Here is a 288,358-nt window from a genome sequence, read left to right on the forward strand (position 1 = left end):
CGAGAATCCATTCTCTGGACTTGTGACTTAATGATGTTACATTCGTGAACGAATCATTCTTTTTGAACGAATCTTTTAGGTGAACGAATCGTTCTCATTCACGCCATCCATTGACTCATATTTCTCGTTCACTGAAATTTCCCTCCCTTCTTGAGGAGCACGGACAAATGAAGCGCGGCTTTCTTTCTGCCTTCAAAGAGTAACAAAAGTACGAGCCAATGGCAATCGAAAATGAACTGTGGCCGAGCATATGATTTGCTAAACGTACTGAATGAATACGCCCTTCACTGACCGAGCCGCTGTTTTGAGTCTGAACGAACGAGAGAGAGATCGCGTTCTTAAACAAACTGAATGACTGGTACAAGTTACAACCTAATGAATGAGAGGGATCGTACAAAAAAGCGAGAGCAATGTAAACAATCTTGTGAAAGAATCATGTGGTTTGTTTTAGTAAAGTTATAGTAACTATGTTTAGGCGGACTATTTACCTTAATACAAATGATTATCAAGGTAATTACTGTAGAAAAAGTTGCTATTTCTGTTTAATATAGTTTTACTACAACTATCTTGGTCACTCTGGTTACTGTAGCAAAAATAAATTAAATGTGTTGCAGTTGTTCTGTTACCATGAGCCAATCGTCTATATAAGTTTGAGCTGCTGAACGAATCCACCCTTTCAGTGAACTTTAACGTTAAAGTCAGTCATCTGCGTCTGAACGAAGTCTTGAACGACATGACCGAAACTATATGATTCATGAACGAGGATCTGACTGAACCAGAGGAGGCATGCCAATCACTCACAGCACGGGAGTCTTTATTTACAACAAATCCAGATTAGATGTACTATAAATGTACGTGTGTCTTAATATATTCTGTAGCTTGATAAAATTATGCTTAGTATTTCACAATTTGAGCTTTATTAAAAACGAATGAGTTTTTGCAAATGAACGAACGAATCTGAACGAATCATTTTGGTGAACGAACTGAAAATGAACGAGTCACCTAAATGAACGAAAATTTCCATCACTATTGTGACTCGACTTGGACTCGCGGATTGATGACTCGTACTTGGACTCGGACTCGAGGATATATACAATCGGACTTGAGCATTCATCACTTTGTTTTTGACTAAATATGTTATAAAAAATTATATAAGGTGTTACACGTTTCCTGTTTCGTGCCCAAGACTGGTCGCGATCTCCCTTCACAGACACTGCAACCTCTCGCTCTCTTTGCTTGACAACACACTCACTGACGTCACTCACTTTTACGCTCGTGCAATGCATGATGCATGATTCGCGGGCTAAATGTTAACATTTGTAAAATGCAGAAAGACGTGCCCCGGATCGTGAAGTTCGCCTACGCGAATTTTGCTTCTAATGCTGGAAAGAGCAGCGCTAAATGTTATGTGTGTATAATCGCACAATTGAGGAAAAGACTGGGACAACCTCAAACTTTAACAGACACGGATGCACCCAGAAAAGTAAGTAAAATGCTTTCCATTGCCTAACGTTAGCTTTTTTCAAAAAAATATTACTGACTAATGCATAAATAGCAAACAGAAGAAGCTAAGGTTAATGTATGTCTGGTTCAGATTACAGCATTTTTTGTCTGTTGATAAGAGTTACTAAACCCTAATCCAAGTTTTTTTTAGTTGATCTGTAAGAATGATGGTTTATTAGTGCTGTTCATTGATTTTGATGTATGTTTTTTGACATTTGGATATAAAGTTTTTCAATACTACAATATATGGTTTAAAAACGTCTGAGTGCTGCCCTCTTCAGGTTGAACGGTGGATACTGCAGTTGAATTTTCCAACATCTAATAGGAAAATGCAACTGCAGTATCCACCGTTCAACCTGAAGAGGGCAGCAATCAGACGTTTTTACACCATATATTGCAGTATTGAAAAACTTTATATCCAAATGTCAAAAAACTTACTAAAATCAATGAACTGCACTAATAAAGCCCCATTCTTACAGATCATTAACTAAAAAAAGTTGGTATAGGGTTTAGTTAAGCTTTAAGTTATCAACAGACGTTACTAGTCACCGTGCCAAGGTCACCCACACAATCTCTCTCTCTCTCTCTCTCTCTCGTAATGAAAATCGTAATGATTTTTACGTTTTAAGTATCTATAAAATACAGTGTCCTGTAAAATGCAGGTTTCTTTTTTTCGCTGAGTGTATTTCTATAATACAGTGTTAAAGGATTAGTTCATGTACTCCTCACACTGCCATCCAGGATCTTTTTTTCTTCAGTGGAAATAAATAGTTTTTTTAAAGAAAATCATTTCAGGATGTTTTCTTAATGGACTTCAATGCCAACTCAGTTGTTTGTTCTTGTTTCCTCAAAAAAACAAAATGCAGCATGATTAAACATGCAATTTGTAAATGTTCTACTCTAGTTCTCAATTACAAGTTCACAACAATGGAAGTAAACACATGCTTTTGATGGCGTCGTAAAGTTGCAAAGTGTGTTGCAAAGTGTATATTTCAAATCAGTAAATAAACTCCCTTTGCAATCGTGACAGTGGTGACATTTTTGTTTAACGTAGAACCTCTTTAATACATTTTATCAGTTTTTTTGAAGGTCCCAGAGTGGAGACATGTAGGCACTCTCAGACTCAATACGGGACTCGAGACTCGACTCGGACTCGAACACTGGGGACTTGAGACTCGACTCGAACTCTGGTAATGGTGACTTGACTCGGACTCTTCTTTGGTGACTCGGACTTGGACTCGGACTCGAACACTGGGACTCGAGATTCGACTCGGACTCGACAGTTGGTGACTCGACTACAACACTGCCCTTACTGATAATTAAATCTAGAGTGTGTCCACGATTGTGTGTGGGTCCATGTACATGTTAAGTCAGATCAAAAGTATTTAAAACAGCTGTGACATCTTTTGCCATAATGCTTTCAGGCTTATCCCTGTGAATGTTAAAATCTCCAGCAATAGCAAAACAGTCAAACTCTGAGGAAATCGTTGATAACAGTTCTGTAAAGTCCTATTTAAGATTTAAAGACTTTACCGCATGTTTGGGAGATAAACTTTACGCACACGTGAGGAATATCTTCATTTATGTCTGGAAGACAGAAATTTCTGGATGCACACCCTGTTTATTTTCTTTATTTGACAAAAACACAAAGATCTGTTGTTATTGTGAATGAACACATATTAAAGAAGACCCTTTACCGTTTCAAATGATGTCAAACACGTAAGTGTATGATTATTAATGATGGAGTATTTTAAGTTGATTCTGCCATGATAAGGAAAAAACACGTCAAAACGCGGCCCCGCGTTTTTGGACCCCAGGGGGTTAAGCAACTTTAGCAGACTGCATGCTTCGGATTGAAAAACTTTCGCATTGTTTACAAACGGACGCGATCTCACGTAATGGCGGATTTCACTGTTGCATGCTGTAACAGTGTTAAACACAGTTATTCACTTATATCCTTCATGGAAACTTTCAGTAAGCCTGAACTGCTGTATCTTTTAAGTGTGTGCTGTAATATGATTCCATGTTTAGATGCTTAATTACAAACAAATCCGCGTGACCTCCCGTAATGGCGGATATCTGTTACATGCTGTACAGTGTTAGACACAGTTATTATTCACTTTCGTATCCTTCATGGCAACTTTGAGTAATGCTGCACTGCGGGATTTGCTGTAAAATGATTCCATATTGTTTACATGCAAGGGAATGTGTTTTTAAAGTTCATACGTGCTTACAGAAACATGTTTAAAACAGAAGCTAGACGATAAGGGGATGGGCATCTGAAAACAGTCATCTGAAAACAGCTTTTTATATTAATTGCAGCAGATGTTTATCTGAGATTAAGTTTATGTACAAGATAGTATAATGTAACTTAGTATCAGTGACATTTACCCATCAGTTATATAAGTAAGGGTATTTCTGTGGACAATTTATGCTAACAGCTGTTTATAACCCTCTTAGAGGTCTGCATCTCTCTCATCAGTACAAAACTATGAAGTGGAAAAACACTTTTTGGACATAAAGTTATATGGTAACATGAGCCACATGAAGTTTACAGCTCTGTTGTGTATCAGTTTCTTAGTTTATACAAAGTTTTTGAATAAGGTTTGTTTCCAAATAAACTTAAAATGTCCTACTAACCATCATTTCTATCTTGATTATATTGTTAACTTAATAAACCTCAAACAAACATGTATACATTTGTCCTCACATTCTTTACTGTAGTTCATTCTCACATTCCTGCCTCATTATGCAGCTCATTATGCGAGCCTTTGTTTGCTAGCTGTCAATCAATCCTTCTCGCATACGGCCCCTCTAAACAAAAAGTGTCTTACAATTTCTAAATCAATACATTGTTTTATTTGAATAAGTAGGCATGGTGATTGTCACATCATTTTAAAGAAAAAACTCTAGACTACTAGATTCTGTTTAGGAAAGTCTTGTTTAAACATGTTTAGTATGGGTTTTGTGGACTTATATCAGTGACTTAAAAATTGTGCTTTTTTTAAAAACAACGCATAAACATTTTTCTCTCAAAAATACAAACATGTACATACATGTAGCTCATATAATATTTTAGCCCAGTTTGTGCTGAACGCAGTGGTATGAGACACTTGCCATTATTATGTTTTAAAGCAACTGAAAAAAGACCAAATGTAAGAGCATGTCAGAACCTCTGAGAGTGTCCCAAAATGGTCGGACCCCAGAGGGTTAAATTTTAGAAGTCCAGATTTTATATATAAACTATTAGTGTGTTCTCTATATTGAAAGTAGAAGCCCAGGCAAATAATAGAGTACAACTATCCTACAAATTGTGGTGACAAAAAACATGTTGTATGTCTGTACACTCAAAATGTTCTGTTATCCTTCATTGTGCAGGTAAGAAAATGAGAGGCATTTTAAAATACTAATAAAAAGTTTTACAATCTCCACCACAATATGCATTTATTAGAAACATATACTCTCGCTTGTCATTTCTTGCCCTCTTTGCAAAAAAGCTGTGATTTTTTTACCCGGCTTTGAGTGTCTGATTGACTGACGTCTCATGTGTTCAGTGTTGTAGGCTACAGATCAATAGTTTCAAAAGTTTATTAAAAGTAATCGGCTCAGATGAGTCATTAGTTCTCGTATTTAACGGAAATAGATGCGTTGTAAAATAATCCCAGCTGGACATCATGAAACATTTCTGTAAACAAGACAGAAAACATTTGCTCGCTGGATGCGCGTGAGCGTGTGCGAGAGAGGGAGAGAAAGAACGAGCAGATACTGTCCGTTTCTAAATCCAAAGGCTGCAGCCTGCGGGGTCGCATATGAAGCGTCATCAAGTCTGGTTTATTTAAGTTAACTGACCATTACATTCGCAAGTAATACACATATTACAACTATTTACTATAAAATAAGAATAATATTCAACTTTATAATTGTTAATATTCTGAAACAACAGAAAACGGAGTAGACTACGTGGAGTGTTTTGTCGGACAGACACAGAGCGAGTGGATTGTTTTGTCAGACGGACACAGAGCGAGTGGATTGTTTGTTAAGATACGGAGAGACTGAAACTAAAACTAAAAGTGAGCTCACACATACTATGGAGTTTTAACACGGGTGTACAGCGCAGTGTGAATATTTTAGTGGAAATAACAATCGCGGATCATTCTCTTCCATGAAGCCGATGTAAACATCTAAGAATATATGAACATTTCTTAGATTTATTACCTTTGTGGACTACAAATGCAAGTTGATGTCATACTGCGATTGCTTGGTGAAGATAATTTACAAACATGAGACCGGATGGATTATGACTTGCGCACAATTTTTAAACACAGGTATGTTGTCCCGTTTAGATTTTTCATGTTCATTCTATATGCACAGTCAGCTATGATGAAGTGTAATGAATCATTGTGCCACCAACTACGGTCCTGCGACGTCAGATGTGTCTTGTCTATTTTTTACAAAATAGAGTAACGCGAGTAACGAACTCATTTAAATTTCAGTAATTGTAATTGCGTTACTTGATTTAAAAAAATACTTCGTTACATGCTCGTTACTGCTAAAATTAGTGGAGTTACAGTTACTTTGTAATGCGTTACTCCTATCACTGCCTATATCCATCCCCGATGCGCTCGAGGGCTCATCTGTGTTCACACTATTGTGGTATCTGTATAATCCCACGCCACGAACCGTTCTGCCGCATATTGTAGTCAGATCGGCCATTCGTGAGCTGCGCAGATAACTAACTAAATATACCAGTTCCTAACAGTGGCTATTTAGATGGGTCGTTGAAGCCATCGCACTTGGCTCACGCCTCCCTCAATGAGCTATATCCTATGATGTTAAAAGCCCACTTTGCGCGAGGTTGGCTTCATCATGGGCTTGGTCTACAGTGGTATCTATTCTTGATATCTGCAACGCAGGCGGCTGGTCTTTGCTGTCTACGTTTATCAGATTTTACAGCTTAGACGTCCCTGCCCTACGAGCGCAGGTTCTCTCGGCTTAATCATGCACGCTCATGCGTTTTGTGTGTACACCGCGTTGCGCTCAGCGAGCTCACCAACGTGACTCTGAATTTACTTTAATCTCGCACACCCGCGGCACGCTCGGTGATCTCGCCGTCTTGTGCTATGTTATGTGCTTCCCGGTGCGTTTAAAACCCCACCGTATCCGCGTTAACATTTTATATGGTGCTTATACTTTTGCTTTAAAGCTGTGATTATGTCGGATATAGGGCCACACGCAGTGTCTCTCCCCGGTAAGGCACTTCAGTCTGTTGTGTGTGCATGGCGTGATGGGATTACGTTCCCCCATAGCGTCAGCAAGGGAACGCTTAGGTTACTCACCTAACCCCGGTTCCCTGAAATAACGGGAACAAGCATTGCGTAGCTGGCCGTGCTACAAACGCCTACGCAGCGAGCTTCATTCGGCTACGCGCTTCAGTCCAATCCAAGTGAGTTCATGGCGCTCTTTTTCGGACTATTATAGGGCATAGTCCCGCCCTTTTCGCGGGCTCGAACGCCATAAGTCTGTAAATTTTACAGACGTTAACCAATAGGCTCACGCAATGCTCGTTCCTGTTATTTCAGGGAACCGGGGTTACGTGAGTAACCTAAGAGTTTGTCACGTGCACTGGGGCTTTTGGAGTGGTGTGAGTTTGCAGTGTACGTAGAGTAAAGGCCTGTACGCCGGTCATTTAGCCCAGGCTGCAGCTCCTCGTGTTGTCTTTCTGGACCATTTGTGTGATTTGTGGTCCCATTTTTATAGTGAATGCATCTTAAATTTCTATTATTGAATATTTATTATTTTTATACCAGTACAGTTGTCTCTATTGTCTATTTTGTCACAAAGTGGGGAACCTGTACATAGTATTTTCAATAAATTCCTTGGGTGATATTCCCAGGGTGGTGTAGTCAGCCATTGTTAACCCTTTGGATTGTTAATTAATTGGAGTTCACTTAATTCATACCTTCCCTCTGCCATCTGGCCACATGACTATACATACATCCAAAAAAATCAAGCACACTTTGAAATAGTTTGCATCAGGCAGTAATATGGCTAGTCGGTCTATGCAGATCGACTGCTTGTTATTAGCTGTGTCCCAATTCAAGGGCTGCGACCTTCTAAGACTGCGACCTTAAAAGTTGAGCACTCTGTCTTTCAAGGTAGCAGCCTCAGAAGTTCTCTCACTTCTCTCTCTCCAGTTGCAGGTACAGAGCACCACCAACGCCACCCTTGGACAATGTTGTTTTTGTTTTTTAGTGGGCTCCGTGAGTTGCCCATTGGAGGAGGTTTATGTAAGGGTTTTGTCTTGTCTGGTTCATTTTTATTTTATTTTGAAATTGCATTTGTCATGTCTCAAGCTTTCCTATTTCCCTGATGTGTCATGTCCTGATTGGTTCCCTTCCTGTATTTAAGCCCTCTTGTGTAGTTTTGTCTTGGTCTAGCTTTGTTAACTGTGGGGTTGGCGTGGATCAAAAAAGTGATTTTTAGTAATTATTTGAGATTACATTTTTGCCATATTGCCCAGCCCTACTTGAGAAAAAGTAATTATTGGCATTTTTTTATTATTCTGTCATGTATTGATTTAACATTATAATGTACAGTAGTCGTGTATGCACTGGTTAAAAAACCATGCTGTAATTAAATTCCAAATAAGTAAAATTATTACAGCCACTGAGGGTTACCATCACCATCAGAACGTGTTTTCAGTGCGGCTGGAAAATATAACCCCCAAAAAGTTTCCCATTTGAACCGTGTGTTGTTTCACAGATGGAAGTGAATGATTTCCTCTGGGGTAAAGAGGTGATAGCATGGCTGCCTATCATTATACTGACAACTACAGCTAAAAACACATTGTTGAACTGACTACGGACATAAACAGCTTGTGAACACAACTTTTGGTAGCATTTAAAAATCTTGGTCACTGAGACTCACCTGAACCTTATCCCACTTAAACTGGATGAATTCCAGGTCCATACCTGCATTTTCCATAATGGAGTCGAAGTGGTCCAAACATTGATAAAATTCGTTATTTTAGAGGGCTTTCTCCTTTACCAAGCCGATGCCTGGACACTTAAATTATATACTATGTTCAATTTAAACACTATTGACAGAAATAAAATCTCAGAATCATGATTTGAACCATAATGATAGCGGATAGATAAAACAATTTCTGTTTAAATTCAATGTTGGTTTATATTTCAGTTCAGTTTTTTTTTGACTGAGGTGCCATGTCGGATGATAAAGCAACATGGGCAAATGGATTAAAGTGTTGTTATGGAAACATCAGATGATAAATGAAAGACCTTAGCTAACTTGGGTCAAGACGAAAATGTAACTTGTAGCGAATGTTGGGAATGTCTGCCAGCGAACTTTATGCAGTGGACAAAATGCGGATGCTCAAAAGGTCTGCCATTCAGCGTTACAAAGCAGACCAAATGTGGACATCTTCAGAAGGCCTGCCAGTGAAGTTGCAAAGTGGACCATTGCAATGTCTGGAGGACGTACCCTGTTTGCTGTGCACTGTCTATGTACTTTTTTCTAACTTTTATTTTAAATTTATTGTAATTTTAAATTTATTTAATTTTTTTCAGATTTTGTCTGCAATAAAAGTGCATTTAACACAGTTACATCCAACAATGCTTCTAGTGCTACTTTTGACTCACTGTTTGTCAAGTGTTGAAATGTCACAGCATAAATTATAATAATTATATAATTGTGGCACATACTTGTCTTTGAAATGTTAAGAACTCAAAATATCTGATGTGCATGTTTGAATAATTTCTTGGGCAACCTGAAATTATCTTGGTACTCGTTCCATTTTGCAGTTCCTAGGGAAGAAACAACAAGCTCAAATGTCTAAAATCTAACTGCTGGGGATCCTCTAGGCAGAGTTGCGAAGAACCCAAGTATTTACTTGATTCAGTTTTTTTTTCAAGAATTAGTTTTTTGTACTTTACTACATTCTAAAGCATTTTGTATCCACTACATTTGATATAAAATGTAATTTAATACTTAATTACATAAAAAATACTTTTACTCAAGAAAAAGTTATAACAATACAATAAAGTTCTAAATGTTTAATGTTCCTAGGTATTAAGAATAAAAAACAACTTGTATTAATTAAATGTAGTGGAGTGTAAATCAGAAACTAGTAATGTAAATGTTTGCCAAAGCAAAACCCAGATAAAGTACAGACACAATACAGGTTAAAATCAGTACATGATGTGTTGGGGGGGGTGAAGAGGTCTGCATAGTGTTGCATGAAGTCAAGCAGACAAAGAATTCAGAATATCAACATTGTACTGCAACAATGACTGCCCCAAACAGAGATTAAACAACCAACATTTATTGAATTCCAATCATATAGTACCTCTAAACCCATAGGCAGTTTCAGGCCAAAAATATTCAAGGCTAGATTAAATTTTTTTTTTGGCTTGAGCCCTGATATCAAACAGCCCCTGCACAATGCTACTGGTGAGATAAGTCGATGTGAATCTTGACACAGGCTGCACCTTTATTGATCCAGTTCATCCAAGTTTAACATGGTTAAAGGTGGACAGACAGCAAATACTTTAAAGGTTTATAGTTTATATTAAGTATCAAATCGTTATAAATGTACTTTATATCAACTGTGTGTGTGTGTGTGCGTGTGCGCATGCAGACATGAATTAAAATGTGATGTTAATTTGTTAAATGTCAAATTTACTTTGCAAAGTAAAAGTGCTTAGTCCACAACTTACATTGGTGTTCATAAAAACATCTAGTTGTCTGCTGTAGCATCCTGCAAGATTTTCCTGTTTGACTCCTACAGGACTAGTGCCTAAGAACATGAACAAGTTTATCAGAAAAAAATAATAAACTTAAAACCAACTACAATTTAAATTCTGCAAAAAATGTTTAGTTTTGTAGGTGTTAAACAATCTTATAAAACATCTCAGTGGACAAACTCTGAACAAATGTGTGTAAACGAACCAACTGGACTATATACTGGAAATATACCCTTTCCTGTAGGATTTTCATCATTTTATAAAGTCCTTCAGGATTCCTGCAGGGTTTTTGTAAGGTAAACATTTTACTGTTTAAGTTTTACTTTTTAAAGGAAGTTAATTGTGTAACAACATGCCCTTATGTACGTAAAACACGTTTATAGAGAAAGCAATAAAACTATCCCTAGAAATAATCACTCAAATAGCTTCAAAGCCTATTTAACAGGATGTGCAACACATTAATATAGAAATGGATAAACCTGTCCTAAAAAATTATCACTAGACTAAAACAAGCAGTGCCGCTGCTGGCCATTTTGTGTGCCCTAAGCATAATTCCTTTATAATGCCCCCCACCCCGACCCTGAGAAAAAAAGTCTGTTTTTGCCAGTTTAATTTTTTATTACCAAACATAAATCTTTAAAGCAGAAAGTAAAATCTTTAAAGCAGAAAGTAAAATCTTCATACTTTAGCCAACACACACTACACATTTGAAAGTGCAAACTTTTATAGAATAGCAAAATAGAAAAAAATTACTAAACTTAAATTATCAAAATAATCCAGACATGTTTATCCCAAGTACAATGTCACTTTAAATAAATTACATTAAATAAACATCAACAAGTAAACAAGAATACTCCGTATTCTTAAATAAAACAAAGATTCAGAGAACTAAGTGCCACAGTAATGTTTGCTTCAAATCATATATAATGACGTTTTATAATTTATATATATTTAAGAGGAATTGTTAGCCTACCATGTGCACTGACTTCTAACGTTAACTTTTACTGAGAAAGTATTAACCACCGCCACGTCAAAATAAACCACAAAATAAACTAACGTTACTGCTCAATATCTAAAGAAACGTAGTAAAGAAAGTAACAGCAGCGTCAGTTATTTGTAAACTGCATATGCATAGGTAATGTTTTACAGTAAAATCTAAATTTAGCTTGCACTGAAGTTATAAATTATAACAACATAGTTTGCTAACATTAATGTCAGCACTGCAAGTTCGAGGCGCATTACGATTAGCAGCAGCTGCAGCCCATGCACATTTCCCTTATTTAGGATTGATTAAACATGATGGACTTACCTGCAAGTGATGCACGGGCATCATCCCGCAGTTTCTTCTTTTTTTTCGATACTGACTCCGTCTTTTCGGGGCCATTTCCAAAAGTTGCCTACTGACTGGCCGTTTCTCAATCTGAACGAGGTCGCATGCAGGCTGCATACATCATCAAGCCTGGTTTATTTCAGTTAACTGAACATTACATTAGCAAAGTCATGAGCATATTACAACAGTTTACGATTAACTAAGAATAATAGTCAACTTTATAATCATTAATTTTACGAAATAAGAACGTTTTGATGACGTATGCAGCCTAGAAATGCAACCTCTGGAGGCTGCAGCCTTCGGATTGAGAAACGGCCTCTGTCAAACTTCGTCATGCGCCCGCGCGATCAACCGGCACGGACCATCAAAGGCTGGGGGGCATACTTTCTATACCAGAGTAATAAAATTATCTCGTTCCCCCTTTTTTGTAACATACACATGGATAAAAAGTGCCTAATATTACTTATATAGGCTAATAAAATAATTTCAGCATTATAATTTTTTTCATTAGGCTATTATTTTTGGTGCCCCCTCAGCACGTGGTGCCCTACGCAAAGCGCGTGATGCGCGTTATGGGAGCGGCGGGGCTGAAAACAAGTTACATCTTTAAAAATGTATTTTAATGACCATGACAGCATTTAATTTATTTATTTGATTAAGTGTCAAACAAATAACAATGTGTTCTTGCAATTGGACCATTAGGCAGTGAACACTTTATAATAAGTTACAATTAATATGTCAGTAAACCATGTACGTTTACATGAACTAACAATTTACAATATGTCTACACAGCATTAATTAATCTTAGTATATATTTTTTTAAATCCAAAGTTCAGGCAGGATGAAATGACTGAGGGGGCATGTGAAATTGTTGAGGGGGCTTAACTTTATACCATCAATGATACACTGAGATCTCGCTTTGGAAAGACATATTTTTAAATTTTTTAAACTACATTAGGCCTATTTCTCAAAACTTTGACAACAATAATTTTAAAAGGAACTATATTCTTACAGTTATCCAAAGATACACACATCATTCCACATATGATTTGAATATTAGACGAGAGTATTTATATAACGGCAATGAACGTGGCAGTTCGTGACTGCTCTTCCGAAGGGGGGCAAATTCAAAATATGTGTTCAGAGTGTTCACAAAATACATGCAAAACACTCCCTTAACAGTAAACTCTGATTACGCATGAGATTATGCGATTATCGGGCAAAAGCAAGCGTCTCTCATAAACCCTTTAGACGCATCTGCAGCAGGCACTTATTTTGACAAGACATGTGATGTACACAGGATCTCTCGATGCGCAGAACACATATTTTGAAATTAAGAACTACACATATGACGGCCTACATACATGTTGTGACGAACTTTGCATTGAGCGCCCTCGAAAAAAGAGTCACCAGCCGCCACTGCGTCTCATATGGCAATAAATATCCATATAACTTAACATAACAGCATAATGAAATTAATAAACAGAGAAGGAAGCAGAATTGACATGTAAATTGTATTATTATTACAGTATAAACAGCAATATTACTGAAATAAACTCTTAGGTAGGCTAAATGCACCAAACACGCTGCGCAAAACCGCAAGTTTAAATAAGCAATGAAAGTGGATAAAACATTTCAACTTTATATGACAAAAATGATATTTAAAGGAAATGTATTCTTACAGTTATTCAAAGATGCACAAATTATTCCATATATTAATTCCTGTTTAAGAGCACGTTCGTCTGGCCTCGCTCTGTTATGCAATAGCTGATTACAGGTCCGCATCCTCGGCTTTCAAACAGGTTTCATTATAACCTTTATAACAATAAAGTAAACTTTATACTTCCACTGTGTTTGTCTGATATAAATAACACACGTCGGCAAATTATTATTATTTGAAAATAATATTTATTTATTATTTGCAAATTTTTATCTTATTTGAATAGATTTTTATTGCTACTTCCACAGACATCAGGGTGTATTTTACAAACTAAATATAGGCTGTTGTTTTACCAGTGCTTATGTGTATTTAAATGTCTGAAATCTAAAATAAACATTATGAGGTTGAAAACATTGCATAGTGTTGATATACAGTATGACAGCGCTGAGCTCGTCCGTCTGGCTCAGCACCAACCAACATGAAAGACGTTTGAATCTGGCAGTAATGTCACGTCACTGAACATTATAAATGGGGATAAGGTTAAATTATTATTTAACTCAAAAGGTTGAACATTTTATTTGTAACCATAAATACAAAGATGAAACAGAGGGGGCACAAATCAGATGTGAGGGGGCAATGCCCCCTTTTGCCCTCTTGTGGCGCCGGGCCTGCCAAAGTTGTATGTTAACAATAAACACTTGCAGCTGGTTGCCAATAACTTACTGTAGATTTAAATTTATGTTATTTACAGGCAACATTTAAATTAACATTAAACATTAACAAGTCGTTGTCTTTACAGAGTAAAATTTAAATAGCAGCATCAAGCAAAGCATTCTGGGAAACAAAATCTGAAGCAAAAAAACTGAAAAAGGTTGATGATGATTTCTGATTCCCAGAATGCTTTGCATGAGACTGTTATTGTATGGTTTTATTCTGTAAAGATAGAGACTTGTTAATATTTAATATTTATTTAACTTTGAAAAAAACTTGCCAGTAAATAACATAAATTTAAATCTACAGTAAGTTACTGGCAAGCAGCTGCAAGTAACACTGTAATTTCTACAGAATTTTATTACAGTGTAACCTTGATTGAACCTTAGTCAGTTAATAATAATAAGATTTTATGAAAACTTGCAAAGCTTGGTTAACTCTAGTTTAAAGGTGTGTAAAGCTGTATTGTGGTTTTATAACCATGCAAGGAGCAAGACATCCTATCATCTTGTTCCTTTAAAGGTTTTCTTGAAACCCGCCAGTCATAAAATTTATTTTTTAAAAGATCATAAAAACTTGGTTAAGGACCCTGGCCTCTATGTGGAAAGTTTTATTATAATACTTGCAACAGATTATTTTTCCAAAGGTTTTGGGACTTGTGTGTGTTTTTCATCAAACTCTTACATTTACTTAGTCATTTACTGTGATACTTATTTCTAAGACAATGTATGAACCTGCCTGTGAAAACAAAGCTAGTCATTTTTTGTGATTTATGGTGATTTCACAGTAAATGATTGACTAGAACCAATTGACACATACCTATATCAAGAAGATCAAGGGGGGTTGGCACACATAACATCTTCTATGTCATCTTTTCGCAGAAATCTTCTTCCTAGAGGTACAAAAAAGTACCTCAGTCCTTTGTGTATGGGAGGAGTTGACGTGTAGTTTGTAGTATAAATAAATGCAAAGAGAAAAACAAGCATCCAGATTGGGAATAAATATATTTTCAAATCTTTCTTTTGTTCAAGTTTAGTTTTTCTCAATTTTTTAAAATTCCGTTAAGTTTCAGATGTCAAGAAGACCATCTAATTTTTATTCCAAGTGCATAAATTAAGTAAGTATTTTTATCTAAACATTAAAGGGTTTATGACACAGTTGTGACCAAATGTCTGACAATAGTAAGGATGCTTTCATTTAACAGAAAAAATACTGTTATCAGATTTAAATTGATCTATAGCAATTGCATGACTTATTGTTAGTAGCAGATATATGTTGTATTGCTTTAAGCCGGTATGGACTTTTGTTTTTAAACCGAATCCATGTTATTACTTGATTTTTATAAAAATGTAACCCAGTATGTGAAAACCCAACTAAAGTAATTTTTAATAATTTAGTAAACATGCTACATAATGTTAAGATCATTCTGCGACAATATAATATAATTTTAATATTGACTGAGTAAGGCCATGTCAAAATCCTAATCTCGTAATTAAATTGTGAGATATTAGTCTTGATTTCACAGACAGGGTCACAAATATTCTTTGTTTGACGCTTTTTCTTTTTTCTTTGTTTTAATAAAATAAACATGACAACATGAAATTGCTGATAAACAGGCCCGCACAGAATCCGCTTAGTGCTCAACATGGATAAGCAGTAGTAGTCTGTGCTGTTTGTTGTGAAAGTTTTTAATGCAAGAAGAGCACAAACCATTTTGTATTTGAGATGAAATTATATTTACCTTGGAGATATGTAACTTGTCTTTACTACGTGACACGACAGTCAGCATATGATCATTTTAAATTCATTTACAAGACGAATGCTTGAATAATTTCAGGTTTTATTTACAATGTGTTGTAAAATTATGAAGTTATCTTGATACATTCTGAATTAATCATGAGAACATATGAATACAGAATTTTATATTTTGCTTAAATATATAACGCTATAAACAATAATGTAATTTTATATACAAAATATATTTTATGGTCTTGACATGCACATTATCTTATTATATGTTGGTTCATTTTAATTTAATTAATGAGTACTTATTTGGTTTGGTATATTCAAAGACTAACCGGATTTTGTATAAAAAAGCTTATTTAAAAGTTATAAATATAAAATATTAGATTTAGTTTTGTATTTTTGTTTAAACATTTAAAATCTGCAGAATTCCAAAATTTTTCCGAACTTTCAGTGGAAAAATAAAAAAATGCAGATTCCGTCTGGCCCTGCTGTGTTTATTTTTTCATTTTTTTTTCTTTAAGATTATGGTAAGATAGTGTTGATGGTGTTTGAGTAGGGATGGACTAACCATAAGGTGCACGGTTTGAAACTTTTGTTAAAGAATTATCTTTCTTCACAGGGAAAGTTGTTATCAAGACCTTTACAACGTGCAAATGGGTCAACGCTTCTCCAAACACAGACTGACAGCTGTAGACAGCCCTCCATCACGTTGCTTTTCAGTAAGTGAAGGAGTGCCACCCTACTTCTCCTCTTACAGCTCCACCACTGAATCAGGTATCATCATGGAATCACCAGGTGATATGACGCGAAGGACATCGGAAGTTAAGGACTCAAGCCCAGACAGCAGGCGACCTTCAGAAGTTAAGAACTCAAGGCAAGACAGTAGACGACCTTCCATATACAGCACTATGGATGCTATGCCACACTTTGAATTTTATGCCAATGCCACTGCCACAGGCCGCATCAGGCGCAGTAGGCCATCACTGGAAACCCTTCGTAAGGCTTTGGATGTAAGCTATTTTTGAGAACATTATTTTAGACTTAATATGTACTTACATTGTGTAATTTAATATGTACCTATTAATTACTTGGTGTAGAATGAAGAATCGGCCAGTAACATTAGTGACTCAGGTACAGGCAGTCTTTCAGTGATGAAAAAAATGGAAAATGGGTCAGAGGAAAATGGGCCAGTAGAAAAGACTCATGAACCTGTGCGCTTTGGATGGGTCACTGGGGTTATGGTAAGACACACGGTCAAACAAGTATACTACGACACCTAAAGAAAAACATGCAAATATGATAACATATATTGTTTCTGTGTTTCAGATTCGCTGTATGTTGAATATTTGGGGAGTCATTTTGTTCCTACGCTTGTCCTGGATCACATCTCAAGCAGGAATAAGTACGAAAAACTTTTAAAAAACATATACAACTGTCTTATAAAGTGGTTAGTTTATTGTACCCACTATAGTGAGAAAAGATAGTCTTTGCCAAGCCAATATTATGTGCTAAGTTAATATCAATGAAGAAAATATATTTAACCCTTCTAAGCTGCAAACTGCTCTAACGAGGGGCCCTATCTTGGATGTTAAAAATCAATAGTTCTTCATCACTGTGTTCATGCATCTCGTGGCATATATTTCGCAGTACATATGCTAACATTATGTTCTATTCTTTTAATTTCCTTTTAGTTCTTACATGGGTAATCATTCTCATGTCAGTCATTGTAACCTCAATAACTGCATTGTCCATATCTGCCATTTCTACCAATGGGAGAGTCTCCTCTGGTGAGTCACTTGGCAAAAGAATGTCATTGAGCCAACCATTTCTCTTGATTATGATTACTAGTCTCATTCACTATGATATTACTATTACAACTGCTTACTATGGGAAGTGGTTTTATTCAACACTCAACCTCAAGATTTCCGATTCAAGTATTTAACTCTCGGGGATCGATCGTGGCGGGGGCGCCGCAAACTCTTTATTTTCAATCAGAGACCTAGATAACTCTGCTGATTTTTGACATACAGATATGATTTATACATCATTTAAAACGTTAAAGTGTCTAGTTATTTTCTGTCCACTCCCAATAAAAACAGAATGTTGTGCTTTTCGCTAAATTAAGAAAATAAACATGATGCGCGTTCTGTTCGCTCTCCCTCAGTGAAGTCCTTTCAGAAACGCGTCAGAAAAATTAACTGTAACTTAACGAATACATGTCATAGAAACAAAAGATAAATGTCTACATAATGCTTGGAATGTCAGCTTTTAAATGATGTAAGTGAGATCGAAAACATATATTGTCATTCAGTGTAAACTGTATGAGAAGGAGCAGAGGTACCGTATTTTTCCTGTTACCTGTTTAACTGTAATGAGATGAGATCGCCACATCCCCGTGCCATTGAAGTGAACGAGCAGAAAAATCCATATGCATAACTCGTGCCTCCTGCAGTCAATGGATACGCAATCCACAATCCAGTCTCTCCATTCCTTGTTGTTTCATCCGAGTGCACCAAACATGACATCTAAATCCTTTTTTACTTGCGTATGTGTGTCAGTATCTCCAGACGCGACTGTTTTCTTTGTTCTTCCGTCAAACAGTTCACGCGGCGCGCACATACACAAACACACGAGTCAGGAAACTCAACGCGCTTTTTGGTATTCTTATAAAATACGCAATTGCAAACAGTACAATCCTTATTTAATTGCGTCTAGGCGCATATCTCCGCACAGCAAGTTTATTAAACACAGAATCCCTCGCATGTGCACACATACTGCTTTCATGATCAACACGTGAGGGAGTAATGGCGGTGACGGCTGTAAACAAACATTGATAAGTTTATCACGCTTGTCCCTTGTTGTGTTTCTACTATAATGATTACAAAAACACAAACAAGAGTCCAGACAATGATAGGCAGTTCTTCCGAGTTTTTTACTGCACAAAAGTAAACCTCTCGCTGGCCAACCAAAAACTAACCCTGTGTTAATTTTTACGATGGCCAAACAGTACCTTTACTATGATTACTATGGTTTTTAAAGGTATACTTGTGAAATTCATAGAAAATATTTATATTTATTTCTATATATACACACACATTATATATATAATTTTTTGTTATAAATTCCCAAGTAAACCTTATCATGGTTTTACTACAGAGAAAGTTACATTCCTGTTGAACATCCCCACAAGGCTCATTATTCAACTCTTTTGTTCCTTAGCTGTCAATCACTGATTATTCAGGAGCTTTCCCACCTCCACGCATATGGCCTTTCCCAAGCAAAAGTGTCTTAGAAATTGTAAATCAATATATTGCTTTATGTGAATGAGCAAGCCGGATGATTTTCACATCATTTTGAAGAAAAAACTCTAGACTACTAGATCATATTTTGAAAAGTCTTGGAAAAACATGTTTAGAATGAGTTTTGTGGACTTATATCAGTGACTTAAAAATGTAGCTTTTTCAAAAACCATGCATAAACATTTTTCTCTCAAAAAAACAAACATGTGCATACATGTTGATCATATAATATTGTAGCCTAGTTTGTGCTGAACGCAGTGTTATGACACTTTTGCCATTTATATTTTTTTAAGCAACTGAAAAAATCACAAATGTCAGTGCATGTCAAAACTTCCCCAGGGCCCTAAAAACCCCTTAGACCCTAGAGGGTTAACCACCCAGAGTAACACACTAGCAACTGCAGAGCAATACAACACAAACACTTAAACAACTTCTGATCAACAACCTAATTTAACTAAAATTTTTTTTTTTAGAAAAAATATAAAACTGAATTCTCTTTCTTTTACAATTTTTCCCCTTTATCCATTAGGGGGTGCATACTTCATGATCTCTCGTACCCTGGGTCCAGAGTTGGGAGGTCCAATTGGTGTTGTTTTTTCTTTCGCCAATGCACTTGGGTGTGCACTTAACACAGTTGGCTTTTCAGAGACTGTCAGAGATCTTCTAATTGTAAGAATGATAAAAATGAACAGTATTTTTTTTTGCTTTGTTGAATTGCATTATTTCATTATTTTGTCTTTGCATCTCTTTGTAAAATGTGATGATACAGGAGTATAATGCCCAAATTGTGGATCCAGTCAACGATGTCAGAATCATAGGTTCCATTACCGTCACAGTGCTTCTTTTCATCTCAATGGCTGGGATGGAATGGGAGTCTAAGGTATTTTTAAAAACATACATTCTACAAATACAGTGACTAGGAAATACTTTATTTCACAGTGCCTGTTAGACATGTTATATGAAAATGTTGGTTAATAACTTAAAGCAACACTATGTAGTTTCCATGTAAAAATGATTACAGCTCCCTCATGTGGTTGAAAAGCGCAACAGTGCCTGGTATCAGACACTCATCTGCAGGCAGGGGGAGGGGCGTGGCTGTGTGCTCTACCCTCCACCGCCACTTTCAGAGTGTGTTTGTAGCAGCTAGGAGGCTGCTCAGGTTGCAGCAACAGTACAATTTGTCCAGTTAAAAGTTGTTCTATCACTGAAATAATTTTAGAGACATTATTTAAAGGTAAAAAAACTACATAGTGTTGCTTTAAAGTCCCTATTAAATCTAAACTGGCCACATTCAACAGGCCACAATCAACAACCTGATCAACTCGCAAAGGAGATATACAATACAATATTTGAGTGAAGTAACATCATCACTCCCCCTCTTGCTAAAGCTTCAGCCAGGAGTAATGATGTTACTGTGCCGAGATGAAAGTGCTGCGAACTAAATGCTCTTCCTCCATACAATATACTGTAGTAATCAATTTTTATAAATCACCACTTTTTATTTTGTGCCACCATACTTACTCGTGTAACTACTCATATCTTTAAAATGGGAAAACATGGAAGTGTTTGGTGGCTTCTAAATTCTAAATTCACTCTTCAGAATGACCGAATCAAGCCCAGTTTTTTATATTAATATTGACAGATAGTCTAGAAAAGTCACAAAATCTTATTCCACTGGGATGAAGGGAACCATGTTTTTAACTAAAGAAAGTGGCTTGGGGTCAGATTGACACCAAGGGAATCACTAGGGTTAAATAGTTTTGGACTTGGATTTGTTGCATATTCCTTATTAACCTTGCTTATTCCATCTGAGATTATGTTGAGCTTTAAAATGTCCTGCTTTTTGGCATAAGAAGAGTAGGAAATCATTTTCCTTGTAAAAACAGCTTTAAAGGGATACTCCAACGTTTTGTCATATTAAACTATGTTATTACCTTAACTAAGAAGAGTTGATACATACCTCTTTCATATTAGTAGTGTTGCACAATGCATCGATACTTCAAAAGTACCGCAATTCTCGGAAATAAAAACCGTCACGGTTCCTAAACGTATTAGTATCGATACTTCTAAGAATAAACGTGTCCCAGATTTGTAAGAGACAAATTTCATGTTGGTGTGTGCAACGCACGTTTCCATTGCCTCCCTGTGGACGTGTTTTCTCCTCACACGCGCAGCCAAAACTGCAGCTGTCATGTGACAAACACAACAGCGAGATGGCTGCACAAGTGATACTGTGGTCGCCGTTCCAGTTGATCTCTAAGGCAAAGCCGGTAGATTGCACGCAAGTTAACTTTATGCTGCTCTACGAGCTCCTGCGCCTTTCTTCTCAAATGTGTTTTATACATCTTATGCATGCCCACTGCAGGTCAGTCGTCTAACTTCTGAAATTCATCAGGATGCGCTCTCTTGCCTTCAAGCTTTGTGTATTCTTGCTCTTTGGTCCGCAACGCGAGCTTCCGCTGATGTTTGAAATGCAAAAGAACTATATGATAGTCTTTTTTTCACTCATCAAACACTAAAGGCTAATGTTTCATGTATTTGAGGAATGATAATAAGTTTGTTAGTCTTTATCATCTAATCATAGACAAAACTGTAAAAAAATAAGTTTTAATTTTATTAGGCCAAATGACAGAAACAAACCAGAGTGCCTACATTGCTACAATAAACTTTATAACCTGTAAGATGATGAAAAATAATGTGATGTACTAGGACATTTAATAACGTAGCGCATTTAAACTTTAGTATAAAATAAAGAGACATCCTTACAATGCGGGTTTATATAAGAAAAACACTAACAAGTATTTAAACTCCCTTACAAAAATTAACCATGGTTTTGACAATCATGGTTTTCAAAAACCATAGTTAAACCATAGTTAGTGTAGTAAAACCATGGTTTTGCTGATAGTAATCAATACACCAAAGAACCATGGTTAATTTTCGTAAGGGCTCATTGGTTTTTATATTCTGGTTTCATCTGCTTGCCATATACACAACCTCAAATTGAAAAAGTTGGGACATTTGCTTATTGGTTTTGTTAATAACTCAATTAATACCTAGCTTTGAAAGTAGAAGCCCAGGCAAATAATGACAACGTGTATAGAGTACAACTATTCTACAGATTATTAAAAAAAATATTGTGGTGACAAAAACATGTTGTATGTGATTACACTCAAAATGTTCTGTTATCCTTCATTGTGCAGATCAGAAAATGAGAGGCATTTTAAGATACTAATAAAGAGTTTTACAATCTCCACCACAATATGCATTTATTAGATACAGATATACTCTCGCTTGTCATTTCTTGCCCTCTTTACAAAAAAGTTGTAATTTTTTTACCTGGCTTTGAGTGTCTGATTGACTGACGTCTCATGAGATCAGTGTTGTAGGCTACAGATCAATAGTTTCAATCGTTTATTAAAAGTAATCGGCTCAGATAAGTCATTAGTTCACGTATTTAGCGGGAACAGACGCGTTGTAAACTAATCTCAGCTGGACATCGCGAAACATTTTTGTACACGAGACGGAAAACATGTTCTCGCTGGATTCGCGTGAGCGTGCGCGAGAGAGGGAGAGAAAGCACGAGCAGATACTGTTCGTTTCCATATGCGGAGGTCGCATAGGCAGCGTCATCAAGCCTGATATATTTAAGTTAACTGACCATTACATTCGCAAGTCATACGCATATTGCAACTATTTACTATAAACAAAGAATAATATTTATCTTTATAATTGTTAATATTCTGAAACAAGACAGTCTTGATGACGTATGCAGCCTGGAAATGCGATCGGAGGCTGCAGCGTTCGCATTCAGACACGCCCACTCCAGTAGTGCGCGCGTGCAGGGCACTGCTCATTCTTTCTCATGCAATCATCAACATTATCACTATAATTATATTACAAAAATACTTTGGCGGCACAAAAAATTAGATTTGGTGGCTGCTAAAAAAATCAATGTAGGAAATAACCTGCAAAAAAAACGTATAACAATAAAATAATCTGTAAAAACTCTCGCGGGCAACATAATTAACATAATTTGTAAACTCTCGCGGGCCAGATGATATGAGGGGGTGGGCCGGATTTGGCCCGCGGGCCTTGAGTTTGACACCCCTGTTCTAGAACTTGGATAAACCTTTCAGCATTGATGCTGCCTTTCCAGCTGCCCATGTCACACGCACTCATGCAACCCAATACCATCAGAGATGCAGGCTTCTGAACTGAGCCACTTTGCCACAGTCCATTTTAAATGTGCCTTGGCCCAGTTCTGGATCATGTTTAGAAATGGCTTCTTTTTGACCTATAGAGTTTTAGCCAGCAAAGGTGAACGGATTGTGTTCACCGACAATGTTTTTGGAAGTATTCCTGAGCCCATGTTGTGATTTCCATTACAGTAGCATTACAGTATGTGATGATGTGCCGTCTAAGTGCCCGAAGATCATGGGCATCCAGTATGGTTTTCCGGCCTTGACCCTTACGCACAGAGATTGTTCCAGATTGTTCCTCTAAACCTTTGTATGATATTATGCACTGTAAATGATAATAACTACAATCTCTTTGCAATTTTTCTCTGAGAAACTCAGAAAACTATTTTCCGCTGCAGCATTGGGGGAATTGGTGATTCTCTGCCCATCTTGACCTCTGAGAGACACTGCCACTCTGAGAAGCTCTTTTTATACCCAATCATGTTGTCAATTGACCTAATAAGTTGCAAATTGGTCCTTTAGTTGTTCCTTATCTGTACATTTAACTTTTCCGGCCTCTTATTGCTACCTATCCCAGCTTTTTTGGAATGTGTAGCTCTCATGAAATAAAAAATGAGCCAATGTTTGGCATGATACTTTCAACATTTGATATATCTATAATCTATTGTTAATACAATGTAAGTAGGAGTTTGTAAATTATTCCATTCATTTTTTACTCACAATTTCTACAGTGTCCCAACTTGTTCTGATTTATTATATATATATATATATGTTAGGGCTGTCAATCGATTAAAAATTTTAATCTAATTAATGACATACTCTGTGATTAACTAATCTAAATTAATCGCATACATAATTTTTGCTGTTATATTTCCATTTAAATGAATCAATTAATAACCAGCATAAGTGACAAGTTCAAAAACTCTTTTATTATTACAGTATTTTCACTGTTCAAATAATGGCCATAACAAATCAAAAAAATGACCTAGAGTAATATGCTAAGGAAATAAATTCAATGGTGCTTTAGGAAGATTATTTACCAAAAGTTAAACAGTGCAATATCAATTGCAGAGCTTTTTGTGCAATTGAACATAAACCTTAAATTAAAAAAACGCCCCTTTACCTTTGGTATTACAGGACGTTCTTGGATGCTTTGCATTGATGTGGTACTTTAGAGTGGAAGAACTCCGGTGATATGCAAATTCCTTGCTGCAGACATTGCAGACAACTTTATTTTTATCATCACATCCATCAGGCCGTTTTTATAAGCTTATGTCAATGAGCGTGTGAAGGTTGCGCGATCCTATTTCATCAATTGCGCTGAAAATTCAGAGAAAGCTCTCTAACATATTCAAGTACAAAACACTGTGCAGCATGTTTACTTAAACACAAGCAGACGACTCCCACATAATATTAGTTTGCGTCCATATAAACTCATCCTTACTCCCGCTCGCCTTTAAATGACAGCGGAGAGCCCACCGTCTCGACAGACCACCCCCTCACAGTATTCAGGACAGAAGCGGTCGAAAGTGGACAAAAGAGATGGTTTTTAATACCAGGTGTAAACGTAATGTGTCTCTCTCGTCCACCCAACAGCCCCAATGATCCAGTCACAGCCAGCGCGTTCTCGTCTCCCTCCTTCATTTTACAGTGGAATTGTGGCTAGAACGTTTCCAGGTCAATACGGAATGGATTAATCTGCGTTAATTTTTTTAACTTTAAAAAAAAAAATTCTCAGATTATTTAATAGAAATTAACGAGTTATTTTGACAGCCCTAATATATATACATTTTTAAATGTAATATTTTTGTTTAATTAGCTCGCTGATAGCGTACGAAAGATTTAGCTTCAAACTAAAAGTACAATTAAAAGGTATATGTCAAGTATAAAAATATATGTACACAGGAACATTGTATTGTACTTTAAGTGCAATATATAGTATGATGTTAAGTTCACTTAAAGTAAAGTTGAGTAGTAAACTGGCAAGTATACCTGCAGCACACAATTAGTAACTTACACACTTTCGGTATGACTAGTAAACTAGTTAAGTAAAAGTATAGTAAAAGAATACTTGCAAGTGTGCCTGGAGCACATTTAGTAACCTACTAGTTTACTAAGAGTACACTAACAGAACACCTGCATGTATACTTTCGGTATGACTAGTAAACTACTAGTTAACTAAAAGTATAGTAAAAGAATACTTGCAAGTATACTGCCGTCCAAAGCCAAAGCGCAGTAACTACACACTTGGTCAAAATTGAGTTAAGGCTTGAAATGAGCTTCATGACATCTGTTCTGTCTTGTGACAAAGTCTCCTGGTTCAATTTTGTTCCGTTTCATAGAAACGAGGGTGTCAAAATTGCAGTAACTACAAAATCCATGCTAATACCAAGGCAAACCGCAGTAAGTGATTTTACTGTGTTCTGGCTTTGTTTCCCAGGCTTTGATACCGCGGATACTGCGGTTTGCCCTGATCATAACACACAGAAACAACAAACCAATCATGGCACAATCTGCGGCCAAATGATGGTTGAACTCGCACTAAAACGCAAATAAACAAATACGGGTAAGAAAGATAGCAAAATAATAACTTATACTAAGGCAAATGACAGCTTTATAAGTAGTTAACATTGACTAGCCAGCTGCTAGCAAGTTTTGACCTACCTGTGCTCGTCCATTGAAGGCAATATACTCATATATTACAATATACTCAATATAATAATGATATAATCCAAATCAGTCGCATTGATGTTTGTTGATTCGAACATCTCTCCACTTTTTAGTGACAGGGGTTACTCCTTCAAAAGTTTGATAAGAGTCTGGTAAAGTTATATTGTTAGGCAAAGTAAGCGGCGCCCAGTCAACCTGATGAGCGCAGCCGTGCGGCAGAAAGCACAATAAGTGAAAAAGTACACTTCCATAATGTAGCCACTGAAAGTGCTCTTTTTTCACGCACTAATTTTGTAGGTTACTTAATATTAAAACATTTTGTTTAGTACTTCCTAAGCTAATCTTAAGAATATCTAAGTTTACATAACTGTGCTACTTTGAGACAAAATGATAATTAACTAAAACGTGCATACAGAGCCGGATTAACCCAAAGGCAAACTAGGCACGTGCCTGGGGCCCAGACAGAGGGGGAATTTTTTTTTTTTGCAAATGTCCCATCTACAATTTCGCAAGTATTATATTAGATACATTTTAAAACTTCAATGCATGTATGATAAGCCTAGTAATACGTAAATATTTAAAATACATCAATAACTGATATCATAGGTTAACACAGATAAAATCATAGTTAAGTCTTTCTTTATTAAGCCCATTACTGAGTGTATTTGTGTTTGTGAGTTTATGACTGTTGTTGTCTGAGGTGGTGACTCGGATGGGGACGCTTGTCAATCAGAATGGTTGATTTTCAAGTTCATCGTTCCACTCTGTACCTGACAGAGTTCCTTTAAAGACACAGACATGGTTGCTGCAAAAAATAAATAAATAAAGGACAAACTATCATTTCCCTACGTTATATAAGGCATGTTTGCGTAATAACGAGGCAAAAAAAAAACAGTTCCTTGCATAATAATTCATGACTGCAATGGCAGAACTAGCGGGGTCAAGATTTTTTTTCTTTAAGCCCCACAAAAATCACGTTAGATACCAAACATGATAACAAAACCAATGGATAGTGGCTAACTAAGTCAACTGCAAGCAATCTGTGTTTTAAATTCACTTCACAAACGTGAATTGCGTAAAGAAAAATCTAGCAGCCTCAGAAACGATACATTAGACTTTAGCACTACCATTACTTTGAGATAAAACTGTTATACATAATATAAAAACTGTTATTATATAATTCATATAACTGAAACATAAATAACCAGTGTTTTGAGGATATTTACCTCAGTGGACGTGTTGCTCGACGAGGATTTCGTTGCGATTCTCAATCTTGAAGAGAAATATGCAGCGAAGCTCTCACGCGGATTACTGACACCTATTGGTTATTTATTGGTACTACTGCCTTAACAATGACACTCCCAATGGATAAGGTGAGGATAATTTAATAGCATTTAATAGAGCCGTGTAATGACGTATAAATAATAAATTTAGCAAAAAATTGTCTGATAGACTGGTTAATATACAACACATGACTTAATTTGGTATACAAACAACCAATTTGTAACCAAAGACTAGGCTATGTAAAATGTGAATTAACTTTTATTAGTAACTTTGGTAAGCTTCAGATTTCAATTCATAAATAACCTCGATGGGGGGGGGGCAAAAATGCAGCCTGCCTAGTGTAGCCCATTTATTTAATCCGGCTCTGCTTATAGACCCCTTCAAGGTTTGTAAACATTTAATGACTATCGGGTGCGCAGGCAGCATGGGGTCAAACTGTTTATACCAGGGGTGTCAAACTCATTTTAGGCTGAGGGCCGGATGGTAAATAACGCCATGATGTGAGGGCCGGATATTTTTTTTAAACTTTAGTGTGCTGATAATTGTGTTAATATTAACTAAACAAACCAATTAATTCGTTTGTTCAGCAAGAAAACTAGAGAAAAACACAGCTCTGTGAAAACTACATTTCACAAGGTCACACTCATACTGTACATATTATACACACAAATTTACATCTGTACAAAATCCACAGGCCTTAGGTTGAAAAGCCTTAAATTAACTACTTTTGCATTATTCCTTAATGCCAAAATTATTTATAAATCATTAAATTTTCTTTGGAATATATTTGTATTGAGAACAGTCATTTAGAAAATGAAAATGCTAGATGGGTCAGTGGCCCAAACCAAAAAGGACACTAGGGGGGTTGGTACTATTATTATGGTTTTAATAAAATATTATGATGTGTTATATTACTAGCATGTGATTATAATGGGAAATATAATAACAAGAATTAAAGTGTGACAATCTGCTAAATATTCAATATGATTTACCTGCTGGCCTGATGGAGCTTTGAATCCATGTTTGCAATGTTGAACTGCCTTTAGCAGCATCTCTTTCCATTCTCTGTCGTTATATTGTGAAGGCATTGTTTTTTTTGTATTTTTTGTCTACAAAGTGTGCCAACAACAGCAAATTTAGTGTTTATTTTAACTTAGATCTGATCGGGAACATTAAATCGATTAGACATGTATTGTAACGTTAATAAGAATGTGGATATTTTGTTGTTGTTTGCTTGCTAGCACTTGTTAGCACTTTTAAAACACCGACAGCAAATCATTACCGGAAGAAATACATAAACAAACTTCCAAATTACTAATTCTGTTGTTAAACAATTGATTTAATGTAATTAATCTACCTGTTAATGCAACGAACTTCGGAAACTGTCGTCTTCGCTCTCCAGGCAGAGAGTGGACACAGAGATGCTGCGGAGCGGTCGGGAAAACACGAAGTGGATCACCGGAATAAGTGGATCTTTAGCGGAGCAGTAACAATACAACAGCAAGATTTTTGGGCACCGTGTTTATAGTCTATGTTCCGCGTTTTGCTGCTTTCCGCAAGTCTCTCATATTAAAAAACGAACTAGACACCCGCCTGAAAGGGTTTTTAAAATATGTATTTCATATTTAATAAATCATCATGCGGGCCGGATTGGACACCTTTGTGGGCCGTATGTGGTCCGCGGGCCGTATGTTTGACACCCCTGGTTTATACCATTTAGGCTTTCTAGTTTAATCTAACAGGGCTAAAAAAAATTATGACTTACCTGAAATGAAGTGAGCACTACAAACACAAGCCTCTTTGATCGTTGCATTGTCCCAGTCTGCACGTTTAATTGCTTGCAGCCACAGATGTTTTTTTTTTTTTTTTTGAGATTCTGCAGGAATCCCTAAATCTGCTGTAATCACTTTTCTGACCCCGACATGCGCAGTGGGAACCGCCTGTGAAGGGGTCTATAGTACATTTGAAACAATATTGTCTTTGGGACAAACATGTTCTTCTGTATATAAAACTATTACAGTTATTAAAAACTATCAACATAAGAAGCACGAAAAAAGTTGAATGAACACATTTAGTTCGTAGATACTGCACTTTGCTTTTGCAATAGTGTTTTAGTTGTTTAAGGTCATCCAAAGGCCAGAGTCCAGTATCTGCATTTTGGGAGTCAAAGGTCACATCGGTGGTCATGGTTTTTCTCTATAAAAAATTTCTTCCTAACAAGGCATTACATGAATGCATTACCACTAATCTACAAACAACTTGCTAGTGTAAAAACTTTAAAGCCATTTTTCTCAGTTTCAGTGTTTGCGTAGATACTGCACTTAGCCTTTGGAGGGCAGTATACCTGGAGCACAAAATTAATAACCTACTAGTTTACTAACACTAAAGATTCTCCATAAAGACAATATACATTTGTACACTACATATACTTTCAAAATTTATTTAAATATACTGTTTCTAAAGGATGCTAAATAATGTATTATATAAATATGCAGTCAGTGCATACTTTAAAAATTGCACAGAACTTTAACTTCAAGTATATATTTTTTAAAGTATACATTTAGAAAATACACTAAATTATAATTATTTTGAAGTATGTTAAAAGTTTAATTGTAAGCAAATATTATGTTGTAAGCATACTTTCAATATATTTTAAGATGGTAGATTTCTTTCTAAGTATATTTCTAATGTATTATTGCAAAGTTAAATATACTTGAATTACAATAAAAGTATATTTACTTTTCACCAGGGCTATTAATATGGCTTTTTGCAGCTTTCTTGATTTAGCTTTTGTTGTTGTTTTTACTTTATACTTTTAAGTATGTCAGTAAACAAGTATAGGCCAAATATACTGTCAGTATAGGTCAAGTATACTTTAGCACAATTTAAAGCTCCACTGTGTAGGATCTACTCCCATCTAGCGGTGAAATTCTATATGACAACCAACTGAATGGCTGAATCCGAAATCGCATACTTACTGTGTAGGTACTGAATTTCATTGGGTACCTACTTAACGTGCGCTAAGGCAGTATGTACGTTCGCGTTAAGTATTTACAGCATTCGCCATGTTGACGTTATCATGTGACATATGACGTAGTAGACTTGTTCGAGTTCATGCGGAACCACAAGAACCGACAGGAGGTTGACATCACAATACCGCGAGAGCAACTCGAAATCAGAGGTCTCCGTGTGATTTCTGGAATCGCTCTCACGGTACTTTGATGTCATCCAGCTTTTGGTTCTTACAGCGGTGCATAAACTCGAACAAACCTAATAACAGACATGAGAACGTATGCGTGTGTATGAGGGACAGGTGCACTAACACCTGATTGCATCAGTAACTTGATCTGTAACAGTGTTACAGATATATTACACATTATTTTGTAGGGGACAAAATAAGTAAAACAAGCAGATTGTAATTTAATATCTATTGTCAGATGACAGCTGTGCTTGAATACAAACAATGCAGGCAATGTGATTATATACATTTTAGTTAAGGCCTAAAAAAATTTTTTGTTTGGTTCCGGTTTCCGACCGACCCTGCCAATTTATGTGCGACCCAAATTTATTTTATGAGCTTGGGGAAGAAATAATACACATTAAATAAATACACAAATAAAAAAAATTTTGAGGCGAACTATAATTTACCTTTTAGTACAGCACCGTTTTTGTAAAGCACGCGTCCTCCAGCAACAAACAAAGCAGCTACACAGTCGTTAACACAATAGTTCACAGATCGTTGTCGCCACTTACAAAAGCACTGGTAAAGTGGTAATTTTTGGTGTGCATTCGAGCTGTTTCGTGCACAGCAACGTGATCTTTTGCCCCGCCGAAAGTTGTAAATTACAGACAAAAAAAGACGAGCTGAACAACGATATGCAAGTGGGCTTTTCTCTTCCAGAGAGCACAAACCAAGGCTCATTTTTACTGGCAGTAAGTGAATTATAATATTTGAATTTATGGTATTATGACCAGGGCTTGACATTAACACCGCCAAACGCGGGTAAGATTTCGGCCGTAAGGCGGGTCTGTTTTCTTAAAAGTTATGCGAAATGATAAACAATACGCAATGCGACACTGGGAAACTACAACTTCCATTCTGCACTCAGAGCAACGCACAGAGATCTGTTGAGAGACGCGCACGCGATCAGCGGGGCGTTGCGGACCAAAGCGTCACCTTCCAGAGAGCGCGCGAGAGCTGATGGATTTGCGAATGCACAAGAGGACGCAGTCTGAGCGCATACACACTTCGGGAAAGATAAAACAATTGCATGGAAGTGATTGATTAGATATAAATTGCGTGCAAACTCTCAGGGCAAGAGCGAAGAGAAATTCAGCGCATCTGAATGCACACGAAATTAAAAGAAACCCGCCATCGAGAGGTTCGCGCATCATTTTAATGTAACAATAATGCCCTCCCGACATTTGTCATTAAAAGTCTTAAATCACTTTTATCAGAAACCATTTAGCTTATAAAATACATCTGCATGACAGTAAAATTAATGTACATATCTTGACAGTATTTACTGCTGTTGTTAATAAATATTTAAAGTGGTTATCGATGGGTTTTGTGTTTATCTTTTCAGTTTAGAATTAGTGTTTCTTCTACACCCCTGTTCTACTTTTAATATATTCATTCAAAGTTAATCTATTTATGCCTTACTTACTAGCATGTTTTTCATGCATCTTATATAATCTATACTGATATACCAGCTATATACCAGCTAAATGTTGTCTTAATTCGGGTAGTCAGACTGCATTTAAAATTCAGTCTGCATCTAATTTAGCAAGTAAATTTGCTCGAATTAAAGTAATTTTAGGATGCCAAAGTCAAATTTAATCATATACAATTTAACTTTGGCTAGTACCTTTGAAAAACAACTAGCCACTTTGGCTGGTGAGCAAAAAAGTTAATGTCAAGCCCTGATTATGCTACAAAGAGTTCCACTTTTATACTTTAGCCACGTAAGATATTTTTCATATCATACAGACAGATTCCGCGGCCTCCACATATTGCGTTTCGTTATTTATTTATTTTTTTACTTTAAAACACGCAGTGTATTCGTTCAGCTGCATTTACTGTTCTCTCTCTCTCTCTCTCTCTCTCTCTCTCTCTCTCACACACACACACACACACACACACACACACACACACACACACACAATTAAAAAGAGATAATCCGTGGAAATCCGTGGTTCTGCGCTGCGTGAGACAAACACGCAATATGGCCAAAGTCACCTCAAATATATCCGCTATTCAATTTAAATATGTAACAATTTTCTACCTATCCCTTGCTGCCACTGTAAAAAAAATAAAAAATAAAATAAAATAAATTCCCTACCGACCCATGACCTAAACTGACAACCAACCGGAACCAAACTTTTTTTTTATGCCTAAGCAATCTCTTGTATTTACTTAAAACGACAGGAAACATGAATAAAAAATGAATGAATGAAACCATCACAATAAATGAAAACGTATTGAAGTGAATCCCATATGAAACAAAACTTTATTCAAATGTATTTTTCTAACAAACCATCACATATTTACTGTCAGCTCAACATAGCTGTGACAATTCTACAGCTTTATTTTCATGAATCAGCTGAGAACTTTGTGGTATATCCTGGGTCTGTGCGTGAAGTCAGGGTGCTGAGGAACAGTCCTGTGTAACGTATCAAAATCACCCGATTGGTTATCCTCCGGTCGATTGCTTTGCTTTCCCGTGGCATCATGGGAAAGCTGGGATAGAAGTGTCCATCCGATGCACGCTTCAGAATCGGGGCGGACTCAGTAGGGCATCCGGGGATTTCTCGCCTACTGATTTTATGGATACTGAGGATTCGGACGTACTACTCTGTTCACGTGCTGTTTCCCCTACTACATTTTCAGTAAGTAGGCGGTTTCGGACAATACTCAAGTACACGTGCCTCTGAATCTCGCGAGAAATAGTCCAAAATCCCGCTAATTCTCGCCTACCCTTTTACGTATACTGAGGTTTCGGACATACTATTCGTTCGCCTTCTGCTTTTTGCCTACTATATAGTATGGCAGTATGCGGTTTCGATTCGGCCAATATTACTTTCTAGCCCCCCCATTCGGAGCGCGTTTTAACTCGTACGGTGGCCCGGCCGTGTCATGCCAAGGTTAACATGGCTTCCAGTAGCTACAAAGCAAAAGTAATGAAAAAATGAACAATTTGCAATGTCCTTTGCCTGTGATCCGTCAAAGCACACAGATTTATGTTAAACATGGACAAATTCTGATTGTCATGATATGTCCGCTTTAAATCACATACAAAAAGCAACCATAAACGTAGCTTAGACACTCCTTTTTCATCGACGCGAGGGAAAATATCACAGGGGCTGTTACACTTGGTATTAAAATGTGTTTTTGTTGATCGGATCACAAGTGGACAAGAGAGACACATCACGTTTACACTTGGTGTTTAAATCCGTCTCTTTTTGCCCATTTTCGAGCGCTTCTCTCCAGATTACTGAGGGGATGGTCTGTGGACGAGTCCCTCTCCTGTCATTTAATCATGAGCGGGAGTAAAAACGGGTTTAAATGGACACTAACTAATATTATGTCAGAGTCCAATGCTTATGCTTTAAGTAAACATGTTACATGTCCGCGTATATGTAGGAGCTTTCTCTGATATTGGTGAAATGGGATCGCTCAACTTTCACACGCTTGTAAAATGAAACAAAAGACGCGCAAATCAGTGGCGTTAGTTTTATCAATGAAAGGCTAAAAATAGGGCTGTCACCGTGTGTTTGTGCTAGAGGTCAGAAAAGATGAAAAACATTTATCTCAGTACCTCAGATTACATAAATGGGCGGAGAGACGGCGTGTGGCTGTTCGAACACATTAAACCACATGTGTGTTTACACTAACAAGTGTTATGCATAACCATGCTATAGTTAGCCAGGGAACTATAAAACTTCAAGTTTACAACATAGACTGTATAGATGTAAACGAATATGCTGAATTACCTGTGGAGAAGGAAGTAGGCAACTTCGGTGTCCCTTGAGCCCCATCTTGGAAAACGAACATTACTCCAATATTGACTTTGGTCTTGTTGTTTTTCCTGTCGCGTTGTCGTTTTAAATCCCCGTTTCGCTTCCGCTGCAATGTTTTTTAATATCCTCGAAAATAGGTCTTCAACAGGCTTTAAATCTGCCTCAAATCAAAGCATTAGATCATCACTGTACGTGCAGCTGTTGTTGAATCCGAAGGATTCAGTCTACACAGGTTGCATATGCGGGCTGCATACGTCATCAAGACTGGTTTATTTAAATTAACTGAGCATTACATTTGCAAGTCATAAGCATATTAAAGCAATTTACAATTAACTAAGAACAATTGTCAGCTTTATAAATGTTAATATTCTGAAATAAGACTGTCTTGATGACGTACACCGCCTACACATGCAACCTCGGGAGGCTTCAGCTAGCGGCCAGCGTGAGTGTAGTCTAGCACGAAAGGCGGAGCTTCAATTTCAGGAATGTCCCTCATCGGCGAATGTATTTCAAAGGTAGAGGCACAACATGGATTCAGCCAGTCGAGCGACTCGACCGTATGTATTTTAAATAGCAGATTCTACACTTACGAGAATACTTTGATTAGTGGGTGGAAGTAATTACACATGAATGAGCACATACTTTTGAAAGAAAACATGGGTTTTTGCTAAGAATTAACTCAAAAAAGTACACAGTGGAGCTTTAAGTATATTTCTGGGAACTACCTAAAGTACATTTTAGAGAAGTACATTTAAAAAGTAAACTAAAAGTATACTTTCTTATTTTTAGTTTAAATGAAGGATACTCATGGCACACTTGAATAAACTTATTTTTCATAAGGGTTATTTACTTTCATTTATTTCATTTCATTTATTAATTTATAGAGCACATTTCCAACAACAGGAAGTTGTAACAAAGTGCTGTACACCCATACAACAATAAAAAATTAAAGAGTACAAAAACACATCATAAAACAGCACATCATAATAAAATATCACAAAACAATAAACCAGAAAAACACACATATAGAAGTCAACGATCTCAACTCACAGATTTTACACATAAGAGGTGAATTTTTAGGTCGTTTTTAAAAGAACCTACAGTATTGTGGGAGCAGATCTAATATGGAGTGGAAGACTATTCCAGAGCAGCCACTGAAAAAGCCTGATCACCCCTTCGCTTTAATTTGGTCCTTGGAACCAGGGACGTGCACAGGAATTTTGAGGGGCAGTTGTTCTGACCTACAAAAAGGCACCCCCCCTCCCAAAAAAAACCCCTACCTATCTCTATCAATACTATCAAGTCACTGATAGGTTTCTCCAAATTGAATAACTGAAAATGTGTTTGTTTGAAAAATATGCATCTCGGATGGCTTAGGATGAGTAAATCATGGGTTTAATATAATTTTTGGCTGAACTATCCCTTTAACCCTTTTGAAAAAAATAATTAATTTGATGCATTACTTCAATCATTCATTCTTCTTGCTAAAACGAAATGTTAGAAACTAACTATCAGCAGACATGTTTGCCTAATGCCTACCAAAAAAATAGTAGCCTAGGCTGCTTGATAGCTAGCTGCTATCTGTCTGATTATTTAGGCTAAAGCAGGGGTCTTCAACGTTTTTTTGGGTCGGGGACCCCTTAGATGAGAGAGGCATGGAGCAAGGACCCCCTGATACTAAATGTGTAAAACTGATATTTAAGTAAACAGTAAGGTACGAGAGGCTGCCTTTTCGAATTAGGCACAACGCAAAGTGGAGTAAAGTACAACTATTGACCAATCAGAATCAAGGACTGGAACTGTTTTATAAATAGAAACAAACCATATTGTCACACAGCCATATATTAAGACAGTACATTGGCACTATTATGCTGTTGTTGTACATGCATAATTTTTTTGTTAAAGTAGATTTAGTTTTTATATGAATATAATAATAATGATAATAATAATAATAATATGAATATAATAATAATAATATAATATTATTTTAAGGTATTTGCAGTGTAATAGATTTTCATTTTATTGTGAATTTACCTGAACCTGGGCTCTCAGTTTATAAAGATGACTGACCATGGTGAATGGCACAAAGACTCTCTATTCTGGTCAGGATAGAGGTTGTGCTACTATAATTCAGAGGTTTGTTGCCTTTCTCGTATATCGTCATTGTCACGAGTTTGAGTAACGCAGGTTTATTTTCTGCATAGCTTCATATCAGACTCAGGAGAAAACATGCATTGAGTCCGCGCGCATCTCTTTGGGGTAACATTTTGTGAGGCAGATTTCAACCTGACTATGAATCTTGCACAAAGCACCATCCCGGTGCGCGTTTCCTACATTTTTAAATGCGAGCGATAGTTTTGTCACAGTTTAAAATGCAGACGCAGTGTGGCGTCATTTGCCTGTTGAGTTAGCGCTTTAAATCTGAACCGCGTGAAACAGCCGTCCAAGTTCAGAAATATAACTTAGATGAGACAATGTCGCACTGATTCTAAATTAACATTCTGAAAGAAAGACACACATGCCTATAAGATTTACCTGTTTTATGATGCCTTTTCTGCCGCTTCTGCTGCTTCCTGAGTGTACATTTATAATCTTCAGATATTTTATTTTGGTCCGCTTGCTAAACTAAACGCACGCCTTTGCGGTCACACACGTGCACAATTTAAAGGGGACATGTAACGTTTCTTGTACATATATTTTACGTTTTTAGCAAAAAATAGCTTGTAGTCAAACATCATTTGGCGGACGGGCCGTGGACCCCCGGTTGAAGACCCATGGGCTAAAGTATCAGAACAGTAAAGAAAAGATTTTTCTGTTTACTGTGGAGACCAGAAATTGTTAAGATGAATATCAGTAGCCTATGTCAGAAGTACAGAATGTCACAATTTATTAACCTTTGTTTATGTGTCAACACATACATGCTTTACCAACAAAGAACAACAGCATTAAAGGCTGAATTATGTGTGTAGTACCCAAATGCACATAAATGAATCAAACTGATCCTACACATTTTACACTTTTCATGTGTGAACAATTAATGCATCAGGACACAGCTCATCACTTCAACACTTGTGAGCCAATGGTCTCAATATGCCCACATTATATAGGAGTATTAAAATACAAATGTCTTGTTCCATTGAGTTGGAATATTGTCTGTTACAACAGTTAAAACATTAAATGTGACAGATTCTGTACTTTTGTCTCATGTTCAGTGGCGGCTGGTGCTAAAAAAATTTGTTGGGGGCCGCAAACACTCAAAATCAAACTTTTACTGTAGTAATGCAGTACTGTTAATAGCCATTTATCAGGTGATGAGTATTATTAGGCTACTACTTAGCTAAAATGCTGAAAATGTTACCGTTGAAATCAAACGCATGAAATAAATGTACTATGAATCTGTAATGAACTAATACGACACACACACATACACACACACAGAGGTTGCGATAGACTTTTTCAATCTCCGTCATTTTTTTTATAAAGAGCGTTTAAAGAGTCCTTCACAGTCAGTTATTATCCGTCATTTCATGTTTTAATTATTTTCATTTTCGTTCACATGTCGATTTCTAATCATAAACTTACACAAGCATACAAGTCAAATGTGTTTATTCATTTGTTTAGAGAACAGATAAAAAAAGACTGTGCATCACTTTACCATCACATGAAGCAGATGAATTTATGTTTTTTTCTCACAGTGACAGCGAAGGCAATAAAACACGGAGCTTTATGCTGAACAGGCAAATATGAACAAATCAAATAACAAAATACTACTGCGATTAAAATAATTAGTTCCAGGTGTGGTTTCCTTACACTGTAAAAAATCAAATTAATGAAATGTTGGATAGGCAAAAAATATAACAGTTAAACCAATTTTCATAAAAAAAAAATACTTAGTATTTTTATAGTGTAGAGAAAAAAAAATAGTTCATGGTTAAATGATTTACCATTGAATAATACCTTTGGAGGATAGGGTAATTGTCTCAGAATATAAATCGAGGTATCAAGATTTTACCTGGTGACTTTGTAAAAACGGTTTTGTATGATGACTTACTAGGAATGGACCTGCATCCAGTTCTGATGCCGGCAGGCTAACTACCGGTGATGGAAAAAAATGTATATGATTTGCTCACTGGCACATGCGTGGCAGTTAAATTTGATTCCGAAGACCATCGTAAAAAGCATAGCAAGGGGGCACAGTGTTTCGTTGACAAGTTTAGAAAATTTGAGCGTTTTCAATTTGATTTAAAATACCAGAGCAGCATGTAGGACATAAAATTTTAGATGAGAGGAGTTTACATTTAAAACAAAACTGGCTAAGGAGATTAAATACGACAATACTATATGACTGAAATATAGCTTAAAACCAAGAAACCCGAAGGAGGTGGATGTGTCCCATGATTTGCACTCAGTGATGCCAAAATGCCAGGATCTTTAAAACTTTTTGAACTGTGAGGGAGATCTGCTGGAATAGCATCGGGTGGTTAGATTAAGATTTTTTCAGCGAATAGGGGAATTGCATAGTTACATAAATAAAACCGAAAACCCAACTTTTTTGGGACTGATTTCCCCACAAGTTAAATAAACCGCGATGCGGAAATTGAATGCGGTATAGCCTACAGTATATTACGCCAGCGAGCGTGAATGCTGCGAATCAGGGTATTAGACGTCAACTTTCCCATGGTCTATACATAGCAGGTTTTTAATTTTACGGGCTGGTTAAAAAAAAAAAAGAAAAAACGCTTAAAGGGAGATTAAGAGATTACCTGGTGCGGCATATGATTTAAACAGCTCGGGATCTGCAGAGGCAGATTGGAATAAAATATTTAGAGTATGCAGGGATCCTGGGACAGAATTAAGCAATGATTAATGTCAGACGTCATTTAAATGGTAAAATCAGCGTCATAACTCCACCATCGACTACAAAAGAACGAATGGACTGGGAGGTGACGAATATAGCATTAGATTTTGAAATAAATAAATAACCCCCTAACGTGAAGGAAACATGCGGAGCGCGTTGCTGCGGGTGCTGAAAAACCCTGGTAAGGCTGTATATCCATCAGGGTATGACGCGAACAAGGAACAGCTTTTAACGTCGGCGGCAAGGATGGAGCTAGTTAGTGCACTTCTTATGGAACAAACACCGTCCTAGAAGGACATACGAGCCGACACTTTAAAGCCGGGCATGATAGAGGCACGGTGTCGGCAGTAAATGATCGTCTTAATAGCGGGAAAAACATTAAAGTATGTTCGTATTGGGTGTCTGTGACGAGAAAACGCAATATATTCTAAAATAGTGTGTAATAAGCGAGTTAGGTCCGCCTAGTAGTGTATCACCAGCAGCTGGAGACGCTGCTTCTAGATAACTTACATAATGACAAATGTGAGATCGCACGACTCGAGTAACTACAGAACTGACTGACAAATTTGATTTAAAAGTATGATTCGGGCCGGTGGTGATAGCGCAACAGACTGCCGTTGTGATGAAAGCGTGAGCGGTTGCTTATTAGGTTTGCAACTAGAGGGAAAAGCAGAGCAAATTATTTCTGTACAGTAGCTAAATCAATACAAAAACGAAGGATGTAAGTACAATACTTTTTAAGAGTAACGTGGAAAGAAAAATCAACACAGTCTACATTGAGATCGAGAAGTCCGAGTTGCGGAGGAAAATATCAATAGCGCAGACAATTTGTTGCAAATTCAGAAATATGAGAGAAAACACGGTTGCTGTTACTACAGAACACGTGCACGGGGATACTGCATCATAAGTAGGGAAAGAGCTCGGACACAGACTCACATCAGAATGGGTATATGTGGGAAACACTACTGCTAACCTTTTGTTAAGTCACTCATGATGAACTCGATTAGCCATCTTCTTTGTCAGTAACATCTGTGACTGTTGACGTTTACGCAAAAAAGAAAGTACACGGAGGAACGCGGAGTTAAAATACTTTTCACTGTTATGTGAGAGAGGCGCGCTGCATGCAACATGAGAGAGAGGGGAGGGGGCGCGCGCTGTTGAGGTGCTGGACGCAACGAGAGAGGGAGGAGGGAGGCGCGCTGAGCGCTAGCTACAATGAAAAACTAGTAAAATTAAAATGTAAATGGGAATCATGAAAAATTTATTTGTGGCGGCCAGTGTTGATTCTGTGGCGGCCCAGGTTCCAGTTCTGGGCCCACCCTACACCCTGGGCCCGGGACAACAGACCCGTTTGTCCCCGGCGGGCGTGTATGCGCGAGAGGGGCACGAAAAATCTCAACCCATAGGCTACTGTAAGCCTGCCTATGTTGCGCTGGATGCAGAGAGTGCTCATAGGAGTTGTAGTTCTCCTCATCGACTTCAAATGGTACAAAACTCTGCTGCACGAGCACTCACATATAATAAAAAATCTGCCCACATCACTCCTATCCTTCACCAACTTCATTGGCTTCCTGTCGTATATCGCATCCAGTTCAAAGCACTAGTCCTGGTATATAAAGCCTGTCATGGCCCGGCACCCAAATACCTCATTGATTTAGTGCAACCATACGTTCCGACTAGGGCCCTTAGATCTAGCACTGACAATCTGCTCGTCGTCGTACCCAGGTTCAAACTCTCGACTCAGGGTGGTAGGGCTTTTAGTGTTGCAGGCCCTACGGCATGGAATAAGCTGCCACCTAATCTTCGTGCGTCCGACAACCTCCAGACCTTTAAAAAACAACTTAAAACTCATCTATTCACAATGCTCAATAAATAACTCAGTTTTCTCTGTTTAACACTTTTCATCTTTACTTTATTTCCAGACTTCATCAAAATGAAGTTTTGACAAATAGGTTATTTGTTATTTGTTTTCTTTGATGTTGATCAGTGTTTGCTTGTCTCCATCTGCCTGCTGCTTCTTTGTCTGTCATAATAAGCAGTTGGCCTGTGTATTTGTCTTATTATTTGTATTAGGCCCACATTGTGAAGCGACCTTGGGTTCTTGAAAGGCGCTATAAAAATAAACATATCATTATTATTATTATTATTATTAGTTTCCCAGTGTCGTATTACACATTGTTTGGCATTTCGCATAACTTCTAAGAAAACTACAATAAAAAAATCAACCTGCCAAAGTGGCTAGTGGGATTAGCTGTTTTACCCGCCACAGCCGAAATCTACCCGCTTTTGGCGGGTGTTAATGTCAAGCCAGTGGACATAAAGTCTAATGAATGCTCTTTAGAGTTTTATTTGTTGACTGGTTGTGTGTATGTTCCGATAGCATTATTTCATTTTAAGAACAGATAAAATGATGTTGAGGAATATGTTTGATTTTGCCATCAGACTCAGAAGTTCTATAAATGTACTGTAGTTTGAAGATTTGATTTTGTGTTAAGGGCTTTGAGAAAGCAGGCAATGTTTCAAGATGTTTTAGCAATTGTAAAAAAAAAAAACTGTAACTTCCTATTTTTCTTTATAAAGTTTGTCATTTCCTTCTCTCTGATAGACTCAGCTCCTGTTTTTCTTCGTGATTATGGTGTCCTTTACCAACTATTTTGTTGGCACTGTTATTCCAGCAACTCCAAAGAAACAGTCGATGGGTTTCTTCGGTTATCAGAGTGAGTGTAAACACTCAGATGTTTCACATAACTGTTGGCATGTGTATGTACTGTAGCATTCCAGTAATATTCTATAATGAGTTGATTAATGAGCTGAATTGATAAAAATATTAATGCATAGTGTAACGACTGCTCAGAAACTTGTGAGTTTTAAGATCCATATGTGATTTATTAGTAGTACAATCCAAAAACATACATCCAACAAGACAGGCATGAGGCAATACACAGTAAATCCATCCAAAACATAGGCGGACAAGGAAAATACCAGTACAAGGGCTGTTTCTCAATGTCAAGAAAGGATCTTTGGAAGTCAGAATTTCGAGGATGCTACATCATCGACGTCCGTCGAAGGACTGTTCCAATGTCGAGGATCCTCAAAATTTCAGCCAATGACTGATTCCTTTGTTTCTAGAAATATCCCATTTACAGGAAATGATGCATATGTGTATCCTTTGCGCTCTTCGCGTGCTGAAATCACCCACAATCCTGTGCGTGCAGCGCCGAAAGCACTCCTTTCATTGATGCTAGCCTGTTCCATTTACGTGTTCTCCGAATGCTTAAGAGGAGCCTCGCCTAGCCTCTGAAGGAAGTGACTTGTAAGGACTAATCCTGCCAAGGAAGTATCCTTGACATTGAGAAACGCCCAAGGTATTACTAAAACCAGAACCCATAAAAAATATTTAAAAAAGTCCTGAGGGCAACGGCAGCAGATACACTGAAGACTATAAGAGGGAAACACAACGGATATCATAACACATAGGTTTTTAAAATCCATAAGTTTGTTTAATTGGTTTTAAAAATGTTTTACCTTACATAGCTTGATCAATTAGAATCATGCAAATTTGAGTGTTAAGAGATAATAGCAGAATTTTTTGTATAAGTTTTAATTTACCCCACCCACAAACAGTGATACGTTTCACTCTGATAACAACTTTGTTTATGCCAGGTGAGATTTTCTTGGAGAACCTGTTTCCAGACTGGAGAGGACCAGGCAGCGGCTTCTTCCAAATGTTTGCTATCTTCTTTCCATCTGCCATTGGAATTCTTGCTGGAGCCAACATTTCAGGAGATCTAAAGGTAATACATGTATGCATTAAGTGCAAGATGAATAACTTTATTGTTAACCTCAGTGTTGAATGTCACTGTGGATAAAATCATCTTCTTATAGCCTTAAAGTAAATTTAATGTAGTGACTTTAATGTAGTGTCCTTAATTAAGTTGTAGTAAATATATGGCTTTATATCTACAGTAAAAAACAACAACAATAGGTTAATACTTTTTTATTGAATTTTTAGGAGCCAGAGACTGCGATACCAAGAGGAACATTAATGGCTATATTCAGTACCACCATAAGCTATTTACTCATATCCTCAACTGTGGGTGTGTATTTAAAACAACCATTTGATTGATAAGATTGATTTTTTTCCATTTATTCACTAAAGCAGTAAAACATGGTACTGATGAAATTGGCAGGTCAACCCCACAGACAATTATTTGCAGATTGCAAAGAAAATTGCAATTGTTACACATCGAGGAGAACTTTATGTTGGGGTGCTGTTCATCATGCACAACATAGCATAATTTGGTTATATATTCATAAGTAATATGAATGTTTCCTGCAGTATAAATCATTAAACTTAGCAGTATAATATTACACAGATATAATATGTGTTTGATTATTTTATAAACAACATCATAAACAGAGCTCTTTTAAAGTAAATATATACTGACCAAAATTATAAGCGCAACACTTTTGTTTTTGCCCCCATTTTTCATGAGCTAAAATCAAAAGATCTTAGGGCGCCCTCATATTATCCAAACCAAGCCCCAGCGCGATTGTCATCCCTCCCTACTCCCCCAGGTGCACGCACTCCCACTGTACTTTTTATCGATCCGAGTCCGGGCGCGCTTTCGTCATTAAGATGCGATTGTTTTGAAAAAAGCAGGAAGTAAAGCTCTCTCTTAACACAGGAACCCACCGTAATGATAAGTCGTTTGGTGCATGATAACAGACAGCCCTCTCACATGTCATCATATTGCTTAGTTGATCTGTCACGTGTGCAGCTCGGACATTCACGTAACCCCGCTGCTCGCATCAAAAGGTTTTTACGGAGGCAGATGAAGGTGAGTGGTCGCGCAACTGACGTCTTCACATTTTGAATCGCGCTCAGGCGCGATTGCGCTCACACCATAGCCTTCTGCGCCTGGGCCCAAGTGAACCGCGCTCCGGCCCACCTCTGCAACCCAGCCGCGGTGCGATTAACCAATCCACGCCCGGGCGCGGAACAGAGCGATCACACTAGTCAAAGAAACCAGGCTTTGGGGGTCAAACGCGCGGTTGGGAGCGCGGTTTGGTTTGGATAGTGTGAGTGCACCCTTAGACTTTTTCTATGTACACAAAAGGCCTATTTCTCTCAAATATTGTCCACAAATTTGTTTAAATCTGTGTTAATGAGCACTTCTCATTTGCTGAGATAATCGGATGCGTAACCTGTATATTGAGATAAGGACAGGCCCTTGAACTGATCCCTGTGGTACGCCAGAGCGCTAACAAAGTGATAGCGCTCTGGTAAATATGATCTAAACGCCTGACCACTGATGCCAACATAGTTTTCTAGTCTATTGGATAATATTGATCTACTGTGTCAAAGGCTGCACTAAGGTCCAGTAATATAAGAATTGAGATTTCACCACGATCGAATGTTGAAAGGAGGTCATTTGTAACTTTGAGCAGTGCTGACTCCCCTACTTTTAATACTTCTAATATTTTAGAAAAAAAGGAAGATTTGAAATTAGTCTAAAATTGTCGAGATATAATAATTACTTAGGAATTTTTTTGTGTATTTAAAGTAGATACATTTAGACTAAAATTTTAGTTACAAAATAAAGATATATCTATATTTTAGCATTTTTTTCAGTGTGACTAGCAGGACGATTATATATTTTTTTAATTGTGTAAATTTGTGTTGTTCACTCACTTTCATAAATAAATAAATGTTTTTTTGTATATGCATAAAATATGTTTTACTTAAATAATTAACAAATTAAAGGCAGGATAGGCAGGAATTATCTAAAAAAACTTTTTTACAAATTTGTTTAAACTGTCTTTATATATCAATACATAAGTAAAATGTAAGTACTCTGAAAAAGAGAGTATAAAAATCGAGTGTCTGTAGACCTCTCACCACTGTTTTAAACACAGCTCATTTTTTCCATTCACGCCACCCCCTCCCTTCTGGGTTCCTTCTTAAGCCACGCCCCCAAAACACATGAATGCGAGACACCGACAGCTTTGCTGGGAGAAGGATTTACCTCAGACAAGCGGAGAGGAAGGAGCGCGGTGCATGTAATAACATCATGTCACAATCACATGTCATAATACACCTAACTTTATCAGTAGGAATATAAACAGATATGATGCCTTCTAGTACTCACTATTAAGCCAGTGTTTTGCATGGAAGAGTTTCCGTGATGAAAGCATTGTTGACTCTGATGAGGACTACACTCCGCAGACAATACCACTACGTCGCATCGTCGACTCGAGGAAAAGCCACGTGATATTTACTCTCGTTTGATTGCTTCGTTTATTCCCTTTTTGCCTTGTTTGCCTTCGCTGACTGGATATGCAGGTACTGTGACTTCTGAATTCACTTTCTTGGAGTTCTGAATGCAATTTCTCTGCCATGCTTGTGCTCTTTCTAGAGTGCCTCGTGCACGTTCAAATCAATCGGGTGTGCGCATGTCTGGGCAGATCCCATAGCAACGGGTGGTGCCATGGTAGCGAGAGAGAGTGATATTTGCGCAAGCTAATCATTTGTTTCGTCCCGAATGGAAATAATTAGCTGTGTTTAAAACAGTCGTGAGAGGTCTACAGACACTCAGGTTTTGTACTCTCTTTTTCAGAGTACTTGCATTTTGATTATGTATTTGTATATAGGGACGGTTTGAGCAAATTTGTAGAGGGGTTTTTTGGATAATTCCTGCCTACCCTGCCTTTAATATGAATTCAATGGTAAAAAGCTAATGGTTCCTTTAACCTAATTGAATCTTCTCATTATTTCACAGGAGCGTGTGTGGTGCGTGACGCCTCTGGTAACCTGAATGACAGTTTGGCACTGAACTTTACTGAAGTATGTGATGGTCTGGGGTGCAGCTTGGGCTGGAACTTTACAGAATGTGAGCAAAATCGTGACTGCTCCTATGGCCTGGCCAACAACTTCCAGGTGGGGATCTTTAGTTTTAGTCCTAGTTACAAATGTGCCCTTTAAAAATGCATGTTACTGGAAGAAGAATCACGCAAACACTTCTGGCATTTTTTGGGATTCTGCAGAATGAGGATTAACTCTCTTGGTGCAGGAAATACAAAACCTGTAGATGGCAGTCGTGTTTCGTGTAAGCTATACTGACGACAATATGTGTGATCAACTTCATGCTGCGCATACTGTAATAATACTGAAGTAACATGACACCACAGGGAGTGTCAGTGCTCTCGCAGTACTTTGATGTCATACACTTGCATTATTTTTTGGCAAACGTTTGGTTGGCAATGTTTTTTTTTGCTAGTGACATAAACAGTCACATATTCTTCATTGACATATGAAATCAGACTCAAACGTCCATTATTTGTCTTATTTATTTATATGCACTTAGATTTTACTGACGAAGAGACATGATGTATAACTGAGTCTTATAACAAACCGGTAATTCTTAATGGTCTAATGCTGGGATTAAGCGGATTTAAAGGGGGTGGGTTCAATGCATGCTGATTTACACCACGTTCCAATTATTCACATGCCATTTTTGTTTATTTTTCCAATACAGTCACCCTGCTGAAAAATCCAGCTAAAACCAGCATAAGCTGGTAGCTGGTTTAAGGTGTTTTTCGCTGGTCCTCCCAGCCTGACAAAGCTCGTCATGCTGGTGGGCCAGCTGGTATTCCAGCATGACCAGCTAAGTCCAGCTAGACCAGCTTAAAATGTGACCAAAACACAAATAGACCAGCTTGCTACACCAGCAAAACCAGCTCCCTACACCAGCAAAACCAGCCAAAACCAAGCCGGGGACCAGCTAAAACCAGCTCACCAGCTTATGCTGGTCTTAGCTGGATTTTTCAGTAGGGCAGTAAGTTTACAAATTTTATTTTACCCTCAACACTTATATGAAAGTGTGGATGTTATTCTATTTAAATAAAATAAATAAATATGTCAAAATATACTTTAATACTTTGAAAAATATGCAAAATATATCTGTCACCATGGTTCCCTGATGGAGGGAACAAGACAGTGTGCTGTTGGGAGCCAATCTGGTCTGACTTGTGTGTAAAACGCCAATGAAATATTAATGAATTTGCATACCAGTCTCCTCCCACGCTTGCATATAGATGTCCTTTTGACACCTCAGGGACCCTAAAGGAATCTACCATCTTACTTACCAATATTCCAGCCCAAATCATTACACACTTAGAAAGGATTTACACATCTTTGTGCATTAAGCTTTTAACGCATTGTGTCATTTTAACATATTATGTGTCATTTTGTGTTCAAATATAACACAAGTTGTGTTAAAAGTAACACAAAATGTGTTGTTTCAATAATAACACAGATATGGGTGGATTGTGGGACAACGCATTTAGTGTGTTGTCCCAGAATCAACACAAATTTCGTTCTAAGAGTGTACTCTGCCAAATGTCCCTAATGTTACAGTCTTGTTTGAATATGGTGGCTATTTACCAACAATCCAGAAAGGCATTCATCTACATTATTAAAGGTGCATTTTTTTGTAAGATACTTGCAGTAAAATGTCCAAAAACCACTAGGCCAGTGTTATATATTTTATTCAGTTGATTACTATCAATATCTGTAATGTTTTAAACTACTTGTAAATCGTGAGAAAATTTCCATTCAAAACATTGTTACGGGGCAGTGCAGTCTCCTGTCAATGACGTTAATATCAATGTGACACTTTGTTACCGCCTTTACTGACGTAAAAACCACATGACAACAGTGGTCGAGTTTGAAAGAATAAAATGGCGGCCAAGGAAGCGACTGGAGCACAAATTTAGTGTAAATAAACGTATATTTTCCTTTTAATTGCATTTCTAGCGAGAAATTTGTATTGTAGTTTTCAAATATGTGATTAGTTATCACAAAGGCGCTCTCTGTTTATATTTCAAACACGCTGCCTTTGAAGTGCGTCCAAAAGCCTTTCTCTGAGCTGCCTTCATTTCATCCCTCCGAAGTCATTTCCTCATGATGCAGCGAGGCAACAAGTCCCCACTGCCTTGAGTTTTCAGACGCAGCCAGTGTCGTGGACTAATGCGGAACTATGCAATAGCGCCTAGGAGGAGGAAAAAACTCTTACCATTAACACCAGCGGGGTGTTTTAAAGCAGATAATATCGGCTTAGCCGCAGGGTACTGAAGCATACTGTGAAGTGCCAGAAGAATATATAAAACTTAAAGAAAAAAGCACTATGGATACCACACTTCACCCACTGGGGAAGATCGTATGACGATAGACAATGGTCTCAACATCTGGGGAGAGCACATGTCAAAAAATGTGTTTGAGTCTCACAGCTGGGAGAAAAACACTGTAGCGGGCATACCGCTGGTGATCACTGTCCTAACTGAGAGAGTGGAGAAAAAGACTGGACATATCTTGCTGTGTCCCAGTAGCCTCGAAAGCAAAAGCTAAAGTGTGGGAGGAGGTTGCATCTTCACAGCCACTGGATTTTAAAAATCTATCCAGCGATCCTCTTTTTTTCCTGAAAATTTTCCTTCTTTTTAGTTTTTTTCATTACCTGACTGGTGTCCATGGAATCAATCACGCGCAAATTATGTAAGGGGAAAACACCAAATGAATAAAAAATTCTTGAGTGAAAAAAACCCTAAATAATAGACAAGGTCGGTTGCACACTTGGCATTTTATTTTACATTTTATTTTAAATGTATATGTATTTTATATTTTAAATTGAGCAATGCTAATTTGAGTATTATAAATACTGTACTGGATAATAATTCCCTGGGTTTTACAAACAAATCTTTATTGGTTTTCTATTAAACTTCCAGGTACTGATCCAAGTCTCTGGGTTTGGACCACTGATCTATGCTGGTATATTCGCAGCCACTTTGTCATCTGCCCTTGCATTCCTAGTCTCCGCTCCCAAAATTTTCCAGGTAAAATGCTACACCCTAATATTGGCTAACATGTAACTGACTATGTCCAATTAAAATAACTCATAATACTTTTTATTTCTATTTGGTCCAGTGTCTCTGTAAGGACAATATCTATCCGTACATTGGCTTCTTTGCAAAGGGATATGGAAAAAACAATGAGCCATTACGTGCCTATGTTCTGTGTTACTTCATTGCTCTCTGCTTCATTTTGATTGGTAAGTCAAAGAAGTTGATACTGTTGTTACTCAACCATACATATTTACAGTATATCTATAAAAACTTTCTTTTTGTAGTTGTCAAACTTTAACTACATTAACTTTAATTTTAAGTTGATTTTTGCGTAGGGACAAAATTCGATGTACAATCATTTTTAAATTGCCCGTGTGTAATTCAAACCCCTAATGCTTTGTTTGAAGCAAAAAAAACATAATGGTCTATTTGGGTTTTCTGGTTTAAATTTGAGCGCCCTTTTTAGGCTCCAAATGATGCAAAAGTATTGTAACTCTGGCTGTCCTGAAGGCATCCCAGATATAGGGTAAATAGGGGAAATCATGAAGTTACACTATTCCAAAACAGTAAACCCCAACGTTTGTGCAGCGCATTTTAAAAAGGAAAGTTGCCTGAACCTGGGAGAGTAGGGTTTTTCTAAAAGTGGGGCAATTCCAACTTGCACGTACAATCTGATGCTTACATTTACATTTAGGCAGTTAGCAAATGCTTTTGTCTAAAGCTACTTACAAATATTAGGTTACAATAAAAGCGATGTGTCATAGGGAGGCAATAGTATTACAAGATACAAGTTATATATTTCTAAACAATTCCTGTTTGAGAGAAAAGAAAGAGTTAGTTTAGGTATTGAAAATACAACGTCTCCCTCTGTGATAGACTCTTCACAGTTTGGTTTAGGGGGAACTAGGATAAGTCACTGGCCAGCACACTGAATCCCTTGCAAGAACCCCAGTGGGCTTAACACTACAAATTGATACCCAGCGAGCGTCATCAAAAACAAGTTGAGTAAGGGAAATGGAGATGAGACTGCGTCAGCCATCTCCCTGATCCCTGGCTTCATACTACTTCCTTACTCGACCCCCTCAGAAGGAAGGCAGAGCAAGTATAACATTATGCAATACTTATCTTTAATCTGTGTTTGGGAATGAATAGCCTGATTTGGTTTAGTCTTGTTTTAGAGTTAGACTTTTTTTTTTTGGAGAAGAGAAGAGATGGAAATGTGGTCAATATTTATTTGCTTTTGACTTACAGCCTGTAAGTAGCCTATATTTTCATATTTAAAGAATTTGCTACTGTCTAATAAGTGAGTTTTGATGCAGTGTAGAGTAGTGCTTCTTGTTTTCGCTTTTATGATCAAAATGCACACATGGTTTAATGTTTTATTATCTTAGATTGTAAGTTAGCATTGTATAATATAGTTAGTATTGTCATTCGTAGTTAACTGTATAAGAAGGAGACGTACCGTCTTTCTCCTGTTACCTCATTATCTTAAATGAGCTGAGATCACCCCTCCCCATTGAGGTAAAAGAGCATAGACGATTCATATGCATTACTCACCCCCACAGTCAATGTATGCTCAATCCCTGATCTCTGCAGTCAGTGCTGTGTTGAGTTGTTTTATCCGAGTGCAGCAACCATGACATTTAAATCCTTATGTACTCGCGCCTGTCTCCTCACTGAAAGTTCTCTCCAGACTAGGGCTGTAACGATTAATCGTGTGTCCCATTAAAAATGCCTGTCTGAAATCGATTCTGGATTGCAAGGCTGCGATTCTGTGTTTCATGCACAGCTTGTGTTTGTACAACGGCATTTGGTCATTAGGAAGTCCTTATCAATTTAAAATCATTATGAGTCGGACAGAGGTGAGTAGAGTACCCAAAGTCTGTACTCAAGTAAAGTACAAGTACTTATACAAAAATGTACTCAAGTAAAAGTAAAAGTATCAAATCTAATTATTTACTTGAGTAAGAGTAAAAAAGTATTAGATGAAAAACTACTCAAGTAGTTAGTTACTCGTTACTTCCGATCTGATAGAGAAGTAGCGCAAAAGCACTGAATTTCAGACTACTTGGGAGGGTTGTCACAACCCTCTCCTTGAAAGTCTCATTGTTCTGCTTATTTACAAGTAAAGCAGCCTATCAAAGTCCTGCAATGGGTACATTAACATCACATAATGTGTCATTTGAGGAAAAATGTCAAACACACACAGATGTTTTCTGACGGTTAACTCTGTGTTGTGAACATGAAAATAAATACAAACTTGTCAGCATCTGCCTTTAAACATGCAAACAGTAAACAAAAAAGAATGTGTGTGTCTGTTTGTTATCATGTTTTTATATGGTTATTTTTATTGCCATTAAAGTGCAATTACTGAACATAAACAGGAGCTTAATAAAAATGATAATTTTAGAATTTCATATGGAACTTATCTGTTTGTGCAAATGAACTCTACATTTACTATAATATATAATAATATATGGGCCATTCTACCGAATTCGTGCAAATTGCTGTCCCGGAACCAAAAAACTAATTTAAAAAGCATTAATGTAGGAAAATGTTTGATAATAAAAAAAATATAAGCAAATACCAATCAACACCCAAAGTAATATTTGAGGTAGCGGCAGGCTTTATATATAAAATATCATTATTTATATGGTGCTTTCAATTGAGAGGTGGTTGTCCCAAACCCCAAGGTCTGAATTTCACCATAGGAAAAAAATATGAAATAAATTTTTTTATCATTGTTTTAAGAAGTATCATTTTGAATACTTTTGTTAATTAAAACCAAAAATATATTTATTGGATATTTTCAGTAAAAATCATGTAAAATCATGTAAAAAAAAAACACTGTACCGCATTTTCACGTCACTACCGAAACATTGCATAGTTTGGTCAATAATATAATAATGCTTTAAGCCACTCCCCTCCATTTTGAACCAGAAACTTTGTCTGTGTCTCTCTCCCTTGTGGTGACATGGTGATTAGATTAGTCCCATGTTTGAAGTAAATGTGATCGAAAGTTCTGAAATCAGTGTGTGACATTTATGAATGTCACTACCGATCACACGTTTTCAATGATTTATAAAGTTTTTTTGATTTTTTTCTAATGGTCATTTAGGTTTTACTCATGTTTCAATGTTGAGAACTGTGCTAGTTAACTACGTACTGATTAGCATGTTAGCAGTAGGATCAAAGTTAGCTTAAATCGTCACTACCAAAACAGTCACAACCGAAACATTTGTTGACATTTCGGTTGTGATGTGATTGTTTCGGTAGTGACAAAATGACACTTATTTCTTTATTTTAATAAATAAATAGAAACTTTCAAGTGCACATATATTCTTTTTCAGTACAAATAATTTGTTAGTCATATTTCTGTAATGTTCTACGTGATTTGACTAGGACTTCAAACTAAGATAAAATGAACTAGGCCAGATTAATTTAATTAATTCATACAGTAGTAGCTTGACTCATTATTGATATAAATGAAGGCTATATGATTCTACCTCTGGTCTCTAGGAAAACTTTCTGCGCTAATTTAGCGGGACTTTGACTGATTGCTTTATATAAATGACATAACAGATAGCACTTATCAGTATCATTGTAAATTGACATGTTATTGTTAAGTGTAGACAGGGCAGGCTCACACTAATAATGTAAATATCTTTGGTTAATTTGTAGAGATAGCTACAGAGAGAGAGGAATCACCAACATGCATAGACGGAAAGATGAAAGTAAAGCGGACAGACTGAGAGAGACTATTTACTTGAGCCGATACTTCTTTTGCTCACTCAGTTACTTGTAACATTTGGCATCATCGTGTCATTTTTATAAGTCTCAATTTAAAGAAGTAATATTTATTGAACTTAAAACACTATATTTCTGTCTGTAAATAATGCCGGAAAAACTCGAACACAGCAGCCACAAATCGACCAATGCCAATACACATAAAACTCGCAAAAATCGGCCGATATATCGGTCTATCACTAGTTCTTTTATATGAAAATGTATTCAACCTACCTCAAATCAAATAAAAAATTAAGTTTACTTCAAACTCAAAAAAGTCAAACTCAGCAACAAGAGAATCAGTTAAGGAGGTTTGGAGAAGTTAGAATGTGTAATGGAAAAACAGGCACACATGTGTACACCAACATTACAGATGGACATGGGTGCACACACACCAAATTCTGTAGTTTATACTGTGGGCTTGAAGTTTTATATGGACATTCAAAATGCATTTAATTTGATGAACCACTCTTAAAGTTTTGTTAAAATAATATTTCTAATCAATATAACCATGACACTGTCTTTAAAAAAATGTAAAAAATATATTTAGAAGGTTAATGTAAAGAAAATCAGAATAGGCTATTAAAAACCTAATTTTTATATCAAATGTTGTTGTGTTTCGGTAGTGACAAATTCTGGGAGAGAGAAAACATTTCTAAACTGTATAAAAACATGCTAGGAAACTAAAGTGTCCAATCAGTAAATGAATGTTCCTTAGATGTTCTACTATGTTTGTGACTACAAAGCTTGCAGGAAAAAACACACTTTTTTCAAGAAGTTTTGAAGTGTCAATTTGCACCAATTCGGTAGAATGGCCCATATATCTACATTATTATAATATATAATACATGTTTCTTTAAAAACATACTTTATTCTTTTATTTTTATTCATTCATTGTTTAGGAAGGATTTAAATAAAATACAATCCCGTTTTATTAGGGGCCAAGCCCGCAGGGCGGCAGGCCACTATTGCGTTTGATGGTTTTCTTATTAGGGGTCAAGCACCGAAGGTGCTGAGACACCTATTGCAATTGTTAGTATTATTATTATTAGGGGTCAAGCACCGAAGGTGCTGAGACACCTATTGCTATTGTTAGTATTATTATTATTATTATTCTTACTCTTGTCCAATGGGAGTCTATGGCAGCCCTATGAACCATAAGTAGTAGAATGATGAAATTTGGCACAATTGTAGTGGTGGTCCTAAATAGTCATGTGACCAATAATGGGGTCTCTAGCAGTAACTCTATAGCGCCACCAGCAGATCAAAAATTCAATGTTCAAACTGTTATAACTAATGATACATTTGAACTATGAAAATTCTACTTAGTACACGTGATTGCCCTTCTCACATTAATTGATTTTAATACCTTACAGTAAGACTCCTCCCATTACAGTGGTGGCCATTTTGAAATGTACAGTTGTTTGTTTTTTTCGGTACTCCTCATTCAAATTTGGTTCAATTATTATGAAGTTTGTCACAGATGATCTTTGGAGTGAGCTGCATAGAAATGACCGAACAGATTTTTGATATTTATCTTTATGCAAAAGTAATAAATGCGTGAACTTAATGAGGTTGATGCAATAATGGTTCTGAAGCTGTACCTCGGTCATTCTTTGATCAATTGAAATGAAATTTGGTACACTTCATGTTGACCATGAACTGGGGGTCCATATCAAATTTGGTGACAGCGCCACCTATGGGTCATGATATATGAAAATAGGCTATTTTTGCCCATAACTTCTGAACTGTTTGTCAGAAAATTATGATCTTGATGTCTATGGATTGCTTACATCATGCCGCATCTGTCAATGTGTATTATGCCGGGTTTGACCAAACCGCCTGTCTGCCATTTTGAAATTTCAAATAAATTGTTATATTTTTTGAACTATTGCACATATCCGCGCAAAAAGTGGTAAGGCGCTTTGACATGATGTCCTGAAGGTATCTGGGAAGTCAGAGTACAGCGCCACCTAGGGGTAATAAACTATAACAGTTCTTATGGAACTGCTTATAACTTCGGAATACTTTGTCTGATATGAATTTCTTTCTGAAATTGTATTCACTGGTTTATGCCGGTTGCAACGATACCTTATTTGTCATTTTCCAAAATTCTGTTCATGTATTATTGTAAAGCATTTGGTAGATGATTTTTCCGCTACTCCTTTTACAAATTTTGTTTATTTTTTGCCAGGTTCTGCTCGTATAATGTTTGGAGCAATCCGCACAGAAATGACTGAACAGATTTTTCATATTCTGTTCTCTTTCTTAGAAATACCACTCCAAAGTTGACCGTGCCTGTGACGTTGTCTATTTGCCATAGTAAATTAATATGACTGTATATTACATTGTATAGCATTACTATACATAATGATCTGCTTGTCTTCAATTTCACTTGAACTCATGTACATTGTATTTATGTTATTTCTACTTCTGCTGTGTCAATTCTGCATCTTTGGTGATTGACATATGTCAATCCTTGCAGATATCTAATCTTTTTCTGCTGCCTCATGAACTGTGTCAACTGAGTGGCGCATCTAGTTAAACCACATGCATTGAGATTCTGAGTTCCTGGGTTCGAATCCCACCTGAGTCATGACGTTTTGTTCTTCCTCATTAATTCTCAACCTGTCTGTAGTTCACATGTGTTCTATTTTTCCATGTTTGCTGTTGTTGCTCTGCATTGTGGTGCTTCTGCTGTGTCTTTTCTGCATCTTTGGTGATTGACATATGTTAATCCTTTCAGCTCTCTAATCTCTTGTCTGCTGCCTCATGAACTGTATCAACTGAGTGGCGCATCTTGTTAAACCACATGCATTGAGATTCTGAGTTCCTGGGTTCGAATCCCACCTGAGTCAAGACGTTTTGTTCTTCCTCATCAATTCTTCTCAACCTGTCTGTAGTTCACATGTGTTCTTTTTTTCCATGTTTGCTGTTGTTGCTCTGCATTGTGCTGGTTCGTGCTGTGCTTTGTGTGCTTGCTGTGCTTTGTGTGCTTGCTGTGTTTTGTGTGCTTGCTGTGCTTTGTGTGCTTGCTGTGCTTTGTGTGCTTGCTGTGCTTTGTGAGCTTGCTGTGCTTTGTGTGCCTGCTGTGATTTGTGTATATGCTGTGCTTTGTGTTCTTGCTGTGCTTTGTGTGCTTGCTGTGCTTTGTGTGCTTGCTGTGCTTTGTGTGCTTGCTGTGCTTTGTGAGCTTGCTGTGATTTGTGTGCTTGCTCTGCTTTGTGTGCTGGTTGTGCTTTGTGAGCTTGCTGTGCTTTGTGAGCTTGCTGTGCTTTGTGTGCCTGCAGTGCTTTGTGTGCTTGCTGTGCTTTGTGTGCTTGCTGTGCTTTGTGAGCTTGCTGTGATTTGTGAGCTTGCTGTGATTTGTGTGCTTGCTTTGGGTGCTTATTATTGCGCTGAAGGTGCTTGGCCCCGAGTTGCTGCTTGCAGCTATATTTATTATTATTATTCTTACTCTTGTCCAATGGGAGTCTATGGCAGCCCTATGAACCATAAGTAGTAGAATGATGAAATTTGGCACAATTGTAGTGGTGGTCCTAAATAGTCATGTGACCAATAATGGGGTCTCTAGCAGTAACTCTATAGCGCCACCAGCAGATCAAAAATTCAATGTTCGAACTGTTATAACTAATGATACATTTGAACTATGAAAATTCTACTTAGTACACGTGATTGCCCTTCTCACATTAATTGATTTTAATACCTTACAGTAAGACTCCTCCCATTACAGTAGTGGCCATTTTGAAATGTACAGTTGTTTGTTTTTTCGCTACTCCTCATTCAAATTTGGTTCAATTGTTATGAAGTTTGTCACAGATGATCTTTGTAGTGAGCTGCATAGAAATGACCAAACAGATTTTTGATATTTATCTTTATGCAAAAGTAATAAATGCGTGAACTTAACGAGGTTGATGCAATAATGGTTCTGAAGCTGTACTTCGGTCATTCTTTGATCAATTGAAATGAAATTTGGTACACTTCATGTTGACCATGAACTGGGGGTCCATATCAAATTTGGTGACAGCGCCACCTATGGGTCATGAGATATGAAAATAGGCTATTTTTGCCCATAACTTCTGAACTGTTTGTCAGAAAATTATGATCTTGATGTCTATTGATTGCTTACCTCATGCCGCATCTGTCGATGTGCATTATGCCGGGTTTGACCAAACCGCTTGTCCGCCATTTTGAAATTTCAGATAAATTGTTATATTTTTTGAACTATTGGACATATCCGTGCTAAAAGTGGTAAGGAGCTTTGACATGATGTCCTGAAGGTACCTGGGAAGTCAGAGTACAGCGCCACCTGGGGGTAATAAGCTATAACAGTTCTTATGGAACCCTTTATAACTTTGGAATACTTTGTCTGATATCAATTTCTTTCTGAAATTGTATTCACTGGTTTATGCCAGTTGCAACGATACCTCATTTGTCATTTTCCAACATTCTGTTCATGTATTATTGTAAAGCATTTGGTAGATGATTTTTCCGCTACTCCTTTTACAAATTTTGTTTATTTTTTGCCAGGTTCTGCTCGTATAATGTTTGGAGCAATCCGCACAGAAATGACTGAACAGATTTTTGATATTCTGTTCTCTTTCTTAGAAATACCACTCCAAAGTTGACCGTGCCTGTGACGTTGTCTATTTGTCATAGTAAATTAATGTGACTGTATATTACATTGTATAGCATTACTATACATAATGATCTGCTTGTCTTCAATTTCACTTGAACTCATGTACATTGTATTTATGTTATTTCTACTTCTGCTGTGTCAATTCTGCATCTTTGGTGATTGACATATGTCAATCCTTGCAGATATCTAATCTTTTTCTGCTGCCCCATGAACTGTGTCATCTGAGTGGCGCATCCAGGAAAGCACATGCATTGAGATTCTGAGATCTTGGGTTCGAATCCCACCTGAGTCGTATATTAGGTTTTTCTATTTATGTTTCGTTCTTTCTCATCAATTCTTCTCAACCTGTCTGTAGTTCACATATGTTATATTTTTCCATGTTTGCTGTTGTTGCTCTGCATTGTGGTGGTTCTGCTCTATGATTCCTGAGCCTTGCGTGTTTGATGCGCTTTATGGTGCTTGCTGTGCTTTGTGAGCTTGCTGTGCTTTGTGTGCTTGCTGTGCTTTGTGTACTTGCTGTGCTTTGTGAGTTTGCTGTCTTTGTGTGCTTGCTGTGCTTTGTGTACTTGCTGTGCTTTGTGTGCCTGCTGTGCTTTGTGAGGTTGCTGTGCTTTGTGTGCTTGCTGTGCTTTGTGTGCTTGCTGTGCTTTGTGAGCTTGCTGTGCTTTGTGAGCTTGCTGTGCTTTGTGAGCATGCTGTGCTTTGTGAGCTTAATGTGCTTTGTGTGCTTGCTGTGCTTTTTGTGCTTGCTGTGCTTGGGTGAGCTTGCTGTGCATTTTGAGCTTGCTGTGCTTTGTCAGCTTGCTGTGCTTGGTGTGCTTGCTATGCTTGGTGTGCTTGCTGTGATTTTTGAGCTTGCTGTGGTTTGTGAGCTTGTTGTGCTTTTTGAGCTTGCTGTGCTTTGTGTATTTGATGTGCTTTGTGTGCTTGCTGTGTTTTGTGAGCTTACTGTGCTTTGTGTGTTTGCTGTGCTTTGTGAGCTTGCTGTGCTTTCTGAGCTTGCTGTGCTCCCTTGTGAAAAATTTGCGTACTTAAGTGTATTGAAAGTATACTTTTTGTGTGCTTAAAATAATAAAAGTATACTTTTTGAGAAGTGCACTTGCTGATAATATAATATAATATAAATTAAAGACCACTTAAGCATACTTAAATGGAATACACTTTAATGACACTATTTATTAACACACTTAAGTGCACTTTTTACAACTGCACTTTGTAATAATATGTATTTAATTTTAACTTATAGTAAGTACACTTTCATCATAATATTTATAAACACACTTAAGTGCACATTTAAAAATGCACTTTTTAATAATGTCTAATTAAGCTTAACTTAAAGAAAGTACACTTTCATCATAATATTTATAAACACACTTAAGTGCACTTTTAAAAATGCACTTTGTAATAATATCTAATTAATTTGAACTTATAGAAAGTACATTTTTATTATAATATTTATAAACACACTTAAGTGCACTTTTAAAAATGCACTTTGTAATAATATCTAATTAATTTGAACTTATAGTAAGTACACTTTCATCATAATATTTCACTAACACACATAAGGACACTTTTTAAAAATGCACTTTGTATAAATATCTAATTAATTTTAACTTATAGTAAGTACACCTTCATCATAATATTTATAAACACACTTAAGTGCACTTTTAAAAATGCACTTTGTAATAATATCTTATTAAGCTTAACTTATAGTAAGTACACTTTCATCACAATATTTCTTAACATACTTAAGTACACTTTTTAAAAATGCACTTTGTCTAATTTAGTTTTACTTAAATGTAACCCTGGTTAAATAATTAAATATTATTATTTTAAAAGTGTGCTTAAATATAATAGAGACTATTCATACATCTACCTTTATTTTATAAATGAGGAAATACATGTGAATAATTCAATCTGAATTATAAATCTGAAATGAGTAAACCAGTGAGTGTTTAATTGTAAGCTCCGCCCCTTTTTTGCTTTCGGATCGCTTTCACATAGGATGCGGTGTGCGCTGCGCTCGCCGCTGGGTTCGGCGCAGCCAAGCGATTTGTGCTCTGATGGCCAGACCAAAGTAGGCGGGGTTTTCAATAAATTACTACAGTATATTTGTGTTAAATAGTCGACGAGGAATACAGAGACTGATGTTGCTCGTCTCCATTTCACGTAACTTTAAGCATACCTACAACAAGCTGCTTGACTTAAAACGCACCTGACATGCCAAATTGAATTGCTACGTGTTTCCATGAGACGGCTTTCCTTCCGATGTCTCTGTAGGAGCATAAACTTGTATTATAAAGCCCTTAGAATCCCGAGTATAAGCTTTCGTCCATTTTGCTTGTTTGGATGCCCCGTTTCTATTGGCCGCGCGGGTAATTGTCACAGAGCGCAGCGCAAAAGTTAAACTATGTTGAACTTTGACCGCGGCGTGAGCGCAAGGTCAACGCTGCGCTCCGCTGCGCTCGCGCTTTGCTCGGCGCAACAAAAAACCGCCCTCGCGCGGCGCAAGCCATTGAAATGAATGGGTTTCATAGCGCAGCGCAGCGCACACCGCATCCTATGTGAAAGCCGCATCAGTTCAGAGGAGAGATGCAGAGCGACAGAGACACTCGATCTAACGCGAGAGGGTTTAATTTGATTAAATATGACTCCTAAGTTCATGTAAACTGAAGAAATCAGAATTTAACTTGCATATATTCAATGATACAGTGTGGTTGTGTGGATTGAGCACTTTTTGAGCTTTCATTTTGACCTGGTGAGTTTGTTAATTACCAATGTTATAATTACCCATAAAAACGAATGTCAACACTTTAAATTTCATATCATTTTATTTGTTTAATCCATACTAGACAAAATGTTGTTATATTGTGATGTTATAGGGGTTGGATTGTTCATTGCAGTGTGATTATGTAAAACCACATGGTGTGTTGTGTTCGCTGACGCCATTTTGGTTGCACGTGCCTGTGAAAGACAAAAAGAGAGAGAAACACGTGAATGGACAGGTATTTGTCTAAATTGTCATTTATTATGACAACTGTATGTATTTTATTTGTTTCCTGTATTATGTACAATTGTTAATCGTCATTGATACACAATATTGAATGTTTTTTCCTTTCGTATGAACATTCCTTGAGCTGGATTTTCCTAATTGATGGCGAGCCTCCCATTTCGACCTGATTGGATCACGAATCTAGAGGAAAGGACAATTTTCTATTTTAAATATTTTTCTTCAGACAAGTAAGAGGATACATTTCAGAAACTGTTTCCTTATTTTGTTTGTTTACTTTATTGAACTGAAACATTTCAGAAGCACAATTCTGATAATACTGATCAATACTCCAATTGATAAGAACTTTGAACTTGAATACTGATTTCAGTGTGTTACATACACTGTTAAACCTTACCAGACTTTTTAGGAGTAGATTACTGGCAACACTGTTGCCAGCTAGTTACTGTACAGCATCTGTAACGGTGACTTACTGGCAACAGTGTTGCCAGTATAGTACTGTGTCTATGACAATACAGTGAATAACTGGCAACAGTGTTGCCAGTAATTTACTGTCTCTGTATCATTACGGTGTCTTACTGGCAACAATGTTGCCAGTTTTATACTGTAGGTTAGGAATTACAGTTAATAACTGACAGCAGTGATTTCAGTTAATTACTGTACGGTACCACATGCTTCAGGTATAATACTGTATATACAGTATATAAAATGCCACACTCATTGTGGTACTCTAACTTTTGAAAGATTCTTTTTTATGTTACTTTATTAAAAAGGGAGAAAGAATCCCAAAATATTTAGACAAATACACTTTATTACTGTGGCAATAGATATCAGGATCAGAGGACAAATGAACCCAATCACAGACGAAGTCGGGGAAAACAGAAAACACTTCATTTACTAACATATAACAAAACCCACGAGGGGGTACACAACATGAAACACCATAAGCAGACAGATAACACTAAACTTGACAAGGTAACTCGGCTAGATAACCACACAAACATGAGAACAAAACAAAATGAACCTGCACAGAACTAAGGACACAATGACATTATATAGAAAAGAACAAACAAGATAATGAGGGGAAACAGGTGATGGGAGAAAACCAATGATTACTAATAAGCATGAGAACGAGGGGGCGGGGACACCCAATAAACAAGGCCATGAACCTCCACATAGAGCATGGGACTGCAAGAACCCTGCAATCATGACTAGATTTAAATACAAAACAAGTAGACAATTTTTTTTAAGACACTTAACAAAATCATGTCAAATCCCACCCTAAAAAAAAGATCTGATATTAATTTCTTTGTGAAATTGTATTCACTGGTTTATGCCGATTGCAACAATATCTCGTTTGTCATTTTCCAACATTCTGTTCATGTGTTATTGTAAAGCATATGGTAGATGATTTTATCGCTACTCCATTTACAAATTTTGTTTATTTTATGCCAGGTACTGCTCGTATAATGTTTGGAGCAATCCGCACAGAAATGACCGAACAGATTTTTGATATTCTGTTCTCTTTCTTAGAAATACCACTCCAAAGTTGACCGTGCCTGTGACATTGTCTATTTGTCATAGTAAATTAATGTGACTGTATATTACATTGTATAGCATTACTATACAGAATGATCTTCTTGTCTTCAATCTCACTTGAGCTTTTTGATTCTCATATACATTGTATTTCTGTTAGTTCTGCTCTGCACTGTCAGTTTTGCATCTGTGTTGATTGGCACATGTCAATCCTTGCAGCACCTAAGCTGTTTTTTTGCTGCCCCTTGAGCTGTGTTAACTGAGTTGTGCATCAAGTTAATCACATGCCATGAGATTCTGAGGTCATGGGTTCGAATCCCATGAGTGTGGGTTTTGTCTTGACTAATTTGTTGTTTGAGTTCTCTGATTCTGTTATTCATTGTATGTTTTATTTCTGATCAGTGATGTCATATTGGCACCTTCAGTGATTGCCACATGTCAATGCGTGTATCTGTAATCTCTTTTCTACTGCCACTTGAACCATGTCAACTGAGTGGCGCATCTAGTTAATCACATGCCTTGAGAATCTGAGTTCTTGGGTTTAAATCCCGCAAGGGACATGTAATAAGTTCTTCTATTAAAGTTTTGTTCTCTCTCACCAATTCTTCTCAACCTGTCTGTAGTTCACATATGTTCTATTTTTGCCGTGTTTGGCGTTGTTGCTCTGCACTGCGGTGGTTCTGCTCTGTGATTGCTGTGCCTTGTGTTCTTGATGCACCCTGGGTGCTCAATGCGCCTTGGGTGATTGCTGCGTTGTATGTTGCTTGCTGTGCTTTGGGTGCGCATTGCGCTGAAGGTGCTTGACCCCGCAATTGCTGCTTGCAGCTATATTTATTATTATTATTATTATTATTATTTTTCCCCAATGGGAGTCTATGGCAGCCCTATGAACCGTACATAGGAAAATGATGAAATTTGGCACAGATGTAGAGGTGGTCATAAATAGTCATGTGACCAAAAATGGGGTCTTTAGCAGTAACTCTATAGCGCCACCAGTAGTCCAAAAAATCAATGTTCAAACTGTTATAATTGGTGAACCATTTGATCTATGAAAATTCTACTTAGTACACGTGATTGCTCTCATCGTGCTTATTGAATTTGATACTTTACAGTAAGACTCCACCCATTACAGTAGCGGCCATTTTGAAATGTACAGTATTTCGTTTTTTCGCTACTCCTCCTTCAAATGCGGTTCAATTCTTATGAGATTTGGCACAGATGATCTTTGGAGTGAGCTGCATAGAAATGACCGAACAGAATTTTGATATTGATCTTTGTTCAAAAGTAATAAATGCGCAAACTTAACGAGGTTGACGCAAAAATGGTTCTGAAGCTGTAGCTCGGTCATTCTTTGATCAATTGAAATGAAATTTGGTACACTTCATGTGGACCATGAACTTGGGGTCCATGCCAAATGTGGTGACAGCGCCACCTATGGGTCATGAGATAGAAAAATAGGTTATTATTGCCCATAACTTCTGAATTGTTTGTCAGAAAATTATGATCTTACCTCATGCCGCATCTGTCGATGTGAATTATGCCGGGTTTGACCAAACCGCCTGTCCGCCATTTTGAAATTTCAAATAAATTGTTATATTTTTTGAACTATTGGACATATCCGCGCAAAAAATGGTAAGGAGCTTCGACATGATGTCCTGAAGGTACATGGGAAGTCAGAGTACAGCGCCACCTAGGGGTTATAAACTATAACAGTTCTTATTGAACTGCTTATAACTTCTGAATACATTGTCTGATATACATTTTCTTTGTGAAATTGTATTCACTGTTTTATGCCGATCACAACGATACCTTGTTTGTCATTTTCCAACATTATGTTCAGGTGTTATTGTAAGGCATATGGTAAATGATTTTTTCGCTACTCCTTTTACAAATTTTGTGTATTTTATGTCAGGTTCTGCTCGTATAATGTTTGGAGCAATCCGCACAGATGTGACCGAACAGATTTTTGATATTCTGTTCTCTTTCTTAGAAATACCACTCTAAAGTTCAACGTGCCTGTGACGTTGTGTATTTGTCATAGTAATAAATTAATGTGACTGTATATTACATTGTATAGCATCACTATACATAATGATCTGCTTGTCTTCAATTTCACTTGAGCTCATGTACATTGTATTTCTGTTATTTCTACTTCTGCTGTGTCAATTCTGCATCTTTGGTGATTGACATGTTAATCCTTTCAGCTCTCTAATCTCTTTTCTGCTGCCTCATGAACTCTGTAAACTGAGTGGCGCATCTAGTTAACCAATTGCATTTAGATTCTAAGTTCCTGGGTTCGAATCCCACCTGAGTCATGATGTTTTGTTCTTCCTCATCAATTCTTCTCAACCTGTCTGTAGTTCACATGTGTTCTATTTTTCCATGTTTGCTGTTGTTGCTCTGCATTGTGGTGCTTCTGCTGTGTCTTTCCTGCATCTTTGGTGATTGACATATGTTAATCCTTTCAGCTCTCTAATCTCTTGTCTGCTGCTTCATGAACTGTGTCAACTGAGTGGCGCATCTAGTTAATCATATGCATTGAGATTCTGAGTTCCTGGGTTCAAATCCCACCTGAGTCATGACGTTTTGTTCTTCCTCATCAATTCTTCTCAACCTGTCTGTAGTTCACATGTGTTCTATTTTTCCATGTTTGCTGTTGTTGCTCTGCATTATGGTGGTTCTTGCTGTGCTTTGTGAGCTTACTGTGCTTTTTGTGCTTGCTGTGCTTTGTGAGCTTGCTATGCTTTGTGTGCTTCGGTGCTTTGTGAGCTTGCTGTGCTTTGTGTGCCTGCTGTGATTTGTGTAATTGCTGTGCTTGCTGTGCTTTGTGTGCTTGCTGTGCTTTGTGTGCTTGCTGTGCTTTGTGAGCTTGCTGTGCTTTGTGTGTCGGCTGTGATTTGTGTAATTGCTGTGCTTTGTGTTCTTGCTATGCTTTGTGTGCTTGTTGTGCTTTGTGTGCTTGCTGTGCTTTGTGAGCTTGCTGTGCTTTGTGAGCTTGCTGTGCTTTGTGTGCTTGCTGTGCTGTGTGTGCATTGCGCCGAAGGTGCTTGACCCCGTGTTGCTGCTTGCAGCTATATTTATTATTATATTTCTTCTTCCCCAATGGGAGTCTATGGCAGCCCTATGAACCGTACATAGGAAAATGAAACAAATTTGGCACACTAGTAGTGGTGGTCCTAAATAGTCATGTGACCAACTATGGGGTCTCTAGCATTAACTCTATAGCGCCACCAACACTTCAAAAATTCAATATTCAAATGGTTATAACTGTAGAATCATTTGATCAACAAAAACTCTACCTAGTACATCTGATTCCTCTCCTCACGCTCATTACAATGACCACCTTACATTAAGACTCCACCCATTACAGTAGCGGCCATTTTGAAAAGTACAGTATTTTATTTTTTCGCTACTACTTTTGCAGCGTTCATTGCATTGTTACGCAATTTGGCACAGATAATCTTTGAACTGAGCCGCAGAGAAATGACCGAACAGAATTTTTATTTTTGTCTTTGTTCAAAAGTAATAAATGTGTACTTTTATCGATGTCGACCCAAAATTCGTTCTGAGTCATTATCTCGGTCATTCTTTGATCAATTGAAATGAAACTTGGTACCCTTCATAAGGACCATGAACTGGGGTACCATGCCAAATTTGAGGACAGCGCCACCTATGGGTCATGAGATATGAAAAATGGCTATTTTTGCCCATAACTATTGAAATGTTTGATAGAAAATTATGATCTTGGTGTCTATGGATTCCTTGGCTCATGACCAATCTGTCGATATATATTATGCCGGAAATGACCAAACCGCCTGTCCACTATTTTGAATTTTGTTTTAAATTGTGATAACTATTATTCTATATAATGTATCGGCACAAAAATCGGTAGGATGCATCGGTATGATGTCCTGAAGGTACCTGGGAAATCTGAAGACAGCGCCACCTAGGGTTCATAAACTATATAAAACAGCCCATAACTTCTGAAAACTTTGTCTGATATTCATTTTCTTTGTGAATTTTTATTCACTGGTTTATGTCGATTGCAACGATATCTCATTTGTCAGTTATCAACATTCTGTTCATATCTTATTTCATAGCATATGTGAAGTAGTTTTTTCGCTACTACTTTTGCAAATTAAGTCTATTTTATGCCAGGCTCTGCTCACATAAACTTTGGAGCAATCCGCACAGAAATGACCAAACACATTTTTGATATTCTGTGCCATTCCTGAGAAATACCTGTCCAAAGTTGACTGTCCCTGTGACATTGTCTCTTCGTCATATTAAATTATTATGACTGCATTATAACATGTTGTGCATTCCTATACAACATGTTTTTCTTGACTTAAACTTTAACTCTTCTCACTTAAACTATCTGATTCTCATATAAATTGTAATTTTGTTATTTCTGCTCTGCAATGTCATGTCTGCACCTTCCTTCCTCCATTTGAATGCTTGCAGCTCTGAAAACCTTGGCTAGCTGCACTGCCTGTGTAGCTCAGTCTATTAAATCGCATGCATCAAAACTCAGAGGTTAAGGGTTCGAATCCTGTCTGATGCATGTGTTATGTTTTTCTATTAATATTTGTTTTGAGTTTATTCTCACCTATTATTCTCTATTAGTCTGTTTTCCATGTTCTGCACGGCTTGCAGTAATTTGGTGGCCAAGCATCATCGCCAGTTCAAAAATGCAGTAGCGGCCATTTTGAAAAGTACAGTTTTCAGTTTTTTTGCTACTACTTTTGCAGTGTTTGTTGAATTGTTACACAATTTGGCTCAGATAATCTTTGGACCGAGCCACATAGAAATGACCAAACAGAATTTTGATATTTATCTTTGTTCAAAAGTAATACATTTGTCAACAGGAATAACTTTTAAACCATTTAATCAACTAAACTTCTACAGAGTATATTTGATGGGGTAATCTATGCCTTCCTAGTAGCTCAACCAAATGCGTGATGGGCATGAAATCCAGAGGTTGCATGTTCAAATCCAGCGTAGGGCAGCAATTAAAATGGTTGACACAATTTGTGTCATGTAGAGTCACCTGTTCGAACAGGTTTGACTACCCATAGGAGATTTAAAAAAATATTCTATTCTTGAGAAAAATCTATCCAAACTTGAACATACACATTGTCACTTCAGCAATCTAGCTTAAGCAGCTGTATGTACGTATGTCTCCCCTGTAGCTCAACCAGATGAGTGACAGGCATGACACCTGGAGATCCTGGGTTCAAATCCTGGCTAGGGCAGCAATTGAAGTCTCTCACTTTAGAGTCAAAAACTTCAATTCATTCTTTTGGTTTAAGTCTCATGTGTAACATGTATGATGCTTTGGTGGTTCAATTGTTTTCTAGGTCAGCATGCAAATAAATATTATACTTCAAAATTTTTGTTTTTTCATTATGTTCATTCTCATCTCTGAGTCCTGTGTGCTGATAGTTCCCATACATATCTGCTACATTGCATTCTTCAATTGCATGTCCTTTCAGCTTCGTTGCGTGTTGCAGGACCATTGTTGCTTGGCCCCGTATCGCTGTCTACAGCTATATTTTGAATGTATTTTCTACACATTAGTGAGGTGTCCGGATTTGTGTATAAATGCAAGATGTCCTTACATTATGCTGTTCAGTTTGTTTAGTTGTGGGGAAATGATATGAAAATGTGCAGATGTGAACGTGCTGTATATGGTTAAACTTACACTAGGTTTTGTCATCGCTTCCACAAGAGTGCACTTGGCAAAAAACTCGGACAGTGTGTGAAATGACCATTAATAGTGTTCATAGACATTACTGTGACCACTTCAGGTTGGATCTTAAATTCCTGTACGCTGAGATGTCAGCTCGTTTAGTGAACAAAGCATGCATCGCATTATGAAACTATTCTTTTTGACCCTTTTGGAGTGAAAACATAGACCGAACTTGAAGCCACGCATGATGATATGCCTCTGATATCTCACACACACGCCCTCATCTGCTTCTCCTATCATCTACGTGCAGATCGCATGCGCTAAAGCAGGAGTGGGGAACCCTGGGTCCTGGAGGGCCACTGTCCTGCAGAGTTTACTTCCAACCCTAATCAAACACACCTGCATTTCATTTCCAAGTGATCCTGAAGACTTTTCAGGTGTGTTTAATTAGGGTTGGAAGTAAACTCTGCAGGACAGTGGCCCTCCAGGACCAGGGTTCCCCACCCCTGCGCTAAAGGGTGACCGCGCGGTCGCGCGCTAAAGGGTGACGCTGCCTGTCTAGCGAAACTTTCTAACACGCCCTATAAACTTTTTTTAAAATATATGTATTAATTATTACCATTTTACAGTAGCGCAGAAACGCCCCCAAATGTAGCGAAGTCAAAGTACAGTTTTTTCTCTAGAAATGTACTTGAGCAAGAGTAAAAAGTACCCATCCTTAAATTTACTCCAAAAGTACTATTTACCTATTTACCTGTCTATTTAGAGTTGTTTATAACATGCATTTAAAAAAGCAACACTCGTTAAACAAAATCATTCAAAATATTCTTTATTATCATTAAAATACCTGTAACAATTTGAAGAACAGAGATATAAATATTCTTGTAGACATTTCCTGGAATAGAGGGTATGTATATGACGTCGGCGAGAGGGACTGCGGTTACGCTCACTGAGTGGCAAAAGACAGAGCGGCAGCATTTGAGTACAGCGTGACATCAGCGAAAACACGGTGAAAACGCGTTTAAATGGAAAAAGCTGTTGTGCGATAGACTGTCCTAACAGATTAACAAGAATTCGGAGCTATCGTTTTACAGACTGCCAAAAAACACAGAAAGGAGAAATAAATAGATTGTTCATGCCAACGTCCACAGTGGGTTGATAAGTTGCTAGGGTCACTATCAAGCAGAGGTTTTACTTTCTACTTTAACCTGTTAGCCCTCATTCCATTTTCCGAACCCCCCCACAAAAACTGTCATAGCCAAACTAAAATAGATACAGTTTATAAAGTCTTTGCACTAAAAGCATAAGTTTGGTCTCATTTGAAAGCAGACACTTGGAAGTTTATTAAGAGGTGAACATTAGTTACTTTCATAATGAAAAAAGTTGTTATAGAGAGCTTAAATTATTCTTTTTTATAAACTCCACCAAACATGTATGAAATATTGTTATGAAAATCTAAATGAAATTGGCCTTGGAGCAATCTAAAAATGCTCTGCAGTTAAAGCCACAGGTCTGACCATGTTCTGTTTTAAATCTGAAGATGATACCTCTAAAACTCTGTATTTTATGAAATGTTTTTTAGACCCATGTCATGTAAATTTATTTAGAGAAAACAGCAAAAATGCTAAGCTAATGTTTGTTTATTTATATCTCACAACATCCTTTAAGTTTATTGTCCTATTGCTCCGTGTTTTAAACAGACTCATTAAATAAGCATCCGAATGAGTCATTAACAACTTTTAATCCGGGATATGGCTGTCTAAATGTTTATTTTATTATTATAAACAATATAATTATTGCTCATAATTTCTATTTAGTGTTTTATTTCCTCCTTTTGTCTCAATTCACTTTCTTTTTATTAAAGTCCTTTCTTACAAAAAGAAACTTACCTTAAAGAAGCTTTACCAGTCAAAATTATTCCTAGAAACATATATCTCATATCTCCAGACAGCAGATGTTTACAGAACAGCTATACGTTAGCTTAGCATACCATCAAAACACTACAAATAAAAGCATTTGTAATAAAACTCACATTATAACATCAAAAGTCGAGTGCTTAAACAATCATGCGTGATCTGATGTGGCTTTGGATCATAAAATAAGACCGAAAATAAACAATTTTATGTTATTTATGCTGTTAGCTTAGCATAGCATTATAATATACAGTACTGTTATAAAAATAATAGACATGGCGTTAAAAATACAGACAAACCATATATAATCTTAATCGTGTTTATTGTCTCCATGGTTTTAAAACATCAAAACATCTTTATTTGCATGTTATTATAAAAACAGCGATCGCTCGTTGCAGGTCACTGTTCAAGTTCACGTCTGACTGACAGCTGCTGCTGCTGAGCTGACTGACGTCTTATTCTTCCTATGAAAGTTTATGAAAGAGTTTCAGACTTTAGCGCCCTCCGGCTTCACGTATGAATGAAACAAACTGAGTGTGAATGACTGCAGACTCCGAGAGACTCAAACTTGCTCATATCGCCATATTTAGAATAAAAATGGGTGAAATATTACCCCCACTGCAGAAATTTGAAGTAAACATATAAAATTTAAGTAATATTTCTCCAAATATGCATACTTTGAATTAAAAGCCCCGATAGATGTTGTTTTATCGAGTGCTTTCATGACGATCACGGAGGAGTATTTTTATCAATGAGTGCGGCTGAGGGTTATATTTCAAATTAAAGGTATGTACCGTTTTTCATTTTCATAACGCCTGACAAAAATGAAGAAATTACTGTTACTAGGATTCTCAGATTAAAATAAAGGTCAAAAACTAAATCTTAAATCAAAACACTTTTTAATGATGTATAGTTGTTTAATGTAAGTACATTTAAACTAACAGTAATTTAAATTATGTAAATAAATAGCTCTTCAGTACATCCACGTCCTCGCGCAGGTTATCAAGTTAAAGTATTTTTCAAGTATTTATATTTTATCCCTGTTTTTTTGGGGGGGGGAAACATACATTCCAAAGCATATTATCATAATTTTTATTCTATTACATTTCATAAATATTAAATGTAAAAGAAACATGGGTATTTAAGTACATTAACGTACTTTTACTCAAGTAAATGTACACAATTTAAATATAATTAGGTATTAAATAAATTTTAATATGCAATATTAAAGAATACACAGTAGGATTTTATGCTTTAGAACAGTGGTTCTCAACTCCAGTCCTCGGGACCCACTGCTCTGCACATTTTGGATGTCTCTCATATCTGACACACTCAGTTCAGTTCATGGAATCTATCCTAACGAGCTGATGATCTGAATCAGGTGTGTTAAATAAGGGAGACACAGTGGGTCCCGAGGACTGGAGTTGAGAAACACTGCTTTACAATGTTGTGAAGTAAAATTTTTCCCCATACAAACATCCTAATAAAGCACAGATGCTTTGAAAATATAACGAAGTATTGTCCACCTCTGCTATCAAGTCCAACTAAATCCAATTTAAGCCGATAATAGTCAGTTTTACTAGCATTTGCGCCGCAGCCGCTATGAAAGCCAGCCATTTTGTTGAAGGTTTGCCACTTGACGGGGGCGAGTTCCGGCATGGTCACGTGGAAAAGTGACGTCAATACATACCCTCTATAGCGTTTGTAATGCTACTTCTTCTGTGGCACAAAGGGTGTTTCTGCACGAGAGCGCCCCCTGGCTTTTTTGGATGTGCCGGGATTTCACCGTAATTAATTAAAATTAATTTATTGGGAAAACGCGCATTTGCACTCCCCTACGCATTTGCACGCCCCTACTCCAGACGTGACTGATTTCTTTGTGTTGTTTACACAAACAACAAGCAACAGAGTAATGGCGTCTGTAAACAAACACAAAGTATTGATAAGTTGACCGCGCTCATCCCTTGTTGTGTTTATAATATAATGACAGATAAGAGTTGGGACAACGATGGGCAGTTCTTCTTTTGTCCTTTTTACTGTGCAAAAGTAAAACTGTAAGACGTTTACTTGTTTCTCTTAGATAATGAGTGGGCCAACCAGACTCCAACACTGTAATCATTTTATAATGGCCAAACAGTACTTTTACCAGCGTTTAATAACAACTCAATACACTACATCCCTTACTCAATTTACCATGATTGCTATAGTATTTGTAGCCAAAAACATGGTTGCACTTTTTCTGTAGTAAAACCATGGTTTTTATAAGGTATACTTGTGAAATTATAACAAAATATTTCTATAGAATATTTATATAATGTGTGTGTGTGTGTGTGTGTGTGTTTACATTATATTTGAATGTTTTTGTTATAAATTCACAAGTAGGGCTGAACGATATATCGAATTTTCATCGTCATCGCGATATGAACTCACGCGATGAACACATCGCAACAGACAGCCTTGACACGATGAAAGAAGGGAAAACGGTAAGCGCATGTAATAAACATTTGACCTATCACGTTTAGTCCCGAAGACATGGTTTGCGCGTTCATGCTATTAGGCCAATCAGGAGAACCCCCAAGTCAGCTACGCTCAGATTGATTTGTGAGGTGTCAGTTGCGACGCTGTGCCTGTTAGCAAAAATTATGGCGGAGGAAGGAGAGAAGAGTGAGGAAAATGTGTTGTCAGACGAAGACGTTGTGGTGAAAAGGAACCGCACTTCAGCTATATCATGGAATTATTTTGGATTTAGGAGATATGACGCCCCAAACACAGGTACTGTGGAAGCGGTGATTCACATATTGCATCTATTGCGCGCTCAAGTTCATTATTTCAAATGTAGGCGCCAGTAAGTGTGCTCTGGAAGCGCCGCGGTCGCGACTCGCACGCGGTGTGACGCGCTCGTTTTTTCCAGGCTGTTCAAAAACATTTTAAAGGGGTCATATCCGTTTTGGGTGTGTCTTTTAAAATGCAAATGAGCTGATGAAGTGCAAACACTGATCACAATGATGGTGGTTTGTTGTAATTCAAACTCAATTGTGCTGTCAAGTCCTTCTTTTCTCTCTCTTTCTCGCTGCACTAAATGGCAGTGCAGTGGTTGGATAGTGCAGATTAAGGAGGCGGTATTATTATTCTAATAAGATATCCTTATGACATCATAATGAAAGCCAAATTTCAATGACCTATTTTTGCTTACACCTACAAAGTGGCAATGGTAACATTTTCATGCAATTGCCCCTTTAACTTTTCAGAATGACACAAGCGCAGCATGCAGCTCATGTGACAATAACCTACATGTCTAGCGTTTTCCATGCGTTTTAGGCGCGACATGTGAATGGCCCCTAAAACATGAAAAAAATTTAAAATATTTATCGCAACCCACATTGTCATCGCAACATTAAACAATGTCACCGCACATCGAAGCTTTTCCTCACATCTTGCAGCCCTATTCACAAGCATACCTTATCATGGTTTTACTACAGAGAAAGTAGTTTTCTCTCACATTCCTGCCTACTAGGCTCATTATACGACCCATTATGTGAGTCTTTGTTTCATCAGGTGTCAACAACAACAAATAAAAAAAATTTTTTAGGGCCATATTAAGATTAACTTAATTTATTGAATGTGTATGTCTGCCTTCTTTCCCTAGGAAATGACCCATAGTTTTATATTTGCATTTACATATTCATATTTAGCTATTTAACAGTTGCCTATATCCAAAGGTACTTAAAAAGATTCGGAAACAATAAAGCAATTTGTCATATTGAGGCAGTAATGCAAGAAGTGCTTATAACTAGTTTTCACGATTCCAAAACAATACAATACTAACTAAAGTTAGTTTGTTATTTAATAGAAGATAGAATAGCAGTCAACATTTTCAACTATTTACAGAAAATATATGCTTTTATTTGTTTGAATAGTGTATGAAAGTGTTGCAACCATGTTTGTTTTAGTATAGTAAAAGTGAAGTAACTCTAGGAAATGAATCATGGTTTTAGTATAGTAAAATAACCATGTTTTATCTTTATTACCATTTGAATGACATTGTTTTAATACAAATGTCATGGTTAAACTAGTTACTGTGGTGACCATATTAAGTTTTTGGTTACCTTGTTAATTTTAATACACATAAATATCGTCTCGGTTACGTATGTAACCCTCGTTCCCTGAAGGAGGGAACGGAGACGTCACGTCGTGACCGACGAATTGGGAACTCGCTTAGAGAGACCAATCTGCTTCGAATACTACTAAAACGCCAATGAACTTGGCATTGAGATATTTGCATAATGCTGGCGCCGCCCCGCCAGGTGCGTATATAAGCCCCAGGTGCAAATGTAGAAATCAGCTTCTTTTTCGCTGAGAAAGCCGGAAAGTGTGACCGGCCGATAAACAGCAGGGAGCAGCCCTGTGGCGACGGGACGTGACGTCTCCGTTCCCTCCTTCAGGGAACGAGGGTTACATACGTAACCGAGACGTTCCCTTTCAGTCGGTCACTACGACGTCACGTCGTGACCGACGAATTGGGAATCCCTACCAAAACGCCACTGAGGGCTGACCTCTTCCAGTGTCTGCGTAAAGCCCTCCGGTTCCACTTAAGGATAAGGAGAATTAGGTTTTAAGGCAGAAGGCCGGGCACTAGATGTTCCTTTAACCCCACAGTAGTGCCAGCGACTGGGAAGCGCCCTATCTGAGCGGTATAGGGACGCTGCGGAAGCCACCGCCCCGTTAAGGGCTATTGGTGGGCGAAAGTCAACCGTAGTTGAGGTATAAATGACAGCCGTGGCTGTGTAAGCAAAGCAGTGCTCTGCTGAGGGAAACGTGGGCTAGTAGGATTAACCCCACGGAAAATACTCACAAAAGAACCCGGTGGGACGCAATGTGGATGCCCGAGCCAAACACAGGTTCGCGAGGATACAGCTAGTGAGAGGCTGGCAGCGGATGCTCCGCAACATCAGGCTGCCAAGGCAGCGGAGGAAGGCAAAACAAATTATTACGCGTTTTTGCCTCGATGGCCTTCCATACTGAGCTCAGTTTGGAGCAGCAGTCGGAGGCTGCAAGCCGACCTGCGAGCCTGTTCTCTGTGCTTCCCCTAACGAGGAAAGAACACGAGAGGAGACAGGCTCGACACGAACACTGTAAAATCTAATGAACGTATTAGGTGTCGCCCAACCAGCAGCTCTGCAGATGTCTGTTAGCGAGGAACCACGAGCGAATGCCCAAAATGAGGCAACACTTCTAGTAGAGTGAGCTCTCAAATTAAATGGACAAGGAATGCCCTGCAGATTATAAGCAAGGGCGATAGTATCAACTATCCAAAGAGACATCCTCTGCTTAGTGACAGCTTTCCCTCTCTGCTGACCACCATAACAAACAAAGAGCTGATCTGAGGTCCTAAGGCTTTGTGTGCGATCCACGTAGATGCGTAACGCTCGTACGGGGCATAATAAAGCCATGGTTGGGTCTGCCCTCCTCCGGGGGGCAGCGCTTGCAAGCTCACCACCTTATCTCTGAAGGGAGTGGTGGGAACTTTGGGCACGTAGCCTGGTCTGGGTCTCAGTGAGACAGCAGGACCAAACTGAAGGCACGAATTGTCAACAGAGAATGCATGTAAATTCCTTACTCTCTTCACGGAGACCAATGCTAGCAGGGTCAGAGTTTTCATTGACAAAAACTTCAGACTCGCAGACTGCAAAGGCTCGAACGCGGAACCTGTAGTAGGGCTTCAGCACCATGGACAGGTCTCAGGAGGAATAGAGGGAGGGCGCGAGGGGTTTAGCCTGCGAGCGCCTCTTAAAATCTAATAACCAAATCATGCTGGCCAACTGATCTGCCGTTAATAAGTGAGTGATGAGCAGAAATAGCGGCGATATCAACTTTAATGGTGGAGGGTGACAGCCTACCATCTAACCTATGTTGAAGATATATAAAAGCACAATGTTAAGCATTCTCTGGGGTCCTCGCATTGCGAAGAGCACCAGGTGACGAAAAGGGTTTCATTTAAGCGCGTAAGCCCGTCTTGTGGACGGTGCTCGTACCGCGTTGATGGTGTTAGATACCGCTTGCGATAAATCACCTAAACCTTGCGCGCACTCAACGACCATACATGGAAATCCCACAGGTCGGGGTGCGGGTGCCAAATGTGCCCCTTCCTTGAGAAAGAAAGTCCTTCCTCCGGGGAATTCGCCAGGGAGGGGCTGTCGCGAGGAGCATTAACTCTGAAAACCAATTCCTGGTCGTCCAGTACGGGGCGACTAATAAAAGGCTCTACTCGTCCTGCCTGACTTTGCACAGTGTCTGTGCGATTAAGCTCACTGGAGTGAATGCGTATTTGCGCGTCCCCCGCGGCCAGCTGTGTGCCAACGCATCCACGCCGAGGCTGCCCTCGGTTAGTGAATAAAACAGGCGACAGTGGGTATCGTCCGGTGACGCAAATAGATATATCTGCGCACGACCGAACTTCTTCCAAATTAGCTGAACCGTCTGGCGGTGGAGTCGCCATTCGCCGGTGCGCGCAGCTCGGGAAAGCGCGTAGCCGCTGTATTGAGCGTACCCGGGATGTGAATGGCACGAAGGGACCTCAGATGCTTCTGACTCCAAAGGAGGAGATGACGAGCGAGATGCGACAGGTGACGAGAGCGCAAAAACCGCCTTAACGGTAAATAACGCAACAGTCGCAATGTTGTCGGTGTCGGCTAATACATCCTTCCCTCGCATCTCCATAGCGGAGCGTACAAGTCCCAGATATACAGCGCACCGCTCGCGGCAGTTGGGGTGCTATGCACACCCCTGAGACTGCAAGCCCGTCATACGTGGCTGCTCATCCCGTGCTGGGGGCATCGTATGTGCTACAGAATGCCAGGAGACCCGACTCAGGGGCATATCTTGCTATAAGAAATGCTGGGTCTGCCACGGGGTAAAATTGAAATGACACGCAGGTGTAATGGTTACACAGTGTATGCCGTTGCGCCACGCTCTCCTCGAGACTCGATCGTAAAACCAATGCTGAAGCGGTCTCATATGACGCAGCTCGAGCAGTGTCACAGCTGCAGCATGCTGTCATATGTCCAGGAGCTTCTGAAATTGTTTCAGAGAGACCGCGTACTTCCCTCGAATTAAACCGAGGCAAGTCAGAACTGACTGATTGCGCGCTCTTGTAAAACACGCCAATAAATCGACCGAGTCTATTTCCATACTGAGAAAAAGATCCTCTGCACGGGGCAAAGTTGCTCCTTTCCCAGCTGACCTGATGACTTAAACGAGCGAGATGCTGAAGCATTAAATCTCTGTGTTCGCGCACGTCTGCCAAGAACGAGCCATTATAGTTGACGTAAATATAAGCAGAATGCGAACAACGCTCTCTCTCGGAGATTTTAATGCCGTGACTAGCACTTTCATGGAGACACGGGGAGAGAGAGACAGCTCGAATGGTGTACTTGGTATTAATATGCCCACCCCATGACGCAGAGCGAATAAACGGTCTAAGGCGAGGGGAGATGGACACATGAAGTACACGTCTACAGGTTTAAGGCTGCAAACCGATCTGAATATTGAAATACGAGCCTCGGCGTATCATCCTAAAGGATCACATTTGTAGAGCCGGTGCGTAAATAAATCGGTCGTAACCCACCGCGTATTTTGGGTAATATGAGATAAAGGCTGGAAAAAACCTTATCATCATTCTCGGTAAGAGGGACCGGCTCGAATGTCCTTCGCCAGCAGGACATTGACTTTTGCACGCAGTACATGTGCATCGGACGCTTTCACTATAGTGAAACGAAGGCCCGTATAATTTGGGGGAGTGCCGTTATTTTTTTTTCGTAACCGAGGCGGACAGTGCGTAAAACTCACCGAGACGGGCTGGGAACTGAAGCGAAGCATCCAGGGACCGTACGAGGAGAATTAACGACACTACCGAAGTACCCGCGGTGGGGCAGCGAAGCGAGACAGGTGAAGCTGCCGGTGCGTCTGCTGTGACAGCATAAACATCTACAGTATGTGTGTGTGTGACACTGACCTGAGCCCGCTGTGAGGGTGACGGTCGTCTGGTCTCCTGCGCGGAGAGCGCAGACTCCGGAAAAACACCCGCTGGCGATAGAGGAGAGATAAGGTGAGCTGGTGTGCCCGCTCACGGCTCTTTCGATCCTCTGGAGACCTGGAGAGGGAAGAGGAATGCACTCTTATGTGTGGTTAAGTGGGTACCGGCTGGACAGCCGGTGGAACAGATGCAAACCAAGAATTTTCCACCCGACCCTCTACCGGGGGAAGGAGCGAATCACCGTCTCCTGAAGAGTGATCCTCTGCCAATCCGGGTCGCCCGTTACTGGCCACTTAAACTCCCGATTTTCACGGGAAGCGGCTAAGCGGGCGGGGCGAGCTGCTGACGACCGGTTCCCATGCGCTGCCGAGATGGGGTCCGAGGAGGGGAACAGAGGTGGCCGCCGCAGGACGCCGACGGCGAGAGGCAGACTGAGGAGCCGGCGTGGTGGACCAAGGGCAGCTCTCTTTTGCCGGGGCATGACCTAGGAGATCGCCTCAGTCTGCGCAGCGGAGCTGTACGACTCCACGGGCTCGCCGAAGAGGCCGGTCTGTGATACAGGAGCATTCAAGAAGTTGTTCTCGTCTGCGTCCGTCATGTAAGCCAGACATAGCCAAAGGTGGCGATCTTGAACACTGTGGTGGACATCGCACGACTGAAGGTCGCGGCTTCCCTCGTAAACCTCTAAAGCCTTCGCTTGGTGAACCTGCAGTGACGTTATTACGTGCAGGGCTGAAGCCGCGTCTCCGCATGCCTGATGGGCAGCACCCGTAACCGGACGACTGTCTATACAAACACGGGAGGGAAGGGTTGGGTGGTCCCTCCAGGAATGCAGCTGCATCGCAACCCCCCGCTCTACTGAAGGGATCCCCGTCTTTAGCGGCTCCGTTGGTGAGGGAGGTGAGGGGTGAAAGCTGAACGGCCGAGACGGCCGCAAATCACGTCAGCTCTTCGTGCCGTCGGGAAAGGCAGGAGGTGAGGACCGTAGAGGCCCGGGCAGCTCCGAACTACCACTCATATGGGCGGGACGGTTCGGGCGGAGAGGGATTAACCCCTCCAACTCTACCGTTTCCGCCGCTCGAGCGGGCACGGCCGCCATCTCCGGGACGACTCCGCCTCGGAGGGAAAAGATGGGCACCCCTCTGATGCTGCAGAAGTGACGGGACCAGAAGGAGGTCCAATGGATTCGGCAGAAATCGCAGAACACGACTCTGCAGTCTCCACCGGAGCCTCAACCGGCTGAGGATGAGAAGGCCGGTAGGTGAAGGACGCATCCTCCGTCCTACTCAGCGTAGTGATGCGAAGAGCGTCCTGCGAGCGCTTGACAGCCGCACCATGGCGGCGTTCAGCACTGCAAAGGCGCGGACGTCGTTCCCATAGAAACGACAGTCGGCTCCGCAATCCAAGAGATTTATGCTCTCACAGAGAGAACAAAAGCTCCCCACGAACGCAGCCTCGGAGTGCTCGATGCGCAAGCACGAAGACAGCGCTCGTGACCGTCACTGGAATCCTGTACATCTCGCACCCAAGATCGCACGGAGGAAAAGCTATCCTGAAAAGGACGCTGATCTCCGAATATACGAGAGAGTGGCTGTCTTTAAAAAGACACAGAGCTCTCACGTATCACTCTTTAGGGAAATCACTCTTTTGGTGCTCAGCTGATGATGCGCACAGGGAGAGGCAACGCACACACTAAACTCAAAACAAAAAATATGCAGAGCAGTGGAATACTGCGAGCGTCCGCTGTGTCAGTACTGCTTGTCAATCAACTTCAGCAACCGTTCCCAGAAGAGCAGAAAGTAGCTTCTCAGTAGCAGATACTGCCGGCTTTCGAAGCGATAAAAAGCTGATTTCTACATTTGCACCTGGGGCTTATATACGCACCTGGCGGGGCGGCGCCAGCATTATGCAAATATCTCAATGCCAAGTTCATTGGCGTTTTAGTAGTATTCGAAGCAGATTGGTCTCTCTAAGCGAGTTCCCAATTCGTCGGTCACGACGTGACGTCGTAGTGACCGACTGAAAGGGAACAAAGTATATATATATATAAGCCTAATTAATAAGAATTATGTATTTTGATTGCATGTAAAATTTTAATCCATTAAGATTACATACTTTTTACCTAAAAAAACGAATACACTTAAGATAATTAATATAGGTCAGTTATAGATGGTTTCATCGGACGCACGTGATACACGTTGGATCCGAACCTTACTTCCAGTTTCGTTTTTTTAATGGTCTGACTAGTTGCTAAACTGATCTCTTGCACAAACGCCTCATCGAAAATAACAAAAGTTTTGGTTTCCTAGGTAATCTATGTGTTGTTGTTTTGCTTGTTAAATAAATAAACAACGTTTAAAGTAAGAGTTTACCGGAAGTTACGTGCGTACCGCGACAGCCGCTTGTTTATGTTGTTACTGCTGAAACCGTCTATATGAAACCAGTATGAATAAAATTTCTGTAATAATATTACTAAATCCAATGTGTTTTAAATTATTAAGAAACTTTAATTCTGTCAGATGTTGTTATTTTGTTGAAAATGTTTCATTTTGGTAACCATTATGGTGAACAGTGTTTCCTTCAGTTGGGCTACTGAACTTGAATTTTATACTGATCCTTACTTTTTATGGGATTTATTATATTAGATTATGTATTTTATTTTTAATGTTGTTTTTCTTCTCTGCAGCTGAACTGAACACCATTGCTCCTCTTATCTCCAACTTTTTCCTTTGTTCTTATGCTCTTATCAACTTCAGCTGTTTCCACGCATCTATTACCAACTCCCCTGGTGAGTATAAAAGTAAATTAATAAGATAATCTGATCCAGTGGTGTCAACAATTCCTAGAGGGCCAAAGACCTGCATACAGTACTTTAGTTACAATCCTCACTGTAAAAAAATTTGATCAATATGTCATATCAACATGTTTTTATGTTTGTTACATTACAAGTATATACTGAATAAATGTATTGATTTCTAACTATTAGGACACTATTATATTTTAAAAGCACCTTTACTTATAACTCAATTGTATTTATTGGTAAATGTTGTACATTTTAGGATGGAGGCCATTGTTTCGGTATTACAGTCCCTGGATAGCTTTGTTTGGGGCTGTTATTTCTGTCATACTAATGTTCTTGCTTACCTGGTGGGCAGCTCTCCTCACATTTGGTATAATCATCTTTTTGTTTGGCTATGTGGCCTACAAGAAACCAGGTAATCAACATTGTGTTGATCTGTTAAGCCTTAAAATTACAGAATGAGGATTGCTCTGAAACACTGGATGTTCTTGTAATGATCACTGTATTTTGTTTATCAAGAGGTAAACTGGGGTTCGTCTATCCAGGCAAGTACCTACAACATGGCGCTATCTTACACATTATCTCTCGCAGGAGTGGAAGACCATGTCAAAAATTATAGGTAATTTAGGAAATGGTTTAAAAGTTTTTCTAGACATTCACAATATGCTAATCTAATCTGCTTGTATTCTTTCATTAGGCCTCAGTGTCTGGTTCTGACTGGTGCTCCAATTATGCGTCCTGCATTGGTCGACTTTGTTGGATCTTTCACTAAGAATGTCAGTCTGATGATCTGTGGAGACATTCTATTGGTGAGGACAAGCTGTTGTAACCCTTTCACCACCATTGACAAGTTATCGTATCAAATAAGAGAAAATGCTTCCCTGCCAATGATTAGTTTTTATGACAATCCATATTTCCGCTATTATCCACTAGGTGGGCGACGTCTTATAAAACAGTAAAACACTCTTTTTATGTTTTTTATTATCGCTCTGAATCTGATCTCTAATAAAAGTCCTTAACAAAAAGCAATCATCTCAGCTTTTTGTTCAAAATGTGGTGTTTTTAAAGTTCATTTGTTCTCCTCTTCAGGGTGAGTATGATAAGTCTTTTTAAAAATCTAACAGAATATCTATCTTTTTGTATCTTCTTCAGGGGGATGAAAAATCTGTTATGTCCCAACATAATACAACAAATATGGTAAAATGGCTCAATCAGAGGAAAGTTCGTTCCTTCTACACAGCCCTCAAGGCATCCAGTCTGAGAGAAGGAACACAGCATCTTTTGAAGGTTTTAATTTAAGTCTGGATTATATGGTAGATGTCTAGTTGTTTCCCTTTCGAGGGAATTTCAATGGTGCGTCATGAAATTACACTTTTGGAACATGCCAGCAGCGTGTACTTATGTGAAATCTTTGTACAACTATACAAAGCCCTTATAAAGGCGCGGAGTGATGACGTCACTAGTGACGGCAGAACCGGAAGGTATAAAAGGGAACAGCATATTAGCTTCTGCCATTTCAGCGAAAGTGCTCTATGTAAAAATTTTTGTTAAAACAAAAAGTATGCTCCTTCTTGAATGAGCAGCCTGCAAGAATTATGATAATATGTCTTTAAAAGCACACCGCGGAACTTTTTGGCCACTAGGGGACGCTAGACATGTATTTTTCACACCTAGCGCCCCTAGAGGCCACAAGCACCGCAGCACTGTTGCAAAGGAAAAGAACTGGCCAACCTTAAAACTAAACTAAAAACTAAACCTTTAAAACGCTAAACGATCAACATTTTGAGACATCAGGGAGAAATGCAGTCATGTTACAACTTTCTGATGAGGAACTCGTGGCAGAAGCCATTTCTCAGTCTGAAGGTTGCAGCCTCCGGATGTCATATTTCTAAGCTGCATACGTCTTATTTCAGAATATTAACAATTATAAAGTTGACTATTATACTTAGTTAATCGTAAATTGTTGCAGTATGCTTATGACTTGCGAATGTAATGCTCAGTTTACCTTACTAAACCAGGCTTGATAACGTATTCAGCCTGCATATTTGACCTCCAGAGCCTTCCAATTGAGAAACGACCAAAGTATTTCCTTGCCTTTTTCGAAAAAATATTGTTGCATTGTCTCTCTCTCTCTCCCTCGCCACCAGGATTTTCTGCAATGGCGCTCGTTTTTCCTCTCTTTTGTGTGAAAATTGTCGCTCCAAATCCAAGTAAACCTATGTGTTTAGGTCTGCCGCTTTGTAATACGTCACGCAAGTGACAGCGGAACGCAGCAAATGAGGAAGAGAGAAGAGAGAAACGCTCGGATCTGATTGGTGAATGAATAGGGATTGGTGAATGAATGGGGTTTGGTTTACACTGTGTGAGTTTGAGCAAGGTTGACTGCTATAGCATCCTGGATAATGTAAATACATAGACAGTAAAAGAAAGGTAAATACGTGAACTCGTGAATGCAGCATCTGATTACAGGGAACTATATGCAAGATAATCGCATAATAAGTCATTTATAAAGAAGATCGCATGTATGTATGAATCAAGATCGTGAGTTTATATAAAAAATTGCCTTAAAGGGGAATGGAACCCGTGTCGCCCGTGTCATAGGTCCGTGACACTAACACATTGCCACAGTTACATAATAGAAGCAGCTCTCTACACTCATTAAGTAGCCTCCAGCAAAATTCACGTTAAAAACAAATTGTGTGGAGGAAGTGACGTGTGCCGTAAAGCAGTCGAATTTTGTAGTTTTTTTTGTACTCTGGTTACTACCCGAAACCCTAAGTTTTAAAGTACAAATAAAAGCGATACAGACCTCGTCAGGCTATGGTAGACATGTCATTCAACCTATTTAAAGTCGATGTACTATCACAAGGGTCTTGAAAATTTATTATGAAGGTTGAAAAATTACATGGTGTTGCTTTAACCCTCTGGGGTCCGACCATTTTCGGACACTGTCAGAGGTTCTGACATACTCTTACATTTGGTCATTTTTCAGTTGCTTTTAAAACATAATAATGGCAAGTGTCTCATACCACTGTGTTCAGCACAAACTGGGCTAAAATATTCTATGAGCTACATGTATGTACATGTTAGTATTTTTGAGAGAAAAAGGTTTATGCGTGGTTTTTAAAAAACCTAAAATTTTAAGTCACTGATATAAGTTCACAAAACCCATACTAAACATGTTTTAACAAGACTTTCCTAAACAGAATCTAGTAGTCTAGAGTTTTTTCTTTAAAATGATGTGAAAATCATCCTGCCTACTGATTCACATAAACCAATATATTGATTTAGAAATTGTAAGACACTTTTTGTTTAGAGTGGCCGTATGCGAGAATGATTGATTGACAGCTAGCAAACAAAGGCTCGCATAATGAGCTGCATAATGAGGCAGAAGGGAACTACAGTAAAGAATGTGAGGACAAATGTACATGTTTGTTTGAGGTTTATTAAGAAGTTAACAATATAATCAAAATAGAAATGAAGGTCAGTAGGACATTATCAGTTTATTTGGAAACAAACCCTATTCAAAAAACTTAACTTGTATAAGAAACTGATAAACAACAGAGCTGTAAACTTCATGTGGCTCATGTTACCATATAACTTTATGTCCAAAGAGTGTGAATATGTTTTTCCACTTCATAGTTTTGTACTGATGAGAGGGATGCAGACCTGTAAGAGAGTTATGAACAGCTGTCTGCATAAATTGTCCACAGAAATACCCTTACATACATACAGGGCCGGATTAACCATACGGGCAACTAGGCAATTGCCCAGGGGCCCAAGACCTCCAAAGGGCCCAGGGCAGCAAGGGCACGAGCAAAATACTGTATCTGGTAATCTCCCGCTGGCCGCTTTATATTAAACAAACTGTCAACACGGGCTTTTGCGCTCAATGCGCTGCAAAGAGAGACGCTGCGCTGCCTATGACTTTGAACGTGAGTTGAGAGCGGTTGAGTCTCATGCGGACTGACCAATGAAGAGAGGGCCTCAGGTTAAGACCCTCTCCTCATTGGTCAGTCCGCATGAGTTGGGTTAAAGGTTCGCCGAGCATTACGTGACGCAAGGCGTTGGTACAACAGAAAAAAAACGAGACACAGAGAAGCTAAGTGGGAGCGCTAAGCGGAAATTAAAAAAGGAAAATGACAAAAGAAACACAGAAAATGTAAAGTATAAACAGTGGTGTAGTCTACGTGATACGCAGGTATCTGCGCGATCCGATCGGCATATGAAATCAAATTACTATAGCGGCGCGAAAGTGACTGGGGAGCAGAGAACCCAAAAGCGAGTGACAGCTAAGTAGCGCGAGAGCGATTCTAGTTATCACATGGAGAAATCTGCTTTGAATCGCTCTCGCGGTACTTTGACATCACCAAGAGGTCTGCTTAGCGCCAAATGAAGTCGAACCTGCAGACAGTGTAGCTGCTCACATGACACTGTAAATTAACAGACACAGACCATGTGGAGAAATGAACGAGAAGTGCACAACATAAAATCCGGAGAGTACAGCGCACATGTGAGTAAACAACATTTAAATAATCAATAAATTATCTGGAGGTAAGGCTCCAATAAAATAAAATAAGCCGGTGTTTATGTCCTGATGGTTTTTAGCTGCCTTCCAGCATGTTTGCTTGTGCTTCACAGTGTTAAACTTCCTTTCCCTGTGTTCATTTATATATCTACGTTCAAGATGTAGCCTATATGATCTTAAACTTCTGTGAGGAAATTCATGTCTGCGTTGATGTTTAGTTCAGACTTGCAAATTAAAGATAATTTTCTTCACTTTGGTTTGGGTGTCTAGTATTAGGCTATATGATGGTTTTGTAATAATAATTAAGTAAAAGCCTATTTTCATTTTTAGACAATGCTTGTATATGCAAAAAATAAGCTTTTTATATCAATGACTATGCAAATTAGAGTTTACCCATTGTCATCTTAAATGTGTATTAATTAAAAAGTTCTGTTAAGTGAGCTTCCGTCAATGACGAGGACAACTCAGCTAAGTTAGCCAGGACTTTTCTACACCGCCAGCTTATGTTTACAGCCCGGAGATTATACAGATGCTGATGTGTTTAGTTTTCATAGCATCATATGTGAGTGAATGTCTTTGATAGGGGACATAGTAGTGCATTTGTATGAGCATTTAAATATTTGTAAATCAAAATACAACCGATGACAGTTAGAATTTGAAGTATTGAGTATATGTACTGTATAATACAGTAATATATTCTGTATATGACCTTATTATGGTGATCCTGGGGTCGTGATGATGAGGCCCTTGAATATTGTTGCCCAGGGTATAACAAAGTGTTAATCTGGCCCTGGCGTGACCGCATTAGAGATAATGAGCTCAGCCAGGAAAAACGGTACTCTCTTTACTTCAATGCAGATTATATAAACAGGAAATATTTGTTTTTGATTATAATTAGCTTGTTTAAAAGTAGACATTTCAGGCTTTCTTTGGATATGTGTATCATGTTTGTGTGACGAGTATTTGGAGAGTTTCAACTAATTTTTGTAACGTGATTTGAGAGACAGCTGGCGGAGACAGAAATGTCTGAATGCGCACCCTGTTTATTTTTTTTATTTGACAAAAACACAAAGATCTCTTGTTATTGTGAATGTACACTAATTAAAGAGGACCCTTCAGAGTTTCAAATGATGTCAAACACGTAAGTGTTTGATTATTAATGATGGAGTATTTTAAGTTGATTCTGCTATGATAAGGAGAAAACACGTCAAAACGCGTCCCCGCGTTTTTGGACCCCTGGGGGTTAAAGACCATTCGCTCCTGTGTTTCTGTGTTTGATGAGGAGGGTAATGTTTGCGTTCCTCACGGCTCTGCACTCAGTGTTTGCTGAGGCAGCGCAACACCTGTCGTCATGGGGTTTGCAGATGGAGTTAGCAGAAGGCTTCAAGACGGCTTTGGCCCTTTCTCTACCCTCTGTCTCCATCGCTTCTGGGAAGAGTATGGGAGCCTGCAAGTTGGCTTCTCCCACTCCAACCAGCAGCATACAATATGATAGACTACTTGAGCTCAGACACGATAGACGATATGGGCAATGAGAAAATTGATTGGCCAGTCGAAAATCAAGAGAGTAAGAAGACAAGAAAAGCTGTACGAGAGATTTCTAAAGAAAAAAAATGCAACCACCACGCAGAGGCCTTCCCTCTTTTCCTGATCTGCACACAGGTGGCTAGATCATGAAAGAAACCGTTTTCTGCCAAAGTTAATTCACAACCACATACAAGTTTTTCACACATACAGTGGTGCAAATAACATGGATATGGCACGATACCCAAATTTGCAGAAACATATCTTTCCCCCGAGTCAGTATCTTCTTTTGTTTGCACTCCATGGCAATTTTGCAAACGTTTCAGGATGATTTATTGAGTGAAATAGCCGAAAAGGGCCATTAGACCAGGAGCTGCTCTCTGAGCTGAAGCGGACAGCAGATTTAACCCTTCAAACTACGAAAGAGACGGCACAGACGATCACTATGGCGTCTTTGGTCACATCAGAGAGGCGTTTGTGGCTAAACTTGTCTGGTACAGGAATCTCCAAAGGCGGGCTGTCGAGAAGAAACACCAGGTCCCTGAACCATATCCGTAATGGACCCTTTTCAGCTTGGTCAAACCTCCTCCAAATGAGCATCTCTACTCCCTAGGCCTCATCCCACACTACTCCTAGAAAATATGTCCTCTGTGGAGAAAGAGTGAAAATGCACTTTTCTTGCCTTTTTTGACCCCAGCTCTTCCATGTGAAATAGAACAGTGTCTTGATGGTGTGCTGCCATCTGTTCTGATAGTACTCGATATTGGTACGCTAAACGATCTCAAGGCCCTGATAAATCAGTTTGCTGAGGGTGGCAGTGTGTGTCACTCCAGACAGATGAAGGCATCCCCACGAGCTTATGAGCGAGACATCTGTCGTCAAAACTGTTCTCAGAGGATGACAGATGTAAAGCACCGCTCTAGGTGATCAAAACCACATCGCAGGCTTCTGAATCCGCTGGTGAGGGTAGAAACAGCGAGATCCATCTATGATCCCCACAATCTCTAGCCTGGCTAACACCAGACCAGTCTCATAGAGAATGATGTGGTCTGGGAACCACATGCTCATTTTCTCGTATTTGAGGCATGATTTACGAATGTCTAGAGCCATTTATTGGGCGCAACCAATGTCTATCAAATGCGTCTGTACGTAGCTCATAGTCAATCGTTTCAATTATACCAGATGGCGTATGTAGAGCAACATAAATTCAAGCGTCAACAACTTTTATCGGGTACAGGTGCACACAGCTGAAAGCTTTGGAACTAAACTGGTAGCTGTAAATTGATATTGAAAAGCAACACAACTTAGTGGCACGGAGTGTGTAAATCGGCAACTTCCCGCTGTGCACAGAAGCTAATGTTGTACAAACTGGATACCATTTTATGCTTTCTGGTGGCCACGCAGACATGCTTCCAAAGCATCACTATTACGATGCAGTGTGAGGTCCCTCGAAAGGAAATAAGTATATAATAAGGGATAGTATACTTTTTTATTCTGCTACATTTAATTAAATTAAATGTGCTTTCTTACTTAAAAGACTTTCAAGTAAAAGTAAGTAGACATTTTACTTAAAGGTATTGCAGAGGATTTTCTTTTTCCGGGTGGATCATCAAGACTATTGGTCCTCCTAGTTGTCAATCAGGAGTGTTGCGCAATTGCATTTTTTTAAAAAGTGGAGAAGGCGGTTCTTTTCTAAAATTCGAGAAAATCCTCCGCTATACCTTTAAGTAAAAGTAAGAAAGAACTAGATTTCTTATTTAATTAATTATTACATTTTATCAGAGGTGATGTAATTTGGGTGGAAGCAAAATACACACATTCCAGATAAAAAGGGTAAAGTGTGTCACTTTTTCTGAATGGTTCTGTAAGTAAATAATTATCCATTTACATACCTAGGCATGCAATATTTTCAATAGGTATATCACTGCTTCCAGATTCGTATCAATCCATGTTTGTAATTTTTATCAAATTGCCCAGATCGAATTTATTGCATAAATTTAAAATGAAACGTGTTTTCTTAGTTATACTTGACGTAACTGTCTATTTGTCATTTAAAACATTATTTGTATACATATTACATATTGTAATTTCTCTTTAAAGACCTCTGGCTTGGGAAAGTTGAAGCCTAATATAGTTGTAATGGGTTTCAAAACAAACTGGCAAGAAGGAACGCCTCATGGCATAGATGACTACATCAATACCATATAGTAAGTGAAAACCCCTCAAACATCTTAAATATCAATTAGACATAAAGCCATATAAATTCAGCTAATATGATCTGTTAATTTGTGGTCTTAGTGATTCTTTTGACTCAAATCATGGAGTCTGTGTTCTCCGCATGATGGGCGGCCTGGACGTTAGCGATGAGTTACAGACTGAGGGTATGTCATTTTTTGTGTATATTTGTATACTTTGTGTATTTGTATGGGCTTTTGGGATTGCTACTTTAAAATTGTATTTTGAAATTGTAACACAAGAGAAAATATTATTATTCAAAGAAAGAAAGAGTTTCAGGAAACACAAAAGAACACACAGCCAGGTCCAGCTGCACACCTGCAATCAGAACAGAACAGTAAACAGCAGTGGCACGGTGCACCTGTGGCTGAACGCATTCAGAGCAGACGTCACATCTGGTTTGCGCTCCTCTGATAAGAACGCCTTCATTAAGATTGAGTCGAGACGCACACATAGAAACGCAGTTAGAGAAGAAAAAGTACCAGCTATAAAACCGCTCTCTCTCTTCTGCATTGGAACTGACTCTATCGCTCATTTGGCAAGGAGATTGCACAACTCCAGATGCAATATTGACTCGTCCTGAGCCCGAACTGTTGACGCTCTCACGGCATTGAGATGGGGAGGTCTGCATCGAAACTGTAGGCAGTGTCCATTCTGAAAATTTTTTAGCATCCACTGCTATATATTGGGAATGGTGTGCCACACGTCTAAGCAAAGCGACAGCGAATAAATGGCATGATCTATCCCTTTCGGTGCCGTCGAGGGTTCCATGTGTGACGGGTAGCTCAGTCTTCAGGGACCGGATCGCTGCTCAAGGGCGAGATACCCCCCCCCCCCCGAGACCAAGGGTGACCTCCCCACTCTGCTTAGTGCGTGGGTTACGGACATGAGAGAGGATGGCTGTATGGTAGCTGGTGCCGTGGTTGAGACTGCGCATTAACCCCTTCCACCCGTGCGCTGCGGGTGGCATCCGAGAGCGGGGGGTGCGCGCTCTGCATGCTCATATGAGGACAGGAGCTGCCCTGGGGCGAGTCCCCGGGACCGGGTTTCTTACCCCGTTTCTGGGAAGATTCATGCCAGGAGATCTTATGACGAACCACCGGTTCAGGTCTCGTTGCGGGGCATCGCCGAAGAGAGTTGTGCTGCCGGCCAGCGTGGCGCAGACTCAAAGCGATGTCTAAGCAGTGGCGGACCTGTCGAAGCATGAGATGCAGGACGGCGAGGCAGGATGTGGCTCATGGCTTTAGAGCTCTTCATCTCTTCGAAGAAACACTGCCCACCTCGTCACCAAACAGACCACCATACAGACCACAGCAGAAACCGGTGCGTTCAGCAGGGTCTTCCTGTCGGCCTCTTTCAGGTCTGTGAGGTTTAACCAGAGATGAGGCTGCATCACCACCATAAAACCCATGCTGTGTCCGATGGCTTGCGCAGATTTTTTAGTGGCTTTCAGCGCGAAATCCCTGAAGGTGTTCAGATTTGTGCTGCCCTCGTCTAAAGCCTTCAGTGCTTGCGCCTGTAAAATCTGTAGGACTGCCATGGTGTGCAGCGCCGACAGAGCCTCTCCCGACGCGGTGTAAGCTTTATCGGCCAGAAGCGTCATCATGCGGCATGGCTTAGAGGGTAGTGAAGCCTCACCAACCAAGGAGGAGGATGAAGGGCAAAGATAGGCCACCACAGCGTCCTCGACGGAAGGGTGCACAGGTATCCATGGGCTTCCGCCCATCCACTTTGGAGAAAATCTCAGACCCGCTAGTGTGAGCGTTGACGCCCTGGTGGGTCGCCCACGCTTTGGTGACCTCATCATGCAGGTCGGAGAGAAAGGGGGCACTTTTCCTCTGAGCAGCGGCGCAGCTGCCCGAGTCAAAGAACCACGAGTCGAGTTTGCTCCTCTGGGGCTCTTATGGGGTGCTCCACTCGATTTCCAAGTCCCGCATAGCCTTGGAAAGAATGCGCACCAGCTCTTCATGCAAAGAGGGTTTGACATCTGCCTCTGACGCACTGTGCGGAGACTGGTCCCAATCTCCATCAGATGTCGTCAGCGACATCTCATCTTCCTCCGCCGGAACCCCAAAGGAGACAGACTCGGCAGCTCTCGGTACAGGACGCAGGCTCTCAGCGACAAACTGAACTGGAAAGGGACGGGGGGAGAGGTGCGGCGCTCTGATGCGCGAGCGCCTGCCGTAGATGGCTGAGCCCCCACCAGCGACTCTTTGGCAGCAGTGGGAGGCTGCGAGGAACTTCCGAGGGCAACATTGAGCCGAGTCCTAAGCACCTTCATTGGGAGATCCTGACAATGAGGGCACTAGGATCCAACCAACGCCGTCTCTGCGTGGAGAAGCCCCAGACATATGATGCATAGCTTGTGTGAATCGGGCCGGTCGATAGGACCTCTGCACCATGAGCATATTCGGGACATCCTGGACCGCTAAGAGGGAAGTCTGTCTAGATGCGTTTTCAACAGGTGTCTAGGCGTAGGGAAAAATCTTTCAGCTCGTGAAGGGGAAAATACTGAAGATATTTGCTCAGGACGGCTGCTATTATAGTAAGGAGACCACGCCTCCTTTGCCATCTTGAGCGTCATTGGCCAGCGCAAGTTCAAACTGCACTGGGGTTGCGCAATAAGGCTTTAGGGTAATCGTGATTGAAGGATCTAATCCCATAGCGTCAGCTACTGACGCAATGTCGAGAGAACGTTCTCGACAGGGAACAGAGGATAGCGTAGCTATTGAGTCAATAAAAGGGGTACAATTACAAGGGATGAGCCTTTATTTATTATTTAAAATAAAAGTTTCTCTGGATTTACAAATCCTTGGGAACTTTTCCCAGGTGAAAAATAATTCTATTAAAAAATATACTTTAAAAAAGTTAAAGTATATTTTCTACATTTTGTACCATGTTTGTCAAATCCAAGTATAGTTAAGTGTATTCAATTATGTATTAACCTCAACTTAACCTAGAGTGGCCATTCGTGCCAGTTCCGCCGGACCGAACATGTTTTCGGGTTCGTTTTCTGGAAGTCGCGTTGCTCGACCGCATACGTCATCGAGGTTCTCACATTTCAGTTAAAATACATTAGAAAATTAAGATTTATTTCTTTTAAGACATACAATCATTGTAGTTTCATTCTTACCTTGAAATGTTACGGTTGCTTTTCTGAAATGAAACCCGAAATATTAAACCTTGATGACGTATGCGGTCGACCAACGCGACTTCCGGAGAACCGGCGGAACTGGCACGAATGGCCACCCTAACTTAACATCTATTTGACTATACTTAAATAGCATACTAAAATGGAACAACTCTTTTTAAACTTGCACTAAAATACACTACTGAAAATCAAGATTCATGAGAAATTAAGCACACAGTACAGTTGCATTGTATCGCCATTCTAATGGAAATACACTTAAAAAGGCATTGCAGTGCAAATTATAGTTGTGTTTAAGCACATTTTGTGCATACACTAAAAGTATACTTTTAAAAAGTACATATTAAATACTCTTTAAGTAAAGCACAACAAGTAGAAGCATACTTGTTTTATACTTCATATACTTCAATCATATTTCTAATACACTAAAGTTTACTACTTTTTTAACCTGGGATGTAAATACACAACTCCTGTTACTATTTTTAGTGTAGCTGATTACCAACAGTGGTGTATATATGAAAAATCCAACTAATGCTTTCACTGGTATCTGACAGTAAACCTGACTTTTGAGATCGGGGAAGCCATTGAATCTGAACAGCAACATTCTTATGCCACCTCAGGTAAGTAAACTGAATAGGTCAGTTCTTTACTCCTACATATTTTCTTATTTCTTTGTCCTGTTTGGATTCTGTAACATCTCACTTGATTGTTTTCTCTCCTAATTCTGTACTTTTAGACATTGATGACACAAAAAACATTGCAAATGAACAGATCAAAACAGTGTTCCAAACCATACAGGGAAAGAATACCGTTGACGTGTATTGGATCTCTGATGATGGAGGTCAGACATGGAATCATTACATGAAATTTCACAATCTTTGATTTGATCTGCGCCTTTATGATACGAGTTATGACTGATTTGACAAACTTTTAGTCAACTCTTGGTTTTTCTCTCTCAGGTTTAACTCTTTTAGTACCTTATCTATTGACCAGAAGGAAACGCTGGAGGCAAAGCAAAGTCAGAGTGTTCATCATTGGAAAACAGCAAACAATGGAAGAAGATCGCAAAGAGTGAGTTCACATTTAAGAGATAGTAAACTGAAAAAAGTTAATTATTAGTTGGATAAAAACACTTGAGTGAAGTAAATTTAAAGAAAAATAAAATCATTTAGGTTATTTGATTGCTCTGTATCATTTAAATTACTACTAGATTCAAGAAATATAATGAACTTTAAAAGGATAGTTCACCTAAAAATAACAATTTTGTAATTTACTCATCTTCATGTTGTTATAAACCTGTATATCCTTATTCTATTGAATAGAAAAGACCATATTTTGAGAAATAATGGTAACCACTAGGGGTGTGACGGATCACATTATGGTTTTTGAGGCACGAATCTGATCATTTTTCAGATAAGCAAAAATAAGGGTTGGAAAAATCTAATAAGAACAAAAAAAATATTACAAACATTTATAAAAAAGAACAAAGTTGCATATTAAGTAAGGTCTAAAATTATCATTAGATACAAAATTGAATAAAATAAATACCAATGTCTTCATTGTATAAATTAAATATAATTGTTATTTTTTAGATCTACAGAAGTGATTTTCTTTTTGTCTTGGGTTGTTTGATTAACATTAATGACAGACAGAAGTTAATTTAGGTTACTGACTCTATAAGCACGATCCTGGGTTCTGCCTATAATCTATACATACACACTTAAGACATAAACAAATATTTTTATTAGAAAAAGAATACTGTGTTATTTTCAGATTATTTTGTTTGTATGTGTCTGAAAAATAACAAGAACATTATGTTTGCTTTGTGTATGCACTTTTAAATGCACTTAAACTTGTGCGCACACACAGACGGAGGGCGAATTCCAAACACGGAAGGAGATGCGGCATAAACTTCAGTGCTCTATTCACCAAATGTACTACAGTATAAGACACAGTAGCGCAACTCTCTCTAAAGTTTACACATCAAAAGTTCTGATCTTTGAAGGGCAAAGGGATGATCACGTCTGAATAGAGTTGGACCGGACACATTCAACCGCATGTGCGTCTCTGCTTACTGTGAAAACTGTTCACTTTACCACCTTTTTGTGGTTAAATAGATTAAAATCCCTTAAGTGTTAACATTTGCAAGTCTTTGAAACACGTGCAAATTATAAACTTTACCTATTTAAATTTGCATATAAATCCGCAAATCGAATGCAAGCCAAACCATGGGTCAACTGCTATCCTGTACACCACTAGTAATCACACAGTTGACGGTACCCATCAACTTCCATAGAATTTTTTGTTGCGTCACAGGAAGAAGGTCCCTGGTTTGAGCCCTGGCTAGGTCAGGTGGCTTTTCTGTGTGGTGTTTACATGATCTCCTTGTGTCAGTGTGGGTTTCCTCCCACAGGCCAAAAACATGCAAGTTAGATTAATTAGTGATACCAAATTGCCCCTTCCCCAACTTGTGAATGGATTAACCAGTGCTTGCCATCAATATAGCCATAGATGCTGGAATGACGTGAAGAAAGAAAGAAAAAAGAAATTCAATGGGTACTGTGTTTATGGTACCCATATTTATCAAAATATCTTCTGTTGTGTTTTGAAACAAGCCAAATTCATCATTCAAGACCATTGCTGAGAAGTTTCTCCATACAATTGGAGACAATCTAATTCCCGCGGTTTAAAATCACCTTGGTTTCCAAAGTCACAAACATGTAACCAATCATATCAACACAGTTGAACGCGTGGATTAGTAGGATCAGTAGTTCAAGTTATAGAAATTATGTACGGATGCTGAATAGACTCGGGGCTGAAACGATGGGAGCACAGCTGCTTCTGTGCTGCTCACACATGCAGGGTTCTGTGCTGCTCAAAGATGCATCAGCACTTAAACTTTATAAGTTGACGTATGCATTGTAAGAAACCAAACTTGGCAGTTATGTGTCTGAAACTATACTGAAACAATATGTAGCATCTATTTACATATATATCTATGGTCCGAGGTGGTGCGAAAGAGTGTATGCGGGAAATATTTTGCATATTCATACCTATGGTCAGAGCTGCGCTATTGAGTAGAGGCGGGGATTAATTTGCATATTCATAGATCCATTTATACTACATCTGGCAAGGGTGTAGAGATACATTCAAGTGGTTTAAAGCATGAAGATATTACTGTAACAAGTTAAACCTCTCTATTTGCTAAAATGATGCTCAAATATGAGTTTTAACTGATACAATTCTTGACCACAAGGAGACTTTAAAGAAACCCATAAAGGTATAGAACAACATGAGCTTAGTAAATGATGATATTTTAATTTTTAGGTGAACTATCCTTTTAAATCTAAATTTGTTGGGAATTAAATTAAAGCATTTTAATAAAGCATACAATATTCTATAACAATTCAATGAATGAACATTATTCATTATATATAAAAATAATAATTTTGTTTATAATGTTGTGTTTGTATACTTGCATGAAGTATGCAATGTGAATACACTGTCAGAAAAAATGGTCCCATGCTGTCACTGGGGCACTACCCTTAAAAAGGTCCTTATATGTACAATTTATACATTTTGTACCAATTTATACTTTTGAGGCACTAATATGTGGCTTATATGGTACTAATATGCACTCCTTTGTAACAATGTGTACCTTTAAGGTACTATTATGAAGTCCTTGGAAGTGACATGTACTGATCACTTTTTGACCATTTTTTTTCAGACAGCATAGGTGACTCCTGGCCAAAATCAACAAAAAGTCAATCAGTCACTTTACTTTATGAAGAGACATTTTGATTTCTATATAATACTGAGTGATTTAAAACTTTTTATTGTAGAATGATGAATATGCTTCAGCGTTTCCGTTTGGATGTTCATGATGTCATTGTTATGACAGACAGCGAACAACCACCACTTGCCAAAAAGTAAGTCACTTAAAAAATTTCTAAACTTGGAATACTACATTACATATTTTAATTCCCTAAAAATAATAAAACTACACTTTAAAAACGGATGTGTTAAAACAACACACCCAGTGTGTTTTTTTTTTTTTTTTGGAACAACACCAAACTAGACACATCTCTGTTGTTACCAGAACAACAAAATATTACTTTGAACACAACTTGTGTTATCACTTTAATTGATTTGAACACAAAATGACACATAATGTGTTAAATTATGTGTCATTTTTTTGTTGTTAAAATAAACACATCCTTTTCTAGAGTGTACTTGTGTTGAGGGAAAGACATCCTTTTCCAGTTGCCACAAGTTTGAATAAAGAGACCTGTATGTCCACTAGTAATGGGAATTCATTGTGAATTTATTGTCATGTTGTGTCACACTGAATGAAACATTCAAATGAAGTAATGTGTGTGAATGCTAAGGGTGCAACGATAACAAGACAATATGGTGCATGAGATTGGAATTACATAAATAAAATGAGATTTTTAACTATAAGAAATCTTCAATGAGGAAATATATGACAGGACAATTTACAGTATTTGTTTATTTATATTATTAAACTGTAGTAAATTCCTATATACAATAGTATTAGGAATATAGTATTCTATGCACAGATAGCACAGGTGTTTGGCGTGTTGTGTGTGAATCGTCATCTTAAAATAAGTGTTTGGTGCGTCATGTGAACCTGTGCATTGCACATCGTCAAAATACATGCCTGCTGCAGACACGCTGAAAGAGTTTATGATAAAAGAGACACTCACTTAACACTTATAAAAGTACAGAACAAAAATGTTTAAGCTTGCAAGGTGCAAACAAAAAGCCTGTTAATAAAGCAGAATCCGAAATACCGTAGAGCTCACATGATCATCATGTTTATAATGTTTCATGCAGATTCTTTTGTAGAAAAACTAGCTTATCTAATTGTCTATAATATTTATTTTTGGTTTTAATCTTGCTGTAAGAAGTATCTATTTTTATATTTATAATTTCATGTTGCTTCTTGTTGCTGTAAATTCTGAATTAGAAGACATTAAAAATAATAAATACATCTAAATGTAAAAATCTAAGTAATCTTTATTATATGAGTCATTCAAATTGAGTCAAGAAATTAGAAACAGGAGTAACCCCTTATCTGCCAAGTCATATTTATTCTGAAGTTTTAAGGGATTGTATATAAAGTAGGGATGGGACGGTATGAAAATTTAATATCATGCTTATAGTGACCAAAGTTATCACGTTTATCAATATTATCATGGTTTTGTTAAAATGAGATGGAAATGTTCAAAAAGAACTGATACACACACTGAAAACATTTGAACAAGCTTTATGTCTGTAACGGGTGCTTTAATAAAAGCGATGAAGAAGGTGAATCCATGTGCAAAAGGTGTTTATTGTAAAATCCCAATAAGGGCCAGCAAACAAATCCAAACAGGGTTAATCCAACAAACGTAATCCAAAGACAGGCAAAATATATAAGGGCAGGCGGCGATACAGGCAAAATCCAGATAAACAGGCGTAGGTCAAAACACAGGAACAGATAACAGGTACAAAAACAGATTAACAGATACAGATACAGATACAGGCCGATACTAAACAGGATGGCGATGTAATAATCAGCCAGGAGCAGGTGAACAGGATGTGACTATTATACAAGAACAAACAGGAAGTGTGAAGTGAAACATGGCAGGATGTATATCAAAATAAAAGTCAGAACAGAACAGGATGTCAAAATAAAAGTCCAAAATACAAAAATACACAGAATACAAGAAAACACAGAACAAAACCTTACAGAACCCCCCCTCTAAAGGGCGACTCCCGGAGCCCAACATTCAAATAATTAAGTCCAAATAGAGGGTGGGCGGGCGGGCCATAAGGCCAGGATGGTCCAGGGTCGTGGGGCAGATGCGGGCCTGGGTCATGGGGCAGATTCGGGCCTGGGTCATGGGGCAGATACGGACCTGGGTCATGGGGCAGATACGGACCTGGGTCATGGGGCAGATACGGACCTGGGTCATGGGGCAGATACGGACCTGGGTCATGGGGCAGATACGGACCTGGGTCATGGGGCAGGCTTGGACCTGGGTCATGGGGCAGGCTTGGACCTGGGTCATGGGGCAGGCTTGGACCTGGGTCATGGGGCAGGCTTGGACCTGGGTCATGGGGCAGGCTTGGACCTGGGTCATGGGGCAGGCTTGGACCTGGGTCATGGGGCAGGCTTGGACCTGGGTCATGGGGCAGGCTTGGACCTGGGTCATGGGGCAGGCTTGGACCTGGATCAAGGGGCAGGCATGGAGCTGGATCAAGGGGTAAACATGAAGCTAGGTCATGAGGTAGGGATAGACCTGTAACACAAGGAGAGGAGGGATCAGAGTCCACTTCGGTCTCCGCCTCGGTGTCCTCTGCCTCCTTCCTGTGTCCGGGTACTACCCCCCCCCAAAAAAAACTTGGGAAAGCTTCCACAGCCCATTGTGGCGATGTCCCAGATGGTGGACCAGACAAATCAGAGGAGTTAGACGGGACTGGTGAATCAGGCAGGACAGACGAAACAGAAGAGTCGGGCAGATCAGAAGAGTCGGGCAGATCAGAAGAGTCGGGCAGATCAGACGAGTCGGGCAGATCAGACGAGTCGGGCAGATCAGACGAGTCGGGCAGATCAGACGAGTCGGGCAGATCAGACGAGTCGGGCAGATCAGACGAGTCGGGCAGATCAGACGAGTCGGGCAGATCAGACGAGTCGGGCAGATCAGACGAGTCGGGCAGATCAGACGAGTCGGGCAGATCAGACGAGTCGGGCAGATCAGATGAGTCGGGTGAATCTGATTCAGGGCCTTGAGGAACCTCGGGAACAACAGAGCAGAAGGCAGACCAAACGAACCACAGGGCTATGGCAAATTCAGGTCATATACTGTCCAGGAGACATACCTCAGTGGTAGATTCAGGCATGGCGGCCATCTTTATGTCAGGTGCTGGGTGAGTCGTAGCCCTCATGAGTGCAGGTGTGGTGGTGATGATGGCTCTCTGTAATTCAGGTGCTGGGATGACAGTGGCTCTCTCAAAAACAGGTGCGAGTGTAGAAACAGGCAGGATGGCGGCCATTTTGGGAACAGGCAGGGTGGCGGCCATTTTGGGGACAGGCAGGGTGGCGGCCATTTTGGGAGCAAGCATGGTGGCGGCCATTTTGGGAACAGGCATGGTGGCGGCCATTTTGTGAACTGGCATGACATTTACAGGTTTGGACAGAACGGGTATATCATGGCTTGGTGTGTTATGAATGCTCACCGGAGGTGTATCCACAACACCCACAGTGAAAGGTGAGCCACATAACAACAGGGCGTGATCAATATAGCGTTCCAAAGTCCAGTGTGGTGTATGGAGTGGCATAGCACGGGAAATGTCGCGATCTAACCCACAATAAAAAATATCCTTCAGAAATGAAACTTTAAAATTCACCTGATCAGAGAGTTCACAGAATTCCTCAACAAACTCCTCAATGGAGCGGTGGTTCTGGCGGAGACAAACAAGTTGATCGGCTGGAGTCATGCTGCTGGTGGGAAATTTCAATCCTTTGCTGGATTCCGGTTGAGGCTGATTAATCTGTAACGGGTGCTTTAATGAAAGCGATGAAGAAGGTGAATCCATGTGCAAAAGGTGTTTATTGTAAAATCCCAATAAGGGCCAGCAAACAAATCCAAACAGGGTTAATCCAACAAACGTAATCCAAAGACAGGCAAAATATATCAGGGCAGGCGGCAATACAGGCAAAATCCAGATAAACAGGCGTAGGTCAAAACACAGGAACAGATAACAGGTACAAAAACAGATTAACAGATACAGATACAGATACAGGCCGATACTAAACAGGATGGCGATGTAATAATCAGCCAGGAGCAGGTGAACAGGATGTGACTATTATACAAGAACAAACAGGAAGTGTGAAGTGAAACATGGCAGGATGTATATCAAAATAAAAGCCAGAACAGAACAGGATGTAAAAATAAAAGTCCAAAATACAAAAATACACAGAATACAAGAAAACACAGAACAAAACCTTACAATGTCCCTGAAATTATTTCTGTGGTAAAAAAATAAACAAATCTGTCTAATAAGTTTACCGTGAATGAATACAATACATTATCCCTTAAATGCCTTCTTGTGCAAAAAAACTATGTTGCATGTGCGCGGTAGTCACGGTAGTCATACACGGTTGTAATTATAATTCAATTTTAAATGATAATACTAACCGTTAGGACATTTTATCATGGTTAATCGTGAAACCGGTTATTGTCCAATCCCTAATATAAAGCTTAGTTTTTATCATTTACAGTACCAATCACAAATTATATGTCATTTGTCTTTTTTTTGTCATAACTACTCTGACACGCTAAATCTCAGGCAGAATCACATTTGTCATTTTTTAGGTTTAGTTATCAAAAATGTTTTTGTTAGATCTTTGTGTAATGTTCTGAACATTGTTCAAGTTAAAATGAAAGGCAGTATGAACATTCAATAAATTATTCATCATAACTTTAACACCACAAAGACAAAACAGACCAAGCAATTTATAAGATAAGAGATAAGATAAGATAAGCCTTTATTGTCTCCTATTGGAGATATTTGTCTTGGGCAATCAAGAGAACAATAGCAATACATTGGTACATAACACAACAACACAATTAACTTACACAAAAACACACCCACCATCCCATCCGGACAATTCCACATTTCCCGTTAACCCTGCTACCCAATTGCATAATACCATATCAGCTATATAACACAGCATGTACACACATATACACATACATTACAATATATTGCACCAGTGCCCTATAATTACAAAAACTACAAAACCATAACCTATTCTACTATTATATCAAAGTCTCATTTACTATTTATCACACACACATCACTGCAGCTAACACACACACACACACACACACACACCTCTGTTGTTATTCATTAATTTGATTGTAAGTGGCACAAATGAAAATTTATACAGATTAAGCTTACAGTTTGGTAACCTGTACCTTCTGCCCAAAGGCATCAGCTCATATTCATTATACAAGATGTGATTAGGGTCGTTGATGATTTTAAAAACTTTTTTCTTAACCGCCGCCTCAATGAGCTCCTTACGAGTAGTAGGTGGCATTTGCCAAATTGTTTTCCCTGCCCTTTTTATCAATGTTTGTAGTTGTGATTTTAATTTAACAGACAGGTTACCAAACCAAGCCACAATACCATACCGGACAATAAAGTCAATAGCTGCCTTGTAAGGGTCGATTCACACCGGCTGCGTGGCGTGTGCGTCTCAGTTGCGTGGCGTGTCCATTTTTATTTAGGCTCCCATGTTAGCAGGTTTGACAGTTCACACCGCCTGCATGACATGCACGTCTCAGGCGCGGCTCGGGCCGCGCCGAAAAAGCGCGTGCATGCTAGGAATAGGACCGACGCCTATTTCTCACGCCACACGCAAGCGTCTTGGAAGCGTTTCCAGGCAAAATATATGTCACCTATATCAACAGCAGCGCTGCGTCAGGCATGCTTCTGGTATGTACAGACACAGAAAACGCGACGCAGCCGCCACGCAACTGACATGCAACAGATGCAACAGATGCCCTTGAGGGGCACCTGTACTTATGCTCAGAGAATCAGGCAGAGTGGAATTGACTCTCACCTGCTGCTTCCTATCTGTCAGGAAAGAACCATACCATCTAATAATGAAGGGGTTCACTTCCATCTGTTGTAATTTACCTAACATTATCTGAGGAAGAATACAATTAAATGCAGAACTGAAGTCCATAAATAATAATCGAACATAACCTGATGGATTTTCCAGGTGCTTTAAGATAGAATGTACAGTTGTAATTATTGCATTGTCAGTACCTCTGCTATTATTATAGGCAAATTGGCAAGGGTCCAAGAGATGATGTACCTCACTCCTTAATTTACTAACCATTCTTTGTTCTAATGACTTCATTACTATAGAGGTCAGCGCTACTGGTCTATAATCATCATTTTGCTGTGTTAGTCATTCCTTTCACCAAGTCCCACAGTTTCCTGGAATTATTCGTTGAAAAGGCTTCCCTAACTTGCACACTGTGTTCCTCTCGAGCCTTCCTCAGTTTTCCCCTCAGATCTTTTTTAACTAATCTCAGTTCCATTAAATCATTGTTCCGGAATGCTTGTTTTTTCCTCCTGATGAGAAGTTTTATTTCAGGTGTTATGTAGTCTTTGTTGTTTGGAAATATAGTGATAATTTTTTTTGGCAATACAGTGTCGACACAAAAATGAATATACTCAGTTATTACTTCTGCAATATTGTCAATATTGTTGTCATGATAAAAGACATCACAATCTGTGGCCAAGAAACATCAACTCAGCGTTTCCTTGCTCTCATCATGCCACACGCTGACAGTGTTTTGAGCTTTTTTTAATGGCACACTTAAAGGTGGGGATAAGATGAATGATATTATGGTACGAATTTGGAAGGGGGGGGTTTAATTCTAGCAGCATATGCATCTTTGATGTTTTTGAAATCATCACTTGAAAGGCAGCATCACTTGAAAGGCAGTTTTGGTCACCTTATCAGAAAGTTGTTTCTGTTTCTGCTGCTTGTAAAATAAAATAAAAATTAACTATATATTGACTGCCTGGTCTTGTCCCCCTCCCAAACCATGCACACACACACAGCTGTTTCGACTATCAGTCAACTATAAGATTCCACAAATCTGATTCAAGTATCCATAGTTGGGGATACCCCTAGAGTTAAGACAATAAGGGTGCCGCGCTGCAGGCGCCATCTTGTATTAAGACACTGCCGTGCATATGGTCAGAGTGCTAGCTGGCGAGTGTACACCGGTTGTTGCACTATTTAAGGGTATACTGTTATTAACAACACTAAGCAACTATGATCATCTGTGAACTTGGACAGTTTTGTTAGTCATAATCTGTTAGAGAGACAAATTTCATTACAAGACTTATTCAGTTTTTTGTGAGGTGGACATGCAGCAGAGCATACTACTTGACTGTATGTCTTGTGTCAGCAACCTGTAAATAAAGTTTGATTGAGTTTAATTCAATAAAATCAATTATGATTAAAGTTTGATAAAAAATTAGGAGCTGATACAAACAATATGTAATATGTTATGACCACAACGTTCACCGTACTTTAAAATCAAATAGTTAAAGGCAGGGTGCATGATCTAAAAAAAAAACACTATGGAAAAGGGAATTGGGCCGACTACCAAAACACATTTGTAGCCAATTAGCAGCAAGGGGCACCGTTGCCAGGGTTGTGTAAGTGTGGGCCAGGTCTATCAAATGAAGGTCCAGATTCTATTGGGGTAGGGACATGTTTGTTTAGGTGATTTCAAATGTCAATATTGGCTTTCAGAGATCACGCACCCTGCCTTTAAGATAAAACCATTTTTATTCTCTGTAGCACAAGGCGCTTTGAGGACCTTATCACCCCCTTCACTGTAAATGAAAGACAGCCTGATGAGAGGACAGCACAAGAGCAGAAGAAGGCATGTCCATGGAAAGTTACAGACAAAGAGATAGAAGCTCTTAGACTCAAGGTGCGTGTGTGTGCGCATATGCGTGTGTGTGTGTACCATTAAACTGAACATGGCAGAAGCTGTAATATTTTCCATATTCCTTTGATAGTCTGAAAGAAAAGTGAGGCTAAATGAGATCATCAGGAAGAATTCTAAGAATGCTGCTCTGGTTCTAGTGTGAGTATTGACTGTAACACCGTAATCATTAGCAGGACAATATTTTTAACATGAACAGTTAATGTGTTATTCGTACACAATCAAATCAAAATCCGGTACTATTTGAGGTTCATAAATTATTAACGTTTGAAATGTAAGAATTATCATTTGAAAGTAAACATACCTGTTAATTATTAATAAATATGTTTGTGTGACAGGTCTCTCCCCGTTCCCCAGGCCGATTGTCCTAGTTCTCTCTATATGGCCTGGCTGGACACACTCAGCTGCGGTCTACACTGTCCAGTCCTTCTCATAAGAGGAAACCAGCAAAACGTCATGACATTTTACTGCCAATAAATGTCAACATCCCTAGACACTATCACACACACATTCATTTCCCTTTTATTTGGAGATAAATGTCTAAACATTATTGAATTTGATATAGAATATTGTAAGCTGTCTCATTAGATAAAACCTGATTATCTTGATGTAAATCAAGCCAAGTCATTTGCTGTCAAATGCTAGACCCTGTTTTAGAACTAACTTAAAGGGATAGTTCACCCAAAAATAAAAATTCATTTACTTACCCCCATGTTGTTCTAAACCTGTATAAAATTCTTTGTTCTGGTGAACACGAAAAAATATATTATGTTTAAAACCAAATTGTTTATGAGCCCCATTTACTTCCATAATTAGTTTGCTTACATACATTCCTCAAAATATCTTCCTTTATGTTTATCAGAAAAAAGGAATTTATACAGGTTTGTTACAACATGAGAGTGAGTATGATGAGAGAAATTTCATTATTGGATAAACCATGATGCTTTGGAAGTATGGCTGAGTTCAGGGACAGACATCTATTTAGATGATGGGTAGTGTTTAAAAGCAATGAAACAACACACATTACATGTTAGATTTGCTGTTGAAAAGATTTGCTTTACATAATCTTTTTAGAAATGCACTTAAAGTGCATGCCTTGAACCCAGATGATTGCTGCTTGCAGCTTTATTTATTTCTGCAATTCCAGTTGGTGCAACTAGATGTGTAGAGATTACACACTTTCCCTAACCAACTGGTGTCAAGAGGATTTTTACTAGATAAAAAAGCTGTGAAAAAGTGTTTGTCCCTCATCAGATTTCTTATTAAAGTTTGACAAATATGCAAAAACATGTTTCAGATAATCAAACAAATTTAAATGTTAGTCAAAGATAAAACACAACTGAACACAACATGCAGTTTTTAAATGAAATGGTTTTTATTATTAAGGGAAAGCAAAGTCCAAAACTACTTGGCCCTGTATTTACCTCAAGAGCACAGTGGCGACTCATCCAAGAGGTCAGACCCCACAACAACATCCAAAAAACTGCAGGCCTCCCTTGCCTCAGTTATGGTCAGTGTTCTGACTCCAGTATAAGAAAGAGACTGGGCAAAAATGGCCTGCATGGCAAAGTTCCAAGACCAAAATAAAAAACAATCAAGGCTCATCTCAGTTTTGCCAGAAAACATCTTGATGATGCCCAAGACTTTTGGGAAAATACTCTATGGACTGATGAGACAAAAGTTTAACTTTTTGGAAGGTGTGTGTCCCATTATGCCTGGCGTAAAAGAAACACAGCATTTCAGAAAAAGTGGAGTCATGAACACTGACCTGGGTTTTTAATCGCTTCAGATTTTGAAAATCCCTGCTGATATAACTCTTGTTTAAGCATGAGCTCTGTCACATTCCCTCTACGCAGTTTGAGCTTTCACTCAGGTGATTCCCCAGGTGTAAGGACATAATAAATATACATATTTATGTACCCCAGATGATTATCGTTTAAAACTTTAGAATTAAACCTCACCATCTAGATGACAAGTTTAAACTCTAAGCAACTAATCTATAAACAAGCTACCAACTCTTCCCCATCCGGAGCACAGATATGCGTTGAAGTAGCCGTGTTCTCTTCTTTCTTTTTACAGACATAATGTAATCATGCAAAGACTGAATTATTATTTTTTAAAGATTTTACAATGAAAACAAACACAAATTTTAAATCGGTATACGCTTACCATTATGGATCGGGTAAGATAAAATGGAATATGATTTTTTTTTGCTTAATTGATTTTTGTTCATATTTAATTGAAAAATATTATGGACTGCAACTTATTAAAAATCTGTATTTTGTTAAAGAGGGCAACACTAACCAAAGAACACACTCAAACACTAAGATTCAATGGCAATTTTGTGTTTATTTAAGAATTATTACATTCTATGTTATGATCACTCATTAATATACACTGTTCTTTGTTATGCTTGGTTTTTATGTTAACAATCAATAAAAATGTAAAGTATTCATTGCATTCAACTGTACTTTTTACTTTGAAAACAGATCAACAACACATTTGTAATTCATAAACATAGCAGTATTAATATGCAGTAAAATATTAACATTTTCTAAATACTTTATTTTTGATTAATAAAATCAAAGTAAAACATGTATAAATAAATATGAACATTTTATATAATTGGCATGAAAATGTGCAGGAAACCGCAAGTAAATTCTACCCTGAAATCAGAATCCCGAAATTAAGGAGTATTCCTCCACCAGAGGTTGCAATATATTTTATATTATGTACCTTCCAATAATTACATGGTCTGTGGGGGACTATGTACCCTGTTTGAATAGTGTTATGTTGAAAAAAACTGTTTTGGTTAATTTTTTTTACAACATAATTCCTGTAGTTCCGTTTGTGTCATTGTGAGTTTACTTGACCAGCCACTGTGGCTAGTGGTTTTCCATTATTACTACTCCTTCAGCATTTTTAAGGCCACAATTTTGTTCCTGGGTAATTATGTTTTATATGATTAAAGCTGACGATGGTTAGCTAAAATTTACTTGAGCTAGAATGTTGTAAATGAAAACTGTTAACACCGAATCAAGGCTACATTAACTCTTTCCCCGCCATTGACGAGATATCTCGTCAATCAAGAGAAAACGCTTCCCCGCCAATGACGAGTATTTCCGTCTTTCTGCAATACCGCTATTATCAACTAGGTGGCGCCCACTAGGTGGCGCCCTTCCACAACTTTTTAAAACCGGAAGTATTGCAGCTGCATGTCCGTGTCTGTTTTAAAGATTGCTCTGAATGGGATCTCTATGAATAGTCTGTCACAAAAATGGAATTATCTCAGCTTTTTGCTCAAAATGTGGTGTTTTTGCAGAAACCTACCCATATTCAAAAGCTGATTACAAAAGAACTACTGAAGGTAGGATGAAACGGGTTTTTTTGTTTAAAAAACAGAGGGTCTGTTCTTTCATTTGGTATATGTTTGGTGTATGTTTATATATTTGAAGAAGAACATTTTCTGGAAGGCATTAAACTTTTGTGAAAATCATGAAAAACGCTGGCGCTGGCTGGCAACTTTTTTTTAAAATGCTGGCGGTGAAAGAGTTAAATTGCAAAATACTACAGGTCATCAAATATTTAGCTTTGCTGAGGTTGTGTGTTAAGCCTTATTTTTATGAAAACATATGGTGTATAAAATAAAAATGGAGCAGCATGTAATACATGTATTAATAAAAAAACGACAGTCTAAAACATTTTCATTATTTAAAATATCATATTGTAGACAGTAAAACCAAAGTGCAGAAGAAATTAATTTGTGGATCAGTGATATTGACACAGACATGAAAAATGCAATGTTTTGAGATCATAACTTTACTATTTTTAATTGATATCAAATTATTAAAATCTCTTAAACATTTGGATCCTCACCTCCAGAAGAACAAAGGACTGTTTAAATGATTGTTGTTTCATGCTCATTTTGTTCACTTCTCCACAGAGGTATATTGGATACAGAGTTATGTGACGTTGGTCATTAGATTAGTTGTTTTTTTGCAATGGTATAGTGACAATATATAATTATTTGCCAGTATCTTGATTAGAATACAAAAATATACAAAAAACTTTGTATAATATTTATAATATAATATTGTATTATATAATATCAGGAATGCTCCGATCGATCGGCCGCCGTTCGGTATTGGGCGATAATGGCATTAAATGACTCAATCGGTACTCGCTGAATTTGACCATCTCATGAACCGATCTTTCTGTTCACTTTTGTCTTAGGGATCATGAATACGGCAGCAATTAGAGACATTATATACGTAGTGCAAGCATTTTTTAACACGTTGCCCATGTGCGACGTGCAGATTTGTATTTCTGTCTCTGCCTTTACAGAGATATGTGTATTTTCTATGAGGACGCGCTCCGGTCAACAGCACGACGCATTTTCACATCCCCATTAAACAGCATATACAACACTATATCTATCGCGGACAATTGCATCCCCATGCTAAAAGTTTAATATTTGCATGTGTTTTAAAGTTTTGGCCGTTTAAACCAAAATTTTTCTCACAAATGCTCTTGTCTGAGTACACCCGCCGCGTGCACACAGCAGCCTGCCATCAGTGCACATGAACAGAGCGATCTCTCTCACATCTTAAAGCTACAGTAACCTAATTCATCTCTCAATAAAATCCCTCTCTGCTTTTGACTAAGGAACTGTAATACTTCGTACTAATGCATGTATATTAAGTTCATACATTAAGACTTGAATTGTTTTATTTTTATTACTTTTAGGAGACATAAACAATTTAAAAGAGAAATTAAATATGTTTTTGCAGAAGAAATATTTGTTGTGCTTATTTATTTGATTCTCTGTATAACAAAGGCAACATCTGTGGTATTACTTTATCTAGAATTTTTTTAAGTTACAGTCATCAAAGAGCTTGCATATCAGCAAAAAAAAAATGGAATCTGAATTGGCCAATCACGAAGATAACACATCAGTAATCAGTATCGGCTGCAAAAATCTTGATTGGAGCATCTCTAATATATGTCCTTTGTTATATGTGTTTTTTATTAGAGAAGATACAAACAGACTATACAGAAAATATGTAAATATATATGGTCATTATAACTTCATTAAAACTGTGTTACACGTCACTGATAAAATCCACCAATTTAGCTGGTGTTAATGTCAAGTCCCTGATATAATAAAATGTGCAAAATATTGAGTGAATAGGTGACCTTACTTTTGAATAATAATGTAGATTACATCTATTTAGACTACTAATATACTACAAACAATATGAAGTTAATCATACCATTGTTGAACTTGTGAATTGGTAAACCTTTCGTTCATGCTTGTGGATAGTAATCATACATTGTGTGTTCTACCCTGTTATTTAAAACCGAGAGCAATTTCAATACAGTGCATTTGTTTGTATGTTTTACTGGCAGTAGAAGGTCATGACGTTTTCTTGATTTCCTCGAATGAGCAGGACAGGACAGTGGATGCCATAGCTTAATGCTTCCATCCAGGCCATATAGAGAGAACTAGGGCAATTAACATCAGGGACTGGAAGAGAACTGTAACAAAAATGTATTTTGAATACACAATTAATATAAAAAAAATAAGACCCGTGTTTTCTAAATCTAAAGAGCCACAGCAAAAGAAACAAATAACATCACAGTTGTTTAATGATATTTGATGTGTACATGGAGGAAGCCTTATACTCCTTGCAAGAAACTAACCAAAGTTAGCAGTATGTGTCTATATTTTAAAAAAGATCTCAACATTCGGTGTGTTTACATTCACAGAATAAGCGGATAACTATCAAAATGCATCCATACTCACATCACAACCAGAGCAGCATGTATTGAGTTCCTCTTAATGATTTCATTTAGTCGCACAGACCTCTCCACCTAAAGATGTTAAATAGAAAAATATGTTTTTATTCTGTAGCTCAGCTCAGCATGTACTTTACAACTTGGCAAGCACAGTGTCATAGGTTCAAAACAAATGCTGGTAAAGTGTGACCCTGTCTGTGAAATCCAGGCTATAATCTTAAATTAATCAGATCAGGAGCATCAAAGTTTCTATATCATGTCAAATTCAATATTTCCCTCAGTCAATATTAACGTTACAATGTTTATATTTTAACAAAATGCCTACATTTAAATTTTAGCATAGTTACATTAAATGCCTTTAAGAAAGCCAGAAACACACACACACCTTGGGTTTCATGAGCTCAAGGTCTTTGTTTGAGACTTTCCATGGACTTAGTCTCTTGAGTTCCTGGATGTCCCCTACTGTCTGTTCTTCATTCAGACTGAACTGGGACATGTTCTCCTCATACCGCTGCAAACTACAGTAAAAGAGAAAAAACAACAACTGTAACCTCTATGTTCTTGTGTGCATGTTTCTATGTCCAAGTATAAGCATGTTGGTAAATGTTTCTTACTTTTTAGCAAGTGGCTCTTTGTCAACATCTGTTATCACAATGACATCCTTAATTTCCAGACGGAATTTTTTTAACAGCGTTTTCATGCTGTAATAAGAAAAAAGTTACAGCAAAGATCTGTTCATTTCTGCACATTAAAACTATAACTAGCACCAGAAATAACTTACTCTTTACGGTATTCCCCCATTGTCTCCTGATCTCCTATAAGGAACACTCTGATTTTGGTCTTTTTCCAGCGGTTTCTTCTGGTCATCAAATACGGTATTAAAAGAGTCAGACCTGAAGGAAAGAATTCGCAATGAGACTGATATGTTCTCTTGCAACATTCAAAAAACACTGCAAAATTTGAGAACCACTGACTTAAACTAAAAATGGAATATTCACTTTCATAAGATCAAATATAAAAAAAACTATTTTAACCTGGATTGTCAAGTCCTTTTTGCCAAAATGTTGGAAAGGACTAGAGGGATGTAACACTGTTCAGTCACAGTGTGGCACTAAAAATTCATTTTTGCACAATTGTACATCTAATCTGCTTTGCGGGTGACCATGGAAATCGATTGATATTTGATTTCATAAATAATATATTTGCATTTAATACACATACCAGAAATGTAAAACAAGGAAGGTATATAGCATAATATGTAAAAGAAATGTGAAGCTACAGCTCAGGAGTTTTTAATCATCTTTGACAGTATTTCTCACATTTCCCTCAAATGGTAAAATGTAACTACAGAAACATACACAGAACATACACATCTGTGTAACACACAGATTGGGATATGAGGTACTGTATGTGCTCTTCAGTTTCTGACCCCGCAAAAGTGTTGCTATAAAAGTGGTGATTAAGGTTAATTTCGGGAATCTTCTAAATTACAAGTGTAAAACCCTCATCAACCAAGGGTTAAAAGCGGGGTTTAGAACAAAAATACCCTGGGGGTTAAGAATAGTATAAAAAGCCCTCTAGTGGAGAGTAAAGACAATTAAACCTTTATGAATGCAAACTGTATTAAAGTCCAGGTGTGTAAATATTAACTGTAATATAGTAATAGCTGCAATAACTTTACATCTGTGCTTCCATGTGAGGACAGGGTAATATTGTATATACGTATATAAATTTAACATTTCAAAACTAAAACTCATAACATTGTTTTTAATAAATGTCATCCAGCTTTCCCTATTACGATCATGTTGCTGACCGATCAGCGCATAACATCAAAGTATCACGAGAGCATTTTGCATACAGATCAGTCTAAACTCATGTTTTTTGTGTTCAGATGCCAACACACTGTGTAGTTTAATAGCTGAACTGCCAGTCACAGAGGACGAGACAATCGTAAATCAACAGAAGACTGATTTCCAGTGACAGAAAAACTGATCAATCATGTTGTTTTTCTAAATGGGTGGGCTTTGTTATCACTAATTTTATGACCAGTTCTGCCTGCTCTTGGGATCCTGATTGGATTATAAAATTGCAGTTATTTGTGGAGTAATGTTCTGTGTGTGCATTGTACTTCGCCCTGCTATTCTGCACGGATGAACCTGATGTCTGTGTTCACAGAATCAGAGCAGATCTGTCATTATACATCGATGTGACAGAAGTATATCCTAGTACATCCGCATCCGATGTAAACGCATATTGGTTATCTATTTTTACCCATCCACCTAGCGAATGTATTTGTTAATTTTAAACTGAAAAAAATTTAACGGATTGCCACTTTAAGTATTTTTTTATTTGGCGGCTCCTTAGCTTGAATGACCTTATGCAATAGAATTGTGTACATTTGATGGACACTGAGAAATAATGTTATCATTCACGTCTTTAAAACATACACATAGACTTTTTGGCTACTTTATTGTAAAGATATTTGACATGATGCTAATTATTCAAGCAACTGTTTCTCACCTCCATCGTCAGCAATCCAATAGACATCTATGGTCTTCCTTCCCTGTTTTGTCTGAAAAATTGTCCTAACCTGCACATCAGTAAAATCTTCAGAAACATCTGCAGGAGGAGACAAAAAATATGACATGAAATTCGTTAAACCTGCAAAAATAACCATGCACATGAACCAGGCACATGGTACCAAACTACAGTTATTTCCATGGGCTATTTCCATGTAAGATGGAAAAGCATGTCTAATTTAATGACATTTGTATTTTACTATATTAATTTTCTAAATGTCTCATAACCAAAAAAGCGTATATACAATTTCAATAAATAATATTTTTACTTGAAGGTGTATAGACGGTTTCAGCGGTAACAACCTAAACAAGCGGCTTTTGTGGTCAACACGTAACTTCCGGTAAACTCCGCTAAGAATATATAACAACAAAGTCCTTTTAAAGTAGTTTATTTATATAACAAGCAAAATAAACAACACGTAGATTACATAGGAAACCAAAAAATGATTTATTTTCAACAAGGTATTTGTTTAAGAGTTCAGTTTTAGCAACTAGTCAGAACATTAAACAAACAGAAACCGGAAGTAAAGTTCGGATCAGACGCGCAATCGCGTCACCACACGTGTGTCCAGTGAAACAGTCTATAGCATTGCATCACGAAACCCAACAAACTCGGGTACTATAGGCTAATAATGGAGAGGTTGAGGCAGTGGCACACAGACAAATGGAAATTTAAAAATTATTGGCAAATTTTTATACAACAGTTACAATTTGGAAATAAAACTGCATTAGTTATGCAAATGTTTTCTTATTTTTTATAATATTAGAAAATTATAAATTAGGAGAATCAGGGCAACTTTAATTTTAATATAACACAGCAACATTTACTGTACTTTCGGGCCACGGCCCTCAGTCAGGTTTGATTTTTGGCCCTTGGTAGGCCTGGCTTAAACTTTATATATAATGTAATTTATAATATAATATAGAATGCAGCACTGAAGTATAATATATTGTAGTATATGTGTACTGTACTATAATATACACATAAGATATATCTGACTTTTTTATTAATTTTATTCTGTTTGCCACTGTGCAGTTATATAGTTCATCCAAAAATGAAAATTCTGTCATACATTTTTTTTCTGATAAACACAAAAGAAGATATTTTGATAAATGATGCATAAATCCATAGTAGGAAATACAGATACCATGGAAATCAATAGGTACCATACTGTGTGCTTACCATCATTTATCAAAATATCTTTTTTATCATTTATCACAATACTTCCATAATATTTGTTTTCCTACTATGGAAGGCAATAGTTATGGAGCATTCACACGGGGTGTAAGCATTGACGCTTCCCATTCACTTTTAATGGGTGCTGTCAAGCGTTGGCGAACTTAATTGTGGATACGTTGGCGCCACATCACTGCCGTTGCTCCCGGCAGAAGTTGAACATTTCTCAACTTTTCAAGCGGCAATGCAAGCGTCAGCCAATCAGATTGCCTTATGCAAATAACCTAGGCAGAGCCAGCCAATTACGTTTATGGAAGACCGGAGCATGTGCTGCGTCCACTGTGATTGGCTGTTGGCCATGCTTCAGACAAGCCTTCTGTCAAACGTTAACGCCCGTATGAATGCACTTGTATTGTGTTTACCATCATTTATCAGAATCTTGTCTTTTGTGTTCATACAGGTTTAGAACAACATAGTGCTTTTCACACCTGAAATTGTTAACCCTGGGTCCCGCTTTCAAATTACAGGTGTGAAACGCTCCTTAACTCAGGGTTAAAAGCAGGGTTTAGAATGAAGATAACCCAGGGTTAAGCGCAGTGCGAAAACCCCTCATGAGGATGAGAAAATTGTGACAGAATTTTCATTTTTGAGGGAACTATCCCTTAAAGTAAGAGTAAGTACTAAATTTAATTAAGTACTACATGTTTTATTTACTTGAGTATTAAGTGTAAAACAACAACTTATCTATGAAATGTAGTGAAGTAAAAAGTATGGAATGTAGTAAAGTATGTTTTCCAAGGAATAACAGAAAAGTACAGATACTTACAACATTTATTTCGGTAGTAAGTAAATTTACTTCACTTATGTCATCCTCTGCAAATAAAAAATGTGCGAAGTAGAGCATGTGTCACCTGAACTTTGGTCAGTGTCGTCCTTTTCTGATTGCATTACTTCTTCTGCGTCAAATACCGGATTCACAATCGAGCGAGGTCCACCTGCTACTCCACAACAGACACATATCAAACTTTAGCTTCATTTATCTTAAAATTTATCAAAATTGCTGCATCAAAGAATTTTCTGGACACTGAATGAAACACATGTACAAACCTGCACTCTTCAAATCATCTCTCACATCTAATCCATCCATCATTCTTAGAATAGCAATGCCATAGCTGCTGTCAAATGCAGTGCTAAAAAAAGAAAACAAAAGAAAAATAAAATAAAAAATAGGGCTATACAAAATTGATTCTTTAAAGGAAAAACGTCAATTGTACTTACTAGACTGTGCTGATGTAGTTTTGTAAGCTCTCGGGTTTACATTCCAGCCAGTTTGACTTAAATCCCAAAACAAGGGTATTTGGCTTCAGTTTACCAAGACCTGATGCCTAGAAAGACAATTGACAAGATAAATAAGGGACACAATAGCCACGTTTCCTTCCAAGGATAAGTACAAATATTGATGAATAACATCCAATGATTCATTCAAATACTCTTTTCCCATAAATTTTGCCTCTGAAAGGCAAATTCATACAAATGCATAGCATATCCAAAAAAGTCAACCTCAAAAAACAACTGTGTCCCCAGTTTTCAGTGCAAATTTTTCACATAAGTGGCAAAAGAGATGTTTGATCTGATACTAGGCCTGTCACGATAGCTACTTTTCATAAGTCAGTTAATTGCCTCAAAAATAATGGCAATAGTCGATATTATTGTCTTTTTAAGACCACTTTATGTCACTGATTATATATGACAATAAAATAGCATAATCATCCAAATCATCCTTTCCAAGAGCACAACTTGGGTTTTTAAGAATATTAAGATGAAAAATTTGACGAAATAAATTTGAAATTAGAATGTAACAAAAAAAATACATTTTAAAACAGCTAATAATGATTGTGGCTTTAAAACCAATTCCAGTCTGTTTTGTTATTCCAAACTGTATGTATTCACCAGAAAAACACGAAATTTCACATGTGGACCCTGAGATGCGCGTGCCACTCAACCAAGACAGATAGTAGACAGAAATTACAGGGGCAATCAGGCATTCAATTTTATAAAAAAAAACACAAATAAAAAAACTATGGCAGTAAATCACCTCTCTAAAAATTACAGAGGTCGTTATTATTATTTACTTATTGTGTGATACAGTACGTCGATAAAGTCATTACTGTGACAAGCCTAGCTGGTGCAAGCTGTTAGTTAATCTGTAAACGTATTCACTTTTTAAAATCAAAACATCGTAAACATGACTAATAGGGAGAGGAAATGCATGATGCTGGTATTAGGAACAGATAGCAGTAAGGTAACCTGCATGAGATGATGTGCCCCTTCATTCAGCCTGTCAGCATTGAAGGTTGTGTAGAAAGCACGAACTTTCCTTTGATTTAGCCAGTCAACCACCATATCTGTACTGTGTTGGGGCAATGTAGACTTTTCGTCTTCCTGAAAGCACAAGAGAGTGGAATAAACTATTAAAAAATAAAAATGTTTAGACTCTTAAAAAAGCTGGGCTTTTTTAAAACATGGTTGAGTCTAGATGTTTTCTTTTACAAAGTCACAGGCAGAATTAATTTCATTGACAAATAATTTTCGTCATAGTTTTCGTTAAGAATGTCTTTTCACTGATAAAAACAAGGTGATAACTAAATAAAAACAAATCCATGAATAGGACAACTATGATTAAAATCCATTGACATTTCCATTAACAAATAAAAACAAGATGAAAGTGTCAAAAGCACATAGAGAGAAGTATGATCTCGCAGTACTTTGATGTCAAACACTGAATGGCTTGCGTAGAGCCACTGTAGCACAAAATTTAACACAGACGCAGAGGTAAATTTGTGGGACATCAGCTTGCTGCGTATGTCATAAACTGTACATAAAAGTTAACGTCTGGTCTGAGAGAAGAGATAGAGAGCAAACATATGGATGCATATTACTTTTGATTTTGTCAAGGGATCCTTTGTTAAACGTGTGGTTCTACAATTAAAACAAACCTGAAGCGCGAACCTATCACACAACTAATTTAAAGGAAAGCACAAATGTGTTACCGATGTTACTTGATCAGCTAACCTGAGCTGGTACATAATTTGATATACTATATAAGCCAAAATATACCAATGATGTCCTGTACTGATTGCCTGAGTAAGATGGTACATTATAAGATTGATAGACATAAAGTGTCTTGATAGACATTTCATTGTCCTCACATTGAATCAAGTATGCTACAGTATGTACTATAAAGAGAGATGCATGACTGAAGAAATGTTGTGCACCTAATGTGAGATAGTGGGGTTACGCACTACATGTCTTTTTGAATGAGTCTTATAAGTAAACGACATTGCATTTTGAATATGCATCACCTCATATTTCTCATTCACTGAATTTTCTCCCTCATTGGCCACGAGCCCAATGCACAATCTGATAGTGTTCAGATGACTTAAATATGACTAAAACTATGTTGCATTTTAGTCAAAAAACTATGACTAAAACAAAGTCAAAATCTTGACTTTGTGGAAGAGCACTTAGTTTGCAGAACTATGACCTCGGGTGCAGTAACATCATCACTCCTGACAACTCCCCCTCTTGATGTTACTGCGCCCGCGTGCCGAGGTCGAAGTGCTACGAACTCAGTGCTCTTCTGCCATACTTTATAGTTCTCCTTTTTATCCGCTTACAAATTCGCCTCATTTTATTTTGTGCCCAGTGGCAGTTCTACACGGAGACCAAGAGTGGCCCGTGCCTCTGTAGACATGTCCCTGGCCACCCCTGTGGCCACCCCGTGCTGACCAAATAAAAAAGTATACATTTATTTAGATTTTACACGCGAGCGCCAAAAGCGGAACTAATGCGACGCAACGTTCTTCACGGGCAAATTGCAAATTAGAGCGGCGCACCCAACACTGTAGATGCCTGCGGGTGCTGCTCGGTGAGTGTCCATCGTTTTTCAGACAAACATATTTTCGGATATTTTAGAAAATATTTTAGATCTTTCAGTTGATTATATGTAATGTTACGGGTCCACCAATAGTCCACGACCTTCAAGTCCAAAAAAGTGCGTCCATCCTTCACAAATTAAATCCAAACGGCTCCAGGATGATAAACAAAGGTCTTCTGAGGGTAATCCGTGCGGTTTTGTTGTAGAAATATCCATATTTAAAATTGTATTAACGTAATTAACTACCTTCCGGTAGCGCCGCCATCTTAGACTCAGGAGAGAGTATTAGCGTAGTGTACGCACTTTTCTTAGTGACGTATGACAAATTCGGAGGGCGGGGGCACAGAGCAGCTGCAGAGAAACCTCCGTACGCTGCGTAAGCTCTCATCCTGAATACAGAGGAGTCTAAGATGGCGGCGCTACCGGAAGGTAGTTAATTACGTTAATAACATTTTAAATATGGATACTTCTACAACAACACCGCACGGATTACCCTCAGAAGACCTGTGTTTATCATCCTGGAGCCGTTTGGATTTAATTTGTGAAGGATGGACGCACTTTTTTGGACTTGAAGGTCGTGGACTATTGGTGGACCCCGTAACATTACATATAATCAACTGAAAGATCAAAAATATTTTCTAAAATATCCGAAAATGTGTTTGTCTGAAAAACGATGGACATATGCAACTCGGACAGCTTGGGGGTGAGTAAATCATGGGTTTAATATCCCTTTAACCCCCTTTGGTGAAAATCAAGTTTTATTGTTGTTTATATGTCTTCGTTTTTTTATATGCTTTAAGACAAACCACGTGCAAATCATCATTCAACACCATAGACAAGTATTTTTTTCAAAAAATTTGAATTAGAATTGTCTCATTCCCACGGTTTGAAATTGCCTTGGTTTACTACGTCACAAACATGTAACAAATTACATCAACACAACTAAACAAGTGAATCAGTAGTTGCAATAGATAGAGCAATAGAAAATAGATATATTATGTATGGATGCCGCATAGACTGCGCGCTGAAATTATTGCAGCATCATTTTATTTTGTGCCCAGTGGCAGTTCTACACGGAGGCCAAGGGTGGCCGGTGCCTCTGTAGACATGTCCCTGGCCACCCCTGTGGCCACCCCGTGCTGACCAAATAAAAAAGTATACATTTATTTAGATTTTACACGCGAGCGCCAAAAGCGGAACTAATGCGACGCAACGTTCTTCACGGGCAAATTGCAAATTAGAGCGGCGCACCCAACACTGTAGATGCCTGCGGGTGCTGCTCGGTGAGTGTCTCAATTCGTTCCCAATCTCCCGATGTTGTGAATGTGTATATGCAGGTTTGGGCACTGGTAAGGACCCTAGCTGACTTGACATTGGGACACTGTTCACTTGTTCTCCTGTGACGTGGCTGCTTAAGCGCGTTGTGATCATTTACAGCTGTTACTCATCAACAACCGGCAAAACCAACATCTCGCTAACTTTTTAAAGTTTACACATTGTAAAAAGCGCTGTAATTATGCTCTTACATATACGTGCATAAAATTGGAGGAATATAATTAAATGTTACATATAAAAATGTTTACAATTTAAAATAAATATTTTTTAAAAAACTGATTAGATTGTGGTCCCTAACGGTCTAGCAATGTGTGTTTATATGTAAAGAAACGTTTGTCTTTATAAAAGTTTGCATTTCATAAAGTTTATTGAGTAGGCTCGCATGATTTTCGGTTGGGGGGCTTTAGAAAAGAGCCAAGCTCCCCTTTTGCACCTGCACTCACTCTTGTATTATATAAATATTTATATGATTGTAAAGTGAAATAAAGTTTACAAGCCAGTTTCCCGGAAAGGGATTAGACTAGTCCTAGACTAAAATAAATGTAAGAGCTGTCCAAACTGAAAACAACGTGCCTGCCATATCTTAAAATTCACCAGTGTCCTTTGTTTTGCTTCAAAATGCACACAAGTAATGTTTTTAGTAAGACATGTTTGCTAGTTATATTTCCTAATTAAACTAAGGCCTAGTCCTGTTTTAAACTAATTCCTGTAACCACCCCTATAATATTTAAATATAATTTCTTGTAATTTTTTATGTGCCCCTCTGGTAAAACACTGGCCCCTCCTTGGCCCCCCTAGTGAAATTTGTCTAGAACCGCCACTGTTTGTGCCACCATACTTACTCGTGTAAATACTCATGTAACAGTCTTTAAATAGGTAAAACATGGAAGTGTTTGGTGACTTCTAAATTCATCCCTGATTGGATACTAATGAATGAATGGTGCTAGGCTGAATGCTAACATATTCACAATGCACTGTACAACAAGTGCACACAATGAGAAAAGAGATGTATGTATTAATTTGTCTAAGTTGAGGGAAGAACATATAGTGAAATATTGAAAAAAAAATTCCTTTAACACTGGTAACAGGCAGGTTTATTTCTGTAATTTTCCATAAACAACAACACGATTGTAAGTATTATGTTAAATGCCACCACTTCCAGATCCAAATGCTCTATTAAATGTCCACAAGCAAACAACAAACAATACTAATACACACTCCCAGTGTGCTACTATGGTAAAATCATGATCCTAAACTTTATGTGAAATCCCAAATGACCAGACATCTTTCATGACTTGTTAAAATATTGGTGTCTGGGATGCCATGAGCCTGGAGAATGTAGTGTATAACATGAGTTTATAAAATCTTAAAAATGCTCATAAATGGCTGTTGACATTGACGTCTCACTTAAAATGAGTGGAGGCATGTAGAATGAGACTTAATCTTTTCAGATCTTTTGATCTTCATTGTGATTTAAGCTATGTAATTGTGATCTGACACATTCCTAGATTTGTAATTAAAATCATAGGGCTTTTAGACTTTATTTAAATTGTAAATATGTGCATTTCTGCCATTCTCTGCCACTTGACATGCAGTAAAGCTGGAAGAAATGTGTTTATAAGTTCATTCACGCTGTACAATATATGGTTCTTACCATGACAATGTTTCCACAGATCATCAGGCTGATGTTTTTAGTGAAAGTGCCCACAAAGTCTACCAGAGCGGGACGCACATTTGGAGGACCCGTCAGAACAAGACACTGAGGCCTAGAAGAGTATTGCTTAAATAAGTATAATTTGTAGCAAGTTTAGTCATGTTATTTGACTCGTTTTATAACTTCCAAGTCTCACCTGAAATTTTTGACGTGATCGTCAACATTTGACAGAAACACAGTGAAGGACAAAGCCATGTTGTAGAAACCTGACTGGTAAGAGGAACCCCAGTTCACATCTAGATACAAACATAGACAGGAACATGTATGATATGTATATATTTATTGTATATATTAGTGTGTGTGTGCGTGCGTGCGCGTATATATATCACTGATTAAAAAATGTAATAATATGCATCATTTTTTGTAATTATCACAAAAAAAGTTTATCATTGATAGATAATGAGAGCACTTACGGGGTTTTTTATACGAAACATAGCCTATGAGGCAGAAGACAACAGCGGAAGTGACAAGAGCAGCCCACCACGTGAACAAAAACATGAGGACAAAAGACAATATAGAGCCAAACAGAGAAGTCCAAGCATTGTAGTAACGGTATAATGGCCTCCAGCCTGCAGGAATTCAGAGGGGAAAAAATGTTATTTTGCTGGATTTGGAAACAAATCATACAGAAAGCTCTAGATACAGTATTTTGTTTACAACTTAAAATATTAAAGTACTTACCAGGCGATTGGGTGACGGTTGCATGAAAGCAGCTGAAGTTAATGAGACCGTAAGAGCAGAGGAAGAAGTTTGAGATCAGAGGAGCGATGGTGTTCAGATCACCTAAGAGGTCCAATATAATATTTAATATTTATATGGCACAAACACAAAAATAATCTTGTATAAAGTTTAGAAAATACAGTAACTCACCAATGTTGATGATCCCTAAAGCAATAAAAAACGCAAGCGTATAGGCACGCAGAGGCTCGTTGTTATTCCCATAACCTTTCGCAAAAAATCCAATGAAGGGGTAGATGTTGTCTTTACACAAACACTGTGGCATTAAAGTCAGAAAACAACAGTTACAATGTACTGCATGCTGTATAAATGTATCGTACTGAAAAACACATAAGCACTTTTACCTGAAAAATTTTTGGGGCAGACACCAAAAAACCCAATGCTGATGACAAAGTGGCAGCAAATATTCCGATTATGATTAAATATCCATTTGCTGAAACCATGGTAAGTATCTAGAAACACAACAGAAATAGATTAAGGCCTAAGTATATTTCACATTTCATTTCTCGTTGAAAAAAGCATTCATTGTGGCATGGTAGATCATGGTTCAAATCATTGAACAACATCATTAATGTATCTAAATATTGACTTTACCATGGGGCTGGAAAAGTGTGTATAGGCCACGTGTGTATGTGGATTGTTGAGTTATGAATATAATAATTAAGCAATAAGGTACGAGAGGCTGTGCTGTATCGTGAATAAGTAACGGCTGAAGGGCGTTGTTAGGCACGACGCGAAGCGGAGTAATTAACTACCTTCCGGTAGCGCCGCCATCTTAGACTCAGGAGAGAGTATTAGCGTAGTGTACGCACTTTTCTTAGTGACGTATGACAAATTCGGAGGGCGGGGGCACAGAGCAGCAGCAGAGAAACCTCCGTACGCTGCGTAAGCTCTCATCCTGAATACAGAGGAGTCTAAGATGGCGGCGCTACCGGAAGGTAGTTAATTACGTTAATAAAATTTTAAATAAGGATACTTCTACAACAACACCGCACGGATTTCCCTCAGAAGACCTGTGTTTATCATCCTGGAGCCGTTTGGATTTAATTTGTGAAGGATGGACGCACTTTTTTGGACTTGAAGGTCGTGGACTATTGGTGGACCCCGTAACATTACATATAATCAACTGAAAGATCAAAAATATTTTCTAAAATATCCGAAAATGTGTTTGTCTGAAAAACGATGGACATATGCAACTCGGACAGCTTGGGGGTGAGTAAATCATGGGTTTAATATCCCTTTAACCCCCTTTGGTGAAAATCAAGTTTTATTGTTGTTTACATGTCTTCGTTTTTTTATATGCTTTAAGACAAACCACGTGCAAATCATCATTCAACACCATAGACAAGTATTTTCTTCAAAAAATTTGAATTAGAATTGTCTCATTCCCACGGTTTGAAATTGCCTTGGTTTACTAAGTCACAAACATGTAACAAATTACATCAACACAACTAAACAAGTGAATCAGTAGTTGCAATAGATAGAGCAATAGCAAATAGATATATTATGTATGGATGCCGCATAGACTGCGCGCTGAAATGATTGCAGCATTGCTGCTTCAGCTCACACGTGCTGCTCAAGCGTGCAGTTTGAATGATCTAACCTGTTAACATCAGTGCTAAAAAAATGTGCAACCCATATATGCATTGTGAAACTGGACTTAGCATTTTTGTGTCTGAAACCACTGAATGTAGCATCTATTTACATATACATCTATGGTGAGGTGGTGTGAAAGAGTGGAGATGGGGAGTAATTAGCATATTAATTTCTATGCTCCGAGCTGTGTGACTGAGTGGAGACAGAGACTAATTTGCATATTCAGAGATCTGCGTATACTAAGGTAACTCTATGAGCATAGGTGTGATTGACAAAGGACAAAAAAAGCAGGAAAATATACGGCACACCTACCATGACGTGGCGACATACACACACACACATTTATATAAAATGAAATACAGTTGAAATATAATTTGGGCTCAAAGTTGATCGATCTGAGTGGCCAATCGTCAATGCGTGGGCAAGTGCCACCCTGACCATTATGTAGCCTTGCCACTGTATCAGACTGAACAAAATATTTTTGTGCATTTAAAAGTAAATACATCAATGTGGTGCATTTTGAGAGTAAAAATAAATGACTAGATCTATGAGGATTTTTATGTTCTTCTAAACAAATGTATGTCCTTTTAGTAAAATCTTTGGTTGCATATGGTAATAATAAGGCACACAAGCCACATACACAATTTGATAAATGAGATTTGCAATTGGTCAAAACATGTTTAACGTTTATAGAATAATTAGTGGGGGCATTTAATACAGATTAATTATTGATTGCAACATTTGTTACTTAATTCAAATGTTATGACTTTCTGGAAAGGCAGCCAAGTGCATTTGTCTTTTGCATCGTTCTTTTGGCACAGTCGAGCTACGCATTTTACACACACACACACACACACACACACACACACACAAGCAAACCAGATCCATGAATGTGTGTGTTTGTCATTATATTATTCTGTAATCACAAGCATTACCGCCAGATTCACAAACCATTAAGAGGAGAAAACGTATGGGTGTGTTTGTCAGGATTGATCTCTTTAAAGAGATGTTACTGTCATTTAATTTTGTTACATATGCTCACCCCTTCTTTTAGGATAATGTTTCCACTCCCTTTAAAAAATGTGTATTTGGTTTTTTATTTTGTTTTTTTAAGAGGGAGATTGTTAGTTTAACATCCTGTCCTTGTGGGGGCGCTAACGGGGTGAGAATGCCTCATGTTATGTATGTTTATGTTTTACCCGTGAGCAGTGGTTGCTGTTGTCGGGGTTGCTGATAATAAAGTCTTAAAAAGAGCTATTTGTTTGTTGCAATTCGAGTTTACATTGGTAGCAGAGGATGGCTGCGGGAAACTACAAGGTCCCGCCACAGTTTGATGAAAAGAAGTGTTATGAGAGCTGGAAAAATGAGGTGGAAATGTGGATGCGTGTCACAGAGCTGGAGAAAAAGAAACAAGCACTGGCTGTCGCGCTATCGTTAACGGGGAGGGCGCGAGATGCTGCTCTGGAAATATCTGCGGATGATTTAAACAAAGATGATGGTATGAAAACGATTTTAGACAAGTTGGACTCTGTATTCCTGAAAGAAGAAAAAGATCGCCAATACGACGCGTATACGGAGTTTGATCGTATCACACGAGAGCACGGAATCCCGATGGCCGATTACATCATCGAGTTTGAAAGCAAATATAACAAGCTGCGGAATTTCGGTATGACACTTCCAGATGCTGTACTGGCGTTTAAACTGCTCGACACAGCGGGTCTCGATGCTAAAGATAAACAATTAGCGCTTACCGCTTGCGCAACCCTCACATTTGCGGACATGAAATCTGCTCTGAAACGAATTTTTGGAGAAAATTACATGCGTGGAAGCCACTTTACTGGTGAGTCTGCATGTTTCACTGATTTTAGTAAGAAAGAAAACAAGCCACGTCTACAAAGACCACTGAAAACACAGCCAGGAACGAATCCTCTCGATAGATATGGCAGGCGATCTAAATGTGCTATCTGTCAGAGTACATATCACTGGGCAAAAGACTGCCCTCACAGAACTGAACAAGCAAAGCTGACTGAGGATGTAGAGCAATGTAACATCACTTTGTTTTCTAAAGAAACTTTGTCAGATGCAGAAGTGTTTATGGTTGAATCACTTGGGTCAGCAGTTATTGATACAGCCTGTACTAAAACAGTGTGCGGACAGAAATGGTTTGATCACTACGTCAGTGGACTAAAAACAGCAGAGCTAAAAAAGTTGAAACGCACAGATAGTGCAAGAGCTTTCAAGTTTGGAGATGGAAAAGTTGTACATTCTACAAAACAGGTCAAGATTCCAGCTATGATTGGACAGACCAAATGTTACATTGAAACTGAAGTAGTCCCAGTTGATATCCCTTTGCTCTTGAGCAAAACGTCCTTAAAAAGAGCAGGTGCTGTACTGGATCTTCAGAATGACACCGCAATAATGTTCAAACACCCTGTGACCCTTGAGCTTACCTCATCAGGACATTACTGCATAAACCTGACGGATCAAGACTCCTCCTGTGATGCTGAGAAATGTAGTGAAGATGAAGTTCTATTTGTAACAGAGAACATGACTTCAAAGAAAAAGAAAGAAGTCCTAATAAAGTTGCATAAACAATTTGGCCATGCTACTGTGGATAGGTTAAAAAAGCTGCTGATCAGTTCAGGTAATCATGATGAGGAGTGCATTGTGATTTTAAAGGACATAGTAGATCACTGTGAAACATGTGTGAAATACAGCAGGCCCAAACCTAAGCCTGCGGTGGGACTGCCTATGGCCTCAAGTTACAATGAAACAGTAGCTATAGACCTGCATGAACTGGATACAGGAGTGTGGTATCTTCATGCTATTGACCACTTCACTCGCTTTAGTGCTGGAGTTATTATGACCACAAAAAAGGCAAGTGAAATTGTAAAGAGCTTCATCCACTGTTGGATTAGCATACATGGTCCACCTAAAAGACTGTTTAGTGACAATGGTGGAGAGTTTAACAATGAGGAAATGAGGTGCATGGCAGAAAAGTTCAACCACTGCTCACGGGTAAAACATAAACATACATAACATGAGGCATTCTCACCCCGTTAGCGCCCCCACAAGGACAGGATGTTAAACTAACAAGGATGACGTTGGATCTGATTCGCGTAACTTATATGCGTGCGTTAACGTAAGTAATTACAGAATAATAATGCAAGCAAACATTTTGACACAAACGCAACTTTATATTGATATTGCGAGACAGCATTTCACCTTGACGAGAAATCTGATATTTACATTACTGGCATAGCCTGATTTGAAACGGACAGTTTTGTCAAAGCAGCAAACACCTGGCGGGTTCTCTTAATTTTCTAACTACTAAAATGCTGTTTGTCTCTGCCTATTCCTTCTATCCATGCCTAGCGCCACTGATTTAGGTCCTTTATCAATTAGGTTGTCTTACCTAGGCTTCATAAACTTACTCTTCATCCTGTTGACAACGATAACTTGTTACGACTTCACCGCGGCCACGCGGCATCTGTAGCTGGACCTCAGCCTCACCTCAAAGACCCCTCCCCATTCTACTTCTGATTGTCTAGTTTGTTAGTTTGGTTGAGAGTGAAAGATGGGTTTCTCTCATACTATTTGTTGGCAAACGCATGTTTTTTTTTAATTCGCTGCCAACAACACACGCCGGAGATCTGACTGCAAGCTCTTTGGTGAGCTCTGCTTTAAATGAAGTTCCATCATGACAAATAAATAGACTAATGCGTAGTGAATGATATGCGGTTATTTATAACGGTGCCTTGCAACCCCCCACCCACACGCACACACAAAAAATTGGATTTGCATGATTCACGAAAGCCTCACTTTCAGGTCGGAAAAGCCGGAATTCCGGATTTATCCGGAAGAATCACACCCCTGATGAGGCAAGGCTGTAGAGTTACATTCAAGCTTTTTAAAAGACTACAAGGGGACTTTAACCTAGCCTGGCTCCGCCCTCCTACGTGCTTCCACTTAATTTTCATTTGGCTTCAGTACAACGTCTGGGACTGCTGTGTAGAGTTTAGTTTTCTCCGGCAAAAATCTGCAGGTCCAATCAGCGAACAGAGGGGGGTGGGGGGCTAAAAAAGTTGACATTGAGGTTGTGCGCCAGACACGTTATGGCCCTCCTCCCACGGGGTTCGGGAAAAGTTTGATTTGTTAGCGATTGGTTATGGCAGATTCAGAGTGACTCTGGGCAGATCCAATAGTTTTAAACTTCAACAGAGGACCGTCCTTAATGGAAGTAATGCTTTGCAATGGAGCGTGGCCAGACTCTCTGTACAAATGAAATGAATGTATGAGAGTCTGGTTGGACCAGGCTAACTTTAACCAGTTACAGATCAAAGTTTGTGGGCGATCCTAGCGAATGGAGCTGATCGTTATTGGCTACTTATTAAATGTAAAAAGATTTAACTAAACACAACAAACAATACATCATTAGAATGGTTTAAGGCTACAGCGTTTGTATTTGACCTTTATTTTATTTAGAAAATCTTATAGTGACAGTAATGTCTTGTGTAGAGGTCTACACGGGTCCAAAAATTCCTACCCGAACCCGATCAGACCCGTAAATGTGCTACACTGAACCGACCCGGACCCGTCTGTTGTTTTGAAAGCTGGACCCGGAACCGACCCGGACCCGTCTATTATTTAAAAGCTGGAGCCGGATCCGACGCGGACCCGTCTATTATTTAAAAGCTGGACCCGAACCCGTCCGGGAAGACACAGACCCGACCGGCAAATATTCTTTAGCTAAATGTTATTAATAAGTCAATAAACAAGTAGCGAAAATTAAACTTTTTGTCTTACCCATAACGTTAGAAGTTGTCTTCTCCCTCCTTGTACCTGACTGTGTGTGATGCACAATCCTTATTTCCAAGAAAGTTCCATCCATGTTATTCCTCTCTTGACGATTGAAATGTTTAATGCTTATTCCAGCTTTAAAAGTCCACTTTGTTGTGTATCGGGTCAACTTGCTTAATAATGTTTGCCCATTTGGATTATAATAACGATTGCTCGTTCAGTGTCATAGCTGCTTTCGTTAACTTTACTTTGCTATCATCTCTTTGCTCTTTGAGCAGAGTCGCGAAAACTTTAGATATAACAGCAAGACGGTCCATTTATAATATTGTTATAAAAATTATAGAAGTCACGTCAGTGCAAAATGCGCGGCACGGCGGAACAGGCCCCGCCCTCCAAACAAAACAGCCAATTGCCAAAGGCAAAGTCACTGCGTCCCACCGCAGAAGCCCCCGACTGGCAGCCAGAGAAACACCACAAGAGCGCATGCGCGTTAGCTGCCTGGTTGGAGCAACCAAATATAAACTTTTTAACGCAACTTTAGCGTCATAGAAAAAATGTATACGACAGTTCATCTAAGTTTTTGTTGCTGGAGAAATATTTTATTTAAATGTGAGTGTGTGTTCTCCGAGTCCGATCGACCTCGGGTATTACCCACAATGTTAAACAGACCCGGACCCGAAGTAATAGATTGAGACCCGACCCGGACCCGGCTGATCATTTAAAATATAGACCCGAACCCGTACGGGTCCCGGGTCGGGTCCCGGGTCTTCGGGTCTCGGGTCTTCCGTGTAGACCTCTAGTCTTGTGTCATGAGTTATGAAAAGGAAAATTGGTTTGTTTATGAGAGTTTATGTGTGCACTAAACTGATACCTGTTTGCAAGAAAAACTGTGGATGCTAGAGATACTGGGTTTGTCTGGTTAGCTGGCCAATCGGAGGACAGTCCGTTTTCAGAACGATTAGCTTTATACAAAATCAATGCGTTTTAGGAAGGCAGGGGAAAAAGGTGCAACAATAATGTATGGTATTTGGAAAATAATGTGTTTTTTGAACAATAAACCACGTAAACACATTGTATTACAGCAAAATAACGTATACACAAAATAAAGTTTTTAGCACTGTAATAAGTGCTCTTTAAGGCATGAAGAGATTATTGCAGGAAAACGTTTCCATGCTCTATTGATGCTTACAGATGAGTATTAATCTATTAAATAAAAAGACTATATAGTGACTTTAAGTAAAAATGAAGGTTCTAATACTGGTTTAAAACAAGTTAATATATGATTTGTTAATCAGTGTTTAAAAGTAAGTGGTGCAACACAACTCATATTAATATAAAACTGAGGTCAACAAATCCTAGATTAGCTCTAAACTTTGCTGAAATAAAACAAATAATTAATTCCATATCTAAGCATCATTGCAACACTAACACGTTTTGTGGCCTTTGAAAGGTATTTGATGGCTGGTATTTGATAAAGGATTACACTTCTTCACATGCTTGTGTTTAAAAGGGAGTATACAAGTCTAGTGTGACCAGTACTAAGACAAGTGTTGTTTTGGTTTTAGAATAACTAAAGCAATCACCTGAAAATTGTTTGCAAGTCCATAGCTACAGGTTTGGTTCTTTTCACAAGTGTCAAAATTCCAGCCTAGTTTACAGCCAAGACCGCTGCAGTGGATTGAAGAGTTGAGTGATAAACTATCATTTTGATTGCCAGAAGCGTCCCTTACAACAGTTGCACCTGAAGAAGATAATAAGTCAAATTTAGTCATAAAGACTACTGTACAAGTGTGTGGTTTTTAAAAAAATAATCAGATGCATATTTCATTTAATCAAATCAAAATCTGAAGATTTTCAAAAAAGGGAACAAATGAAAATGTAGTCTCACCACATGTCACTGAGATTAACAAATAGCTCAAAGTGGTACAGAGGATGGCCAGCAGTGTCCCTTTGGGAATTCCACCTGTTGGATCCTAAATAACATGGGGCACATGCATTCTTTTGAACTGTTTTATAATATACAATATCTCTTCCATTTTATCTGTTCACATAATACTATAACTACAAAAATACCTTGAGATCCCCACAGATGTTGACACCAGACAGAATTCCTGTGGCAGCAGGAAAGAAAATGGCAAACAACTTGAAGAAATACCCATTCGGGCCTCGGTATGAAGGCAGTAGATTTGAGACAAAGACCTCAGCTGGAGAAACAAAACTTTGGTCATGTTTGGCTGTTTTATTACCAAATGGTATGGCTCTTCATTTTTCAATTACCCTACAATATGGATACAAATTGATAATGTAGCTTGGAGTGTTCTTTAAAGGTTTATTTATTAAATAAATGTACAATCATTGCTGTAAAAGAAACATTAGACAAGTCTCAAGGATCCATTTTTCATGCTTGTCCAGGTTTATGGTTGGCATCTATAAATACTGGACCAGCAAAGCTATAATGGTCATCATCAAAACTTGAAATGGTCTTTGTGGTGTAGCTTGCTGACTTAATGAAATCTTCCTGTTCAGCTACACTGCAAAAAATGATTTTAGAAAAAAAATTCTTAGTATTTTTGTCTTGTTTTCAGTAAAAATATCTAAAAATTGATGAGCAAGATGACCCAAGAGGATAAGTCTAGTTTTTAGACCAAAAATATAAAATTGAAGTGATTTTGTGCATAAAACAAGCAAAAAATCTGCCAATGGGGTAAGCAAATTTGTCTTGAAGATCAAGAAGTTCAAGATTTTTGTTTCCCCCTATTGGCAGATTTTTTTCGCTTGTTTTATGCACAAAATTCCTTAAATTTGATATTTTTGGTCTAAAAACTAGACTTATTTTCTTGGGTCGTATTGCTCATCAAGAAAAAGCATCTTAATTTAAGAATTTTTTGATATTTTTTACATGAAACAAGATAAAAATACTAAGAATTTTTTTTCTTAAAAATCATTTTTGCAGTGTAGTTACAACTGAACAGCTGCCTGCTAAGCTTTTAACAGCGTTCAAGGTGTTTTGCTTTATTCATTCAGTGGAAAGACTTGACAAAGACTATGTGTAAAAACTACCTATTTTTGGTTAAGCAGGCCATTTTTGTAAGTTGCTTTGAATAAAAGCTTCTGCTGAACGCTTAATTAAAAATAGGTTAGCCTCTCTTTGGCATTTTATGTTTATGTTCTTCAGCTGTTTTATAATAATCAATTATTAAAATCAATACAGCAGCCTGACTTCGCCAATATTTTATAAGCTGGATAGTCTGATGTTAGTGTAAAATAGTGTTCCACAAGGTCAGAAATGCTGTCAAATTTTAAATATTTTCCCATAAATTTAGGCTGAATTTCACAGGGACATTACCTTTATACTATTTTACAGAGGCACACACAAATACACAAACCCTCTTTACCCTTTAATTTATACTATTTTAAACTTTTAGACTACGCTTTCTCAAGCCAACATACTGTTTGTTCACGAACATTTACCTAATCTAGTTCAAAATTAATGTCTTAATTAAATTCACAATTTTTACATGAAAGATGTAATTATAAATAGATGTAACAAACTATTATACATAAATATATGTGTAATTAGTTAAAAGATTACTGCAAGTAAACCGCTAGTTCCTTAGCAAGGACAAGCTGGTTGGAAAGCTGATCTTCAAGCCTGATGAAAAATTCTTCAAATTCATCTTAAACCAGTCAACAAATCAGCTTGACCAACCCAAGAGACCAGCTTAGAACAGCTAACAAGCTGAGGCCAATTTTGCTTTTTTGCAGCTGGGTTTAAGCAGCTTTAGTTTAGCATTAGATGTTCGCTAAGGATACTTACAACGGTACCCAAAGAATCCCAGAGACTCCTTTTCTTTGGAGGTTGGAAGAACTGTCCCCACAAAATAACTGGCCAAGGAGACTACTATCGCAATGAAGAACAGAATCTGAGCCTGTGGTTAAAAAAAGAAGATAAAGAACTCGTGATAAAAGTTACTTTTGTTAAAAAGATGTGAAATTCTTAATGGAAGATAAAGTAGAAACAGAGGATAGAATACCTTAGCCTCCCAGGCCATGCCAGCAAATGTGATGCAGAGGAGAATAACAACAGTAATTGACCCTATAATTCGGACATCATTAATAGGGTCCACCATCTGTGCATTGTTTGACTTAGAGAAGAAAGCATTATTATTGTAAATTTCACATTAAAATAAAATTGTTATCATGTCACATGCCAATAAGCATATATATTTTGAAAGTGCTTCTATGCATTTTTTGTCTGAGCAAAGTATGTAGCCATTTAACAATAAATTAAACAGTACAACAATTTTAACACTTTGTTAATGTGTCTTACTTTCAAAACATCTCTGACTGTCTCTGAAAACCCCACTGTGTGGAGTGCGCAGGCGAGGGCATTGGCAAATGCGAAGAGCAAACCAATGGGTGCTCCCAGCTCAGGACCCAGACTTCGAGAGATCATAAAGTATGTGCCACCTGAATACATATTGAAGCATATGGGTCCCACATTTTAGAATGTTGTAAGTAAAATGTCCAATGCAGTATGTAAAACAGCAATGTTTTTGTTTTTTTATGTTTTCAAATTTACATTTTCCATACCATGTCCAAGGTTTGGTGCAAAATAAATATTCAAATAAATTATTTGATATTTAATATATAATTGAAATAGTTTCAGTGTGATTTAACTACATATTTTAACTCTTTCACTGCCATTGACGAGATATCTCGTCAATTAAGAGAAAACGCTTCCCCGCCAATGACGAGATTCCGTATTTCCGCAATTCCGCTATTATCCACCAGGTGCGGCCCTTCCGCAAATTTTTAAACCCGGAAGTATTGTCCTATGGCAAGCGGCTGCATGTCCGTGTCTGTTTTAAAGAACGCTCTGAATGGGATCTCTATGAAAAGTCAGTCACAAAAATGGAATTATCTCTGGTTTTTGCTCAAAATGTGGTGTTTTTGCAGAAACCTACCCATATTCAAAAGCTGATTACAAAAGAACCACTGAAGGTAGGATGAAACGGTTTTTGTTTTTTTGAAAGCAGAGGGTCTGTTGTTTCATTTGGTATATTGTATGTTTATATATTTAAAGAAAAACTGTCATGGTCTTGTCAGACTTCTGTGCTAGATTAAGGTCTGAGTGCATCTGACAGGACCATGACAGTATGATGTTCTGTGTGGGGACATGTGGAGTCATATTGTATGTGTGGCTTCCACATGTTCCCAGTGTTTTGTCGCTGTCGTGATCTTGCCAGACCTTAGTATAGGTTCAGGTCTGTGTTCTGTGGGCAAGGTCATGGCAGCTTTCACATTATGCATTTGTGTCACGTGTTCCCAGTGTCTTGTCACTTTCACCCTACTCCCTTATGTACTCGTGTCTTACGTAATTAATTATGTTCACCTGTTCCCCATTAATGTCGTGTCTTTATAATGCCCTCTCGTTCTCTGTCGTGTGCGCGTTCGTTGTCGTAAGTCAGTGTGTTCATGTCTTCCGTGTTCCTGACTTATACTTTGGTTCCAGTGTTTTGTTACTGTGTTTCGTGTCCCATCACTGTGTTTATTTATCTTCTGTTTTACCCCCTCGTGGGTTTTTGTGTTTGTTACTTTAATAAACTCTCAGTTATTTATATATATCGTCCGCGTTTGGGTTCTCCCTCTTTTAAAAGCCAGTCGTGACATGAACATTTTCTGGAAGGCATTAAACTTTGGTGAAAATCATGAAAAACACTGGCGCTAGCTGGCAACTTTTTTAAAAAAAAATTATTTTGCAGAATGTAAATGTATATAACTCAAACTGATTACATAACCTGTTAATAATGTTCAAGCAAAAATTGTAGCAAAATTATTGCACTGCAAAAAACGACTTTCTTACTTAGTATTTTTAGTGCTTAAAACAAGCACAAAAAAATCTGCCAATCGAATAAGAAAAAAAATCTTGAAATAAGTTACATTTTTTCATAAACACTTAATTCAAGATTTTTTTTAAGCACAAATTTGCTTAATTTATTTTCCTAAAAACTAGACATTTTGCTCATCAAGAAAATACATCTCAATTTAATAATTTTTAGAAATTTTTACTGAAAACAACACAAAAATACTAATTAAGAAAGTAATTTTTTGCAGTGTATTTTTCTTGAATGCATTTACACTTATAGTTAGGACATATGGGATTGCATTTTCATTAATATAGCAGTTCAGTGTGGATATCAAAATGCATTTTAACCAGACAACATCTCCACAGATACGGAGAATGAATGATAAAGAGAACAACATTTATTATATGCAATGTTTTGTGGTTAGAATGAGCCGGATAGCTGCAGATGACTGTTAATCAGCAAACAGTAATACAAGAAGTGGCTCCATCTTAAATTGTGAGGTGTTGTTAAATGAAGCTCTTTGTATAGTTAGCAATAAGGTATCAAGTCACCTTACAATAACGGCTCCATCAGAAAACCGAGGTTACAGACATTTAGCAAGGCCAAATCAGTAAGCAAGGCATACTGGGGAGCCTGCCAAGGTTAATTTTACACAATTATGTTATCTCAGTGTAATAGTTGATATGCTTTAGATATTATATATGAACAAAGGTAATTTATTGGTTATTTATTTAACTTGTTATCAGAAATAAACTTCAGTAAAGGACTGTTGTTATTGATGTGGAAGTCTACCGGAAGTTGTGTTTAGTTTATAAATCACTAAATTACTTATTTAAATTAGATATTAGATTAGATAAATTAGATAAAACTAGTATTCCAATTAGCAAATGTAAATGATATTATTGAATCTGAATTATTAATATTTATATTATTATATTAATAAAAACATTTAATATTTAATATTTTTCTTAGTATGTTTTATACTTTTCTTTTGCATTTTACTTAATGTTTTTTTCTTGCTTATAACAAGTAAAATGCAGTTTTCATACTACTTTAGAATTTTTTTTAAATGCGGAAATAATAGTGAAACACTTGAGGATAATAAACATACAATGCAAATGTACAAATCTTACCAACCCACTCATTTATTCATTTGTTTTTTAAACGGATAGTTCATTGGTCACATGTGTATATATATTTTATGACGCATTTTTGGTGAACTATCCCTTTAAGGATTATTTAATGTTTTTGGTGAAAAACCAGACAAAATGCAGACTATTTAAAAATATATATTTTTAGGTGAAGTTGATAACAAAATGCTGTAACTCACCAGAGTAAATCTTCCCATTGGTGGAGATCGCTGACACTGACGTTGCCGTGATTGTTGTGATGGTAACAGACATGAAGATTATGACATAGGTAAGAACTGTAAGTAAAAGATAATTTAAGGAATTCCTGTGTGTGAAGTTTGCTTACTATGCGACTTTTAATTCAGGAGAAGAATTTAAAAAGTGTAAATCAAATAGTTTGAGAGACATCTGGACATTTTTTCATGGAAAAAATGGATAATGATTAACTCACTAATTCCAGCTTGAGATGTGATCCATGGAAGTCGTAGGAACATAATGACTCCCCAGATGTTCAACATACAGCGAATCTATAACACAGCAGCAGCAAACTCAAGTATAGCGATGTGTAAATCGGAGACATATCAAAGCTTATTTTAGAGGTTTTAAAGTTACTGTTCAGATGTGTCTTCTAACATGATTTAGGACAAATGAAACATAAGACAAGTGTTGCCATACAAGAGTATACTGTAGAGTATTTCTTTTATTTTATGCCTGTCTAGGCTGGTCTGACTGGTAGTTATTCTAACAGCATAGAGAACTAATTAACCATGGTGGTTGTACCAGCTTCAGTTTTGAAAAACCAGCATCCACGGTCCAAATATTGTGGTCTTTCAGTTGGATATAAAATAAATGTGAACTGTAGAATTCAGGTAAAATTGCTTTTGATTATTCTTGACTATTTTAAGACAGTGTTGATACATTCTGAAACTTTAAGAGAATGATATATTTTATTTTTTACCCGTTTTAACATACACAATTTACCAACTCAATGGATCAGCACATTTTATTTTAATTATTCTAATCTAATGTGAGCATATTGAGACAATTTTCTCACAAGTGCTAAGTGATGTTAAAGGGATAGTTCATCACAAAATTATAATTTTATCACCCCTGTGTCATTCTAAACCTCCAAGTGGTTTGATTGTCTTCAGGACACATTTTCAGATATTTTTATGAAAACCGTGAGGCGTGACTGTCCCATTGACTTCAGTTAATTTCACAATTCTTTTCCCCAGAAAAGAACGAAAGACATCGCTAAAAGGTTGTATAAAAATAATAATAATAATAATAATATAATGAAGCGACGAGAACACTTTTGTGCACAAAGAAAACTAAACAAATCTGCAAATCTCTCTGTTTTTCAGTGGGTTCACATTTTCTGCGTGCTTTACATTACATTTTAACTACCATATCATGGTATTGTAAGCATATATACTGTATGTTAAAACTTTTACAAATATTTTTCTATGAAATTATTAGAACATTTTATTCATCTTTATTTGACCTCAAAGCATATCAGATTCCGTAATTCTCATCCCCCCATGTGAACTCTGGACACCACTGCTCTAAATGACACATGAAATTTGGGATGTTTTCTAGAAGAAAAACTGTCTATGTAAATGTTTATCTCTTACCCAAACTCCCAGAATCCATCCAAAGCGAACAAGCTTGACTTTAGGTCTCTCATCTTCTGGTGGAGGAGGAAGGTCTTCTTCACCTTGCTATGTTTACAAGAATACATGAAGTTTTATTTTTAACATTCAAAAATGCAAATCAAAAGCAACAAGTACTATCATTAGTGTTATTAGTAAATTAATACTACTGTTGTACAATCAATCCTACTTAGATACCTTCAGAAATTTAACCACTTAAGCAATCAATTTACAAATATTCTGTACCATTTAGTTAATTAGATTCAGTTATGCATTGTCAACAAAATTAATTAGATATTTATTTTCATAAACTAACCACAAAGATGGTTTTTACTTACTGGTTTGCGCAGAATATCTAAAGATGGTCTGGAACACTTCATACGTCCCGTCCAAGTGTCTTTTGCATAGAAATCAAGCTTTGGCACAGGGTCAAGGTGACTGTAAAAAGTCATTTTTTTCGTTGGGTCTTTTCCATAATCAACCTCTTCTGTCTCTTGAGGTGGCTGAATGTTGGCTGAGTTGCCTCTGCGCAAGATTACATTTTTCAGACGTGCAAAATAACTTGCCATTGTGTTTTTTTCTAATCTGGCCTTTGCTGAAAAAAACTCAATTGTGAGCAGACTTAGATCCACAACATCCAAAATAACACATTTAGTGTAGCCAACCCAGTGAGGGAGTAGACCTTTCCTTTTATACTTAAATTGAGCCTACTCCAACACACCCACACATACACACAGCTGTACATACACACATCTATGCACACAAACATACATTATTAGGTGTACACAAACATTGTTGCAGAACAATGACTAGCAATTCTTTGTATTGTGTTCTTAAGCTATCTTAGAAATCTTTTTTGTAAATATTGACTGACAGGATTTTTTATTTCACATAGAGACAGATTCCATTAAAAAGAGACTGTGTCTGTTTCCCACACGACTAAAAACAAAACTCCCACTCAATCATGTAGAAAACACAAACACAACTTTTTTTTCCAAAATAACTATCAAAAATCACATTATTACAGTTCGTAGTATCGATGTGCTTTTTCTGACAGACATTTACTTAAACCAATATTAGCATGTTTGACTTAATAAAATACAGTTTATTTGAAAAAAATGTTATAAAAAACAAACATTTTACATTCTTTGAAGCAACGAAATATTTCAACTGACATCAAAACAGCATATACAACTTCTCAAACCTGTACACATATCTCAAATCTTCTTAAATATTTCAAAGCCCAACTTAAAAAGACAAATCACAATTAGCTCAGTTGTTACTGAGACAGACGAGTCAAAACTCAACCACATCCAAAAAATTTCCCTTAAATTCTGGTCACACTTAAATTCAAGTTCACCAACACACTTCAGTAAGAAGCCCTTAAAACCCAAGATAAAATACTTAAAACCAGTCCCATCTTTCATCTGGCTCTGAAACTCCAGATCAGCACTAGGGAACAGAAACAAACCACAATAAATATTTGGATCATTGTGACAATGAAAGTAAAAACCAAAGTAAAGTAGAATGTTATTGGGCACTAAAAAGAAAATACAATCTATCAAAATATCTTTACAGTGTTAGAGATGTAAAACAGAGACGAATCTTCATAAAACACAGACTCAGTGAGTCTGCAAATAGAGAAAGGCAGACACACACAGATATGGCTCCCAAAAGAAATGCGAATATGTGTTTATTGTGACAGTGGCGAGATGGAGACAGAGACACACTTTCTCCTTAACTGTGCTAAATATAAAGAACTCAAAATCTCAAAGCTCATACCAAAGTTTCACAGCTCTTCAGAATCAGATCAAATGAAGATGTTACTGGGGGAAGACAGATGCCCGTCAGCTGCTGCTAAATTAATTTATCCGTTACACACCCTCAGAAATACTCCACAGCCCTGATCTTGTATATTACTTCTACTCTACCTTTCATGTGCCTCTGTAAATATAAATTTGTATAATTCAAATGTTTATATTACAAAGTCTAAACCACAATCTTTTGATGTTTTGCAAGGAACAGAAACGAAACCAGAAACTTTCAAAAAATATGTTCCAGAACAGAATCATTTATTTAAAATAAGGGTAACCGGTTAATACCGTTACTTTTTCGTTCTTTGGCAAGATTTCTGTGCAATATGACTCGGTGAAGATCACTTCACAATTATTTTTTTTTAATTGTGTGTGTGTGTGTGTGTGTGTGAGAGAGAGAGAGAGAGAGAGAGAGAGAGAGAGCAGTAAATGCAGCTGAACGAATACACTGCGTGTTTTAAAGTAAAAAAATAAATAAATAACGAAACGCAATATGTGGAGGCCGGTGTTGAATCTGTCTGTATGATATGAAAAATATCTTACGTGAGCCTGTGGCTAAAGTATAAAAGTGGAACTCTTTGTAGCATAATCAGGGCTTGACATTAACTTTTTTGCTCACCAGCCAAAGTGGCTAGTTGTTTTTCAAAGGTACTAGCCAAAGTTAAATTGTATGTGATTAAATTTGACTTTGGCATCCTAAAATTACTTTAATTCGAGCAAATTTACTTGCTAAATTAGATGCAGACTGAATTTCAAATGCAGTCTGACTACCCGAATTAAGACAACATTTAGCTTGTATATAGCTGGTATATCAGTATAGATCATGTAAGATGCATGAAAAACATGCTAGTAAGTAAGGCATAAATAGATTAACTTTGAATGAATATATTAAAAGTAGAACAGGGGTGTAGAAGAAACACTAATTCTAAACTGAAAAGATAAACACAAAACCCATCGATAACCACTTTAAATATTTATTAACAACAGCAGTAAATACTGTCACGATCTGTCCATTAATTTTACTGTCATGCAGATGTATTTTATAAGCTAAATGGTTTCTGATAAAAGTGATTTAAGACTTTTAATGACAAATGTCGGGAGGGCATTATTGTTACATTAAAATGATGCGCGAACCTCTCGATGGCGGGTTTCTTTTGATTTCGTGTGCATTCAGGTATGCGCTGAATTTCTCTTCGCTCTTGCACTGAGAGTTTGCACGCAATTTATATCTAATCAATCACTTCCATGCAATTGTTTTATCTTTCCCGAAGTGTGTATGCGCTCAGACTGCGTCCTCGTGTGCATTCGCAAATCCATCAGCTCTCGCGCGCTCTCTGGAAGGTGACGCTTTGGTCCGCAACGCCCCGCTGATCGCGTGCGCGTCTCTCAACAGATCTCTGTGCGTTGCTCTGGGTGCAGAATGCTCATGGAAGTTGTAGTTTTCCAGTGTCGCATTGCGTATTGTTTATCATTTCGCATAACTTTTAAGAAAACAGACCCGCCTTACGGCCGAAATCTTACCCGCGTTTGGCGGGTGTTAATGTCAAGCCCTGGTCATAATACCATAAATTCCAATATTATAATTCACTTACTGCCAGCAAAAATGAGCCTTGGTTTGTGCTCTCTGGAAGAGAAAAGCCCACTTGCATATCGTTGTTCAGCTCGTCTTTTTTTGTCTGTAATTTACAACTTTCGGCGGGGCAAAAGATCACGTTGCTGTGCACGAAACAGCATTTCGAATGCACACCAAAAATTACTACTTTACCAGTGCTTTTGTAAGTGGCGACAACGATCTGTGAACTATTGTGTTAACGACTGTGTAGCTGCTTTGTTTGTTGCTGGAGGACGCTTGCTTTACAAAAACGGTGCTGTACTTAAAGGTAAATTATAGTTCGCCTCAAATTTTTTTTATTTGTGTATTTATTTAATGTGTATTATTTCTTCCCCAAGCTCATAAAATAAATTTGGGTCGCACATAAATTGGCAGGGTCGGTCGGAAACCGGAACCAAACAAATTTTTTTTTTAGGCCCCAGCAAGCAGACTACTCAAGCCCAAGTCTCTAATGCTCAGTCATAAAAGGTAAATATTGTAGGCTACCAAGTATCTCAAGATGTTTTTATACTAATTAGTGGTGTAACGGATCACAGTTGATCCATGATCCGTACAGATCACGACCCACGGTTTGCTCGCATGCGATTTGCGGATTAATACACAAATTTCAATAGGGTGAAAGTTGATAATTTGCACGTCTTTCAAAGGCTTGCAAATGTTAAAGATATAGCGGAGGATTTTCTCGAATTTTAGAAAAGAACCGCCTCTCCACTTTTAAAAAAAATGCAATTGTGCAATACTCCTGATTGACAACTAGGAGGACCAATAGTCTTGATGATCCACCCGGAAAAAGAAAATCCTCCGTAATACCTTTAACACTTGTAACACAATGTTAACAGCTGCAAAAAAGCACTAAAGTGAGCAATTTTCTGTACGCATGCGGTTGAATGTGTCTGTGTGTGTGTGTGTGCGCGCGTGTTTAAGTGCACTCAAAAGTACATACACGGAGAGACGCTTTTCAAAAAGCAAGCGAACAGTCTTTCTGTTCTTGACAGGACACATACAAACAAAATGATCTTGAAATACCACAGTATTGTTTTTCCAATAAAAACATTTGTTTACGTTGTTTGCCAATAAACAACATGACAGAAATTGTCCTTGTCTTAATTCATGTATAATGTTGAAACAAATGTTGGCATGTCAGAATTACAGTTATGGCGCTTACATAATGTAGACTTTTTGTCCCACAGCTGACATGGAACGTTATTAACCGGTTCAGAAACTATATTTTTTGTTCTAATCAGTTCAGGAACATCAATTTTAGGGCTGAACCGAAAAACGGAAAACGTTAAAATACCGCTTTTCTATGTTCGGAACGGACAATTGGGAAAAAATCTGGTTCAAAGCCCTGGTTTAAACACAGTTGGAACATCTGAGCTAAAATGCCCAGTTTGGCTATACATTTCAATTCACTACAAAGTACACATTAAAGTGCGTTATAAAAAATTATAATAACAAATAAATACATAAAAATAATAATAAAAACAAAAGAAACTTGCCTTTAAGAAGTGGTACATAAACGGTTTCAGGGGTAACAACATAAACAAGCAGCTTTAGTGGTCAGCTCCGCTAAGAATAAATAACAACAAAGTATTAACTTTAGGGCTTTTTTACACCTGAAATTGTTAACCCTGGGTTATTCTAAACCCAGGGTTAACGGAATCCTGGGTTATTTTTTTCATGTTTCACACTATTCAAACTTAACCAGGGGTTAAGAGATAACCCTGGGTATTCATAATTTGACGTTTCACACTGTGCATTCCTAAACCCTGGGTCAGGAGTCTCCAACCCAGTTTCAACACACCTGTCTGTAATTATCAAGCCTTGATTAGCTACTTCAGCTGTGTTTAATAAGGGTCATAACATTCTAACCCTGCTTCGTTTCACACTGCATGCGTTTGGCACCACAATGCGGGGTTAACACCACAAATGCGGTGTTAACCCTGCTCCAGAGCAGGGTTTCATAACCCTGGGTAAAAAGCAGTGCTAACACCGCTTTCAAATTACAGGTGTGAAACGCTCCTTAACCCAGGGTTTAAAGCGGGGTTTAGAATGAAGATAACCCAGGGTTAAGCGCAGTGTGAAAACCCCTTTTAAGTAAGGAATAATTGACGACGGGCCATTGAATAATAAGAAAATAATGCACACCAAGGTGGTAATGCGGCACGACGTAATACCACGAATTATTTTCAAATAATTCAAAGGACCGGAGTCAATTATTCCTCTTATACCACGGTTACCACAAACATTGCTCTGGTGCCTATTTTTAAGACATTTGAAAAGTTAGGTGTGCGGTTTACAGAAAAATAATCAACACCCATAGAACATTTCTCAGACAATCAGAATGCAGCATTCAACAGACCCGTGGTATAAATGTAATTAATTTATATAACAAGCAAGATAAACAACACGTAGATTACCCATGAAACTAAAACATTTATTTCTATTTAACAAGGTATTTGTTCAAGAGTTCAGTTTAGCAACTAGTCAGACCATTAAAAAAACTGAAACCGGAAGTCAAGTTCGGACCAGACGCGTATCGTGTCACTGCACATGCAGTTTTTTTATTTTTTATCCACTTTTTATGGCAGCACTTTATAAGGTTTAACAGTTTAAAAAAAGAACTGCAACACATTGGATAAATACTTATATTTTACTTTTTCATGACATGAAATGTCATACAATAACAAATTTGTGTATTAAAATCACATTGTCACAAATAAAAAAGCAAAATAAATATATGAATTATGATATGATACAAATATAACCTAAATAAGATATGGATGTTAAATAACTGCTTCAATATTAAAAACATTAAAAATAAAATTTGGTAAAGACAATCATGGGGTGGTTTCCCGGACATGGATTAGCTTAAGACGGAACTAGGCCTTAGTTTAATTAGGAAATATAACTAGTTTTAACAAACATGTCTTACTGAAAACATTACTTGTGTGCATTTTGAGGCAAAACAAGGGGCACTGGTATATTTTAAGATGTCACTGCAAGTTGTTTTCAGTTTGGAAAGCTCTTACATTTATTTTAGTCTAGGACTAGTCTAATCCTTGTCCGGAAAACCACCCCTATACATTTATGCTGTGTAGCTTTACAGAAAATACATTTGAACACAAACAGTAGAGAGACAACACAGAAAAATAATTAATGGTAACAATTAAAGATATTAATTTTACATTACTAACTATAAAATAGGATTAGGAAAAATAGGAAAAAGTCAATTAAATTGTGTCAATGTTTGTAGAAGCTATGACTAAAAAGTCTATATTATATTGTTTGCTGGATCATTGTACAAACTCCATCCATTGTTCTTTACTGTGTGGTAATGATGATGAGCAATTGGTCAGATAAAATTTGGGTCTGCTACTGACTTGTTGATCTTGTGATAAAGGTTTTAATTACCACAGATTTCCATCACCTGACTGTGGTCATAATTTCTTGTACTGTACAAGCTTGAGTATCAGGCTAAACCAGAGTTGGGTCTGTTGGTCGTGGTAAAAGTATAAGACATGGAGACAAAACAAGTAAAAATAGCCTAGAGTTTGTTTACATATGTAAACATGATTTGACAGAAGTTTGAGTATGATTCTGGTCGACCAACCAGTTTTGTCAGTTAGGTGAATGCTTGGTAAATTATTTATTTATACATTTCCATGACGTCTCTATCACCCTTGAATGTGTCACTGAATTAACATCAACCCAATGGCCGACCTCCAACTATTCAACATTTTCAGAGCTTTTATGATATACCTACAAGTGATAGACAAAAATAGTAAGCAGTTCTGCTTTTACATGTGCCCCAATCTACAAAACGCTGTAAATCACTACCATTTTAATGTGAGGAGGCAATTAAATTGCCGGCAATATTATACCCAACCTGTGTCACATGTGAAACTTTTAGACCTGAACCCTCTTGGGTCCTGTGGACCTGTGAAGGCCTCGAGTTTCAGCCATTTGTCTTCTCAGCCCATCACTTCACTTTTGCAGTGAGAATCCACTCTCCTGCCTTCTGACACTCAAGAGAATACCACATTATGCTCTGACAGGTGTGTGTACTATTCTTTTATGCATGTTCATTTAAATCCAATTGCAAAATGTTGTCAACTTTTCAGAGGCTCACTGTACACCAGAAGATAGTATCCTGTGTTTGATGACAGTTGTTGCTTCAGTTGTTTAAATCATGCATTGTGTGTACACACACATGCACACACATATACACACACAGATAAGTATGTACATAGAAACGTTCCTGCTTGTGACCAAGGTACAAACATTAAATATGCATACATTGTTATTTTTTTATTTATGGGACACACTTAGGGGCAGTTTCCGGGACAGGGTTTAGATTAATCCAGGACTAGGCCTTAGTTATATTAGGACAATTAAGGAGTCTTTACAAACATACCTTACATCTTGAGACAAAACAATGGCACTTATATATGTTAAGATTTGTCAGTGCAAAATGTTTTTCAATTATGGCAAGTTAAATATGCATTTTAGCCTAGGACTAGGGTAAGCATTGTCTGGGAAACCGCCCCTTAGTGTGTATATTTACTGTAATCCACACTGAAATGGGTGTAAAAAAAGTTTAGTGTAAAAATAACACTGCATCAGTGTTTAAGTTATTGATTTCTCATAATAGTTTTTATGAAGGTCACTTTGTCTTGACAGTGTAAATATTTTTCATAGGTCACAAGTATGGCAAGTATACCACGATGAGTTTGGATCACAACAGGGTACAGGTGAGTTATTTTTGAATAACTTTGTCTTACAGTTCATCTTTAATTCTTATTAAATTTCTATAAAGTCATGGCCAAAAGTGTTGGCACCCCTGAAATTTTTTCAAAAAAATTAAGTATGTCTTACAGAAAAGTATTGTAATTACACATGTTTTGCTATACACAAGTTTATTTCCTTTGTGTGTATTGGAACAACGAGGAAAAAGCTAATTTGACATAATTTCACACAAAACCTCAAAAAATGGGCCGGTCAAAAAATTATTGGAACACTAAACTTAATATTTGGTTGCACACCCTTTGGAAAAAAGAACTGAAATCAATCGTTCCTATAATCAACAAAAAGCTTTTGGGACCCGTCTTCCTGCTTACAGTCTCTTATATTGGAAGGACGCATTTTCCCAACAGCAATTTTAAGATCTCTCCACATGTGTCCAAAGGGATTTAGATGAATCTAAATGAGGCTGAACGATACATAGAATTTTTATCGTCATCGCGATATGAACTCGCGCGATGAATAGACAACAGACAGCCTTGACGCGATGAATAAGGGTCAAACATTTATTACACGCACTTAGCCCGTGTAATAAATGTTTGACCTACCACGTTTAGCCCTGAAGACATGGTTGACACGTTCACGCTATTAGACCAATCAGGGGAACCCCCAGTTCAGCTACGCTCAGATTGATTTGTGAGGTGTCAAATTTAGTTGCAATGCTGTGCCCGTTAGCATATACGATGGTGGAGGAAAGCAAGAGAAGTAAGGAAAATGTGGTGTCTGACGAAGAACTTGTGGTAAAAAGGAACAGCACTTCAGCTATATGGAATTATTTTGGATTTAGGAGAGATGACGCATTACAAACACAGGTACTGTGTAAAACATGCAGAACAGTGGTGGCAACTTCAAGAGGAAACACGACCAACCTCCATCACCACCTGCAATACAATCATAAAGAGTTACACGAACAATTTAAAACTAATTTAAAAATAATATTTTAATGGCTACACTTTTAACGTAGGTTTAAAAGGAACCTAAACTGTCCTATGTCAATCATCATTATAATCATATGGTAAACGTGAGTCTCCGCGCCTCTGCGCCCAGCCACAATTCTTCTGGCATCTCTCCTCCTTCACTGCATTTTTCTTCCGTTCTGTTACTTGAACTTGGGGCTCGAGCCCGACCAAGATTTGAGCTGCCTTCGAGAAGCAAGCCAAGTTCGTTTACCATTAATTATTAAGACTAAATGGGCAGGCAAACCAAAACAATGAAAGTAAAAAAACTATCCGCCAAAATATGGTTTTACACGTCTATATAAAATGTACTATAAATAAAGCAATTATTAATTTTCCCAATGCATGGTTGTTTGATCTTTCTTCCGTTTAAAACGTTATACATTTTGCAAAGGAGGATTTTCAGCACTTTGTTTGAACAGCAACTCAGCGCCCCCCCAAGCCTCAACCCCCGGTCCGCAAATTTTTTTTAAAGCTGAAAGCGGTTCGCGGTGTAAAAAAGGTTGGGGACCCCTGATTTAGAGGGTCTTGGAGCAGCGGCGGGCCATTACTGATGTCCTATCGGCAGACCGGAAAACATGGCTATGGTTCCCTCCTGGCAGGACCTGGATGTACAAGAGTCTGTAAACCTGGCATTAAGCGCTTTGCAGGAATTTACTAATGCTCTTTCCGGGGAAGTCTATGTCAGTGTTTTATATGTAAAACCCGTCCTTTATCTTTTAAAGACATCAGTTCTTGTAGAAAAGGAAGATGACACAGATTTGACAAAGTCCATTAAAGTGAAAATCCTGGAATACATGAATACAAAGTATGATGACCCAGAAACACAAGAACTGAAATGAAAGACTCAGCACAGAAGGAGGGTACACCATCTGAGAACACAGAGGCCGAGACCATGGAGCCACCCAGCGAAAAAAAGACAAAGCAATCATTGGGAAGTTTGCTCAAAACAAATCCAAGCACTCCAACAGCACCTTTCATGGATCTGGAGCAAGCTGTTGAAGCTGAACTTAACAGCTACTTGTTCTCCCCATCATTCACAGTGAAGCAGACCCTTTGGCCTGGTGGAAACTCCACCAGGTCACCTACCCTAAGCTGACCAAACTTGCTCTGAAGTATCTTTGTATACCTGCGACTAGTTCTCCCTCAGAGAGGCTGTTCAGCACTTCGGGGAATGTGGTAACATGTCAATGTACATGTTTGAATTCTAGCAAAGTTAACATGCTGGTTTTCTTGGCCAAGAACTTGCCCTAAAGAGATAATCAAGGCAGTAAATTGTACTAAGGGGCAAATATTTTTTGCTGGTTTTATGACCCCTAAAGGTTTGTCCTAGTAGTGAGAGCCATTACGGTTATTTTAAATGGCCATTTTTTATTTATTTTTATTTATTTAATTATAAAAGTTATTTTCCCCACATTTGTTTTATTTGAAGAGAAATGTTTGAGTTTACAAGAAAATATTTGTTTTATTTAAAGAGAAATGTTTACGTTTACAAGAAAATATTTGTTTTATTTAAAGAGAAAAGTTTGAGTTTACAAGAAAATATTTTTTTATTTAAAGAAAAAAGTTTGAGTTTACAAATAAATATTTTAAAAGGAGCAGGGGAAATTGAACGTTAATTTCTTACTTATCAAAATACAGGCTGATGGTCGACCTGCTGGGCATTGCTGCCTGACGCACCTCCACCGGTGCCTTTGTGCAGTTGTGCTCCACCTCTTTAGGGCATGAAATGGGTCATCAGCTGGGGACCACCAGTCATGGATGTTTCGCTCCTTTAACCCCAGTACGTCTCCTGGTGGCGGAGCGATGGCAGGGATCACTCCCTGCCACCCCCTGCTGATGCCCTAGGTGTCACTTGGCCCCCAACTCCTATGCTTCCTCCTTAACCACAGCCAAAAGCTGCCCCTTTCTGCCTCCTCTGCCAGTTCTTTAATGGCTTTTCGACACCCTGCTTCTGTACATCCCATCTCGCGGAGCAGGCGAACCGTTGAGGACCCTACAAAGCCCCTGCATCCCACTTCAACAGGATACGTGGTGGCTTTCCACCCAGCCTCTCTGCAGTCTTCTACCAGGTCTGCATACTTGGCACGTTTCCGCTCATTAGCAGCCTCCATTCCCTCCTCCCATGGGACGGTGAGCTCCACCAACAAGATAGTTTTAGTTGGCTCTGACCACAGGATGAGGTCTGGCCGGAGCAAAGTTTCTGTGATCTCTCTGGGGAATTGAAGCTGCCTCCCCAGATCAACCCTCATGTTCCACTCCCTGCCAGATAAGAGAACTCCAAATGTTGCTCTCTGGTAAGGTTGGTTGATTCTTTCTCCGGCCCTTGCGAACTGGATGGATCTACTTGTTGACACGGAAGGTCTCCTATTGGCCTCCTGTCTGCATGACTCTGCCACCTCTGCTAATTTGTTCAACACAAGATCGTGTCGCCACCTGTAGCGGCCTTGAGGCAATGCCGTCTTGCAGCCCGACAGGATGTGTTGGAGGCTTGCATTGCTGGTGCTGCAAAGGGGACAAAGTTCCTCGGTGCCGAACCATTGGTGGAGGTTTCTGGGACAAGGTAGGGTGTCATAGGTGGATCTAATCAGGAAACTGAGCCTGGCTTGGGGGATCTTCCACAGATCAGACCATGACAAATGCCTATCCATGACGCCTTCCCATGACATCCAACGTGCCTGCCGACTCTGAGACACCGCCTTGATGTTAAGGCGCTCCTGCTCGGTCCTTGTCACTTCTGCCACCACCATGGCTCTCCGCTCTTCCTTGGATGCCTTTGACCAGAAGAGGGGGGTCTTGCTCCTTCCAAGGCCTGCTCGTCCCTCCTGGACTCTGCCAACTACTTCACAATGTTTCAGCCTGCTAATTGCCATGTCCACTTCTTTCTGGGCTTTCCACTTCCTCCCTGTTTGTATGGTAGGGCCAGCTGCTCTCACTAGTTGGTCAGTGGATTCCCTCAGCTCCAGTACCATCCTAGCCTTCTCCTGCTTATATCCTAGGCTAATGGATCGCAGTGGCAGCTGTAGTGTGTTCCTGCCAAAGAGGCCTACATCTGATAGGCATCTCGGCAGACCCAACCACTTCCTGATGAATGAATTCACCAGCCCATCCATCTTGTCTGCCACCGAGGAGGGAACTTCGCTCATCTTCAGAGGCCACATCACCCTTGGGTACAGTATGAACTGGTAGCTCCACACTTTATACTTGCCAGGGAGCGGGCTCTGATTGATCCTGGCGAGGCCATCTGCGAGCTGCTTCCTCACTGTCTCCCCCATCTGCCTATCAGAGAGGTCTGCTGTATAAGTGCGGCCCAGGCTACGAACGGGCTGGTTTGCCAGCAAGGGGATTTCTTCCCCACCTGCGACAAAGACAGTCTGGTCACTTCTAACCCCTTTCCTCAGGGACAGGCTGCGTGATTTGGAGGGTTTGATCTTCATCCTCGCCCACCCCACAAGCTCGTCAATCCTCTTCAGCAGTCTTCTTGTACATGCTGCTGTCTGTAGTATGGTGGTAATGTCATCCATATAGCCTCTCACTGGTGGTAGCTTTTGGCCTGATGGTAGCTTCATGCCTCCAACCATCACCCTTGCTCCAATCAGGATGATCTCAAAGGCTGCTACAAACAGGATGGGAGAGATTGAACATCCCATGGCAATGCCCACTTCCAGCTTTTGCCAGCCTGTTGTGAAGTCCTGATGGGTGCAGCACATCTTCATGTCCTCAAAGTACTTAGCCACCTCATTTATGAGCAATTTGTTCAATAAAAGCATGTCAAAAATTATCTATTTGATTTTTTATTCAGTGTTCGCAAATAAAGCATTAAGAAATGGAAACAGTATAGCTAACTAAAATTCACATTCTAATATTTATCGCAAGTCACATCGTCATCACAACATTAAACAATGTCATCACACATCGCAGCTTTTCCTCATATCGTACAGCCCTAATTTAGATCTGGACTCATTGCTGGACACTTTAGAACTCTCTAGCGCTTTGTTGCCATCCATTTCTGGGTGCTTTTTGAAGTATGTTTGGGGTTATTGTCCTGCTAGAAGACCCATGATCTCAGATGCAAACCCAGCTTTCTGAGACTGGGACCTACATTGCGACCCAAAATCCTTAAGTTAATCCTCAGATTTCATTTTACCTTGCACCCAGTGCCAGAGGCAGCAAAACAATCCCAGAATTGTAGGTACAGTGTTTTTTTCTTTGTAGGCCTTATTCTGTTTTTAGTAAACAGTAGAATGATGTGCTTCACTAAAAAGCTCTATCTTGGTCTCATATGTCCACAAGATGTTTTCCCAGAAGGATTTTGGCTTACTCACGTATATTTTGGCAAACTGTAGTCTTGTCTTTTAATTTAGTGTCAGTAGTGGATTCCTCCTGGGTCTCCTGTGTTTCATTTTATTCAAATGTCAACGGACAGTTCGCGCTGACACTGACGCACCCTGAGCCTGCAGGACAGCTTGAATATCTTTGGAAATTGTTTGGGACTGCTCATCCACCATCGGGACTATCTGTCACGACACGAATAATGCAGAACCCAGGCGCAGACAGTATAGTGAACACCAATGGGAGTTTTATTTAAATAACACAGAAAACAAAACCCACGAGGGGGTAAAACAAGGCAATAAATGGACAGAAGGGTAACATAAAACTAAATAACAAACTTACTAAACTAACCACACAGAATCTGGATTTGACTGGGCAAGAACACGAATCACAGGAAGACACACCAAATCTGAACAAACAATCGAGCACAAGACAGAGAACACGAGGGCTTAATAAAGGGAGCAAATCAAGATGGGAACAGGTGGAAATCATTAAACAATCAAAGCAGGAGAACACAACGGAGCGGGGTAAAAGTGACGAGACACTGGAAACACGTGGCAAAAAACACATCATATGAAGCCACGTGTTCCCACACAGAACATTGTACTGTCAGAACCTTGCCATACAGAATAAGACCTGACTCCAACACAAGGGTCTGGCAAGACCCTGACAGTACCCTCCCCTTCAAGAGCGGATACAAGACGCTTAGGGGGAACACTGAACACGAGACATGACTGACTGGATAACAGAAATAAACCAACAAAACATAACAAATAACACCAGTGGCAAGCAGGAATACAAAATTACAGGATTGGGGTGACTTAACAATAACATAATTAACGGAAGGGGGGGTGGGGGGGCGAGAAAGTTCATAGGGGAAAGTTCAGACTGGGAAGGACTGGGCTTAGAACGGGAGGTCCGGGAAGGCTTAGTGGGAGTCCTGGGAGTGGGGTTGGGGGAAGACACGAGAGGAACAGTTCCAGGGAGGAAGAACAGAGATGACGTAGACCCAGGGGGCGCTGCATCTGGCAGCGGAGACGGGATGGAGGGCGCTGCATCCGGCAAGGGAGGCAAGACCTGCAGCGGCTGCGCAGACGGCTGGGACTGCGCAGACGGCTGAAGAGGCTGCAGCTGCGCAGACGGCTGAAGAGGCTGCAGCTGCGCAGACGGCTGAAGAGGCTGCAGCTGCGCAGACGGCTGAAGAGGCTGCAGCTGCGCAGACGGCTGAAGAGGCTGCAGCTGCGCAGACGGCTGAAGAGGCTGCAGCTGCGCAGACGGCTGAAGAGGCTGCAGCTGCGCAGACGGCTGAAGAGGCTGCAGCTGCGCAGAGGCATGTGGCGAAGAATCAGGCTGAGAACCCAATAACCCTCTCCTCTTCTTCTTCCTCCTCGGGCGTGGCGCGGAGGCTGTTGCAGGCGAAGGGGTCATAGGAGAAACGGCCTCAGAGGAGGACTCAGCAGATGCCGACTCCCAAGAGATCCTCCTCTCTCGTTTTCCTCGAAGAGATACGGGTGGAGAGGAGATCTCTGGGGTTGATGCGATGAGTGCTGGGTCCTCTTGCAACAGCACCCCGCCGATTCGACCCTCCGGGATAGACAACAGAGGCCCGGACCTGGACTGGTGTGGCCCCCTCTCGCCCCGTGGCTGCTGCCTCTGGGCGACACGGCTCACCATCTCCCAGTAGGGTAGGGAAACCAGACTCTCCCGCTCGGGAACTGGTGGAGGATTGTTGAGCCCGGCCACAAAGTACTCACTGGCCAGGAAGTCGGGATAATTACCCTTGCTCCTCTCCACAGCTCTGGCGTAGTCTTGCAGCGAGAGCTCTCTCTGGGGAGGAAATGGGCTATTGCCTGCCAGGGTCTGCTCGGTGATAGAACTCCACCATTCAGGGTTCTGAGCTCGCCGCATGATAACTGTCTGCTGGGTTCGGTTTTGGCTCGATTGTTCTGTCACGGCACGAATAATGCAGAACCCAGGCGCAGACAGTATAGTGAACACAAATGGGAGTTTTATTTAAATAACACAGAAAACAAAACCCACGAGGGGGTAAAACAAGGCAATAAATGGACAGAAGGGTAACATAAAACTAAATAACAAACTTACTAAACTAACCACACAGAATCTGGATTTGACTGGGCAAGAACACGAATCACAGGAAGACACACCAAATCTGAACAAACAATCGAGCACAAGACAGAGAACACGAGGGCTTAATAAAGGGAGCAAATCAAGATGGGAACAGGTGGAAATCATTAAACAATCAAAGCAGGAGAACACAAGGGAGTGGGGTAAAAGTGACAAGACACTGGAAACACGTGGCAAAAAACACATCATATGAAGCCACGTGTTCCCACACAGAACATTGTACTGTCAGAACCTTGCCATACAGAATAAGACCTGACTCCAACACAAGGGTCTGGCAAGACCCTGACACTATCCTGCGTTGCAACCTTTCAAAAAAAATTCTCTTCCATGCCATGGGTTGCAAACTTCTTGATCATGTTGCACACTGTGGACAAAGAAACATCTAGATCTCTGGGGCCTCATTTATCAACATTGCGTAGAAAATGTTCTATATTTTGACCTATGAATGAAATTTAGTATCTGCCTAAGTACAAAAAAAGTGCGGGAGGAATGAATAACAAAAGAAAACAAATCTGCATGGGAACATGTTACACATGCGTTTAATTCCGTTGACTATGAGGAGAGAACACTTTCCGAAATAAAAAGTGGTTTGACATTAAATTATCAGCAAAAAAAAAAAACGCACCACAACACACCGACGTGAAATCAGTGCAACTGGAGGAGGACAGACAACTTTCCACCTTGGACAGCAGCATATAACCAGCATCATCGGCGTGATCTTTGAAAACACGCTCCCAGCAGAATGGATGATTCATTTATACAAATCACAAATAAAGCTTTCATTTATACAAATCACAAATAAATCATTAACTTCAACACTGATTTTGTGTTACCATATTGACATGAATCATTTTTAACACCTGCTTTTTGTGGATAATAAATACACACTTCTTTACTCACTGGAGATGATCCTGTGTAGTATCACTATTTTACCACTAGATTCTGTGCGTAAGCATGCTCCAAGGTGTGTGTATATTTACACACATTTCTACGTATAAGTGCAATTTGATAAATTCCACACTTCGCGTAAAACTGTTCCTACGCACACTTTACGCACACTTCTGTGCATACACACGCTTGATAAATGAGGCCCTGGAGTTTAACCTTAAGATTGTTGATATTTTTCTACAATTTTGGTTCTCAAGTCCTTACACAGTTCTCTTCTCCTCTTTCTGTTCTCCATGTTTAGTGTGGCACACACAGACACACAATGCAAAGACTAAGTCAACTTCTCTCCTTTTTATCTGCTTTCAGGTGTGATTTTTATTTTGCCCACAACGGTTACTTGCCCTGGTGAGCTTAACCCTTGTATTGTGTTTGATTTTTGTGACGATTTTGATGGAGCGGGTCAAAATGATTGGATTCAATGCAATTCCTTAAATATCACATTATGAAAAAAAAGAAGGAACTAGGTATGACCAGGACCCTTTTAGTACCAGTCTTTGTAACACATTACAAACACTTGAAATTAAAAAGTATGATTTTAAAATGCATTTAACCACAATTTTAACATGTTTGTTTTACCAAATGTTGCACAAAAACTGTTGCAACATTTAACATTTTAAATTTGAATTCAACATGTTTTTTTAACATACCTATGTTTAAAACATCCTAAATTAATAATTTAATATTGATGTTAAATGAAATGAAGCTTTTCTTTTTCTAAATATGCTCATCTTTTGATCTTGAGGCTCATTGTACAAATTCAAGAAATCACTGTTTACATGATGTGCACACATCAAGCATGTGCTTTCTGACTTCTTGCATTTTACACAAAGGGTGCTTATTTTGGTATCATGTTTTATGGGGCACAGCTGGCATCACCTGTATTCACCTCTGGATTTTCTGTGGGTCTGAATTCATCTGCTTTACATAGTATTTCATATACACTGAAAATAGAAATAGTAGTAATAGTTCACATTTACTTTTCTGTGTCTGAGGAAGTCTTTATCAGTACTGAAAAGAGTGAGGAAAAGCTCACTTTTCCCTTTCCAGGGTAGTGAAACACCAACATATATGCAATAAATGTATTTAATTTTTGTCTGTCTATACAGTTGCCTTGGAACAAACAAATACGGGTCAAATTGACACGCGAACATTAAAATCGTAACAAAAATCATTATGTGTGCTAATAAAAACCACTTCAAAACACATCAGTGTATCCTAACTTTGCATGCATGTTCATGGCCCTAAATGAGAAAAAGTGACAAAATGTCTGGAAGAAAACGGTAACTTAAGTAGTATTTCATATACATTGTAAATAGAAATTATAGCTCACTTTTACCATGTCTGTAAAAGTCTTTTTCAGTGAGAAGAAGCATTTTTACCCCCACTTCAGGATAGTAAAACACCAATATAGCAACAAACACTAAAAATATATATTTAATTTAGGTCTATACAGTTGCTTTGGAACAAAACAAAATGCGAGTCAAATTGACCCACGAACCTCAAAATCGTTACAAAATTATTTTGGTACACTTCAAAACATATCAGCATGTCCAAACTTTGCAAGCATGTTCATGGCCATGAATGAGAAAGTCACAAGATTTCAAGAATAAAATCACAGCTTAACTGTTTTATCCGACAGCTTAAAAATCTAAACGGGTCAAATTGACCCGGAACATAATATGAGGACAAACTTATTTATCTACAATTTTAAAAGGGTGACAATAATTTTGTTTGGCCCATTTTTGGAGTTTTGTATGAAATTATGTCAAAATTGCTTTTTTTCCTCAAGTCCTTGTGTTTTTTCAATACACACAAAGAAAATAAACATAATTATAACAAACATGTGTAATTGCAATACTTTTCTGTGAAAAATACTTCATTTTCTGGAAAAAAGGGGTGCCAACACTTTTGGCCATGACTGTATGTTGTGATTTTGTCAACGCTTTACTTAGAGCAGTGGTTCCCAAACTTTTTCAGCGTGTTCCCCTTCTTGTGTACGGTGCTTTCCTTTGCAGCCCCCCAAAGAAAATTTGTGATAAAAAACTGTTCTAAAACTCAACATTTTAATAATAATAAAAAAAAACATTAAATTATACAAAGAAGTAGTGCTTTTGGTTAGTAGCCTTATTTTTTTAGGTTTAATTACACAGAATTCATGATAAATTAATGTATTTCATAAAATGTCTTAAAACTGGGGCCCCCCTGGCACCATCTCGCGGCCCCCAGTTTGAAAACAGAGACTATACACTGATGCTAAACCTGTAGACCCTTTTATACGATGTATATTATAAATGTCTGTAGACAGTAGGCTATATAGATATTGTGAATTGTAATTTTTCGTTATTATTCCTTATTATATAATTATTATTTGATTTCCTCCACTTGTACACTTTAAAACATTAAAATAAAAAGTATCTCTTTACTTTTTTCTATTTAAAACCTATAATTTCGTTATTTTACTAACCCAAATGACTCATTCTTGCTTTCAAGTAGGTTGCACATAAGGGGAAAAAGCGGCTTTCTTCCACTTTTTAAGCACTTTTTATTTAAATATTAATCTCTTTACATAAATATTTTTTTCTTCAATTTAAAAGCTATAATTTCGTTATTTTACTAGCCCGACTAATGACTCCTCCGCGCTTTCCAACAGGTTGCACATAAGGGGTGAAAGTAGCTTTCTTCCACTTAAAAAGAGTTGTACACTTTAAAAACACTTTTTATTTTAATATCTCTTTACTTAATTTTTTTTCTATTTAAAAGCTATAATTTCGTTATTTTACTAACCCAAATGACTCATCCGTGCTTTCCGGTAGGTTGCACATAAGGGGAAAAAGCGGCTTTCTTCCACTTTAAAAGAGCTGTGCACATTTACGCACTTTTTATTTAAATATCTCTTTACATAAATATTTTTTTCTTCAATTTAAAAGCTATAATTTCGTTATTTTACTAGCCCAACTAATGACTAATGACTCATTCGCGCTTTCCAATAGGTTGCATGTAAGGGGGAAAATAAGCTTGCTTCCACTTAATGAGGGCTGTACATTTTTAAGCACTTTTTTATTTTAATATGTCTTTACATAAATAATTTTTTCATTTTAAAAACTATTATTTTGTCATCCGGGCCTTCCAATTTGTTGCACGTAAGTGGAAAAAAAGTAGCGTCATTTCACTTACAGAGTTGATGCAATGGCGTTGGTACTTGTTAACAAAAAGGGTACTACTTCGCCTATATGGCAATTTTTTGGATTTAGACCTGATGAGCGTGGGCAGCCAAGGGACCTGACTGAGGTTATATGCAAGATCTGCTCACTTGTAATCCGCGCAAAAGATGGGCAGACGACCAATCTTCATGATCACTTGCGTGTTCGACATCCAGCAGAGTATGCTAGCTTGCCTGCACGTGCTGGTCCTAGCAAAACAGCTAGCCAGGGTCAGCAGACGATAACTGGGGCTTTTGCAAAAAGCACAAAATATAAAACCGACAGTGAAAGATGGAGGCAGTTGACGGATGCGGTAACTCGCTTCCTGGCCAAAGAAATGGTGTCGTTCAATACAGTGGAGAAGCCGTCATTCAAGGCCATGCTGCATATCTTTGATAAACAGTATGAGCTGCCAGGTCGGAAATATTTTTCAAATAATGCGGTCCCAAACCTTTTCAACGAGGTTAGAAGCAACATCACGAAAGAGCTGGGTGATGTAGAATATTTGGCCCTAACAACGGACATGTGATCCAGCTGCAATATGATGCCCTACAGTGACAGTGCATTATGTCAATAAAGAGTGGGCACTGCAGTCTAAATGCTTGCAAACTAGCTTCATGCCCGAAAGCCATACCGCAAACAATTTGGAAGAAGCACTGCGCGAGGCAATTAATGACTGGAAATTACAGGAGAAACAAATTGCCTGTGTAACTTCCGACAATGGGGCGAACATTGTTGCAGCCATCCGACAATTGAAATGGCCATGGTTAAGTTGCTTTGGGCACAACTTAAACCTGGCAATAAACAACTCGCTTGCGCAACAGAAGGCCAGCACAGACCGAGCTTTCGGGGTTTGTCGGGCAGTCAACACTGCGTTTTCGCACAGCTGGCTAAGGCGACGTGAGCTGCAGAAAGCACAAGTGGAAATGAAACTCCCTGAACACTCACTGATCACGGTAATTTTTTAACAGTTATCTAACAACACTCTTAGACAAGATGTGTTAATTTTAACACATTTTTGTGTTGTCCTATTTAACACATAATGTGTTATTTTAACACATTATGTGCCATTTCGTGTTGATTTTGTGTTCAAATAAAAATAAGGGATAACACAAGATGTGTTAAAACAACAAAGTGTGTTGTTTTAAAAATAACACATTCGTTTTAAGGGTGAACGAACAAATTATTTAAAAAAAATATTTTAAAAATGTAAATAAAAAATGACATTGTTTAAATTATTTAAAATGTATTTTATTATTTACTGCGTCTTTACTGACAGGACTGTGCAACACGATGGGGCTCAAAACAGCAAATGGTGGAGAGAATGCTGGAGCAGGAGCAAGCCATCAAACGCGTGTTAGCCCAAGACAAAAGCCGCCGCCCACTCCCCCAGCTGACATGGCAAGACATAAGTGTTTTAGAATCTGTAAACAACGCACTGAAACCCGTAGCGGACTTCACAGACATTCTCTCTGGGGAAAGTTACGTGACGGTGTCCTCACTGCTGCCCATGTTGATCCATTTAGAGGGTGTGCTTGAGGAGTCAGAGGATGATTCCAAACTGACAGCTGACCTGAAGCGTGTCATCATGGAGCAGATGTCAGGCAGATATGGTGATGACACCATCCAGAGGATGATGCGTAAAGCAACTTTGCTTGACCCAAGGTACCGAGGGGACCACATGAAACCACCCGAACTTCATTCTACAAAATTTAAAATAATGGAAGAGATTGTGAGAGAGATTGGTCTGTTGCTGCCAACGCCAACACCAGGCCCCTCACATGCTGGAGAAGATGCTGGGGAGGAACCAGATGCCGACGTCGCCACCATGCCTAAGAAAAAAAAGTCGTCTTTGGGCAGTCTACTGGCGAAGAAAGCTGCACGCTTACTGATGAGCAAAAGGTCGAGTCAGAAATGACCATGTACCTGCAGGAAATGGCCATCGATGGGGAAGAGGACCCACTGACTTGGTGGAAAACGAACGAAAAAAGGTTTCCGTTCATGGCAAGATTAGCACGGAAATATCTGTGCATATGTGCGACTAGTACTCCTTCAGAGCGGGTTTTCAGCACAGCGGGGAGTGTTGTTACTCCAATCCGCAGCTTATTAAAACCCGAAAAAGTTAACATGTTGATTTTTCTGTCCAGAAACCTAGAAATTTAAAAATGGTCTATGCATATAAATCCCGCGTTTCGCGTTGTTCCTGTATCCTTGTTCTTCTGTGTTGTAATTAATTTGTGTTATTTATTAGAATCACCTTCATTCTTTCATTTAATTTGACATTATGGCCAAGTAAAATGGTATTTAAAGGTATTTATTAACCAGACGAAAGTTATTTGACGTTCGCTATTCTGGGATTTACAAACTGCCGCTTCAGTGCAGTAGAATATAGCCACATCAGATCTATGTAAGAATAAATACAATCTCCCGAGACAATAAAATAGACAACAAATAATTCAGTAATAAGCTCTTTTAAAGATGGTCTATGCATATAAATCCCGCGTTTCGGTTTGAGTGTTGTTCCTTCCCGTTTTCTTGTTCTTGGTTTGTTGTTCTTCTGTGTTGTAATAAATTTGTGTTATTTATTAGAATCGCCTTCATTCTTTCATTTAATTTGACATTATGGCCAAGTTAAATTGTATTTAAAGGTATTTATTAACCAGACAAAAGTTATTTGACGTTCGCAAAATTAAATTCTGGGTTTACAAACTGCCGCTTCAGTGCAGTAGCCTATAGCCACATCAGATCTATGTAAGAATAAATACGATCTCCCGAGACAATACAATAGACTACTAATAATTAAATAATAAATTATTTTATTTTGTACCATAAAACAGCTTAAGTTAAATGTACAGTGTTAAAACATGTAAAAAAAAGACAAGATTCTAACAATGTCAAGATCAAATGCCTGACATGGGTATTTTCACAGACGAACACATGTCACGTCTCTGGCATAGACTACAGTATTTAAAGTAGCATATATGCATTAGTTATGTTCTCAATTTAATTTACAGAGCAATTCCTGCAAAGATTTTAGGTTAATTATAGTCTATAGATGAGACAAGGATTAGTGTGTGTCGACTTGCAAGACTCGCAGCGGAGCAGTGCGTGCATGCGGGCGGGGGGGGGGGGGGTCTTCCATCACGATGGTGTCTCTCCATCGTGATGTCGGTCAACCATCACGATGGACGATGATATCGTCCATCGGCACAACCCTAGTAACTAGTAAAGTAACTAATTACTTTTAAAAATAAGTAATCAGTAAAGTAACGGGATTACTTTCTTGGAGGAGTAATCAGTAACTAATTACTATTTCCAAGTAACTTGACCAACACTGCGTGTGATTGCTTTTCTTTCTCTCCTTTCCTCTTTTTCTCTTCAGCTCCTAAAAGGTATCGTTTTAATTCCATAGTTTGACAAAGCCTAACACCGCAATCTCACTAAAATAAGTCTTGTTTTTATCTTTATTGAAAGATGTAACGTAAACATTGCGTTGTTATACCCATTTCCTAGTATGTGCAATGAGACACACAAGCACCATCACGTTATTAACAAATGAGCCCACTCTGTTCTTATTTTGTAATGCTTTATGTCTTTACTTCTACTAAGGTTTTGTATTTATTGTCATTTTACTATAGATTGTTGTGTGAGGATTTACTCATGTTGTTCAATCCCTGTGTTTTTTTTCACCTACCGTCTTTGTGATCCTTATTTTAATCAATAAGGTCCCTGTGCATGCAGCGCTTACTCCCTGCTGATTGCGTCTATCATCATAAATGTAGTATTTTGTTACAGAAGTCCAGATGACAACATGCAAAATATAAACGGGACTTCTTACCTTAGTGTTCATATAAGAACGATCACGAGTCGACTCCAGTCTGTTTCAGATGTGTGAATAACCCATAAAAACCTTCTAATAGAGTTCATCACATGACCATTTTTGTCCATAAATGCGTATAATCCATGAAATATAGATATACAGTCTGTTGTTTACATCAGATTTCGCGTGAACGTGTATGAGATGGAGCCGCAGCGGTCATGTCAGCTGGGGTTCAGGTTTTTTTTCAGCAAGTTTCACATTTGAGGTGGAGTAGGATTTGTCCGGGGAGTCGGATTTCGGTACAACACCTGCTTGCTAGGTGTTTGCTCAGATTTGAGGTGGAAGTTTTCGCTGTAAATAAAAGATTTATCTCCACGCAGAGTGTAAAGCGGACACTGATGTTTTGTCACCTTTAACTGGGTTAACCCCCAGGGGTCCAAAAACGCGGGGACGCGTTTTGACGTGTTTTCTCCTTATCATAGCAGAATCAACTTAAAATACTCCATCATTAATAATCAAACACTTACGTGTTTGACATCATTTGAAACTCTGAAGGGTCCTCTTTAATTAGTGTACATTCACAATAACAACAGATCTTTGTGTTTTTGTCAAATAAAGAAAATAAACAGGTTGCGCATTTAGACATTTCTGTCTCCATCAGCTCTCTCTCAAATCACGTTACAAAAATCAGTTGAAACTCCGCGAATACTCGTCACACAAACATAATACACATATCCAAAGAAAGCCTGAAATGTCTACTTTTAAACAAGCTAATTATTATCAAAAACAAATATTTCCTGTTTATATAATCTGCATTGAAGTAAAGAGAGTACCGTTTTTTCTGGCTGAGCTCATTATCTCTAATGCGGTCACGCCCACACGCTGTTGACATGGTAATGAAGAGACGAGCTGTTCAAACCAGCAAAGCGTAATGTTTGATAAGATTTAAAGACTTTAGCGCATGTTTGGATTATAAACTTTATACACACACGTGAGGAATATCTTCATTTATGTCTGGACATTGAGGAAGAGAAGCGTTTATCTTTAACGTTACCTAAGAAGAAGAACAATGGAAGGCGCAATGGAGGCGGATATATTCCTGAAGAAACTGTAAGTCATTTGTCTTCATTTATATTTGCTATCATGTAATATGTTATGGCTTGTGCAGTTCAGCCTACATAAGCAACCTCAACAGACTGCACGCCTCGGATTGAAAAACGTTTGCATTGTTTACAAACGAGTAACTTACGCGTGATCACGTAATGGCGGATTTCATTGTTTGCTGTACAGTGTAAAACACAGTTATTCACTTTCGTATCCTTCATGGCAACTTTGAGTAATGCTGCACTGCTGTGTCTTTTAAGTGTGTGCTGTAAGATTCCATGTTTACATGCTTATTTACAAACGAGTACGCGTGATCACGTAATGGCGGATTTCATTGTTACATAATGTACAGTAGACAATTTCGTATCCTTCATGGCAACTTTGAGTAATGCTGCACTGGGGGGGTCTGCTGTAATATGATATTGTTTACATGCAACGCATTCCATACATTGCGTTTTACACGCGACACCGTTTTATTATGAGCTCCGCGTTGTTTACACGGAGACTCGCCTTTTTTTTTTAAATTATAAATTTACCTTGGCCAGTCTACCTAGGTGTGTGAAAGACACCTATCACGAGACCAAATGGTGGCGCAGCGGTAGTGCGTTAGGCCGCCATGTGGTAGACCCGGGTTAGAAACCTGCCTAGGCCAAGTTTTTTTATACAGTATATTGAGTTTAGGCGACCACTGTTACAAGTGCTATCATTTACCCATCAGTTATGTATGTAAGGGTATTTCTGTGGACAATTTATGCTAACAGCTGTTCATAACTCTCTTACAGGTCTGCATCCCTCTCATCAGTAAACTATGAAGTGGAAAAACATATTCACACTCTTTGGACATAAAGTTGTATGGTAACATGAGCCACATGAAGTTTACAGCTCTGTTGTTTATCAGTTTCTTATACAAGTTAAGTTTTTGAATAGGGTCCTACTGACCTACATTTCCATTTTGATTATATTCTATATTCTATATTGATTATTATAACTTCTTAATAAACCTCAAACAAACATGTTAATTTGTCCTCACATTCTTTACTGTAGTTCCCTCCTCCCTCATTATGCAGCTCATTATGCGAGCCTTTGTTTGCTAGCTGTCAATCAATCCTTCTCGCATACGGCCCCTCTAAACAAAAAGTGTCTTACAATTTCTAAATCAATATACTGGTTTATGTGAATGAGTAGGCAGGATGATTTTCACATCATTTTAAAGAAAAAACTCTAGACTACTATATTCTGTTTAGGAAAGTCTTGTTAAAACATGTTTAGTATGGGTTTTGTGGACTTATATCAGTGACTTAAAATTTTAGCTTTTTTAAAAATCACGCATAAACCTTTTTCTCTCAAAAATACAAACATGTACATACATGTAGCTCATATAATATTTTAGCCCAGTTTGTGCTGAACACAGTGGTATGAGACACTTGCCATTATTCTGTTTTAAAGCAACTGAAAAAAGACCAAATGTAAGAGCATGTCAGAACCTCTGACAGTGTCCCAAAATGGTCGGACCCCAGAGGGTTAAACTCAAAGTAATGTCGGTACTTCCAAGCATTAAACGCTGCACAGTCTTGTTTTCTCTCGCGCTCCATGTTGTCTCTTCATGTTCAACACTAAACTGACTGACGGACGGTGCGCCGCTCATACGTCATTGTCACTCGACTCGCGTCACGACACGAGAGAGTCTCACGAAACAAAATCAAGGTTAAATAACACAGTAACGCAGCCTGCTTACGGGAAAGTAACAGTTATCTAATTACTGTTTTTGCAATTGTAATCCCTTACTTTACTCGTTACTTTAAAAAAGTAATCGGATTACAGTAACGCGTTACTTCTAAACCATCACTGATCACAAGGTAAAGGTATTTTCTCCTTTACATTGTTTAATCCCTATGCTAATTTAAAAACATTAGAAAAATGTCCCTCACCCTTTCTAAATTAACCCACATAAAAAAGACTATTATACTATAAAATTATACTGCAGTAAACTGTATAGTAAAATTTTTACATACTAAAAATATACTGTAGTAGGGTTCAAAAACAGTATACAGAATACTGTATCACCCTATAGTATTATTTTGTTTTAATATTCATGATATTTGTATTGATACATAGATCTGTTGCACTACAGTTGTTGCTAACAACATTGCTTAATACGTTTCACTTAATACATTTCTACACTTAAATATTTACATTTGTATTTTTTGTCTTTTAATTTCACTTGTCAAATTGCATTGCTATGACATTTTATACACCAGTGGGGCCCATTTTCAAGATCTCGCTTAGGGTCCCATAACCCCAAGGACCGGCCCTGATAACAAGCAATGACAGTCAGATCAGACAGAGAGTTGAAAAACTGATTTTTAAACACGACATCACAAATATGCTAATTGGGATGTGACATCATCTGCGCCACAGTCTCTCAAAATTCTGTGGGAAACACTGTAAACAGAGAGCGGTCTTTATGAAAACGAATCCCATATTTGAAAACTAACACTAATTTCTCACTACAATTGCAATAAAAATGTGAAAATATAACTTTATTTACACTAAATTTGTGATCCAGTTTCTTGGCCGCCATTAATTTTTTTCGAACTCGACCAGGCACTCGGACATGCCTTGATGCCTTCCTGCCTTGAAACGCTACCTAAGAAGGCAGCATTTTAGAGCTTTCGGACACAGCCGTAGTGTTGACGGTTTCAGCAGTAACAACATAAACACGCAGCTTTCATAATCGTCACGTAACTTCTGGTAAACTCTGCGAAGAATAAGTAACAACAAAGTCCTTTTAAAGTAGTTTATATAACAAGCAAAACAAACAACACGTAGATCATAAAGGAACCGAAAACATTTATTATTTTCGACGAGGTATTTGTTTAAGAGTTCCATTTCAGCAACTAGTCAGACCATTAAACAAACAGAAACCGGCAGTAAAGTTCAGACCAGACGCTTATTGCGTCACCACACGTGCGCCCGATGAAACGGTCTAGGCTGATTAGCTAAATGAGTTGGACCTGTGCCAAATTAGTTAATTATCTGATTGTGCTCCACCAGAACCTTGTAAACTCATTCCCCACCATTAACGAGTTATCTTGTCAATTAAGAGAAAAAATTAGCATGAAGAAAACGTGTTCCTGATGAGTTTTTATGGTTATCTGTAATACCGCAATTATCCACTAGATCCACTCTTACTCCGTGTATGTTTTGATAATCGTTTTGAATCTGATCTCTAAAAAAATTCCTTCACAAAAATGCAATTATTTCAGCTTTTTGCTAAAACTTTTTGCTAAATAAAATTTTAAAAAATGATACATTTTATACTCCTCGTATGTTTTGATACTCGTTTTGGATCTGATCTCTAACAAAATGTATTCACAAAATGCTATTATTTCAGCTTTTTGCTAAAACTTTTGTATTTTTGAAGAAAAAACAATATTTAAGAGTTTATGGAAAATAGATAGGATGAATTTTTTCCCTGTTTTGTTTATTTGTTTATTGTTTGTTTGGGAGCAGGGGGTCTTGTTTGAGAGCAGATTTTTCTAACAGAAATCACAAAAAAAAGCTGGCAACTTTAAAAAAAAGGCTGGTGGGAAATTAGTTAATAAAACATCATTCAAAAGACAGGTTGTATATGACATCACGTTACTTACGTGTAAACAATAGTGTTCTGCCACTCACATGTAAACAATAGCGCAATGTATGGAATCTTATTAAACACACTTAGGGTGTTTTCACACCTAGTTCATTTGAGCCTTCCAAACGCTCTCAGAGCAGTTCAGGGTGTATATGTGAACAAACCAAGTGATCTCAGACCCCCCTAAAAGGAACCAAAAGCGAACCGAACTCAGACCACATCCGGAGGTGGTCTGAGTACGGTTCGCTTATGGGTTCTTTTGTGGTTCGATTTCTTTTTTATATGTCAAATCAATGAGGTCCTGGTCCGCTTCGCGTGTGGTTTTGACATTGTATCAAAATAAACTGCTGCACAGAAAGCTGGGATCTGAGTTCTTATGAAGTTGTGATGTGAACAAGAAAGGGTCTGAGATCACTTCAGTTCGGAAGAGGACCAAAAAAAGAACTGGGTCCTCTTTTGAGTCCACTATATTGTGAACACCAAAAGGACTGAGGTCACATTTGGCTACTTCCTTTTCTGGTTCACTTTAAGTGAACTGGGTTTGGTTCTTTTAAAATGAACTATTTGTGAAAACACCCTTAGGGCGGTTTCACATTTGATGCGATTGCCTGGTCCGAACCCGAGTTTGATTGCTCTCCCCTCCCCATGTCCCCCATGGACTGTGTTCACATATGTGACCCGTCACGGAAACCAGGGACACAAGTCGGCAGCACAAGTTTCGAGAAAATGAGAAACAAAGTTATTTTTTTCAAAATTTGTGATTTTCGTTTTATTGCAGAATCTGTTAGTTGAGATCACGAAGAAGCCTCTCCATGTTTGAGATAGCAGTTTATGTATATTTAAAAGCGTACATTTTGCGGTTAAAATAGGCTTGTTTTCCGGAGATTCTAGCGTGCAGCGGGGGGCGTCATTGTCTGTGTGTATATTTACATACTGTATAAGCTTGTGTTTTCGCCTCCGCCCCCAAAGGGAACAGCGTGACTACTGAATAAGGATAGTTCGCCCAAAACTGAAAATAATGTCATTAATGACTTACCATTATGTTGTTCTAAACTCGGAAGACCTCCATTCATCTTTGGAACACAGTTTAAGATGTTTTAACATTAGATTTAGTCCGAGAGCTTTCTGTCTCCTCCATTGAAAATCTGTGTACGGTTTCCATGTCCAGAAAGGTAATAAAAACATTATCAAAGTAGCCCATGTGACATCAGTGGGTCAGTAAAATTGTGTTGATGCATCGAAAATACAGTTTGGTCCAAAGATAGCAAGAATTACGACTTTATTCAGCATTGTCTTCTCTTCCGGCTCGAGCCTGAAGTCACGTGACTGTAGTGACGTGGCTGCTCTGTCCCTTAAGACATGTTTGCTGAGTTTTATTTATTTTTTTTCAAACTTATAGCGTGCGTCTCCCCAGACTGTAAATGAAGCTCGGGCGCACAAAACAAAAGAAATATAAAAGACGCTGGGGCGGAACAAATAACAGTCAACCGCATATACGTCAGCCGCGTCACTGACTTTATGGGGCGCCGCAGTCGGATGACGTCAAAGTACCGCGAGAGCTCTTTAAGAAATCTTACGGAGTAGTTTAATTTCGACTCGCTCTCGCGGTACTCTGACGTCATCCGACTGCGGCGCCCCATAAAGTCAGTGATGCGGCTGAGTGTTATTTGTCCAAACACACAGAAGTTACACAGAGATCGTTGTATTCTTTATATAATTGGCTACATGTTTTGTCTATCAATATTTTCCATGAAGTCATTGGCTGATGGAGGAACGAGCGAGCGATTGGTAACATCTCTTAAGCCCGGAATACACTGCACGATAATTGGCTGTCCCAGACGAAAGATTGCCCTCGTGAAACTATCGTCGCGATTTCTGTGATCGTGGCTCTCCATCGGTGGTCCTATGTCGTACAGTGAGAGAGGTTCAAAGATGGCCGTTTTCCCGGTCTTGCGTCCAAAGATAGCCTACGATAGTTTTCTGGCAGTGTCAGAAATTCGGCATGATCACCGCACAGTGTGTTTGCTGCTACGACCTGCGCGCCGGTATTTGTTTACCACGAGCGCATGCTGGTGACGTTGCGCAACGTGTGACGCAGCCGCCGAAGCTTCCGTGTAATCATCGTACAGTCTACACGCCTCTCGTACCCGAGTTTAAACGATACATGTCGCACAGTGTGATAAGGTAATGATCTTATAAGAGGACAAAAATCGTGCAGTGTATTCCGGGCTTTAAGGACTTCACGTTTTCGACTGTGCTGGTTTTGGATTATCTATTTTCAATACAAACTTTGAAGGCGGGTTCATGTGTTTAACGGAACGTAAATACCGGAGTGTAATCTGATATACCCTTACATGTTACGATGTAAATAGTCCTCAGATTGTATATTCAGGGCTCTCAAGTCTCACGCATTCACCGTGAGACTCACGCATTTCAGTAAGTTCACACGCTCACACGCCACACCTTGTATTTCTCACGCTGAAAAAATAAGAAAACTTTTCCCACTCTATACAATTAATGAACGAGGCACAGGAGAGAAGTTCTCTGCCGAGTTCATATCTGTCGAGCCGCGGACACGGTCACACTAGACATCCTGATATAATTGTCACCTACCAGCCAATCAGAAATCAGAATTTGTTGTTTCTGGGTAAATTTCGTGATCCTGCTGCAAGCACATTCGTTACTAGGCAACATAGATTCTCACGTCACACAGACGAAGTGGCAGTTGGAAGAGAAGAATCCGATGGATTTAAAATGGCGGCGTGAAGTTGACAGTGTGAGTGAATCAGTCCGTGAACAATTGTCATGAAACATGTAATTTAAAGTGCATCTTTTACATAAATTCTACTTGAAATCACTCTTTGATTATTTAGGGGTCTATTTTAAAACTTTTATCTTTCATGTTCTCATTTTGGATGTTAATTGTCGTCATTTAGCCCTATCCTGTTTTTAGACGTTCGTTAGTCAGGCCTTACACATTCGAGTTACGTGCTCGAATCATTGGAAGAACGTTTAAACTATGACAAAGGATGAAAAGCGTAAATCTAAGCTGATGGATCCATCTCTAGATCTTGGTGCAAATGTTACTGTGGACTTCGACTTGTGCTCGGGTTCAGTTGTTCCTCTGCCTGAAACTCTGATAAAGGAACCAGCAAACAAAAAAAGGCAAAAACGTTGATGATGATGAAGATTTGCATTCCCCTTTAGCCATGATGATAATAACATCACTCAAGTCTGTCATCAATGAAAGAGCTGACATCCTCGATAAAGGCATCGAAGAAGTTAAGGTTTCAGTCGAATTTTTGACAGAAGAAATTAAAGATGTAAAGGGGCGTGTTGAAAGAGTTGATAAACGGATGACACATGCTGAAAAACGAATATGTGAATTGGAGAATAAAGTACAGGATCTCTCCAGATACAAAAGAAGATGGAATCTACGTCTCTACGGTTTACCTGAACAACCAGGAGAAAACATCAGGCAGAAGGTTCTGGATATATGCGATGCTGTTGTCCCAGCCTTTGCTGGTAAATCCCACGAGTTAATTGATGTGGTACACCGTTTGGGAAAAGTAAAGAGCGACGGCACTCTCCCATCTGGTCCAAAAAAACCTCGTGGAGTTATTCTTCAGTTCTCAATGCGTTATTTTCGGGATGCGCTCTGGAAAGCTGCAAAAAACTCTCCTTATCTTGCTACACATCACTTGCGTTTTGCAGAAGACTTGTCCCCCGAGGATCGCGTGCAGCGTAATAAACTTTGGCCTCTTGTCGAGAAAGCCCGGCAGCAAGGGAACCGCGCCTACTTCGTTGGTCCAAAGGCTTACGTTGATGGCAAAGAACTTCTTTTGCAAGACATGGAGGTCGCTGATTGATTTGATTTAGATGGTGTTGCTAATGGCATTGCTCTGCCTTTGTCGTCAAGGTCTTTGTCTTAAGTTACAGCTTTTATTGTGACTTTCGACATAAGTTACAGCCTTTGTCATGGTTTTTGACTTAAATGACGGCTCTTAATTTTCAAAATGTTCATTGAAAGGTTAACAGTTTATTAGAAAGGACAAAGGGAAAGAAAAAATCGAAGAGAAAAAAAAATATATATGTATATATTATTTATTATTTTTTTATTATTTACTTATTTTTAATTTTTCATCTTTTTTTCGTTCTCTCTCTCTCGATTTGACCCTAATCTATTTATTTACGAGTAATTTTCTATTTACAGGTTGTCATGGTCTGACTCACTTGTTATAGTTCTGGTATTATATTGTTCTAATGTTTCCTAAACTTTCTGTTTGCTCAATTAATGCACGTGGGTTACGTAATGATATAAAACGTAAAGCTATCTTTTTATATGCTAAATCTCTTAGCTCTGATTTTTGTTTCATACAAGAGTCTCATGCAAACTCAAGTGATTTTAATTTTTGGAAATCACAATGGGGTGATGATTTGTTTTCTTCATATGGTTCTAATCTTTCAGCAGGAGTCTTAACTTTAAAGCACAAGTTTAAGGGTAAAATTATAGAGTCAATCTCTGATCCTGAAGGTCACTTTCTTTTTCTATTAGTTACTTTAAATGATTGTTTTTTTGTTCTCGGCAATATCTATGGATTTAACACTGCAAAAAATAACTTGAAATTGTTTCATTCAATAGAAACACACTTAAACTATTTTAAATCTAAATATTTTAATCTGTATATTATTTTGGGGGGAGACTTTAATGAAACTATGAGCAGCTCTTTGGATAGATCACCACCTAGAATATCTAATGGATCATCAGGCCTATGTGAACTGATTTCCGGATATGGTCTGACTGACATTTGGAGGGAAAAACATCCTCATGCTTTACAGTTTACCTGGTCTAACAGCTCTGGTTCATTAAAGTCTAGGATTGACTTCTGGTTAATATCTGACTCTCTATCTGATTATGTTGATAAGGTTGAAATTTTGCCTACTCCACTGTCCGATCATAAGTCTATTTTTCTGTCTTTTGATAACTCATCTCATTCAAGAACATATAGTTCATATTGGAAACTAAACTCTGCTTTATTAGAGGATGAGAAAACGTGTCTATCTATAATTTCTAAAATTCAATTCTTTTTTAATAAAGCTCAAGCTGAAAATAATTTTTGTTCTAATTGGGAGCTATTAAAATACAATATTAGATTAATGTTATTTAAAGTTGGATCTATAAAAGCCAAGCAATCTAAATCAGAGGAACTTAACATTATTAAGAGAATAGTCTGTCTCTCCTGTATCCCCTTTGAAAACTTATCAATTGTTCAGAAAGTAGAATTAGCTGAACTTCAAAATTCACTAGATAACCTGTATATAGGTAAAGCAAAGGGTGCTTTTGTTCGTTCAAGAAGGAGATGGATGGAAGAGGGTGAAAGAAATTCAAATTTTTTCTTTAGATTAGAAAAACAGCGTAATCATTTTAATTCCATAAATAGTCTCAACATTAATGGAGTGGTTATAAAAGATCATAAAGACATTTCTAAGCATTGTGAAGACTTTTATAAAAATCTCTATCGTTTTAGACACTCTCAACAAAATTTAGATTTATTTTTTAATTCTCTTGACACAGACCGTATTTCTAAAATTGATGATATTGGAAAAAGTCTTTGTGAATCTCCTATTCAATTAAAAGATGTTTCTGAGGGAATCGACAAATTGAAACTTAACAAATCTCCTGGAAATGATGGTCTGACAACAGAATTCTATAAGAAATTCTCAAATTCTCTTTCTCCATTTCTTCTCCAAGTGTATTTAGAAAGCCTAAAAAAAGGAACCCTTCCAAGCTCTATGACTCAAGGTGTTATTAATTTGATTCCTAAACCTCAAAAGGATCATGCTGTACTTGATAATTGGCGCCCTATAAGCTTATTAAATAATGATTATAAAATATTAGCCATAATTTTTGCTAAAAGAATTAAATGTGTATTAGATAATATAATTGGTGATTTTCAGTCGGGTTTCATGAAGGACAGACTTATTTCAAACAATATTAGACTTGTTCTTGATATTTTGGATTATTCGGATCTGATCCCAGATGACGGTTTTTTACTTTTTCTTGATTTTTATAAAGCTTTTGATTCTGTTGAGTTTCCTTTTATTCTTAAATCTTTGAATATTTTTGGTTTTGGCCCCAATTTTATCAATGCAATGCAAACTTTATACAATAATGCCAATGCCTCAATTAAATTACAACAAGGCACCACTCAAAGATTTAATTTAGGCAGAGGCATCCGTCAAGGTTGCCCAATATCGCCATATCTGTTTCTGCTTCCTATGCAATTATTAGCCATCCACATTCAATCTAGTCAGTTAAAAGGTATTTCTGTTGCAAACCAATCTATATTAATAAGCCAACTGGCTGATGACACAACTCTATTTCTAAACAATAAAGAACAAGTTTCTGTAGCCTTAAATATAATTGATCTCTTTTCATTTGCTTCTGGTTTAGTTCTTAATATTCACAAATGTGAACTTCTATCTATAAAAGATTGTGCTGATGATAAAGTTTGTGACATTCCAATCAAATCTGAAGTTAAATACTTAGGTATTATTATTTGTAAAGATCAAAAAAGAAGATCAAAACTAAATTTTGATCCTCTTATTCTCTCTATCCAACGCAAATTTAATTCTTGGTTACAGCGTGATCTGTCTATCTCAGGTAGAGTGTTACTTTCCAAAGCAGATGGATTATCTCGGGTTATTTATCCTGCAATGGCTCTGGATGTTCCTGTGGAGATTTGTAGAACGCTGGACAAAATAATAGTAAACTTTGTTTGGAAATCTAAAAAACATTTAATTAAAAAGACTGTTATGATAGCTGATCGGACAATGGGTGGATTTGACTTAGTGGACTTTTCCACTTTGAATAATTCTTTTAAGGTTAAGTGGATAAAATCTTTCTTAAACAATCCCTCATCTTTTTGGAATATTATCCCGAATTATATTTTTAATTCAGTGGGAGGTTTGCATTTTTTGTTGCGCTGCAATTATAATATTTCCAAAATACCTGTAACTCTGTCCAGTTTTCATAAACAGGCCTTAATATGCTGGTCCCTGATATACAACTATAAATTTTCTCCACATAACTATTTTATCTGGAACAACCAAAATATTAAATATAAAAATAAGTCTCTTTTCTTAAATAATTGGTTTGATAAAAACATACTTTTAGTGAGTCAACTGTTAGATGAGAGGGGTGTCTTGCTCTCTTATGAACATGTTATGCAAGATTTCTCTTTTCCAGTCCCCCCAAGAGAATATGCCATTGTTTTTGGGGCAATTCCTGATTGTATGCAACCTTTAGTTAATCCTGGCCCCAAAGGTCCGTTATGTTCTTCATTTATATTTGATAACACTAATCTGTCATGAATCTGGTTTTCTCTGTCTGCCTTTTTGTCACATACACACTAACACATGCACATACACTCATTTATTCACATACACACGCTTTCTCTCACATACATCCCTTCATTTTTAGTAGCATTACAGACTCTCTCTCCCCCTCTCTCTCTCTCCCCTCTCACCTGTCTGTCATTACAATCTGCGCTCGCGCTGATTGCTGTGACACCTGTTCCCACTCTGCCCTTAGCATTTATCTAGTGGCTGTTTCGGCAGTATCTTTGTCGGATTATTGAATTACACATGTTCTCTGTATGCTCTACAGCTTTACTCTGTCGTGTCGTGTATTGGATTAAGCTCACCTGTCTTGTCTGTCCTGTCCAGTATCTCCACAATCTCGTTTGATGTTCAGCTGTGTGTGAAGGCTGAGGAGTTTTTCTCCGTACCTGATTTGTCAACTGCTGCGCCCCGGGCCAGCTCCAGGGAATATCTCTTTCGTTTTCCCGGATTGGGAGTCAAGCATCTCAGTGCTGTGTGATATCTCCAGACTGCCTTTGTTACCTTTTTCATTAAAGACTCATTCTCTGTGATTCCTGCCTTGGATTTATCATTTCAATTGTAACAGAATAATCCGACCAAAATTATGGATGCTGCAGAGGAGAAGTCTGTGTTTTCAGCAGTCGAGGTGCAGGGGGCCATGCTTGGCAGGCATGAGGAACAACTAGCCGCCGCACATCAGGCTGTGGGGAGCCTATCTGCTCAGGTGGCCGATCTGTCTGCTCGTCTACTCCATCTTCATCAGGGGGCGGCCGTGCCATCTAATCAGCACCATCCCGCTGAGCCCAGGGTTAACAACCCATCCAGTTATGCCGGTGAGCCCGCTGAGTGCAGAGCCTTTCTTATCCAATGCGAGGTTGTCTTTTCTCTTCAGCCTCAGACGTATGCGGAGGATCGGGCTCGTGTTGCCTTTGTGCTCTCCCTCTTGAAGGGTCGAGCACGCGAGTGGGGAACTTCTGTGTGGGAGGCGAACGCCATATGCTGTAGCAAGTACAGTCTCTTCAAGGAGGAGATGACCAAGGTTTTTGATCGGTCTGTATTTGGCAGTGAGGCTTCTCGTCTGCTCGCTACTCTACGTCAGGGAAGGAGATCTGTGGTTGACTTTGCTATTGAGTTTCGTACTCTTGCCTCTACCAGTGGGTGGAACGATCCTGCCCTGGTCGCCCGTTTCTTGGAGGGTCTGTGTTTGGAGCTCAGAGAGGAGATTTATGCTCGAGGCGCTCCTGCTGAGCTCGACCCATTGATTGACTTGGCTATCCGTCTGGATCGGTGTTTCGAGCAGAGAAGACGAGCTCGCACTCCCAGCTCTGTCATTGACTCTTTATCTCCAGCTATTCCTTCCCGTCACTCGGCTGAAGCCGAGCCCATGCAGTTGGGCAGCGTCCGCATCTCTTCGGAGGAGCGTCAACGTCGAATCATCAACCGCCTTTGTCTCTATTGTGGCACCGCTGGTCATTTCGCCTCCAACTGCCCTTTAAAGGCCAGGGCTCGCCAGTAAACGGAGGAGTACTGGTGAGCGCATCTGTCATCTCCTCCTCTCCCCGGTCCCGGACTATGATTCCTGCTAATCTCCGCTGGTTGGGGCACTCTGCCGCCGGTCTTGCTCTCATTGACTCGGGAGCCGAGGGCAATTTCGTCGATGAGGGGTGGGCCCGTCGGAACAGGATTCCATTGGTCGAATTGCCTCAACCCACCTCCGTCTTCGCTCTGGATGGCAGAGAGCTCACCACTGTTCATCGCTCTACCTGTCCGGTTAGTCTGATTGTTTCCGGTAATCATCAAGAGACTATTTCTTTTTTTATTTTTCAATCTCCCTTTACCCCTATTGTGTTAGGACACCCTTGGCTTGTTCTTCATAATCCTCAGATTGACTGGGTTAAGGGGGGGGTTCATTCATGGAAATTGTCTTGTCATGCTAATTGTTTAGTGTCTGCTGTGTCTCCCGTGACCTCTGTTTCTGTTTTCCAGGAGGAACCAGGTGATTTGTCTGGGGTACCGAAGGAGTACCATGATCTGCGATCTGTCTTCAGCCGTTCCCGGGCAGTGTCTCTACCGCCTCACCGTCCTTACGATTGCGCCATTGATCTCCATCCTAACACCACGCCCCCTCGCGGTAGACTTTATTCCCTTTCAGCGCCCGAACGAGAGGCTCTGGAGAAATATATCACAGAGTCTCTTGACGCGGGGATTATTGTTCCATCTTCGTCTCCCGCTGGCGCTGGTTTCTTTTTTGTCAAGAAGAAGGATGGGTCTTTGCGTCCGTGTATCGATTATCGAGGGCTGAACGAGATAACGGTGAAGAATCGTTATCCTTTGCCTCTTATGTCATCAGCCTTCGAGATCTTACAGGGCGCAAAGATCTTCACTAAATTGGATTTGCGTAACGCCTACCATCTAGTGCGCATTAGAGAGGGGGACGAGTGGAAGACCGCTTTTAATACCCCTATCGGTCACTTTGAATACCGGGTCCTACCGTTCGGTCTCGTAAACGCTCCGTCCGTCTTTCAGGCTTTAGTTAACGATGTCCTGAGAGACATGCTGAACGTCTTTGTTTTCGTGTATATTGATGACATTCTTATTTTCTCACCGTCTCCCCAGGTACATGTACAACACGTTCGCCGGGTCTTACAGCGCTTGTTAGAGAATCGCCTTTTTGTTAAGGCTGAGAAATGTGTCTTTCACGCTCAATCAGTCACGTTTCTCGGTTCGGTGGTCTCTGCAGAGGGGATTCGTATGGATCCTGATAAGGTCCAGGCGGTTCTAAATTGGCCGGTTCCCGAGTCTCGAGTCGCGCTTCAGAGATTTCTGGGCTTTGCTAATTTTTACCGGCGCTTTATTCAAGGTTTTAGTCAGGTTGCCGTCCCCCCCTTCCCCCTCCTCCCCTTGATGAGGGGGACTCTATTTACAGAGTTCGGAGACTTCTCGATGTTCGTCCTCGGGGCCGTGGCCACCAGTTTTTGGTTGACTGGGAGGGCTACGGTCCAGAGGAGAGGCGGTGGATTCCAGCCCGGGACGTCCTGGATCGATCGCTTATTGATGACTTCTATCGGTCCCGTCAGCCCCCTTCCGCGAGCGCCTAGAGGCGCTCGTTGGAGGTGGGGTACTGTCATGAATCTGGTTTTCTCTGTCTGCCTTTTTGTCACATACACACTAACACATGCACATACACTCATTTATTCACATACACACGCTTTCTCTCACATACATCCCTTCATTTTTAGTAGCATTACAGACTCTCTCTCTCCCTCTCTCTCTCTCCCCTCTCACCTGTCTGTCATTACAATCTGCGCTCGCGCTGATTGCTGTGACACCTGTTCCCACTCTGCCCTTAGCATTTATCTAGTGGCTGTTTCGGCAGTATCTTTGTCGGATTATTGAATTACACATGTTCTCTGTATGCTCTACAGCTTTACTCTGTCGTGTCGTGTCGTGTATTGGATTAAGCTCACCTTGTCTTGTCTGTCCTGTCCAGTACCTCCACAATCTCGTTTGATGTTCAGCTGTGTGTGAAGGCTGAGGAGTTTTTCTCCGTACCTGATTTGTCAACTGCTGCGCCCCGGGCCAGCTCCAGGGAATATCTCTTTCGTTTTCCCGGATTGGGAGTCAAGCATCTTTTTGTTACATTCCAGTGCTGTGTGATATCTACAGACTGCCTTTGTTACCTTTTTCATTAAAGACTCATTCCCTGTGATTCCTGCCTTGGATTTATCATTTCAATTGTAACACTAATCTATTTGTTGAGCAAAATTCCTTCAGTAGTTTATCAAACAAAAAAATTCGCTCAATTCTTAACAGAGATCAGATATCTTTACCTGCTTGCTTAAGCTTTTGGAATAACATATTTGATGATATAGTATGGGAAGATTTCTGGCTCCTTCAAAAAAAAATTTTTTTACCTAATAAAGTGGTTGAGATTTCCCTTAAAATTATTCACAATTGCTACCCAATTAATTATAACTTTGCTAAATTCAATAATAACAGTTCCCCCTTGTGCACCTTTTGTCATAAGGCTGATGAGACAATCCTTCATTTATTTTGGGAATGTATATACTGCAAAATATTTTGGGTTGACTTTTCAAATTTTATTAAAAGATATCTTTCTGTAAAAATGGTGTTCTTTGGTGAAACTATGAGATTAGACTCTTCTCATTTTAAATATATTCTTAACCTGCTGCTTCTCCTTGCTAAATTTTATATCCACAAATGTAAATTTTCAAAGAAAACTCCTTCTTTTTTATCTTTAAGAAAGATGTTGATATATATTTAATTTCCTTGAGGAATTCAAAAAATTCTATTGCTTGTAAGACTCTACAATGGTGTCAATCCTTTAAGCTAGCTTAATTATCTTTATATTTATGTTTATGTAATGTAACCCACGGCATTCTGTACTGTTTTCCATATATTGTACTGTTCTGTATTTTTTTTTTGTTTAAGCATAATAAAAAAAAAAATAATAAAAAAAAAAAAAAAAAAAAAGAGAAGAATCCGATGAAAGCGGTAGGTAACGCATTCTTTTTTATAGCAATTTGATTTTACGATTCTTGGATGACATCACAAAAATGTGATCAAAGATAATAAAAACTGTTGTTGGGAAATATAGCCGAGGTAAATTATTATTGATTAAAAAAATCGAACTGCTTTGCAATCAGAATTAGCTTTAACTTTAGGAAAGTACTAAACACTAGAGGCTACCTGAAACAATCCCAGGTGAAAAATATTATAGGAAATACTATAGTGTTTTTGAACCATACTAACAGTATAGTAAATTTTAGTATATTATAGTATTTACAACACTTTGTTAATGATTGCTACAGCATACTCTGTATTAACTATAGTAGTGAACTGATAAACTGTAATAAATACTCTAACGTTAGTATTCTTTAGTTTATACTACAGTAATCTGTAGTGTATATTCTAGTATATTATACCCTATAGTTGTAGACAATGTAGTACAGTATTGGATAAAGTAATACGTTTATATTACTATAGTTGTTATGTTATCACAGCAACTATAGAATTACCACAACAAATTAATTCAAGTACATTACTGTAGTATGGGTCAAAAACACTATAGTATTTACTATAAATTACTATAGTATTTTTTTCACCTGGGAATGGAAAGGACAAGATATTTCATTTTAATTTATTTCATTATTTTCAAATTATACTTTATTCATACTCTTTTTAGCTATTCAGCTATACTCTGGCTTTTATTTTAGTAATGTTTATATCCTGCCAATGTATACATTAATCATTGCATTTATCTGTTTAAAAGATGTCACACAAACACACCTTGTATTGTAAGTATGCTCAGGGCAAGTTCTGCAATGTTGCTGTTCAGTTGGCTCATTTGGGGCAATTTTTTATATATTTGTATTTTTGAAATAAAACAATGTATTTAATTTCTATGACTTTGTCTTTAATTAGATTTCCCAACTGTTATAATTTCTATTTGTGCTAATCAATTATAAACAATATATTAAATTTAACTGCTACCAAAAACCTGAGAGAATTGGTTGGGGCCGAGGGGTCGCTGCTGCAAATATTTAAGTGGCTCCTCCCCTAACAGATGAAATCTCACTCCAAACTTTTGATAAAACTTGAGAGCCCTGGTATATTATATTGTATTACCAGAAGTTCATGCGAAATAGACTATATATCTATTAGGGCCGGGACTCGATTAAAAAAATTAATCTAATTAATTAGAGGCTTTGTAATTAATTAATCTAAATTAATCGCATTTTAATCGCATATAAATATTTGACCTGAGAACATTAAGAAGTAATTTTTTTACATGGATTTTAGTATATGAATAATGACTGAATACATAAGCTTAAGCAACAAAATATTGTTTATTGAGCCCTATTCGGACGGGATTAGTTTTACAGGGGTAGATGGCGTAATGTAATTTTACCACAGGACGTCGGTAATATTAATGGTCAATTCGGACGGGATTAGAAATCTCTGTAAAACATTCAGAAGTGGGAGGGGTAACTCGTTGGCGCAGCGCGTCACCTCTCGTCTTCACGTGCACCTTTACCTTGCTTCCAGATATCAGATGTGCAAACAACATGACACAGACAAGGAAAACGCGAAACACTGTGTTTAATTTCAGTTTGGGGAGAACGTCAGTTTCATAAACAGTTCCATGCCTCTGAGAAGTAAATTTGACTTTTTTTTTTTAAAGTTTGTGTCGTGTTTTATTCAGAAACTGACTTGTAACTGACTTGTTTCTCCGTCTAGAACGCAAGTAAATGCTTCTTTAAGCGCTTTTATATTTAAAAGAAACCCGCAAATTAAAAGGAAATGACGCGATTTACTTGTATATTTACAGCTGGTCTATTCGCACTGGATTTGTATTACCTGAGGTAATTTCTCCGGACCTTTTTACAAAAGGTAAAAGACGCCGTCATCTTTACTGACATGGATCATTCGGACTGGACTAAAATCACCGAGAAGCTCTGATAAAAACTTGCTTTACCCCACATCCCTATGTAATGTCCACGGTAGCTGCTGTATGTTTTGCATTGAGATGCTCGATGTGCTGCGGTGATATGTGAATTCCTTGTTGCATAGCTTACACACAACCATGCTTTTATCGACGCTTACATCCGTTCGTTTTTTATAAAAAAAAATCCCATCCACGGGGCCAACCAAAGCGATCTCATTAGCCTCTTGGTTCATGTTCACTGTGGTTTGTTGTGAAGTCATGAACGCTAGTTGGTGCTCCAGTATAATCGGTCCGCCGAAATTCACGAGAAATGTTCCGCGGTGCAAAAATAAGTGCGATTAAAATGCGTTAAAAATGTTTAACGCGTTATTTTTGTGTAATTAATTAATCTTAATTAACGCGTTAAAGTCCCGGCCCTAATATCTATATTTCACGGATTATACGCATTTGTGGACAAAAATCATTGGATGATTCACACATCTGAAACAGACTGGATTCGACTTGTGATCCCCGCAAAGGTAACGTTAAAAGTCCTGTTTATTTTTTGCATTTTGTCATTCGGACTTCTGTAATAAAATACTACATATGATGGTAGAACCTCTGTATCTCAAAACGGCTTTACAGGGGGTATGGCTTAGCTAAATGAGATGTAAATGAGCCCTATTGTCTCTCCAGCCCTGGAAAAGGGAAAGTGTTAACTTTTTTCTTTCTCAAATTTCTCAGCATTCTCTTTCTTGAATGTGTTACATTCAAATGGCCACAACTTCTCCAAATCTTATCAGATTTCCATGTGTTACACATCGTTGGAAAGCTTAGAATCTACACTTTCAGAATCTATGAATAACTCAAAATGCCCCAGATCCGACTTGTGTCCCTACTTTCCGTGACTGGTCACATATTATTTTTTGCATCCAAACCGCGGTACGCTTGCATCATCAAGATGCAGCCGGCACATTCTCATGTTGCTTGGCAACATAAAAAAATAGGAACAAAGATCAAGCAAGCATTCTATGCATTTTGTTGTCAAGGTAAGTGCACGCACACAAACACACACGTCTGTTTTGGTGGGACATTCCATATAATATGTAACTAAAACAGTGGTTCACTTCCGCGATTTGGTACGATTGCGCTCACATCAGCAGCGAACCGGTCTGGAGTTCACATGAACCGGACCCCAGACCACCCTTTTTAAGCGGACTCGAGTACGTTTTGCGGGTGCGCATCCGAGTTCGGAAGACAGCGTTCACATCATCCAAATGTACCGAACTCTGATGTCAATCGAACCCGGGTGCGCTCCAAAAGTACTAATGTGAAAACGCCCTTAAATTATACTGTAGTGCACCCTTACTGTAAGTTGCCATCAAGAACAATGTAATAGCAAATGTAACTGAGAATTACTGTTTAAACTTTTTAAAAACCGAAAAGTAGATATTTTAGGCTTTTTTAAGATACATGTATCATGTTTGTGTGACGAGTATTCACAGAGGTTTGATTTTTGTAATGTCTTTTGAGAGACACTTGACAGAGAAAGAGACGTGTGTAAGTGCACCCAATTTACAGTTTTTTTTACGATTGCTATGACAGATTTTTCAGTACTTTTAACAAGTTTCCAAAACTCTTAACACAGTTAGCACTACATCCACCTATGTAAGCTATACTATTAACACTATTCTTGTTGCTTTAACACAAAATGCATATAATTAACACAAATTTAAAATGTTTGAACTTCTTTTACACACAAACTCCAACAAAACCAAAACAATAGATGTTTAATGTCAAATTTACAAATGCTTTCACACAGCATGTCAAAAGAAACAGATAACTTTATGTGCTAAACCTGACTAGTCAAAGTAAACAGCTGTTTGTATGATGAATTGAAACTAATACCCTGTATTTTATTCCATTTGGAATGAAAAACAACTTATTGTACCAATGCAAATATATAAATCACAGCTGATTCTTATCTAAGAAACACACTCAGGTTCTTTCAATTGCATGACCATATGGTATACAATAGAGTAAAAGGGGTCGATCTTGTGTGGAAAGGGAACAATATGAGGAACACAAAAAATAAGGTATATGTCTACAAGAGTGGGTAGCAAGACCACCAGGAGGCTTTCCTCCAGTCCCACCTGGATGCAATAGATGGTGCATTCTCAGACATCACAACTGAACACTGTCAGAGGTGGATAAGACATGACAAAGGATTCTTTCCAAGATGCCTTGAGCATGTGGCCAAATAGAAACACAATAGATTAGATAAGATTTTCTTTTTTGCTTTATTCTTCAGTGGCTTTTTCTGTTTGTATTTTTATTTTTACTTTATACTGTAAATGGCAATAATATTGAATATGTTTGTTATCTTGCAGTAATGTCCTGTTGTAAATACTGTAAAGTCTTTACTGCAGCTATTCTGTCTGTCTACTTTTTTTCATAAACTGTACTCTGATTTATTTTTGTTTTGAACTTCTGCAGCAAAACAAACATAATGCATGCATTTACTAAACCCAACTAAACAAAAATATAAACAAGTTTTCAAAAGAAACTGCAGTGCAAAACTCAGTCTATAATCAATACAATCTACTGTCTATTGTAAAAGGACAGACTGACACATAAAATAATGCAGTATTGAAAAATATGTCATAGTAATCGTAAAAAACTGTAATTTCTTTATCTGAGCCTGCGGTAGCAACATCGACATTAAAGCCACAGTGTAAAACTGTGAACCAAAACACTTGAAAAGTGCAAAGTTTCGGTAGATGTTACTAACTTTTTTTAGGTTAATGTCAATCATTTTTTAAAAAAAGGTTAATTGTCACAAGTGATTTTGTAATGTATGTAAAGTTCTACCAGAAAGACTCCAAGATAGGTTAAGAATTGATATGAGTTTATTTAACAGTAGTTAGCAACCAAGGCTGGAATATAACACAGTATAGTTCTTTGGCGTAGGCCCCGACCATAGTTCAAATCCGGGGTCACGGATTTTTGCGGTTCCTGTCTGAAGATGAAGACAGGCCAGAATCTAATCCCCCTCGAGTATGGACGGAACCGACCTGGTGATGGTGGTAGGGAGGGTGGGTTGTAAATGCCTACCCAGTCTCACAAAGTTTCGTGATATAGTCACGTATTTTTTTGATTCTTTTTTCGTGCTATTATCACGAAATTTCGTGTTTTTTCGTAGTCGTATAACGAATTCCTGTTTTCGTGTGATTATCACGTATTGGTTACTCGACAGTTTTTTCCTATTTTTAAACCATTGTCGCTTCGGTTTAGGGCCAGATTTGGTGCTTGCATTAGAATGTCACTTAATATATTGATCTATACTATTTTTCCTGATTTATTTTTTTATATGTCGCCTGGCGTTAGGGTTAGAGTTGGGTTTGGTTAGGGATGTCATTTTATGTAAATCTAACCCTAAACCGAAGCGACAATGGTAAGAAAATAGGACAAAACAGTCGAGCAACCAACACGTGACAACCACACGAAAACAGGAACTCGCCACACGACCACGAAAAAACACGAAATTTCGCGACAATAGCACGAAAAAAGAACAAAAAAAACACGTGACCATATAACGAAACTTCGCGAGACTGGGCTGTAAATGCTGACATCAGTATCTGCGAACGCAAAGACAGGTGAATACGAGGCTTATATACAATTAGTATCAGGGGTGATTGATTGCGCCTTGTGAAATGAATGACGTAACATTCAAGTTTCCTGGTAGAACTTACGCTACGCTACGCTAAGCTAACATTTCTCAAAATCTAACATATAACCTTGTGTTGTATGTTGGCTATGAAAGGTAAAAAATGTAAAAAGAAAAAACTATACATAGGGGATAAATATGTTTGTAATTTATTCTCCAATCCTCAAAAGTAGATTTTAATCTTTATAGTCTCAGACAGGCAGAGACTGAATTATTCCTTCATTTGGGCTAGGGCTATAACCATCATATACTCTATACAATTTCTCTATGCAAAATATTGTGATTTTTTTTCTCTCTTTTTGTTCTCTTTTTCTTGTTGCATTTCTTTTCTACAATTTGTAGCGATGTTATAGACAAGGGATTTAACTAAGACATGACCAAACATTTATTAAACCTTTATTATTATTTATTTGACAAACATGCTTTCTTGGAGGTGTTTTGGAGGTTTTTTACAAAAAAAAAATAATGACAAATACATAATTTGACCTGTATAATGTTAATAATAATGACATTAAATGCATTAATACAAATGTAATTTACCAGGTATTTGTATTGTTAAATGATGTAAATGAAGAGACAGACTCTGTTATTGCAGCAGGTACTGGACATGACATCACTGTTGGTGGGAGGAACCTCATTGCGTGCTTTGCAGGGGGGCCCCACAGATGTGCACTATGCCAGTGGTTCCCAAACTTTTTCAGCGTCCGGCCCCCCTTGTGTACGGCGCATTCCTTCGCGGCCCCCCAAAGAAAATTTGTGACACAAACTGTTCTAAAACTCAACATTTTAATAAATAAATAAAAAAACATTAAATTCTACATTAAATTCTAAGTAGTGCTTTTGGTTAGTAGCCTTATTTTTTTTTTGTTTAATTACACAGAATTCATGATAAATTAATGTATTTCATAAAATGTCATAAAACTGCGGCCCCCCTGGCACCATCTCGCCCCCAGTTTGAAAACCACTGCACTATGCCACTGATTGGAAGTGTAATATTATATTATACAACAGTTCTTTCTGGTTCTCGAATCTGATTGGCTAAGAGCTATGCGATATTCTACTGATAACGGAACAGTAACCGCTTCACCTTTCATGTCATTCCACCACCTAGTGAATGGAGGTCCTTTAAACAGGCTCCGTGTGTCTCATTTCACTAGTTCGTAAATCAGTCTGTGAATCCCAATCGGAAGCGACTATTCCGTCAAAGATCAGCGCTCTTGGATGTTACGTTAATGAGAGTAATGTCTTGTCACATCGTGTGGACGATTAACACTTGGAAAGAGGAATGTAAACAATATTTTTTTCTGGAGCGATATCTCTTCTCGGAACGCGAAAACACCGTGGAACTGCAGGTAAGCACCGCAGCTTTTACAGTTTTTCACGATTGCTATGACAGATTTTTCAATACTTTTAACAAGTTTTCAAAATTCTTAACACAGTTAGCACTCAGCCCCCTATGTAAGCTATACTATTAACACATTTCTTGTTGGTTTAACACAAAATGCATATAATTAACACACATTTAAAATGCTTTAACTTCTTTTTCATAAAAGCTCAAACAAGACCAAAACAATAGATTTTTAATGTTAAATTTACAAATGCTTTCACACAGCATGTCAAAACAGATAACATCATGTGCTAAACCAGACTTATAGTCAGTCAAAGTAAACAGCTGTTTATATGATGAATTGAAACATAAATATATTCCCTGTATTTTATTCCATTGGGATTGAAAAACTTATTCTACCAATGCAAATATATAAATCACAGCTGATTCCCACCTAGGAAACACACTCAGGTTCTTTCAATTGCATGACTATATAGTATACAATAGAGTAAAGGATGGCCTCTTTAGGTCGATCTTGTTTGTAAAAGGAACAATATGAGCAACACAAAAAATAAGATATATGTCTGCACAAGTCAACGGAAGACCACCAGGACAAGGGAGAGGTTTTCCTCCAGTCCCACCTGGATGCAATAGATGGTGCATTCCCAGTCATCACAACTGAACACTGTCAGAGGTGAATAAGACATGGCAAAGGATGCCTTGCCAGAGAAGATATCAAGTGTGATGTGAATGAGAACATGTGGCCAAATAGAAACGCAATATAGATGAGATGATGAGATTTTCTTTTTTACTTTATTTTTCAATTGCTTTTTCTGTTTGTATTTTTAATTTTTACTTTTTTACTGTAAATGGAAGTAATATTGAATATGTTTGTTATCTTGCAGTAATGTCCTGTTGTAAATACTGTAAAGTATTTACTGCAGCAATTCTGTCTACTTTTTTTTTTTACTTTTTTCATAAACCATACTCTAAGATGGATGATTCATTTTTGTCTTGAATTGCTGCAGCAAAACAAACATAATGCATGCATTTACTTACTAAACACCAATAACAGACTTACACATAAACTTATGCAGTTTTTGTTTTTCTATCGTATGTTTGTGTTTTTCATGACATTGTGTTATGATTGACTAAATGTTTCTGTTGGAAGAGAACATGTGTTGGTGATTTGGTATAACTAGTTGATCCTGAGACATGTTTACAGTGTTTTTGTAAACAGTGTTAGAGTTTAGTTTACAATGTGTGATTTTGAGGATAAAATTAACTGTTTTTGCCAGTTGTGTGTTGTAGGTGTGTTGGTGCGTTAAGAGTTTAGAAAATTTGTTAAAAGTATTGAAAAAGTAATGCTTTACTTTTTATTAGTTACATATTTTACTTCTTTTATGGAGTAAACTGGACTGACTTTTTATAGTTTCTATCAATATATTACATTTATTAATTTATTTATTGTGCATGATGTTGTCTGTGATATGTGTGTGTGTGTTGCTTGTATGTTTTTATGCCACTGTCAAAGACAATTTTCCATTTTATGTAACTTTAATGGACATTAAAGAAGTCTAAGTCTAAAGTGTCATACCAATCGTAAAAAAATGTAAATGTGGACATTGATAATTTATTTTACCGTGACTATTAAAACATTTTATGAGATATCGCCACTGATATATTTATAAGCAGCATGCAAAAACATCTCTCTGACACTTATTAAAACCAGTTTTATATAGTACTGACCAGAACAAAGTCTAATAATAATTGAGTGCTCGTATCGCGTTAAGAATAATGGGAAAGCAATAGTAACATTATATAAGTATAGTTTTATTAACTTTTACCTCACGCCAAAACAATAACAACACAAAAGACACTAAATATGAATAAGAAAACAAGTAGTAGTTTGATCATGACACCAAATACTGCTGATTTGATCTAATTTTTGACCATCAAACACAGACACGGCCAACATCAGAGCCAGGGAATCCCTGTCAGAGATGTAGCCCAGAGAGGGCGGTGGTCAGCGGGCCGAGTGAACACTGACGTCCACTCATGCTCTGGTTCTCATACGTACCGAATCTCACTAAGCAAACGTTCAAACAGGCGCTATCTTACTAATCGATTGCAGATTTAAATATAATACATATACACTCTCGACTGAACTAATCTTAAAACTACACTTTGTCACCAAGAAACGGTAATATAAAGAAATGGCTTTTCCGTCCATTGAGTTATTATGAGATTCAAAGTGTTACCTGTCATTCTGGCCTCCCTCAAATCCGTGGCGGAAGAAAGTAGTTCCCAAACAAAGAGGCTTTTAAAATAACTCCGTTGTTGTTTTCTTTTTTCAAACGTGTGCCGTCGAACTGCTGTATAAAAGCAATATCGCTCTCGGAGTCATGTGATATAGCTTTATATCACACTCCTACTCGAGCGATATTGCTTAAATATGTGTTTTGATTAGAGATGCACCGAATCCAGATTTTTTGGGTTCGGCCGAATACCGAATCCACAGTTTAAGATTAATCCGAATACCGAATCCTACTCGCATCCTTATTCCATTACAGGGTTTGCAAAATTTAAAAATCCCTGGTAGCCCTTCGGGCAGGCACTTTTGAGTTTTTGGTAGCCCGAAACGAATGCAAGTAGCCTGAATAAAAAAAATTACTTTTAATGTAGAATATTAAGACAAAACATCTTTCAAAACACAAATAACACATACAATTACAATCATCAGTACAAATGTTTTCTTATATTCCGAAGTGAAATATCTATAAACTTCAAATTCTGAATCTGAAATATTAACTGAAGTCAAAGAAAAGAAAATGGCACTTGATTTTGTGGGCATAGCACAGGGTTCCTCAATTAGTTTTACCACGGGCCAAATTTTGCCAATACAAAGCCAATAGGGCCTGGATTTCCATGCAAACCAACTGTTCCTGCTCATCTCCACACCAGACATGTTCACAATTTAATAGTGGTTCAATGGGTCACAAAACTCACAGTTTGGATCATCCAGTTAGAGTGATTGGATAATTTTTTCGATCAGAAAAACAGGGGCTACTGTCGCTTTAAGAGCGATTCTGCACAGAGTCACTCTCTTCCCTGCCCGTACAATCTATATCACTTTAAGGTTTGCTGCGAGAAATTTAATTTTCTTACGTGAGGATAGTAATGACTGACAGGACGAAGTTGGAGGATTTGCACAACAAATCCATGACAAATCAGTACGGATTGCTTCCTGTACTGCGGCTTCGCCCGATCGCGAAAGTAAAACTCGAGCGCGCGCTCAAACACAATTTAAATAAATGCCTAAATTTCATGCACCACAATTACCCATTCAAATCTGTGAGAGAATACATAAGCATTTAAATATATTTTTTCCTCCCTATAAGTCAAGATAGCCCGACGGGCAGGGCGGGGATGCATTTTGATAGCCCGACTGCAAAGCAGAATGAATGCGATGCGGTGCGCTAGTTTTTCCAGGTGCGTCCATGATATGTGAAACTCCCCCAAGGCTCACTGGAAAAAAAAAACGCTTATCTCCACGTCAGCACCTGATGTGTGTAATAAACGGCCGCGTGACATCGACCAGCGTAGCGCAAGCTTAGGGTTCGGTTCGGTGGATTCGGTGCATCCCTAGTTTTGATACTTTGGTCTGGTTATAGCATGATAAAAAATGACCATCAAGCAACAACTTTTTCAGATTTATTCTGCATGTGTTACAACAGTGTGGCTTCATAGTGAAAGTGTTCAGGTATTAGACTGGCCTGCCTGCAGTCAAGATCTCTCTTCTATTGAAAATGTGTGGTGCATTATACGGCAAAACATATGAGAACATAGACCCCAGACAATTGACTAATTAAGTTTATTTATCAAGCATAAATAAGAAAGAAACTTTAACTTCAACAATTATTGTTCTCAATGTTCTATAATGTTTGATTGTATTTTTACAGTTTGTCTGCTTCTTTCTTTATGGTCATTGTTCCAATAAAGTCGATTCAGTTCTTTTTTAAAAACGTAAATATATATTTTTAAAGAAGTAGGAAGTTAAAAATAACTTACTAAGCTTATACTGAGTACTTAATAAACTTATACTAAGTACCTTCCCAACATGGCCATAATTAAATTAGTTTAAGTTGAGAGAGCAAACCTTTGATAATGTTGTCAAACTAAAAAAATAAACTTACCAGATACTCTCTGTCTCTGATGTATTTACCTTTACACATTTGGCAGACATTTTACCCAAAGAAACTTACAGTGCATTTCAAGGTATACAAGGAATTCTTATCAGTTTGTGTGTTCCCTGGCTTCAAACAAATGACCTTTTGCACTGCTAACACATTGCTCTACCACTGAGCTACACAGTAACACGTTTGTGTGGTACTTCTCTCCAGCTCTGCTGCCTAACGACAAATGCAACATTGCCAAATTAGCATATTTCACTTATTTCTTGTGGACATTTTTATTTTAATTCTTCAAGATAACAGGCATCAGGGTTCTTACTGTGCATTTTGGTGCACTAAAGATGTCCTGAAAATTACTGCCAACATGCTGTCTAATGATTACAGGATGTCTGGGCCCTTGACTTGGCAAAGCAGGTCAGCTATGAAACTGGATATATTTTAACAAAACATATAGACCCCTTCAAGGTTTGTAAACATTGAATGACTATCGGGTGCGCGCGCAGCACGGGGTCGAGCTGTTCATACCATTTAGGCTTTATAATTTAATCTAACAGTGCTGAAAAATGATGACTTACCTCAAATTAAGTGAGCACTACAAACACAAGCCTCTTTGATCTTTGCATTGTCCCAGTCTGCACGTTAATTGCTTGCAGACGCAGATGTTGTATTTTTTTGTTTTTGAGAGTCTGCATGAATCGCGAAAACTTAACGGAAGACCTGGTGCGATTTTCACAGCCCACGACGTAAGTAGTAGGGATGAGCGATTCGTCCCCATAAAAAAAATCTTCTATTTTTTTATAAAAAACTCGATTTACAATTCGAATCGATTTTTCCCCCGCCCCCATTTAAAACAAAATAATTGCAAACTGTATATATTTTTAAAATACATATTTATTATATTTAATTAAAATGCATCAACAAAAAATTGGGAAGGAAGGAAGATTTGGAGGATGGAAAATGTATGTCAGTGATTCCCACAGATCTGAAATTTACTTGTGGTGGTAACTGGTGAAAAGGGCAATTATTATAATCCCCCGACAAAAAATGGTCTACTATACATGTACTATACATGTACTATACACTACTATACATAATACTTTGAATTATTGAACATTAATATTAATTTCACATTATAGTTCATTAATCTAACCACCCCAAACTTTCTTTGCCATAAACAAAGCTGACACTGTTTGTCAAAGCACCACAAAACACTTACTATTTTTGCACTGATATATGAAGCAATTAGACCCCTTTTATCAAACTCAATATAATACAATACTATGTACATATATTATAGACAGTGCAGGTTTATAGATTATAAATGTGACTGATGTTATAATGGTAATAATTTCTATTAGATAGGCACTTTTACTGCTTCTGCTTTCTATTTCTCTTTTGCCGATAAAAATAGCTTAATCCACTCATTATTTCAGATTTAAAAGTCTACTTGCTGTCCCGATGACAGTTGTTATCACCATAGAAACCGGAGGCACGCTGTAACTGCACTCGAGCTTTAGCGCGGTAGCGCTTACGGCCGTTCTCCGATCGACTCTGGTTTTACACACATTAATCATACTTGGGACCCAAAGTAATAAACTAGGACCGACCCGGACCAGACTGACATTTCAAATATAAACCCGGAACTGTACGGGTCCTCTCAGTGAAGAAAGACCTCTAATGTTAATGGTAAAACTCTGCTTAAGTTCAGAAACATGAAAGGATACAATGTGACACTGAGCTTGCTTCGCATCGCACCCAATTCATTGAGAAACAAAGAGCACGTGAACGCACACTCAACGGGAGAGACGTGCTTGCACGCAAAATGAAGCCAACTTGGATGCTATACAGTAAACACATATGCACATAAGCATATGCGACCATTTTGGTCGGAGTGTAGTTCCCTGGCTGCTCAGTTACCTCAGTATGTGCTGCAGTTGATCCAGTTTGCCGCGCTGGACGATGAGTTTATGATGCGCTGGATGATGAGTTTATGACGCGTGCATCTTTTCACGGGCTCTCTCAACAAAACACGGGTCATCCAGTTGAGTTCAGAAAATACGGAAATTCTTAAAGTGATTTTTTCCTGGGCGGGTCGCAATTTACCTGGGCGGAATGCCCAGTAGAGCCTATGTTTGGGAAACACTGTAGCCTATGTACTGCGCTATACTGCAGAGGGGGAGAAAAAAAATGATTTTTTGAAAATATGAATCGATTTGACCTACCAACTCGATTTTAAAATCAAATCGATTTTTTCCCAGCCCTAGTAAGTAGGCATTTTTGACGATACCGAATAATACGCAACTCAATCTGCTGTAATGACTTTTCTGACCCCGACCTGCGCAGTGGGAACAGCCTGTGACGTGAATCGTGAAGGGGTCTATACATCTGAATTTATTTTGCCAAAATTGCACATATGTTTATGTTTTATGGTTGTGATTATTGTTCATGACACGCTCATGAAATTGTACTGTATCTCTGCATATGATATGTTGTTTGTGTGTACCTGGGAATTATCATGTTGTGGGGACCAATTTTTGTGACTGTTGTGGGGACCAGTATTTTTGTGACCTCGTGGGGACATTTTGAGGAAACAAGCTTATAAATCAAACAGAATTATGTTTATTGAAAATGTGAAGTAGCAGAAAGTTTTCTGTATTGGTTGGGTTAGGGCAAGGGAATAGAACATATAGTTTGTACAGTATAAAAACCATTACTTATATGGAATATCCCCACAAAACTGTGTGTGTGTGTGTGTGTGTGTGTGTGTGTTTGTGTGTGTGTGTGTGTGTACCTGGTAATTATCACGTTGTGGGGACCAATTGTCCCCACGAAGATAGGAATACCAGTATTTTTGTGACCTTGTGGGAACATTTTGATGTCCCCATGAGGAAACAAGCTTATAAATCAAACAAAATGTTTCTTGAAAATTTTAAGTAGCAGAAGGGTTTCTGTGATGGTTGGGGTTAGGGAATGGGGTAGGTAAGGGCTGCCCCCCGAGAGCGAGCCCATTCTGACGGTGGCCGAGATCCAGGAAGACCGAACCGGCTGGCTCGGCCGCACTTTGAATGGGATGAACAGCGTTAATGAAGATTTCTGATTGGCTCTAAAACAACATGAAACACCATATTTGGAGAGATAATGACGTTTCAGTGGATACCCGGGAAATGCTCGGAGGTGACGAGAGGATTTGAGAAAAGCAATGTTCATTTCCAGCGAATTTAGTAAAACTGTTTCAACTTTAATAGTCATTTAAACACCTTTACTCAATTATTTGGACTACGAAACTTTGGGAGATAATTTTTTAATGTCTGTTTTAATGTCTTTGAAATTAGCTAAAAATATTTTTTTGATAATTTCATTGTTTTTCCACATTATCGGCTCATATCTTAAAATGGAACGTTGCGACTTCCGACTCGTTTCGCCTGAGCGGGTCACATATGATTTCCATATTATATACGTAAGTATTAAACGCAATAAATGTTGTCGATTGAGTTATACTTCTTGTCCTAAACTACAACGAGTAAGATCAAACCCCGCTCAGCAACCGATTCTAAATATTTTATTGGGTCAGTCAGACACATAGACTGTAAAAAGGTCAGTCTGTTTGCCTACACACGACTTGATCCATTTATTAAGTCTGAATTTTATTTATTTACAGGTGACGTGATTGTGTTGACAAATGAAATCGGCTACAGGCCTCGGTTTGTGTAAAAAAAAATAATTCACCATTAGGAATCGATTCCAATCTTTGGAATAGACTCCCGATTCCTAATGCCTCGGAATCGATTCGTTTTTTAATCAATTCTCAACCATAGACAACATGGAAACTTGGTACAACATACACCAAATATGAACTGGCATTAAATTTTCAGACTACACTTGGTAACCTATATTAACAGGGCTATGTATGGAACATGGCTGGAATTATAACCTTAGAACACCAGAGTATTGTTTATTTATTTTTTTGACTTAGTTTCTCCACAACCAACAAAAAAGTAGTTCTACTTTCGTGGACAGTGTCTTGTTTGCCACAATTTTCTCGTCCATGTAACGAACATTCCACAATGTTGATATTGTAATAAGCTTATCATTTGTTGTATAAACTATAAATATCTGGCAAGTGCTGAAAAATAGGGAAGGATTGACAATCAACTGTACACTGTACATCTCACCTGCACAAACTAACTCATAAAATGTGGTCATTTTGCTAAGGTGATGTGTAGCAAGCGGGTCCAGCTTGCATCTGGGGGTGAGGTAAGTTACTTTAGGTTTCTTGCTATTGCCTTTCTTCTGAAGAAGGAGGAGTGGCTTGTAGCCCATTGCATGTTGCTTCTCAAGCTGCAAAGAAATTTATTTGTAAAGAATAAAAAGTATGTTATCAAAAACCTCCATTTTCAATAATACAAAAATATATACTTTTTTGTTTACTTCTCATCTATACAATAAAGCTGTGTTTTGAGAGATTTGAAGTACTGTTGGACCTAAATTTCTCAACTACAGCATTAGCTTGCCTGAAAATTCACATAAATTATGTTCTAAATTTGATTTAAAATTGTTTTAGATATTGATATAGTGTTAGGTGTTGAATTCAGCCATCTGTTTTTAGAAGAAAAAAAAAACATAAAAGAATTACAGTTTAGTAGACCTGTTTGAGTAGTGACTCACTCGGATCTTTCACCCAGATCTTTAAATTAGCTCACGAGTCGCGAGTCTCTAGTATCATTAACCCGGATCAGTTGAGTCCTACTACAATTCAATGTAAAACCATAAACAGTGCCAACACACACACAAACCTCTTTCAACATTATTAATGACACTTCGCTCGCTCTACAGATCCACTCGTAACCGTCTGATCTGCGCGAGAACTGACCCGGGATTCTCACTCAGAGCTGGAATCATTGCAAACTTAAAAAAATTCTATAGATTGTATTTCTGGATTAAAGAGTAAATCAGAATCAAAATGTATGCAATACTTAACTGATTTAACTGATAAATAAAAATAAGAAATATATATATTTCAGATGTGGTATTTTTTAGTCTGCCATGTTGCCAGCTTTAGTTGACAGCAGTTTTCTGCAGTGTTTCATGAGTCCCATGGTCTGCAATGTTTCCGGCTCTGAGAATCTCGAGTCGCGCGGATCAGCCGGTTACAAGTGTGTCTGTACTGAGTTTCCTTGGCGATTTAGCAATACTGACTCGAGTGACTCACACAACCCGGATCACTTTAGTGAGTGACTCACAATAACCCAGATCCTTAACCAACCAGCAGATGCCCATAGAGACCCATTCATTTTACTGGATATGGGCAACTGCTTACATCACTACTTTATTGATACATGTTGTGAATTTATGTTAAATATAAACCTTAGAAAGGACATTAAAAATAAATATTATTAAAAATTTTTTTAGTTTTAATGCATTTTGAAATGTCTGTTTTTACAAAGAGTAAAGGGGATCGCACACCGGCCGCTCAGCGCCGCGCCTCGAACGCAGGTATCGCACACCGGACGCGAGCTCAATTTTAGAATCGACATCTGACAGCTGCACGATGGGTGAGTTTTTACTTTATTTATTATTTTGTTTTTTGTTTTTAATAACTGACTTTTGAATGTTCATCAAGTCAGATTAAGACTGTTATTTGTTGTATCGGTTGTCTAGGCAACTATGCTACATAGTTGCCATATTATGTAACTACCGTTGACAGCTGCACGATGAGTGAGTCTTAACTTTATTTATTTTATCTTTTTTAATAATAGCTGACTTTTGAATGCTCATCAATGAAAATCACATTAAAAGACAACTATGCTACATAGTTGCCATATTATTTAACTACCGTTTACTAGCTAGCTCAAGTGAAAACGTTAATCAAACAAGTTATTTGGTAAGACTTTACAATAAAGTTTCATTTGTTGTCATAGTTAATGTATTAGGCTAACTAGCATGCAATACTTAATGTTACAAAAAAGGTTGTTTTTTGTTTGTTTATGTTAGTTCACAGTGCATTCACTAATGTTAACAAATACAATTTCAGATTTTAATAATGTAATGTATTAATAAATGTTGTAATTAACATTAACAAAGATTAATAAAAGGCTTTGTAAGTGCAGTTCATCATTTATTTTAACTAATGTATGACTTTTGAAACCCTATTGTAAACTGTTATAACTTTTTAGTTTAATAGTAGTTTTTCTTTAATATTTTGTTTTTTGTGGGGATTTTATAGTATTAAAGAACATAAACCTCTAAATTATGCACTATTCAACAGAAATATTTACATTTGGGTATATATTTAACCAGTGTAACCAATTAAGGTTTTTGAATGCCCTGTTTTTCATATCCTTTCCAAACAGATCACATTTTGACAGACAAAAAAACTGCTGCACTGCTACTTTTACGACGAAGACTGAAAATTAGAGGCCATCGCTTTTGGGTACACCTCTAAATAAAAAAAGGCAACAATTTGGTGCTTACCATCATCTTGTTCAGGAACTGCAATTAAGCCCCGAAAAGCACCTGCAGTACTTCAGAATGAGTGCAGAGCAGATGGAGGATCTTTTGTCAGTTATTGGACCAGAAATCACAGGGATGTCTATAAATTACCGGACATCAATTGGGCCAAAGGAAAAACTTGCAGTAACTTTGAGGTATGCAATTTTCTATTTAAACTATTTGTCAATCTGACCTACACTGTAATAATATTATAATGATTTGAATTAAGATTTATTTCAAAATTAAAATAAATGGGTTTTAACATGAGCCATTTGTTCAGATAACACAGTAATGTACAAATAGATACTTTTAATAATAATAATAATTGCTGACCACTCTAGTTAACCTCCACATATACTTTATTAAGGGTGTGCCCAGGGCTGGACTGGGACAAAAATTCGGCCCTGGCATTTTGGCCCAAACCGGCCCACACTACATATATTTACAAATACCACCCATCTTTGCACGCCTTTAAGCAATAGCAACTCCAATTCCATAAAACAACAAACACTTCTAGAACGTGTTATTTATTAATGCAGTAAAACTGTATAATCCACATGAATCCTTAAACAAGCTTCATCCTTCAAACATTTGTAAACATTTTTGTTAGGTCCTAAAAACACTATTCACTACACACCGTAGCCTATAATAAATAATGAACACAACAAAAATATTCCTATCTGATTAACTGTCATATTATATGTTGATTACAGTTTTTCTGAATTGCTAAAACACTAAACCCCAATCTCTGAACCAAATTCATAGCGGCCTAAACACATTCGTCATGCACTCTTTTGGCTAAACTCAAGATGAACACAACTACAACTCAGTTGTCATCAAGCAAACACAACAACTCAAAATTGTACACGCTTTTTTCTAATGGTATTCTTTACCAATTGTGTGGATTGTAAACAGTCTGAGAGACAGATGAAGAGTACCCTATGATGAAGAACAGGACACCAGAGATGGTGCAATTGGCAAAATTTGCCATTGAATTGCTGACTTTTAACAAAATACAAGTGCTGCTTGCAGTAATATTAAAAACTGATTATTACTTGCAGTACTTACAGGAAAGTATTCACTACTACATTCACTGAACTAAACTTGTGTGATTACAGTAATAGAGCTTTTTAACATTATCTGTCAATTGTGTTGTTATATACAATAAACATATATTTTGTCTGTAAGCAGATGTCCTGGATTGTTTGATTTTGCTTGAAGAGAAATGACACGTTTTGAAACAGACAATCAACGAAAAATCTACGAATTAGATACACTCTCGTAGTCACTAACACAGTCTCACTTGACCATTCGTCAATATGTGACGCGGAGGGTATACCTTTCGCGTCATTTTTTGACGAACTGGGGACTTCAATACTATTACGTCCGTTGCATTCTCTTCTCCTATTTTCTTACCATTTTCGCGTCGGTTTAGGGTTAGATTACGCAAAATTAAACCGTGTACGCGAAATTAAACAGTGTACGCGAAATTAAACAGTTGTCACCTGGCGTTGGGGTTAGAAACAGTTGTCACCTGGCGTTGGGGTTAGAGTTAGGTTTGGGTAGGGATGTCATTATGTAAATCTACCCCTAAACCGACGCGAAAATGGTAAGAAAATATGAGAAGAGAATGCAACGGACGTAATAGTATTGAAGTCCCCAGTTCGTCAAAAAATGACGCGAAAGGTATACCCTCCGCGTCACATATTGACGAATGGTCAAGTGTCGTCAAATATTGACTGGGTTGTAGTCACAGAGCAAAGAGTGCAATTATTTTGTTGCAGCTTTATCACCATAATTGTGTGTTTTTGACTTGGTTTTATCAAGGGGTATCTATCTAAACTTGTGTTTTGAAAGCAGTTCTGCTTACCGCAACTCACTTCTCCCTCGTCTCTCTCTCCCTCTCCTCACTGACATTTTGCGTGCTGGTGCTGCCAGTGCCACGCGCCACCATCATCATCATCATCATCACCAGCGACGCGAGTTGAAGAAAACAGTTGTGTGATTTTTTGCAGCGTCTGCCTGAAGAGTCTGTTTCTTTTTGTCGCGCAGTTTTTCTGCACCTCCCTTGAGTTTTTTCTCCATCTCTCTCTCTCTATTTTGACACGTGAACTGACCGACGTTGCACGCTCGCTTGCACAGAGACCAAAGCGGTGATTGGGCCAGCTTTATGTCATTAAAAAAAATAACCAATTGGCTGCTGCTTAAATGTGAGTGGGCCGGTCTATTTAGGGTAAAAAAAGGACGATGACTGAGCTGGTCCGTCATTGGGCCAGCTTAATGTCCTTTAAAAAAAATAACCAATGGGCTGCTGCTTAAATGTGAGTGGGCCGGTCTATTTAGGGTAAAAAAAGGACGATGACTGAGCTGGTCCGTCATTGGGCCAGCTTAATGTCCTTTAAAAAAAATAACCAATGGGCTGCTGCTTAAATGTGAGTGGGCCGGTCTATTTAGGGTAAAAAAAGGACGATGACTGAGCTGGTCCGTCATTGGGCCAGCTTAATGTCCTTTAAAAAAAATAACCAATGGGCTGCTGCTTAAATGTCAGTGGGCCGGTCTGTCTAGGAAAAAAAAGACGCTAACTGGGCTGCTCAGACAAAAATAGTATGAGATGGATCGGCCCAAAAAGTACGTCGGCCCACCGGGAAACTGCCCGGTCTGCCAGATGGCCAGTCCGCCCCTGGGTGTGCCCAAACATCACATAGAACTGAAGGAAAAAAACAGTCATTAGGTTAACAATCAATCAATCAAGGGAACAAACAAACAGATAGATGAACGTCTCAGTTAACTAAATTAATACGCTCTGTTGTGAAACCTGATGGTGCCGCAATATTTTAATTTGGAGCATTCCAGGTACCAAACAGTGATGGTCCTGGGTGGTAGCTTGGCACACCTTGCCCATAATGTGCCTGACTCTGTGCATCTAGGTCATCCAGGATGCGTAGCATCTCTATTTTTACTCTCGTCTGTTCCCCTTTGCCCAAGGACCTAATTTGAGGTGCTAAACTTAAAAGGAAAAGCTGAGTTTCATCCTGCTGTTTTGGTGGCACTGTTGGTGATGCTAAAAAATCCACAAGTTTTTCATTTATTTGTGTGTTTGGACTTTTTGTCTCTTTTCTTTTTCCTGCGTCTCTGGGGCTGTTCTGAAACTCCACTTTCAGTCCCTGCTGTCTCGGGTACTGGGCTTTCCTCTTCTGCACTCATTTGAGTGTCTAGATCACCTTCCACATCCACGTGGCTTTCGAAGTCAACATTACTGATTGTACTAAAAAAGACAGAGAGATGAATAAGAGCAAGCACAGTTTAATATCATTTCTTTTACTGTTAAATCTCTACTTCAAGTAATGCTTCATTCACTTGCCCTGTATGTTACAAATTAAATTTAATTCAAAATGTATTACTCTAAATACTACCTTTTACTTTGTAAGAAAATATTCAGGAAGGACATCGCGGTTGTGTATTTCCACTCCTGTTGACGCATTGCTCCGGAGCCACTTGGCAATTGCTGTCTTTTCTTCCACTTGATGTAGTTGTCACGAAGTGACTTCCATCTTGTTCTGCACTCATTTTCTGTGAAGAGGGCACGAGAGCACTGCAGCCAAATCCATCAAAGACACATGTGCTGCAATTAACAAGAGGATGATGGATACACACCTTTCAAGACCAACTGAGCAGGAGTGGAGGAATATTGCCTCAAAATTTGCAACTAGGTGGAATTTCCCTAACTGCATAGGAGCAATAGATGGGATTGGGAAGCACATCCTTCTCATTGCACCACCACATTCAGGCAGCCTTTTTTTTAATTATAAGAAATCATTCTCAGTAGCCTAAACATTTGCCTACTTCATATTTCGCACTGAGGTTAGTGTATAGAAAAATGGCATAACATAATAGAGCAAATTAAAAAACTGAAAGGGCTACGTTTTCTTAAATATGTTAGACTTTATTCAAGATGTTAAACTAATAATGAAAAACTATTGTATCTTGTAGCACAGGGTGAAGTCAGTATGAACATTGATGATGATTTAAGATAAATATAACATAAATTTAATGTAAATGGCGCTCTGTGGCGCGGCAGAATTTTGAACAATTTCCTGAGTCACAGCTGGGCGGTGCGGACAGGCGCCACCTGTCGGCGCTGGTGTGCGTACACTCATAGAAAACAATGTGTTACATTTTTTTAAAACGGCGCGTTGTGCGATCCCCTTAAGTGTGATTGTCTCTGTGTGTGTGTGTGTACCTGGTAATTATCACGTTGTGAGGACCAATTGTCCCCACAAAGATAGGAATACCAGTATTTTTGTGACCTTGTGGGGACATTTTGATGTCCCCATGAGGAAACAAGCTTATAAATCAAACAAAATGATGTTTCTTGAATATGTGAAGTAGAAGAAGAGTTTCTGTGATGGTTGGGGTTAGGGAATGGGGCAGGTAAGGGGAATAGAATATACAGTTTGTGCAGTATAAAATGCATTACGTCTATGGAATCTCCCCACAAAACATGGAAACCAGAGTGTGTGTGTGTGTGTGTGTGTTGTGTGTGTGTGTGTGTGTGTGTGTGTGTGTGTGTGTGTGTGTGTGTGTGTGTGTCATACCTGTCAAGTTTTGGATTTGAAAATAAGGGAAATTTTCCGGTGCCCACCACGAGCAGTCCCACCACCCCAACCAAGCTCCAATATCCCTTACATTTTAAGAAAGGTGTTATAGCTTAAATGAAAACACAAAAGGGTATATATGAAGAGCATTTATTTAAAGGCTTATTGACATATTTCTGTACATTTAACTTGTCATTACATTTACGTTTTATTTTCATTCCACACATTTTATTTTTTATTGCTTTTCTTTTACAGTTTTTCTTTTCATTTTACATAACTTTTCTTTACTCCTTCAGTGAGCTATTGTACAAATGTGTTGCAGACTTTGCATTCTTTAGGACTGTTTTGGAAGGAGTGTATTTGTGCGCTGGGCCAGTAGTCCAGGCAAAATAGCGTTTTACGACAGACTAATTGTAAAAGAATTTTTTTCAGCATAGATCATTTCTATGAGGTGTCCAGAACAACATACTAAAAGTCCTAAGAAATCCTAGTTGAGGAAATATGTTAAAGCTCATGTGGATATTCAAATTCATTTCAAAAGAAACTTGTAATACCAAAAAGTTTGGGCATATTCGATTAGTGTATAGCTCATTTGCATATTAAATTTAATTTTCAAAGCAACTTGTAATACAAAAAAAAAATTACTTTTCATGGGTACTTTCATTGTGTAAAGTTTCATTTTGATAGGAGTAAAGGAAAGAATAGCCCCATTGGGTTGTATTGTAGTCTAGCCTTATTGGCACACATTTCGGATTGATGAGAAATTAACATATTTCCTCAACTAGGATTTCTTAGGACTTTTAGTATGTTGTTCTGGACACCTCATAGAAATGATCTATGCTGAAAAAAATTCTTTTACAATTACTTCTATTTTTTGCTCCAAAATGAGTTAGTTTGCCTGGACTACAGAGTGGTTAATTTTACATGAGAGTAGAGCGCAAACAGTTCTGTTGTCTAACGTCATCCTATTCTCTTTAACAATCTTTCGTACCATGCTAAACACCCTTTCTGAACTTGCATTGCTATGGGGAATGCATAATAAAGCCTTTATGAGTTTTGGCAGCTCACTGAACCTCATGTCCTTTCCTAACAGGCCCCAAAACCTGTCGATTCTGTCTTCTTGGGGGAGTTCCTTACTATCGGTCACCTGATAATCTGTGAATTCCTCTCTCATCTTATCCTCTTTCAGCCTCAACTGAGGGAACAGGGCCCTTAACCTTTCCACTGTAAAGTAAAACATGTGTTTGACTGAACATTGCAGATCTAAACAAGTGTTATACTGTGCCAATTATTTGTTTGGTTATCAATGGGGAACTGTGCCCAGAGATGTTGTTATGATAAAAACAAAGTGTTTCTAAAAATGCGCTGTACAAATAAAAATGCCTTACCTAACATCAACAGGCTTTATGCAAAGCTCCACTACTTCCTGAACTTAAATCAACAATAAAGAGTTTTTGCTCTTTGCTCCCCCTACAGGTTAGAAGCATAATTGTTCATTACCACTGTCGTAAATACTGCAGCATAGCTGGCTCTGGTTGGATTGTAGGTCTGCCGTAAAGCAAGTTTTTGTAGTTTTCACTCATACTACAGGACCACTACCCAACGGTTGGAAACTTCTTTAGTGCGGTTTTGGCCGATAGAGGGCTGCAAAGCGAATGTGAAAGTGCCATTCACCCTGTTTTGAGTGAATGAACCACTGAAACTTTTTTGGAAATGTTATTTTAAGGTAAAAAAAACTCTTTGGTGTTGCTTTAAGCCAGCTCCTTTTTTCCGTGTCTAACATTATTGGACAAACTGATTAATCCAGGTGTGTCTGACCATTGCTAGGGTGGTTGCTAGGGTAAGTAGTGGAGCTGGGCATAAAGCCTATTGGAAACTGTTTCTATAATCTACCTGTCCCTGGGGTAATGTTAAGACGAGCTGCAGGGTCCAGCACTTTCAGGTCCCTCAGGAGTGGATTGTCGAAGGGAAAGGAAGAAAACATCTTCTTAAGAACAGCTTCATAGAAGCTTCTCACAGTTCTACAACAGCGTAAGAGTGAAAAAATGCATTAGTGGTAATATTTTTAGGCACACTACAGCCTATACTCTCATACTGTCAAAAGATGATATCATAATATAACTGCTGGGTAATACTCACTGAAAGATTTTCTTTTCGGCTGACACAGGGAACTCAGCGCTTTTCATGAATGTCTTTGTGTCTGCTCCGATAAAGAGATCTTCATCAGCCAACTGATGCCCCTCTCCATACTCCACCTCCCTGAGAGGTACACCCACGATTGCTCTGGCTGGAATGAGGTAGCCCAGGATCCTCTTCATCAGCCTGCACATCTCCTCCTCAAGTCTGTGAATTTGTACTCCCTCTGACTGCAGATAATATCAATAGTCACAACAAAATTACAGTGAAATAAGAATGCCACAATAAGCACAAACATTTAATTATATACTATTATTCACTCATTCATTCAGTATCATTGACAACTACCTGGAAGGCAATGTTAAAGTCAGATAAAGGCTTAAGGGCAGCACTCAAGAACAGTAAGTAGGTCTTCATGATTGGATCACGCAGATGGCTTGCCAGATCACGCACTTTAACACTCTTCTCCACCTCTTCATGACTGTTAAAGTAGGCCTACAGTACATAGAGATACAGGGTGAATAAAATGGAAATATAGCAAAGTAAGCTGTGTAGATATCTGCTGAGTGGAGTTACCATCCTACCTGTAGTGCATCCCACTGGTTCAGCACCCTCTGGATGCAGGTTAACACTCTGGGGTCGACGGTGGCGCGGGCGCCGCAAAGTCTTTATTTTTCAATCACTCCGCAAAGAGAGTTAGATAACTCTGCTGATTTTGGTCATACAGACATGATTTATACATCATTTAAAACGTTAAAGTGTCTAGATTTTTTTCTGTCCACTCCCAATAAAAACAGAATGTTGTGCTTTTCACAAAATTAAGAAAATAAACATGATGCGTGTTTTGTTCTCTCTCCCTCAGTGAAGTCCTTTCAGAAACACGTCAGAAAAATTAACTCTAACTTAAGGAATACTTGTCATATCAACAAAATATACATATCTACATAATGCTTGGAATGTATGCTTTTGGAAGATGTAAGTGAAATCGAAAACAAATATTGTAATTCGTTGTTTACTGTGTTAGAAGAGGGAGATGTACCGTCTTTCTCGTGTTCCTGCATTATCTATAATGAGCCACGCCCCGCTCCATTGAAGAGAAGAGCAGAGATCATCCATATTCATTAGTCAACCCCAGTCAATGGAGACTCCGTCTCTGTAGCCATTCAGTCAGTGGCAGTGCTGTGTTGAGTTTTAATCCAAGTGTTGGTGACATGACATCTACTTGTTTACTCAGACTGTAACTTAAGATATCTCCAGACGCGAGTGTGTGTGCTTCATCAAACAGACGCGATCGACGTCCAAACGCACACACAAATAACTTACCTCATATTTGACGCGCTTTGTGGTATCATTATAAGATATGCGATTGTAAACATCACATCTACTTGTTTACTCGCGCCTAAAGTTATCTCCAGACGCGAGTGCGTGTGCTTCGTCAGTGACGCGATGTCCAAATGCACACACAAACACGATGCCTCATATTTGTCGCGCTTTGTGGTATTCTTATAAAAGGTGCCATTGCAAACATCACATCTACTTGTTTACTCGTGCATAAAGTTATCTCCAAAAAGACGCGAGTGTGTGCTCCGTCAGTGTGACGGGATCGAGGTCCAAACGCACACAAAAACACAAGATGCCTCATATTTGACGCGCTTTGTGGTAAAATTATAAAGTATGCTCTCTCGCCTGTAAATACAAGTTATCTCCAGGCGCTTATGTTTTCTTTATGCTTCCGTCAGACGCGGTTGACGGCCAAACGCACACACAAACACACAATGCCTCATATTTGACGCACTTTTGTATTAAGACGGATCTAGACACATCTAAAACCCTGTTTGTTCGCGTATATCTCTACACGGTAAGTTTATTTAACGCAGGATCACGCATGGAAAGGCATTTCTTTTGTGTTGCTTTCACAAACAAACACGTAACAAGGCGTCGTCTTACTGCCTAAAGGCATTATGCAGCCCATTATGCAAGTGTTTTGTTCTTCAGCTGTCAATCACAGATTATTCAAGAGCTTCCAGCCTCCTTGCATATTGCCTTCCTAACCAAAAAGTGACTTTGAAATTGTAAATCAATATTATTGTCTTATGTAAATGAGTAAGCAGAATGATTTTCACATCATTTTAAAGAAAAAACTCTAGACTACTAGATCCTGTATTGAAAAGTATTGGGAAAACATGTTTAGTATGAGTTTTTTTTACTTATATAAGTCACTTAAAAATTTAGCTTTTTCAAAAACCACGCATAAACATTTTTCTCTCAAAAATACAAACATGTACATACATGTTGATCATATAATATAGTAGCCCAGTTTGTGCTGAACACAGTGTTATAAGACTTTTGCCATTATTATGTTTTTAAGCAACTGAAAAAAGCACAAATGTCAGTGCATGTCAAAACTTCTCCAGGGCCCTAAAAACCCCTTAAACCCCAGAGGGTTAACCCCCAGGGGTCCAAAAACGCGGGGACGCGTTTTGACGTGTTTTCTCCTTATCATAGCAGAATCAACTTAAAATACTCCATCATTAAAGGCGGAGTCCACGATGTTTGAAAAACGCGTTGGAAAAGGAGACGGGCCGACTACCAAAACACACTTTTAGCCAATCAAATCAAATTAAATGCCGGGTTGCGTATTTGTGGGGTGGGTCTATCAACAGAAGGTCCAGATTCTATTGGGGTAGGGGCGTGTTTGTTTGGGTGATTTCAAATAACATTGGCTTTCAAACATTGTGGACTCCGCCTTTAATAATCTTACGTGTTTGACATCATTTGAAACTCTGAAGGGTCCTCTTTAATTAGTTCACATTCACAATAACAAGAGATCTTTGTGTTTTTGTCAAATAAAGAAAATAAACAGGGTGCGCATTCAGACATTTCTGTCTCCGCCAGCTGTCTCTTAAAACACGTTACAAAAATCAGTTGAAACTCCGCGAATACTCGTCACACAAACGTAATACACATATCCAATGAAAGCCTGAAATGTCTACTTCTAAACAAGCTAATTATAATCAAAAACAATTATTTCCTGTTTATATAATCTGCATTGAAGTAAAGAGAGTACAGTTTTTCCTGGCTGAGCTCATTATCTCTAATGCGGCCACGCCCTCAGGCTGTTGACATGGTAATGAAGAGACAGCAGTTCCAACAATAATAAACAAAGCGTAAAGTTTTATCAGATTTAAAGACTTTACCGCATGTTTGGATTATAAACTTTATACACACACGTGAGGAATATCTTCATTTATGTCTGGACATTGAGGAAGAGAAGCGTTTATCTTTAACGTTACCTAAGAAGAGGAACGATGGAAGATGCATTGGAGAAGGATATAACTTATTCCTGAAGAAACTGTAAGTCATTTGTCTTCATTTATATTTGTTATCATGTAATATGTTATGGCTTGTGCAGTTCAGCCTACATAAGCAACCTTAGCAGACTGCACGCTTCGGATTTAAAAACGTTCGCATTGTTTACAAACGAGGGCGCGTGATTTCACGTAATGGCGGATTTCATTGATACAGTACATGCTGTAAGTTACAGTGTTAGACAGAGTTATTCACTTTCGTATCCTTCATGGCAACTTTGAGTAATGCTGCACTGCTGTATCTTTTAAGTGTGTGATGTAATATGATTCCATGTTTACATGCTTATTTATAAACGAGTACGCGTGTGATCACGTAATGGCGGATTTCATTGTTACATGCTGTGTACAGTGTTAAGACACAGTTATTCACTTTCATATCCTTTATGGCAACTTTGAGTAATGCTGCACTGCTGTATCTTTTAAGTGTGTGCTGTAATATGATTCCATGTTTACATGCTTGTTTACAAACGAGTAAGTTACGCGCGTGATCACGTAATGGCGGATTTCATTGTTACATGCTGTGTACAGTGTTAGACGCAGTTATTCACTTTCGTATCCTTCATGGCAACTTTGAGTAATACTGCACTGGGGATCTGCTGTAATATGATATTGTTTACATGCAACGCATTCCATACATTGCGCTTTACACGCGTCACCGTTTTATTATGAGCTCCGCGTTGTTTACACGGAGACGCGAGCTCGCGCACATCCATTTCCGATGTGTTTTTAATGTTCATACTCGCTTACAGAAACGCGTTTAAAACAGAAGCTAGACGATAAGGGGATGGGCATCTGAAAACAGTCATCTGAAAACAGCTTTTTATATAACTAATCATTGCAGATGTTTATTTGAGATACTAATTTAGTTTATGATAGTTTATCTGAATGTAGTGCTATCATTTACCCATCAGTTATGTATGTAAGGGTATTTCTGTGGACAATTTGTGCTGACAGCTGTTCATAACTCTCTTACAGGTCTGCATCTCTCTCATCAGTACAAAACTATGAAGTGGAAAAACATATTCACACTCTTTGGACATAAAGTTATATGGTAACATGAGCCACATGAAGTTTACAGCTCTGTTGTTTATCAGTTTCTTATACAAGTTCAGTGTTTTAATAGGGTTTGTTTCCAAATAAATTGAAAATGTCCTACTGACCTTCATTTCTATTTTGATTATATTGTTAACTTCTTAATAAACCTCAAACAAACATGTCCATTTGTCCTCACATTCTTTACTGTAGTTCCCTCCTGCCTCATTATTATGCAGCTCATTATGCGAGCCTTTGTTTGCTAGCTGTCAATCAATCCTTCTCGCATACGGCCACTCTAAACAAAAAGTGTCTTACAATTTCTAAAATAATATATTGGTTTATGTGAATGAGTAGGCAGGATGATTTTCACATCATTTTAAAGAAAAAACTCTAGACTACTAGATTATGTTTAGGAAAGTCTTGTTAAAACATGTTTAGTATGGGTTTTGTGAACTTATATCAGTGACTTAAAAAATTTGCTTTTTTAAAAACCACGCATAAACCCTTTTCTCTCAAAAATACAAACATGTACATACATGTAGCTCATATAATATTTTAGCCCAGTTTGTGCTGAACACAGTGGTATGAGACACTTGCCATTATTATGTTTTAAAGCAACTGAAAAAAGACGAAATGTAAGAGCATGTCAGAACCTCTGACAGTGTCCCAAAATGGTTGGACCCCAGAGGGTTAACAGACTCAGCCATCTGGTGCTGCAGTACCTGAGGAGTTTCAGGTGGTCTGAATCAGTGAAGTCTACAAACTCTTTGTAGACTTCACGTCTTTTTGCACTGAGAGATAGAAAATTACTCTGTTAGTGGTTAGAATGTGTGTGTGTGTGTGTGTGTGTGTGTGTGTGTGTGTGTGCGCGTGTGTAAAGAATATGAACTGCAGGCATACTAGGCTGCCTTGTTAATGAGTTAGCCACATGCAATGTTGTTATACTGTAATACACACAACATTAGGCGAGAGACATAGCAGGCCTATGTGTGCATTTACCTTTTATCAAAGTGGGTGTATATCCCCACCAAGATGTCTTCCACTGGTACCTTGGCTGCTCTGATGCCACAGCCAGTGGCCAGCTGTGCCAGGTGGCAGATGCAGCCAAGGTCTTGGACATGGGGCTGGCTGGTCTTCAGTCGGCTGATGACAGAGTTATGTCGCCCTTTCATAACACTTGCATTATCAGAATTAAAGGCAATCAAGTTATCCCATGGGATGCCTCTTTTTCTATTGGAAACAGGAAAAAAATGCCACAAACGTCTCAGACAAAATGTAAGGTTATAATTAAATTCAATCTACTAACCATGTCAACAACACAGTGCAGTTCCCGTTACCTTAATGCTTCATTAAGCTTGTCATAGAGATTTTCTGCATTTCCTACATTGCATATAGGCATCTCCAGGAATCTTGTTGCGACCTGCAATGTGGCCTCATCTAGGGATGCACCGAATATTCGGCCACCGAAAATTTTCGGCCGAAAATGGCCCAAAAGTGGTTTTTCGGTTTTCGGCCGAAAGACTTTTATCACCGAAAAAATACGGCCGAAATAATGTGATGACGCAAACAGAACCCGCGACCTGCACGTGCTTGTCTGAGTAACATATCTGCGGTGTGGACTAGGTTTCTCTCAAACCCGCGTCCGCCGAATTTCTGACCAGGATCTCCGCAACCTGTGAGTTTCACTCCCGCCCACGACCGTAATGTTTGTGTCCAAACCCGCGGAGTTTCTCTGGGCATTTGTGTACAGTTTTCACAAGCTCCGACTAAACATTCGTTCAGATTAACATCCAGAATAACAGACATTTAACATGATTGCTTTTAAAATTAGGGATGTGCACGAATGGTCAAATATTCGATCTGCAATAATAATTAGAATGGGGAAAAAATGATATTCAAATGTTTTTAATCCGCCACCGCAGCATTACGGCTACTGCTCATTGAATCCTTTTTTACTTCACCTGTACGGTCTTTTACAGACTTTAATATAAAATATACATGAAAGTTAATATGTATGTATTTCTGATTGTTTTGGTAATTCAGATTGCAGACTCATTTAAGTGTTTAGAGTTTTAATGCCGGGTGTTAGACGTGCTTCTCCGCCGCCGCATCAGCGTGCATGATGAGAGATTTGTTCGCTTCCTTATATAGCCTAGTTTATTTTGTTGTTAAAACGACACGAGACACGCATGGAAAGCGAAACGGAGAACGTTTATTTTATCTGTGGATATGGATATAACAAACCCGATAACTGCAAATGCCGTAACAGCAAACAATAGCTCCGTTTTGTGAAGTGTTGTTAAATTAAGCTCGTAACTTTGCACCCTCAGCAATAATGTATCAAGCTAGCTTGCGTTATTTGTAACATAATATTAAATTCAGATATATTTGTTAGATCCGTTTGTTGTTCTCACTGGATAACAACAGAGCAGAGTTTTTTCTGCAGCTGGCATTAATGAGAAAAACGGGTTTCACCGGAGAAGGTAGGCTAAATATGATTTTCTTTTTAAACAAAAACATGTCAGACTAAATAAAGAAGATATTCATATTTGACTGAGCCTTCGACCCATTCGGGGTTTTAACGTGCATTAAAATGCCATAATTTTTTATCAGCATTTTGTAACATTAACGTTAGAACAAAACCACAACTAGCACATCTCAGTTTTTAAATGTATACTGCATGGCAAACAAGCACCAAAGGATTAATCAAACAAATCCTTCAGCCTATATAACTGAAGTTGGGTTTGTTTATGCCACATGCTGTTTGGCTTATTTTTCTTCTCAAATTGTGTGTGTTGACTCCATTTCTATTACACACAAAAATACCATAAGTGCAATGGTAGTACTAATAATTGGCATAATTTCTTTCGGTGTTTCGGCTTTCGGTTTTCGGCCTTGGTTTCCTCTTTTTCGGTTTTCGGTTTCGGCCAAGAATTTTCATTTCGGTGCATCCCTAGCCTCATCATAGAGTCTAGTCAAGATGACAAATTCTTTGTCTGTTTTCCGGTTGTTTGATTCGTCGCACATCAGTGAAAAGGGCTGAGATCGGCATGTTTTAGCTAACTCGTCCTCTAGTTCTGCTGCTATGGCACCTGTTGAGTGTGAAGTTATTAGCTAGTAAGTTAACCTACAACATGCATGCCATGTGTCATTGATTAATGCTCAAATGTTAGAATTAGGGATGTAACGATTCAACCGTGTGTCCCATTAAAAATGCCTGTCTGAAATCTATTCTGAATCGCAAGGCTGCGATTCTTTGATTAATGCACAGCTTGTGCGTTGTCAATCTAAAATCATAACGAGTTGGAGTCGTTTATAACGTGCATTTAAAAAAACAACACTCGTTAAACAAAATCATTTAAATTCATTCATTGAAAAAACGCGCATTTGCACGGTTAATCGTTACACCCCTAGTAAGAATATTAAAACACATTTTACAGTTTTAGCTAACTTACCTTTGATGATTTGAGTAGCCTTAGTATTTCCCGTATTATTTTCTTGCAATAGCGGAGTCCGGGAACATGTCAGCTACACACTTGTTGAAGTCGTCGTGGAAGGAGAAAGGAATGTTGTTTTTGGCACATAGCATTGCCATTTTTACCTCTGCACGTGTGACCTGGTCTGCCTCGGTGGCATTTCTCGCCACGAATGCTGACATTGCCTGTGAATGTTTTTGTGCCTCTATCCCGCGCTTGTGCTTGGCGGATTTCTCGTGCTGACATACATCATTCCTTCCCCCGTGTGAGATGCTAAAGTTGCAAATACAAAATCTACAAAACGCATGACTGTCCCCCACCCTGCTCCTTTTCAGGAAAGTGAATTCGCTGACCCACTTTACATGAGGGTTTTTGTTTTTTGGCAGGAGTGCCTTCCGTCTCTGTCGTACTAGCGTCCATCATCCGTCTGTGTTTACCCCCCGCGTTGTCTCTGTGTTTGTTTACCCCCCGCGTTGTCACTCATCATCTGAACTTAACACTAATCTCGCGACAACTGCCACCTACAGTACCTGTATGCAGGTGGCAGTTATCGCAAGGCTATGACAGAGCTCAGATGGGAATGTTTTTTTTTACTCTGGGTATTATTCTTTTTTAATAACGCAAGTTAAAATACGGGAGATTTACGGGAAAATACTAATACGGGAGGACGCCGGGAAAGAAGGGTAAAATACGGGACTTTCCCGGCCAAAACGGGATACTTGACAGGTATGGTGTGTGTGTGTGTGTGTGTGTGTGTGTGTGTGTGTGTGTGTGTGTGTGTGTGTGTGTGTGTGTGTGTGTGTGTGTGTGTGCGTGCGTGCGTGCGTGTGTGCATGTTTGGGCTTCTGTGTGTGTGTTTGTGTGAGCATGTGTTTTCTGCAGTGGCTACCTTAATAAACGATTATGAACAGGATGAAATTATTATCGGACGACACATCCAGCAATAATCGGTATTAACATTGGCCCTGAAAACACATCGGTCGACCTCTAGGAAGTACAATATCATGCATCGGATTATGTATTAAAGTAGAAGTTTGCTAAATAAAAACACTTTGATATAGTAGAGTTACTTAAGTAATGAGTACTTGGTACTTTTACACCACTGTCCATAACTGTCATGTCTGTAACGCATTATTATTTTTAGAGCAAAAAAGTTGAGTTGTTGATCACAATTAGCATGGAAATATTTTGGCTGTGTATATAAAGTTTCAGGTTATTTGTATTTGTAATTATTGTATGGCATAAACTTAAAGGTGGAAAAGAGGATGTTTGTTTAATACATTTTTGCAATATTACTTGAAACTGTCTTCACTAAATGATAAAAGACTATTTATTAGGCGCACTGAAAGTAATAAAATTAATATATGTCATCTGTACATAAGGTAGGGCCTTATAAACATCAGCCAATCGTTGATGCAATCATCGCAATCGTCATTGGCCCTCTGGCTTGTCAATCACTGCCATTACGTTTCTTGTGAGAGACGTGCACGCTCCAGTAACGTTACACGAGTGACGCATGCGCATAGCGCATGAAACTCCGTCTTAAGTTTCGGTTTGTTTTCATTTTCGCTCCTGCTTTCCTCCTCGAATCTGCACCATGGAAGAGAAGAAACCCGAAGGAGGACGCAAAATAAAGAGTTTTTAAGTCGCTGAGAAGAGGAGAAAATTGTCAGAAGAGTGTTATCTAACCAGAGTCGTTATTGGAGAAACATTTCAACACTTGAGAGCAATGAAGGAACAGAGAGGTGTCAGACGCGCAGGTCGCAAAAATTCTCTTCGACAGGTAACAGTGATTATTCTTTCTTTGTGGAATAATTATTGTTGTACTGTTATTCAGGTATATCGACGTTTTTCTTGTACTGTAGTTGTAAGTGACCAGTCTGCTACACGATAGTTGAAATGGGAGTAGCGTCGACTGATCTAACTTTACGTCTTATGTGTTTATTATCATATCTTTTCACATAATGAATCCACTGACGCGACACAGCATATGCCAGTGGTAAACAAACACTCGTGTTCAAATACTCGTGCACGAGTTATGGAAGGCGTTTCCTAGATATGAGCTGTGAAGGAGGGAGGCTGTTCTTGCGCATGCGCTTATTTAAAAAACTCAGTAACGGTCTTTGGATTCTCAGTCGGCGGAAACATCCTCTTTTGCGCCTTTAATCTTTAAAACGTGAATATAGCACAGCACATAAGCATTGTGACCTCCTAAATATAGCAGCTGTTATGGCAAAGTAAGTGCATTTATTTTTCCTATCTTCATCTTTCTGCAAAATATTTATTGTTAATAAAACCTATCTTAGATGAGAGAGGCATGGAGCAGGAACCCTTTAAAAGAAAATGTGTAGAGATATTTAGGTAAGCTGTAAGGTACAAAGAAGCTGCCTTATCGTATTAGGCACAACACAAAGTGAGTAAAGCACAACAATAGATTAATCTGAATCAAGGACTGAGTCTAATTGTAAATAGAAACAAGACATTGTCATACAACCGTAAAATTTTAAGACAGTATATTAGCAGTATTATGCATGCCGTTGTTCTTTTTGTGTATTATTTTTATTGTTAATGTAGATTTAGTTTAATTATTTTAAGGTATCTGTGTAATACATTTTACTATGAGATGGACAATTACACATTTACCTGAATCTGACCTTTCAGTTTATGAAGATGTCTGATCATGAATGGAACAAAGACTGTTACACTAAGTACACTAAGAGATTATGTTGTAAATGCAGAACATTTTATTAAAGGACAAGTTCGGTATTTTACACTTAAAGCCCTGTTTTCAGATAGTTTATGATTAAATAAAACGGTTTTAACTGAAATTTCGACACATGCGGCTGCCCCGAGAATTTTCGGGTGTTTGTGTTTCACCTCCCACCTCTACAATGGCTGCAATGGTGCACTGGAACAATCCTTCCTAAAATGCATTAAACTTTCATTTACAAAGACGTGAAACTCATCGAGTGGTCAGGGGTGTTCACTGATATGCTCACATAAACATCGCTGCAAAATACGCATTCCAACAGGTTTTATCGTAGTTTTTGCCAACTCCATTGACTTGTATTAGATGTGCTGTGAGGTAAGGTATTACTCCGCGCCAGGAACTTTGTTTCTATTCTTGCAATTGGCATTGGCCGATTAGCGCCACCACCTGGGCTGGAGTGTCTATTATTCAAGCTCTAAGCGGAAGAATGTACACGTGTGAGGCGTTTGGAAAAATAGGTCCACAATTTAACAACGAATGCTAAAGCACCTGTTGGAAAGCGTCTTTTGCAGCGATTTTTGTGTGAGCATACCAGTGAACACCCCTGCCCACTTGGTGAGTTTCACGTCTTTGTAAACGAAAGTTTAAAGCCTTTTAGGAAAGATTGTTCCAGTGCACCATTAAACCCATTGTAGAGGTGTGAGGTGAAACACAAACACCCTAAAATTCTCGGGGCAGCCGCATATGTCGAAATTTCAGTCAAAACCGTTCTATTTCATCATAAACAATCTGAAAACAGGACTTTAAGTGTAAAATACCGAACTTGTCCTTTAAGTGGAGTGCTTTGCAAAGATGTATTTTTGCTTCTCTGTGTTGTGATTATAATCCAGGAAAGACAGGATGCGGATCCAAATGCAGTGAGGTTTTATTAAAATAGCAACAAACAAGCAAAAACAGATAAGGAAATCTAACAAGGAACCAAGAACACGAAACACTATAACATCAAGTAACGATCGACATCAGACACTGGAAACACTAGGCTTAAATACACAGAGTAATCAGGGAAAACAAGACACACCTGGGGAACAATCATCACACGGACCAATGAACAAAAGAACTACAAAGAACTACAGACATGGATGACACAGACATGACTTCAAAATAAGAGTACAAGACAGGGTACACAGACAGAGTTCATTACATAGCCCCCCCCTAAGAGCGGCTTCCAGACGCTCCCAGAGAGTCCACAATAAAGTCCAGGTGGGCGAGGAATGGAGGTGGAACCGGGGGGAGGGACGGTGGGCTCGGACCATGAAAGTTCATAGGCAAGAGCCCAGGCGGAGCCGCGGGCGGAGGCTGGAGCCAGGGCGGAGCCGCGGGCGGAGGCTGGAGCCAGGGCGGAGCCGGCAGGGCAGGAAGCTGGAGCCAGGGCGGAGCCGGCAGAGCAGGAAGCCAGGGCGGAGCCGGCAGAGCAGGAAGCCAGGGCGGAGCCGGCAGAGCAGGAAGCCAGGGCGGAGCCGGCAGAGCAGGAAGCCAGGGCGGAGCCGGCAGAGCAGGAAGCCAGGGCGGAGCCGGCAGAGCAGGAAGCCAGGGCGGAGCCGGCAGAGCAGGAAGCCAGGGCGGAGCCGGCAGAGCAGGAAGCCAGGGCGGAGCCGGCAGAGCAGGAAGCCAGGGCGGAGCCGGCAGAGCAGGAAGCCAGGGCGGAGCCGGCAGAGCAGGAAGCCAGGGCGGAGCTAGAGACCAGAGAGGGACTGGATACCAGGGTGGTGCCGCAGGAGGGACCAGAGCCCCGATTGGGATTGAAGACCAGGGCGGTGCTGGTGGCAACAGGAACCTGGGTAGAGGGAGAGAGGAGAGAGAGACCCTTTGGGCCAGGTTAGAAAGGGCAGACAGTTCAGGGAACCCAGAGATGGCCATCTTGGACCAGGCTGAGAGTTCATGGAGCTCCGGAATGGCCATCTTGGACCAGGCAGAGAGTTCACTCGGCTCTGATGAATCACTCGGCTCTGATGAATCACTCGGCTCTGATGAATCACTCGGCTCTGATGAATCACTCGGCTCTGATGAATCACTCGGCTCTGATGAATCACTCGGCTCTGATGAATCACTCGGCTCTGATGAATCACTCGGCTCTGATGAATCACTCGGCTCTGATGAATCACTCGGCTCTGATGAATCACTCGGCTCTGATGAATCACTCGGCTCTGATGAATCACTCGGCTCTGATGAATCACTCGGCTCTGATGAATCACTCGGCTCTGATGAATCACTCGGCTCTGATGAATCACTCGGCTCTGATGAATCACTCGGCTCTGATGAATCACTCGGCTCTGATGAATCACTCGGCTCTGATGAATCACTCGGCTCTGATGAATCACTCGGCTCTGATGAATCACTCGGCTCTGATGAATCACTCGGCTCTGATGAATCACTCGGCTCTGATGAATCACTCGGCTCTGAAGACTCACTCGGCTCAGGGGAATCAGAAGACTCACTCGGCTCAGGGGAATCAGATTTCTCAGACTTAACAGGCACCACGGAGCTGGAGACCACAGGACGGGGAACCCCAGCCACCCGTACAGATACCAATGGGGTATCCACCAGGCTGGCGATGAAACATCGGAACTTTGGCAGTGCTGGATAGTTCATAAATGCAGTTTGGTGAAAAGGAGTGGGTGTGGCAGTCATTTTGTGAACCGGTTTGGGTATGGGAGCCATCTTGAGAATAGGTGCAGGTGTAACTACTGCACCTTTAACAATGGGTACAGTGATGATGGTGGCTTTCTGACAACTCGGAGCTGGTATTGTTGCGGCAAACTCGAAAACTGGGGCAGGATTAATAACAGCGGACTGAAGCATGTGATTGGATGAAGTGGCGGCCATTTTGTGCACGGAGTCGGGCATTGACACGGAGAGAACAGGACAAGACAGGGCGATACCCGGGACAACAGTCCTTTGTGAAGGAGCAGCAGACATTACTTCCAACAATTCAGGGACAACCTGCGCACGCCTCCGACCATGCCCGTCCACATAACGGGTGAACCCCCAGAAGTCTAAAGACTCGAGCCTGGCCATTTTCCAGCGTGGTATGGGTTCGTCCAGACAGTCATTAAAAATGTAGTTTAGCTCCATGTCACGAAGACCCAAACCAGACGCCAATGTCCAAAAGACTTGAGCAAAACAACTCACAGTCTGCCCCCGCTGATGGAGGGCAGTAAGGTCCGCTAGTCTGTCCCACCACTCCTCCTCCGTGGAGGGAGGACAAACCTGAACACCGCCACAACGAAGCATACTGGAATCCCTGAGATGCACACGGGAACAAGGAGTACTGCTGGATCCTATCTTGGTCGATCGTTCTGTTGTGATTATAATCCAGGAAAGACAGGATGCGGATCCAAATGCAGTGAGGTTTTATTAAAATAGCAACAAACAAGCAAAAACAGATAAGGAAATCTAACAAGGAACCAAGAACACGAAACACTATAACATCAAGTAACGATCGACATCAGACACTGGAAACACTAGGCTTAAATACACAGAGTAATCAGGGAAAACAAGACACACCTGGGGAACAATCATCACACGGACCAATGAACAAAAGAACTACAAAGAACTACAGACATGGATGACACAGACATGACTTCAAAATAAGAGTACAAGACAGGGTACACAGACAGAGTTCATTACACTCTGTGTGTTGTTGCAGGTGAACACACCAACAACTTGTTTGACCAGCGCGATTAGTCTGGATTTTAATCCGACTATGCCTACTAATGCAGCCCTTATGAAAATTAACCGTGGTAAATGTGTCGTTTTTGTTTTGTGTGTATCGATTACTATCAGCAAAACCATGGTTTTACTACAGTAACCATGGTTTAACTATGGTTTTTGAAATGCATGGTTGTCAAAACCATGGTTATGTTGTGGTTACCATGGTTTTACTACAGTAACCACTTTTTTAACTGTAGTAAAACCATGGTTAATTTCCATAAGGGAGACGTGGTGTAGTGTCATTTGACTGTCGGATTATCGCTATACAGCATTAACAAATCTGAACAGCTTTAAAAGTTCAGCAATATGGATGAGAACAGAGATCACACTAAATTTACATTCTGACAGAAAGAAAATGATCATTTGGGGTAGTGCATACTGCTCAAACTGCCCACAAAGTTTGGGTTATATACAATTTGTTCTTGACCATATGTGCTTACTCAAAACTAGCTTTTCCTAATAGTTACACAGACCTTCAAAGGGTTACATTTTTTGTTTTTTTTTTTGTGAGTGACATGGGTGTTCTGTATAAAAGTGAACCTGTTTTACTTCTGTTAAGTACCCTATACAGAGGTATTTTGTAAACACACCCACGTCCCCTTTTAACCAATCAAATCTAAAACAACTGTGCAGGTTGTGTTCACTGGAACCATAATATGAGGGCAATATGTGGGTGGACAAAAGATATGTAATGTACAAAGCGGATTAGCCAATCAGTTAATGTTTCTATTTGTTCTTGGAATTTAGATTTCAAAGAGTGCTTAAAGTCAACAATCAAAAAAGGCCAAACCATCACAATAACCTTTATGCAACAATTCATGGAACTGTGTTCAATAAAAAAATCATAGAAACACATAAAATATAAATGGAAAAAGTATTTCCATTACGCCTTTAACTGTTATTCGTTTATGGATTTATTGTCTTGTATCACTTTTAATGTATGTTTTAATATACTTGTCCTTGAGACCTCTTTGAAATATCTTTTAAAAATTAAAATGAACAATAAGAATTCTCAAAGATAAAATCACGTGGTTTTAATGTGTTTTATGTAAAACAAGGGCCATCTAATTTTTTAAAATCTGAGAGACCCCAAGCCATCCATATAACCAACAACGATCTAAATCCGCTTATTCACAAACTTTTTTGGCTCAAGTGCCCCTTTTTATGATTTTTTTCAAGCTGAGTACCCCTGGCCAGACAACATTTCGCTGTAAAATACTTTGTACTTTTTGTATAATAGTGTAATTATATCTGAGCAGTTTATTGCTTATCTCTTATAACTATTAAATGCCTTTAATAGGCATTAACTATTAAAGGTTAAACAGTGTTATTTAGTTCAATTAAAGTTCATTGTGGTCATTTTTTAAACATTTCAACAGTTTTAGTGTTTTTTAACTAACAGTTCAGTTTTCATTAGTCAGCAATCATTTTAATGGAATACATGGGCCTGTCCTTCTCTTAAGATCTTTGACATTCTTGGTGGCAGGGAAGCTACAGCTGTTTCTTAGTTTAGTTTTAATCTGATTCATTTCTGAAAATGAAGTTTCACAGAGGTAGGTGGAGACAAATGGGAGTAGGTGTTTCAAATCCCTTTTCACTAGCTCAGGGTGCTCTCTCCTCACACACCCAGAACTCTGACAGGAAACAGTTTTCAAAAATAGTCTGCAACCTATGGTCTGTGGATAAATCCAATAGCTCCTCACTCAAATGAACAGGTAGCATGACATGGTTGCTGGGAAAGGGTAAATGGATTTCTAACCCAAAACAGTTGCTCAGACTTCTCTTACAGAAAGTATGATTCAAAACCAGAAATGCTGTTAGCTAAGTGTCCATCCAGAAATGTTTTTTACTGTATCTCTCTCCATATTTTCACTTACGACGAAGCTATCAAACTTGAGGAAAACAGCAAAAATTGCCCTCTGCACACATTCTCTTCCTCTGCTTTCTCCCTTACGAAAATTAACCATGGTTTTACTACAGTTAAAACCAAAAAACCATGGTTACTGTGGTAAAACCATGGTAACCACAAAATAACCATGGTTTTCAAAAACCATAGTTAAACCATGGTTAGTGTAGTAAAACCATGGTTTTGCTCATAGTAATCAATACACCCAAAAACATGGTTACTACTCTTTTACCAGAACAAAACCATGGTTGATTTTCGTTAGGGTTGAGAAAACCACCAACTTGGTCATTAAGGGTGCTTTCTCACCTGCCTTGTTTAGTTTGTTTGAATCGTACCACAGTTCGATAGCTCACTTGGTACGGTTCATTTGGGCAGGTGCAGATCAAAAGTGGACCAAACAAGTGGACCGAGACCTCCTTGAAGAGGTTTCAAACGAACTCTGGAGCGGTTCGTTTGTGGTGAGAACATGATCCGAGATTGAACCGACCTAACTGCAAAAGTACTGCGCATTTTTGGACTAAACCAGCTGCGCTGTGCATTAAGAGATGAGGAAGTGTTTGTTGAAAGTTTCTATTAGCCTTATTGCCACAAGGGCAGGTTGCGGACATACCTGGAGTTGCGGAGCAAAATTTGGTAGCTTCCCCGTTTGCAGTGCATTAAAGCGTGTTCAAGCCGCATCCGCACTTCATTATGTAAATGAACAGTTTGTCTAGAGTGCTGTATACAAACTATGTATAACAACCACGGACATAATTACAGCGCGCAGTCATTTGTCCATGGTGATCTGCTGTATTTTCCTCCTTTTTTTATTCCATCAGATGTCACTTTTTTATATTTTTTTATTTTAATTTTTTAAATTTTGCTGTAACAGACACACACACATACAAATACATACACACATATACACAAATGTGACAAGTTGATAGAAATAAAGAAAATGACAATACGTATAATATTGGTACAGAGGATAGTTAAGTCCTTAATTTCATGAGTTTGAATAATGATTATTGTTCATCCAATTTTTGTGTTTTTGGTGAAGAAAAATAAGTTATAACTACATCAGTTAGTGTACATTAGCATAGCAATACGATTTCTGAGGAGTCATAGTATAAATTATTATTATATAGTGTATTTCTATGTGTAACCTTGTCTGTAATATATACATACATACATACATAAAATCAATGGGAACTTAGTGTATAATAGTGTATCGTAGTAAGCAGTGATGCCGGTAACGCGTTACTTAGTAACGCGTTACTCTAATTTTACCACTTTTTTTAGTAACGAGTAATCTAACGCGTTAATATTTCCAAACCAGTAATCAGATTAAAGTTACTTATCCAAGTCACTGTGCGTTACTATTTTTGAAATTTTCCTTAGTAAAATATATATTTTCTTGTATATTTCTTCTTGCGTCTCGGGAAGTGAAGTCAGGTGTGCGACAAGTCACGTTTTCAGCACGAGGACAATTCAGGTCACGTGTAAGCGACACAAACGTAAACAACGTACAATTGAGAGAGAAGAGAGATGCAGCTACAAAAACACTACGTCAAATAAAAATAAAAAAACATTTGGAGTCGCGGCACGGCGCAGACAGTCAAATTAAGAGCAAGTCCCACCCGGTGATGCGAAGCAGTGAGCAGGAGTTCATCCACTACCCAAACAACAAAAGCTGGACTTCAGTGCAAAACCAGTAAGTGTGGGAGAGTTGAAGAACGAAAGTAACAAAGCGATTTTCTCTGAGCCCTGATAACATCTAAATCTCACTATGACAGCATATTAGCACATAACCTCTGAAAGAGTTGATAAATATCGCGTTATTTACTCACCGATTTCCACGTGTAGATCCAGAACTGTGTTTTCAACCATGATAAGTACATTCCAAAAGCGGTCTTTTTTTCTTACAACGCGTTGTTTTTCTCGTTTCATGTGTTACAATACTGATAAATCTACAAGGTATTTAGTATATAACATCCTGAAGACTTCTCAGTTTTTCAAAATAAAAGTAAGTCGAGTTTATAGAGTAAGTAGATCCTGTCGGGTCAAAAGTAACACTTGTTGAATTGGGGTCACGTGACGCATTCAATGGAGTAGCAGTGTTAACGACGAGCTCCGGTAAAGCCTTCGAAAATCCTCCTCCTTAAACTCTATATTGCTTCGAGGGAACTAAAAATATATGTAGAGGTGACAAGACATGTCTAAGAAACAACTTAATTCTGGTCACAGACTTCGGAATAGAGAATTAACGAACTTTACCACGCACTCCTCTCCGAAAATGGCGGACGCTCTTCTGAGTCCAGACGACATGGACGCGTTTGTGAAGAAAATAACAGCAGAGGTTCTCGCAGGCGTCGATAAGGCGTTGGACAACAAGATTGATCCAGTGCTAGAGAGACTGTCTGCGGTAGCGACACATGTAGAACAGATGGAGAACCGTGTCACCGAAGCCGAAACGCGAATATCGGCGGCGGAAGACACGGTCTCAAAAACAAGCGCGGATTTGAGCGGGCTGAAGAAACAGCTAGACGTGGCTCTGGAAAAGATAGATGACTTGGAAAATAGGTGCAGGCGGTGTAATCTACGAATTGTGGGCCTACCTGAAGGAGAGGAGGGGACGAATGCGGTGGTGTTCCTCAGGACCTGGCTGCCCAATTTGCTTAATGTCGACTTCAAGGACAACCAGGTGAAGATAGAGCGCGCGCATCGTGTCCCTTCGCGTCCTCCCATAAGAGGTGAAAGACCGAGGGCACTGATCCTGAAGCTGCATAACTTCCAAGATAAAGTGCGCATTCTACAAGCCGCAAGAACCGCGAGTCAGCTGGTATACAAACGCCACAATATCTCTATCTTTGAAGACTTCTCTGCGGCCATAGTGAGGAAAAGACAAGCCTTCGGAAATGTGAAGAAACGACTCCGTGATCGGGGACTCCGCTTTGCTATGATATATCCAGCGACTCTTCGAGTACAACACAACGGCGGCGGAAAATTCTTTAAACAACCGACAGAGGTCGAGTCTTTCCTGGATGGCCTGCCCGATCCCTTAACCACAACTATTTCTGGCCCAAACCGCTTCGGAGAGGCCTGAATGATACGGTATTAGTTTGTTTGTGTTCTTTGTGACTTAATCTTGTCACCTCTGCGCTCTTTTGCTTTTATATAAGGAATGCAACTGTTCTAATCGTTGGGAATTAATCTATCAGCAGTCAGAGAATAACTGTTTGTTGGAGTTTAAGGGGACTGATGTTTAAAGGAAATATAAAAAGGAAAAATAAGTATGTAGAAGGCCAGCCGTCTCAGCGAACTGACGATCAATCTATTGACACCTTTCCATCTTACGGTGTTCCTTCTGAATACCGTGCACTCATTGTTTGTTCTTAACAAGCTTCGGTCATGCAATGTTTCCAAGGAGGCAGAGTGGTGTTCACTATTGCCCTCAAATGTGAAACTGACCAGCGTCAGACTTCCCTTGTCTATTCCTAAAAATGTCTGTAAGTTGGTACATGTAAATAGTTCTATGTTCGACATGCAGGGCAACACAACTTCACCCCTCTCTCCGTTTTTTTATTTTTTGTTTGTTTGTTTTTTTGTTTTTTTTTTCTTTTTTTTGTTTTTTCGTCTTTTACGCAATACTGTGCATGTCACCGCTGTATATTCGAATATTATGGATATACCTTTCCTATCTCTCAGAATTGAGCAGATCAATTACATTTCAAAACATGGTAGGGCACCCCGTACATTGGCGCAGTTGGTATACTAACTAACCCCTCGACTATGCCGGTGGATAAAACAATATTACACATATGTAGCTGGAATGTGAAGGGTGTTAAAAATCCAGTAAAAAGAAAAAAGATTTTAAACTATTTAAAAAAGGAACAAGTTCATATTGCATTTCTGCAGGAGACACACTTAACGGACAGTGGGCATGTCAAATTAAAGAGAGACTGGGTGGGACAAGTTTATAGCTCGTCATTTACTAGCAAAAGTAGGGGCGTTGCTATTCTCATAAACAAATGTATGCCACTATCGGATATTAATACCTATTCCGATAAATCAGGACGGTTTATCCTACTTAAAGCTACATTGGCGGGACAACCCATTACCCTTATGAATGTCTATATTCCCCCTATCCAATCCAATGATTTAATTACGCAGGCCTTTTCTAAGTTTGCTGAATGGCAATGTGAACATAGTGTAATTGCGGGGGATTTTAATTGCACATTGCAACCGAAACTTGACAGGACGTCAACACCTAATGAAAAGCCCTCGAACAGGGCACAGGCATTAAATGAGATGTGTGAGGAAACTGGCTTGGTGGATGTCTGGCGAGCTTTGCACCCCGGAGACAGAGAATACACATTTTTTTCTAACGTCCATAAGACTGCGAGCAGAATAGACTACTTTTTCTCTCCCAAAAATTCACTCCAAAATGTAATAGACTGCAACATAGGCAACATTGTAATCTCGGATCATGCGCCCGTCTTTCTTCGGTTAGGCATGTCCAACCAAATATTCTACCCGGCCTCCTGGAAATTCAAACCATGGCTTGCTCATGACCCAAATTTTGAATCCTATCTTAAAGAGCAAATAAAATTGTTTATTTTGGACAATAAAACCCCGGAGGTGTCTCCTAATCTGCTTTGGGACACTGCTAAGGCCTATATTAGGGGGTTGATTATCTCTTATGTTTCCAACCAGAAAAAAAAGCAGCTGGCAGATCAGAGAAAATTAGAAGCTACGCTTCACGGTCTCACAATAAAACATGATACTTGCCCATCGGATGTGCTCCTGGCGGAGATAGACACCACTAAAACCGCCCTTGAAGCAATTCTCACAAATAAAGCTGAAAAATCTGTGTTCTTTGCTAGACAGCGGATGTACGAATATGCCAATAGACCTAACAAATATCTAGCCAATCTATTGCGAAATCGGTGTCAAGCCCAGGTCATATCCAGTATCAAAGACCAAGGCGGCAAAGGTCAGCACGATAACAAAGCAATTAATGATATCTTTAGGGAATTTTATAAAAAACTTTACTCATCCCAATCTGGCCCTCTGTCGGGTGATGATATGAACAAATTCCTAGCTGGTTTAAACTTGGGGGAATCAACGGAGGAACAAAGACAGATGTTAAATAAACCGATTGAACGCAGTGAAATTTTGAATTGTATTAATAGCCTTCCTAAAGGTAAAGCACCAGGGCCCGATGGGTTTACAGGGGAATTTTATCAGAAATTTAAAATGGAGCTGGGGGGCCTAATGCACGAAATGATACAGTACTCACTCGATTCGGACGGGCTTCCTGAATCCATGACAGAAGCCAACATATGTGTGTTTCTAAAAAAGGGCAAATGCCCTGAGGAGTGCGGCTCTTATTGCCCTATTTCTCTGCTCAATGTGGACACGAAAATTGTGGCAAAGATATTAGCCACTCGGCTTGAGTTAATTCTTCCCAAAATAATCAACCCTGACCAGACAGGCTTTGTTAAAGGCAGATCCTCAGCTCATAACATCAGAAGGCTTTTTAACATAATTCAACATTCAAACCAGTTTGCAAAGTCTGGAATAGTGATTTCACTAGATGCTGAGAAGGCATTCGATAGGGTCGAATGGCCATATCTGCTCTCAGTACTCTCTAAATTTAACTTGGGCGATACATTTATTAAATGGGTTAGGATTTTGTATTCTTCCCCCACGGCGAGTATTATCACTAATGGTCTTAAATCCCCCAAGTTTACACTAGCGCGAGGAACTCGGCAGGGCTGCCCAATGTCGCCGCTGCTATTTGCATTGGCCATAGAACCGCTGGCTGCGGCCATTAGAGATAACCCGTCCATTGAAGGAATTAGTTTGGGAGAGAAAACGTATAAAATCTCGCTATACGCGGATGACATCCTCATTTACCTCGCGTCTCCACAACAATCAATTCCACATCTTGTTGATACAATTTCTCACTTTGGTTCCTTCTCTGGGTATAAAGTAAATTTCTCGAAGTCAGAGGCAATGGCACTAAGTAAATCACACTCCCACAACCCTACAGTCTCTCATCCCTTTAAGTGGTCTCCTGCGGGATTTGTGTATCTGGGTATAAAGATTACACAGAAGCTGACAAACCTATACAAAAGCAATTTTGTCCCTATTCTTGCTAAGATCAGATCAGACCTAGACAGATGGTGCAACCTTCCTTTATCATTACTAGGTCGTATCCACTTGGTCAAAATGAATATTTTACCCCGCCTTCTATACCCATTCCAAATGTTACCTGTCCTTATTCCTAACAAAGCACTTAAACAGCTACGGGGCTCTATTATCTCCTTTATATGGCGGAAAGACCTAGATTGAGATATAGCTTCCTAACGCTTCCGAGTAGTTGTGGAGGCTTAGCGGCACCTGACATTAAGCTATATCAGCTTGCTGCTCAACTCCGTTTTATATTGGAATGGCATCTGAATGACCCAAACTCAACGTGGATCAGTGCAGAATCCACAACGCTTGGGCCGATCCCTTTACGGAACCTTCCATATGTATTGCTTAATAAACAGCGAACTTTAACTAAAGATAACTTCATTCTTAAACATATGATCAAAGTATGGAGAGTAGTACGTAAAACGGAAGGACTCGATTCCCATCTGTCGCCACTCACACCCTTGCATAACAATTCAGATTTCCCTCCGGGGATGAATGATGGTCTATTACGCTTAAAAGACAAAGGAATTCATGTCATAGGAGATCTGATGGAGAATAAACAGTTTATGACTTTTGAACAATTCACTACAAAATATGTCCTCAATAAGAACCTCTTCTTGGTTTACCACCAAATAAGCAGCTTCTTCACGAAAAATCTCAGACTTTTTCCAAATGGTCTCTCTGTGTCTCCAATTGAGGAACAATTGAATAAACTCACTTCATCTCGATCTGCATCCAAGATATTTTATTCTATCTTGATAAGAGCAAACACAGAAAACTCAGATAAAACCAGAGTGCTATGGGGACGGGACTTTGGAGAAGACATTCAGCCAGCGGATTGGGAAGCTGTATGTGAGATGCCCTCCTACCTGGCCAACAACTCCGCATGGGAAATGCAATTTAAGATTGTTCATCGGTTACATGTGACTCCAGCTCAAAGACACAAAATTAATCCAAAACTCTCCAACCTCTGTAATAAATGTAAAAGACTAGAAGGAACCCTCTTCCATTGCTTTTGGAGCTGTTCGATGATACAACGATTCTGGATGGGCGTCTCGAGGGAACTTGAAAAGATATTCAGTTGCACATTACAACTTGGACCAGAGTCATGTCTGCTTGGTATGAACCGAGAACTCCCACTCAAATCTCAAGGAACCTGCCTTCTTCAAATTTTACTTCACTGTGCCCGCAAATGTATACTCGTTTGTTGGATAACGGATCGAGCTCCATCAATAACACAGTGGATTAATATGGCCAGAAGCCTTGTTCCATATGAAGCCTTCTCAACAGCTCTAAAAGATAAACCTTTTAAATTCTACAAAATATGGGACCCTTTCTTCAATTATCTGGAGATGGCAGAGTCACATGCGTTAGAGCTGGGATTACAGAACCTGGCATGGAAAGACTGAATGCTTACTTATTGGTGATATAACATGTTTGTATGTTTTATGCTGCGTTTTGTTTTTTGTTTTTTTTCTTTCTCTTTTCCCCATTTTTCCTTTATGTACTTTACTGTACTCTTTGAAGAAAACCTGATTGTATAACCACCTGGGCACTTTGTTTGGCTCAGGTATGGCAATTGTATCTGATCCCTGTCAATGTCAAAAGCTTGCAATATATATATAAAAAAAAAAAGTAACACTTGTTAGTTTTGTCTCGCTGCTAATACTGTGTATAATATGGTAAAAAATTGATAATATTCTAATTTGATTTAATTTTATTTTCATAGTGTTCAAACTATTGAAATTTTTTTTTAGTCTCAGCAATTTAAGTTTGTACTGTTGGTTGCTTTTGAAACATTTGATAAAACTGAAATTTAAAATAAAAATGAAATTTAATTATTTTTTACAAAGATAAATGACAAAATAAGTTTGCAGTTACATATTAAAGAGGTCATAGTAATATATATTTAATAAAAACAAGTGTAACACAAAAATCTATCATGTTTTGTTGTGTTACTTTTGACCCACCTGTGTGTTACTTTCATCCCTGCTGTCAAGGTCAAAAGTAACAATTCACTACTCTTGTTTAAAGTGAAATTATACAGAAGTCGTTTTACATTTGTTCAAAATTCCAGCTGGTTTTGATAGACCACACTTGTGAGTTATTGACCACAACAAAAATATATCTCTGTCTAAAACATTAACTTTTAAAAATAAGTTTTTCTGAAAATGGCCCCTGCTCACCCCTTATGTTCAGTGAAGTCAAGAAAGACTCATATATATATATATATATATATATATATATATATATATATATATATATATATATATATATATATATATATATATATATATATATATATATTTTAGTTTTTTAAAACACAACAGTTCAACTTAAAATGTCAGGAGATACATTGTTGACGTTACTGTTAAAAATGCACTTCCAATAAAGTGAGTGTTGGCAAAACCGGTTGTCATTTTTAATGTTGAGGCAGTGGGGGTGTTGGCAGCTACTGGAATGTAACTAACAAAGTAACTTGTAATCTAACTTAGTTACTTTTAAAATCAAGTAATCTGTAAAGTAACTTAGTTACTTTTTAAAGGAGTAATCAGTAATCAGATTACTTTTTCAAAGTAACTCTGGCATCACTGGTAGTAAGTATAATAATAATAGTTGCTGTAGTGGTGGAAGTATGGAAGCATATGGGTAGCTAAATTCAATTTAGAATGTAATATGCAATATGACAATGCAATATGTAAAATGACAATGCATTTCTGTATTTAAGTTTACATTTTCCATGCATTTATGTGCAATCCTTGGTGCAAAATAGAAATGAAAATGTAATACTTTAATTTACATTTTCCATATTCTACAGCCCTGTTTTAAATACATATTTTAATGCTTTAGAAGTTGCAAAATTAAAATGAAAATGTATTACCCGAACTGATATAATGTGTTTCACATTGTCAAGCAAAAACTGTAGCAAAATTATCATTTAAATGTAAATTTCCCTAAATGCATTTACATTTACAGGTGGAAACCATGGGATTGCATTTTCATTTACATAGCGCGCAACGGATGTAGCAAAATTCAATTGAAAATGCATTCCGAGTTGACCACGCCCCCGCCCTGTGAATCACTGCGTCAAGGCGGGGCCAACAACTCCCATTGCCTGGCCTCTCACGTGGGAAACATGGCGGCAGCAGGGCTGATTGAGAGTGTTATATTCGCTGACCGATTAAGTGAAGCATAAACAGAGAAATATTAGTGTTTATGGAGATTATTACGTGTCTGTAGGTGACAGAACTACAGCGTTGTTTGATCCTCTCACCGAATTGCCTGCATTATCAGACGCTAGTTAACCTCGCACTGTCCTGTGGCTGCCTTTCGTGCCTTCGCATTCAAGTAGCGGAGCGGCAATCGGGAGAGTCGGGAAAGTTTTGAGGTTGCGAACGCCGGTCTGAAAGCAATAGTTATACATTTGCGAGTTAGCAACACAATCTGGCAGCCTGATGTGCGACCGATTCCCGCTGGTCAAACTGTGCAGCCTTTCTGCTCAACACAGTAAAGTGCTCAACCCGTTCGACAGGTCCAACATGTCTAGGATTTACAAAAATTCGGGGATCAGTGAGCGACCCCTCAACAAATGGCATAGCCTGTTGGCCTTTGATGTGTTTGCGGTTAGATTTGTCGAGCAGCTGCCTTGTGCTTTCACACTCCGTTTGCAGTGCGCTGCAGCTGCTGACCGCTGCTTTTGACTATAAAAATATCGTGTGATTTACACTTCCTGCGGAAAAGCGCAAAAACAATATAGCATCATCATTTTTTTTTCACAAAACAATATACTTTAGATATTATTTGATATTTGATAGACTAGTGGATTAATGATGTTTAAAATCTCTAGCCTGGTGGTCAGGAAATTAATGGATCAAATCATATATCTTCACAACATTATTGTTTCTAAAACGTTGACAAAATTATTTTCAAAGTTATTCAGAGATGCACACATTATTCCGCATATGATTTGAATATTAGACTTAACATAACAGCATCATGAAATGAATAAACAGAGAAGGAAGCAGGATTGATGTAAATTGTATTATTATAAAACAATAAGCAATATTACTGAAATAAACTCTTAAGGTAAATGCGCCAAACACGCTTTTAACCACACTAACAGGTCAAAATAAGCAATGACAGTGGAAAAAACATTATCTCTCAACACTTTATGACAAATAATATTTTTAAAGAAAATATTATTACAGTATTCAAAGAAGCACACATAATTCCATGTATTACTTCCTGTTTTCTCTGGCCTCGCTCTGTTAATATTGACAGGTGCGCATCCCTGTCTTCCAAACAGGTATCATTTTGTATAGTTACTCCTTAAAATTAGCCATGATTTTATTATTGTGAAAAAAATTTGATTACGGTTTGAATTACTTGTTTTTTTTTACCACCGAGGGCCTACCGATGTTTCTTCCGCGAACATTTCATCACATAAACCCTGACTGTTACATGTATGTATTTATACGTTGAAAACATTGTCCAAATCTTTTTTAATTATTTTAAAATACAGAAAACAGCGTTAAAACCCCTCACGGAGTGAAATAAAGGTAGACAGACTGAACTTTGACATAAATACCTTTTGACATGTTTTGTGAAGAAGAAGAACCATTATCTGTTCCGGTAAAATTCTGTTCTTTAACAATAATGCATGGATTATCATTTAACATGAATAACCATGGTTTTACTACAGTAAGGTTTAACTTTGGTTGTAGAAAATCTGTAGTAAACATGTTTTTATTTTGCTTTAAGGTAAAACGGTTCATTTTGGTAAGGGTCATTAATTGTTTTGCTGTTTACTGTTACGACCATCTCCACCACAATTAAACGTAATTTTACTTCACATGTTTTGTTTGCTTCTTTAAAACGAATTTAATTTCATTTAATTTGTTTCTTAATTTTAATTTATGTTTTGTTAATAACTTTTGTGGATATAAATAAATAAGAACATTAAAAATAGTGAATAAGATAAGACGACGTCACTGGCCACAGGTCAGTATGCCTACCCTTCACGACGCTTCTGCTTAGTGTATAAAGGTACATAAGTTAAATGTATGTTTGGTCTGATCGGGTCAATATGCTGATGTCCGGGTGTGTAAGACTAGTCGATCTGCAATAATTATTCGAAAAGAAAAAAATCTATTTTTTTAACGTGTCACTGCAGGTTTAAGGCATTGTAATATAGAATGGTAATTTAATGGGTTATCACTTGATCTGTGTTATTTTATATAAAGAAGTATACCTGAAAATTATTTTGTATGTATTTCTAATTGTTTTGGCCATTCGGTTCGCAGTAACCTATTTCGAGATTTACACCGCTGGGTTTTCTGATTTCACTTAATCGCGTGTTATTTAGACGTGCTCCGCATCATGAGATATTAGCCTCTTTTTACCGATAAAACAGAAGAGCTAACCGAGACAGACATGGAGAATGAAACGAAATTTAAAAAAAAATTATTATATGCGGTGCTCTGGTTATGAACCGGATTGCTGGAGATGCAAACAGTAAAACAAGCAATGACTCCGTTTTGGACCCTTACGAAAATTAATCATAGTTTTACTATAGTTAAAGCCAAAATCATGGTTACAACAAGATCGTTTCAAAAACCAACCACCCAATAGCTTAAAAAAAGCTTACTGTAGTAAAACCATGGTTATTCTTGTTAGATGATAATCCATTATTGCATAATTGTTAAAGACTTTCACCGGAACAGATAATGTTTGTTCTTCTTCTACAAAAACATGTCAAACTAAATTAAGAATAGTCTGTTATATAGGCTAGCATTTAATCATTCGCTCCGTCTGAGGTTATAACACCATTATCTGTATTTAAAATCTTTAAAAAAATGTAACAATGTTTTCAACGTAAAAATACATTCACATACATGTAAAAGTCAATATTTATTTAAACTGTGATGAAATGTTCGCGGTAGAAACATCCGTAGGCTACTTGAATGCGAAGGCAGCCACAGGACAGTGCGAGGTTAACTAGCGTCTGATAATGCAGGCAATTCGGTGAGAGGATCAAACAACGCTGTAGTTCTGTCACCTACGTACAGACACCTAATAATCTCCATAAACACTAATATTTCTCTGTTTATGCTTCACTTAATCGGTCAGCGAATATAACACTCTCAATCAGCCCTGCTGCCGCCATGTTTCCCACGTGAGAGGCCAGGCAATGGGAGTTGTTGGCCCCGCCTTGACGCAGTGATTCACAGGGCGGGGCGTGGTCAACTCGGAATGCATTTTCAATTGAATTTTGCTACATCCGTTGCGCGCTATGTAAATGAAAATGCAATCCCATGTTTTCCACCCGTAAATGTAAATGCATTTAGGGAAATTTACATTTAAATGATAATTTTGCTACAGTTTTTGCTTGACCATGTAAAGCACATCTAATCAATCCAGCTAATACATTTCCAATTTAATTTTGCTACATCCATTGCATGCTATGTAAATGAAAATGCAATCCCAAGTTTCCCACCCGTAAATGTAAATGCATTTAGGGAAATTTACATTTAAATGATAATTTTGCTACAGTTTTTGCTTGACAATGTGAAACACATTATATCAGTTCGGGTAATACATTTTCATTTTAATTTTGCAACTTCTAAAGCATTAAAATATGTATTTAAAACAGGGCTGTAGAATATGGAAAATGTAAATTAAAGTATTACATTTTCATTTCTATTTTGCACCAAGGATTGCACATAAATGCATGGAAAATGTAAACTTAAATACAGAAATGCATTGTCATTTTACATATTACATTCTAAATTGAATTTAGCTACCCATATGCTTCCATAGTGGAAGTAGTGGGAACAGTGGTGATTACAATGAAAATAAATAGTAGTTATTTATAGTAATAATGAAGATAATAATATTATAATATTAACTGAAGTAGTCTTGTCCCTCAAGGTACTACAGCCACTCATCCCCCCGGCACACATCCCCATCACGCCCCTGGTCTGCCTTGTCCTGACTCCTGTGCCACAGTTGATTCCGAGGAACTACTTTGTTTGGCGGAAGAGTAATATTTGTACTAATATAATTACAACTTATTTGTGTTTTATTTTGTGAAACCCTGCTATGCATATGATGTAACCGTTTTATAAACGCCATAAACCCCGCAAAGCAGTGGGTTACCAGTGCATTTTATAACAGCTAAGGGCCGTTGTTAGGCACGACGCGAAGCTGTTATAAAATGCACTGGTAACCCACTGCTTTGCGGGGTTTATTGCTTTATTCTAAACGGGTTGCTAAGGCTTTGCTTATTATTTTGAGATCTGTATTAATAAGAGATAAAGGGCGATAACTAGTACATAATGTTGGGTCTTTATTTGGTTTGAGTAAAATTGTAATTAATGCTGTGTTCATATGTACTGGAATGGATGAGGTGTTTTTAAATTATGTTGTCATTTGCATAAACAATGGGGATATTGTCGACCAGAAGTGTTTATAAAATTCGGGTGGGTATCCATCTTAACCTGGGGCTTTGTTATTTGATAGGGAGTCAACAGCCTGTTTATATTCGATTTCTGATATAGATTTGTCTAGTGATTCTTTTTGGGTTAAAGTTAAGCTAGGTAGAGTTATGTTATTGAGAAATAAGTTAGTTTCTTTAGTTTTGGGATCCTTGTCGTCACTGTACAACTGTTTATAGAATCTACGAAAGGTGTCATTGATGTCTTGTGTGGTGTGAAGTGTCTTCCCTTCTGTGTTCTTAATTACAGGGATTATGAAATTCTAACCTTTTATTTAATATTGCTTCATATTCATCTTTAGTTTTATTAACTCTTTCGCCGCCATTGCCGAGATATCTTGTCAATTAAGAGAAAACGCTTCCCCGCCAATGACGAGATTTTCCGTCTTTCCGCAATACCACTATTATCCTTATACAACCCGGAAGTAGCGCCTCACGTGAAAGAGAAAGAACTCCGTGTATGTTTTAAAGATCGCTCTGCATCTGATCTCTATCAAAAGTCCTTCACAAAAAAGGAATTATCTCAGCTTTTTGCTCTAAATTGGGTGTTTTTGAAGAAACCTACCCATGTTTGAGAGGTGATTACAAGAGAACTAATGAAGGTAGGATGAAACTGTTGTTGTTTTTTTAAAGCAGAGGGTCTGTTCTTTCATCTGATATATTGCTTGTTTATATACTTAAAGAAGAACATTTTCTAGAAGGCATTAAACTTTTGTGAAAATCATCAAAAATGCTGGCGCTGGCTGGCAACTTTTTTTTAAAACGCTGGCGGGGAAAGAGATAATCTCCTTCGAAGTCTGTTCATCCGGATATTGAGAGTGTCTCTTATGTAATATGTGTATTTTATTTTCTAATTCTTTTTCTAATTCTTGTTCTTTTTTTGTGTTTATGTGTAGAGTATGATATATTTTTTCCTCTTAATACAACTTTAGCTGTCTCCCAGAAGGTTATTGCAGAGGTGCCTGGTATATTATTTGTTTCCATGAAGAATGCCCATTCTTTTTTAAAGTATTCATTCAAATCTTTGTCTTTAAATAATGATGTATTCATTCTCCATCTAAAAGATTTTTTTGTAATATCTTTGCTATTAATAGTTATAGTGACTGGAGCATGGTCCGATATGATAATAGCATTAATTGTTGTATTTAATATGTCTGGAATGAGAGAGTTGCTGGTTAAGAAATAATCAATACATGAATATGATTTATGAACTGCTGAAAAGTAAGTGTATTCTCTGGATTTCGGGTTTGTCAGTCTCCAACTGTCGCCAAGACCCAGATCAGTCATATATTGTTTAATAATTTCTGTAGACTGCCATGGTTTAAATTGTGGTGACATATTTGATTTATCTTGGGTTGGGTCAATAACTGTATTGAAGTTGCCTCCAAGTATGATAACTGATTGAGCAAGGTTAGATATTGATGAGAAGAAATCATGAAAAAATTGGGGATTATCTGTGTTTGGTCCATATATATTAGCAATAGTCATTATTTTGTTGTTAAAGCATATGTTGATGATAACGTATCATCCTTCTGGGTCACATATAGCTGAATCCTCCTTTTTGTTTACTTCCGGTATTACGTTGGAATTTCCCGCACGTTGATTCTATTGTTGATTCCTAAAAAACTAAAATGTATAATTGAACCAAACTACAGATGTGAAAACACCAAAATCATAGTGTCCCTGCCTTCCGACTGAGATTAAACTCAATCAGTTTAGTAAAAATATCTGCTAAATACGCTGTTTAGCAATCCTATTATTGTCTTTAAACAAAGTGGAAAGAGGGGACGCATTGTCTGACAAAAAGGAACACACCTCATTTTGCAGCCTATTTAGTACATCTTAAAAGCCAGCGGAATTCGGTGTGTAAAAGGAATTTGGTGTAATTCAGATCCCATTTCAGCACATAATCTTCAAAACAGAAATGCATTCAGTGGTCATGAATTTATGAAGTTTATTGCCTTGACAGCTTCATTCAACACAGAATTAAGCTCTGAGCTCATCTTCTTTGATGCCAGGGATTCTCTGTTTATAACAAAGTGTATCCACAGGATGTCAGGATTTTTCTGCCTTATGTGCATGATGAGGTTTTTGATACGCCCTCTCATTGCCGCTGTGCATCAGTGCACACACTGGTACAGGATTTCCAGCTGATTTCATGTTCTGAGAAAAACAAATTAACAATGTTGAATATCCTGGGCCGGGTTTCCCCAAAAGCATCGTAAGGCTAAGTTGATCGTAAAAACGATCGTACGAATCATCTTAAAATTACGGGCCGTTTCCCAAAAGCTTCATAACTTAAGTAGCACTTGAAAATCATTGTAGATCTACCAGTGGTCTGGAGTAATCGTTCATTCATAAGTGCATCGTAAGACAACAGAGTTACAAGGTCACCTGCAGGACAACCAGCAAATTGCACTCCTGCATTGACGATAATGTAATGTTTTAAATGTTTATTTATTTATTGGGTTCTTCTTTGTTTATTTTATATTAAATATATAATATAATATGTTTAAAATTCAAATGAGAAATCAAATTTAAATGACTAAACATAAATGAATAAAGAAGGAAACGTATTTTGTACAAGTTGGTAAAAGTTTTTTGTATTTTGGTAAAAGTTGGTATAGCAAATTGATAAATGGTTCATACCGATTGCTGCTATAATTAATCTAAACATTGTTTTGAAGGGAAATGGCATCTAATTAAAGAAACCAAATAAATATTTACGGTACAATGCAATAATCCATAATAATAAATAAACATAGATAATAAACAACAAATAATAATAATAATCTAAACAATAATAGAAACGCAGAAGGCATTTCGCAGTGGGACGAGTCCTAACTAAATACGGAAAAGAATATTTAATAAATTATTAAAACATTAAAAAAATCATTGAACAATAATGAAAATATATTATAAAAAATATTAGTGCACATCGGCTGAAGATCATTAGCCTAAACAAGCTTCTGCTACAAATTCGAGTCATTCTATTGGTGACATTTCAGCACTTGACAAATGGATAGCGACTCGTAAGTAGCACTTAAAACCCAGCTGCGAGCGATTGTTTCACGTGCATCTTTGGGAAACGCACGTAAATGAACAACGAATGTTCGCTAAGTAGCTCGTAGAAAGCGCTCTTAAGAGCTAAGTTCAATCGTTATTGGGAAACCCGGCCCTGGCCAGTTGTCATCCCCTCCAGTGTTTTGCAAAAAAATATGTGTTCGCAAATGGTATCCACATACTCTCTCTCACAAAAGGAACCAAGTGTGCCTGTCCACTGACATGATTCCCCATTACTGACTTTATCCACCAGTTGTTTAGCTATCACAGCAAACATGCCCGTGTGGGCCCACTGTGGGTATACTGTGGGACAGTGTGGGCAGGGCTTAACCAAACCCCAAATGGGGCCCATGCGGTTAGCCCATGTGGGGCCCACAGTAGTTTGCCCTTTGGGGACTCTATGTGGGTTGAAACACTAACCAAATTTTTTTTAGATGTTAACAGAGTGTCACACATCACAGAAGACAATGTTAGCATCTGTTAATTTTAACATTAGGAGAAAACTAGTTAATTTTTTAGCTTTTTTGTGATATATTTGTCTTCCTAGTGTTACGACATTAGGTTCTTTCTTTTTCTCATTTACTCGCTCGTTAATCTATTAGCGCTCCCCTCAGCTGTTCCTCATTCCCTCACCTGCTCCCCATCCTGTGATTTACCTCCCTATATATAGTTCTCTCCTTTTTCCCTTCCTCTGTTGGATTATTGATTTATGGTCACGCTGTGTTGTGCCTCTCTCTATTTTTGATACGGAGCCGTGCTTCTGTCCTGTCCTGTCGAGTCTTGGTTTAATCTATTAGTAATCGTTATCCTGTTTGTTACCCAGTCTGTTCTTTGTCCAGTTACTCTGCTGAGGAGCTGTGTGAAGGGTGCCTAAGCAGCACAAGCGCTCCTGTTATTTCCCTCTGCCTCTTGAGCCCGTCGCTGCTGCCGCAGCCAGTCACAGCCTGCATTTAAACGCCGCGGTGCCAGCCGAGTCTGTCAGCCTACTCTTGGCTAAATGCCCTGGCGGTCCTGCTTTATTTTGCCCTTTGAAGGACTGTGACCTCCTAAGTTATTTGACCAGTGCGGTCTTGCCTGTGTTTTGTTTGTTACTCTTTTACCAAGTTCATCTGCCTGTACGGCTCTGTCTATAGTATATTAAAGTAAAGACTCACCTGCTATTTTTGCCTTTGGTCCTCTTTTGTTCTCCGTGACACCTAGTTACCATGTAAACGTCACAGGCTGTGACATGGCGAATTACTATAACACATCGTTGAGCGTCGGTGTCTCATTATTATTTATGAGATAGGATGTTCTTATCCAATGGGAAGACGTTTAGCTTTTGTGTGTGTGTGCGCGCACACATGTGCTCCATGCAGCCAGGTCAGCCGGTCTGAGGCTCAGGACAATCAGGATAAGTTCTGTATAGTAAAGTAAAATATGAGTGTTCCATGACGCACACTCTGTTAAATATGTTGGATGATTTTCCCTTTGATGCTGTCTGGGTTAAACTCATCATCAGCACTGCAAACTTTTGGGAGTGACAAACGCATTTAATTGCGTTTCATGTCTGTATGGAACAAGACTCACCCCCGAAAATGTGAAGATTGACACAGAGAGTGTTTTGTAATAAACCTCTGTCTTGGCGTTGTGTATTGTACGCATTTGTGAGGCTGCGGCTCCGCAGAGTGGTCTTGCAGTGTTGCCAGGTGCTCGTATTTTTTGTACACATACCGTTTTGATGCTTAACCGTTTATGGCTTTTGTCTCATGAAGCTATTAAGTTTTTGGTGTTATTAAAGTGTAAAGATTCCGGTTCCAATATTTTGAACTTTGATGTAAAGCATTTGGAGTTATTTCAGTTTATTATTGGATTTTTCTTGTTCACTGTTTTATTTATGCTAAAGATCTGGCAAAAGTCAGCAAACGCTCGTGCCTCTGTCATTTTCTTTTTCCCCTTTCAGACATTTATTTTTTTCAGAAGAAAGACCTGTCATGATGCACGTTTAAATACTTTATTAACTAGTTGTTTAGTTCGGTTATGTACACACTATGCAGAGTTTCTGTAAATGAGGTTGTCTGACTACCTGCATTTTGCGGGAGTTAATTCGGTTGTAGAATGTGTTGTCAATCCAGTAAATTACTGAACTGTGCATGTACAGAACAGGATTAAGTATTAAAAGGTGAGGTGACAACCAAATTTATATGCAGCGTGTATGAGCCCATTATATTCAGTTTAATTATTTCTGTAATACTGCTATTCTTAAATTAAATCTTAATATTTGTGCCCCGCCCACTCCTTGCCATTCTTCTCACAGCGTCCAAGCTGCATTTTTCAAAAAGATAGTGAGGTAGACTGGAGCTGAAACAGCGGGGTTTCGTGATGCTTTAAAGTAAACTTTAAAGACTTTCTTTAGAGCTAATCCAAGATTCATTGCGCACCTGCAACGGTTGCATATAACGGCTGGATATTCTAAAATAAACAATTAAAACCTTTATAAAATAAATGTGTTTTTAGCAGAAAAAAGTTTCTTGTCAATAGCTGTGTCCCAATTCAAGGCCTAGTAAAGCACGTGCGTGAAGTTGGCCCCCCACCCAATGCAAAACGTCGGCAAAATATGCTCAATCGTTTGTGCTCCGTTTGTGCCGCAAAAATTTTCGTTTGTGCTGCTTTGGTTTTTTAGATATTAAAAGAACATTTATAAGTCATACTGAGGTCACGTAGCCCCCCAACATGCTCCAAATTTACCCAAAATAGTCTTAAACGTTTGTGCTTCGTTTGTGCTGGTTTGTGCAGGTAAAATTTTCGTTTGTGCTGCTTCGGTTTTTATAATATTTGACATTGAAATAAGGCGATGATGTCACTCTGCCACCCACATGCTTCAAGTTCACCCAAAGTATTCTTGTTTGATTGTGCTTCGTTTGTGCTGCTTTGTGCAGGTAAAAATTTCGTTTGTGCAGTTTTCGTTTTTTAAATATTAAAAGAACATTTATAGGCCATACAGAGGTCACTCAGCCCCCCACAAGCTCAAAATTAACCCGAAATAGTCTTAAACGTTTGTGCTTTGTTTGTGCAGGTAAAAATTTCGTTTGTGCAATTTTCGTTTTTTTTTATATTAAAATAACATTTATAGGTCATAGAGGTCACTTTGCCCCCCACATGCCCAAAATTAACCCGAAATAGTCTTAAACGTTTGTGCTTCGTTTGTGCAGGTAAAAATTTTGTTTGTGCAATTTTCGTTTTTTGATATTAAAATAACATTTATAGGTCATAGAAGTCACTTAGCCCCCCACATGCCCAAAATTAACCCGAAATAGTCTTAAATGTTTGTGCTTCGTTTGTGCTGGTTTGTGCAGGTAAAATTTTCAAATTTCGTTTGTGCTGCTTCGTTTTGTTTTTATAATATTTGACATTGAATTATGGCGATGACGTCACTCAGCCTCCCGTATGCTTCAAGTTCACCCAAAACTCTATATGATTGTTTGTGCTGGTTTGTGCAGGTAAAAATTTTGTTTGTGCTGCTTAGTTTTTTTATAATAGTTGACATTGAATTATGGCAATGATGTCACTCATTTTTACATGCACAAACCAGCACAAACGTAGCACAATCGAACAAGAATAATTTGGGTAAACTTGAAGCATGCGGGAGGCTCAGTGACGTCATCGCCATAATTCAATGTCAAATATTATAAAAACCGAAGCAGCACAAACGATCAAATATAGTTTTGGGTAAACTTGAAGCATGCGGGAGGCTGAGTGACGTCATCGCCATAATTCAATGTCAAATATTATAAAAACCGAAGCAGCACAAACTAAATGTTTACCTGCACAAACCAGCACAAACGTAGCACAATCGAACAAGAATAGTTTTTGGATGAACTTAAAGCATGAGAGGGGCTGAGTGACGTCATCACTATAATTCAATGTCAAATATTAAGCAGCACAAAAGAAGCACAAACGTTTAAGACTATTTCGGGTTAATTTTGGGCATGTGTGGGGCTGACCTGTATGACCTATAAATGTTCTTTTAATATCTAAAAAATGAAAACTGCACAAACTAAATTTTTACCTGCACAAACCAGCACAAACGAAGCACAATCAAACAAGAATACTTTGGGTGAACTTGAAGCATGTGGGGGGCTGATTGGCGTCATTGCCTTATTTCAATGTCAAATATTATAAAAACCGAAGCAGCACAAACGAAAATTTTACCTGCACAAACGAAGCACAAACGTTTAAGACTATTTTGGGTGAATTTTGAGCATGTGGGGGGCTGAGTGACCTCTGTATGACCTATAAATGTTATTTTAATATCAAAAAACGAAAACTGCACAAACAAAATGTTTACCTGCACAAACCAGCACAAACGTAGCACAAACGTTTAAGACTATTTTGGGTGAATTTTGAGCATGTGGGGGGCTGAGTGACCTCTGTATGACCTATAAATGTTCTTTTAATATCTAAAAAACAAAAACTGCACAAACGAAATTTTTACCTGCACAAACCAGCACAAACGAAGCACAATCAAACAAGAATACTTTGGGTGAACTTGAAGCATGTGGGGGGCTGAGTGACGTCATCGCCGTATTTCAATGTCAAATATTATAAAAACCGAAGCAGCACAAACGAAAATTTTACCTGCACAAACCAGCACAAACGAAGTTTGACGAACGTTTAAGACTATTTTGGGTAAATTTGGAGCATGTTGGGGGGCTACGTGACCTCAGTATGACCTATAAATGTTCTTTTAATATCTAAAAAACCAAAGCAGCACAAATGAAAATTTTTGCGGCACAAACGGAGCACAAACGATTGAGCATATTTTGCCGACGTTTTGCGTTGGGTGGGGGGCCAACTTCACGCACGTTATGAAAGCCTATGAAGTGTACGAAGAGAACTGAAATGAGACAGTCTAACCTTTTTAGTTGAGTCACCGGTTTACGCAAACCGCCCCTGTTGCCTAGCAACTGTGCAATCAGCAAACAGCTGTTACGGTGCGTGTCAAAAAGTTACATGATGGAGACTGAAATTGTTATTTTGTTTATGTATTTGATTTTAGAGGAGTTGGAGATGCTTCAACGCCGACGCCTGATGCATCTCAGACTGAGACCAGACCTCCAATGGGTAAAATCTTTACCCATTGGTGATAATGTTAATGTATAGTTAATTTTAAATCACCTTAATAAATTACAGCTAACTAGTCATGTCTTATGTTATTTAACTGTAACAATGATTTCATATAAAAAATAACCAGTGGAGAACGTAATGTATATTTTACTTTTTAATGGTAGTTTTTAACTAGTTATAGTAACTAGATTATACACTTTGTGCAATTGTATGCCTTTTCTCCATTACATCTGAGTAGCAAATAATGTACTTTGTATGTAAAACTGACTGGCTATTTGATTTAAGGCATGATTGAATTCACATTATCTGACTTTAAACATATAACGTTACAGAAGTAAAGCGCAACACACACAGAACTGCAGCAATAATAATCATATGCAATAGTTAAACACTGAAGTTCAAGTTTTAAATGTACAGTATGACTAGTGGCAAGAGTTCTTTAATAAATTACCTTGTCAAAGTGATACACAGATAAATAAATAGATTTCATTTATTAAACACTTTTAACTATATATTTTTACACATTTTCTTCTTTACCATAACCAGATTAGACCACTGTACTGCAAAATAAATGTAAGTGTTCCGGTGCTGGATTGGATTCTTTAACCAACAGGACACAAGGACAGTTTTCTTCTGAGCAGAGATGCCCTACAAGTTCTGCTGGGCCTTCTAAAAAATGAACAGAGACACGGATAGGGTGCAACACTTGAGACATTGGTGTTTCTCTTCTGGCTGGCAAGTGGGGCATCATACAGGGTTGTCTCCACAGTGTTCGGAATGTCACAATCCACTTTCCACCGCATTGTGCACAGAGTCACTGAGGAAGTGGTGGCCATTTGCCATAAGACCCCTGAAGACCTGAAAGTAGTGACTCATGGGTTTGCAAGGCTGGCAAGACACATCAACAGGACCGATCGATGGCTGCCATGTCCACATAAAGCCACCAAGTGGCACTAATGGTCAGTGCTATAGGAACAGAAAATTGTTCCCCTCAATAATACTGCAGATTGTTTGTGACCATCAGGGCCGCTTTATTGACACCTACATGGGCTGGCCTGGGTTAGTCCATGATGCAAGAGTGCTCCGCCACATTCCAATCTACAGGCAGTCACTCTGTCGTCCTCCAGGGCACTTTATCCTCGCAGTCAGTACAAGGTGGGGCAGCCCAGTGCTTTAATGTTCATCATTCTAGGATACACTTCATTATAGAGTGTGCCTTTGGGATGATGAAGACCATACATACATTGGATCCTCTCTGTCTCGCTTTCTCACTTTCTCTTGCTCTCCTGATGGTCGCTCCTCCTCATTCACCGCTGAACTTGGCCCTGATGTGTCCTCAAGGATGGAGGCAATTAGGACAGGAGGGGTGGTAGAATGCCTTCGTCCTAGCACCTCATCGGACAAACCATGGCCAAGTTGCAGCAGTGGGTTTGCCACTGACACCTTCACCTGACCCTGGACACTTTCAATACTAAGGCAGAGGAAATAAATAATGGTATTTAACAACAGCACAACAAAGTGTAGCAAAAATGTGCTTATTAATTTGCATACTTTGTTCTTTTTTAAGTTGTCCCATTTTTTCTTTGCCTGCAAGGGGTGACTTTCCCTGTCAGGCCCATTTTTTCAAGATTTTTGCTAAGGAAGAGAAAAAGAAATGCTTACTAAGAATGTTAGCTCTAAGATTGCACTGATAAAATAACTTTGTAAGAAAAAACAAAAATCACATATTTGGATGCCAAACTTTGGTTAAAACATGCTCACACAAAGCTTTACTAACATAATGTGTCTTTCAAATGAAATCATGAACATTTACTGTTTTAGTTGGAATAGGCCATTTAGTTGAAATTAGTTTGTTATATTCAAACTCATAGACCCATGGTTTTTAGAACGATGCCTGCGATTCATTTAAATACTGTACCTTCTCCCCCATAGGTTTTGATGAAATTTCGTCAGTACCAAGATAAAAGATATATATTTTGTCAACCCTACCTTTCAGTTGTGCCCTGAGTCTAGCGGGAGCACACTGACCGGTTGGCAGTGACACAAATTTTCAAACAGTTGCGTTAAAATAAAAACACCTCAGCATTGAAAGCTCAAAATATCAAATGCTTCCGGTTGTTCTTCTTCACGTATATCTTGTAGTATTTAGTAAAATAAATACTACAACCATGCAGCACAGACACACATGCTGCTGAAGGTGTCCGGTCCAGCTTCAGTCAGACGTGATGATCCCTATACCCTTCAAAGATCAGAACTCTTGATGTGTTAAATATAGCGAGAGTTGCGCTACTGTGTCTCATACTGTAGTTGATTAAAATACATTTGTCTAATAGAGCACTGCGATTTTGGAATGTGGCGCTGTTTTGGAATGTGGCGCTGTTTTGGAATTCGCCCTCCTCTGTCTGTGTGTGCGCGTGGGTTTAAGGGCGCTCAAAAGTGCACACACGGAGAGATGCGTTTCAAAGAGCAAGCCAACATAAAATCTTTCTGTTCTTGACAGGGCGCATACAAACAAAATGATATTCACAGTATTCTTTTTCTAATAAAAACATTTGTTTATGTGTTAAGTGTATGTATAGATTAGAGCCAGAAACCAGTCAGTGCATATTTGATCTTAAAGAGACAGTAACCTCAATTAACATTAAGTTTGTGTCATTAATGTTAATCAAACAACCCAAGACAAAGAGAAAATCTGTTCTGTAGCGCTAAAAAAGAATAATTATATGTAATTTATACAATGAAGACATGGTTTTTATTCATTTGATTCAATTTCTGTAACTAATGCTAATTTTAGACCTTACTTAATAATGTGCAACTTTGTTCTTTTTTATAAATGTTTGTAATTTCTTTATTTGTTAATAGATTTTTTCCACCCCTTTTTTTGGTGATCCGAGAAATGATCTGATCCGTGCCTCAAAAACTGTAATGTGATCTGAAAAATGAGTTTTGTGATCTGTCACACAGATTCATTAATATTAAAGAAATTAAATGATATGAGGCTATCAGTGCTGCTGTCACTCTCTCCTATCCCTGATTTTAAAAATTAGCTTATGATAAATAAAATGCAGCTCATATCTGTTGCTTTTAATGATGTTAACTCTGGCCTACATTAAATCTGCATATAGTACAGGAATAGAAGATAATGAGAAACCACATGACCTGTACCTCAAATGCAACCAGCACAGCCTTGTGGACCAGTCATGCTCTTGCACTGCCGGGTAAGTTCTCTTTCATATGGTATGGTCTATTAATGTCTATTGCGAGTAGCTATTTTGTTAAAATACAAGGTATGTTAGCTAGCTAAACCTACATGTGCGTCAAAGCCATTCAAAGCTAACTAACATTTCTCTGTTGTTTTGAGAATAGCCTTTTTGAGAATCATAATGTTTTATTTCCTTGGTGATACCCAGAATTCACAAATAGGAAATTGCTTTGGCTTAAAAGTTGCAGAACAGATAATATAATAAATAAAATGTATAATATAATAAAATTGCACAGCATTTACAGTATTGGGAAACTCAGGGGTAGGTTTTCCGTTCATAAAATGCTACATGAAAGATAAAACAAAATTATTTAAAGTTGATTGTTAGGGCGCTATGTTCGACTTTGTCGTAAACTGACGAAAAATAAAGTCGGGGAGCTGAAAGTCCCAACACAACAGAAGCTAACGTTAGCTAACATGTTAACTAATGTTGGCTAAAGAAGTCATTAAACTTAGCTTAGGGGGTAGGTTAAAATTCTGGCAATTATAATCATGTTAATCATAACTTTAGTCCAATGTGTGTTCTTGCCTCTAGTTAGTAGATATAGACAACACTGTAACTAGTTTGCTGTAAGCCTTACCTTTGAGCAGACATATTTATGCTTCGTAAATGTTCGACACATTTAACTGGGAGTGGGGCCGTCCACACTGTTTTATCCATTGTATGCACCGCTCACATTGTGTTTTCCATACCAGTAGAGCATCCAGCAGAGGCTTGCAGTACTTCAGTGGTAACTTAACTCTGTCAAGCTTGACAATAAGCAGGTTGATGGTTGGAAGTAGCCACCTTATCATGGCATTTGCTTCTGCTTGCAAGATGTTGGTAGTCAGGGCGACAGGTCTCATGACAGCGGCATACTCTGTGAGAAAGACGAGTTCAGTTCATTGGATCCATCAAAATAACTATTGGATGAGTAATTCAGTAAAATTGACCAATAATAACTTGAAGTTGGGATACAATGTGATGCAATGTAAAGATATTAGTGTCCACGAAAGAACGGGACAAAGAAAGACGTTTCAGATGTTCGATTATGATGAAATAAAACAAAATAAATCACATAATTCCTACTTGTCAGCGTTTTGTCAGAATTCGGGGGTAAGTTCTAAATAAAGTCTCATTAAACTTATTTGATGTTCGCTATTAATTATTAACGTTGAGATGTTGTTGTATTATTGCCCCATATCAACTCGTCATTACACCTAAATATGAATACTACTAATAAAATGTCTGGTAATTGACTCTTGTTATTATTTTACACCTGAGATTTGTGTACACGTAACAAGTTACCTTCGTGTATTATACATTAGACAAAAAGTTACACATTCTTAAAGAAAATTAACTATAAGGATGCAGACAACTCTGACAATGGAAAAAAATTAAATAAAATTCTAAATTAGTGCTGTCCACATGTCTGTAAATAGCACATTTTCTAAATGGTTAAAGATAATCATGTTCCATGCAGAAAGACCTGACATTTTTTCCTATTGTGCCATTTTTATTTTTTACTGATCATACAATAAGTGCAATATAAACCAATTGTTTTAATTGAACATTTTCAACTGTTAAACAGTGTGTAATAATGTTTAATGAATATTTTTTGTAAGTCACTGGATGAAGTCTCTACCAAATGAATAAATGTCAATGCTTATATTACTGTTGTTGCTAGTGCATTTATTCCATGCCATAGCTAACGCACTGTTATATCCCTTATGATAAACTACGATCTTCTTTAGGGGGAACCATACTGTAGTTTCAGCAGTGTTAACAGGACACCTGCAAAAATTATACTGCCCAATCAGCTTAACAAACAACACTTTGCTGTTGACAGTTTCGGGTGTGGAGCCTGTGCCTCTGGTTCCAAAAAGGGCAGTTTAATAGAACACAGGTAATGCCAAAATCATACTTACCTACATTAAAGGCTTATTGTTATGAGTTTTATGGGTCTCTGATGTTGCAAACTTCAGTAATGACAAGGCGACTTCTGTCCAATAACGTACTCCCCTGCATTAAATGCTTCATATAGAATCTAAACACTTGTGGTTTTTTGCAGGTGTTCTACAATACGAGATGTGTCACCAGAATGAGTTTAAAGGGGCTCTGACCTTGCAAACCTCAGATATAAAGGGGGAGGGGCAGGTGTTGCCAAAATCATACCCCCCATTAAATGCTTCAGATTAAATCTAAACACTTGTGCTTTTTTCCAGGTGTTCTACAATAGGAGATGTGTCACCAGAATGTGTTTTATTTGCCTCTGACCTTGTATACCTCAGATTTAAAGGGGGGTATGATTTCGGCAGCTGTTGCCAAAATCATACTCCCCTACTTTAAATGCTTATTACTTAAGATATATGTTTGTGCTTTTTTGTAGGTGTTCTAGTATAGGAGATGTGTCACCAGAATGAGTTTAAAGGGTCTCTGACCTTGCAAACCTCAGATTTAAAGGGGGGTATGATTTCGGCAGCTGTTGCCAAAATCATACTCCCCTACTTTAAATGCTTATATGCTTGTGCTTTTTGTAGCTGATCTAGTCTAGGAGATGTGTCCCCAGAATACATTTTATGGGTCTCTGACCTTGAAACCTCAGATTTAAAGGGGGGTATGATTTCAGCAGGTGCTGCCAAAAGCATACTCCCCTGCATTAGATGCTTAGATTTAAGGGGGGGGGGGGTATGATTTTGGCAACACCTGCCAAGGTTAAACCCCAAGGTTAAATGCTTCCTATTGAATATAAACACTTGTGCTTTTTTGCATGTGTTCTACAGTGTGAGATGTGTCACTAGAATGAGTTTAATGGTTCTCTGACCTTGCAAACCTCAGATTTAAAGGGGGGGGGGGTATGATTTGGCAGGTGCTGCCAAAATCATACTCCCCTGCATTAAAGCTATGGTCTACGATTTCAAAGATTGTTCATTATTGTTTGTTTAGATGCTGGTTATGGTTCTACAGTAAAATCCTAACAATATGAAGAGAAAACACTCTATTGGGTGTACAGCGGCAGAGAAGTTGACCAATGTAAGCTGTCCGGCCAGACAGCTTACATTGGTCAACTGCTCTCATTCAATCCCCGCTCCACTTGAAACTCCACCTTGCGCTCGCATCTCCACCCCATTGCACCCCACCCCCCTCCTGTGACATGAAATTTCTGACAGTTTATGGTAGCTAGCAAAGTAGCAACAGCTCACAAATGGAGAAAAAACAAACTGATAGCAGCAAGCGGCCCCTGCTTGTTCCACCCCATTGCACCCCACCCCCCTCCTGCGACATGAAATTTCTAAAAGTTTATGGTAGCTAGCAAAGTAGCAACAGCTCACAAATGGAGAAAAAACAAACTAACAGCAGCAAGCGGCCCCTGCTTGTCCCTACAGTCAATATAAAAAATGTGCAGGACTCAAAGTCGAATTAATATAGGGTCCGCCATTGACCGTTGGAATGTTAGCCATTTAGCATTGCCAATCATGGGTCAAAGTAATTATATTTCTTGAAGTGCCTGAACATTTCAATAGGCCTAGGGGGTTTCTGTTCGAGCCGATTGGAATTTGAACAAGATGCGCTGTGTGCTGCTATAACAATTACTCAAAACCTTAGCAATACTAACTAATAAATATTGTGCAATTAATGTGTGCTAGGTGGCACTTTTGACCAGGGTAAACGAGGCTCAGGAGGGCCAAACATTGTTGTGAAAGTAATCCGACATAGCACATGGTAAATCTCTGTTCCGATGTTTACTACCGGTGATCACAGCTTGACTGAGTGACGTTGTTCAAGTCGTTTCCCGGTGGTAGGGATCAGGTAGCACAGATGGGAGGGGTGTATGTGTGGAGGGGCGGAATGAGTTTTTAAAACTTCCCAACCGTCTCAGGCTTTCTCGACCAATTTTCAACATCGTAGACTAGGCATAAAAAAAGTTTGGTTCTGGTTGGTTGTCAGTTTAGGTCATGGGTCGGTAGGGAATTTATTTAATTTTTTCCAGTGGCAGCAAGGGATAAAATTGTTAAATATTTAAATTGAATAGCGGATATATTTGAGGTGACTTTGGCTATATTTCATGTTTGTCTCGCGCAGCGCAGAGCCACGTCTCTACGGTTTATCTCTTTTTAATGGAGTGTGTGTGTGTGTGTGTGTGTGTGTGTGTTAGTGGCACCCCCAAGATTGTTTTCATGGGAGGGGAGGCACAAAGGGTCCAGTACAAATCTTAGGGTGGCACAATTAAAAAATGTATTATGCCTGAATCTAATGGTCAACAGTTTTCCTTTTGCTTTTAATACTACTTGGAGTATAGTTATTCTTATTTACTACTAGTATATGATTTACTAGAGACAAATAAAAAAATTTAAAGATCAGATGGTGGAATAGTATTCATCTATCAAAGATGAGTATCGATCAATCAGCATTTGATTTGTGTAATTAAAATACATTATTTTATTAAACTATACAATGAGTTATATCCAGTGTTATCCAGTTAACATACTGTTATTAGACGAGTGACATACATACTTTAGTCCTGAACACTTTTCTTAACTCTAATCAAATTTTTGAAACTTTTCAGTCTGGTTTTAAACCTCTGCACAGCACGGAATCTGCTTTATTAAAAGTGTCTAATGATATTCTGTTAGCGACTGATGCTGGTGACCCTGTTAGCCTAATACTGTTAGAGTTAACCTCGGCTTTCGATACAGTTGATCATAAAACTCTCTTATCCCGACTAGAATTTAATGTGGGCATTACTGTCCTTAGCTGGTTTAGGTCCTATTTAACAAATAGAAGTTTTTCCGTTAAACTCTGTAATTTTTCTTCCTCGCCAATCCAACTCTCCTGTGGAGTGCCGCAGGGATCTATTCTAGCTCCTATTCTCTTTTCTCTATATTTACTTCCTCTCGGCTCCATTTTCAGAAAACATGGTGTGTCATTTCACTGTTATGCAGATGATACTCAAATTTATTTTCCTCTGAAACGCAACAAAGACTCTGCTGTTAATTCTCTTTTTGCATGCCTAGAGGAAGTAAAAATGTGGTTCTCTCAAAATTTTCTATTTTTTAAAGGAATCCAAAACCGAGGTTATTGTCTTTGGTCCCCATGATAATTTTAATTGCAGTAGCATTGATCTGGACTATCTTCCTCCAATTTCTTCTTGCGTTAAGAACTTAGGTGTTCTCTGGGACCACAACCTCAAATTTGATAAACAAATAAATGCGCTGATTAGCTCCTGTTTTTTCCAGCTATGTCTTCTCTCTAAGGTCAGATCCTCTCTCTCTGAGAAAACCTTAGAGATTGCTGTCCATGCGCTCATTTCAACCAGGTTGGATTATTGCAACTCCCTCTACTATGGCATATCCAAACATTCTATTGCTCGTCTTCAATTAGTACAGAATGCTGCTGCAAAGTTCCTCAAAAGAAAACGTAAGTTTGATCATGTTTCACCGATCCTAAAATCATTGCATTGGTTACCGGTGCATTTTAGAATTGAGTTTAAAATTCTTGTATTTGTTTTTAAATCCATTCACAATCTGGCACCGACGTATTTGTCCGACCTTCTCTGTCCTCATAATCCCTCACGAAACCTGAGGTCTGGTGATCAGGGCCTTCTGTTTGCCCCTAGGGCACGGTTAAAGAAAAGAGGAGATAGATCTTTTGCGGTTACTGGGCCTAGGCTGTGGAACAGTCTTCTGATTTACATTAGAACAGCTCAATCTTTAAATGTTTTTAAATCCTCTCTTAAAACATATTGCTAATCAGTGGTGGAGCGAGGGATTTTTCATAGGGGTGGCCAGGCAGGGGCCAGCAGTTACTCTGGTGACACATTAAATCTCTATCATCCATCCTTAAAATACGTTTAAGTATTATAGGTGTGTTAATAAGAATAATGTATAACATACAATTGCTACAATACTTGAATTTTAATTAAAATGAATTGAGATTAACATACAATTTATAGTCATAATTCAACCTCATGTTTTTTAAAACTATTTAATCAAATAAAACTTTTGAAATTTACTTTGAAACCAGGATTTATATCTAACATTGCTGAAAATACTATTGAGACCAGTAGGGCTGGGTATTGTTAGGAATTTCACAATTCGATTCAATTCCGATTCTTGGGGCTTCGATTCAATTCGATATTGATTTGTTTGCTTCAATATCGATTCAATAATAAGTAGATACACAAGTAATTAAGTACCTGAGTAGCCTATATTTTAATTTTAGCTTTTGGTGCAGACTTGAACGGAATGCAGCTGCTGTTTGCCATCTTGCTGTTTTGGTTAAGCATGTTTTGGTAAAGCATGTCTTGTACAACGCTGAACGCTCTTATTAGAGCAGGGCTATTCAGTTAGTTTGTCATGGGGCCAGTTCATGAAAAGCATCTCATATGAGGGGCCGAAGATATATCAGTGATTATGACTACATTTTCCTATATTTAAACTGCATAACAACAAAATCAGTGCATTGTACAACAGGCTTTTTCTACAAACATGTATTTTCAAACTGCATACAACAAAATTAGTGCATTGTAAGATGTCCAAGTAGGCTTTTTCTACATCCAGACATGTTCATATGTTGTATTTTAAAACTGCATAACAACATAAGTGCACTGTAAGATGCCAGAGAAATTTACATTTAAAGGGGTAAATAAGAGCCATATCACACTGATTGAGAATTTAACTTATTTACTCACTTTAGTACACATAACAAAAAAGTTTACAATATGTAACATAACATTGTTTTATGCTGTTTTTGTCAAAGCTAATTATTTCACTACCCCTATTTAAACTACACCAGCCATCTTAATAATTGGCAAACATTAGTCTAGCTTCTAATAAGAGAAATTATACTTTTAGATTTCGTTAGAGCAGTAAAATCAGGTGTATGTTTGTCAGTAGAAACGCGTTCAGTGGTGCAGGTGTTGGGCGCGATGGGTGATTAACTGTTACTAATCATTTCAATGCGTTTCCTTTATTAAGACATCTAATGTTATTGTGGATAAGCAAGTCATCATTGAGCCGACATATCAAATAACAACTATCGGAAAAGGCGGTTTTGTAAATACAAGAAGTTAAAACAGGCATAGAGTCCGTGGTCTCACCACTGTCAGTCATCACGTCTTGATATGCGGGCGCGAGCGGCTCGCGTTGGACCAAAGCGCAAATATAAACACGTGACACAGATTACCTCGGGGGGCGGGCGCTAGAGTGTTGCCCACCCACAGTGCCGCCACTGGCCGGTAGGCTGAATCGATTCATAGGATTTGATGAATCGATATTGAATTGAGGAACAAATAATTGCAATGCATTGATGAATCGATATTTTTACTCAGCCCTAGAGACCAGAAAATCATGTGAATTTAGGTCACTGAAATGTATTTTACTAAGATTCATTTGGCTGCTTCTTGCTACTCTTTCTGAAGAATGATGCTATATCTGCTGCCTTTCTCATCATTTTCCCACATTTCAATGATTGCAGAAAAGTGTAACCTTTAATTAATGGACTAATCCGGTCAACCCTGTTATTAAGTGTGAAATGGATTGTTCCAGAGTCTGCGCAGTGTTTGACCCTCTTCCTTCGGGACAGAGGTTGCGTAGCATCAGAACTAGAACATCAAGGTTAAAAAACAGCTTCTATCCAGACGCTGTGAGACTTTTTAACACTGCCAATGCTAGAATCTGACAAACTGAACTTATTGTCCTATTTATATTGTATTTATTTATTGTATTTATTAATGTGTAGTAGTTATTTTTATTGTGAATGTTTTTTAACCGGACCTCAGAAACTAATTTCGTTCCAGTTCATGTAAATGTTTTGGAATGACAATAAAGAATCCAATCCAATCCAATCCAATAGAGCAGGTGAATGATAACGGCAAAGGAGATCGGCTGAATAGTGTAAGGGCCAATCCCATTTCTCTGTCTTACCCCTTCCCCTTACCCCTACCCCTTAGTTTTGCACGTTCACGTGAGAGTAAGGGCTATCCCAATTCTCGTTTTGATCAAGGGGTAGGGCTAATTTCCGCGAGCTTACTTGAAACTAAGGGGTACCCAGAATACACTGCGCAACCGGCAAAAATGGCAGCCAGAGCGTCCCATAAATGTAAGTATTTTCGGCTTAATAATTAATTAAAAAATTACTAACGTCTTGTTTTGTGCTCTACACAGTCCTGTTCATATATATTTGAATTATGTTCTTAATTTAAATGTTTTAAAATTTCGCTAGTTTGCTACGCTAACGTTACGTTGCTGATTTGCACAACATTCCCGTATTTGCTGATTTGCACAACATTCCCGTATTTCTCTAACTAGCCATGAATGGACTGCATGCTTGTCTACAGTTTTAACTAAATTCCATTGACGTTAGCAGCGCATTTCGTTTGATATCAGTGCATAACACTACTTGCTTTGGAGACATCGGTACGTGCTTTACGTATACCGTCCTGTATCACACAGGGACGCCAGAAGAAACTCGGCGGCTGATTCACTTTCGCTTACACTTGCACTCGGCATCTTGGAAGTTTGTGATCAACATTTGTCGCGTCTGGTGATGTTGCAGCCAGCAAACGACGATGTATGATGACGTAACCGTAACCAAGCGGTGTCTCATTTCATAGGGGTATGTTTTCACCCCTAGCGCTTAACACTTGGTTTTGAGGGACAAGGGCTAGGGGTAAGACGAAGTGGTAGGGGAAGGGGAAGGGGTAAGACAGAGAAATGGGACTGGCCCTAAATAGTTATAGTTTAAATAAGCAGGATTGATTCAAATCAAAGGAGGTTTTGTGGACTGTGCGTGTGCGTGCATTATACTAACCACACATCTATGCACATTTAATAAAGTCAACGATTTGAATACTTTGAGTGAGACATACTTGTTCTAACCGGACAAACTGTAGCCTTCAACCAAACCCGGACTAGCAAATAAAGCAAAATAATAGAAGATTTTTCAATGATTGTCTGACATTAAAAAACACTAAAGCAAAACATTAAAACATTACCATGTTTTAAAAAACTTATTAGAATAAATGTATCTAGATTATCTGTTATATATATATAATCAATCTTAAACCTAGCATTTACGCTTTAATGTTTGTGTGGGAATTTTAATGTACAGTGGCGAACTCTGTAAGATTCAAATCAGCTGTCGCGCAGCGCACACAATCATAGGCACGCTGAAAGAGAGATTCTCGTTATAAAACAGATTCTTAAACAAGATTTTAAGCCCATTATGTGTTTTTACTGAACTTTAGAAGAGAAAAAATACGGACTTAAATCGGCTTTTGACACACAGTGTAGTCATTTATATTCACGCCGGAGCCAGAAGAAACATCACTCTCCACTTCACTCCATCCCGTCCCGCGACTCCCACCCCTCCGTGTTCGGCGATCACGGGCCCGTACCATGAAAATGGTTAAACAAACTGGGTTACAGGATTAGTTTCAGGTTGACAAAACCAAGCCAATGTGCAGGCCTTGTTGGTAAAAGCTATTTTTATGGTACCCAAAACCCAGGATTTGCACAAACTAATCCTAAACAAAGCTGGCTAACCAACTAAACCAGCTTCATGGTGTGGGCCCCAGGTTTAATGCGCGCACAGCTTGTTTAGTAACAATAACAGTACAAGGAAACGCGTGTGTCGGCGTGCGCGCTCTCTGTTCAATATTCCGCTCTGTGTGCTCTGTCGTTAACGGCACATAACGTGAAGTAACATTGATTGAAATTTAACTTGTCCAGTCGGACAACTAATTTTCTCTTACACTTGTCCTACAAAAAATCCACTTGTCCCGGACAAGTGGACAAGCCTTAATGTCGAGCCCTGAGTACCATTTAGAAACAGTGTGTCTCCACTGTAAATCCTAAACTGGGAGCCTATGATAATACATAGGGTATGTAAAAGAGTACGTCAAGCAGTCACCATATTCTAAAAGACTAATAAATCTTAATGTACTAAATGTGTGATGTGGCAGCAAACACTACTGCTTTTTTCCTATAAAATTACCTTAAAGGAATAGTCTACCCTTTTGCCATATTTAACTATGTTATTACCTCAACTTAGACGAATTAATACATATCTATCTTTTTTTAATGCTTGCACTGTACAGCGTGTCATGCATGTGTTGGCATTTAGCCTAGCCCTATTCATTCCTATGGTACCAAACAGGGAAGCCACCAAACACTTCCGTGTTTTCCCTATTTAAAGACTGTTACATGAGGAGTTATACCAGTAAGTATGGTGCCACAAAATAAAACTTTATTTGGTACCATAGGAATGAATGGGGTATTTACATGAGCCTCATTTAATATCTCATTTAAGGCAATCGCAGACTCTGTCAACTCCTCAATCGAAATGGTGCCCTCCACACTTGTGTCAATCTGAAAAAAGAACAGAACAATAATTATAAAAAGTGTTACCTATTTATTATTAATGATAATATTGGAAAAATGTAACATTCTGAAAACAAACTATTCATTACCCGATAGTTTTCCAGTATTTCAGAAGGGTAATGGGCCTCTCAAACATTAAAAAATACGGTGAAAACTTTGTTGTTATCTGCCGCTTTGTGCGAAGCCCAAACATAACGGCATCAAGGTGCCAATCCCATTCATTGGGCTTGTCTTGGACAAAGGGATCTGGCAGTACAATATTATTGTCATTTTCAAATTAATTACAAAAGAGACTTTACATTTATGTATCTGGTAGATATAAAAAAATATTCAGTATCATCATGGTTTACTTGTGTTGTGTCTGCTAAATGCTGTATATGGCTTATGCAAGAAACAACCAGGGAATTATCATCTAGTTTTTTTTGTAAAGTTGCGGACAGTGTGAAGAAAATTAGAATTTAATTTAGTTTATACCTTTTGTATTATGGCATTCATTTTTTTCTACAAGTCCATTGGTCCGTGGATGGTAGGGTGTGCACAAGGACCTTTTAATGTTAAGGACTTTGCAGATATGACTGTTAAGCTACAATAAAAACAAACTTCTTAGGTTTATCAGGTAAAAGATATAAGGTGTGAACAGTTGGCATTTTTTGTGTAAACTTACTGTGTTAACAAACTCTTTTCCCTGGTCTGTGAGGACTCTCTTAGGTGCCTTAAACTGATGGACACATTTTAAGAGGCAATCAGCAACCTCCCTGGCAGCCTTTGATTTGAGAGGATAAGCCTGGGGCCACTTGGTCATGTACTCAATAATGACACAAATCTACTGGTTGCCATTGTCTGTCAGGGCTAATTTGCCTACCAGATCCATCCACACAAGCTCAAAAGATCAACCTAGAGAAAGAAAATAATTTACTGCAATATTGAAAAGTATAATTCAAGTATTTTAGGGAATGAACAAACAGATATTATTTAGAACTTAATTGCTATTTTTTACCTGGTTGCCTTAAAACGTAGAGTCCATTTAACTTCATAGGAGTTGACAACAAATTTTACACAACTTTTTTGGGTCAACTAATATTTTTAGTATAATGAACTCAATTTTAAGGCAACCAGATACTATAAGTTGAACCAACGAATGTTTTGACCCTGTAATTTCATTTTTTTTAATAATAATTTGTGATGGAGAAGCTTAGCATACCACCCTCTTTTGGCTTCTTCACTGATGATCTGTTGGCATGGTCCACATTGTGCCACCTGTGATCAAAACAGTATAATGGTGGAAATTAATGGCATTTCATCATATTGCAAGGTATTAATTATGTACATGCTATTACCCAGGTGTCAACATCCTGTGACATGCCAGGCCATTAAAATCTTATAGATATTGCATCTCGTGTTTTTTTGTCCAGTGTGAGCTCCAAGGCTACTTGCATGAAACTCCTCAACAATATTGTTTGCCTGTTCTGCACCACACACAACTTTAGCTTTAATCTGATGTTTTGTTCCTTGGTGGCGAAGGTAATACAATTCACCATCTATGAAAAGAAAAAAGACAAAGTGTCAAATACAATACAAACAAAGTGTATTATACGTCTGTCTGTCTGTCTGTCTGTCTGTCTGTGTGTGTCTCTGTCAATCTATGCCTGTCTGTCAGTGTGTGTGTGGGTGTGGGTGTGTGTGTGTGTGTGTGTGCAGAGGTGGAAAGTAATAAAATATTGTTTTCAAGTAAAAGTAAAGTTCCTGGTCTTAAAATCTACTCAAGAAAAAGTAAAAAGTCATTTTAACTTTACTCAGAGTAAAAGTTACTTTTTTTACCGCGGGGAGAGGTGGAGGATTCTAGAAAAGTTCAAAAACAACAAGGGAATATAAATCTCAAACTAGTTTTTAATTGTAGGAACATCTTTACAATTAAAGTGCAATAACAAAAAGTTAATAAAATAAAAAGCTTTTTTAAACTAAGAAACATTTATGGAATGGTTTAATGATTTTTACATGTGAGTTATGCACTTTTGAAGGTGGTCCGCAGCTAGTAAATACAATCACTATAGTAAGGTTCTAATTGATGTATTGCTGGTAACATACATTATTTTATTAAACTATATATATAGTTTAAATAAGCATATAATGAGATAAGTGCCATGGCCATATACTTTAGACACGTTTATTGTCTTCGAGCTTCCCTGACCTGGGTACCTGATGTCAGACCTTTATTCTTTCTCTCTCTCTCTCTCTCTCTGCAATGTCTAATGACATACGCATTCTCAAGGACGTTCTGAAGTTGTGTTTGACTTGACGCGAAGCTGCTAGACCTCGGAAGATAATGCGCATGGTATTAAAAACGCATCGTGCAAATGAGCGGTAAAAACTCGATCAGCAATTTCGTACTCAAGAGCATGAATCCTACCTTTCATAGGAATTAAACACTCGCTTCGCGTCAGTGGAAAGTGGTCGCATTAATATGACCAGGGGTTTCTTTCATAAGATTTGAACTGAGGCGGGTCTGCATTAGCGCGCGCCTGTCTCGTCCATCTCCATGGTTCTTTTTGTGCTTTCCCCCGCCCATCAATCATCCGTTGCGCCTCTTTATCACCTTGCTTTTTTATTAATATTTTTTTACTCAGTAACGGATATGATTTAAAATGTAGCGAAGTACAATACTTTAAATAAAACATACTTAAAGCAACACTAAAGAACTCTGGCTCTTTGCTCCCCCTACAGGTTAGAAGCGTAATTGTTCATTACCACTGTCGTAAATACTGCAGCATAGCTGGCTCTGATTGGATTGTAGGTCTGCCGTAAAGCAAGTTTTTGTAGTTTTCACTCGAACTACAGGACCGCTACCCTTGGTTGGAAACTTCTTTAGTGCGGTTTTGGCCGATAGAGGGCTGCAAAGCGAATGTGAAAGTGCCATTCACCCTGTTTTGTGTGGATGAACCACTGAAACTTTTTTTGAAACGTTATTTTAAGGTAAAAACTCTTTGGTGTTGCTTTAAGTAAAAGTAAAAGTACAGATTTTAAAAACTACTTAAAAAAGTAAAAGTACAAAAAAACTACTCAATTACAGTAACGTGAGTAAATGTAATTCGTTACTTTCCACCTCTGTGTGTCTGTGCGTGTGAATGTTTGTGTGTATGTGTGATGTTGCTTCACACATAAACAGTCACTGGTTTTCTGAAATATATAGTACTTAGAAAAGCTTGCTTCCTGCTCTGCTACTGTTCGGACGCTCTTGCTTACTGCTCTGCGCTTTTGCTCATGTGCTTCTGGAAGAAGTTTGTGCAACCATCTGGTTGCATTGCTTTATCAGACAGCACATTTTAGTACGCTAGGCATCAAGACAGTTCCAGCTGCCATTGCGTGCACAAGCAAGGAGCAGTCCTGGCACAGGCCCCGCACACAGGTAAAATATAATAAAATAAGACAACAACTCATCTTTCAAAAACATTTAATAAATCATCACTTAATCATAAAGCTGTACTAAATAGTAAATCAGGAGTAATAAAAAAAAATTATAGTGCCTAATGTGCAAATAAGGTTACAATCTTCTTATGAAATTGTATATGTAATGTTTGTCAGGGCATAACTCCTGAACCAGTGGATGAGCTTGTGGTGCGCAAGCCAAAAGCCTCTGGCAGTGGCAGGAGCAGTGTCCTGTCAACACTGTATAGGGCATTTGGAGGTAATCTCCAAACACTAAAAAAAGGTCTTTAAATAAGGTGACACTTAACACGCTGATACATGAACATTGTGTTTTAGGACCTTTGCCTGACAATGATGTCCTTGCTGGAACAGCATCCCTCATTTCTCTTCGGCCACAACCACTGATAGCCAAGATTGTTGATGGGATGTCTGCTGTAACAATGGTGTCATCAAAATTTGGAGAGGTCCCCAAAGGTTCACTGCTTTCTTACCAGTGTCCTGCTGTGCTGCCAAAAGATGTGGTTACTCAACCAAATGCTCCACAGTTCCCCCCATTACCTGTCCCACAATACACAATTCCTCAATACAATTTTGTTCCCGGCAGCTGGGCTGAACTCCTACATATGGAGAGTTTGGAGGTGACACCTGAAATGGCAAGGATCATTGAAGAGGGAACACGAGACCAGTCCAAAAGCCCCCTGTGGGTAAGCATGTGCCGTCTGCGGCTTATAGCAAGCAAGTTTCATGAAGCATCTCATGTGAGATCGGAAGCCACTGCGAAGACACTTGCTGGACGAATCATTAAAGGTGCCCCCCAGACCAAGGCAATGCGAAGAGGACTGGAACTTGAGCCAGAGGTTCTTCATCGCTATGCTGCCACCTTTGATGTCAACGTTTTTCCATGTGGTCTCGTCATCCACCCCCATGCTCCGCATCTTGGTGCCAGTCCAGATGGCAAAGTGGTGGACCCCAATGAAGAACCTCCCTATGGCTTGGTAGAAGTTAAATGCCCTAATCTGGAACACATTGGAGAAGCATCACACATTGAGTTTGTTGGGGGCCAACCAAAACTAAAGAGAAAACACACCTACCACTGGCAAGTTCAGGGTCAGCTGATGGTCACTGGCTTAGCTTGGTGTGATGTGGTTAGACACACTAGGGGTGACTTTACAGTAGAAAGAGTATGGAGAGATGATGTGCTGATCCAATAAATCAAGGCTAAAGCTGATGAATTCTACTTTGAAACATACATTCATGCTTTGCTAGGGAGAAAATAGGCATGAAAAGGTGAATTATTAATATAGTTAAATGGTTATATCTGGTTATGTTAGGAAGTAAAATCAGTTGATTGGTCACGGTTCATTTCATTGTTTATGGTAGTAGCCAAGGATTTTTAATATAATTTGTTAATATTCAATTTAGATAAAAAATTGTTAGGTGTTATTAAAATCTTTATTTTTTACACTAAGCAATGTCATAGAACACAGTTAGTTTACATGTTAAAACTGAGCATTAATACTGATTAAAACAACAACAAAAAACAATCAAAAGTTAATGACATTGACCCTGTCTGAAAGGGCAACACATACAAGCTTACCAGAAAATAAGTAGGCTGGCTCAGTACAAGGTCTTCTCTGGTTCTGTTTAAGTAAATGAAGAGATTATGTGTGTTATAAAATGTCTGTAGGTGCATTACATTAATGCAAAGTTCTGTGTGACCACAAGTAATAAGAATATTGACCTAAATGCAATATCTTACTGGCTGTTGATGAGATGGTGACTGATGTTTCTGGCTGTTGATGAGGTGGTGAGCCAATGTTACTGGCTGTTGATGAGATGTGTTCTGTTGTTACTGGTTTACTTGTTAAAATAGGAAAAACGATATATTAATTAAAACGGCAACAACAAAAAACGAGGTTTTCGTTTTTCCAATATTAAATCCAGCAAAAGTTAATATTGACCCTGTCTAAATAGGGTAACAAAAACAAACTTACCAGAAAATGCACCACAGTGTCACAAAGAAAGCTAGCTCACGACAAGGTCTTCTCTGGTTCTGTTAAAATAAATGAAAAAATGTGTGTAGGTGATACATTAATGCTGAATTCTATGTGACCACAATTAATAAGAATATTGACCAAAATACAAAATAAAGAGAAGATGGAAAATTATCACTATTACTTACATAGCAAGGTTGACTGAAGAGTCTTGCGGTAATAAAAAAAACTTCAATGTTAAAAAGATTCAATGTTACTGGCTGATAATGAGGTGGTGGCCGATGTTAATGGCAGGTGAGCAGGAGGAGGTGGGCCAATGTTACTGGCTGTTGGTGAGGAGGTGATGTGAATGACAGGTAAGTAGGTGTTCACTCTGTCCAGTATTGTATCTCACCTTCCAGATCTAAAGGACCCTGGTAATTTGCCATCATGCAACAGCAAGACCACATCTGATTAACAGTGCCTGCTAAAGTGAGGGGAATTGGAGAATCCCAAATGTGGTACTCTTTTACTCGTCTAATTGCACGTTCAACAAGGATGCGAAGTCTGGCAATGGCCTGGGTTCTCTCAGTTTCCTCTCTGCTAAACTGGTCTCTGTGCTTGAAAGGGGGATGATTAATTTTGCCTTAACATCCTCCAGAAACTTTCCAATGAGGAAGCCCTTATCTGCCATAACCTCGTCACCTGGCTCCAGTAAGTTCAAAATCCCTGACTGCCTTGTCAACTCCTTGTCAGAGATAGAGCCAGTAAATAACTTGGATGCAAATGTGATTGCACCACAGGGTGCCACTCCAATTAAAGCTTTGAAGGTGATATAGCTCTTGTAGGTTGAAAAGGTTTCAGAGTGGAGGGTAATTGCCTCTGGGCTCTTACATCTGAACTCTGTGCAGTCAATAATGACCCTCACATTTGGGCAGTACTGCTGGAATTTTACAGGCATTGTTCGCCTCACCTGGTCCCGGGTCATCCAGATTGAAACCGAACCCAACACAAGGTACAGGTAGTTTGACCATGTGATGGTAATGCGACTCACTGTAGAAGTGCTAACTTGAAAAATCTCGGCCAAAACTCTCTCTCTAAGGCCGACAGCAACACGCAAACAAAACATGAAAAACTCATCAATGAGCTGCATCTTGCGCTGAGGGCTTGCCTTCACAACCTCTTTCTGTACCGTTGAAATTCCAATCCGCTTGGCTTTGGACCAGTATACAATCCTGGATGCAGAGGGCTCAATCTCCAGAAAACAAAAAATATGTTTTTGTTTGGGAATCTTGTAAAGTGTCTGAAGTCTTCATCAGACACACACCATTTCTCCAGCAAAGCTCGAGAGATGGTAAGGCTTGACACCAGTTCCTCCAGCTCCTTTATTTTTTCCAGCGCCTCATCAAGAGCACCTAATTTAAGAGAAACAAAAAACTTTATTTAAAAAAGGGTAAGTTACTATTACCGGTTTATGCAGTTATATAATAGTTAAAATATAACTACAAGTTCTTTATTCACCCCAATATTCTCACACACCATAATTAAAAATGTAAATTTGCTGTATTTTATGGAAGTTGATTATTATATTGTCACCATTGTTGTACATTTATTAATAACTTCAATGGTCTTTGCTAATTTCTGTACCCTTTCATGTAACGTTAAGCGACAAGATGGTAAACACGCAGCAGTAAGTGACCATTGACTTCCATAGTAGGAACAAAAAATATGATGGAATTTAATGGGTACCGTCAACTGTGTGATTACCATCATTTATCAAAATATTTTCATAGTTATTTATCACAATACTTCCATAGTATTATTTCCTACAATGGAAGTCAATGGACACTATCTGCTGTGTGTTTACCATAATTTCTCAAAATATCTTCTTTTGTGTTCATCAGAAAAAAGAAATTCATACAGGAGAACAACATGAGGATGAGCAAATTAAAGAATTTTCAATTTAAGGTGAACTATCCCTTTAACGGTCATAAATCTGCAGGTGAAAAAGTATTACAGGAAATACTATAGTTTTTTAAACCATACTATAGTAAATTGTAGTATACTGTATATTATAGTATTTACAACACTTTGTTAATGATTGCTACAGCATACTCTGTATTAACTTGTGTACTGATAAACTGTAATAAATACTCTAGGATACTTTAGTTTATACCCTATAGTATAATATACTCTGTAGTTGTAGACAATGTAGTACAGTATTGGATGAAGTATTTAGTTTATATTACTATAGTTGTTATGTTATCACAGCAACTATTAAATTACCACAACAAATTAATTCAAGTACATTACTATAGTATGGGTCAAAAACACTATCGTATTTACTATAAATTACTATAGTATTTATTCACCTGAGTCCCCGTGAATAATTTAATACCACATTCACCTTGCTGACATGCTCCACTGTTTGCATAACTGCGATCGTAATTGTACACATGTAACCGAGATTATACAATTTTATTTTATATACTATCTAATTGGCAAGTAACTACGATTTTATTTGAGTTATTTAGCTAACAGCATGATAAGTTAGCTAAATTACTCACCCGGGGGAGCACAGATATCGTAGTCGTGCACCAGCAGCGCAGTATCAACTCTTCATTTCAACATCTGCTTCCTCCTGCTCACTACAAACACCTCTTTTTGCCGTCCATGTCTGGCGTGATTTAACATCTCCCCAGTTGTTCCAAGAAAACCTGGAAGGCACAGCCTGTGGAGTAAGGTATTTACGACCAGACTCGGAGTGGACGCGGACTTCATTCTCCATGAAGTGCATAACACACACAAAACTGCTGCCCCTCCTCACTGTAAATGATGCTCCCTCATCTCTTCGAATTGCCCAAATCCAACGCTTTTTAGCAATTTCATCGCTCGGAAAGCTGTGAAAGGACAAGTAGGTTTTTTTTTTTTTTAGAATTTAAGCACAAAGGCATAAACTGAACAAGCATAAACTGAACAAGACTGACTACTTTTAGTCTCCGCCATTGTTTTGGAAAGGCTTTCACCGGAATAGCTTTCACCGGAAATGCGTTTTACCTACATCCGGTCTCGGCCGCCATATTGTGAAATAGGCCTATTCAAATCCAGACTCAAAACACATCTGTTTAGCTATGCATTTACTGAATGAGCACTATGCTGCGTCCAAACTGATTGCACTATATTATATATGCCCTATTTTAATTATTTTCTATTTCTCTTGTTTTTATTCTTATTTTTAAATGTTTTATACTTCTATTCCTGTTTTATTCTTTTTAACACATTTAAACAGTTTTTATTAAAATCACATTCATTTTCTTTTAATTGATATTTTAAATTCATGTATCTTTGATTTTTGTTTTCCCATTTCTATGTAAAGCACTTTGAATGACCTCTGTGTATGAAATGTGCTATACAAATAAACTTGCCTTGCCTACTAATGCCTCACGGATATGATCAGCAGTATAGATGACCTGGTCAAGCTGCAGTGTAACAACGGTGCCTTCACCTGAACCGGTATCTTCATACTCTTGCTCTGTCCCTGTCAACACACCCATGTGGGGCCCATATGGGATGGATATGGGCTAGTGAGTGGGCCCCATGTGGGCTGCCCAGATGGGGTCCAGTTAGTTTTGTCCGGGGGTTCCATGGTGGCCCCATGTGGGCAAGCCCAGATGGGCTAAAGGTGGGCTTTACATGGGCCCTAGCTAAAACCCACATGGGCAACCCAGGTTTCTCCCATCTGGGGCCCTCATGGGCTGATTATAGGGCCCCTGCTATTCTACCCATATGGGTAATAACCATTATGTGCTAAAAAAATTTGGGGGCTTATTTTACAGTCAGCCCATACTTTAACAATTGTAAGATGTTAATATAGTCTAGTGGACCCACCACATAATTAGGCTTTTAATTCAGTACAGCCATAACAATTTATGTAAAAATACTTAACAGATGTTTACTTTAGCTCAATATTACCAATGGTATATATTAGGGCTGAAACGATTCATCGAGTTACTCGATTTACTCGATTCCAAAAATTCCTCGAGGCAAAAATTCTGCCTCGAAGCCTCGTTAAATTCCTATGACGCGCACTACACGCGCCGAGATCTTATTCACACAGACCGTTGTTCAATGTTCAGGAAGCACATCATAGCGTGTGGAACATTTTGAATTTAGTTGGCGCGATGGCGGAGCGAATATGTCCATAAACGGCAGACAGAGAATGTCTAAAGTTTGGGCTCATTACATTCAGCATCTGAACCGAAAACATCCACTGCTGTTTCACCAAGCGTCGATGAAACAAGGTAACGTAGCTTCCGCTGATTTTAATCCCATACTGTATTTGTAGCGATGTCGTTATGCGGTTTGAGTAGATATGTTTAGCTTTGATGTTTTTAAGTAGTAAACGTATTCACGTTCAATTGCAGGAGAGTATAGCTTAAAAAAGAACCCCTTCACACACACGCATGGATTTTACAGGTGTGTTTACCAAAAAACGGCACCACAGTGCAATCATATATGGGCAACTTGTAATCTGATATATTTTGTTCAATAATAATAATGTCTGTCTTATTGGAGTTTAGCATAAGGAAGTTATTCTCTCTCACGCGAGTCAGACCGATCGTGCAATGCATCACATATGCTTAAACTTTTATGTAGCCACGCAACAATAATTTCAGCATGCATTCACTGTATAGAACGGGACGTGATGATGTGATTTTTCGAACGGATTCTTAACCTAAAATTCACCGCAATGCAAGTGATGCAAACCAAATGCAGCGTTCTATTGAAAATGAATGTATTTCTGCAATACCAAAATGCAATGAAGCAACTGAACGTCTGACTGGGATGTCACTCTTCCTCACGCACAGCACGTGTGCACACACAGGTTGTTACCATAGCAAATAGGCTCACCCCAGAAATGATATATTATATGTTAGTAGCCTAATGGTAAATGCTGCTGGTGTAGAAATGTACATAAACCAGATATTTACTTTGATATCAGGGCTAGATTACAGCAGTGATTCCCAACCGGGGGTACGCGTACCCCAGGGGGTACGTGAAGAGTTTCCAGGGGGTACGCGAAAAGATTTACATTTTGATCTCATTTACTTTTAATAAAAATGTATTTTGTTTGTCCAGTCGTTGACCTACGATTGATTTTTGTGAGGAAAGCATTGTAAAAAGGACAACTTTGTAATTTTAATCTTATCATTAATATAATTAGCCGTCAAGAGTAAATGCGCTGCATGATCCAAAACGCAATAGCGATGTCCAACGCAAGAACGATCTGACTATTTTTAATGAACCTGAATAGTTTCCAAAGACACAAAGTTTATTAACTATAATTAATGTTTAAATAATGTTATAATATTCATACCCGCTGCCGTTGCATTTTCAAATTATGCAAAAAAAACTTTTGCATTGTTTTTGGCTAACATATTTTGTCCCGTATGATGTCTTTTGTATTTATAGAGAATGCCTTAACACATTTTGTTTCTCTTTATATTTGAACAGATAATTTAACTTATTTGCACACTTTAATTATCAGTAACTTAAATTGAGATTTTAGTAAATTTAGGGCATTTACTAAAAAGGACGTGAGAGCTCAATTCCAAATAAGCACCGGAGTTGAAAATTTGCGTGTGATTTACTACAAAGGCGCAACTAAAATACACAGGCACAATAATGACATAAGCACATTTCTCTAATGACCACTGCAATCTACTAAGAGCAGCGCAAATTAGTACAGGGTCGCAAATAAGAGACCTCGGCAGGCCATCGCAATGAAAATGCGGACTGCGGAGTGTGAAATTCCAGCTAAGTAAAAGTACACTATGAACCGGAGGATGAAAGATGAAGGGTAAATGTTTTGAAATACCTGATTTTACTTCTCCTCGTGACTTCTCCTCCTCTTTTCTCCAGCAAATTAAACATAGCATGGCTTGGCAAACTATACATTTATTTTAAAGTATGTTCCTCTGGCAAAATGTAATACTCTCCTCGCATTAATGTTAATGTAGGAAAAGTTCCACAAATGCATATGCAATAAGGTCGCAAAAATAGCACCTTTTCAGAGCTAAATATCTATTGCGTGTCTTTAGTAAGTTCAGTCGTTATTTAACGGCAAAATGATGGTTTGCGCAAGCTGGTAGTAAATCTGGCCCTTAAAGGGGTCATATGATGAATTTTTTTAATTTGTAAAATAAGTCTTTGGCGTCCATATGTGAAGTTTTATCTCAAAACACCCTACAGATAATTAATTATAGCATGTCAAAATTGCCATTTTGTAGGCCTGAGCAAAATGTGCAGTTTTTGGGTGTGTCTTTTAAAATGCAAATGAGCTGATAAAATGCAAACACTGATCGCAATGGTAGTGGTTTGTTGAAATAAACATGCTTCATCAGTCAATGCTTTTTACTTTAATGTTTAAAATTAATTAATTAATTAAAATTACTAATTTGTCTTTAAAACACAACTTTGGTTTAGTTTCGATGAAGGGGTACTTGAGCCATACTGATAGGGCTGTGGGGGTACTTAGGGCTAAAAAGGTTGGGAACCACTGGATTACAGCATGAAACCTGTTGTGCATATTAATAAATTAAAGTGTTTAATTATTGGCACTGGCACTTATAAACACTAAATGGGTAAAAATTGAAATAAATAGGCTTATTTTTTGGTGCCAAACACCTCTGTTTTTTTTAGAAATAAAAGCCAAATGCTTGAACATTTTACAGCCAAGTCATTTTCGTTATGCATTATTTGTTTTGGTTGTTTAAAAACACACAAAAAAAATTATCCGATTACTCGATTAATCGATCGATTCAGTGCTAGATTAATCGATTACAAAAAGAATCGATAGCTGACTGCAGCCCTAGTATATATATAATTTATGGTTCTTATTCACCATTTACCCCTGTGAGATCACAATTATGATCATATATTTTTTGTGAGAAAATAAGGAAATTCATTTATTAAAAAAATGTTAAAAAATAATTTCTTAGAACTTAATCAGAACAGGTGAAAGTGTTTGAAATTAACAATTTTGTAACTGTGTGTGGGAATAGTAGTTGCAGAAAAAAAAACATTTGCACACACAGACAAGACACACACACAGCAGGAGTTAGGAGAAGGACACAGTAAAGTTTCATAGCACCTAAAATTATTACTCTCAGGTTTAGTAGAGCCGAACACCTCTTATGTAATAGTTATGTGTAGGAGGGTGTACCACGTGCAGTCATTGAAAATAGTAATTTTTTATGTTCTTCACAGAAAATGAGCCACGGCCAATAAGTTTGAGTTAAAAGAAATAATAAATAGCATAACTTTTTCTTTTAGCAAACACTGAAATCCCACAGACCTGAACACAACAAGCTACAATAACAAAGAGACCAGTAATACAATTAATGACATTTTTATTAAAGTACATTTATAAGAACATGTTTTTGCAATGTTCCCTCACTGTTAGACCTGTTTGAGTTGTGACTTACTCGGATCTTTCACCCGGATCTTTAAATTAACTCATGAGTCGCGAGTCTCTAGTATCATTAACCCGGATCAGTTGAGTCCTACTACAATTCAAGGTAAAACCATAAACAGCGCCACCACACACACAAACCTCTTTCAACATTATTAATGAGACTTCGCTCGCTCTACATATCCACTCAACCGGCTGATCTGCGCGAGAACTGACCCGAGATGCTCTCGCAGAGCTGGAAACATTGCAAACTCAAGAGACCTGCTGATCAGCGCGAGCCGCAAACTGACAGCCGCACCAATGAGCCACTTGGAGACCGCCTTCTCTGCATCTTTATGGGTGATTTGGCTGGTCATGGTGTTTTTCTTTAAGCCTCCTTCAAGAAACAAATATAACGGTCACTTACTTCATATGTGCCAACACAACTCTCAGCCAGGACTGTAAAGACAACTATGTTAAGAAAAGCGCTATATAAATTAAGATTATTATTAGAAATGCACACATTCTCTTTAACACACAAGCTAAGCAACTGAGAGACATGTGCGACACTGCTTAGCCAGGACAACAAACGGTCCAGTAACAATATTTCAAATCGACGTGTATAATCAGGGTATTGTGACACCTTTCTATTATCGGCACAACTTAAAACATTATCCACATGCACACCTACCATATATAACTTTATACAGTTTTAAGGACTTGAACTCTCTCTTTCCATTTTGGCCCAGAAAGTTATACTGCCTGGACAGGCCATGGTCTAGAAGGAAGGTCATCATTCTTTTTGTGGCTTCGTCAACAGCCCCCCCCCATGTCAGTCACAGCTGCAACCTGAGGGAGAACAAAGGCAATACAAAGCAAATTTATCTACAGTATATTGCTCACTGGAGAAAACCACTCAACATGAAAAAACTGCCAGAACCATATGTGTGAGCTAGGGTGGAACTGTACATGTATTCGTACTGATCCGAAATGATACAGGCGTCACGGTCTGGCGCATGAATATACACGTAGAATACATGGTATAAAAATAAAATTAATGCAATGCGGAACTACTGCGCTTTTGTCAAACTGTAACCTACAACTGTCACCCAACCAAAATATCTCTCTCTCACTCTCTCTCTCTCACACACACACACACTGATTAAAGCAAAAAATATTTTCCAACCCCATTTAAACACAGTCTGTCGGTGCCATCTTTTGGAAATTCATCATATTGCATTGGTTTTCATTTCTTGAACAAAGCACTAATCTGTTTATTTTTAAGTTACACATTCTAAACTGATTAAAAAAGAAAATTCAAATGTTTTTAATGGTAGTATTATTTTATACAGAAATAAAGTATTTATAATTCAGATGAGAATAAAGTTAGTGTTAAATAAAATATAGGAAAACAAATATATTGATCTGAAATATAGCAAATAAATTTTTTATTAATTCAGGTACAATTACCCAGACCTGCAAACTCCTCAGAGTAAAAAAGTTGATAGTGGCGTGCGCGCACACAGCTCTATTTTTTTATTTAAATATGAAAATGACACATTTCTGACCGTGACTTAACAAAAATGCATTTTATAAATAGTGCTCCTTACATTGAATAAACAATCTTACAAACTAATAATGTGCTAGTGTTCATAATGTAAATTCAACTAACAATACAACGTAAACATTTCAAATGACAGACTTGAATGCAAAGTGCAGCCCTTTATTATACAGAAAGTTGCTGTTGGTGAATTAGCCTAGATTGGCTTGCCAGATTGTTTTATCTAAACAGCCCTATGTTGTTAGAAATTACTGTTTTCCAGGTATACAGCCACCAGGAATGAATGGGGTTAGGCTAAATTCTAACACATGTATTGTATTAATTAGTCTAAGTTGAGATAAGCACATAGTAAAATATTGAAAAACAGTGTTTTCCTTTAACGTTACTCTCGCATCAGCTGTTGTGTAAACAGTCACATTTACCCACATCACGAATGACTGCCTGTGCAAGCGCGCACCACAGCCACCGTAATGAATAAGTTATTCAGGGTAACGTCAGCTCAGAATTCGAGTAGTAGCCGTATATCTCGGAACTCAGGGCAAAGCACCCGGGTAACGATAAGCCTAGCTAACGTTACTTATGTTAAGGTTACAACCTCCACTCGTAATGGTAAGTTACTTAACATTAGTCATTTTGCTCGAAGCATAGGCAAACTTAATGCAAGGTCTATGTGTATTACCCGGTGTTGACTCGTTCCTAAAAATACAATATAAGCGGTAGCTAACGCTAATTAAATCAAGAAAACAAATTGTTGTTTTTGCTCCAAAAAAGTTGACTTACCTTGAATAAGATGGTTCCTTCACATTAAAAGTGCCCATGAGACTCTTCAGGATTCTGGAGGAAGTGCTAAGATTCCGATTGGCCCAGAGAAATGTCAATTATAAGAAATATCCAATAATATTTGGCAATTCTAGCCCGCATGGCATGCAGTTGAAGGGCAGCCTCCCGACCCCCCTCACCTCCAAAAAAAACTCTCCGGTTCAACGCGATTCACGTGAATGACCCAATTGACCAAGAAAACAGCAATTGTCGCCGAAAAGCGATAAGTTTGCAGGTCTGATTACCAAACATATCTAAACAACCAAGAAATATATTTTGTCTTTTTATTAATTTAATTAATAAACTAATTATATTAAAATATTATCAGTGCACTACAAATAAACTGGTTCTATGTCTTTACTTTATTAATAAAACTTAACATTTTCTTAAAATTAAATTAAAAATACAAGGTTTAAGACATTTATTTTACTTTGGTGGTATGCAAAAAAAATGCAACTAAAAATAAAATGCTTTTCTTTTTTATTGCTTTTCCCTCCATTGTACCAAACTAGTACCGAACCGATATGTCAGAGCCAAGGTATGAACCGAACCGTGACTTATGTGTCTGTTCCACCCCTAGTGTGAGCACACCTGGGGAGTTTCAGATCAAATTCACTAAAAAAGCCCCCCAATAACAATTTAATTGCGTTGCACTACCCATGACTTAACATACCAGTTCAGACATGAAGTTTGGGTTTGCCAGTTTTTCCTCTATGATTTCCACATCCCTAACTGTCTTTAGGGGGAAGCCCTCTGGGGTAGAAGGGACGGTGGTGCTCATGCTGCCACGCTGTTGTAGAAGTGTTTGTAGTATCCTCCCCTGGATTCTTTGTGTCTCTTTCATCTCCTCAAGCAGTGTAAAGATGCGAACAAACATGTTGTCCCTGATTTGTCTTCGAGAGGTTTCTGGTGACGTGGTGGTGGGTTGAAACATTGGGCCTTCTAAGGTTACCCAGAGGTGGTGGAACTGTCAGCCTAGTAGATGGTTGTGAAGACCTGAGGGTGGATGGAGGCGGTGCAGGTGTCTGCACAGACCTGAGGGTGGATGGAGGCAGTGGAGGTTAGGGCTGCACGATAAATTGCATGTGAGTGTCATGCGCATCTCAACAGTACTGCGGGTTCCTTGATTAGTAGTAAATCGCCATCAGCTGTTTTCAGACGGAGCGGCATTTACTACACAGAGCCGTAGTTCAATGACAACTGGGGCAATTTCGCAGTAATTATCGCGGACGTTTAACCTGCGATATGGCCCAGCTTGTCCGCATATATGTATGCGATATGGCCCAGCTTGTCAGGGAACTATGTCTCTGTGTAGTAAATGCCGCTCCATCTGAAAACAGCTGATGGCGATTTACTACTAATTAACCCTCTAGGCGCCACGGTCGACTTTTGTCGACAAGATGCGTCACTGAATGTAACTGCCAATTTTCTCACATAGGGTGTCAAATTTCGTTCATCCCCCCCCCTCCACTAGATGGCAGACATGTCATACTTTATACCCGACTCAGAAAAACATAATGCTTCTATGCAAACTCTTAGAGCAAGAGCGCATTGAAGTGCGCAACAGCAAAGCTAGTGTGCAAGTGAGTCATTTTATCAGAGCGATAACCTCAGCGAGTTTTTTCAATACATGATCATATAATGGCATCAAAAAAGCTTACCTGCAATGAAGTATTGGGTCTTATATTCGCTGACAATGATTATGAAGGGGAATATCTGCCTTCAGAAGATGCTGGTGATTCATTTAGTGACCACGATTCAGACGCGCCCCTGCTTTGCAATCGTGCGGCTGGACAAAGTGAAAGTGTAGCTAAGTTATACACCAAGCACATGATGAATCCTTTGCCCAATGTCAGTGGTGGGAATGTTACACAGGGTCGGAGAATTCATCGGGTTAGCGGGCGTGTTACAGGTGTGGGGAATGAGGCTGGAGGTAATATGCGCGTCCAGTCTTTTTACCGTGCAAGCAATGTAGAGCGAGCTGCGTCTTCCCGAGCGGGCCCTGGGAGTCTGTCGGGCGAGCGGATGACTTCCAGTGCTCCGTCCCGTGCACACAATCACGGCGACAGTAAAGGCAATAGTCCAAGCTGTGCAAATTCTCTCCACTCGGGGCGCATGCGAGGCAGATCTGGCCATGCGGCTCGTAGCAGGAGCAGAGGCGGAGTTACATTACACGGGGCAGAGGAGCCATTATGCATAACGTTAGTCTATCGGCGCGCAGATCAGTTTGTTTACTACCTACTGTTTACCTGAGCATTCAGTATTGTGCAATATAGCATACAGAAGGTGAGGGACATTTTGGGGGGAAAGAAGTGCTGCATTTTATCATTCAAACATGTGATTTTACATGAAAATACAAGATGGCTGCCACATATGACGTCATAATATGCAAATTTAATGATTAAATTAAATTTTATTTTATTTCCCTCCATAAAGTGTTTCATCCTTAATATTTCTCTAATTTACAGAAAGTCTCTATCTCTTATCACGTTTAAGATATAGCCTTTTGAAAGTAACATGTCAAAATTAAATGTTTTAGGAAAAAACCTCTGGCGCCTAAAGGGTTAAGGAACCGGCATTACTGACATGATGTGCGTGGTAGAGGTCTACATGGAAGACCCGGGTCTGTTTAACATTGTGGGTAATACCCGAGGTTGATCGGACTCGGAGAACACACACTCAAATTTAAATAAAATATTTCAAAAACTTAGATGAACTGTTGCATACATTTTTTCTATGACGCTCAAATTGCGTTAAAAAGTTTATATTTGGTTGCTCCAACCATGCAGCTAACACGCATGTGCTTTTGTAATGTTTCTCTGGCTACCAGTCAGGAGCTTCTGCAGTGAGACGCAATGATTTTACCTTTGACAATTTGCTCTTTTATTTATAAGGCGGGACTTATTCCACCATACCGCGCATTTTGCACTGACTTCTCTCATTTTTATAATAATATTATAAATTGACCGTCTTGCTGTTATATCCAAAGTTTTCGCGACTCTGCCCAAAGAGCACAGAGATGATAGGAAAAGAAGTAAAGCTAACGAAAGCAGCCATGGCACTGAACGAGCAATCGTTATTATAATCCAAATGGGCAAACATTATTAAGCAAGTTGACCCGATACACAACAAATGTAAAACTGCGTTATTAATCACCATGACTGTAAAGTGGACTTTTAAAGCTGGAATAAGCATTAAACATTTCAATCTTCAAGAGAGGAATAACATGGATGGAACTTTCTTGGAAATAAGGATTGTGCATCACACAGTCAGGTACAAGGAGGGAGAAGACTAACTTCTATGGGTAAAAGAAAAACTTTAATTTTCGCTACTTGTTTTTTGACTTATTAATAACATTTAGCTAAAGAATATTTGCCGGTCGGGTCTGTGTCTTCCCGGACGGGTTCGGGTCCAGATTTTAAATAATAGACGGGTCCGCGTCGGATCCGGGTCCAGCTTTTAAATAATAGGCGGGTCCGGGTCGGTTTGGGTCCAGCTTTCAAAACAACAGACGGGTCCGGGTCGATTCAGTGTAGCACATTTACCGGTCTGATCGGGTTCAGGTAGGAATTTTTTAGGGATGCACCGAATATTCGGCCACTGAAAAAATATGGCCGAAATAATGTGATGACGCAAACAGAAACCGCGACCTGCACGTGCTTGTCTGAAGTAACATATCTGCGGTGTGGACTAGATTTCTCTCAAACCCGCGTCTGCCGAATTTCTGACCAGGATCTCCGCAACCTGTGAGTTTTACTCCCGCCCACGACCGTAATGTTTGTGTCCAAACCCGCGGATTTTCTCTGGGCATTTGTGTACAGTTTTCACAAGCTCCGACTAAACATTCATTCAGATTAACATCCAGAATAACAGACATTTAACATGAATGCTTTTAAAATTAGGGATGTGCACGAATGGTCAAATATTCGATCTGCAATAATAATTAGAATGGGGAAAAATTATATTCAAATGTTTTTAATCCGCTACTGCTCATTTAATCCTTTTTCACTTCACATGTACGGTCTTTTACAGACTTTAATATAAAATATACATGAAAATTAATATGTATTTCTGATTGTTTTGGTAATTCAGATTGCAGACTCATTTAAGTGTTTCGAGCTTTAATGCCGGGTGTTAGACGTGCTTCTCCGCCGCTGCATCAGTATGGTTATAACGAACCCGATAACTGCAAATGCCATAACAGCAAACAATAGCTCTGTTTTGTGAAGTGTTGTTAAATTAAGCTCGTAACTTTGCACCCTCAGCAATAATGTATCAAGCCAGCTTGCGTTATTTGTAACATAATATTAAATTCAGATATATTTGTTAGATCCGTTTGTTGTTCTCACTGGATAACCACAGAGCTGGCATTAATGAGAAAAACGGGTTTCACCGGAGAAGGTAGGCTAAATAGGATTTTCTTTCTAAACGAAAACATGTCAGACTAAATAAAGAAGATATTCATATTTGACTGAGCCTTCAATCCATTCGGGGTTTTAACGTGCATAAAAATGCCATCATTTTTATCAACATTAACGTTTAAACAAAACCACAACTAGCCCATCTCAGTTTTTAAATGTATACTGCATGGCAAACAAGCACCAAAGGATTAATTAAACAAGCAGTTTAACTTTTAACAACCTGATGTGTCACTAGTAGCCTACTCACCAGTTTTTCCAGATGGGAGGCAGATAGCATATATAACTGAAGTTGGGTTTGTTTATGCCACATGCTGTTTGGCTTAATTTTCTTCTCAAATTGTGTGTGTTGACTCCATTTCTATTACATGCAAAAATACCATAAATGCAATGGTGGTACTAATAATTGGCATAATTTCTTTCGGTTTTCGGCCTTGATTTCCTCTTTTTCGGTTTTCGGTTTCGGCCAAGAATTTTCATTTCGGTGCATCCCTAGAATTTTTGGACCCGTGTAGACCCGTGGGGCCAGGGGCAGAGGAAACCATGCCGTGTCTCAACAATCAGTAAACATGTCTTTAAAGATTGCCAAATGTAACCAAAATGACTTTAAAATATTTTTTTCCTGAGGAACTTTTATTTTGAAGCGGTCATCTGTTATGATAGAGTAACCATGGAAACATAGTCTTCGGATGTGGAAGAACCGCGTGGGAACAACACAGTTGCTGTATACCTTAATTTAGAGGCTCAGAAAATAACATTAGGAATGTGTGTTTAAAGTTTGTTTTTGAAGAAGTTCCAGCTCGCATGGGGAGTGTTTGTTTACTTTGTGTACCGTGGATTCATTCAAAAGAAGTCAAAAGTCGATGCTGGATTTGCAGAGAGACTGTGATTAAAAGCACCACTAATATTGGATCTGACAAAAATGACACAGCAGTATACACAGTAAAACATTTTTTACTTTATTTAAGATAACGTTACTGCTATTCACTATTGCTTTGTAAGAGATGTCCTGTAACATCCGTGTCTAAACACGTCTTGTTTTAATTTACTAAAAATATTAAACGATTATTAGAGGTGCAATCTGACTGTAATACAACGGAAGAAATATACAAAGTTAGTGATTAAGAAGGACTTTCCAGCTGCAATTTAGATGCCCATTTACTGTGTTGTATACGGTAATTTAGGCAAGTTGCGTTTGAAAGGTCCAACACTCAACATAGATTTTTTTCATTATATACCTGTGGTATGTAACGTTAAGTGTATGTAAGAGCAACCTCACAAGCACAATAGAAATATACAAAGTTATTGATAAGGATTTATCAGCTAAGGTTTAGGTTCTGATGTGTGCTTACTGTGTTGTATACGGTAATTTAGTCATGTCAAGTTTAAAGTTTTGTTTCTACTTTACTATACGTATTGTCATTTATGTGTATCATCAATAGCACCCAGAATCTTTTGTGGCTTAAACATATGTGTTCGGCTGCTATTTTTACACATTAATGTTTTAAAAGCATTTCCCCACATGTAACGACGGGGAATGAAGCTGTCCAATCATAGCAGTGGGCGTTTACGTCCAGATCTTAAATGCGGCCCGCCTTTTCAAACGAACCATTTCTCCAGAGAGCCACTAATCCATGTTACAAAATAGCCTATTACTTATTGCTTTTGATGTTTTTGAATGTAAAAACCACGCGAACATCATAAGTAGACCTTTAAGTTATTTACGTTATTTCTGTTGTTTCAAATACTTACAGTTCATAGCTTCTGCCAACTCTCTGGCAAGTGGTCGAGTGTAAATACCTGCTCTGCTGGGGGTTCATTTATAAAAGTTTGCATAGGATTTGCATCAGAAGTGGCGTATGGATGAAACATAGGACGCGTGCACGCACAGAAATATTCGGATTTATAAAACCGTGCGCACGCACGCACATCCTACGCATTTTTCCCTTAATAAATCACAATCAATTCTAAATGAAGCGCTGCTTTTGCGGCTTCATGACACGCCCATAGTTGCCCATAAATAGTCAGTGAAACGCCCACAAGTTAATATGCATTGATTGCTAAATCAGGCAAACACAGAGAGGAAATAAAAAAAAACGTAACTTCACTCAATGTGAAGTAGAAGTTATCGTTGGCGAAGTGGAAAAGAGGAGAAAAATGTTGTTTGGAGGGCACAGTGTGGGCATTACTAAAAAGGCACTTGAGATATCTATCTATCTATCTATCTATCTATCTATCTATCTATCTATCTATCTATCTATCTATCTCCTTAATTATCTATCTATCTATCTGTCTATGTAATTGCATCTATATCTGCTCCACCAGACGGACACATTGACGAGAATATCAGTTTTGTACATTATTTCGTTCTGTTAACTATATTCTTTATGAGGATGAATTGCACAACATGCCAATATTATTGCAGTACATATTTCACTTTTCTTTTAGCAAATATGTGTTCATTTGAATTTCCGTTGTAATTTTCGATTGATTTTTTTGTTTCACTGCTGACCGATCAAACGGGTGTTCGTGTAGGCTGTTAATTGTAAGACTTGCTTTGTGAAGTCTTCATGTTATTTATGAGAGGCAGTGTTGTCATTTTCACTTTCATGTGTTTCTTCCATCTGCCGACGGTGTCGCCATTTCTCATTTCACCCGTTTTTGTGCGTACGCCTGGGACAGCTTGCATGACGGACAGCACATTTTCCCGTCAAGTTTGCTTTTTATAAATAACAAGTATTGCGTAGAGAGTGGCGTATGCCTTCTTTTGTGCGTATGCAACGTTTACAAATGAGGCCCCTGGTCACTGTATAGGGAAAATTTTGGAGAAATGAAAGTAGTCATTGTTCAGGAGCTTTAGTGATTAGAATGTTCATTTTGGGTGAACTACCCCTTCAAGTCTAAATGGAATTAAATTTATGTTTTTATTGTCTGGTGTCGCATACATATCTACTTGGTCACTCACAAATCCTGTGGTTTCAAATGCTCACAATTCATAGCCTCTGCCGACTCTCTGGCACGTGGTCGAATTTAAATACCTGATCTGCTGGTCGCTGTATAGGAAAAAAAATTGAGAAATGAAAGTGGTCATTGTTTAGGAGCTTTTAAACATATGTTGAAGTCTTAATGGATCCAAATTGTTTTTATTTTCTGGTTTTGGTTACATTTTCATTCTGTATCTCACATATTTTGTTGTTTTAAATACTCACAACCCATAGCCTCTCCCGACTCTCTGGCAAGTGGTGGAGAGTAATTCCCTGCTCTGCTGGCCGCTGTACAGGAAAAAGTTTGAAGAAATTAAAGTAGTCAGTGGGTAGGAGCTTTAAGTGATTAGAAGTATCATTTTTGGGTTTTGTAGGGAGGCCAGGAAGATCCTGGCTTCACATTTGATTTCATGGCTTTTACTCTATCTTCATATTTGTGACCCGTCACGGAAACCAGGGACACAAGTCGGCAGCACAAGTTCCGAGAAAATGAGAAACAAAGTTTTTTTTTCAAAATTTGTGATTTTCGTTTTATTGGAGAATCTGTTAGTTGAGATCACGAAGAAGCCTCTCCATGTTTGAGATAGCAGTTTGTGTATATTTAAAAGCGTACATTTTGCGGTTAAAATAGGCTTGTTTTTCCAGAGATTCTAGCGTGCAGCGGGGGGCGTCATTGTCTGTGTATATTTACATACTGTATAAGCTTGTGTTTTCGCCTCCGCCCCCAAAGGGAACAGCGTGACTACTAAATAAGGATAGTTCGCCCAGAAATGAAAATAATGTAATTAATGACTCACCCTTATGTCGTTCTAAACTCGGAAGACCTCCGTTCATCTTCGGAACACAGTTTAAGATGTTTTAACGTTAGATTTAGTCCGAGAGCTTTCTGTCCCCTTCATTGAAAATCTATGTATGGTTTCCATGTCCAGAAAGGTAATAAAAAGATCATCAAAGTAGTCCATGTGACATCAGTGGGTCAGTTTGAACGTGTTGCAGCATCGAAAATACAGTTTGGTCCAAAAATAGCAGAATTACGACTTTATTCAGCATTGTCTTCTCTTCCAGCTCGAGCGCGAAGTCACGTGACTGTAGTGACGCGGCTGCCCTGTTCCTCAGATATGTTTGCTAAGTTGTTGTTTTTTCAAGCGTATAGCGTGCGTCTCCCCAGACTGTAAAGCTCGGGCGCCCAAAACCGAAGAAAAAAAAAAGAAGCTGGGGCGGAACAAATAACAGTCAGCTGCATCGTACGTCAGCCGCATCACTGACTTAATGCGGCGCCGCAGTCGGATGACGTCAAAGTACCGCGAGAGCTCCTCAAGAAATCTTTCGGAGTAGTTTAATTTCGAGTCGCTCTCGCGGTACTTTGTCGTCACCTCTTTGTCAGTTCCTGCAGCGCAGCATGAGTCCAAACACACAGAATTTACATAAAGATTGTTGAATTCATTATATAATTGGCTACATGTTTTGTCTATCAATATTTTCCATGAAGTCATTGGCTGATGGAGGAACGAGCGAGCGATTGTTGACATCTTTAAAGGACGTCACGTTTTCGACGGCGCTGTTTGGATGATCTGTTATACTACCTATAAAATAAAAACTTAACTTTGAAGGCGGGTTCACGTGTTTAACGGAGTGTAATCATATACCCTTACATGTTACGATGTAAATAGTCCTCAGATTGTATATTATGTTGTATTACTAGACATTCATGCGAAATCTGATGTCAACAATATAGACCAGTGTTGGGGGTAACGAGTTACAAAGTAACGGATTACAGTAACTACATTACTTTTTTGGGTAACGAAGTAAAGTAACGCATTACACTAATAATATTGGTAACTACACTACTTTACTAGACTATAGGAACGCGCTTTCCTGCGTTACCCAAGCAGTGTTTGCCTGGGTGTAAAGTTCTGTCTATTTAAGTGGTGCGTGCATGCGTGTCCCTGTACGTGTGCCGTTGCCATAGAGATTGATTTGAAGGAGCTGCTGGTGCAAAGGGGAGCGGGAAATGAAGACGGAGGGTTGCAGCCACTGGGGCGATATTCACATAACTTTCAGCGTATTGCTCGAAAGGACAAAAATATTCGTGTGAAATGCACACTATGCCCACACGACAAGTGTCTTTCAACTGCTGACAACGCGATGAGCAACCTGTCTGAGCATTTGTAAGCCCAGCATGGCAAAACAACACTTGTGGCGAAAGATCCTGCTTAACTTACCGGTCAGGGATCGAGAGGTCTGAACCCGAAGACGGAATTAGGTAATGAACCTCAATCGAGTCAGAGCCAGAGCATAATTCTTTTAAAGAAATTATTTGAACGTAACCCGAACAGCAATGTCGCGTGCGCTCAATTTATAGAAAAAAGCCAGGAGTCAGGACCGCTGTTTTCTTCATAATCTTACTTCCAAATCTAATCCTATAAACTTTTCGGTGTTTGATGTATCGCTGTTACCGCCCTGCCAGACTGTCTTAAATAGAGAAATAAGTTAATTCCTTGATTTGCGTTGTTGATTCATTTATAAATAATTCCCCCAAGGGTTTAGTTTATGCGCAAAAAGCATTAAAATGAATAGAACGTGATGATTACGTCTTTCTTTGGTGAAAAAATAATAAAATAAATAAGCCTATATGAAATGTGTTTCCCTTAAATAATTAGCAAATTAACAAAACGAATTCAAAAGTAGCCTATATGAGTTTATTTATTGTGTGACGCGCTCCAAAACCGATGCAGCACAAAACACTTTTTACCTATTTAAAAAAGCACAATGTTTTGTTATTATTGCGAGTGTAACTTTACATAAATAAATTTACACATTACAGTTTTGAATGTTGTTTTACTTTTATTTGTATGACCATAATTTAAGGTAATGCAAAATGCAAGCTCCTCACGCGTTTCATGCCATCACCCGCGTGGGTTTACACAGGGCAGCGAGAAAGAGACATTAAACTTTAAACATTTAACATTCTACTTGAGTTTTTTTGGACATCCCTTTGGAATCACTGCAATCATATCATCAATTTATAAGGTAATAATAAATATAAGCGCAGCGCTTATGAGTGTTCAAACACTGCTGACCGCTCAGCTGTCAATCAGCCGACCCTCACAAAGTTTCACATTAAATGATAATATATTTGAACAAGCATGGTCCTGTGCTTATTTCTGTCAATGTTCTGCATGAAGATCTTTAAAGGTTTCTACTTACATCACGATTTGCGGTGCGGCCGGTCGCAGACTTTATGTAAAACGGGTATGAAATAAATTGATGCTGATGTCGGATAACGGGTCAACTGTTATTTTAATCGCGCGGATGCGGGTTATCAAACAGGACTGTGCATGACTCGTATAAGGAAAATGGAATGACAACATGAAAATGATAAAATAGCCTACATGTTTATATTCTGTATGAAACCACCATGGGCGCTAAACTTGCGGTGTTAAAGGGACAGTTCACCCAAAAATAAATTATAAATTTTGTTACAAACCTGTATAAATATCTTTGTTCTGATAAACACAAAGCAACGTATTTTGAGAAATGTTAATAACCAAGCATGAGCCCCATTCACCTCCACAGTAGGAAAAATAATACTATGGAAGTGAATGGGGCCCATGAATGGCCCGGCTACAAACATTCCCCAAAATATCCTAATTCATGTTCACCAGAACAAAGACATCTATACAGGTTTGCAACAACATGAGAGTTACAAACCTGATTTACAAATAAATTATAAAGAATTTTAATTTTTGGGCGAACTATAAATCCGATGGGGTCAAAAATTAGGGTGCACCTAACTTTTGTGCTGGTGCACCTAAGAAAAAAATGTTAGGCGCACCAGTGCAACCAGTGCAAAAAGTTAGTCTAGAGCCCTGGCCGGTCATTTAAAGTAGTCACTCATCATCAGCCGACCCCGCCTAAACCATGTCCATGTATCTATGTGGTAAATTAAGAAAAAGTAAAGTAAAGTAAAGTAATAAGTAGTGAAGTTACTTTTCAAATGCAGTAACTAGTAAAGTAATCTCATTACAATTTTAAGAAGTAACTAGTAACTAGTAACTAATTACATTTTTTGAGTAACTACCCCAACACTGATATAGACTATACATCTTTATTTCACGGATTATACGCATTTGTGGACAAAATGGTCATTGGATCATCTGAAACAGACTGGATTCGAGTTGTGATCAACACAAAGGTAAAAAGTCAATGTTTATTTTTGCATGTTGTCATTTGGACTTCTGTCATAAAATACTACATATGATGCTAGAACATCAGTATCTCAAAACGGCTTTACAGAGGGTATGGCTTAGCTTAATGAGATGTAAATGAGCCCTATTGTCTCCCCCAGTTGGAAAGAAGAGTCTCTTTCGTCTCGATTTTCTCGGTTTGAGTATTTCTGAGTTCCTATATTCAAATGGCCACAACTTCTCCATATGTTATCAGATTTCCATGTGTTACACATCGTTGGAAAGCTTAGAAACTGCACTTTCAGAATCTGTGAATAACTCAAAATGGCCCAGATCCGACTTGTGTCCCTACTTTCCGTGACTGGTCACATTTGTATGGAGGCTACATACAAACTAGAGGTCTACACGGAAGACCCGGGACCCGACCCGGGACCCGTACGGGTTCGGGTCTATATTTTAAATGATCAGCCGGGTCCGTGTCGGGTCTCAATCTATTACTTCGGGTCCCGGGTCTGTTTAACATTGTGGGTAATACCCGAGGTCAATCGGACTCGGAGAACACACACTCACATTTAAATAAAATATTTCAAAAACAGCAACGAAAACTTAGATGAACTGTCGCATAAATTTTTTCTATGACGCTAAAATTGCGTTAAAAAGTTTATATTTGGTTGCTCCAACCAGGCAGCTAACGCGCATGCGCTCTTGTTATGTTTCTTTGGCTACCAGTCAGGAGCTTCTGCAGTGAGACGCAATGACTTTACCTTTGACAATTGGCTCTTTTATTTAGAAGGCGGGACCTATTTCGCCATACCGCGCATGTTGCACTGACTTCTCTCATTTTTATAATAATATTATAAATTGACCGTCTTGCTGTTATATCTAAAGTTTTCGCGACTCTGCTCAAAGAGCACATATGATAGCAAAGAAGCAAAGCTAACGAAAGCAGCCATGGTACTGAACGAGCGATCGTTATTATAATCCAAATGGGCAAACATTATTAAGCAAGTTGACCCGATGTAAAACCGCGTTATTAATCACCGACTGTAAAGTGGACTTTTAAAGCTGGAATAAGCATTAAACATTTCAATCGTCAAGAGAGGAATAACATGATGGAACTTTCTTGGAAATAAGGATTGTGCATCACATCACACAGTCAGGTACAAGGAGGGAGAAGACTAACTTCTATGGGTAAGACAAAAAGTTTAATTTTCGCTACTTGTTTATTGACTTATTAATAACATTTAGCTAAGGAATATTTGCCGGTCGGGTCTGTGTCTTCCCGGACGGGTTCGGGTCTAGATTTTAAATAATAGACGGGTCTTCGTCGGATCCGGGTCCAGCTTTTAAATAACAGACGGGTCCGGGTCGGTTCTGGGTCCAGCTTTCAAAACAACAGACGGGTCCGGGTCGGTTCAGTGTAGCACATTTGTGGGTCTGATCGGGTTCGGGTAGGAATTTTTTGACCCGTGTAGACCTCTAATACAAACATTGTCCCTCACCCAACTGTGGGGAACAACTTCGATCTCATTTGTAGTGTCAAAAATTACAATATGATACATTTGTCTGAAACTCACATATCTGTTGTTTTAAATACTCACAACCTATAGCCTCTCCCGACTCTCTGGCAAGTGGTTGACAGGAATTCCCTGCTCTGCTGGCCGCTGAACAGGCAAAAGTTTGAAGAAATTAAAGTAGTCATTGTTTAGGAGCCTTAAGTGATTAGAAGTATAATTTTTGGGTTTTGTAGGGAGTCCAGGAAGATCCTGGCTTCACATTTGATTTTATGGCTTTTACTCTATCTTCATATTTGTATGGAGGCCACATACAAACATTGTCCCTCACCCAACTGTGGGGAACAACTTCGATCTCATTTGAAGTGTCAAAAATTACAATATGATACATTTGTCTGAAAAACAAGAGTCGTAATCAATGTCTGATTCAGTAAAAAAAAAATCCATATACAGACTACTTGCACAACTACTTCCTCTTTTTCCTACATCTCAGTTGTTTCCGGTCAGCGCATCTGCATGCAGAGATGGATTCATCATGTCAGATTACTTGTACCTTTTATGAACAAACGTCATGTACGTCATAGTATTAAGGCTGCATGATTCTTGCTAAAATGTGAATCACGACTTTTCTTCATGGGAAGTGAGGTCACGATTCTCTCAAACGATTCTCAGTTTTTTCAACAAAAACATTTATTGCACTCAAGTTAAAAAAAAGTGCTAAACAGGACTTTTCAGTTACAATAAAGTGTCTTAAAAGTCTCTTTTCCTTATTTTAGACATCTTAAGATGAGTAACTTAAAATGTGTTAGCTGTTAAACATAAACAATAGAATGCTGACACTAGTGGTGTTACGTTCGTGAACGAATCGTTCTTTTTGAACGAATCTTTTAGGTGAACGAATCGTTCTCGTTCACGCCATCCATTGACTCATATTTCTCGTTCACTGAAATTTCCCTCCCTTCTTGGGGAGCACGGACAAATGAAGCGCGGCTTTCTTTCTGCTTTCAAAGAGTGACAAAAGTACGAGCCAATGGCAATCAAGTATAAGCTGTGGCCGAGCATATGATTGGCTCAACGTACTGAATGAATACGCCCTTCACTGACCGAGCCGCTGTTTTGAGTCTGAACGAACGAGAGAGAGATTGCATTCTTAAACAAACTAAATGACTGGTACAAGTTACAACCTAATGAATGAGAGGGGTCGTACAGAAAGCGAGTGCAACGTAAACAATCTTGTGAAAGAACCATGTGGTTTTATTTTAGTAAAGTTATAGTAACCATGTTTAGGCGGACTATTTACCTTAATACAAATGATTATCAAGGTAATTACTTGATTGAAGGTTGAAAAATTTGGTATTTCTGTTTAATATAGTTTTAAATATCTATATAGTTTAATCCACCCTTTCACTGAACTAAAGTCAGTCATCTGCATCTGAACGAAGTCTTGAACGACATGACCGAAATTATATGATTTGTGAACGAGGATCTGATGACTGACTGAACCAGAGGAGGCATGCCAATCACTCACAGCACGGGAGTCTTTATTTACAACAAATCCAGATTAGATGTTCTATAAATGTACGTGTCTTAATATATTCTGTAGCTTGATAAAATTATGCTTAGTATTTCACAATTTGAGCTTGTTTAAAAACGAATGAGTTTTTGCAGAGAGTGTTTCATTGTCTTATAACACAAAATGACACACATCTTTGCCACCTATTGGCGTATTTATGTAAAATTAAGAAATGTTCACTGAACGAATCAGTGAACGAGTCTGAATGAATCATTTTGGTGAACAAACTGAAAATGAATGAGTCACCTAAATGAACGAAAATTTCCATCACTAGTTGACACTAATAAATAAAATAATTGTACAAAAAAGCACATGTGCTATTTATTTTAATCAAACTGTGCAACCTTAAAAATTGTAAAAAATCAAAACCCTCGAAAGTAAACGATGATACAATCCGAAAGCTGCAGCCTTCCAGGGGCCTATACCATGAAGGTAGCTGAACAAACTCGGGGTTACAGGATTGGTTTTGAGTTGACAAAACCAAACCGATGCAATCAGGCTTTATTGGTCCCATGAAGCGGCTTATCAACTTTCTCTGTCAACTCAGGCTTTGATCTTTAGGCTATGATTACTCCACCCGCGCGTGCACGTAAAAGAGTGACGTCGGCACCGAACAACCAATCGGAATAGAAATAGAGGGAGCACGTACGAGCAGTGTATTTTTTAGCGGAGGAACATGAGCTAATTATACAAAAGTATAAAGATTAATTTCAAGAGCGAAATAATACTGCCTCTGCTCTTTTTAATATAACATGTACATTCACATGTACTTCATTGTATAATATATTTAGGTACCCAAAGTGAAACATGCTTTTTTAAACATTTTTTTTGTACATTGTTAAATTTGTTAATAATAATCTTACAGAGAATTTTATAATACTAATAGCCCTCTTTTAAAGACATGGTCGGGAAATGTCCGGGGAACACTATGAAGCTGTTAATGTAGGCTTTTTTTACAGTGCGAGGACCACCTTGCGCATGCAAACCGTGTTTTCCCCATCGACCGCATACAAGTATGTACCACTTGCAAAAAAGCGCAACGCAATACACATCATTTAAGGTACAGTAAGGGCACGGATTCAACGTAATACATTTCTTATGTGAGGGTAGAAGTTTGCAAAGATAAGAGATTCCTTCCGTGGAAAATCTAGATATTTCATACAAATAACTGGGCAAGGGAAAACTAAAAACTCTCCTTAGACTTATTTCTGCTTTGGATGTTTAAGACCTCGCCCTCCTTTTTTACTTAGTTTTTTTCCTCTTTTTTTTTCTTTAAATGCGGTATCAACACGGAAAATGGTGATTGTTAAATATGCCTTAATGTTTATATTTGAATATGTTCAATAAAAAAATACAAATAAATAAAATTTGCGCGGAGACACTGTAGTTACGTCAGCTATATATTTCTTTGCTCGCAGCTGATTGGTCAAACTGCAGTCTCAGATCTCGAATCCAGAACATAACCTGCCCCGGGGCAGGTTAGCCATGCAGCGTAAGATACCATGGCGACGAACACCGATTAAAGCCGCGCTACTTTCATGGTACCTAAAACCCAGGGTTGGCGCAAACTAATCTTCAACTTACCTGGCTATCCACTTAAACCGGCTTCATGGTATAGGCCCCAGAGGTCGCATTTTTAAGCTGTTTACATCACCAAGACGGTCTTATTTCAAAATTTGAACAATTAGAAAGACTCTTAGTCTTTCTTAGTTAAACGTAAATTGTTGTAATATGTTTATGACTTGCAAATGTATTTTTTTTTTTTAAGAACAAGAACATTGCATAAATATAGGAGGATCACAATGTGCTTATTTTACATTCAAAATATAAATGGATCAAATCAAAAGGAAGAATAAAAATAAATAAATCAACAACAACAACAACAACATGTGGGGTAGGCATGGGCCGGGTACCAGTTTCAAGGTTTCCAAGATTTTAAAGAGTTATGGTTTCAAAACCACTAAAATTTTCTGTGATAACATTTTCAAGGTATGAACTGTGTTTACACAAAATGAATTATATCATGTAATTGAATTCATGTTTACATTTCAATTACTTATTTTTTAAAGATATTATCAGTTAAAGCCTTTATTTTTACCTGGCCTAAACGTATGTTGCTTAAAAATAAAATGTATTGTGTCCAGTTAAAAAGTTTATGCTTTTAACACATAGTGTTTTAATGGCAATACTGCAGCACTGTCGTATTTTTGCTTACGGTTATCATACCGCCAGAATTTCATACCGGCCCATGCCTAATGTGGGGATTACTTACAATAACTCAATGAAAGCAAATGTTTCAAAAAATTGTATACATTTGCTTTGCTTTATTGCTTTTTTATTTTTAATAGTTTCAAAATAATTCCTTAATTCTATTCGAAATAAAATGCTGTTGGGTTTGTTGTTTGCCCATTTTTGTTTCTGTATGTAAAATGTACCATATATAATCCATAAGTTGATCAACATTGCGAATGTATAAGGTAAACCAGGCTTGATGACGTATCCAGCCTGCATATGAGACCTCCGGAGGCTGCAGCCTTCGAATTGAGAAACGTCAAGAGGTTTTTCCTTGCCTTTTTTCTGACCCAAAATTATTGTGTTCTAATCGAGATCGTCGTGATTTTTTTTTGGGTTAATCATGCAGCCCTAAATAGTATAATAGTAATATAGTTATCGGGAGATATTCATCAGTGCCCGGGACCGGTAAATATTTCTCTTCGGGGAAATAATGATTTTACGACGGCGGGCATGGAGGATTGCTGGCAACGGAGCGAGGATATGGAAATTGAGTCGGATGAAATGTCTGAACAACTAACCCGAAGGCATGTGGAGACTGAAGATCGTGTGGATGGTTCGTTGGAGGCCTGGCGAGGCGATGTTTCTTTGCCGGTGGATGGATTGTGCCGAAGGAGCGGTCAGCTGTTGGAAGCGGACGGCGGGGGACGCGCAAGGAGTTGCGCGGAGTTTCATGCTGACTCTCCTGTGGTGGATGACGGCGAGGGACGCACATGGAGTTGCGCAGAGTTTCATGCTGACTCTCCTGTGGTGGATGACGGCGATGGAGTAACATATTGGTCTACGCAGACGCATGCCGGCTGTCCTATGGTAGTTGATGGCGAGGGACGTTCATGTAGGTCTGCGCTGACTTCTGGTGGCTCTCCGGAGATGGTTAAGATCCAGGATTTTCAAGTTCAAGCTACAGATCTGGAGAAGCGTCTCAAGCAAAGACTATACAAACCAGAATGGATCGAATATGCACGGTGTCGTTATGAACAGGTCTCTCAGGATGAATGTCTTCAACGCACTAAAGTCCAGAACTCTATATCTAAGGTGAACTGTATTGTACAGTATTCCCCTATTGGAAATCAGATTTCAGAGATCGTTAATAAACATTGGCATATTATACAATCTGATCCTGGATTAAAAGTTTTTACATCACCCCCCAGAGTAGTCTTCAAGAGACCCCCTAATCTGCGTCATGGCTTAGTTCGAGCCCATCTTCCATCGTTGACCTCTCCCCACTTCTTACAGGAGGCCCCTCCAGGCAATTACAGATGTGGGCGGTGTGCACAGTGTAATTTCACTTATAAGACTAAAACCTTCAACCATCCACACACAGGCAAGTCTTTTGACATCAAAGGTACTATCACATGTTACACATCTAATGTGATTTACATGTTGAAATGCCCATGTGGTCGTGCATACATAGGAAAGACTACGAGACCCTTAAAGACTAGAATTTCTGAACATCGATCCAACATTAGAAACTGTGATCCAAAAAGCCCTGTTGCTGTTCATTTCACTCAAAGCTCACATAATTTGGCTTCTCTCCGATATTGTGGAATTGAGGTAGTAAAAACACCTCCAAGAGGGGGTGATATTCATTCCTTACTTTTAAAACGAGAAGCCTTTTGGATATACACCTTAGATACACGTTCTCCAAAAGGAATGAATGAGGAGTTTGATTTGCGACCATTCCTCTGATTGATTTTGTGGACTATGTGAGGGTCTAATTGATTAATATATTTTTTTAGACATGTATTTGTGGAATGCTATTAGTAAAGGACTATAGTTATAGATCTAGGTTAATATTGCACTTATTCTTTATGGGAGATGGGGTGTATGTGTAGTTCCATTTGTATTAGATGGCTCTGGGAATAGAGTATATTTATATTATTTGTGATTTCTTATGTATGTTTTATGATCAATATTTCTGTTAAGGTGAAGAGCTCTCAAAACTACTATGTGTATACATATATATTTGTAGAGATCCTAGAGCTTTGTACACATGTATACATGATGGTATCTATTTATTCAATCATTTTGTGGTTGCTTTGACTTAGCTGTTTTGTAAGAGTGAAGTATTGCTGTGGTGATTTATTGAATACTAGTTTTTAATCATTGTTTACATTGGTATGATGGCACAACTTCGATTTTGACTGTTGTATGTGGATGTATATACAGAGAAATGTGTGTATATTTTTGATATATATTTTTGACTGATATTTTTGTATTTACACGGTGTTTGTCAATCACCTTTGTCATGTGACTAGTCAGGTGACCCATAGTGGGTATATGTATGAGCGTAAATGTTTTATTGTTGAAGTCTGAAGAAGGGCGGTAGCCCGAAACGTTACTTCAAGTTAATAAATCAATCTTTTTTGTGAGTTCAGTGTGCGGATTTCATTTTTGTCTTATTTAGTTGTATTTTTGGGATTCCGGCACCTGCTAGTGTTTGGATGTGCGCGTCTCTCTCTTTAATAAGATCCAGGATGTGCCTCCGTTTTGGGACTTCAGTTTCACCAAAGGTCTACACATTATAATAAAACACATATTATAAAACTTTATAATAGTAAAGTTGGGATTGTGTGTTTAAATTGAAGTCGAAAATTATGTTGTTTTAAGAAAAGATCGAAATCGTAATGGGGGCGGTGTTTGTGTCTATATCAGAGCTGATATCTGTTTTAATCGTAGAATGGATTTAAATCATGATCTCATTGAAGCTGTGTGGGTTGAGGCAAAGTTAACTAAAAGTAAGCCTATTTTAATTGGGGCACTGTATAGACCTCCCGATCAGAATAATTTCTATCAGTTGTTGGAGGAACTGTCTGTCCCCTGTAATGATTTTAAGGATGAGGTTATAATGGTTGGTGATTTTAATACTGATGTTTCTAATAAGGATCATGGGATGTATAACGCCTTTAATAGTTTTGCCAGGTTCTAGATCTTCAGCAAATAATCAAAGAGCCCACTAGAGTAGCTAAAACGAGTCAAACAGTTATTGATCTCATTTTGGTCTCTGAGAAATCTATGATTTCACAGAGTGGGGTGGTAAATTGTACGTTGAGTGACCACTCATTAATTTATTGTACAAGGAAAAAATTAAAGTTGGACTGAAGAAACAAAATACAATTAAGACCAGGTCCTTAAAAAATTATAGTCGTGAGGTTTTTATTGAGTGTTTAAAATCACTGAAGTGGTCCTTAGTGTTATGTTTGGATGTTGATGAAGCATGGGAGCAGTTTAAAAATATGTTTTTAGAGGCAGTAGATAAAGTTGCTCAAAAAAAATTTTTTAGAGTCAAATTGAGGTCTGAACCATGGATGAATGGTGATATTTTAGAAGCAATTAGTAAGAGAAACAAAGCGTTTTCCGTATTTAGGAAGAGTAAAGAACAGGTTGACTTGGATAATTATAAGAAGCTAAGAAATATAGTGCAACAGATGATCAAAACGTGTAAAAGGGATTTTTTCCGGGATAAATTAACCGAGCACAAAGGTAATGCAAAAAAATTATGGCAGTCTTTGAAACAAATTGGGTTGGTAAATAAACTTAAGACAAAGATAAACAACATTTGCCTTAATATCAATGGGCAGCTCACATCTAATCAAAAAAAGGTTGCAGATAAATTTAATTACTTTTTTACTTCTATAGCTTGAGACTTAGTTGAAAAGCTACCAAGGAAATCTGGATTATATGATGGTGAGGGCATGTTTAGGTATTATTCTAGGCTTGGAGTGGTACCTGACTCTTTTGGCCTTTCCATTGTGTCACAGGAGGTGGTATTAAAGGTATTAAATGAACTAAAGTGGTCGAAGGCAATCGGATTAGATGAAATTCCTGCCAGATTTCTAAAAGATGCTGCAGAATTTATTTCTCCATATCTTACTTATATTTTTAATCTTTCAATTACTTTAGGCAGATTTCCTAAAGATCTGAAGCTGGCTAGGGTTGTTCCACTATATAAAAAAGGGAGCAAACTAGAAGAGGGTAATTATAGACCAGTTTCGATTTTGGGAGTCGTTTCAAACGTTTTGGAAAAAATAATACATGAGCAAATTTATAATTATATTAGTAAATCAGATTTGTTTTATGATTTGCAATCT

At 38.4% G+C, this 288,358-nt stretch overlaps 2 protein-coding genes and 2 long non-coding RNA genes across 5 annotated transcripts; 1 reads left to right on the plus strand and 3 right to left on the minus strand.

Annotated features, from left to right (window-relative positions):
- Positions 1 to 14,828: 14,828 nt before the first annotated feature.
- slc12a10.1 (solute carrier family 12 member 10, tandem duplicate 1) lies at positions 14,829 to 105,800 on the plus strand. The gene is made up of 27 exons (XM_055194396.2): positions 14,829 to 15,083; positions 16,332 to 16,722; positions 16,810 to 16,953; positions 17,039 to 17,114; positions 17,404 to 17,499; positions 19,541 to 19,680; positions 19,781 to 19,891; positions 41,648 to 41,759; positions 42,706 to 42,836; positions 43,055 to 43,139; positions 45,825 to 45,982; positions 48,826 to 48,933; positions 49,025 to 49,148; positions 80,237 to 80,338; positions 80,610 to 80,765; positions 80,870 to 80,969; positions 81,048 to 81,159; positions 81,503 to 81,637; positions 88,503 to 88,609; positions 88,701 to 88,783; positions 92,340 to 92,405; positions 92,522 to 92,626; positions 92,745 to 92,856; positions 95,628 to 95,714; positions 103,190 to 103,325; positions 103,414 to 103,481; positions 103,679 to 105,800. Exons 2-27 carry the CDS (start codon positions 16,366 to 16,368, stop codon positions 103,815 to 103,817), a joined length of 3,150 nt encoding a protein of 1,049 aa, XP_055050371.2. The 5' UTR covers positions 14,829 to 15,083; positions 16,332 to 16,365; the 3' UTR covers positions 103,818 to 105,800.
- Positions 105,801 to 105,867: 67 nt separating this feature from the next.
- Positions 105,868 to 136,400, minus strand: LOC141353194 (solute carrier family 12 member 3-like). Its single transcript, XM_073859675.1, has 26 exons — positions 136,006 to 136,400; positions 135,650 to 135,736; positions 134,467 to 134,542; positions 134,216 to 134,311; positions 131,346 to 131,485; positions 131,050 to 131,160; positions 130,833 to 130,944; positions 129,089 to 129,219; positions 128,904 to 128,988; positions 128,599 to 128,756; positions 120,964 to 121,071; positions 120,752 to 120,875; positions 120,563 to 120,664; positions 120,295 to 120,450; positions 120,018 to 120,117; positions 119,822 to 119,933; positions 115,203 to 115,337; positions 114,174 to 114,280; positions 114,003 to 114,085; positions 113,807 to 113,893; positions 111,660 to 111,758; positions 109,921 to 110,032; positions 109,754 to 109,840; positions 109,525 to 109,657; positions 109,147 to 109,214; positions 105,868 to 108,878 (listed from the first exon to the last, which is right to left on the minus strand). The coding sequence occupies exons 1-26, from the start codon at positions 136,234 to 136,236 to the stop codon at positions 108,740 to 108,742; spliced, it is 2,979 nt and encodes a 992-aa protein (XP_073715776.1). The 5' UTR covers positions 136,237 to 136,400; the 3' UTR covers positions 105,868 to 108,739.
- A 119,048-nt stretch (positions 136,401 to 255,448) lies between these two features.
- LOC129436359 (uncharacterized) lies at positions 255,449 to 257,332 on the minus strand. Of its 2 annotated transcripts, XR_012360312.1 has the most exons (4): positions 257,253 to 257,332; positions 257,091 to 257,133; positions 256,585 to 256,755; positions 255,449 to 256,504 (listed from the first exon to the last, which is right to left on the minus strand). It is a non-coding gene; the product is annotated as an uncharacterized lncRNA (long non-coding RNA). The 2 variants fall into 2 exon arrangements; XR_012360311.1 differs by having other exon boundaries at positions 255,449 to 256,755.
- A 7,592-nt stretch (positions 257,333 to 264,924) lies between these two features.
- On the minus strand, positions 264,925 to 268,458 carry LOC129435016 (uncharacterized). The gene is made up of 3 exons (XR_012360251.1): positions 267,973 to 268,458; positions 265,611 to 265,768; positions 264,925 to 265,316 (listed from the first exon to the last, which is right to left on the minus strand). It is a non-coding gene; the product is annotated as an uncharacterized lncRNA (long non-coding RNA).
- Positions 268,459 to 288,358: the final 19,900 nt, after the last annotated feature.

Source organism: Misgurnus anguillicaudatus, chromosome 21 (assembly GCF_027580225.2).
Source record: "Misgurnus anguillicaudatus chromosome 21, ASM2758022v2, whole genome shotgun sequence".
In the NCBI taxonomy this organism is placed as follows: domain Eukaryota; kingdom Metazoa; phylum Chordata; class Actinopteri; order Cypriniformes; family Cobitidae; genus Misgurnus; species Misgurnus anguillicaudatus.

Bases quoted from the DNA above. Each gene is read 5' to 3' on its own strand.
- slc12a10.1 (XM_055194396.2), top strand. From the start codon at position 16,366: ATGGGTCAACGCTTCTCCAAACACAGACTGACAGCTGTAGACAGCCCT. The intron at 17,500-19,540 runs GTGAGTCACTTG...TTTATCCATTAG, and splicing joins CAATGGGAGAGTCTCCTCTG to GGGGTGCATACTTCATGATC. The intron at 80,766-80,869 runs GTAATCAACATT...TTGTTTATCAAG, and splicing joins TGTGGCCTACAAGAAACCAG to AGGTAAACTGGGGTTCGTCT.
- LOC141353194 (XM_073859675.1), bottom strand. From the start codon at position 136,236: ATGGCAAGTTATTTTGCACGTCTGAAAAATGTAATCTTGCGCAGAGGC. The intron at 130,945-131,049 runs GTATTCTATCCT...TTTTAACCACAG, and splicing joins GCATGGCCTGGGAGGCTAAG to GCTCAGATTCTGTTCTTCAT. The intron at 120,118-120,294 runs GTAAGTGCTCTC...GTTTGTATCTAG, and splicing joins TGTTTCGTATAAAAAACCCC to ATGTGAACTGGGGTTCCTCT.